Source organism: Schistocerca gregaria, chromosome 2 (assembly GCF_023897955.1).
Source record: "Schistocerca gregaria isolate iqSchGreg1 chromosome 2, iqSchGreg1.2, whole genome shotgun sequence".
Taxonomy (NCBI): domain Eukaryota; kingdom Metazoa; phylum Arthropoda; class Insecta; order Orthoptera; family Acrididae; genus Schistocerca; species Schistocerca gregaria.
The window spans coordinates 489,636,767-489,858,749 of record NC_064921.1 but is presented as its reverse complement, the minus strand read 5'-3'; the positions used below and the strand labels follow the sequence as shown (position 1 = coordinate 489,858,749).

The 221,983-nt window shown below is 40.5% G+C and overlaps 2 protein-coding genes across 2 annotated transcripts; both read left to right on the top strand.

The window, feature by feature from the left end:
• Window positions 1-27,103: 27,103 nt before the first annotated feature.
• Window positions 27,104-37,128, top strand: LOC126327709 (larval cuticle protein 16/17-like). The gene is made up of 3 exons (XM_049995908.1): window positions 27,104-27,205; window positions 31,991-32,091; window positions 36,842-37,128. The coding sequence occupies exons 1-3, from the start codon at window positions 27,191-27,193 to the stop codon at window positions 37,041-37,043; spliced, it is 318 nt and encodes a 105-aa protein (XP_049851865.1). The 5' UTR covers window positions 27,104-27,190; the 3' UTR covers window positions 37,044-37,128.
• A 38,202-nt stretch (window positions 37,129-75,330) lies between these two features.
• On the top strand, window positions 75,331-213,813 carry LOC126327695 (nuclear fragile X mental retardation-interacting protein 1). Its single transcript, XM_049995907.1, has 7 exons — window positions 75,331-75,937; window positions 138,016-138,263; window positions 146,516-146,658; window positions 151,740-151,919; window positions 176,308-176,496; window positions 202,455-202,867; window positions 212,816-213,813. Exons 1-7 carry the CDS (start codon window positions 75,452-75,454, stop codon window positions 213,059-213,061), a joined length of 1,905 nt encoding a protein of 634 aa, XP_049851864.1. The 5' UTR covers window positions 75,331-75,451; the 3' UTR covers window positions 213,062-213,813.
• Window positions 213,814-221,983: the final 8,170 nt, after the last annotated feature.

Below are 221,983 nucleotides of genomic sequence, written 5' to 3'. Positions count from 1 at the left end.
AATATTCTTTATATACTGAGCGAACTGTCATCAGTTTTCTGAGATACATCAAATTTTTCTGTGTCACCTATAGAAATTAGCTCTTGCGGCGTTACAGGTCTCGAAACTGATCGGTTCTTTTGTATAAAAAATGACAATTTTAGTGTTTTGCCCTCCTTCTTGGAAAAAATTCTGTGAACGCCAATGATTTGGAGTTCTTTTTTGGCTGTAATTTGATACTATTCTTTAGCTGAGAGAATCGTTAGCTGTTGAGATCTGTAAATCACGTGCAGAGGTCAAACAAAGTATATGAACTGTTGTTTTTTTCCACTTGCTTTACATCTACGACCACACAGATACTCCGCAAGCCACCATACGGCGCATGGCAGAGGGTACACTGTACCGCTACTCGTCATTTCACCTCCTGTTCCACTCGTAGAGCGAAGGAAAAACGACTACTTGTACGCCTCCGTATAGGACCTAATTTCTCGTACCTTATCTTCGTGATCCTTACGAGCGATGTATGTTGGGGGCAATGGAATCGTTCGGCAGTCAGCTTCAAATGCAGATTCTCGAAATTTTCTCAATAGTGTTTCTCGAAAAGAACGCCGCCTTCCCTCCAGGGTTTCCCATTTGCATCTCCGCAAGACTTACGTGTTATTTGAACCTACCGGTTACAAATCTAGCAGCCCACCTCTGTATTGCTTCGATGTCGTCCTTCAGTCCGAGCTGGTAAGGATCCCAAAAACTCGAGCAGTACTCAAGAATAGGTCGCGCCAGTTTCCTATAAGCGGTCTGCTTTACAGGCGAACTATTCTTTCCTAAAAGTCTCCCGACAAGCCGAAGTCGACCACTTGTCTTCCCTAGCACAGTTCTCACATGCTCGCTCCACGTCATATCGCTTTGCAGACTCTGCGCCTGGACATTTAAGCAACTTGACAGTGTCAAGCAGGACGCTGGTAATACTCTACCCGAACATTACAAGTTTGTTCTTCCTACTCATCCTCGTTAACTTACATTTTTTACACATTTAGGTCTAGCTGCCATTCATAACACCAACTGGTAATTTTGTCTAACTCGTCTTGTATCTTCCTACAGTCACTCAACTTCGACACCTTACCGTACACCACGGCATCAACAGCAAAGAACTGCAGATTGTTGCCCACTCTGTCCGCCAAATCATTTATGTCTATAGATAACAACAGCGGTCCTATCACGCTTCCCTGGAGAAATCCTGGCGGTACCCTTGTCTCTGATGAACACACGCCGTCGGGGACAACATACTGGGTTCTATTATTTAAGAAGTCTTCGAGACACTCACATATCTGTGAGCTTATTCCATATGCTCGTACCTTCGTTAACAGCCTGCAATGGGGCACCATGTCAAATGCTTTCCGGAAATCTACAAATGTCGAATATGACTATTACCCGAATATTGTAATACAGAAGTAATAAAAATGACCTTGGAATTTGCTTTACATTTCCAGCTCATGAAAACAGTTGCGGAGAATCACTGTGGCAAAATAATTCTGGTTTGGCCTCAGAAATTACTATTCCCTTTGTTTATTGAAGTTTCTTGCAACAGAATAATTCACCCGACAGTGGCTGTCAATTTCAAGAATAAATGAAAGAAATTATGAAAATTCATTCTTCAAATCCGACCATAACGTTCCTACCTTGATACTGAGGCCTATAGTGACAACTTACAGTACTTCCTAATGGTACCGCTAGGAGAAGGAACATGGGAAATTTTTTCTAAACAGGAAATTCACTGTCATGTTGATGAACACTATTCCCTCAATTCTAAGGGATCACACAGGAGACCTATACTGAAATTTTTCTGTCTTCAAGACTTGTTTTTCATTTGCTGCAAATATTACCATGAGAAAGTTACTGCAAAACGCGCTTAGCAATCATTTTGGAAAGTAAAAAAGGAATTAAAAATTTACAGTCTTGCGGTTATTAAAGACAAAGCTGTAGGGAAGGAAATTTGCTGAAAAATCGCTCGTATCATTAACCTGAAATTGTTAAGTGAAATAACTGGACTCATTTTGGAGCGAACGCCTGACCGCTAGACTCTGAACCGCATGTTCCTGTCTTGATGTGTTCCAAACAACTCGTCTTAATTCGACGACTGGCAATGTAAATTCTGTAAGTCGTCCAAGTGCACAACATTTACATCACATCGTGTAAATTTTTAGTGAACTCTTAAATACGTGCTTCGGCTATTTGTATCATTGATTGCGTGGAGGTAATACTACCACATGAATAGAAAAAAATGATGACATTTGTATCAGAATGAGATCAGTGATGGTTGCATTCAGAGTTATGGTCGTGGTAAAATGTGTGAAAAATTTCTCTACTCGCGACTGCATTTTTCAGGGATCCTGAATCTTTTCCGGCTATGTAAAGGAATGAAATAGTGTTCACTCGCAGATTATTTGCTACGGATCGAATCATGATCGAGATCCCTCGGGGATGTGGAACAAGTCAACAGACAGAGATACAAGCAATATAAAGCGCTGCGGTGGATTACACAACAACCAACTATCTTTCATAAGTATCGATTATGTTGTTTATTAAGGGCCTTTTCCAACCATGATATTATCTGAAGGCTACAAATCAGTACATTATATAATTAGTAATACAGATAGTTTATACACTCTTTCCATCTGCTGTTCATATTTAATAATTACGTGAGTGTGATGATAGTTTTTGAAGCATAACTTTTAGTAACTTCTGAATAAATATATACTTATTGGCCACAAGAAATATGTCTTTATACGCTAATGTGGATTTGCGAATTAATAATCGAAGTAATGTTCTGTGGAAGCAAGTTTACGTTTCTTTTTATCTAGTGATGTGTAATGTAGTATATGAGATGGTAAGTGACAGAGCATCTGTTCAGATGACTGGTATAGTAATAGCCGCCAGTGGTGGGGCATTATTAGAGCTGGCTGAGACGGCTTTAATGTCATCTGCATCTAGCGAGCTGCTATCATGATGGAAGTGTGCCTTACCTAACATGTGGGCCCGTCTGATGGCTTTCACCGCCGTTGACACCCTTGGTTTGACACAAAAGGATACAAAATGTTTCAAAGTTTGTCACTCAAGACAGTCTCTCGGAAACCCAAGTGAAATTCAGTGTAACACCTACAGCCCTCTCATGTGACGTTCACAAAACTAAACTCGTCCTCCGCTGCAGACTGTTCATCATTTTCACTAAATTTCCATGGCTACTACGCAAGTCTCCAGCAAAGAAGCCAGATGTTGCTAAGATTTTGTCGAGTTCTCTCTGTTTCTATACCCTAAAAACACCTACATAGCATCAACGGCAGTTCCCTATTCGACAGTCACGTCAGTGGTTTCAGGTGACGCTGTGTGAGGTACATCCGGCCGTAGAAACAAAGTGCCAGCACAACGACGAAGTATCTTATTCACAAATGTGGAAAGCGAGGTAAAGCCTTGAAGACACATGTCAAACTCAGATATTAATTATTGTTGTTGTTGTTGTGGACTTCACTCCAGAGACTGGCTTCATGCAGCTCTCCATGCTACTCTATCCTGTACAAGCCTCTTCATTTCCGAATAACTACTGCAACCTACATCCTTCTGAATCTGTTTACTACTGTATTCATCTCTTCGTGTCCCTAGACGATTTTTATCCTCCACGCTTCCCTCCAATACTAAATTGGTGCTCCCTTGATGCCTCAGAACGTGTCCTACCAACCGATCCCTTCTTCTAACCAAGTTGTGCCACAAATTTCTCTTCTCCCCAATTCTGTTCAGTACCTCCTCATTAGTAACGTGATCCACCCATCTAATCTCCAGCGTGCTTCTGTAGCACCACATTTCGAAAGATTCTATTCTCTTCTTGCCTAAACTATTTATCGTCCACGTTTCACTTCCATACATGGCTACACTCCACACATATACTTTCAGAAACGACTTCCTGACACTTAAATCTATACTCGATGGTAACAAATTTCTCTTCTTCAGAAACGCTTTCCTCGCCATAGGCAGTCTACATTTTATATCCTCTCTACTTCGACCCTCATCAGTTACTTTGCTTCCCAAATAGCAAAACTCATTTTCTACTTTAACTGTCTCTTCCTAATCTAATTCCCTCGGCATCACCTGATTTAATTCGACTACATTCCATTATCCTCTTTTTGTTTTTGTTGATGTTCATCTTATATCCTTCTTTCAAGGTACTGTCCATTCCGTTCAGCTGCTCTTCCAGGTCCTTTGCTGTCTCTGATAGAATTACAATGTCATCGGCAAACATCAAAGTTTTTATTTCTTCTCGATGGATTTTAATTACTACACCGAATTATTCTTTTGTTTCCTTTACTGCTTGCTCAATATACAGATTGAATAACATCGGTGATAGGCTACAGCACTGTCTCGCTCCCTTCTCAACCGCTGCTCCCCTTTCCTGAAACTCCGCTGTTATAACTGCCATCTGGTTTCCGTACAAATTGTAAATAGCTTTTCACCCCCTGTATTTTACACCTACCTTCTTCACAATTTGAAAGAGAGTACTCCAGCCAACATCGTCAAAAGCTTTATCTAAGTCTACAAATGCTAGAAACGTAGTTTTGCCTTTCCTTAAACTATCTTCTAAGGCAAGTCGTATTGTCTCACGTGTTCCAACATTTCTACGCAATGCAAACTGATCTTCACCGGGGTGGGCTTCTACCAGTTCTTCAATTTTTCTGTAAAGATGTCATGTTAGTATTTTGTAACCATGACTTATTAAACTGATAGTTCAGTAATTTTCATACCTGTCAACAACTGACTTCTTTGGGATTGGAATTATTATATTCTTCTTGAAGTCTGAAGGTATTTTGCCTGTGTTATACACCTTGCTCACCAGATGGAAGAGTTTTGTGATGGCTGGCGCTCGACTTAGGTCTTTCAGTGCTCTGTCAAATTCTTCACGCAGTATCACAAGTCCCATTTGATCTTCATCTACATTCTCTTTCATTTCCATAATATTGCCCTTAAATACATAGGCCTTGCATACGCCCTACATATACTCATTGCATCTTTCTGCTGTCCTTTCTTTGCTTAGCACTGGTTTCCACCTGAGCTCTTGATATTCATACATGTGGTTCTTTTCTCCAAATGCCTCTTTAATTTTCCTTTAGGCAGTATCTATCTACCCCTGGTGATACATGCTTCTACATCCTTACATTTGTCCTCTAGCCATCCCTGCTTAGCAATATTGCATTTCTGTTGATCTCCTTTTTAAGATATTAACATATCTTTTCGCCTGCTTCATTTACTGCATTATTATATTTCCTTCTTTCATCAATTAAATTCAATTTCTCTTCCGTTAGCCAAGGATTTCTACTAGCCCTCGTCTTTTATCTACTTGATCCTCTGCTCCATTCACTATTTCATCTCTCAAAGCTACCATTCTTCTTCTACTGTATTTCTTTCCCGCGTTTTTGTCAACCGTTCGCTAATGCTCTCTCTGAAACTGTCTGCAACCTATAATTCTTTCAGTTTATCCAAGTTTCATCTCCACAAATTCTTACATTTTTGCAGTTTCTTCAGTTTTATTTTACAGTTCATAACCAATAAATTGTGGTGAGAGTCCACATCGGCCCCTGGAAAAGTCTTATAAGTTAAAACCTGGTTCCGAAATCTCTGTCTTACTATTATATAATCTAACTGGAATCTTCCAGTGTGTGCAGGCCTCTTACATGTATACAGCCTCCTTACATGATTCTTAAATCTAGTATTAGCTATCGTTAATTTATGCTCTGTGCAAAATTCTACCAGGTGGCTTTCTCTTTTATTCCTTACCCCCAGTCCACATTCACCTACTACTTTTCTTTCTCTTCCGTTTCCTACAATCAAATTCCAGTGCCCCATGATTATTAAATTTTCGTCTCCCGTAACTACGAGGGTTGGAACTTTAATAGTGGCAACTATTTATTTACAGCTCGTACAAAACAGATACGTGTTTCAAAGTTTGACTGACCTTGAAAGTAGTTACCAGCACTGTGCATAACCCGTTGCCAGCGATGTGGAAGTCGTAGGATACTCTTAGCAGTGCCAGTTGAGTTGACAGTTCGAGCGGCGCGGTCTATTGCCCGGCGAATTTGCAGCACTTCTGAAGCGAATGCCCTGAAGTGTTTCCTCAAGTTTAGAAATCGAGTTGAACTCACGAGGGCTTAAGTCAGGGGAGTGCAGTAGATGGTATAGCACTTAGCAGCCCCATCAGTCAAATAAATCAGTAACAGCTTGCACTGTATGAGCTTGAGCATTGTCCTGCAAAATGATGGTCAGGTACTTCAAAAAGTGTCATCACTTCTGTCTCTATGCTGTTTATTTTTGGAACACAATCTACGAAGGGGTTAGAGACAGAGAGACTTTTCTTAAGCGTCATCCCCAATTTCTTCATATATTACGCTAAAGTTTTCCATATCTATAGATTTCCTACACCCAAAATCTTTGACAGTCTGTTTTTCACATGCTAATCTTTGTCTCCCTCAGAGCTTCCTTCCTTCTGCTACTCCTTCAAGTGAGTTAACCTTTAATCTATACTGTACAAGGTGCATTACAACGTCTCCCGTCTTCTAGTAAGGAGTTTCCATTAATTCTGCTTTGTTTGTGCATCTAATTTGTAACATCTTAGGCCATTACAGTCTCATCGAACATTAAAACTAGTGGTATAGGGGGAAAAAAAGCGGTAAAGTGCATGACTGGAAACCGAGAGGTCGCAGGTCGAATATGGCCATACCGCGGAAATTTTGAAGCTGCCTTTTATCCAAAATTCACGCTTCAACGATGTGGTTCAGATATCACATTAAGCTGAAGGTTCCTGTCTCCCGGTTGGATAATTAGGGTAGATTATGAGGACACAAATCGCCGAAGTGGCGTCCATTTTGAAAGAATTCTACGCGGCTATTGAGCCACACTCAATTATTATTAATTACTTCGAACGTAACAAGGAAGTAGTCTCATATTTCTTGTCTGCGGATCACCGTTTCAGCTATGGACGGAACTGCTAACAGCCTTTGACGTACTGCTGGAAAATGGTCCCTTTGTGTACTTGCATGTGACTACTAACCCGGGAAAGTGAAGTGGCAAACAAATACATTACACATTTTCTGCTTTGATAAAGGCATGCTGTTGACCATTACGCTTCAAATGCGACTTACTGTCACAGCACTGAGCACTATCGTATGTGTGCTTGCGTACCGAACGCCGGCTGTTTAGTTTCACAGAGAGACGAAGGGAATTTATACATAAAAAATATAAGCCGTTAATATTGTAGCTACTTTCGAAGAACGATGCCTCTGTTTCTTTTTTTTTCACGTCTTTCTCACGTTGTTTCCGCTAAAACAAGTCCTGGGTGGCTGATTGACCCACATGTCGCAAAACGATGTTAAAACTTGTACGTAGCAGGAAATATGAGGTTATTTCGTAGGGGCCGTGCGGTTATAGGCGCTTCAGTCTGGAACCGCGTGACCGCTATGGTCGCAGGTTCGAATCCTGCCTCGGGCATGGATGTACCTGTATGTGATGTCCTTAGGTTAGTTAGATTTAAGTAGTTCTAAGTTCTAGGGGACCCACCACAGATGTTAAGTCCCTTAGTGCTCAGAGCCATTTTAACCATTTCGTAGGTATAAGTGGCCCGCTCTTTCAATAACTGACCCACAAAAGCGCACCTATGCTTCAAAAGAGTAGAACACTGTTCAGGAACGAAGCAGATATTACCGGAATATAAAAATTTATTTAATTTTCCAATTCTGAAATCTTTTAATAATGTTCGTCTTAGACGCCTAGGGTACACAATTTCTCGACCGTCTCTGTTGTAGCCAGCAAGATGTTTGCGACAGAGGAGCAAGGCTGTCCGCTATCCGACCACAACACGCAGCAAACAGCCTGCAGAGAGTTAACGGGGAATTTTCAGAGAGCTCTTGGCAAGGGCGAGACGCATCCGCCGTCCAAAGGTTGCCGCTCAAATGATCCTCATCCCGTTACAGCACATAACAGACGTTTCCAATGGAATACATTACAGCTTTATGTGTGTAATGCGAAAAACATAGGGCGTTTTTTCTCACCTGGTGTTGTTGGCGTCTCTTTCACTAATTTTCAGTTTTTCTGTTTCCCCGAGATATTTAAATCTTTCGAGTACTTCTGTTATCGAAAAAAGAAAAAAAATACGTCACAAACATTTAAGCCGTCACTCGTATATGGAAGACGGAGCACGCTACGATAGAAAGAGCTGACAGCTTTGAATACCTCAAGCCAAGTGGAACCTAGCAAAGTAGTTGTTAACATCACCAAGCGAGAAGAGATGGCTAACGCTATTCGCAGCACATGCGCTTTGCACAAGAGGGAAGCCATCTCAAGGCAAACTAAACTGAGATACTACAGCTTTATGATTAATACAGAGAGTCAGGAGTAAGAGAAACGCAAACATTCGAGAGAAAGATCCTCTGCAGGATAGTGGATTCAGTGATAGTGGATGGACAGTATAGATGGCGATAAGGGAAAGAGTTGTATCAGAAAAATGAAAAAGAAAACTACTCAATTAGAAAAAGAAAACTAAAATTTTATCGAAATCTATTGACGATGGATGAGAAGAGGTTGACGAAAAAGATTTTTAATATACTTGACGGCACATCTAAACTGCTACAAATTGTTCTGGGAGGGGGAAATATCTTGGTTCAAATGGCTCTGAGCATTATGGGACTTAACATCTGAGGTTATCAGTCCCCTAGAACTTATAACTACTTAACCCTAACTAGCCTAAGGACATCACACACATCCATGCCCGAGACAGGATTCGAACCTGCGACCGTAGCGGTCGCGCGGTTCCAGACTGAAGCGCCTAGAACCGCACGGCCACGACGACCGGCGGAAGTATCTTGAACGGACTGGGGACATCTTAGGGCATCTTAGACCGGATAAACTATAGGACAGAAACTGATAGTTTTAAAGGCTTTCTTGACGAACAGAAACTTTACGGGGGATAGACAGTGCAAACAAGACAGGCTGCCAGATAAGAACGCAATGACTATATGCTGAAAAAGGGGGCGTCTAGTAATGCGTAACTTTCAACTGCCGGCCGCGGTGGTCTAGCGGTTCTAGGCGCGCAGTCCGGAACCGCTGGACTGCTACGGTCGCAGGTTCGAATCCTGCCTCGGACATGGATGAGTGTGATGTCAGGTTAGTTAGGTTTAAGTAGTTCTAAGTTCTAGGGGACTTATGACCACAGCAGTTGAGTCCCATAGTACTCAGAGCCATTTGAACCATTTGAACTTTCAACTAACGTGGTCTCTAGAGACCGTTTTAAATGAAATGTATGTACAAAATATGTGTACTATTTCAACAAAATCTCCTGTCATTAAGTAATATCTTTCAACGGTCAAACCTTTTATAGGTAGCTTCTCAACAATTTTCTGTACGACGCAGTCGATAAAGTGTTTGAATTTTATAAATACGAATTTCCTGTGTCGTTATAAGTGTAAACATACAAAGGTTTCACTCTTCATAACGTTTGGGTTTCTTTCCAGCCGAACTTTGCTATAAGTACCGCTGTCGCTTGTTGACGGATTGTAGTCGTATACGACTCAATTTCTCGTGTACAAGAGTCGAATTAATGGGAGGAATGCTTAACACACTAGACACTGTTCCGGGGGCGAAGGGTTTAAAACCTTTTACAAAAAAAATGGTTCAAATGGCTCTGAGCACTGTGGGACTTAACATCGATGGTCATCAGTCCCCTGGAACTTAGAACTACTTAAACCTAACTAACGTAAGGACATCACACAACACCCAGTCATCACGAAATCTTTTACAACCATGTTGATTTAGATTTACTCTCATTTTCGTGAATGAGTTGAGTTGAATCCTAGGAATTTCTCCTGTAGCTTTTCGAACTGAACCAGAGCTCTTCGTCTAACAACGGGGACTGACACTAACGATTCTTGTTCCGTTCATGTTCAAGATGCCTGAACGACTTGCGAACCAAAACACAAAACTGGCCTTCGGTTGAAAATTCGGCACTTGGCACTTCAGGTGATACTGACACACTTTCGATCCACAGAACCGAAAGTGACGTCGGGTGTGGCCCAAGAAAACGTAATAGGACCTGTAACATTCACAATATACATACACGATTTAGCAGACAGTGTCAGCATAACTACACTACTGGCCACTAAAATTGTTACACCAAGAAGAAATGCAGATGATAAACGGGTATTCATTGGACAAATATATTATACTAGAACTGACATGTGACTTCATTTTCACGCAACTTGGGTGCATAGAGCCTGAGAAATCAGGACCCAGAACAACACCTCTGGCCGTAATAACGGCCTTGATACGCCTGGGCATTGAGTCAAACAGAGCTTGGATGGCGTGTACAGTTACAGCTGCCCATGCAGCTTCAACACGATACCACAGTTCATCAAGAGTAGTGACTGGCGTATTGTGACAAGCCAGTTGCTCGGCCACCATTGACCAGACGTTTTCAATAGGTGAGAGATCTGGAGAATGTGCTGACGAGAGCAGCAGTGGAACATTTTCTGTATCCAGAAAGGCCCGTACAGGACCTGCAACATGCGGTCGTGCATTATCCCGCTGAAATGTAGGATTTCGCAGGGATCGAATGGAGGGGAGAGCCACAGGTCGTAACACAGCTGAAATGTAACGTCCACTGTTCAAAGTGCTGTCAATGTGAACAAGAGGTGACCGAGACGTGTAACCAATGGCACCCCATACCATCACGCCGGGTGATACGCCAGTATGGTGATGACGAATACAAGCTTCCAATGTGCGTTCACTGCGATGTCGCCAAACACGGATTCGACCATCATGATGCTGTAAACAGAACCTGGATTCATCCGAAAAATGACGTTTTGCCATTCGTGCACCCAGGTTCGTCTTTGAGTAGACCATCTCAGCCGCTCCTGCCTGTGATGCAGCGTCAAGGGTAACCGCAGCCATGGTCTGCGAGCTGATAGACCATGCTGCTGCAAACGTCAAACGTCGTCGAAGTGTTCGTGCAGATGGCTGCTGTCTTGCAAACGTCCCCCTCTGTTGACTGAGGGACCGAGACGTGGCTGCACGATCCGTTACAGCCATGCGGATAAGATGCCTGTCATGTCGAGTGCTAGTGATACGAGGCCGTTGGGATCCAGCACAGCGTTCCGTATAACCGTTCTAAACCCACCGATTCCATATTCTGCTAACAGTCACTGGGTCTCGACCAACGCGAACAGCAAAGTCGCTATACGATAAACCACATTCGCGGTAGGCTACCACACGACCTTTATCAAAGTCGGAAACGTGATGGTACGCATTTCTCCTCGTTACACGAGGCACCACCACAACGTTTCACCAGGCAACGCCAGTCAGTGCTCTTTGTGTGTGAGAAATCGGTTGGAAACTTTCCTCATGTCAGCTCGTTGTAGGTGTCGCCACCGGCGCCAACCCTGTGTGAATGCTCTGAAAAGCTAATCATTTGCTTATCACAGCATCTTCTTCCTGTCGGTTAAATTTCGCGTCTGCAGCACGTCATCTTCGTGGTGTAGCAATTTGAATGGCCAGTAGTGTATAAGACTGTTCGCTGGTGAAGCTGTCCTTGAATAATCGTAAGGAATTTCAGATGCACTTAGGCAAAATTCCCACTTGGTCAAATGAATGGCAGCTCTCTTTAGATGTACGGTGATTTCTACACAGCCCATTCACATTAATGCGACCACCTGTCAGAAGCCTGAATAACCACATTTTGTAGCGCGGACCGCTGCGAGGCGTGCAGGAAGAAATTCAGCAAAGTTCTGGAAGGTAAGGATCGGGATGTGGAGGCACACCGATTCCAGTGCCGTGGCCAGCTGCGCTCGGTTTCTCGATTGAGAATCAGTGACTCTAACAAGACGACCGGAGAGTTTACAGTGATTCTCGATTCGTCTTAAATCTGGAGAGTTTGGTGGCAACGGGAGTAGGGCAATGCTACGAAAATCCTTCCGACGATTGTTGTAAGGTGTATGCTTTCAGACGTTTCACGCCGTACACGCCAACGGCATATGCCTGATGGAGCATAAAACGTGATTCATCTGAAAAGGTCACCTGTCGCCACTCAGTAGACGACCAGCTGCTGAACTAGTGACGGAATTCCAGCGTTTGACACCGATGAATAAGCAGTCCCTCCATGGGTTCATGAACCAGGTGCCTGCTGTATACACAGCAAGTAGACACTGTTGGTGAAGACACTTTTGGCAGCGACTTGGTTCTTCTTCTGGGCGGCCAGTCGCTCAACAGCTGCACGTCTGTTCACCCGTACACACACACCTTCGCAGCCGTCATTCACCCCTCTCGTCTATGGCCCGTGGTATACCACAGATACGACGGCGCCGGTTTTGGGTAGTGCTATTTTGTCATGCACCGTATACTCTAACCACGGCGGTACGTGACAGTTTACAAACTTAGCCGTTTCGGAAATGCTTTCGCCGTTGGCCCGAAAGCCAATGATCATACCCGTTTGGACGTCAGATAAATCGCTCTGTTTTCGCATTACATCAACGATTGCACTGTTTTCCGCGCCACCCTTCTCTCGACACTCTTTAATACACTCTCCAGTGCTAGTGCTGCCGCCTGCTGTTTGTGAGTGGTTTTGCACGCTGACGTTGATCGTAGTTGGTGGTGACATTGATGTTACTGTACCGTGTGGAACAAGGAGAAACGACTCTGTAGTATCTCAAAACAAAATTAGTGATGAACATCGTATAGGCATTTAGGGCTAATACTAAGGAGACACATGGAGAGGTCAGTCGCATAAAATCAGTGTTATGGAAGTCCGCCCCCGCTAGCTGAGTGGTCAGCGTGACAGAATGTCAATCCTAAGGGCCCGGGTTCGATTCCCGGCTGGGAGATTTCCTCCGCTCAGGGTGCCGCAGTGGCGTCAACTCGAAAGACCTGCACCAGGCGAATGGTCTACACGACGGGAGGCCCTACCCACACATTTTTTTTTCTATTATGGAAGGTGACTGGAAGACTTCAGTTAGATCCGCTGGAAGGGTTCTCGGAAAATGGAGTGCTTCTGTAAAACAACTGGCACACAAAACTCTAGTACGAATAGTTATAGTATTATTCAAGTACCTTGAGCCCCTGTCAAATAGGTGTGACAGCAGACATCAAACGAATTCAGACATGCGGTCCTAGGACCATAACAGCCTTGTATAACCTATTCGGAAGACTAACGCAAATTCTCGAACTTAAAGAGGGAATCCTTTGAAGAAACACGAAGTGGTTGCCGCAAAATTGGGTCGGGTACATTAGGAGAGTCAGCATTCGAAGAAGATAGTGAGAATATTGTGCTGCCATCATCGCGTTACGAGAAAAAGAGAACAGGGATTGCGGAATTGACATTCAGTGCGGAAATGGAATAGGAACGAAATCGATGTACCCACCACAAAGCACTGTCCAGGACCTTACCGAACATCCGAATATACACTCAAAAAGACACACCACGAAGGAATTATCTGTATCGGAGGGAAGACATAAATCGGTAGATGTGACGCACGTGAACAGACAAACAAATGATTACAATTTCATAAAAACTGGATGATTTATTCCAGAGAAAGACCTTCGCAAATTGAGCAAGTCAGTAAGGCGCCGGTCGGCCTCCGGCTCTTATGCAAGCAGTTATTCGGCTTGGTAGTGATCGACAAACTTGTTGAATGCTCTCCTGAGGGATGTCGTGCCACCTTCTGTCCAATTAGTGCGTTTGATCGTCAAAATCCCGAGATGGTTGGGAGTCCTGTCCATCATGCTCCAAGAGTCCTCAACTGCGGAGTGATCCGGCGACCTTGATGACGAAGGTGGTGTTCTGCAAGCACAAAGAAAAGCAGTAGAAACTTTCGCAGTCTGTGGATGGTCATTATCTTCCTGAACTGTAAGCCTAAAATGGCTTGCCATAAAGGGCAACAAAACGGGACGTATAACAGCGTTGACGTATCACTGTGCTGTAACGGCGCCGTGGATCACAATCAAAGAGGTCCTGCTATGAAAATAGCCCCAGACTATAGTCTCTGATTGTCGTACGTTACGTCGAGCGACAGTCAGGTTGGTATCCCACCGCTGTCTGGGGCATCTCCAAACACACCTTCGGTCTGGAATCTCATTGACTGTAGTAGAAATCTCTTCAGTGATGAGTCCTGATTCGAACTGAACCCCAACAACTAGGGAAGGTGCCTGGAGACAGTCCGGAAACCCGTGAGATAGTAAACTGACTGTCGCCTGCCATAAAGTCGGAGAACCAGAAGTTGGCCCCCTTGGTTGTCGTCTGCAGTACCCTTACAGTAAAGCGGTACATCAACGATATTCTATGTCCCATTTTGTTGCACTTCATGGAAAACAAATCTGAGCCTACATTGCTGTAAGATATTGTCCGCCCATATACGGCTAGAGTTTCTGCTGCCTGTCTTCATTCTTGCCAAACCGTACCTTGGCCAGCAAGGTCGCCAACTAGGGATTTTGACTAATGCTATTATTGGACACAACTTGGCACGATATTCGCCAGGAGAATATTTCATAACTCTATCAATCATGCCAAGCCTAATAACTGTTTGCGTAACTGTTTGACATAGTAATAAGCATCCCCGGAGTAGAAAAACAAGTGAGAGAGTTGAAAACAAACAGGTCGCCAGGTCCGGATAGCATCCCAATTCGGTTTTACAAAGAGTACTCTACGTCATTGGCCCCTTACTTAATTTGCATTTATCGCGAATCTCTCGACCAGCGCAAAGTGCCAAGCGACTGGAAAAAATCGCAGGTGATTCCTGTATGCAAGTAGTATAAAATAACGGACCAGGAAATTTACAGACCAGTATTCTTAACATCAGTTTGCTTCACAATTATAGAGCATATTCTGAGTTCGATTATAATAAATTTTTTAGAGACTGAAAAATTCATGTGCACGGATGCTTTAGAAAGCATCACTCGTGCAAAACCCAGCTCGCTCTTTTCTCACGTAATATACTGAAAACTATGGATGAAGGTCAACAGGTAGATTTCATATTTCTAGATTTCTGAATAGCGTCCGGTACGGTACTCGACTGCAGACCGTTAACGAAGGCACTTGCATAAGAAATAGACTCACAGATATACGGCTGTCTCGAAGACTTCTACATCTACATGACTACTCTGCAATTCACATTTAAGTGCTTGGCAGAGGGTTCATCGAACCACAATCATACTATCTCTCTACTATTCCACTCCCGAACAGCGAGCGGGAAAAACGAACACCTAAACCTTTCTGTTCGAGCTCTGATTTCTCTTATTTTATTTTGATGATCATTCCTACCTATGTAGGTTGGGCTCAACAAAATATTTTCGCATTCGGAAGAGAAAGTTGGTGACTGAAATTTCGTAAAAAGGTCTCGCCGCGACGAAAAACGTCTATGCTGTAATGACTTCCATCCCAACTCGTGTATCATATCTGCCACACTCTCTCCCCTATAACGCGATAATACAAAACGAGCTGCCCTTCTTTGCACCCTCTCGATGTCCTCCGTCAATCCCACCTGGTAAGGATCCCACACCGCGCAGCAATATTCTAACAGAGGACGAACGAGTGTAGTGTAAGCTGTCTCTTTAGTGGACTTGTTGCATCTTCTAAGTGTCCTGCCAATGAAACGCAACCTTTGGCTCGCCTTCCCGACAATATTATCTATGTGGTCCTTCCAACTGAAGTTGTTTGTAATTTTAACACCCAGGTACTTAGTTGAATTGACAGCCTTGAGAATTGTACTATTTATCGAGTAATCGAATTCCAACGGATTTCTTTTGGAACTCATGTGGATCATCTCACACTTTTCGTTATTTAGCGTCAACTGCCACCTGACACACCATACAGCAATCTTTTCTAAATCGCTTTGCAGCTGATACTGGTCTTCGGATGACCTTACTAGACGGTAAATTACAGCATCATCTGCGAACAACCTAAGAGAACTGCTCAGATTGTCACCCAGGTCATTTATATAGATCAGGAACTTCTTAAGTAATAGAACCCAGTATGTTGTCCTCGACGGCGAGTGTGCATCGGAGACAGGGGTAACATCATGAGTGCCCCGGGGAAGTGTAATGGAACCGTTCCCATTTTCTATACACGTAAATGATCTGGCAGACAGGGAGGGCAGCAGTCTGCTGTTGTTCTCTGATGACGCTGTTGCGCATAGGAAAGTGTCAGAGATAAGTAACAGTATTATAATACAAAATGACCTAGCCAAAGTTCTAGTTGGTGTGATGAACGGCAGCTGGCTCTTAATGTAAAAAAAAATATGAGTTTATGCGACTGAGTAGGAAAAACAAACCCATAATGTACTGATGCAGCATTAGCAGTCTCCTGCTTGATACAGTCACGTCGTTTAAATATCTGGGCGCAACGTTGCGAAGCGATATGCAATGGAACGAGCATGTGAGAACTGTGGTAAGGAAGGCGAATGGTCGACTTCGGTTTATTGGGAGAATTTTAGGAAAGAGTAGTTCATCCGTAAAGGAGACCGCGCATAGGACGCTGGTGCGACCTCTTCTTGAGTACTGCTCGAGTACTTGGAATCCCCACCATTTCGTATTGAAAGAAGACCTCGAAGCAATTCGGAGGCGAGCTACTAGATTTGTTGCCGGTAGGTCCGATCAGCATGCAAGTGTTACGGATATGCTTCGGGAGCTCAAGTGGGAATCTCTGGAGGGAAGACGACATTCATTTCGAAGAACATAACTGAGAAAGTTTAGATAACCGGTACTTGAAGCTGACTGCAAAACTATTCTACTGTCGCCAACAAACATTTCGCTTGGGACCACGAAGATAATATACGAGAAATTAGGGCTCATACGGAAGAATATAGATAGTCGTCTCTTCCTCGCTTTGTCTGCTAGTGGAACAGGAAACGAAACGACTGGTTGTGGTAAAAGCTACCCTCTGTCACGCACCGTACGGTGGCTTGCGGAGTATGAACGTAGACGTAGATGTAAGTACTATAGGTGGACTAACAGCTTATTGGCTTGTTCAGTTTGTGAAACTCTTTCTCTTGAATAAATCATCCAATTTTTCTGAAATTGTAATAATTTGTTTCTCTACATGTACTTCACATGTACTGCTTTCCGTCCCATTCGGATAATTCCTTCGTGGTGCGTCGTTTTCTCTGTCTGAGAATGTATGCGTAGATAAAGATGTAAGTTCCACCTTGTCTGATAATTTCAGTTTGTAACGCTGTAAGTGTTGAAAAGGAATAGAAAAAGTTCGTCTCTATAAGAGTTCAGTGTCGATATGTAACAGCCAAAAAGTAAAATGAACTTTACTTTGTGGAGAACTTTAAACAACAGACAGCTAGAGCTGTAGCTCAGCTATAAATTAAAGACCTTTATCCGCCCTCCACGAAACTTGTTTTCTGCAACTTAAAATGAACTTCAAGTTGGCAGAATACCCGTTTAAGTCCTTTCCTGGTAAAAATCTGTTGGTCTGTTCTCCTTCCGCGTTGTTTCGACACGCAGTCTTATGACCAGCTAGGATTTTAGAGGCGGTACGAAATATATTGGCATACTTTCTATATATGGATATGAGTTTTGTGGTTAGGGAGAAGTGAGGATAAGTAACAGTCTTATAATTCAACCGTTTTTGTAACATTTAGATCCAGCGATTAAGAATAACTGTAATTGTAATATAGTTTTGTTACTGTCTTCTTGTTAAAAACAGTACAGACGTTTGTGACTTATTAACAATTTTTTATCATTCTTTTATTTGAGGCAGTTTGCCTATATTCTTATTAAATTTTTAAATACAAGTAGTAAGACTGCTTACTAAAATTTCTTTATTTATTATGACGTTTTAACTGCTGCCATCATCAGATATCAAAAACCGTATGGCTTGTAAAAGAAGTTTTGTGTTAGTGTCAGTGCTGACATAGAATGCACTGAGGTGACCAAAGTTATGGGATACCTCCTAATATCGTGTCGGTCCTCCTCTTGCCCGGCATAGTGCAGCATTTCGACGTGGGATGGACTCAACAAGTCTTTGGAAGTCCCCTGCAGAAATATTGAGCCATGCTGCCTCCATAGGCGTCAATAACTGCGAAAGAGGATTTGCAGGATTTTGTGCACGAACTCACCTCTCAATTACGTCCCATAAATGTTCTATGGGATTCATGCCGGGCTATCTGGGTGGCTAATGATTGGCTCGAATTGTCCAGAACGTTCTTCAAACCAAATGCGAACAATTGTGGCCCAGAGACATAGCGCATTGGCATCCGTAAAAATTCCATCGTTGTTTGGCAACATGGATTGCCGCAGATGATCTCCAGGTATCCAAACCTAACCATTTCCAGTCAATGATCGGTTCAGTTGGACTAGAAGACCCATTCCATTGTACGTAAACGCAACCCACACTCTTATGGAGCCACCATCAACCTGCACACTGCCTTGTTGACAACTTTGGTCCATGGCTTCGTGGGGCCTGCGCCACACTCCGTCCTATCATCAGCTCTTACGAACTGAAATAGAGACCCATCCAGCCAGGCCATCGTATTCCAGTTTTCTAGGATGCAACCGGCACCATCACGAGCCCAGGAGAGACGCTGCAGGCGATGTCGTGTTGTTAGCAAAGGCATTCGCGTCGGCCGTCTGCTGCCACAGGCCATTAACGCCAAATTTCACCACATTACCCTAAATGATACGTTCGTGGTACTTCCCACATTGATATATGCGGCTATTTCAAGCTGTGTTGCTTGTCTGTTAGCACTGACAACTCTACACAGACACCACTGAACTTGGTCGTTATGTTAAGGCCGTCGGCCACTGCTTTGTTAGTAGTGAGAGGTAACACCGAAAGTTGGTATTCTCAGCACACTCTTGACACAGTGAATCTCGGAATATTGAATTGTCTACCGATTTCCGAAACAGAATGCCCCATGCGTTTGGCTCCAAATGGCATTCCCAACGTAAAACCTTTTCACATGAACCACGTGAGTACAAAAGACAGCTTCACCAATGTACTGCTCTTTTATGCCTTGTGGATACGATAATATCGCCTTGCGGATATGGGGATATCGATAACCCTTGACTTTCATCACCTCAGTGTAGACTCTCTAAGCATTCAAATACTTAATGACAGCACTAGCTGAAATGTCGTAATAAATAAAGAAGTTCCAATGAGCTATCTAGACGGTTTTATTCAAAAAATATGCACAATGATCGCGGTCTCATACAAGAAATTCATTTGCTACGTTAATAACATGTAGTAGCGTGACACTGTTCGTTCTTACGACATGTGCTGCAAATTTCCGCGACTTTGCAATTTTCTACTACAAGAATCTCAGTTCGAATTTAATTGATTCTAATATGCTGTCAAATAGCCCACTTATGCAGGTTTTCTTGCTTTGGCCGGAATGCTCAAAAAGCATAGGTTTTATTTTGTAGAGGAAAAGATCCACCGAACAGTTACCACTTTGCCTTTAACTTAATTCACAGACCGGTCTGCACCCGGATCACGGGTGTCTTCAACAACTGAAATTTCAAATGTAGCCTTAAATTCAGCTACAATGTTAGGAAGAAACTGTAGATACACTTCAGTAAGAACTGAAATGTTTTGGATTATGATCAGAGTAAGCTCCTTACAGTTATTTGCTCTCTCGCCTCGTTTTTAATTTGCTGTCTTCAGCTGCCGCCACGAGATTGTCGATAATTTAGTTTTTCTGAACGTCTAATAAAATAATTTGAAGACAAGCTCACATGGAAGCACACGAAAATTTCGACAAGACTCAAGCAAAGACACGATTTTGCTTTGCTGTGAAATAAACGTAAGAGTGAGAAAATTTTTCTTGTGTTGCAGCGAAACCGTAGCGAAAAATAGAAGCGCTAAACTCGTAGTAGGTCCTTCACTGAGTTAGTAACTTCAGTTAAAGGCAGAAAACATGCCAACCACCCAATCAAGAAGAGGTATCAGTCGTGTGGTTATATGTCAAGTGGTTATACAGAAAGTTCCTGTCAAACGGCCAAGGGACGCTACACTCAACGGGACTAGAGACGAGAAAAACCGTAGAAGCTTTTTTTATATTTTACGAATAACTTTGATAAAAACGGTGTATCGATTTGCCATCACAGTGGAGCAGATTCTTTTGATTTTTAAATGAATATTTTTAAGTGAAAAAAGACTAAGGTTTATTAGTCATATTTCCATTGCTTTCAAATATTGGCCTATTAGATGGTACACGTATGCAAGATTTGCACCACGTGGCCTATACGTCAGTTTCTCGCTGTCGTTGCCGGACTGGTAGTCTTGCAGAATGGCAACCTCCCTAGTCTGGAAATATTTTACGGGGCCCAATAGCAATGAAATACAAAGACTGAAATCAGAAGGAGGCACAACACACTTGTGACATCATATAAGGAGAAAACATACACAATGTCCTTTGAAAGATAAAGTAAATTTGATCGATATACCTATAATATTATTGGCGTACTATAAACTTAAGATAATAACTGAACCCTTAATTTTGTGTTTGCTTTAGGGTGAGAAATTGACACCATCCATAAGGGACGATGCAGCCAAAATCTTGAACTTGTCACATTTCCAACGAAGCATAACGTCTTTATGGAGAAGTCAGGGTGGAGCAAGAATGTGAGGGCACAGCAGAGGAAACTTAATGCTTTTGGTTCAGTGAGTCCAAGGTATGTAAAACTATCTCCGTTAATTGCTCAGGTACTAGCCAATCCCGCCATAAAAAATGTACCAAGAATGATCTCTGGTACAGACACTGAATTGTTATCAGAAATATTAGATGTTTTAATGTCTTTCGACGGGACCACAAAGAAGATTTATTCGTAAAGGTCCGTCTAGATTACATAAGCAGTATAGTTGTGGATTGCACAACTTTGTGACCAAGAGGGACCTTTACAAATAAAGTGCCATAACATGATCGCCGATTCATTTACATATTTTATGTCTTCAATTGACAAAGGAGATTTCTGGAAGCGAATATCTTCAAGGAAGCCTTGCTATTTCCCTAAAGACCATTATCGAAAAAATTAAAAATTTCAATCCTAAACAAACCTCAGCCAAATTCCAATATCAAGAGTTTCTGTACAGCCATAATCGCACAAGTAAAAAAGTGTTACCAGACACACGGTTTAAAAATATGTCCAGGAGGCTCCTCAGTATCAGCAAACCCATTACAAATTATTTGGTAAATAATTACTTGAACGAAGTCGGTAAACTTTCACCTTTACTCCAGAGGGAGAAGATCAGAATAGCTGCAAACCCTATTTGGTTATCACATGATCAGGATGTAGCGAAGACAGGTCTGGTGGAGATTGTTTGCGAACGAAATAGAGCTTTAAATCCAGCATCCCTTTCTACCTAGGAGGAGTGGTGCTTCCGTTCTTGGAAGCGTGACAGGCCTGTCAATTGAGGACCAAAAAGATTTATCTTTGGTACCAAGTTCTGTGGTTTATGAAAGACTAGTATCTTCTTTCAGTGATATTATTTCCAATGAAAGGAGACGACTTACAGATTAACACATTATACGACGAGTGTTTATGACCAAATTATTCGTCCGGATAACCACGCGTGGTAGCACGGCGCTTCAGGACTGAATATGTTCAAATGTGTGTGAAATCTTATGGGACTTAACTGCCAAGGTCATCAATTCCTAAACTTACACACTACTTAACCTAAATTATCCTAAGGACAAACACACACACCCATGCCCGAGGGAGGACTCGAACCTCCGCCGGGATCAACCGCGGACTGAATATGCCCGACGGATTAATGAAGAGAGCTTATGTGCCGGTCCGCTAGATGTGGCTTTAGGTGGTTTCCCACATCCCTCTAGGTGAACACCGGGCTGGTGCCCAAGTCCCGCCTCACTTACACGATTCGAAAATATTTAGAAAATGTTCGTACACTTTAACTTCGATGATAGGAAGCGCGTTTAGTAAGTATTGCAACACTTTTTCTCTTGGCTAATTTCGGTTTAAAAAATGCGAATTTGTTTTCGGACATCATGGAATATTCGCTCTTCAGCCTCTATAGTTTCATGGAGTTCCGATGGGTGACGACGATATAGTTAGCCCTGAAAATGGCCTATGTAAAGGAGGTGTGTTCAGACTACAGTCATTGAGTTCCTTTTGGAGAAAACCAGAATATCGCAAGATATTTATAGGCCCTTGCAGAGTGTCTAGGGAACAAAAGCATGATTAGTCGTTGGGGGAGGCGTTTGTCACCAGTACAGTAAGGATGCGCAAACCTATCCAATCTTCCGCGTTCCGGCCGGCAGCACACAGCTGCGGCTCCTGCTATGTTGGAACGTGTGGACCCTCTCATTCGAGGTGATCGACGTATCACAAGCAAACACATCGTTGCGCGACTTTACTTCTCTGTTGGTAGCCATGACACACTTGTCCTAAAATTGGGGCTCTCAAAGATGTGTGCTCACTGCCTAACAGAAGACAGAGCAACGAAGGATCATTTTGTACGGAATTGTTTGCGAGTTGCAAGGCTGACCATGGCAATTTTTTCTCGAAAGTCGTAACAGGCGATAAAACATGGGTTCATCACTTTGCACCGAAAACCAACCGGCAATCCATGGAATGGCGCCACAACATCTCTCCTCCGAAGAAAAAGTACAAAAGCCGCACCCTCAGGAGGTACAGTCATGGAGAAAGTCTTCTGGAGCTCTGGAGCGGTTATTCTGTTTTTGCTCTCGCTCAAGGTGCAATGGTCAACTCCGAGGTGTATTGCGCTACAGTCAGTAAATTAAAGAAATGACTTCAGCGTGTTCATTGCCACAAACATGCAAGTGAACTTCTCTTTCTCCATGACAACGGAAGGCCTCATACAAGTCTGCGCACCCGAATGGAGCTCACTAAAGTTCATTCGACTGTTCTTCCTTATCCACTTTACAGCCAGGTTGGTTGGTCGGTTGACTTGGGGAAGGGACCAAACAGAGAGGTCATCGGTCCCTACAGCCCGGATGTGACACCTTCCGACTTCCACTTGTATGTATATGATGGGGATGTAATTGATGCAGCAAGACGTTGGCTCCGACGTCGACTAGAGTGGCAGCATATGGGCGAGCGCATATGTCCTCCCCAGTAAGGTGGCGTAAGGCTGTGGCGTTGAAAGAAGATCATGTTGAAAAATAGGGCATTGTAGAACGGGGAATAATACGGCGTATTGGAGTCCTGAATAAAACCAACCAATTCACAGAAAAAAGACATTACTTATTGAACAACATCGCAAAAAGCTTAAAGACGTATTTGCACATTAATATTGGAACATATTTGCAGCTGAGTGCTCAAATATCTATGGGTGACGACTTTACGACCCGAAAAAGTAGGGCTGTGGTTAAAATGATTACGCGAAAAGTGGAGTTCAAAATTTCTGCAAAATGGTAAAGCAAGAAGTAACAAAGTAAATAGATCCAAAACATCCCTGGTACATTAAAACTGTGTACCAGACAGGGATTCGAACTCAGAACCTTGGCTTTCCCGCGAAATGCTCTTATATACCACTTTTTTATCTTTTCTCTCGACTTTGCATCCTAAATTATTACAGGAGGTGCGAACAGAACCGATGTGCATGCCGCCAGCCGGCGAACGCTACGCCAAGTTGGGCGGCGACAACAGCTACGCTTCTTCCAGTACCTGCCTTCCGATTTCTAAATCTCGTAGGCACTCTCCTGCATAGCTTCCGGGATTCGCGCTCTTGGAAGAAAGGGAGACGAGAAGAAATGGCTTAGCCACAGTTTAGGTAGTTCTTTCCAGAGTAAAGTTCGAAATGTAGGCGAAAGGTGGGGGCAGAAGTGAAGCTGGAATGATGGGTCCTGTGTCTGCCTGAGGAGCTTAGTTCGTACGAGCATTGTCCGGTAAAGGTAAGGTTTCGAATCCCGGTCCAATGATGTTTAGAAACATTGCACACTCCGCTGCAAAGTAAACGATTTATTCCAGATTCAGTTACAAGCATTTCACCAGAGGAGGGGTGAGGGGGAGGGGGGGGGCGCGGAACTCTGAAATTTTATCTTTTTTATTATCTAGTAGAAAACAAAACCTCTGGATACAAACATCACCATCTTGTGTGAATGAAGAAGAATCTGATATATTTTTCTCTATGGAGAACTGAGCCAAAGCAAACAGCATAGTAACGACCAAAAGTCACTACCTTTGCAAACGACGAGAATTCATGAGGCACGTAGAATGATCCGACGATGTGACCGTTTCAAGGAAGAGAGCGTTCTCCAGCCGTCCTCGGTCTGGACCACTGCCTCAGGAGTCGCACACTGTGATCTAACAAGGCGACCACTTGACAGTCGGACTTTTGTAATTTTTTGTGTTTATGGTACATAAATTTCAGAACTTAAATATGCGTCTTCCAATGAGGTTGAATGCAATTCTCAATAATACTCGAGAGAGTCGAATATGAAGTTTTCCGACCACTTGAACATGCTAAACTGGGGGACTATCCTTCCGACAAGCAGCGCAGCTGCATAGGGATCTGGGTTAGAAACTTGGCAGAATCAAACTTTTAAACAAAGTTGCATGTACTATGAGCATTTACGTGAAGCGTAAAATACAACAGATAGAAAAGTTTATCTGTAATTTTTTTAACTAGAGAATCTCGATCAATAATTTTTTTGTATAAGATAGGTAATTAAGAATTTTTTGTAATAAACACTGGATATTTGTGTCCAATATATAATAAAAAATCAAAAGACGTGCATTTTTCATAAAAATTACAACTATATGTGATAATTAGCATGTATTTGATGAATCTTATATTTAAATAAAGAAGGTATTCGAAGTGATCAGGAAAGAAATGAAAATAATAACGGCCTATACGAGATTTGAGCTGGCGATTATGAGTCTCGTGCGCTTTATGTATTCTACGGTTCACGGAAATGCTCGTAGAACATACCCCTCTGTTTAAAAATTTGATTCAAACTGTAATTTAACCGAGTAGCTGCAGACAGTGAGCCAGATACGCACTCTGCCTTATTTTTGCATATTAAACATGTTTCGAAAACTTCGACATCGATTTTCTCGAGAATTTGTAAGAGTTACATCGAACTACTTTGGGAGAGGTATATTTGAATTTTGAATTTCACTTGTCACAAACATAAAAAATTTCAAAAAGCCGATTTTCTTGTGGCTCCCTTGAAAGTAATAACGATGCGCTCGCAGTCGTCATGCGTAAGTCGTCCCTAGTTTGCTGTCGAGCCAGAGGTAATGCTAAGGGAAACGGTAAGTACAAGAAGCGTTTGATGTGCCTGTTTCCTGTGTTACAAAACGGCTCTGCCCTGAGCGTTATTGGTAGAACCCCTTACTGCAATCTACTTGGCGCAGTGCTGATATCAGCATGTGCTGTAATGAGCAGTCGCCTGAAACCACTGAACTAACGTCAGTCACGATGTGTCGGTGTTTCCAGGGAAAGAGGTACAACTGTTTTAAGACCAGTCGATCTAGACGGCAGTGGTCACTGACCCCGTATTTTAGATCCACTGTAGCGGCTTCCTATTAAGTTTCCAGATCTGGGTTCACGTTTCGTACTTAACAACTTATATTCAAGTCCTACGTCTGCATATAGATGGTAAACAGGAACATTGTGCGAATATATTTTTATTACAATTCAAATGTTTCTTAGAAGAAACAGAGCAAGTTTGTAAACAGTGGGTTTGAAGACTCTAGCAACGACTTTCTTCCCTTTATTCCTCCGTACTTTCAGGAACAGTACTGTGACAATGATGATAACAACTAAAATTCATTAATTCTGTGTGATTGTCTAGTAATTTTCTTGTAAACAATATGCTTAAACCAGATTTTCTCTCCTAAACTTAGTACGTGCCAAAGAAGACATAGTGTATTCAGAAAAACCATATATTAGCAGTCTTTCCAAATAGGGAAGACTATTCAGTTTCAGGATTACTTAGGCTTCTATTTCTTATTTTACTGGAATGTCTTACATTTATTTCTTTGCCTCAACAGAAAATTTCATTACTTTCTTCGTACATGTTGTAGTGAATTTCCCGCTAAAATGAAAGCAGAAATAACTTTAAGAGACTTTAATCATCGACTAAAGTGATGATGATGATACTTGTTTAAATTTTGAAATTCTTTGACTATGTCGCAAGTAGCGAGATGTCAGTTAACGATACGAAGGAAACGTCTCGGTTACGATGGACAACGTACGTGCTCGTAAATCTTGGAATTCATCCTAACAATGGCAGTGCCATCGCACAAAGCCCTCTGTCGGACATATGCAAAGCATTAGAGACCAGTTATGGTGTAGTTCAAGTTGGCCGTGGACATCCAAGATAAGATGAAAGCTGCGTTATTGGAATTTCCTTCTATGGTCTGTTGTCGCAGAAATTAAAATTAAATCCCGGTAAATGATATGTTGTATTCTACACAGGAACAGGAATTATGGAAAAAACAATTTGTGTAACAATACTTCTGAAATGTTCTCTTTCAAGTCTGAAAATACCTTTCGATCAACAATTTACATCACTGGAGTGTCGTTCAACAAAACAAAATATCTGAAAAGTAATATTGGTCGAATAGAATTTGATTCATGGAATAATGTGTTGCAAAGGGCAAATGCAACTAGAGGGAAAAAATCATATTCCATGTAATCTCTCCTTGGTAGCTACAAATGTCCTTTCGCAGAAGCTTAGATGTAGTAGGCACTAGATAGCCTATTCCTTTTAACATCAGATTCTGCTAATGAATTAACAGCTTAATCTCAGAGGGTCCTAACTTACGTTGATTTTGTAATGAAGTAAATGGAAAGTTTGTTCTATGCATTCCTAAAAGCCATAATCGTAGGATGCAGCAGGTGCATATTAAATATCTAACCACTAGTGCAGTCAAGGATAACACCACAGGTCTTTATTGCTCCTGAGAAATGTTTTATGCTTCAGTCAGACACTTCAGTGGGCTAGTAATTATCTAATTTAGACAGAGTTTCCGCTTTCGATCGTTCTCTGACCGCGTCCGGTCTGTCACAGAAGCTGGAATAAGTGTTACGTGTACGGCAGCAGCTGACCGAGGTTAGCCAGCAGACGTCAAAACATTGGTGGACGCCTAGGGGAAGCCGGTAAACAGCAGGCGACTAGCCCTATATAAGGGTTCCAGCTGCCGGCAACGACCACAGTCGACCCTCAGCTCGCTGAAGAACCGCCACAGAAAAGACATGAAGGTTGCAGTGGTGAGTATGGAGGCCCTGTCTCGTTTCTTTTCGATTTGAGAACGTGTCTCTCCTTTCTGTTATTTTTACTTCGGTAGTGCCTTTGTAGATGTTCTTGTGTTCTCTGCTGTGAATATCAGTAATAAATTTATTTAGAAATTTTAAATTTGATCGCTGTGTAAGTCTGAGCCGTCCCCAAACGGTAAAACTGTCTACATATCTGCAGTTACATTACTGTAGGTAGCTGCATTAGTATAGCCGTATAAAAGGTATCTGGAATCTGTACCATATGGCGGAGGCCAGTCTCGGACAATAGTTAAAACTAGCAACGGCCGGTAAACGCTGTCGATTCCTAATACTCTCAGGTAGCATGATTTTTCTTTAGTCGTCACAGACTAGCCGTAGTAGCACAACGTCCATAATATAACTCTTATTTAACAATAAAATTTAACATCTATTTCAATTTAAAACTAGCATCCTGACTCTATCTCTATAGATTCTAAGTTTATTTTCAGTGCCAAAAGTTTATAGCAATCTACTCATTCTGCTGTCTAATTTTGCGACAGCCATGTGTCTACAGACACTGTTTCAACACCTTTGCCTAGTAATTTTTCAGGAGCCATTATACACTATAATTTGCCGCAAATCCTGACCTATAAGACTCACTATTTACTTCAAGCAAAGGGCGCCCCTGCCAGGAGGAAGGAGGACTTCCACCCTGGCCCTCAGGCAAGGGAAAAAATGTAATGTAGCCAGGTGTTTTTCTTTCAAGAAAATGATTTGAAAGTCGGTATTAGGCAGGTTCTTAACTGGGTCCTCTACGAGTTGCTATTACAAGTTGCCATTCGTCTTTGAAAATTGACTCTAAGAAAAAGAAAGAAAAACCGGCGCACCACGAAAGAATTCACATAGTTCAAATGGCTCTGAGCACTATGGGGCTTAACATCTGAGGTCATCAGTCCCCTAGAACTTGGAACTACTTAAACCTAACTAACCTAAGGACATCACACACATCCTGCGACCGTAGCAGTCGCGCGGTTCCGGACTGAAGCACCTAAAACCGCTCGGCCACCGCGGCCGGCACGAAAGAATTATTCGAATGGGACGGAAATCGGCAGTTGTGATGTAAATGTACAGATAAATAAATTATTACAGTTTCAAAAAAATTAGATGATTCATTCACGGGGAAGAACTTCACAAACTGAACGAGTCAATAACGCTTTGGTCCACCTCTGACCATTATGCAAGCTCTTACTCGGCCCATAATGCTCCACGCGTTCTCAAGTGGGGAGAGATCCGGCGACCTTGCTGGCCAGGGTAGGGTTTTGCAAGCAGGTAAACAAGCAGTAGCATCTCTCGCTGTGTGCCCAGGATGGCTTCTTATGAAGAGCAACAAAACTTTACCGTAATGAAGCCGCAGATGACAACCAAATCGGTCCAGATGTGAAATGACACTCCAGACAATCGCTGGTGGTTGTCTGGTCGTATGGCGCGCTGCAGAGAGGCTGGTGCCCTACCGCTGTCTGGGGCATCTCCAGATTCGTGTTCGCTAATCATCGATGATCAGTCAGAAGCGGGATCATCACTGAAAGCAATTCTACTACATTCAATGACATTCCAGGTCGAAACCGAGTCTGGAGACGCCCCTTACAGTAACAGGATACTAGCCACACTGTCGCTCGCCTTATGACTCGACAACAGGGAGGACATATCTTTTCATAGCAGGACGCCTTTGGTTGTCATCCGCGGCACCCTTGCAGTACAGCGGTACGATTCTACGTCCCGTTTCATTGTCCTTCTATGTCTACATCTACATCCATACACCGCAAGCCACCTGACGGTGTGTGGCGAAGGGTACCTTGAGTACCTCTATCGGTTCTCTTTTCTATTCCTGTCTCGTATTGTTCGTGGAAAGAAGGATTGTCGGTATACTTCTGTGTGGGCTCTAATCTCTCTGATTTCATCCTCATGGTCTCATCGCGAGATATACGTAAGAGGGCGCAATATACTGCTTGACTCCTCGCTGAAGGTATGTTCTCGAAACTTCAACAAAAGCCCGTACCGAGTTACTGAGCGTCTCTCCTGCAGAGTCTTCCACTGGAGTTTATCTATCATCTCCGTAACGCTTTCGCGATTACTAAATGATCCTGTATCGAAGCGCTTTGCTCTCCGTTGGATCTTCTCTATCTCTTCTATCAACCCTATCCGGTAAGGATCCCACACTGTTGAGCAGTATTCAAGCAGTGGGCGAACAAGCGTACTGTAACCTACGTCCTTTGTTTTCGGATTGCATTTCCTTAGGATTCTTCCAATGAATTTCATTCTGGCATCTGCTTTACCTACGATCAACTTTATATGATCATTCCATTTTATATCACTCCTATTGCGTACTCCCAGATAATTTATGGCATTAACTGCTTCCAGTTGCTGACCTGCTATATTGTAGCTAAATGATAAGGGATCTTTCTTTCTATGTATTCGCAGCACATTACACTTGTCTACATTGAGATTCAGTTGCCATTCCGTACACCATGCGTCAATTCGCTGCAGATCCTCCTGCATTTCAGTACAATTTTCTATTGTTACCACCTCTCGATATACCACAGCATCATCCGCAAAAAGCCTCAGTGAACTTCAGATGTCATCCACAAGTTCATTTATGTATATTGTGAATAGCAACGGTCCTACAACACTCCTCTGCGGTACACCTGAAATCATTCTTACTTCGGAAGACTTCTCTCCATTGAGAATGACATGCTGCGTTCTGTTATCTAGGAACTCTTCAATCCCTGCCCTTCACGGCAGGCTATCCTGGACTTACGTTTCAGCAAGATAATGGCCGCCCGCAAACAGCGAGAGTTACTATTGCTTGTCTTTGTGCGTCCCAAATCTCACGCTGGCCAACAAGGTCACCGAATCTCTAGCCAGTTGATACTGTTTGGAGCATTATGGGCAGGGACATTCAACTAGCTTGAGATATTAGCGATATATCATGTCATTTGGGCATAATTTGGCATAATATCCTCCAGGAGGATATCCAACATCTCTATCAATAAATGCCAAGGCGGATAACTGTTTGCATAAGGGACAGAGGCGAAACAACGCGTCATTGAATTGCTCAATTTTTGAAGCTATTTCTCTTGAATAAATCGTTCAATTTTCTGCAGTTGTAATCATTTGTTTGTCTCCTTATGTGCATCACTTGTACCAATTTCCGTCCCGTTCGGGTAATTCCTTCGTTATGTGTCTTTTTTTGTCTTAGCGTGGTTTAAAAATACCCTATACCTCTAGGACAATCCCCCCTATAGACTACCGTAAGGGCGCCCTTGGTTCAAGTGTTGACTGCTAATTGTACACGTGGAAACAAAAGTATCACAATGCAACACGTATTCCGTTAATGTGATGATATAGAATGTAGTTGTAAATGTTCCCAACGGAAATTAATGTAGACGACTCTTGGATCTACTAACATGATGATGACCTCGACTTTAATTTTATCGTATATTACTTCGCCACTGTTCGCAGTGGTACAGGAAACTTCAGGAACGTGTCTATGCATTATGGTAATGTGTAGTAGGACAGCGCACACAATTTAATCCGAAAATATTGTTGACTGTTTAAAACTGACGCGTTTTATGTTGAAACCAGTCTGAAGATCTTCGACCGACGCTCGTTTAGTGGTCTAACGTTTCGCCAGCACGAATGACAAGCATTGTCAAAGTGGACCCGCCATCAGAAATGCTAGCCTCTCAAGCAGACGAAATGTCAGAAAGACCATAAATCGGTAATCAGTTGAAGATCCCGAGATGAGTCTCAACAGCGACACACCAAGAAGCGGCTGCGAAAGCTTCAGTAATTTTATAGTTTAAAATTGTTGACTTTTCCGTGGCTCTACCTGGTGCCACGTCTATCGCCAAAAATGGTTCAAATGGCTGTGAGCACTATGCGGCTTAACTTCTGAGGTCATCAGTCTCCTAGAACTTAGAACTAATTAAACCTAACTAACCTATGGACGTCACACACTTTTCCGTGGCTCTACCTGGTGCCACGTCTTTTATCAAAAATGGTTCAAATGGCTCTGAGCGCTATGCGACTTAACTTCTGAGGTCATCAGTCGCCTATAACGTAGAACTAATTAAACCTAACTAACCTAAGGACATTACACACATCCACGTCCGAGGTAGGATTCGAACCTGCGACCATAGCGGTCGCTTGGTTCCAGACTGCAGCGCCTAGAACCGCACGGCCACTCCGGCCGACTGTCTTTCATCGGCAGTCCTCATAATTACTGGGGCACTCAGTCACACCTCATAGCTTCAGCCTACCAGTACTTCTCTCTCCCTTTTTTCATAGCCCTCAGATCGTCTCCTGCATATTTAGCTCGTATATTAATTGCGGTCTAGAACGAAAAATGTGCCATATGAAGACAAATCAGAAGTGATCTGGCGCGACTTCCAACCGACGTATGCTTTTCATGCGCTTTATCACGTCGTTACGTCGGTTCTGTGCTTTTTTAAAATTCCTTTTTCTCTTTGGACACACATTCCGTCAACTACAAATAAGTGAAAAAAACATACAGAACATTGATCCGCAAACACAAATTTGGCACACTTGCATTTCTATCTCCTCTTAAGCGTAGGTATTTTGTTCTAGAATTGCTTCTCTCAAATTTAAATCTCTATTCTTCTCATAAGCTGCTTTTACGGTTTGTATGAATACACATTCCACGTGGAAGAAGACCGTGCGCTACGTGTGTAAACTGCAACTAACAGATTAATCATGCATATGTTGGCCATCCTGTTGCAGGCTCTCCTTGTGCTGGTCGCCGCCGTTATGGTGTCCTGTGACGTCATCCCCATAGTTTCGCGCACCGAAGAACGCGACGCCGCCGGGCAGTACTCCCTGTCGTAAGTACCGCACCCATCACACACAGAGCGTGAGGGCTGCCTACGCGTAAGGCGTATCCTCAGACAGTCGCTATGTATTCACGAAAGTTAGCAGGTGTAATTAATAGTTCTACAGACATGAGCTGAAGCCGGCGATGGTGTTATTTCAACAGCCTATCTACCAACTGGTCATTCAAAACTGATCACAGAAATTAATATATATACAGAAGCTCTAATTTTGTTAACGAGTCCATAATGGTTTCATGCTGGACACTGGGACGGTGAAAGGATATGTTTTATGAATTCCGTCGATTTCGGTATTTCGTATTTTTAGGTTTTTATTTCCAAAATTTATTTCGAACCAAAGACTCCATCGTCAGAGTTTCGAAGACATGTCGCAAGTGACTCCTGAAAGCACTGACGATGGAACTTCCCCTCCGTAATGCATATCAGGAGTAAAAACCTAAGAAAATTATACAATCAGATAGTCGCCCAACTTTTTTCATAAGGTACGAGGGCTATCCACAAAGTACATTACGTTTTGGAATTAAAAATAAATAAAGTATAGGAATTTTTTATTATATACAGATGAAAGCCACATTTAAATACTACTTTTCTACATAGTTGCCATTTAAATTAAGGCACTTATCGTAGCGATGGACGAGCTTGGAAATTCCTTCGTCGTAAAATTCGGGCGCCTGCGTCTTCAACCACGTGGTTAATCAGTAACCCGGTAGAAATACGATTTTTGTGGATTTCCTGGAAAGAGGCACTACAATAAACTCTCAAAGGTATTGCCAAACTCTGCACAACCTCAGAAGAGCAATACAAAACAAGCGCAGGGGAAAATTGGGCTCAAAGATCTTGCTGATTTACTACAAAGCCCGGGCCCTCACGGCAAATGCCACTCGTGAAGTTCTCGAATCTTTTAAGTGGGAGTTGTTTTCTCATCCGCCGTACAGTCCCGACCTGCCACCGAACGACTTCCACTTATTCCCAGCAATGAAGAAGTGGTTGGCTATGCAGCGTTTTGATGACGACGCACAGCTTCAAGAAGAGGTAACCACGTGGTTGAAGGCGCAGGCGGCCTAATTTTACGACGAAGGAATTTACAAGCTCGTCCATCGCTACGATAAGTACCTTAATTTAAATGGCAACTATGCAGAAAAGTAGTGTTGAAGTGTGGCTTTTATCTGTATATAAAAAAATTTCCAATGTTTTATTTATTTTTAATTCCAAAACGTAATGTACTTTGTGGATACCGCTCGTATTTATAGATAGAGTCTTCACATTGAAACATTTTGTCTTTTTACATCCGACACAAATGTACAAAGTTGTCGTCTCCAAGACAGATTGTAGGTGGACAAAACTCTGTTTCTTCTTACATTATGGATCACTGTTCCTATGTAAATGTTTCAGTAATGCTAATGATATGTTTCCAGTGGCCCTTTCTTAACACCCTTCTCGAGAAAACAAAATCTGAGACAGCCGTTGTATGTATCCATTTACGCAGCAGAGGTACTTTTGACGTACACGAGAACAAGGACACGGAACTTACAGAGTACTCAGTCACATTCCTATTGCGTACATCCAGTAGTAGGAGACTGTAAATGTACAGACGTTCTGCTACACTGATCTCCACAAATGTGAGGTACACTAATAGTCAAACGACCATTACTAAATATAGTTCAATCGTGAAGTTTAAAATCATACTGTGCCACAAAAGTAAATTGTCCAACAAAATAGTAACTAATTAATAGAGTAAGTATATGCCGAGGAACTGAAGCTCTCATTTCCCATGCACAAAGGCAAAATGGTGCGTAACACACGTTGAGATGTTCCCAAATGCGATATATTGCTGTAGAAACAGTGGGTAGACGTGGTGTCATCCGAAGTCTAATGGTTTGTTCGGCTGAAGTTCTCGGTAGTGTTGACGTAGAGGTGTTTGGTTTCCATAGGAACGTTGATTCTCATTTGGACACCATTCTCTTTCATCCCGTCTCGTTGTATACTGATCAATACACTTCGTTGTGCATATAGTCTCTTAAAGCCTTTCAGTGGGATGGCATTACAATATTTTATAGGGGATTGCACACCGTAACTCAAGTAACAATTAGGTAATTGGATTTCACATCAATATAGCGAATTGTCTGAGACTTTAATTTCGTCAGATATAAACTTGTCGCTTTACGATGGCAAAACTCTTTCTTTTGACTACAGTTATGGCATAAGCGGTGCTCTTCAGTAGGCAGCTGCTATAATTTCTTAGAGACAAAAGCGACGGAAGTTATTCGTAAAAAGATATAACAAGAATTATCTGCTGTAGTGCAAATAGATAAGAGAAACTTCTACGTCTTGGTAAAAGCGACCACGCGACCGAGAATTTTTATTCAGTTCGATGATGGTGCTTAAAGAGAAGATAGCTTTCTCACGTCCTGTGCGTGTATATAACAATTTAATACCGAGAAAATGTTACCTTGACAACGGAATCACACATTAAATTGAGGGCGTAAACATTAAAGCTGAAAGGTTAACGTAGAAAAAGCTAGAAAGTTAATACATGCAAATTAAAGTTTGAGTGTACATTGCCCTCGATAATTTTCATTTGGAGGACCAAGGCCCCTTAAGCAACGAGGTTATTGTAAAGAAAATAGTGTACTAGCTGGTTAGGGATGGAAAGAGGTGCCAGTTGCTATCCTGCTCAATAAACCATGACTGAGCATGCGAAAAGAGTACAGACACCGACACGTTCCCAGTACGGACCCTTGTCTCAGCGTCTGTGGTATCTCGAATTTATATGTCACCGAATTCACCCCCTCGAAGTCGCAACAAGAGACTAAAATGACAACTTAAGAAGAAGACAAAACAACAGACAAACAAAACGTCAATGGCGATTATTATTGCGTTACATTACATTATCTGATTGCATGGATCTTATGGAGAGGGGAATCTAGGACGTGGGAAGAGATCAAAATGTACATTGTACTTCACTACAATACAATGAAATGACTTGATATAAAATAGCCTTAAGAGTTAACTTTAAGATTTTGCGTACAGCTTCTTCTCTGTGAAGTGGACGTAGTTGCATAAGTTCATGTATTCAGTTTTAAATTCTCCCACATTACGTACAAGATAATTAATGTGCAATGGCAGGTTGATGAATACCTGCGCACCCATACATTCTGGCGTTTTATTCATGCTTTTCACTACTTTGCGAGCAAAGAAAAATTTCGTGTAGTGTCATAGCCACATTTTCCAGGAAATGGTCGAGAGCAAAAGTTTGTTTACCTATAATATCATTTTTTTTAATATTCAAATGTGTGTGAAATCTTATGGGACTTAATTGCTAAGGTCATCAGTCCCTAAGCTTACACACTATTTAACCTAAATTATCCTAAAGACAAACACACACACCAATGCCCGAGGGAGGACTCGAACCTCCGCCGGGACCAGCCGCGCTGTCCATGACTGCAGCGCCCTAGACCGCTCGGCTAATCCCGCGCGGCAACATTTCAACTATAAGAAAAATAGCCGTTCAAGAGAATAACGATAACAACTTGTGAAGAGAGTTGACTATCCGGAAATCTAAAACAAACCTACAGTGCACGACAAAGCTCAATTTTCTTGACGGACAGTAACGAAAGAGTGATACATTAACATACTGCTGCGATTAACAAGGTAAATGACTATTATACGTTTGCATTTCTTCATCATTTGGCGTCGTATGGATGTTAATCAAAGAAGAATAAGACTATTACTGTTAACAATATGTATACGATTGACATAGTGAGTGCTGTCGGAAGCACCATGAGGCTTTTCACTGAGTATGCTGCTTTATAAAGAGAACCTTAACGCTAAAAACTGCAGCTAAATGCAGGAAGGTCCACAGAGGATAGACGCATGATGCAGGGACTGGTGAAAACATCCAGTGCATGATTGTAGGATTGTGAAACAAGCAGTGGAGCCAGTCGTATCCATTACAAGTCTGCGTGGCGAGCCGTTTAAAATGTAGCGACCACATAAATTGGTAATCATAGAAAAAGCAGATTCAATGGCAGGATCTCCAACAAGTAAAGTCCATCCGCGAAGGAGACGGCTTACAAAATCTTCGTTCTGTCGGTGCATTATTACTTATTGTCACTCTGGGACTCTTTACGGGGTGGGAAATAAGGAAGATCCAAAGAAAGGTAGCTCATTTCATCAAAGAAGGGTAGCACATTTTACGACAGATTCATGTAGTAATCGCGAATGTGCAACGGAAACCCTCATCCATTTCCAGAGGCCCAAGCTAAAAGATAGGTTTACTGTTTGAATTTCAACAGTATACTTTCCTAGAAGAGTCAACCATTATATTGTTTCCTCTCGCGTATGTCTCGCGAAAAGGCCGTGAAGGAAACATTACATCTGAGTTCACACAGAGGCACACTGTCAGTCGATCATCCCGAACTCCATTCGTGACTGGAACAAGAAACGTGGGAAGAAACAGTGGTCCACAAAATACCATCCACCAAGAACCATTCGAAGACATGCAGAGTGGGTGTAGGTATAGATGTATAGAAAAAAGAAAAAAACAGTATGGCGTCGTATTCCGGACCCCAGTAGTTTTAGCTGTCGTTACATGTGGCACATTGGTCTTAAAAGGTTATAGTACTGAATAGATATTCTCATCAAGTCACTGCTATTGCAGAGGATCTCCCTTGTGGACACTGAGGTGATGGTGTTAGTAGTAGAGACACTGGCAACTCAGACAACCGCCTTCTTCTCCTCGCAGGTACCAGACAGGCAACGGCATCACAGTGGTGGAGCACGGCGAGCTGAAGCCCACTCCTGACGGCAAGGACCACGTTCTGATCAAGAGCGGAGGATACCAGTACACCAGCCCCGAGGGCAAGCCTGTCGACATCAGGTACAAGGCTGACGAGTTCGGCTACGTCGCCACCGGAGACGCCATCCCAGTTGCACCTGTCGCCTAAGAACACAGAACTGGATGTGTTGCTGCTGATTGCTCTCCTCTGTACAAAAAATCATGACGTGAACGAATAAAATCGTTTTACAACACGTGAGCTGTTCTTCTTAAACCTTACCACACATCTGCAGCATTTTATTTCACTTATATTGTTGATGGTAATCTAAAATACATCTTATACTTTCAATGTCCCATTGAAGACTTGAGATATAACTTACTGTGTAATTTCACACATAAATAATTTTGGTTCAAAATGGTTGAAATGGCTCTGAGCACTATGGGACTTAACAGCTGTGGTCATCAGTCCCTTAGAACTTAGAACTAGTTAAATCTAACTAACCTAAGGACATCACACACATCCATGCCCGAGGCAGGATTCGAACCTGCGACCGTAGCGGTCGCACGGTTCCAGACTGTAGCGCCTAGAACCGCTCGGCCACCCCGGCCGGCCATAAATAATTTTCAAATACATAAAGAAAAAAACTCAAAAACCCCACCTAACATCTAGCAACAATGAAAAATTAAAGAAAAGAAGACCATGAGCAGTAAACTGTAACAAACTAACACTAAGAGTGTTAAAAAATGTTTAGTGCGAGCGTGTATGGGCTTGGTCTAAAGGGAAACGAGAATGAAAAAATAAACTTCATGACTCTAAAACAATAATTTTACTGTAAAATAAAAACTAAAAACTAAATAAAGCCAGCCTGATCCAATGCACATATCTCTGCACATCCCTGAAATCAAAGTCTGTTATTGGGGTAACATTTACACCGTTTTGTTTCATCCTGTTCATAAAGTAGTACTCCTAACATGCTTGTATCCGCAAAGTAGTCGACACCTTGAGATTCAGGCCATCCCGCTCGTCGACGGCTGTCCTCCTAAGAGGATTCAAGAGTTCCTGGCAGAAAGAGCTGAACACGTCGCTCTTGACGAAATAAAATCGATGGATGTAAAGGTAACTTCCAGAGTATCCCAAGGAAGTGTGTGATATGACCGTTACTCTTTACAGTGTACGCTGCACCATTTTAGAGGTTTCCAAATCACTAAAGATTTATCGTTGCAACAGTGCATATACAGTACATGAAATAATTACATTTACAGATCAATAGCACAAGCGGTTCTGAGCTAGCAAATATGAACCCATGCTGAAACAACTATATTGGTAGACTGTGTAGTCTCCATGAGTGAAATGCAGGCGCCGGCCGGGGTGGCTGAGAGGTTCTAGGCGTTACAGTCTGGAACCACGCAACCGCTACGGTCGAAGGTTCGAATCCTGCCTCGGGCATGGATGTGTGTTATGTCCTTAGGTTAGTTAGGTTTAAGTAGTTCTAAGTTCTAGGGGACTGATGATGTCAGAAGTTTAGTCCCATAGTGCTCAGAGCCATTTGAACCATTTTTTGCAATGTAGGCGTTAACTCTGGCGTCCAGTTAATGGTGCAGATGGGGATACTGTCCTGGGATACGTTAGGTCACACCCGCTCTACCAGTTCACTTAGTTCTCTAATAGTTGGTTGACGAGTGGCACCATTCACTTCTCGTCCTATCAGGTCCCACAGGTGCTCGAGAGGGGACAAGTCCACAGATAGTGACGGCCAGGGAAGTTGCTGCGCGTCTTGGTAAGTACGTTGAGTTTCATTGGCACTATGTGGGCGAGCATTATCCTGTTGGAACAATGCATCACCATTCTGCTACAATAACTGCAAAAAGACTCGTCTAACAACATTCTGCACGCACCGAGCAGTGGTTAGGGTCTCTTCTCGAAACATTAAAGATGAACGAGAGCTGTAACTTAACGCATCGCAGACCATAAGCATGGAGTGGGGCCAGTGTGTCCCGGATGAATGCACTCTATGAGACAGCGCTCACTAGATCTACTATGCAATTTTTTTTCGTAATAATAAAAATACTTAAATAAGGAAGTTAATTTTTTTGTAACCAGAAGTCAATTATTTTGTTTTACAATTAATGGCTAAATTCACTCCTGATAATTGAAATAAGAACACCCTGAATTCATTGTCCCAGGAAGGGGAAACTTTATTGACACATTCCTGGGGTCAGATACATCACATGATCACACTGACAGAACCACAGGCACATAGACACAGGCAACAGAGCATGCACAATGTCGGCACTAGTACAGTGTATATCCACCTTTCGCAGCAATGCAGGCTGCTATTCTCCCATGGAGACGATCGTAGAGATGCTGGATGTAGTCCTGTGGAACGGCTTGCCATGCCATTTCCACCTGGCGCCTCAGTTGGACCAGCGTTCGTGCTGGACGTGCAGACCGCGCGAGACGACGCTTCATCCAGTCCAAAACATGCTCAATGGGGGACAGATCCGGAGATCTTGCTGGCCAGGCTAGTTGACTTACACCTTCCAGAGCACGTTGGGTGGCACGGGATACATGCGGACGTGCATTGTCCTGTTGGAACAGCAAGTTCCCTTGCCGGTCTAGGAATGGTAGAACGATGGGTTCGATGACGGTTTGGATGTACCGTGCACTATTCAGTGTCCCCTCGACGATCACCAGAGGTGTACGGCCAGTGTAGGAGATCGCTCTCCACACCATGATGCCGGGTGTTGGCCCTGTGTGCCTCGGTCGTATGCTGTCCTGATTGTGGCGCTCACGTGCACGGTGCCAAACACGCATACGACGATCATTGGCACCAAGGCAGAAGCGACTCTCATCGCTGAAGACGACGCGTCTCCATTCGTCCCTCCATTCACGCCTGTCGCGACACCACTTGAGGCGGGCTGCACGATGTTGGGGCGTGAGCGGAAGACGGCCTAACGGTGTGCGGTACCGTAGCCCAGCTTCATGGAGACGGTTGCGAATGGTCCTCGCCGATACCCCGGGAGCAACAGTGTCCCTAATTTTCTGGGAAGTGGCGGTGCGGTCCCCTACGGCACTGCATAGGATCCTACGGTCTTGGCGTGCATGCGTGCGTCGCTGCGGTCCGGTCCCAGGTCGACGGGCACGTGCACCTTCCGCCGACCACTGGCGACAACATCGATGTACTGTGGAGACCTCACGCCCCACGTGTTGAGCAATTCGGCGGTACGTCCACCCGGCCTCCCGCATGCCCACTATACGCCCTCGCTCAAAGTCCGTCAACTGCACATACGGTTCACGTCTACGCTGTCGCGGCATGCTACCAGTGTTAAAGACTGCGATGGAGCTCCGTATGCCGCGGCAAACTGGCTGACACTGACGGCGGCGGTGCACAAATGCTGATCAGCTAGTGCCATTCGACGGCCAACACCGCGGTTCCTGGTGTGTCCGCTGTGCCGTGCGTGTGATCATTGCTTGTACAGCCCTCTCGCAGTGTCCGGAGCAAGGATGGTGGGTCTGACACACCGGTGTCAATGTGTTCTTTTTTCCATTTCCAGGAGTGTACATCTTTTGCGGGCGCTTACAGCGGTTATCCTTGGCTTTTCCTACGTACCAGTACACTACGTGGTACGCACGAATGACCATCACTTGCGTACAGGCAGAATTTGCTTCCATCGCTGAAGACCACGCCATGCCATTCCATCTTCCATGAGATCCTCTGACGGTAACAGTCTAGCCGTGCACGTCGATGTTGTGGCGTGAATGGAAGACGGGCTAGGCCCTAGGGGGTGTGTGTGCCCGCCGTCCCACTGCTAATAGGTACTTCTCAGGAGTTTGTGTTGACATTTGTAGGCTCAAGAGCCCTGTTATCTGTGCTGTGGTAACTTTACGATCTGCCACAACTGGCCTTACAATAAGACGACCGAGAGGAGCGTCTGACCTGCCAGGACGTCTAGAACCTCGTATACGGGCGTGAGAACGTTCACATGACCACTGACACCAGCATGTCTTGCACAACTGACGCAGCATGTTCAACTTGTGGGGCAGTTCTCCGAAACGATCATCCTGCCACTCGGAAGGCCACAGTTTGACCTCTTTCAAACTTGCACAGTTGGCTAAGGGAAGTACGAGTGCCTCTTCGTGGCGTGGCCGCCCGCTTGCTTTACACGTTCGCACCACGCTGAGCCTTCTGGCTGTGTGCATTCCCTATCTGGTAGCTATACCGCTTCGCTATCTGTTGGCGGACAACTTTAAAACCATTAAACCATTACCAGCACATCTACTATCCCTACAGGTGGCGCATTCCGTCATCGGGTCGAAATCGACATTCTGTTTTCAGATGCAGTAATTTTTTTCCGGCAGTGTACATAAATGATCTAGTAGAAAGTGTCGGAAGCTCTTTAGGACTGTTCGTAGGAGCAGCGCCAGAAGACAGTGTCGATTTGCAGAATGACCTTCAGAGGATTGATGGATGGCGCAGAATCTGGCACCTGACCCTGAACGTAAATCAATGTAGCTCATTGCACATGCATAGGAAGAGAAAGCCAACTACACTATTAATGAAAAATAGCTGGAAACAGTATCTGTCGTAATATATCTAGGAGCAAGTGTCCAGACCGACCTTGAGTGGAATGACCACATAGAACAAATAGTATGAAAAGCAGATACCAAACTGAGATTCATAGGAAGCACGAAAGAGATGGCTTACAAGGCGCTTGTTCGACCAGTTCTTGAATATTGCTCATCAATCTGGGATCCTTACCAGGTAGGAGTGATAGAAGTGAGTGAGAGAGAGAGAGAGAGAGAGAGAGAGAGGGGGGGGGGGGATTCAACAACGAGCGACGCGTTTCGTCAGGAGATCGTTTAGTCGCCGCGAGAGCGTTACAGAGCAGGTCAACAAACTCCAGTCGCAGATACTATAAAAGAGGCGCTGTGCATCACGGTAAAGTCTACTTACGAAATTTTGAGAGAGTATTTTCCGGGAGCACTCGGAATCGTTCTTCCCACGCGCCATTCGCGAGTGGAACAGGGAAAGGAGGTCATCAGTTATCGGTACCCGAGGTGCCCTCTGTCACAGACCGGCAGGTGGCTTGGCAATATTGATGCACATATAGTTGTAAGAGCATTTAGTGTGAGAAAATGTCTCCTGTAGACAAAGCAAGCCATTTTATTCGCACGATTCCTACCTTCTGGAGGAGGGTGAACCTCTTTTCCAAAGTTTCAAATTCTTGATATTAGCATTTGCGAACCTATAAAATGATCCCTATCCCCTATTCCTTATTTATAACTAACTGCTGAACCATTCAACGTTAGGGTTAGCTCTGCTATGGCGTTCCACTACCACCTTCTAGGGAGTCTCATCTTTCACCATGTTAAATGGATTTGGTATCGAATGGCGAGACAGCACTGACAATCGTAACAAGGTATCTGACTTCTCCCTGTTCTCACCGAAGTGTGACCGTCACTCATTGTATGTGCAAATGTATTGAATCGTTGTAAAATAAAACATTATGTGGTGTCACCGCCAGACACCATACTTGCTAGGTGGTAGCCTTTAAAACGGCCGCGGTCCGTTAGTATACGTCGAACCTGGGTATCGCCACTATCAGTGATTGCAGACCGAGCGCCGCCACACGGCAGGTCTAGTCTCGAGAAACTCCCTAGCACTCGCCCCAGTTGTACAGCCGACTTTGCTAGCGATGGTTCACTGACTACTTACGCTCTCATTTGCAGAGACGACAGTTTAGCATAGCCTTCAGCTACGTCATTTGCTACGACCTAGCAAGGCGCCATATTCAGTTACTATGTCTCCTGAACAGATAATATTGTGACTCATATATCGTCAAGAGCGACGTTCATCATTAATGGATTAAAGTTATGAAACTCATTACGTCCACTTTCTGAATTCTAATCTCTTGTCATGTTCCAGACCTCTCGTCAGTATAGTTCTTCCCTCCTCACGCCAGCCTGCGTCTCTCAGCGGGTTTTACAATGGGAGTGTCTCTCAGGGGGTGACTCAAACTAATTATTAATTCCCAAAGTAATCAGCTATACATTACAAAAAATTTCAGCTCAGCATAAAAGAACGATCTGAACATCAGGGATAAACCTTACATTACAATGGTCCCCTGTGCACACGAAAAGATACTGTCTAAATTAGTTAAATGGATCAGCAGGAACACCTCTCGAAATAAAATGGGATAGGATGCCTTCCATTGCGGGGATAGAAAACCCAAAGGATAGCATGCTGGCTAAGAATTTAAGCATTCCGATCACACCTGTTCAGGGAAAGTATCACCATGCATGTGAGGGGTCATTTTACTCAGGGCAACTAATGTCATGCGGTTAAGTTAGAGGCTACAAATGGATAAAAAAAACAGAACCATCTTGCGGTAGAAGTTAATTAAATCCAGTAAAACTCATTACAAGAGTGTAACATTTTTGATATGGTTACTCATTATGCACAGAGAATCGAGTCTCTTTCGTAATAGGGATCATTTATCGTAAAATACAGGTTTGTTGCCACATGATTGTGCCCAGAGTTTTGCTTAGAGAGAGAAATTAACAGCCTACGAAGACGATGGGAAGAAGAAATAATAAACGAACTCAAGATTACAAAGAAACACACATGGGGCCACCATTAATGAAAGACACCTAGTCCACTCAACTACTTGAATTTCGTCACCGTTTAAAATTGCGCTCACTCCACACTCCGCCAAACTTACAGTATTGGATTAAAGAAGCAAACACGGAACTCGACACTTACGAACAGACAGCGCGAAACGACCACACTGATAGATACTATGGAAGAACTAAGTGTGAATACAAGATCTTAAGATGCGCGTCAATCTATTGGTATCCACATGCGAATTTGACTGACAAAGCATAATTGATCAGTAACGGAACGTGAAAGTGCTGATACATTCAAATCAACACCGCCTTAACTCACACAACGCAACTCGACTTACTGCATACTCCAAGATCCTGTACCAAATGAACAACCTTCCTCACACAACAGACTCTGCAGGAAAAATGTCCCCAAAATACCAGTCTCTGCTCATTCGTTAAGGACGGCACCTCATTTTTTTATTTCTCTCTCTCTCTCTCTCTCTCTCTCTCTCTCATCAAGGGGAGGGGTGACACCCCTCGGCTAGCCAATTGAGTAAAACAGAAAAAGAGACAAAGCTCACAGTCAGCGGCAAGCTGTTTTAATGGGCAATAAGAAAGACTGGAAAGGCACGGGATTCACTATATGCTATTTTAGTGGACATCTCTGGAGCAGAAACTGAGATGAAAGTGGCATAAATTGGAAGGGGGGCATGGCTGCTTCTCAGGGAAATAATCTCTTCTGATCTACTCAGAACATTCGAAAATACTCATCCATGCTTCCATATCATGCAGATAAAGAAATCAGAACCTGGTAATGGAAAAGGCAGAGACTGCTGATCTCAACTGTGTTTAAGATACGATATTTATTTATTTATGCTTCATAATTACAGCCTATTATCCGGAAAACTAAAATAGTCCATACAAATCGCATTTCATTGGATAGTTATAAGTTATGTATTAATTATTGCTCCAACTCGACTACATTAGTGTCGCATTGCAATTCCCCCAATGGCAGGTCCGGACTGCGCTCCAGAAGCGTTCCAACTGACTGGCAGACCCAAACTCGCGACCCGAACTGGTTTACGACAAACAACGACCGGGAAGTTACAGCAGTCAAGCAAAAATACTACGAGAGGGGATATATCGATACGCGCTGCTAGCGCCGGTTACAGCCAGGCAAAGCAGCAACTCAGTGACAGTAGTAATTTAAATAACATATTGAGGTGGAAGTACGTTAAAAACAGGGTGTAAAATACATGATGGGGGGAACACGAGACACGCACTGCTCACATATAATCAGAGTTCTGCGGTAGCTGGAGAGTTTATAACATGTTCGTACCTATTCTTGTTCTGTCTCTCTCTCTCCCACTCTCTACAGTACTCCTTTACAACACTATGCTGTGGCACGATTGTAAGGAGCAGTGCAGGCTTTGCCAAAACGTGATCCCACTCACTAGAATGAGGCTTGTGGCTGCCTCAGCCTCCTCTGCCACTATCGTCCACACTGCCCTACCCTCACCCCCACTGTGGTATCTCTCTGGTGGGTGAGGGCTGGGAGCTGCTAGTGCTCCTGCCTGGGAGCCATCCCCACAGCCAGGCTGCTCCCACTGACTGGGTCCAGCGTCATCCTGCCGCCACCACCTGAGACATCCATGGAAAACCAGCGCACCTTGTTGAGTGTCACCTCCCTCCCTGCCACAGTCAACATCACTGACAAGCTGGATGCAGTCTAGTCATAGTGATAGTTTTAGTGATCCTGTAACTGACAGTGTTTTTCTCTCCCATCCTCCCAGCATGAGAGCAGAGGGACCCATTCGGATTTCTGAAAAAGTGTCTTCCTACCCTGGAGAGAGAGCTCCTCAAGGTTGTCAGTGACACACAGTAACCCACCATAAAGTGCTGCTTGGTGCTGTGTTGTGAATCCATGCATCCCCCCAAACAAGACCCCAGTGTTGAGGAGATGAGTATAATCTGTATTTGTGGGAAAATGGCGTGATACCACAGAGCACCACTTAGTGGATTCACCATTCCATGTTGAATGTTATTCAAGCTAAGTTTTTTGAGCTGAAAATTAAGGGTTCGAGTAAAACACTCAGCTGAGTGTTATACCTTGACATTTCTACATATGTCTATGGTCCAGTAAATTGGGGATCCAGCTATATCGAGCTCCTTGATGATATAGCAACTAAGTAAATATGTATTGATGTCCGAAACAAAAAATAGGGATTTTTTGTGCCGTTAATCCTCGCTTGGGAAAGAAACTACAGTTATAATGATCGTCCATATTGCTAATCTCAATATAGCAGAGATGTTGATGTTTGTGGATTTTATAACTTTGATGGTATCAAGATCCCCTTTAAACTCCACGACATCCCTAAATTTGAGAAACACGGTACCGATATAGCAGCATGTTTATGGCCTGGATGAGAAGAAGCAAGATAAAGACGATACAGTTACAGACAAAGTTGTCAGACCCTGCTGCCCTTCCAGGTACCACAGTTCCCTTTCCACGAGCGAGTTACTAGCAAAGCTTATTGTGGATTGCTCTACCAACAAACTGGTACGTGTTGTAATGTCCACTGAGGAAAACTAAATCTTAAAGTTTAAGAATGCCTACCATCAGGAGTAAAGCCCTTTCGCAGTGTGTGATGACTCTGAGTGCCTCTTCACCCCTGTGGTACGCTGTGAAGGAGACCCTAAAGCCTCATCTACATCTACATGGGTCCCTGCAAATCAAATTTAAGTGCCTGGCAGAGGATTCATCGAACCACCTTAACAATTTTTTTTGTCCAATCTCGTATAGCGCGTGAAAGAACGAACACCTATATCTTTCCGTATGAGCTCAGATTTCCCTTATTTTATCGTGGTTGGTGTCAACAAAATATTTTCGCATTCGGAGGAGAAAGTTGAGATTGGAATTTCGTGAGAAGCTTCCGTCGAAACGAAAAACGCCTTTCTGTTAATGATGTCCACCCCAAATCTTTTATCATTTCTGTGACACCCTTTCCCATATTTCGCGATAATACAAAACGTGCTGTCCTTCTTTGAATTTTTTCGATTGAATCCGTCAGTCCTATCTGGTAAGGATCCCACACTGCGCAGCAGTAGTCTAAAACAGGACGGACAAGCGTCGTGTAGGCAGTCTCCTTAGTAGATCTGTTACATTTTCTAAGTGTCCTGCCAACAAATCGCAGTCTTCGGTTAGCCTTCCCTTCTGTGTGTTCCTTACAATTTACGTTTTTCGTTATTGTAATACCTAGGTATTTAGTTGAATTTACGGCTTTTAAAGTAGACTGATTTATCGTGTAACCGAATTTTAACGAATTCCTTATAGCAATCATGTGGATGACCTCACACTTTTCGTTATTTAAGGTCAAATGCCAATTTTCTCACCATTCAGACATCTTTTCTAAATCGTTTTGCAATTTGTTTTGATCTTCTGATGACGTTATTAGTAGATAAATGATAGCGTCATCTGCAAACAACCTAAGACGGCCGCTAAGATTGTCCCCCAAATCGTTTATATAGATAAGAAACAGCATAGGGCCTATAACACTACCTTGGGGAACGCCAGAAACCACTTCTGTTTTACTCGATGACTTTCCGTCAGTTGTTACGAACTGTGGTCTCTCTGACAGAAAATCACAAACCCAGTCACATAACTGAGACGATATTCTATAAGCACGCAAATTCACTGCAAGCCGCTTGTGTGGTACAGTGTCAAAAGCCTCCTGGAAATCCATAAATACGGAATCGGTCTGAAATCCCTTGTCAATAGCACTCAAACTTCACGTGAAAAAAGAGCTAGTTGTGTTTCACATGAACGATGTTTTCTAAACCCATGTTGACTGTGTGTCAATACACAGTTTTCTTCGAGGTAATTCATAATGTTAGAACATAATACATCTACATCTACATCTACATTTATACTCCGCAAGCCACCCAACAGTGTGTGGTGGAGGGCACTTTACGTACCACTGTCATTACCTCCCTTTCCTGTTCCAGTCGCGTATGGTTCGCGGGAAGAACCACTGTCTGAAAGCCTCCGTGTCCGCTCTAATCTCTCTAATTTTATATTCGTGATCTCCTCGGGAGGTATAAGTAGTGGGAAGCAATATATTCGATACCTCGTCCAGAAACGCACCCTCTCGAAACCTGGCGTGCAAGCTACACCGCGATGCAGAGCACCTCTCTTGCAGAGTCTACCACCTGAGTCTGCTAAACATCTCCGCAACGCTATCACGGTTACCAAATAACCCTGTGACGAAACGCGCCGCTCTTCTTTGGATCTTCTCTATCTCCTCCGTCAACCCGATCTGGTACGGATCCCACACTGATGAACAATACTCAAGTATAGGTCGAACGAGTGTTTTGTAAGCCACCTCCTTTGTTGATGGACTACATTTTCTAAGAACTCTCCCAATGAATCTCAACCTGGTACCCGCCTTACCAACAATTAATTTTATATGATCATTCCACTTCAAATCGTTCCGCACGCATACTCCCAGATACTTTACAGAAGTAACTGCTACCAGTGTTTGTTCCGCTATCATATAATCATACAATAAAGGATCCTTCTTTCTATGTATTCGAAATACATTACATTTGTCTATGTTAAGGGCCAGTTGCCACTCCCTTCACCAAGTGCCTATCCGCTGCAGATCTTCCTGCATTTCGCTACAATTTTCTAATGCTGCAACTTCTCTGTATACTACAGCATCATCCGCGAAAAGCCGCATGGAACTTCCGACACTATCTACTAGGTCATTTATATATATTGTGAAAAGCAATGGTCCCATAATACTCCCTTGTGGCACGCCAGAGGTTACTGTAGGCCTCTCTTCATTGATAACAACATGCTGTGTTCTGTTTGCTAAAAACTCTTCAATCCAGCCACACAGCTGGTTTGACATTCCGTAGGCTCTTACTCTGTTTATCAGGCGACAGTGCGGAACTGTATCGAACTCCGCTAAGTCAAGGAAAGTAGCATCTACCTGAGAGCCTGTATCTAATATTTTCTGGGTCTCATGAACAAATAAAGCGAGTTGGGTCTCACACGATAGCTGTTTCCGGAATCCATGCTGATTCCTACAGAGTAGATTCTGGGTTTCTAAAAACGAGATGATACTCGAGCAAACAACATATTCTATAATTCTACAAAAGATCAACGTCAGAGATATAGGTCTATAGTTTTGCGCATCTGCTCGACGACCCTTCTTGAAGACTGGGACTACCTGTGCTCTTTTCCAATCATTTGGAACCTCTCGTTCCTCTAGAGACTTGTGGTACACGGCTGTTAGAAGGGGGGCAAGTTGTTTCGCGTACTCTGTGTAGAATTGAATTGGTATCCCGTCAGGTCCAGTGGACTTTCCTCTGTTGAGTGATTCCAGTTGCTTTTCTATTCCTTGGACACTTATTTCGATGTCAGCCATTTTTTCGTTTGTGCGAGGATTTAGAGAAGGAACTGCAGTGCGGTCTTCCTTTGTGAAACAGCTTTGGAAAAAGGTGTTTAGTATTTCAGCTTTATGCGTGTCATCCTCTGTTTCAATGTCATCATCATCCCGGAGTGTCTGGATATGCTGTTTCGAGCCACTTACTGATTTAACGTAAGACCAGAACTTCCTAGGATTTTCTGTCGAGTGGGTACATAGAATTTTACTTTCGAATTCACTGAACGCTTCACGCATAGCCCTCCTTAAGCTGACTTTGACATCGTTTAGCTTCTGTTTGTCTGAGAGGTTTTGGCTGCGTTTAAACTTGAAGTGAAGCTCTCTTTGCTTTCGCAGTAGTTTCCTAACTTTGTTGTTGTACCACGGTGGGTTTTTCTCGTCCCTCACAGTTTTACTAGGCACGTACGTGTCTAAAACGCATTTTACGATTGCATTGAACTATTTCCATAAACACTCAACATTGTCAGTGTCGGAACAGAAATTTTCGTTTTGATATGTTAGGTAGTCTGAAATCTGTCTTCCATTTCTCTTGCTAAACAGATAAACCTTCCTCCCTTTTTTATATTCCTATTAACTTCCATATTTAGGGATGCTGTATCGGCCTTATGATCACTGATTCCCTGTTCTGCACATGCAGAGTCGAAAAGTTCGGGTCTGTTTGTTATCAGTAGTTCCAAGATGTTATCTCCACGAGTCGGTTCTCTGTTTAATTGCTCGAGGTAATTTTCGGATAGTGCCCTCAGTATAATGTCACTCGATGCTCTGTCCCTACCACCCGTCCTAAACATCTGAGTGTCCCAGTCTATATCCGGTAAATTGAAATCTCCACCTAAGACTACAACATGCTGAGAAAATTTATGTGAAATGTATTCCAAATTTTCTCTCAGTTGTTCTGCCACTAATGCTGCTGAGTCGGGAGGTCGGTAAAAGGAGCCAATTATTAACCTAGCTCGGTTGTTGAGTGTAACCTCCACCCATAATAATTCTCAGGAACTATCCACTTCTACTTCACTACAGGATAAACTACTACTAACAGCGACGCACACTCCACCACCGGTTGCATGCAATCTATCCTTTCTACACACCGTCTGTGTCTTTGTAAAAATTTCGGCAGAATTTATCTCCGGCTTCAGCCAGCTTTCTGTACCAATAACGATTTCAGCTTCGGTGCTTTCTACTAGCGCTTGAAGTTCCGGTACTTTATCAATGCAGCTTCGACAGTTTACAATTACAATACCGGTTGCTGCTTGGTCCCCGCATGTCCTGACTTTGCCCTGCACCCTTTGAGGCTGTTGCCCTTTCTGTACTTGCCCGAGGCCATCTAACCTAAATAACCGCCCAGCCCACGCCACACAACCCCTGCTACCCGTGTAGCCGCTTGCTGCGTGTAGTGGACTCCTGACCTATCCAGCGGAACCCGAAACCCCACCACCCTATGGCGCAAGTCGAGGAAACTGCAGCCCACATGGTCGCAGAACCGTCTCAGTCTCTGATTCAGACCGTCCACTCGGCTCTGTACCAAAGATCCGCAGTCAGTCCTGTCGACGATGTTGCAAATGGTGAGCTCTGCTTTCATCCCGCTAGCGAGACTGGCAGTCTTCACCAAATCAGATAGCCGCCGGAAGCCAGAGAGGGTTTCTTCCGTTCCATAGCGACACACATCTTTGGTGCCGACATGAGCGACCACCTGCAGATGGGTGCACCCTGTACCCTTCATGGCATCCGGAAGGACCCTTTCCACATCTGGAATGACTCCCCCCGGTATGCACACGGAGTACACATTGGTTTTCTCCCCCTCTCTTGCTGCCATATCCCTAAGGGGCCCCATTACGCGCCTGACGTTGGAGCTCCCAACTACCAGTAAGCCCACCCTCTGCGACCGCCCGGATCTTGCAGACTGAGGGGCAACCTCTGGAATAGGACAAGCAGCCATGTCAGGCCGAAGATCAGTATCAGCCTGAGACAGAGCCTGAAACCGGTTCGTCAGACAAACTGGAGAGGCCTACCGTTCAGCCCTCCAGAATGTCTTTCACCCCCTGCCACACCTTGAGACGACCTCCCACTCTATCAGAGGTGAGGGATCAGCCTCAATGTGGGCAGTATCCCGGGCAACCACAGTCGTAGTCCGATCGGGGGATGCGTGGGACGAGCTGGCCATGCCCGACAAACCCCCATCCGGACCCCCACCGTGCCATTGGCAACAGCCTCAAGCTGTGTGACCGAAGCCAACACTGCCTGAAGCTGGGAGCGAAGGGATGCCAACTCAGCCTAGATCCGAACACAGCAGTTGCAGTCCCTATCCATGCTAAAAACTGTTGTGCAAAGAACGTCTGAACTAATCTACAGAGAGTACAAATAAATCGACACAAAATTTAAACGGTTATTATAATACAAGATTGCCTAGTAAATGCACTAATGCTGCTACTTGCGCACTGCTGACACACTGCTCGGCGGCGGAAGGAGACAACGCGATTTTACACTATTCGGGTACTAAAACGTAATGCTACAACTCTCAAATACTAGAATACGCCCGAAATTTATGAATTAAACAATGCAAGTACCACAGAACACGCAAAGAAATTAAGAATTAAACTATGTAACAAATAAGTGAGCTAGGAGTATACGAGAGCTGTCCAGACAGTAAGTTACGATCGGTCGCGAAATGTAAACCACTGGGAAAATCCGGTAAAGCTTTGCACAGATGTGTTGGGCAGTGTTTTAGAGTGCCCGTCGATCGTGTCGCGCCGCACGTTTCTGTTTTGAGTGAACAGTGAGCACGTGAAGATGCGTACGGAATAACGTCTCCCGCCAAGTATGAGGGCCTGGTTAGAGATTTCGCCTGTGTCATGCATCCCACATAACAAAACTGTCGAGCAGTTCCTTCTTCATGCCAATTCTCGGCCGCACACTGCAGGGGCAATGAAGACGCTCCTGCAGCGTTTCCGATGAGAAGTGTTTGATCACCCACTATACAGTACGTAATTGGCTCCCCCTGAGTCTCGTCTCAGCTGACAAGATCCGTTGGCTATGAAGTCAAAATTTTTGCACAGACAACGAGCTGCAGACCAGTGCAGATAACTGGCCGAAAGCACAGGCGGCTGCTTTCTATGACGAGGATATTGGAAAGTTGATACAACACTACGATAAAACTGGAAGCTGGAGCGGCGACTATGTAGAGAAGTAGGTGAAAGGTGTACCTAACTTTTGCAAATAGAACGTTTCTGGTTTTCACTATGGTTTCCATTTCGCGACCGATCGTAACTTACTTTCTGGACATCCCTCGTATATGTTCTAAAATCCTGCTGCATATCGACGTTAACGATATGGGGATTTAATTTAGTGGATTACTTCTACTACCTTTCTCGAATATTGGTGTGACCTGTGCAACTTTCCAGTCTTTGGGTATGGATCTTTTGTCGAGCGAACGATTGTATATGATTGTTAAGTACGGAGCTAATGCATCAGTATGCTCTGAAAGGAACGTAACTGGTATACAGTCTGGACCAGAAGACTTGCCTTTATTAAGTGATTTAAGCTGATTCACTACTCCGAGGATATTTACTTCTACGTTACTCATGTTGGCAGCTGTTCTCGATTCGAATTCTGGAATATTTTCTTCTTTTATGAAGGCATTTCGGAAGGCTGTGTTTAGTATCACTGCTTTGGCAGCACTGTCTTCGATAGTATCTCCATTGCTATCGCGCAGAAAAGGCACTGATTGTTTCTTACCGCTAACATACTTCACATACGACCAGAATCTCTTTGGATTTTCTACCAGGTTTCGAGACAAAGTTTCGTTGTGGAAACTGTTATAAGCATCTCGCATTGAAGTCTGCACTATATTTCGAGCTTCTGTAAAAGATCGCCAATCTTGGGGATTTTGTGTTTGTTTAAATTTGGCATGTTTGTTTCGTTGTTTCTGCAACAGTGTTCTAACCCGTTTTGTGTACCAAGGAGGATCAGCTCCGTCGTTTGTTAATTTATTTGGAATAAATCTCTCAATTGCTGCCGACACTATTTCTTTGAGTTCAGGCCACACCTGGTCTACACGTATATTATTAATTTGGAATGAGTGGAGATTGTCCCTCAGAAAGGAATCAAGTTAATTTTTATCTGTTTTTTTTTTCTTGAATAGGTACATTTTTCGCTTATTTTTGGAGGATTTGGGGATTACAGCATTCAATCTCGCTACGACAACCCTGTGTTCACTGATTTGATGCTCGTTATTATTTGTTGCTAAGAGGTCAAGTGTGTTTTCAAAACCCTTTACTATTCACGTGGGCTCATGAAATAACTGCTCGAAATCATTTTCAGAGAATGCGTTTAGCACAATTTCGGATGATATTTTATGCGTACCTCCGGAATTAAACATGTATTTTCGGCAACATTCGAGGGTAAATTAAAGTCACCACCAACTATTATCGTATGAGTCGGGTACGTGTTTTAAATCAAACTCATGTTTTCTTTGTATCATCTGAATTAGGAGGTCGGTAGAAGGATCCTATTAGTATTTTATTCCGGTTGCCAACAATGACCTCTGCCCATACTAAATCACAGGAAGTATCTCTCACAGTACCTTTACAAAAAACCGCATACCATATGCAGAAACATGTCTGGTTGAATGAACAGTACGACCACAATAATCTGGCACTTGATAATCCAGCAGATCCAATAATATTGCGTACTATCGAAGAAAAGCTGACTGTAGAATTAATATTAAAAGTGTTTTTAACCCTCAGGAGGCACCAGAAACTGAGAGTTGCGGAGAAGAAACGCCTGCAACATACATCACTTAGGCTGAGGGTTCAGAAACCGTAAGTACTTTACGAAACTGCTGAGAGTAGCCTACAGTGCAAAACTTCTGAAGTTATAACTCTGCAAGTGATACAAAACAATTTTTGTCAAAAGGAGCTCAATCCAGGAAATAAGTTAACACTTTTGGAATGTTCGGGGAGCACCAAACAAAATTTCAGCTAAACTATCAGTGTTAAGATACTAGTCCCAAATATTTCATACCTTGGACACCGTTAGCAATTGTGGTGCTCTGTGGTATCACACCATTTTCCCCCAAATACAGATTATACTCATCTCCTCAACACTGGGATCTTGTTTGGGGGGGATGCATGAATTCACAACACAGCACCAAGCAGCACTTTATGGCGGGTTACCGTGTGTCACTGAAAACGTTGAGGAGCTCTCTCTCCAGGGTAGGAAGACACTCTTTCAGAAATCCGAATGGGTCTCTCTGCTCTCATGCTGGGAGGATGGGAGAGAAAAACACTGTCAGTTACAGGATCACTAAAACGATCACTATGACTAGACTGCATCCAGCTTGTCAGTGATGTTGACTATGGCAGAGAGGGAGGTGACACTCAACAAGGTGCGCTGGTTTTCCGTGGATGTCTCAGGTGGTGGCGGCAGGATGACGCTGGACCCAGTCAGTGGGAGCAGTTTTCACATGGATGTCTCAGGTGGTGGCGGCAGGATGACGCTGGACCCAGTCAGTGGGAGCAGCCTGGCTGTGGGGATGGCTCCCAGGCAGGAGCACTAGCAGCTCCCAGCCCTCACCCACCAGAGAGATACCACAGTGGGGGTGAGGGTAGGGCAGTGTGGACGATAGTGGCAGAGGAGGCTGAGGCAGCCACAAGCCTCATTCTAGTGAGTGGGATCACGTTTTGGCAAAGCCTGCACTGCTCCTTACAATCGTGCCACAGCATAGTGTTGTAAAGGAGTACTGTAGAGAGTGGGAGAGAGAGAGACAGAACAAGAATAGGTACGAACATGTTATAAACTCTCCAGCTACCGCAGAACTCTGATTATATGTGAGCAGTGCGTGTCTCGTGTTCCCCCCATCATGTATTTTACACCCTGTTTTTAACGTACTTCCACCTCAATATGTTATTTAAATTACTACTGTCACTGAGTTGCTGCTTTGCCTGGCTGTAACCGGCGCTAGCAGCGCGTATCGATATATCCCCTCTCGTAGTATTTTTGCTTGACTGCTGTAACTTCCCGGTCGTTGTTTGTCGTAAACCAGTTCGGGTCGCGAGTTTGGGTCTGCCAGTCAGTTGGAACGCTTCTGGAGCGCAGTCCGGACCTGCCATTGGGGGAATTGCAATGCGACACTAGTGCAGTCGGGTTGAAGCAGTGAGGTCTGCATCGACATGGCTCGCCCGACCATTGCCGCCACGCGTCACTTGAACCGGGCCACGGTGGATCGTCGGTAGGTCGTCCTACCGGACGACGCGTTTTGGCTCGCCGATCGTCCTTGAGTTGGCTGTATGTGTGTGCATCGACTCCCGATTTGTCTTGGTGCATGCTTAATTACTGTTGGGTATCGTTCAGGTCTCCGTGCAGTGTTTGTCAGGTTTTGTATGTAATTGGTGTTCTTTTCACTTATGCCTATTTCAGATGTTGTCGGAATTCTGAGGGCAGCCGGTCGGTTGCTGCGGAACAGGGAAGTTATCTCCGCACGGCGCAGTCGGCAGGGTCCGCTGCCAGTCCCTGCACAGTGTTGGAGGATGTATGGAGCTGTCCAATCGCTATGAGCTTCGTGGTTCACCGACCCAGGACGTAAAGGTTGAGTAATGGTTTCAGCTACCCAAGCCACGTCCATTCATGTTGTGTGGTTCGTTTCGGTGGATCGCTGTTGGGGAGGTTTTCTTGTGATCAACATCGAGTGTTTCTATTGCTGAAATTTAGCCGCTATGTGATGCAATTAACTATATTGGTTGACTACAATTCTAGTGCACCAGCGGAATTTTCTGCCTTGTGGCCGTTAGTGTTTTGGTTACCTGCCCTGGCCACTGACGTAAATTCAGGCAGTGTTCCTTTTGGGTGAAGTTAACTATATTAACGTATTTCAAATTCAAGTGTACCAGCGAAATTTTCTGCCTTGTGGCCGTTAGTGTTTTGGTTACCTGCCCTGGCCACTGACGTAAATTCAGGCAGTGTTCCTTTTGGGTGAAGTTAACTATATTAACGTATTTCAAATTCAAGTGTACCAGCGAAATTTTCTGCCTTGTGGCCTTTAGTGTTCCAGTTACCTACCCTGACCACTAATGTAATTTCAGGCAGCATCCTTTCCTCACCTCTTGTCACTGTCCAACATGGTGTGTAGTTTTGACAGTTAATACATATTTCATTGTGGATAATTACGTTCGTAATTTGTGTTTAAGTTCTCATGTACCGATTGGTGGCAAGCAAGTCGTTTTGTCGGTCAGTCCTTGGCTGTCCCCTGGTTGGTTTCAGACGGATCAAGTGTAGTTGGGCTCACCACCTGTCTCACCTAAGTGAACGAGGGCAGACCAACCTCCGTGGAGGCTTCTGAGTGTCGTTTTCTTTACTGTCCTGCTCACCGGTGTTTAATTGTCTGTTTACAATCTATCATAGCCAATGATTTAAAAAATTCTTGCTTTTACTGGATTTTATGTATTTTTGAATTTTGGAAAATCAGTTGCGAGCCCCTTCAGCCACTTAAATCAATATTAAAAAAATTGAGGCCTTCTGCCTTTGAAATGTTATGGTAATTTATCTTAAAATCTTGAAAATTTTATTGTGGGCCTTCAGGTGTTGTATTGCATCTTGTTTTCTTGTTTCTGTTTGTCTATTCACCCTTGCCTTGAGGTTCTCAGCCTCGCTGTGTATGTATATGTTAATTATTTTATTTGCAATTTTAGCTGCATGTTTCTACCACTTGAGATTTATCTTGTTGCTTTAAGATTTCTTGTTTGGAGGCCTTAAGCCGTGAAATAATTGCCTTTTGAAACTCGTAGTTCTAAAGGTTCAGCTATGTGCTATTTTGGTTTAAATGTGTTATTAAATTACAATAAATTTCAAGTTTGAAGTGAAACTGACCCCAACCTTATTTGGCACTTTCCACAGTCCTGATCACCTGTTCTGCTCAGCGGGTTTAGCGAGCGTTTCAATATGAATATCAAAATAACAATAAAGGTGGGTGTCTGAATCACTGAAATCTTCCTGCCTCCACAACTATTTCGTTTCTAAAGCTCTGCATCGGCAACCACCTTCACTCATTCGGGCACTGGTGATTCAGCATCACATGACTGCAACTTCTACTCCATCTCTTCCACCCATTTCAGCAAAACAGTGTCAGAGTTGGCATAGATCCAATTTTCAAGCTGTTCACAATCATCTATTAATGCAGAAACTACAGACTGACTTAAGAAAAAGTCTATACACCAGAGGGAAACACATACAAATTGCAAAGAAAAAAATGTAAACAAGAAAATGTACTTACATGTCTCCAGCTGCGATGGCTTGACCTGTTGCTGCTGCTCTCTCTCAGCCTCCAGTTGCTGCTCAAGCTCAGCCAGCATATGGAGTATATATGCTACAGCAAGAAGGAGAGTTGCCTCCTGCTGCAAAGTCTGGACAAAAACTGCGAAAATATGCGACAAAATCTGAACACAAACTACAAAAATACATTACGAAATCTTATTACAAACACGAACTACGAGAAGATAATATCAAAACTGACCACACACATATACATACACAGTATGAAAGGATAGAGAAGCAGACTACCACTAGAGTGTAGGAAGAATCGCCTCCTATCGCTCTACAAGTGAATATATGCTGAGGAACTAGTGCGCACACATACATACACGGTACGAAAGGATAGGATAGCAAACTGTCACAGAGTTGCCTCCTACTGATCTACAAATGAATAGATGCTGAGGAGCTTCACACACGCTCACACGCACACATGCACACACGCACACACGCACACACATGGTATGAAAGGACAGGACAGCGAACTATCACTGAAGTGTAGAAAGAGTTGCCTCATACCAGGCTACAGGTGAAATACACTGAAGAGCGAAAGAAACTGGTGCACCTGCTAATATCGTGTGGGGCCCCCACCATCACGCAGAGGTGCGGCAACATGACGTGGTATGGACTCGACTAATGTCTGAAGTACTGCTGGAGAGAACTGACACCATGAACCCTGCAAGGCTGTCCATAAATCTGTAAATGTACAACGGGGTGAATATCTCTTCTGAGCAGCACGTTGCAAGGCATCCCAGATATGCTCAATAATGTTCATGTTTTGGGAGTTTAGTGGCCAGGGAAAGTATTTAAACTCAGAATAGTGTTGCTGGAGCCACTCTTTAGCAATTCTGGACTTGTGGGGTGTCGCATTGTCCAACTTGGATTGCCCAAGTCCGTCAGAATGCACAATGCGCATTAATGGATGCAGATGATCAGATAGTATGCTTATGTAGGTGTCACCTGTCAGAGTCATATCTAGATGTATCAGCAATCCCGTGTTACTCCAACTACACACACCCCACACCATTACAGAGCCTCCACCAGTTTGAACAGTCACCTGCAGACAGGCAGGGTCCACAGGTTCATGAGCTTGTCTCAATAGCCGTAATTATGTAGGCGTTGCCGACCGTAGCGCTGTCTTCTGTCTGTTTACATATCTCTGTATTTGAATAAGCATCTCTATACCAGTTTCTTTGACGCTTCAGTGTATTTCAAAGTGTACTACTTATATGAACATTGGCCCAGTCTGGCAGTGGGACTTGCACACATACACACACACACACACACACACACACACACACACACACACACACACACCATTCAGGACACATGGTATGAAAATTTGTACGCAATATGATCAAAAGTATCCAGACGCCTGGCTGAAAATGACTTACAAGCGAGGTGTCGTTTGGCTTTTACCAGTGTGATGCGTGGCTTATGAGCAGACGCTTGACCATGAAATCCAAGTTTTTTAATCTCCCGCCAAACTTTCGTAGTACTTGCAGTGGCTCGTGATGCAGTTTGAAATTCCTTTGTGATTGTCTGGGTAGGTGTGTGCCTATTACACATTACGACCCTCTTCAACTGTCGGCGGTCTCTGTCAGTCAACAAACGAAGTCGTGTCTCTTTACATTTCCACTTCACTGACACATCGGAAACAGTGGACCTAGGGATGTTTAGGAGTGTGGAAATCTCACATACAGACATATGACAGAAGTGACACCGAATCACCTGACCACATTGGAAATCCGGGAGTTCCATGGAGCGTCCCATTCTACTCTCTCACGATGTCTAAAGACTACTGAGGTCGCTGATATGGAATACCTGGCAGTAGGTGGCAGCACAATGCAGATAATATGAAAAAAACGTATGTTTTTGGAGTGTTTGGATACTTTTGATCACATAGTGTGCTTACATAACAACCTCCAAGTACTGCTTCGAAGCCGGCCGTTGTGGCCGTGCGGTTCTAGGCGCTACAGTCTGGAACCGCGTGGCTGCTACGATCGCAGGTTCGAATCCTGCGCAATAGGCTGCATGATGTTCCAACTTCATTCCCAACGTCCACTGGCGAGGTCCATCTTTGCAACCACGAGCCAGCAAGTGTGGCCGAGCGGTTCTAGGCGCTACAGTCTGGAACTGCGCGACCGCTACGGTCGCAGGTTCGAATCCTGCCTCGGGAATGAATGTGTGTGATGTCCTTAGGTTAGTTAGGTTTAAGTAGTTCTACGTTCTAGGGGACTGATGACCACAGCAGTTAAGTCCCATAGTGCTCAGAGCCATTTGAACCATTTTTTCTGCTTCGGATGTTTGTCACTGCCACTGGTGCTGCTACTACTGCTGCTCCTTGCTTCTAGCTTCATTGTATTGGATAGGATCACTAACAATGATGGGGACACAACCACAAGGAAAATCCAGGTCTGCATTTGAAGGGGTGGGGAGAGTTAACGGGTGGGGAGAGGTGGGGGATTTTCCTAGAGGGGAGAGGTGGGGATTTTCTAAAGGGAGGACACCCTCTGATAGCTATATTGAGAACTAGTTTCCCACCAATACCCAAATGGGGGAAAATCCATGACATCACAGTTTTTAGCTCCCTTTGGTTACAGTTTTGTGAACTAGTCTCCTACCAATTTACATGTGGGGGAAATCCTGGTCAGCAAGTTCAGACATGTCGGCCATCTAGTACCTTCCGCCGCGGAAGTCGAACACGCGGCGGAACAAATGGACGTGGTCAGCCCATAGAGGGCTCCGCCACCGCGGCGGCTATTCCGCGCAGCGGCTCTCGCTGAGCGAGGGCGCCACAGCTAAGCCACGTACAGACGGTGGCCAATAGCCGCTCCCTCCGGTTTCGTATATAGGGACCCGCTGTGCCCTAGTCCAGGATCTAGACGGTTGGATCCCCTCCTTCGAAAGAGTCAGATTGCAAAGCCTGGGCTACTCTCAGGGTGGAATCTCCGCCTTCGAAGATTGTGTCTGTCTGTCTGCCCGCCGCTTGCTGCTTGCTGCTGTCGCTGTTCGTCCGTCCGCCTGCCTGCTAGCTGTCCATCGCCATCTTCGTAACCGCTGCAGCCGCCGCCGCCGCCGCCGCCGCCGCCGCCTGCTGCACGTCCGTCTGTCCGTCGCCGTTCGTCTGCAATGACTACTCCCACCTCCACTGTCATCTACACCTCCCCCTCCCCCTCTCCCACAGTCACTTCCTGGAGTGCCGCCCCTGGCCTCCCTCCTTACACCTCCCCTTCCCTTCCCCCACTTACCCGTAACCCCCATCTCCTCCCATACTGTATACCCACACCTCTACACCCTTCCTCCAGCCTCCACACCCTCTACAGCTCCCACTACTACCCCCGCCCTCACGTACACCTCTGTTGCCGCCTCTGCTGCCGCCCCTCAGATGGTCGGTTTCCCCTCTCTCACCCACCCCGTCACTTCATCATCTGCATCTCCCGCACGCATCACGCCGCGCCGAGCCACCATCGCCACCTCTGAACCAGCTGCTTCTCCCGGCGCCTCCACTACGCCACAGGAATCTCCCACCCGTCACCTCCGTCTCCTCCCCGTCCCTCTCCCCTCCTCCCAGCCTCCAGTCTCCAAAAAAACCCAAAAGCGCCTCATTACCGACTCTGCTCCCGCCACTTCCCACAAAAAGTCAACACCACCTCCCCCTCCCCCTGCCGTCTCCATGGACACCAACCCTCCTTCTGCCACCCATACCTCGGCCCCCACCTTCCACACCTTTGTCCTGTCAACTCCCGATCCTAAGCACCTTGACGCTCGTACACTCACCATGGAGATACGATAGTACTTACCTGGTGCTCCCATCTCCCAACTCATTCCCCGCAGGGACTCAGTCCTTATCAAGTCCCTGTCCCCATCCTTTCACACAGACCTCCTGCGAAAACTCCCACGAGTTATGTTTGGCCCCCACGCCTCTCTGACACGCTTCCTTTCTGCTTCCACTCCTCGTCAGCACCAACCTCCCCGTCGCCCCCCCCCCCCACCTATACCACTGTGATCACCGAGCTTAGCCCGGTGACCACAGAGGATGAAGTGTTGGCATAACTAAACTCCCACCCGGACTTGGAAATCCGCTCTGCCCACCGTATCCTCAATGCCTCTGGTCCCACCTACCTCATGCGGGTATTCTCTGAGTCCGCCCCATCCATTGACCATCTCCTCACCCAGGGTGCCCTGATATACCACTGTCGCCACCCTGTCGAATCCTCCAAATCCCCTCCCCAATCCTACTGTTGCCAGCGGTGCCTGATGTACAATGACAACCTGACTCCCAACTGCAACCCCCCCCCCCCACCTGTCCCCATTGTAAGGCCTCCCACTTTCTTAAGAACTGCCCTAACCTCGCTGCTCCTCCTTCCTGTAATTCCTGCAATGGCCCCCATCCCACCTACTCCCACAAGTGTAAAGCTAAACCCCCCTCCAGCCACCCCTGAGCTTACAGTCCCTCTTCGTCCTGTCGATCCCCCTGTGCATCCCAACAATTCCCTCTGTCCACCCCCTATGGCTGAGGATATCATCCGGTTCCTTACCGTTGTACTCGAAAACATTCACCCTTTTCAGTGTCTCTACACCTTCCAACAAATCTCCCTTGCTGCTCGCTCTGTTTTCCACCTGAACACCTTTGCCACTTACTCCCACAACCAAGCCCACTTCACCTTCACCCGCATCGACATCCTAGTTTAAGTCTCTTACCTTCCCTCTCTTCCCCCCCTCCTTCCCGCCATGGCGTGGCACGAGTATCGCATCCTCTTCCAGAACATTTGCTCCTTCCGCTCCAACAAATACATCAAGCACACCCTCTCCCACCACCAGGTAGACACCTTCCTCTTGAAAGAAACCTTTCTCCAGCCCCACCATTCTATCCGCACCTCTCCCTATATCCTCCACCGCACTGACGCTCCTGGTCCTCATGCGCAGGGTGGAGTCGCGATTGGCCACCTTAAGCATATCCCTGTCCGGCCACAACCTCTCCTCAATGACCACACTGAACACCTTATCCTTAGCGTCTTCTTCCCCTCCCTCACCATTACCTGTGCCATCATCTATGTCCGCTCCACTGCTCCTCTTCCTTATGACTTCATCTCACACATTGACCACACCTTCTCCACCTATGTGATTGCCACCGACCTCAACATCCATAGCCGCACTCCTGCTGGACTTTGGTGGTGGCATCAGTTCCTCTCCACAATCCAAGGTGACCTTGTTCCCCTTCCCCAGCACACCCGACCCGAAAGTGACACCACCCCCTATGTTGTCATTGCCTCCGCCAACCTCCTTGGGCGTATCGCTGTCGCCGTCCTTGACCCCACAGGTAGCGATCACCTCCCTGTCCTCCTCACCATAACATGTGCTCACCGCCCCCTCCGGCTCCGCACCCTGCACCCCCTCCCAAGGTCGTCCATGACTATCACTGTGCCAACTGGGATGCCTACCGGGACTCCTTCTCCACCCAGGTCGAAAGCCACCCTCTTACCTATCGCCATCCTGACGACATCATCCACACCTCGTCCTTCCTTCAGAAGGTAATTACTGATGTCGTGGAGGCCTACTAAAACCATCCACCCACACTGTCCCACTCTCCCTCATCGGGCTGTCCTCCTCCTCCGTGAATCCCGCCGCCGCTATCGCTCCTTCCTGCTCACTCGTGACAGGGATACACTCCAACGCCACTGGCAAATACAGTGACACGTACGGAACCTTATTACAGCAATGAAACGCCGTGACTGGCGCCAGACCTGCACACGACTCAACGCCACCCTCCCTATCAACTCCTCCAAGTACTGGTCCACCTTCCATCGTCTTACTGGTTCCTTTTCCGCTCCCCACTACCCCCTTCTCCATAACGATCGCCCCCTTCCTGACAACCTCAGTAAGGTCAACCACTTCGCTTCCCACCTTTCCGAGGTCTTCTCCATCCCTGATGATCCCCGCTTTGATTATTCTCTTTCCCCCACCATCATGGAACGTGCCGATACCTCGGTCGCTTCACTTGCTCCTAGTCTCCAGTACTTGGGGCAGTTCCGCACTCCAACATAAACACTCCCATCACAGCACAAGACTTTAAACTTATCCTCCAGTCCAAACGCAACACGGCCCCTGGTCACGACTGTGTCACCTACCGTCACCTTCAAGAAAGCCCCTATTCCTTCCAGACTGTCCTCGCCCATCTCTATAATGTCATCCTCTCTACTGACTTCTACCCTGATCTGTGGAAGACCTCCCATGTCCTCTTATTCCTCAAACCCAAAAAACCCCCTTCTGCCACCTCTTCCTATCGTCCCATCTGCCTCACCTCCGCCATCAGTAAGGTCTTTGAATCCATCCTCTCCCACCGTATCCATCAGCACCTCGCTCAACACCACCTCCTCCCCCTTACTCGATGTCGCTTCCGACCTTCCTTCTCTGCTGAAGACCAACTCCTCAACCTTGTTCACCTTCTGTCCCTCCAGCTCAACTCCCGTCGCTCCACCATTTTTGTTTCCCTTGACCTCCAGAATGCCTATGACCGTGTATGGCATCCCGGTCTCCTCTTTAAACTCCAGACCTACGCCCTGCCTATTAATTTTGTCCATCTGGTCGCTTTCTTCCTCTCGCACCATCCTTCCTATGTCACCCTCCACAACACCAACTCCGGAATCTTTTCTCCCACGGCTGGCTTCCCCCAGGGTTCTGTCCTCTCCCCTCTCCTTTATCTCTTGTATACAGCTGATATGCCCAAGCCACCCCCACCAGTCCACCTTCTCCAGTATGCTGATGATACCGCCTTCCTGACTCTCTATCCTACCCTTCAACGGTTTCAACTTACCCTCCAAACCCACCTTAACCAGTACACCACTTGGTGTAATCAGTGGTTCCTCTATCTCAACCCCTCCAAAACCCAGGCAATCATCATAGACCGCACCACTCGGTCTTTTCGCCTCCATGATTTCTACCTCACCCTTTATGGTTGTCCTATCCAGCTTACCCCCAGCCTGAAATACCTTGGCCTCGCCCGCGACAGACACCTGACCTGGACCCCTTGTCTCCAGACCGTCCAGCAGAAGGCCCATTCCCGCCTCCGCCTTGTGAAACTCCTGTCTGGCCGGACATGGGGATTGCATCCTTCTACCATCCTCCACACCTACAAATCCCTCATCCACCCTATCCTCTGTTATGCCAGTGTTGCCTGGATCTCCGCCCCCACCTGCTTTTACAAGACCCTCCAAATCCTTGACACCATGCGCTCCGCATTGCCTTCCGTATCCGCTTTCCTTCCCCCACACAGCTCCTGTGCGAACTGATCCCCTTCCCCCACCTCCTCCTGTTCCTCCAACATCTCCGCATGCTTTACATTGTCCGTAGGCTTGATCCCCCCACCCTCTGGTTTCCTCCTTCTTCTCCACCCCCCGCCTGTTGCCGCGCCTCTATCGCTGTATCCCTCCCTCTCTCCACCTCCACACCCTCCATCTCCTTCATCAGGGCAATTTCCAACGCCTCCCCCTCCCGGATGACGAACTTCCCTGTGACATCTACCCTTCCAGCTATAATCTGGCCTTGTCACCCCCCCTCCCCAGGGCCCTCTTTTTCCTCTTCCCTCCTTCTCCCAGTGCCGATTTTCCTCCATGACCCCCCCCCCCCTCCCCTGAGATCCTGCACCCCATACTTGCCTCTTTCCTTCCCACATCCCTCCCTACCTGGCCCTCTTCAGCGCGCCCCCCACTCATCTCCCCTATCTCTTTTCCTCCCTCCCTTCTTCAGGTCTCCCTCATCTCCTAGCGCCTGGCAGATCCTCTGTTTTGATCATCATCAGTGTGCCACATGGGTCTTGTGTTTAGTGCTGTTTCTCCTGTGCATCAAGAGGTGTCATTTTGTGTACTGCCTTGAGGTTCGCCATCAGTGTTATGTTATGTGCTACGCCAGCCGTCGATACTTTTATGCTCCAGTCATACTGTGCCTTGTGTTCTTTTAATTGGCGCAGTATGTGGCTTTTTGTGTATGCTACTTTTAAAGTTTTTTATCTCCTTTTACAGTCACCCCCTTTTTTGTCTATTGCCTTCCATGATTTTCCCCCTTTTTTATATCTATGCTCACCATATCTCCTTTGTTATTTTTAAATCTCTTCTATTGTTTGTTCTATGTCTTTCGGCTGAAGAGCAGCGCATATGCTGCTGCCAGCTCGCCCCGATGGGGAATTGAAATACACTCCTGGAAATTGAAATAAGAACACCGTGAATTCATTATCCCAGGAAGGGGAAACTTTATTGACACATTCCTGGGGTCAGATACATCACATGATCACACTGACAGAACCACAGGCACATAGATACAGGCAACAGAGCATGCACAATGTCGGCACTAGTACAGTGTATATCCACCTTTCGCAGCAATGCAGACTGCTATTCTCCCATGGAGACGATCGTAGAGATGCTGGATGTAGTCCTGTGGAACGGCTTGCCATGCCATTTCCACCTGGCGCCTCAGTTGGACCAGCGTTCGTGCTGGACGTGCAGACCGCGTGAGACGACGCTTCATCCAGTCCCAAACATGCTCAATGGGGGACAGATCCGGAGATCTTGCTGGCCAGGGTAGTTGACTTACACCTTCCAGAGCACGTTGGGTGGCACGGGATACATGCGGACGTGCATTGTCCTGTTGGAACAGCAAGTTCCCTTGCCGGTCTAGGAATGGTAGAACGATGGGTTCGATGACGGTTTGGATGTACCGTGCACTATTCAGTGTCCCCTCGACGATCACCAGAGGTGTACGGCCAGTGTAGGAGATCGCTCCCCACACAATGATGCCGGGTGTTGGCCCTGTGTGCCTCGGTCGTGTGTAGTCCTGATTGTGGCGCTCACCTGCACGGCGCCAAACACGCATACGACCATCATTGGCACCAAGGCAGAAGCGACTCTCATCACTGAAGACAACACATCTCCATTCGTCCCTCCATTCACGCCTGTCGCGATACCACTGGAGGCGGGCTGCACGATGTTGGGGCGTGAGCGGAAGACGGCCTAACGGTGTGCGGGACCGTAGCCCAGCTTCATGGAGACGGTTGCGAATGGTCCTCGCCGATACCCCAGGAGCAACAGTGTCCTTAATTTGCTGGGAAGTGGCGGTGCGGTCCCCTACGGCACTGCGTAGGATCCTACGGTCTTGGCGTGCATCCGTGCGTCGCTGCGGTCCGGTCCCAGGTCGACGGGCACGTGCACCTTCCGCCGACCACTGGCGACAACATCGATGTACTGTGGAGACCTCACGCCCCACGTGTTGAGCAATTCGGCGGTACGTCCACCCGGCCTCCCGCATGCCCGCTATACGCCCTCGCTCAAAGTCCGTCAACTGCACATACGGTTCACGTCCACGCTGTCGCGGCATGCTACCAGTGTTAAAGACTGCGATGGAGCTCCGTATGCCACGGCAAACTGGCTAACACTGACGGCGGCGGTGCACAAATGCTGCGCAGCTAGCGCCATTCGACGGCCAACACCGCGGTTCCTGGTGTGCCCGCTGTGCCGTGCGTGTGATCATTGCTTGTACAGCCCTCTCGCAGTGTCCGGAGCAAGTATGGTGGGTCTGACACACTGGTGTCAATGTGTTCTTTTTTCCATTTCCAGGAGTGTATATACAATAAAGGAAAAAAACCTAGTCCAGCCAGTCTGGTACTCGCTCTGGATTTCGTTTCTATCTCGGCGGTACTGCGTTCTGGTCGTTGCTCGTTGTTGACATTTGCCTGGCTCTGGTTCCGAGGGGATTTACGTTTGGTGTTTGGTGTTGTGGTTTCCACAAGCCTCCGTTGTTTATCTCTTCCTTGTTGTGTCTCTCATAGTCGGTCGTGGTCGGTTGTTGTCAGTTGTCGTTGGTCTGTCGTCCGACTCGTCCTGTGTTTACCTGGTGGTGCTCCACCGCCGGCGGCCGGCGGCTACCCCGCCTGGCGGCTCCGATCCGCAGCCCAAGGCGTTCCCGCTGTTGGTTGTGGTTACAACACGCCATTTTTCACATCCTTTAGGGCCACTCACGTACAGAATATAAGGCGTATAAAAACAAGGAATACCTTTGTCTGTGTGCCCAGAAAAAACTGGTTGTTGAGTGTTTGAGAGAGCAGAAGCATTCCTGCTTTGTCGGTAGCATTTAAGAATAACCAGGCTGTCGAAGTGGTTCTGCAGTGGGTTGTTTATGTGGGTAGTCGCAGGCAGTGAGCGAAGACAATAACAGTGCTAGGAAGTGGCTGCGACCACCGCTAGGAGAAAGGCAAAGCCGCCCACTAGTGTTTACACACTCCATAGCGTGTCTCGTTAGCAGACGCCAGCGGCAGTGGCTCTGGGCGACCGCGCTGTATCTTAAAACGCCATCAGGTGCGCTCACGTGCAGTCTGCTGCCGACCGCCACACCAGTCAGACGCACCGGCTCAGTAGGTTTGCGTGTTGTCATTGAGCATACTGCATATTCTGTAACGCTCCATTGGAGCTGAAGGCCAGTGCTCGAAGCCTTTTGCACAAATCTGCACAAACTTTTGTCGTCTGTACTGCAGGAAGACAATATCTAGCAGACTATCAATCACATGAGAGGGTTCCTGTATTGTTCCTTCATAAGCAGCGTAAAAAAATCTCTCTCCCCCTTACGACTATCGCAATTTTCCACATCAAATCCATACCTTCTCTTATGACAGCACATAGTTATTTTCTTTGCACATGTCGCAACACACACATACTTTATAAGCCTGCTGCTCAAGGCGAATCTATCACGAATTCCCTACTACTAAGTATAATACTTGACTAATAACTGAATGCTGGCGATTGGAGACAACACTGAGCAAATATCAGCGATGGGTAGACATGTCTCATATGTTTTTTGTTTTTTTTTCTTGCGCATGGTGTCTTAGAAAGAGAGGCGTAATCGTCTTACAAGCTGTCAGACGTTAAAAACACGATTGCAATGACTATCTTACTGTCACAAATAGTCTTGTTTCTACATGTGTTCATATGTATCGCTAACAATATCCATGTTAAAAACTATATGTGGCTTATGAATCGAGGAATGGCATTATTTCTTAATGAAGCGGTTTTTCCATGTCAGATTACCTCTCCCTCTCACATTCGGAAAAATTCCTCAAATTCATTATCTTTATGAACTAAAATTCCTTATAAAACATCAGTTATAATAATCTCCAATCTCAAAAGTTATGTGCCAAAGCATGTCACACATATACTCAATCATTCACATTTACTATCAACTTACGATACATCTGCTTAACTATTTCTCTATCAACTAAATTTCAAACAAACAGTTGATCTGAAATAGACATGCTACTGTTCTATTAATCGTTGTCTAAACTATCACATAGACACAAATGAGGGTGAGGGTGTATGGTCTATGCACGAATGTTCCTCCTGGACCTTTCGGATAGAATTAACACAACATGAATCACCACAATATATAACTGATAATTAATTACATCAGACTTGGCCCAGTAGCCAGATTTATACCCGATAAATAATTACAAACACTAAACTTGTGTGGCCATCTTGTTGTCTTCAGGTGTATGGACGTGTTCCAACAATCTCAGGTACACTCTGTATCACTGGTTTATTTATATTTTTCTGCCCTTTGGAAGAAGCTGCCCTCAATTGAAGCAGTGCTTCTGGTTCACCTTGAAACGTGCAGATTCTACTCATATGGCCAACTGTGGTTAGGGTGGGGAGTTGTGTTTTAGCATAACTAGAAATGTCGTTTAGATTACCTAATAGGGTCCTTTGTGCTGCGGAATGAACATGTTTGTCTCTCCCTTTAGAATGTGAGTGTTAGATCACATAACCCACTGCCTGATGTGATGCTTGTCAATTCGCTTTTTATTGCGAGTGTTTTCCTATTTTTCTAGAGCCTTTGTATTCCTTTTTTTCTCCAGCTGATACCATATCCCTTTTAGCCTTTCAGTGAAGTCCCAAACGGAGGACACTCCCTCCACTGAAGTATACTGACATAATTCAAAAGGTGAGGGCATTTTTCTATCAAAAACACTCTCATAGGATGAAAGACTGTGTTTTCACGGATTTTTGAACTGTATGCTCTCGAGACATATTTAACAGCGTGTCCCAATTATTATGACTGCTATTCGCATAACTTAGCATTTTTCTCAATATCCTATGCACTCTCTCTGTTCTACCATTTGATTGTGACTGAAGGACACTAATTTGTAATTTCTTAACACCCAGTAGTTGACATAGCTGTTTAAACAATTCAGACATAAAGTTCATGCTTAAGTCTGTTATTATTGCTTCTGGTGTGCCGAATTTCAACAGAAATGGTTAACAAAAGCATGAGTCACTGTGTTTGCTTGTTTGTTTGTAATGGCGATCATAGCGAAGTAGAGCGAGAAATGATCAGTCATCGTTAGTACATGTCGGGTTCCTGCTGGGGAGTGTGCAGAAAAGCCAAGGACGTTGAGGTCAATTTTTTAGAAAGGTTCTCTGCCTCAGGCAGTCCTTGCAGTGATATTCGCTGACGACTCAAGTTGGCTCTTTGAGCAGAAAGGATGGACGTAGGGCTCAACTTATTATTGCCTTTGACGCCACCATTCCGTAGTGCAGTGGTCCATGGCTCGTCATCTGTTGTGCTCAGCTAAGATGGAGTCATGGACTTGCTTCAACATTTCGTCCCATAAACAGTTCGGCACAAAGATACGTCGGCGGCATCGTGTTTCCTTTAAAAACACTTCGTCATCAGAGCGGAACTGGGAATGTTATCCTTATTACTGACAATCAGGGTCAGTGGCCTGAGCTCTTCACCATTCTTCTGTGCTTCTAGCGGATTCTGTGGCATGTACTTTTGATGCATCCTGGCCAATAATGTGAACTAGATAGCGGACCTCCTGTAATACAAAATGACACTTTTCTAAGCTAAGGGTCAGCAGTGCTGCACACAGCCATTCAAATACTTCCTGCAAATGTTTTTTGTTTCGAATTATGAAAATAGTTCAGAATATAGTAACGTTATACTCTACTTATTTAACCATTTGCAACAAAAATTTCTTCCCTGAAACAAAAATTAACATTTTTGTTGGGTTGATGAGATCGGGCCAACGATTTAAAACTCCACTTCAGTTCCACAGTGCCTAGCTACATCACAACACGTTACTCAGGATAGGTTGGTTTTATTTCAGGGACATGTCAGGCAGCTCGTCAGAGGCAGATAATGTGAAATGGCTGCACATTTATACCCATAAAACGTAACATAAGACCTACATTAGGTTGGTCTGAAACAAAATTCTAATCATTTCATACACAAATTTATGTAAGACTTAAACAAATTGTTAGTTACTCTAATACATTAAATAGATCCATGATTTTATTAGGGACCCGATTTTCTTTTCAGTTTGCAAGTCTGTTCAATGTTCATGGAACTGTATAATTTGTATATTGGTTCATTTACTGTCTATTATTCATAAGTCTCTGTGTTTACTGCACTTACATCAAAATACTAAAAGTAGATTCCAATAAACAGGAAAAGAAAAAGAAACCTAGAGCTCAAGAACGACAGGAATAAGAATTTCCTAACTACTAAATAGTGTCAGTATCACAGTATATTGTTGAAAGCCCCTACAGTTATAATACTACTGTGTTCTGGTTCATGGACGTCTATGCCCTACAAACTTGAAAACTGTTCTTACATTACAGTCTTAAGTTACTATACACATTACATGTAATACACAACTATGAAGAGTCTTGAATTAGGTGGTTATCCGAAATTACTTTTTTTTACATTTTCTTTCATATCAGTTATGGTTATGATGACAATAGAAATATTTTTTACTAATGGTTATTCGCAAAGCACTACTATTATACTATATGCACTATAACTAACCACTCTCTTGTTTTTAGCACATTGACATATGAGCTAGTGCTACCGCTATCTTCGTAAAAATATGTATGATTCTAAAAGCCTTATCAAAATTTTTGTAGCGAAACATACTGAACTTTGTCTCAGCATTTATTTGTGCTTTTCCTACAGTGGGTACACGTTAAAAAATTGTTGAGGTGTCTAACTATCCAGTATGACCTCCTACAAACTTTTAAGAGATTGAACCACTCTCCTGCTCACTGTGAATGACAGCCTCCAAGAGATTGCCTAAAAAAGAGAAGTCTTTTTCCTATGACATTTACTCCAAAATGATGGGTCGGAGGTTATAACTGGGACAAAGGAAAAACTGGACTTTCCTGAACAAGGCAGGATAAAATACCTTGTATGTGCTAGTAGATCTAGCGATGTTTCTTCTTGGTCCTGAATTGCCAATCCCGGGTTGTGAAGTTCGAATGGGAATTAATCAGAGGTAGGTCTTTTTTAGAGGTGGGCGCTAAAGGTATGGATATGTACCATCTCGCAGCGACTCTGCTAGCATGTCCATTACCAGCTTAGCCACCTACGGGTTGTGTGGCAGCGGCAGGTGTTTATGTTTGCCGTATCTGGCAGCCTGCTTTTGCGCCTCTTCTTTACGAGTTGCAAGGGTCAAAGCCTCCATTAGTTGCCACACCTGATGGCACGCCTCTTCCAGTTCCGCCCTCCCGGCCGCCCTTTCCTCCACCATGGAGGATTTGAGCGTGGCAACTACTTCGTCTGTGGCTTTCTGTAGCAATTTTGCGGAAACTATCGTCATCGTCTTCTTTGCGGCGGCGAAGCCCACTTACCCTTCTTGGATTGGGGGGGGGGGGGGGGGCGGAGCGTCCGCCTTGTCTTGTTGGACCACTTCTTTAGGTTTACCGGCCACAGTCTTCTTATTCTGCTTCTGCTTGCTCCAATTATTTACGTAGCTGCAACGACGACGGTTTGCAGCGTGTGCGCCGCCACAGTTAACACACTTCAGAGCAGCATCTCGCGGCTTATTACGGTCACGTGTACCATGTGCCTTCGCACGCTTCTTGCACCTGACCATATTGCTGCAGGACTTTGCTACATGGCCATATTGTTGGCATTTCTAGCATTGCTGCGTCTTCATCTTCTTCTCGCTCTTCTTTCCGCTTCGCACTTCATCGACCAGGTGGTCCAGTAGGACGGCGAGAAGGCGAGATCTTGACTTCCCCTTGGTTTCGCCTCCCTTGCCATGTCCAGTCATGTCTGCGATGTACAACAGCAACAGCAACAGCGACAGTGACGACGTTAATTGCAGCGAGTCCAGCAGTGGGAGATTAAACCAACTTGAGTAGAATATTATAGGTCATTGTGGTAACAACGTTTGATACCACACTTGCTAGAGGTTGCACATATCGACCACGGTCCGTAATGTGTATCGCTGGACCCACGAGTCGCGACTAGCGCCGTTAGCGCCGCTCCGCGGTTTGTGACAAGTATATAGCGAGCTCTCGTCCACTCTTGCTCAGGGCGTCACCTAGAAATGCAGCATAGCCTTCATCTGATAGGAAGCAACCTCTAACAAGGCGCTTAGTCAAGTATGGCATATGTTTGTAATTATATGTATGTAGCATATGAAGAAGCCTGTAACACAAGTCAAGTACAATATATATTATTTTTTACCAACGACTACTAATTATTTCAGTCGTTGCAGATGCAGACTATGCAGCCAGCTCCTTATCGACTTCACTGCCAAACCTGCAATATATGTTTCTATTTAGCATTGGACGCGTGTCATCATAACAACTGACAACGAGAATCATAACAGTCATAATGGCGATCTCGGCGATTTTCATGTTATGGACATTGTAGTAAGACTACACTTGAAGCAACATACAAAAACGATGCACACATATGTCAGAAGACTATTTCGCACCAGAAGCAAAACATGATAATACATGAGAATTACGACTTTCTTAAATTGATAGGACTGAAACCTTGTGACCACATCACTCGATGTATCAGCTCCAGTTGAAATATGGTGATTGGGTCATTCATCAGCAACATTTCTCCATTTAATAATAATGGTTAAATAAGAATTCTCATTCAACATCAAGGTTACTTAATACTTCTCAGCAACGGATTCCTATATTTGGAAGGAAAATTAATGACCAGGAAGAACAGGAGCTCTCCAACAACATCATGACTTACATGCACATAGTTTTTTGTTTCAGAAAATGAGATACAAAGTCAATGGTACTAAGCTCGACTGTACAAGGAATGTTGGAAACACATCTACCCTCAAAACACACATCTGAGCATCAACTTTGAACCTGAATGCATTGCAAATCGAAGGAGAGTTCGTAGGCGGATTGCTAAGTGATCACTTTAGTGTGTGTCCTGTCCTTCCAGAGACGTCCAACTAATGTGGATGAGTAAGACATTAGGTCAACTAGAAATGCCTCAATTTAGTATTCTAGAACTGCAAACAGACAAGAAGGGTAATCTAAAAAAAAGGAGTCAAGTGTATTTGACAGCTATAAACTAATCATTGCTAGATTGTACTTAAATTTGGAGCTTTTCCCCTTAAATAACTTACAGCTTGACCAGAGAAAAAACAACATCAATCTGTCATATACTGTATACACAAGGTTTTAGTCTTCTTATTATGAAGGTGATGACTCTGGGTGCATGTGCAATCCACAAAAGTTTAATGAATTAGCACTAACAGTGGTTACAGACCGTTTAAAATAAAATGAGGCAGTGAAAACTGGGACTGCACACATTTGTACTGAATTCGAATCATTGTAAAACTTCCCTCCAAGCACCATAGCATATTCGTTACTGCTACATGACCATCTCATAAACTACACATTTCTCACAAGAATTATACAACGTTTACTATAAATATAGAGGTATTGCACCACATTGCGGTATTTCACTAAGATGTCTCACAGTGTAAACATTATTGTGGATATATAGGAGTTTTATGACAATTTGTGTTTAAGGATGTTGCATTCAATGCGATCTCTAACTGAGAATTAACAAAGTACTCCCCAATCGTTGCTTCACCCAAATGCTTTAGTACAACACAGTGTGCAAAGACTTCATGAACTGCAGCATGGTTGACTTGCTGGGATGCTGAGGGAATATTGCATGAAATAGTGGTGGCATCACTCCAGAAGACCATGAAAAGGTGTTGTGGCTGTGTGACATCTTCCCAAGAGCGCATCATTTAGAAATTTCAAAGAGTAAAACTGCCCACCAAATCAAAGATTCGAGCAAATGTATGTTAAAGACAACAACAGTTATATAGGTGCTTCAGATAATTATCAATAAATTATTCTATCTTTTAAAACTGAGTATTTATTTATTCATCTCATCTTATACCTATATTTATCATTAAACATTGTTTATGCAAATCATGAAGAACACTATTTATAATTTTAGATACCTTGTCTATATGATGCTGAAGTGGCAGCTGTCAGGAACCACCTGTAGCCAAGATCCCATGCACACTTCTCTGTATTCAGAAAAATTCCAGTTATTAAAATGTGGTCTGATGTGGATTCCTTATTTCGAAAATGAACTTTCTTCTTCTCCTCGGCGTCCTATTTTAACGGTACCAATAAATAATATCATGTGTGTAATTCTCTCCTCCTGCTGTACATCATTCTATGGCAATGAATTGATACTAGACTGTCCAGTAACCCTGCACCATAATTGTTGAAATTTGACAGTACTCTTTTTTCTGCTTTACTTGAATGCCTTACTATGTACAAAGTTCGAGCCTATAACCTATAGCTCACTGGGGTATCTGTGTAAGGAATTCAATTGACTGAGCATTTAAAGAGTTAAACGAAACAATGTTTGTTCAAAACAGACCGTTAGATAAATAACAGTGTTCACAGTAAGGTATTTGCAGTAATGTAATGATAGTTTAGTTAGTGTACTTAGATAGGCCTGTGTAAATAAATTGTGAAAATCTAAAGAATGAGATTGAACATCTATGACTACGTCTGGTGTAATTTTAACTGTGAAGACTATAATAACGAGAATAGTGCCGCGAAATCATCACAGCTTATCCTACTAATCGTTGTAGTTTCGTAGAGAAATGAATTGTCTGGTTCGTTCATTTTGGACAAATGACTACTCTACCATCCATAGCCCACTTGACTCTGCTGTTGTTTTAATAACTTTGTACGCAGCTGCAAGTTTAGTTTTATCTCTTTGCTTCTGTCGATCTTTGCGTTTGTTAAATGTGGTCCGCAGTGATTACTTGAAAGTTGAATATCTTTGATACTGTGGTGTTTGAGAGTCAGGAGACAGAACAGTAGCCGAAGTTGACGTTTGGAAGATAACGGGAGGGAGTACGCGCAGTGTAAGAACCGCATGGGTTTGGCGCGTGGCAGAGGTAGAGGAAAAGGCAGAGGCGGTGTTGTGAAACCGAAAAGTCGTGGGATTGCTGTGAAACCACCACCGTTGCTTGGGCGTCCTGCTCCTCCCCCGCCGATGGCGTTGCGTCCGCGAGGTTTGCCGGTTCCGCCGTTGCTCCCACGAATGAGACCTCCCCCTCCCGGATTGAGGCCTTCCCGGGGTATGCCAACTGCACCACTACCAATGTTAGGTCCTGGGAGACCAATCCATCCCCCCTTCCATCCAATACCTCCGCACCATGTTTCACCGCTCATGCCATTACGGCCTCCCATGCCACCACCATCGCTTATAAGATCAAGAGGACCTTTACCTATGCATAGTGGTACTTATCCTTCAACAATGTCATCACGTGGTAAATTCGGCGGAAAAAGAGGAGGAGTACGAGTAAATATTCCAAAAGGAGGCAAACTTAAAGGAAATGGCAAGAAGAACGAGTTTGAGGTTTGTGCAAGATGTTATTTACTATTTGTTCAGAATTTGCCTGGAGCTACAATATTTAACAAATAAAATAAATAAGGTTTTGATAGCGTAATGCAATTCTTTTTTGTTTATCAGATGTAAAAGCCTTGTGTTGCTACACAGCGATCTACGGACGACTAGTACCTTCAGGAGACGTTCGTAAGGCGTTGTTGTATCATCTGTAGCATTGCACTTTTATAATATCCTTATTGTTGTACTTTCGCGTGGCTTCTTTAAATTTAGCTCAATACTCAAATTTCGTTGTGGAATAAGTACAACTTATTCAAGTCGCCTTATTTTTATATAATATTTTCAAATGTGTAATGAATTATGTTCTCAAGATTACACAGTTACGTTGCATAAGGCAACAGTATTCCCTCATATTAATCCTCATAATTGATGCCATGCCTTGGGTGCTTCATCTCTCTGTGATGATAAACAAGCACCATCTGAATCATAACTTGTTATTACCGACTGGCAGTTTCAATCAGCGCCCCAATAGTGGTGTGAAAGTAAAAGTACCTAAGATCATCTGCGGCTCATATTGAAGCTGGTAGTTGGTAGTGAAAAGTTGTGATACAGGCATTGTTATTTTTCAGCTACCGATACCACAGTATATTATTAATTCACTTTCTTTGGCTCTATTGCTGACTCTTGATCTTCACCGCAGCATCTAACTGTAATTGTGCAATTTTTTCCCCTCATTTCCTTGAGTGCTGTCGTACTGCTGTACTAGTAGTTTACTGGTGCCGAGCTCCCAGTTGTCTTTCTGAATCAGTGCAAATTGAAAGGTAAAATAACAGATCTACTGATTGCAGTAACTCTGTCACAGTCTTTGGATACTGAATTGTCCTGTATTTCTTTGATGTGAAATGAGTGATGATCCAGTTCCAGATAAAATCACAGGTGCTGACCACTACTACTGTACTTTTTCATAAAAGCAAGGTTACTCTCATTACTTTTGTGGATAATTACTTCATTATATACTAGATGTGAACACCACTCTGACTTCTGCCAACTCTTAAGTGAACTCATAGTCAAAGTTTTCCATTTGTTTGTGTATTTATATTTGGTTTCTTCCCAATACATTCTGATGTTGCTGTCTGTTGCACTTAGCTAACTTTAAGATGTTTCGATACTTTGCATTACTTGGCTAATAGTTGTACTTGGAAAAGTCTAGATCACACAAATCACATTTATTGGTGACTGGTTTCAGTCCAAAGGTGGACTATCTTCAGATCATACTCCAAAGTTTGTGTGCGGAGATGGATCCATGTGTCATGAACTGCAGAAGCCTCCACATGCTGTCAACTGGCCAACACCAATAAATGTGATCTGTATGATCTAAACTATTTCACTAATTACAAATCTGTTGCTGTTTAATCCCAAAATGTTTTAAAAAATATGATTTAGCCATCAGCTCATATAATGCCAATCAACATACTATCATAAAATAGCTGTTAATCATTTGTGAAATGTAGAAATTGATAATTTGTGAAACTGAGTCCATAAGGTTGTTAGCCGTTTGGAATTGTTTACGCACAGTTGTGCTGGAGGGTTTCTTAGGTAACTGGCAAGTATCATCAGTTCACTAATGGATCAATAAGATACCAAATGCAGCTTTCAGACCTGAAGTATCATAATTATTGCTACACTAATAGTTGGTGGAATGTGCATTTGATTCCTTCATTTATTTAAAAGTAACACTTCCCAGTTTGACCTATATCCTTTTTGTTCCCATAGTAGTTTACTATTTGCCCCCGTACTATTGTCCACAGAACATGACTAAAATTAAGGAAGTAACTCATCGATATGAGAGTATTTTATAAGTAAATAGAGACAATAGAAAACCAACCACATTTGGGTGGAGACTGCTGTGCAATGCTTATGTATGTTTACTATTTTCTTTTATGTATATATTTCCCCAGTGTTACTCATTTTAGTTTTGTCTTCAGTGGTTGGCTCATTTACCAGGGATATTGGTTTACTTATACCCAAATTCCATTGTGATTGAAGAAATATGTGTATCAAAAACTTACATAAAGATCATTTATGATCCCAAATTAGTTGAATAGTTCCAAATGTAAAGGTGAAGTAAATACATATCTACATGTGTATACTGCAAACCACTGTGAGGTGCATGGCAGACGGTGCATCCTATTGTACAAGTTATTGGGGTCTCTTCCCACTCAATTCACAAATTATGGAAGAACGATTCTTTGAATACCTCTGTGCATTCAGTAATTATTCTGATCTTATCCTCACAGACACTAGTGAGTGATAGTGGGTTGTAGTATATTTCTAGGACAGTCATTTAAAGCTGGTTCTTGAAACTTCGTTCAGAGTTTATCACGGTAGGTTGTCTATCTTCAAAAGTCTTCCAGTTCAGTTCCTTCAGTATCTCTGTGATGCTCTCCCACAGATTAAATAAACCTGTGACCATTTGTTCGGCCCTTCTCTGTATACATTCAGTACCCATTTTTAGTCCTATTTTATGCGGGTCTCATACGCTTGAGCAGGGTTGACCGAAGTGTCCGATCCCACCCGTCGGCTTTGACCCATGATGTAACATTTTTGTGGTGTGTGACATCACGATGGTGCAAAATTTACTTTGTGAGAGTGTCATGTTTGTAGGTGTTGTTTTGATGCGATCAGTGGTGCTCTCTGGTGTTGTCTTATGGGTAGCATGTTACGTGGGGTATGGGGTTCATTTGCGCGATAGCATTGCACATGTGTGGTATCGGGATTGTGCCTTCAGCGGAATATTTTTCAGTGAGTTACCAATTTTGGTTTTGTTATTTTGACATTATTTTAGTTTTTTTCTGTTCGCCGTGTGTGAACTTTGGTAAATTGCTTTTTTTATGTCTTTGGTAGGTATGGATATGACTGACAAGGTCAACAGTTTTCAGTTGTTGGCAATGATGGGGGGACAGTGCGTTGTCTCTTAATAAAATTTCTTCAACTATTCGGACTTTTCTATGAAGTCGTGAAGTGACTTACTACACGTGTGCCACCTGTTTCAAACCATTTGTGTCTTAAGCATTAAACATTTTTGTCATAAATTATGCTACTGAAATAAAACCATGTGATAAAAATTTAGGAAATTGGGTACAAATTTTTAAAAGAATTATTAACCCCATGGCCAGGGGGCAATATAGTTCGGAAATACAGAAGCGTCCGATCCCATCCATCTGCATTGACCCATGACGTCACAGATATGGCGGAAACGACCATAAACCACGATTCCAATGTGGCGCATATAAAGTTGTTACATACACATTATGAGGACGAAAATACATTGAATAACAAACACACACACGTTCCACAAAAAGCCTAATGACACTAACGGGACAAGTGCGGGAAATAGGGGGTTTTTGGGTGGAGACAACCAAAATATAAACAAATTTACACACCCGCCCCCAAACAAAACCATCCAAAACGACCAAAAAAAATACGACATCACAAAACTTCCCAAATACCACTAAATACAATGTCATCTGGAATCGGTCACTTCACTTGACCTATATAGCTCAACAGCAACTCCTGACCCCATAAATTGGGATCGAACACTTCCCTTGACCTATTATCCTTATGACATCTCCACATACGGCCGTCCCTAGTCCGAGGCGCCGGAATTTTAAGTAAGCTTCATTTCTTCACGACATACTGAACGCTTCACGACTTCATCCAAAAATCCAAATAGTTGAAGAAAATTTATTAGAGACAATGCACTGTACCCCATCATAGCCGACAACTGAAAACTGTTGACCCTGTCAGTCATATCCATGCCTACCAGAGCCATAAAAAAAGCAATTTACCAAAATTCACACATGACGCCACACTCGCAAATTAAAGCAAAAACATACGTAACCCACCACCAGAGAGCACCACCGATCGCATCAAAACGACACCTACAAACACGCCACTCTCACAAGCTAAATTCCGCACCGTAGTGACGTCGCACACCAGAACAATCTTACTTCACAGGTCAAAGCCGATGGGTGGGATCGGACGCTTCGGTCGACCCCATAGTTCATATTCCCAGAAAGTTGGAAAAAGAATATGAAATTCTTGCACTGTTTGGAAGTGAGCAAGGAAACAAGTTTGTGGACCAACTAAAATCAAAAGTTTGACAGTTTTATGATGATGATGACTATAGCACGCTGTGTCATGGAGTTAGATTCAGTTTCTGTTAGAACTGAAGGACAGAAGAGAAAGGAGCAGGAATAACTCATTTTGCTTCCTGAAAGACCTATTGATAATCTATCTAGCTCACAGTGGAGCTAAAATTGAATTATCTAAGTTCTGTGAATTATGTCCAAATAGTGTGTCATTTCTTCTGGAACTCATTAAATTTGTGTATGTACAATACATCATAATGTTAAGCTAATGATAGAAGTCCAGTCCATGAATATTAATTGCCTGCTTTAAAAACTGTGTCTAGCTTAGAATCAAGAGCCTGCATGCCCCATCATTGTGAAAAATGCCCTGGGGAAGAAGTATTAGAACTATTTTTTGACAGATTCTTTCAAGGATTCCCTCAGGCATGACACTGTTGCTGTGCATGTTTCTTTGAAAGGCTGATTGAGCACCTAAAGAATACAATAGTGAAAATAAACTACTTCTATTACTTCAGTGACTACTTCTATTACTTCAGTGACTACTTCTATTACTTCAGTGACTACTTCTATTACTTCAGTGACTACTTCTATTACTTCAGTGACTACTTCTATTACTTCAGTGACCACTTCTATTACTTCAGTGACTGTTTTGGTGCTCAGTGCAAAAATTTCAAGAACTTCATAGACTTACGTAATTATGATCATGATTTTGGAAGCAAGACTGATTGGAACTTCTTTGGGACAAGCCATAGCAAATCACCATGTAAATGGTGGAAATAATTTTTGTGATGAGATGAGAATGTGAATGGCGCAATTAACTTCTTTTTCATTGAAAAGGTTGAAACTGAAATTGCAAGATAGCCTCAAGAAGAAAAGTTTTGAAAATGCCAAAACCAGTTCTGGGACAAGAGGCAGTCACCAATTTGTGTCGTGTGAAGAAAAAGGAATCCATATTAGCAAACTTTCAAATGATACAGCATCTTTTATAATTAACATTGGCCAGTCTGTCACAAGCTGCTTTGGGGAAAAGGTTTTGAATCTGCAACCTGGGCAATAGAGTATATCCTGTATTTGTGACAGTAAATGGTGGATCAGAAATATCAGTGACATATCACTTGAACAAGATGATGTGTTAATAGACTTCGTACATTCTGAAGGTCCTTCCATTTGTTCGATTGGCCAGATAGAAAAGACTATTGCTAAGTTCCAGAGCAGCGTATTGTAACCAACATTTCTGCCCTATATGCAGCACTGATGGGATGGCAGTACAAGCTTCCTTCGTGAAATTTATTCAGTACTGAAGAAAAATTTATGTCCAGGCAATAGCAAGGAGCAACTCAATCTTGGGAACTGGAACCTGTTTAAGAACCCTGTAACAGACTTGGGAACATGGCAGAGCAACCAGATTCAGGCTTGGCAACCTGTATGAGGAGACCCACCTGTTGCTGTTCTTGTGTGGCTATCAGATATGGCCCCATGGTGACACTTGCTGATTTCATTAAACTGCTAATAGCAGAGCTGCTACCATTCTTTTTCTTCCCAAATTGATTACTTGACTACCACCATGGACCAGTGAAAGTTTCCTGTTTATATGGTCTTAAAAACAATTTCTCATGCATCCATTTACATCAAATACATGTTTACCACTCGAAAGTTGTTTACGTGTTATTCCTCAGACAAAATATACATACTAGTACCTGACAGATAAAGATTTGCTTTTTCTAATGGGACTAGTCATAAAAAATTGACTGACTGCCATTTTGAGGTACTTGACCCAAAACATTGGTCAAAGTTGATGGTAATATTTAAAACACTCGGTCTGGGTCCATATGTCTCATATACTAAACAAACTTTAAAGTTAATATTTATCATGTTATCTTACGTCAGCTTTCTTAATAAAAAGGAACAAATATGGTGAAATATAAATGATTTAAGCAGGAGATATCAATGGTTGAATCTGGGGTGGCAAGCATACAATAATTTTCTTGCCCACTTTGCCACTTTGAGCAGCAGCTCTAGAAAATTTACTACCTCACTGACGTTGTCCATATTATATTTGAACTTGACACCAAAAGGCGAGTAGAAATACCAATTTTCAGATTCCTCACTACAATAGTCAGCTTATAAAATGTTATTAAACATGATTACTTATTCGTGATAATGTGCACATTGACTGAGGGACCTCCAAATTCAGCACATGTTTATCTATAACTTCACAGAACTTCCTTTGAGCTGTGCCTGCAACAATGGAAAGAGTTTGAACAAAGTTGGAGATAGTCAGGTGGGAATAATTTTTAAAACTGGCTGATTTGACATGCCTCTGCTACTTATATCACCATGAAACGCTGTAACTGTACATCATCTTATATTCCACACATCTGAGTGAAGTAAGCAATATATCATGGCATCCTTAATAAAGATGTATCGCAGTTGTGGTAGTTATAGCCCGAACTGTATTTTGTCATGTCTCTCATGCGTGTGAGCTGTGATGTTTATACAGGTTGTGCCCATAATGACCACAATTGTAAGATATCTTTATTAAGGATACTGTCAAATGTTACTTTCTCCACACAGATGTATGGAATATAAAATGTCATACAATTACAGTTTTTTCACTGTGACACAAGCAACAGAGGTAGCTTGAAAACTTTCAAAGGAATGATAGTAATTAACAGCTAAAGTGTGAAATAAAGTGATTATTAAAAAAGATAAAAATAAAGAAAAGCAGCCTATGCAGGAAACTGACTTCCTCAACAAATTAGCAGTGGCTGTGGACCCACTTATACAAAAGACTATTGATACACCTTAAGAAGGTCCTAATCCACCTTTAATATAGAATTTCTTACAAAATTTAATTTTTACATAATTATCTCACAGCATGTTCTCTAGGCCTACTTTCAATGCTTCAGACAGGAAAAAACATGCTTGGGTGCAGATGAATATGGATCACTGAAGCAAAGAATGTGGAAAGATGGAGTAATTGCTTGTATAAAAGTTAGAGCAGTTCACACATCACTTAAACTTATCAGGTTCAGGGAACACACAATGCTAAGAAGTTAATTTATCAAAATATTGTTCCATAAACACAACTCTCTGGCACTGTACCCGTGAGAGCATGAGGGGCCTCTATATATCAACACTGGTAAAATGTAAGACCTAACATTCTATTGCAAAATAATTTGGATATTTGGGCATCCTTACCATTTCATTTTTCTGTGTCAGACAAGCTGTTATCTTACTCACTCTGCGCTTTTAGGCAGACTTCAAATAGTTCCCTGTCACATGACATCACAGTTTATGTTGTATAAATGGTTGATAAATAACTGCTTAAACATGCACTATCCATGACTGAACTTATGTGATACTACTTATCTTAGTGATTTCTTCATTGTGCACTGAAAAACTGCTGTAATTTGTGAAGTGAACAGATTTACTGGAGTAAATCCAAAATTACACTTTTATCTGGGTGTTGCTTCCACTTGTGGGATAACATCAAAATTTGCTTAAGAAGTGGGAAGCAATGCAGTTTAAATGCATCTATTCTTACTGTTAGACTAATCTTGTTTTTGAGGACCTCGCAAGAGTGGTAAATAGGGGCTGTAAAATATTCCTAGTTTTCTCACTTAAGATGAGTGTCTGCCAATTCAGGATTTTTCATTACTTCCTTGATGCTCTCTCTCATGATTGAAATAAATGTGTGACTGTATGGGGTGCCATTCTTTGTGTATCTTAAATATCCCCTCTTAGTCCTATTTGTTATAGATTCTACAGTCTTCAGCTGTATTCAACAATGGATTGCGAGAGTGTTTCGAAAGCAATCTCCTTTGTAGACTGTCCGTAGTATCCCACCAGTGAACAGAAGTGTACCACCTTCTTTACTTAACATTGAACTGGACTGATGTCACCATTCAATTTTATGTCCCCACAAATTGTTGCATGCATTTGTAGAAGTTGACTAATTGCTGTAGTGACTCATTGATATGGTGCTATGGTTTCACATTTTCTCAGGTGCACCATTTTACATTTCTAAACATTTAAAAAAAGTTACTCATCTTTGTATCACTTTGAAAAGTCTGGAAAGTTATTAAGATCTGATAGATTACTGTGCAGGATTTTTCTCCTCCAGAAAATATTTAATTATAACTAACTGAATCATTTACAAAGTGTTTGGACTTAACTGCAGTTTCACACTTGTTGATAATCTCATTTCTGTAGTAAATCTGATTATACACAGTATTGCCATAAAGAAATTGTGACTGATGTGACAAGTATGTTGTTTTGGTAAGTGAATGGTTATCAGAAACTAAGGTGAATTATAGATATGACTCGTGAAAGTGCCAATGTTATATCAGTTGGTTTGCTGGTTGCTGTGTTCACTATTTACAATTATCATTGTTGTAAAACTGAAATGAAGCACCAGATGATACTGACAAAATTGGCATCTTGCATTAAATGTAGGTAAATGCAATGTATGCTCACTCATGCGATTCTTCTAAAGGAAGAGATTGATCAAATGGAGAAACCTGTGTAAATTTCATTTTCAGTCAGTATGTTGCTATGGTGATTGGATAACTTATATGGAAAACTTTAGGAAGAAAAAATAAAAACTAAGAAAATGAAAATTTGTAATGGGCTTTCGAAACCTTCATCCTATATTTTGGTGTAGGGATTTGAAGAGTTGGATAGAAATTGCAAGGGAGCAACATATGACTGATGTGGAAGCATTTTTAGTCTTTTGGGGGAATTTTGAGATAATATGTATGAAGACAGAAGTGTCTATCATAGTATGCATGATGAATTTCATGGAGTTGATATAATTTGAGCTAGATTTCTGCTGGACAAGGTAAGAAACTCCTTTCACTCCTTTTCAGTTGTGTACTGGGATAAATTGTTCTACTAAAGATGATTGTGAGATACAGGGTGAAGATTAATTTACAATAAGACTGAAACTCAAATGATGTCAAAATGAATAGTCACTGGCTGAGATTACATTGAAATACTTTAAAGCAGGGATTCCAGCTGAAGGGGCAGAAACTGTATTCTGTCAGTGTTGGCACATAAAATTATATACATTAACAAAGTGAGTATAAAGGTTCAAAGATTTGTTGGAGATTTGTCTGTTGTATAATGTAGGCATTTTGAATTCACCTTGCATTTTTTATAACAAAAAGATTGTTTTGTTATGAAAAGTTGTTAAATATGTCAACAATGTAGCATCAGGCTAAGTAACAGGTCATTGTATTACCACAGCCTTTATTTCCCATTCACATTCATGTTGTTTGGCTTTACCAACCAATAAATAGATTATCAGGTTTCAACCTAACCTAGACATTAGGCTACAGTACAGGTCAATCTGTCACCACCACAAAATAGTGTGTGTGTGTGTGTGTGTGTGTGTGTGTGTGTGTGTGTGTGTGTGTGTGCGTAGGGGGGGAGGATGTCTGCTATCATACTTCAGCTCTTACTTTTAATGTTCAGTCAGAAAGAGCCTACTGGGGGGGGGGGGGGGGGGGGGAGGGGGCTAGTATGAGTGTGACTGTTACTTATGCGAAGTGTCCTCTGCTCAAAAGCATGTGGAGTCTGTGAACTTCAACAAATCCCATCATGTTATACGGAGCCAGTCAAATTATACATCAGTTAACAGAAGCACCCAATTCAGGCCACATTTGTAAAGTATTAAAAAACTAAACTCTTCCCGAACATGCCCCGAAGGCCCAATGGCACTGACCTGCCACTGTGTCATCCTCAGCTCATAGGTGTCAGTGGATGTGGATATGGAGGGACATGTGTTCAGCACACCACTCCTTCGGTCGTATGTCAGTTTCCAAGACTGGAACCGCTACTTCTCAATCAAGTAGCTCCTCAGCTTGCCTCACAAGGGCTGATTGCACCTTGCTTGCCGACAGCGCTTGGCAGATCGGATGGTCACCCATCCCAGTGTTAGGCCAGCCAAACAGCTTTTAACTTAGATGATCTGATGGGAACCGGTGTTACCACAGTGGCAAGGCCGTTGACCTCAGTAAAGTATTACTACCAAAAACTTGTGAATGATGCTAACATACCCACATGGATCATTATTGGAATTACTTTGGCATTAGTTTATTGTTTACTAGCAATCTACTCCAGATTCGCACAAGTATCACACAGTGTCTAAGGCTAGATGACTTGTATGGTGAATCAGTCTGTTAAAGAAAACTATGGATCATTCCATATCAAATCAACAAATGAAAATATGATTTTCAGCCTGATCGTATTAGATTTATTTTAAATTAAGTATACATGCAATATTCATAAATAGTAACACAAAACAATTTTTTTCCTTTTTCTGATGAAAGTTTACTGAGTAATGTGATGATGAATAACAACAACAACAATAATAATAATAATAATAATAGTTTTTTTTACTTGGGCAACAACACTGATTTGCTCACAACTTATGTTCTAATGAGTTCATTTGAAAGCTCTTTTATAATTACCTGAAAATATGTATTCATTTTGTATTAAAACATCATTATTAAATTTATTGGATTTGGGAAAACTGCTTTTTTAAAGTTCTAAGAAACAGGACAAAAGATAGTTTTTCTTTATATGTTTTGGGAGTTTTAAGTAGGGATGAGTGTGGGATAACTATCAAATGTAATTTTATGTTTAAGATGTTGCTCCAAAACACCTTCAAAACTAATATATCTTAATTGTTAGGCCTACTTCTCATTAGCTGTCTGTTACTGTGTAGTTAATTGTGGGCATCAAAATAAAGTAGAAAATATAGTAAAAGAAACCCTCATCAGTGTCAAATAAAAAAAGTACTAATCACAAACCATAAAAAAATCAATGCAGCTGAATACCAGAGTTATGCCTAATCAGTCATTTATTACATCTTATTACTTCTTGAGATATGTTCACCCATTGGCAGTTTGAGGGTTAAAAATTACCTTTAGTTCCTTGCTACTAATTAAAAGAATGTCTTTGAGTGGGGAATTTGTAAGATTTGGATGGTCCATGTGGATGTATGGAGCTATCTGTAATTTAATCCTCTTCCTGATTTTTTTCCCAATTTCACAGGCTAACCACCATTGTTGATTATATTCACAAACAGTGACCTTGATCACCATCAACAACTGTCACTAATTCAATTTCGCTTTCAGTAGAATCCAGATACTTTTATTGTTGCTTTGTTCTTGCTTAAGTGAATAAAGGCATGGAGTTATTGTGTCCCTACAGTTGCGAACATTTCTCAAATATATCCATAAGTTCCATTATTAATTTCAGTGATCTTCCATAATAGCATACTTGAAACTGACCTCTTCTACACTATTGTTAGCAAAGGCTGTAGGATTTGATCTGTGTTTGGGTGCTGCAGACCTGCTTGGTTAGTCAGTTACGTGACTGTTCCACCAACACCATCGCTAGCTTTTGTACCATGAGAAGAGCAGGCTGAAAAATATCACTGGGTTTACATATAGAAATGTATTTCATGATAGCACAAGCTGATGAAGTTCTTTTTACGTTTGTACTGGGCTATACTGTATTGGGCATCAGAGACATAGTATAATTTTATTGGCTTTTTTTATTAAATTTTTGGCCAGAAAGTCAATAAAGTAGGATTGGAACAGATGCACAGAAACAGTGTCGTGTGTGAGGCACTCAGATATAATGACAAGACTTGTGTGCTCAAGTTTGTCAGATCCTCTTAATGAGCTATAAAGGGATGAACTTCTGCTTGTATGGTGGTCCAGTGGTAACCTTGAACTTCATCCTGTACAGCAAAGGTACAGTTTTCAGTAAAATCACCAAAACTTGCCTTCTTTAAGCTCTGTTTTCAGTCTTTTTTGGGAATGCCGATTGCTGACTTGTCCTCAAAGAAATGTCAAGTAAATTATTTTAAGTTGTCAGAAAAGAATCAATAAATTCATTGGAGGATTTTGTGACAGTTTATATAGGTGTTGCTTGTGAATATAATGGACACTAGTGGTTAACATGTGTAGTTGGAAAAAATTAGGAAAAGGATGAAATAGCAGTTAGTTTCTTACAGCCATGTGGACCATTCACATCTTTCACATTCTTCATCCATTCACACTCCTTCCATAAGCAACAGCGATCTAAAGACAACCTTGAACCATCAAACTGCTATAGGGCAAACATATACATAATTCTGTGCAGAAATAGTTTCAACAAACCAATTGTCCAAGAAGCATGATGAGTTGAAATGATGTTGCTCATCTCAATAGGTAACAAGAACTAACAACAGATTTTAGGTCTATATCTGATATTAAGCTAGGTTTTCAGCTGATGAGACAAATATTTTTTCCGGCTACCTGTTCTAAGCTATTTTATCTTAATGTCAGCATTTATTACACAATAACACACAGTTAATGAGAAGTAGGCCTAATATTTAAAATAAATTAGGTTTTGAAGGTGTTTTCCAGCACCATCTTAAACATAAATTACTTTTGATTGTTTTGTATGCTCATCCCCTTCCAGAATATGTAGAAGAAAATAGTATTTATCGCACATTTTTTTGAGAATTTTAAAAATAAAGTATTTCAGAGCTCAGTGAATTCAATAATCATGATTTTATAAGAAATAAATATATATTTTCAGCTAATTATGTTTTGTCATATTAAAGCCCTGTAAGGTAGCTTTCAAGTGAGCTCAAATAGAACACAAGTTGTGAACAAATTAATATTGTTTTGCAAGTCAAAAATTTGATATTTTTTAAAATGTTTGAGCACTTATTACCCAATAGCCATTTATCACAAAAATGTGAAATTATTTTGTGTTACTATTTTTGTATATTATGTGCATACTTAACTTAAAATGAATCAAAGAGGGTCAAGTTGTAGCACTTACTGATTTGACACGGAATAACACCAGTATTAAAATCACTCCAAGAGCTTCAGAGATTAGTCTGCTTATACTGAAAGAAGAATGCAAGAGATGACTTTAATTTATTAATACATGTAAATTCAGAGGTATTACGTATTTTTTAGTAGAAATCTACAGTGTTTAAGAAGCTTTTCAGTACCACTGTTATCACTGATTACATTACATAATTCACCACAGTAGTGGTACACTAATTGACTGGATGTGGGAGAAGGTGACACACTTACTTTCATTTTGAAGGAATATTTGGAAGTAGTTTATTTTTATTCATCCAAGGATAATATCACAATGATATCGAAATTGTCATGGCAACACAATAAAAATTAGCAGCTTCGAATAAGCACGGTGGATTGTGACCTTGATGAAGGAACTGTACCCACAGTTACCTGAAGTGATTACGGAAAACCTAGATCAGAATGGCCAGACAGAGTGAACCCCATTGTCCCAAATATGAGGTCAATATCTTAGCAACAGCATTGTCTAGTGTTCCCACCTGACCAGTTTTCATCTGGATTGTCCTGGAAATCACACTTCCAGATACTGGGTAATGGGGCTTGGGAGACACTTTTATCTCTCCTTCTGCTGAATTTGAGGAATCATGCAAGTGAAGGCAGGAATTACGTATGAATTTTCTCCACCAATCACTGTTCACAATTCAAAATACACATTTGTCCATTAAATTAGGTATTACTGGGTATTTAGGTTGCCAGCATGTTTCACACACAGTTTGAGCATTTTAAAATTGGGAAGGTTCGGCATTCAGAAAAGATGTTTCATTCTTCCTCCAGTGATGCTTATTTGTCAAATTCAAGTGTTCTAAAGAAGAAAGTTAAAATATACTGCTTTTGACAAAGACTGATGAGAAAACGAAGATTTTTTTTTTCACTTGGCTGATTACAGAAAAAACTTCATAGCAAAGTTTGTTACTCCCCTTGCCATGTTTTTTGATAAAATTTGAACAAAGAAAAGCTGTACGCCTAGTGGGTTATCAGGAGATGCATGCGCGCGCGCGCCCACACACACACACACACACACACACACACACACACACACACACACACGCTAACACACACTAACACTACAAAAATAAAACAATTTCAACATATATCTGAAGAACGTGCATCTCTTTATTACAGTGTAAAACATGGCCATGACAAAAAGTCATTGGATTGTCAAATAAAATTGCATTATTCCTTGTTTCCAGACATTAGTACTGCATTGAAGATTTTGTGTGGAAGAACTAAGGCAATGACTATCTTGGAAACTATTCTTGACACATAGTGTAAAGATGTAGTCATAAGTTAGCTTCATAAACATTTTTATTTTCCTGTGGCTTTGGATACTTCAAACTGGCAAAATATGAAAACTTTTCATGATGTAGTTAAGTACTTTGATGTTAACCATGGGGTACATCAGAGAGGGCTATATTTTTATGAAGACTCCGAAGAAATACAGACATTTTCTGTGTAATAAAGAACATTACAGAATCTACTGGCTTCCATCTGAATCAAGTAACTGCATACAATGCTGATAATGCTCCAGTCAGCTATTGCAAAAAAAGTCAGTTTTTATTTAACAGAAAAACAAGAATCTGTCCATTTGGCGAGCTAACTGCAACTGCAATGTCATAAGCAATGCTGTATAACATGTTGTGAAAACAATTTCTTCATGATGTAGAGGCCTCAAACTCTATGCTGGATTTAGTTTCTCTGCATCAAATGTTTATTCACTAAGGGAATTTTCGGAGTTTGTGGAGACAGTTTCAAAAAATATTATGACATGTCTGTACAAGATGGCTCTCGCTACTTCCTGCAGTTAACATAATTGTAAACTGCTGGCCTGCCATAAAGTTGGATTTTATTTCAAAGGGCAAGGAAGATCATTAAAGATGATTTTGCAGTTTGTGACTTAAAATTATGCTGAAGAAACTGAATGTTCAGTTCTGAATACTATCTACTGGTATATTTTCTCTAGCATATTTTTCCCCTGCTTGAAACTGCTTGCTAGAAAACACTTAAGTTATCTTCTGTTGAGTTGGACAGAATAATAAGTGACCTTAAGAGCAAGCTAGGGAGCAGCAAACAAGATAAATTCTTAGGACAGGAAGTTCATGAAATACCAAAAACACAGAGGTTGTGTTTTGAAAATGACAATCTTTGTCACATTGCATTGAGTTTTTGGCCCAAAACTGAATCTTTCTGAAAACAGCACATCCAATCTGCAAAAAAAAGTTTTTTGCTTGAACAACAAAATTATTTCTGTTTACAATGGCAGTATGTTAGGTTACTAACAAAATGAATCCTGACCTGGATGAAGATGAGTTATACAATGAAATATGTTATTTCTGTAATGCGTTTGCAAGACTTTGATAAAAGTAAAGCAGACGACCAAATTTTGGTAGGTTGCTTAAAACAGCAGACCACAATTGACATCTGGCATTTCTAGCATCTGAGTTTAAGGTCATACATATTTTCAGTTCCTACTCATTTGCCGAAAAAATCTGTAGTATGCTGAAGAAAGAAATAGAATCTCCATGATCTTAGTGAAAAGAGAACTTCAAATAAAGTGAACATATGTAAAAGTTGGTCAAATTATTGGATTGTCTGAAAAAGGGTTGGACAGTGAAGGACTACAGAAAGCAGCAAACAGCAACGCAAAATATGCATTCAGAAATTTGAAACAGCCATCGTGTTGCTGTTGGATATTGTCTTCAAGATTTTTCACTATTTTTTATCTGAACTTCGAATGGAACTTTTATATTGCCTGTAAATGTTCATTTTACATTTCAATTGGAAACATATACAGCAGGAAACCACTTCATTTTTTTATTTTTGTGTTAACATAATATTAAAAATAATCATGATATATTTAGAAATTATAGGTGCAACAAATTGGTCATAAAACTTATGATATTTGTATAAACTGTTGGAATGTTCTTCATACTTATGACTGAGATGTTGTCTGACCCAAGAACTCTTAAAAGGTAGCATCTCCAAGCACCTCCTCATTTGGTTGGTCCCTATTATACAATTTGCTTCTGGTAACTTATAATATAAAACATAGTTCTGCTCTTTATTGCCGGATACACACACTGAGTATACCTACTGATGACTTCTGAGCCAAGTCTCTTTGGAAAACTGATTCCATGGTCATCAACATTTAATTACATAGTGGGATGTTGAACTCGGGAGAAGGACAAGACATTACTATTCAGCTCTTTAGATCCTGATACATCGTTTTCTTGTAAAAGCAGTACTGTGATCAGTTATTTAAGTGTGTCAAAGAGTTAATCCCTTTCATTATTACTCAGTACTTTGAGTTCCTGAAGCAATCTTTAATTGTGTGGTGTGCATTACTTTCATTATTACTCAGTACTTTGAGTTCCTGAAGCAATCTTTAATTGTGTGGTGTGCATTACTTATAAAGAATGTTTTTGATTCCATTTTGAACATATGTATTTGAGTAATCTTTTTCATATCCTTGGGTAAATTTATTATACAGTTTTCTTCACTTATAGAAGTCTGCCTCTACAACTGAGTGGTCAGTGTGGATGACTGCCATTTGGGGAGGCTCAGGTTCATTTCCCAGCCAAGTGGAGATTTTATCTGCTTTTTTGGCGACTGAGTATTGTGTTTTTCTAATCATCTTTTCATCATCTCCTCCCTCCCCCCCCCCCCCACCCCCCCTCAAGGGGGCTTGCCACTCTTCGGTGTGTTCGTGCCTGGCTACCAGGGGGCCCTGGCCTTTGCAGCATTTTTTCCCTTCTGTGCTGCATGTCTATCCTCTTGATACTCTTTTTTTCCCCTCTCTTGGGGAGCATGTTTGGGGTATTATTGGGAATGTTGTGCATTCTATCACTGACGTGCCAACTGTCTCACCTTTGTTTGTCACTCCCTTTTCCTTTTTTTGTTTGCCTTCTCCTCTCGTTCCTTCGCTTCACTGTTAAAACATCCTCTTTCTCCATCTTCCTCCGTGTGTACTCCTGAAGGCTGGCCCACACATCTGATGCGCAACAGGTGACCGGGTAACGTGTAATTCCCAGCACCGGGTCAACAGGTAGGGTTTGCACGTAACCCCTTGTACAAGCCAGGCCCAGAGTGGGGTGACTGCCTGAGCTATAACCTTCCCAAATTGCCGATTGGTCCCTCTGTCAGGTGTTCGGGAGGTGTGAACAATCACCTAAGGTGAGTGTGCCCCCTTGTGCAGGGGGGCACCAGTTGGAAGGAGCGCGCCATCAAACACGCTGACAATCATGGGGGATTTCCTTGCAATGAGTCAATCATCGTCCCAGTCAATGTCTAGCAAACATAAATGGAACAAGGTTAATGATTCAAAGACCCTTCCCGTTGCAGCACGCTTCCTCGAGGTCTCACATACTACAGACGTTCAGTCATTCACCATGGTAAATCCGTTTATCATTCAGTAAGATGTCTATGCAATTGTTGGCCCTGTGACATTCTGCTCTCATGTAAGGAATTGCACTTTGCTTTTGGAGACCACTTCTGATTCTCAAGCACAACTGCTTGCTGCCTTGCTTCTCCGCAGCTACCCTATTCATATCGAGGCCCATAGAACTTCGAAGTGTTCCCATGGTGTAATTTACATCATGCTGCTAGACGGTCTAACAGAGGCCAAAATAAATCTTACCACTCTGATCAGGGTGTCAGTACCATTCATCATGTAATGAAAAAGGGAGATTCCTCTTTAGTGCCCTCCCGCACTCTTTCTCACCTATGATAGACTGGTGCTTTCATCCAAGATCAAAGCAGGCTATGAAATTATCACCGTCCGGCCATACATTCCAAACCCAATGTGCTGCAACCAGTGTCATCATTTTAACCACACTAGAACGTCTTGTCGACACCTAGCCAAATACGTCATCTGTGGTAGGGATGCACGTGAGGGCGTTTGTCTACCTCCTTCTCCCCACTGTATCGACTGCAGTGGTGGCCATGCTGCCTCCTCTCAGGAGTGTCCCACATAGCTTGATGAGCGGGCTGTTAAAGATATCTGGGTGAAGAAAACGGTGCCTTATCCAATTGCTTGCAAGTTACTGGCTAGTCGCAAACCCTGTTTTCTTCCGACTTGTACCTATAGTTCTGTTCTTGTTACCCCTCGCTCCATGAAGGACATGGCCACGTAGACATGCGACCTCCAGTTCAGCTCTGAGGTTATGAAATTGACCAGTGTCAAGGTAGCATCACCATGTCGCCATCCAGTTTTGCAAGAAGCGATCAAACACCCTTCTCAAGGGGTGAAACCACCAGCTACGCAACTGGTCAGCCAGAAGGGACAGAAGGAGTACTCCTGTGAAGATGTCCTTTGTGCCTCCAGCCAAACAACACCCGAGTCTTCACCTAACTGGAAAGGCTTGAAGTCCATCAAAGCTGAACGATCTTCTCCTCTGCCACCTCGAAGATCCTCCTCGATGGTGTCTGCACATGATACCATAGCCTGCCCAGCTTCCATGTCGCCAGTGTGCATCACCAACCATTTTTTGGTGTGGGACTCCACAGACTGACCGTACAAGCAAGCTGATGCTTCTGTGGACCCCATGGAACAGGATCCTGTAGTAGTGCCTCTTTCCCAGCTGTCACTTGGCAGCCACCGAGGTGATACCCCTACATCTCTTCCTCATCATGACTCTAATGAAACGTGGTCCCACGAAGAGGATTTACAGCTGCTTTTAACGTCACAGTGTCCCCTTGTACTCTGCCTTCAGGGATTGAAATTGCACCCTCACAACCGCTTTGAGCTTTCACATTTCTTACTGAATCATTTTGACCTTCCCCCTGAGGTCAGCATTCCATTTCTTGGGGCATCATGCTGATCATATGGGAGGACATTCCTAGTCAACCCACCTCCCTGGCTACCAATCTTCAACCTGTTGCAGTTTGCCTTTTCCTTCCCCACCTGACTTTTCCCTTCTTACTGTATATGTCCCTCCTCATTCGCTGTGACCAGTTCTGTATACAGGGTGTTACAAAAAGGTACGGCCGAACTTTCAGGAAACATTCCTCACACACAAATAAAGAAAAGATGTTATGTGGACATGTGTCCAGAAACGCTTAATTTCTGTGTCCAGAAACGCTTAATTTCTATGTTAGAGCTCATTTTAGTTTCGTCAGTATGTACTGTACTTCCTTGATTCACCGCCATGATTTCATACAGGATACTCTACCTGCCCTTCTAGAACATGTGCCTTTACAAGTACGACACAACATGTGGTTCATGCACAATGGAGCCCCTGCACATTTCAGTTGAAGTGTTCGTACACTTCTCAACAGCAGATTCGGTGACCGATGGATTGATAGAGGCAGACCAATTCCATGGCCTCCATGCTCTCCTGACCTCAACCCTCTTGACTTTCGTTTATGGGGGCATTTCAAAGCTCTTGTCTACGCAACCCCGGTATCAAATGTAGAGACTCTTCGTGCTCGTATTGTGGACAGCTGTGATACAATACGCCATTCTCCAGGGCTGCATCAGCGCATCAGGAATTCCATGCGAAGGAGAGTGGATGCATGTATACTCGCTAACGGAGGATATTTTGAACATTTCCTGTTAAAAAGTGTTTGAAGTCATGCTGGTACGTTCTGTTGCTGTGTGTTTCCATTCCATGATTAATGTGATTTGAAGAGAAGTAATAAAATGAGCTCTAACATGGAAAGTAAGCGTTTCCGGACACATGTCCACATAACATATTTTCTCTCTTTGTGTATGATGACTGTTTCCTGAAAGTCTGGCTGTACCTTTTTGTAACACCCTCTATGTTCCTCCATCATTCGCTGTCATCCGTTTAGACTTACCTCAACTTATTAGGCAGCTACCTCCCCCATTTTTGCTACTTGGTGACTTTACTTCAATGCACGTCATCCTCTTTGGGGTTCTGTTGGAGAGGTGGCCTTTTCGCTGACCTTCTTAACCAACTTAACCTCTTCTGCCTTAACACAGGAGCACCCACTTTCCTTTCGTACACCTATTCCCATTTGGACCTATCCTTCTGCACTGCCCAGATTGGCCATCATCTTGAGTGGTTCGTTCTTTCTGACACCTACTTGAGCGACCATTTCCTGCATGCTATGCATTTGCTGACTCCTACCCCATCTGCTTGCATGCCTAAATGGCCACCTATGGCTGACAGGCAGCTTTACTCCTCCCTGACGACCTTCAAAGAACTCGATTTCCCCAGTTGTGATGACATGGTCATCTGACAAACGTTATCCTTACTGCTGCAGAATGTTCCATCCCCCTCACTTGTCGAACACCTTTATCCAGGAAAATGGTGTGCCTCTGTGTTCCATTCTGAGCGTCGTCCTCTTTGCTGTCGACATTAACCCTATAACGGCCTGTCTCTCTTGTCGGGCTTTCCCAGCTCTTTTTTTTTGTTGACGATTTTGCCATCTATTGCAGTTCTCCATGGACCTGTCTAACGGAGAGAGATCTTCAGTGGTGTCTTGATCACCTTTATTCCTGAAGCATCGTCAATGGCTTCAGATTTTCCCCTGACTAAACTGTCTGTATGAATTTCTGGCGGCACAAATGGTTTCTCCAACCACCTCTACATCTTAAGCCTGTTGCCCTTCCATTTATTGAAACTATGAGATTTCTGGGACTCATGCTTGATAGGAAGCTCTGTTGGTCCTCCCACGTGTCTTACATGGCAGCCCGCCGTACGTGGTCCCTCAATCTTCTACGTGTCCTCAATAGTACTTCCTGGGGTGCCGATCGATCCACCCTCCTCCCTTTGTATCGGTCCCTTGTCCATTTGAAACTCAACTATGGGTGCTTTGTTTGTGAATCTACATGCCCATCTCTCCCATCAGCCTCGACACTATCCACCATCATGGCATCCGTTCGGTCATGGGCGCCTTTTTGATAATCTGCACGCTGAAGCTGCTGAATTACCACTGTCCTGCCACCTTGAATTTCTCTTCAGCAGGTATGCACACCATTTGTCTGCCATGTGTGGCCACCCTTATGACTCCTTTGATGACTCTTTTTATTGTCATTATGGGGCTTGCTCCTCTTCTGTGTTACCTCCTGGAGTTCGCTTTCACCACTTGCTACAGCGGTTTAACTTCACACTACCTGCAACTTTTCCAGTTGGTGTGTACCCTTCACCACCTGGGCATTGTGAAGCGGACCATGTTAACCTTGGCCTTAATTCGCTTCCAAGGACACTACTCCAACCTCGGTCTGTCGCCTCCATTTCACAACCTATGCATGAACCTTCACGATAGGACCTTTGTATATGCTGATGGCTCTTGGAGTGTGTGCCTTTGTCATTGGTGCCCGTGTCTTTCAGTATTGGCTTCCATCATACTCCCCAGTATTTACAGTTGAGCTCTTCGCCTTGTATCAGGCCACGTAGTACATCTGGTGACACAGCCTTTCCAATTGTGTCCTCTGCTCAGACTCACTCAATGCCCTCCAAAGTCTACGTGGGCTGTACAGTGCCCATCCCTTAGTGCAATGGGTCCAGGAAACCTGTCACTTCCTCACTCTTGGTGGAGCTAGTGTCATGTTTCTGTGTGTCCCTGGTCACATTGGTCTGCCAGGAAACGAGGTTGCTGACACTGCTGTCAAGGCTGCAGTCCTCGTACCACAGCCTGCGAGTACCTATATTCCCTCCGATGATCTCTGCATTGACATCTGTCAGGAGGTGGTGTCCCTTTGGCATCACCAATGGTCCTCCCTTCACGGGAATAAGCTTCAGCTTATTTAGCCTCTCCCAGCACCTTGGACAACCTCCTATCGGCACTCCCGCCGGGAGGAGATTATTTTATATTGGCTATGTATTGGTTACTGTATTTTTAGCCATCGTCATTTGCTAAGTGGTGCTACCCCATCACTTTCTACACATTGCACCCAGATTTTAACTGTCCACCACTTCCTGCTGGAATGACCTTTTTTTAACCATTTATGTTCCAGCTTCGGTTTGCAGTCCTATTTATCAGCCATTTTTTCGAACGACGTGCGGGCTGTCGACCGCATTTTACCTTTTATCCGCCAAAGCAATGTGGCAAAGGCCATTTAATTTTTAGTTCTGGACCTCCATTGCTGTATGTTGTTTTTTAGCCGTTTTCTCACATGCCTGTTTTTAGCTGTCTCCTATTCTGTCCATTGAGACTGCCGTATAGTCGTTTAACTCCTCTCTGTGTTCGTGTTCTATAGTTTTGACTTGGGTGTGTATGACCCCAGTTGTTTTTTGCGCCCTAAAACAAAGCAAAACAAAACAATCCTCATCATTAATGTGCAAGTCTCTGAAGTGGCATCAAATAAAGACTTGCACTAGGCAGCTGAACAATCCCAGGTAGGGTCTCCTTGCCAAAATGCACAATGCAGTCCATTTGTTTCCCAAACAGAAAATGCTATTCTCGTTTGTTTCTTTAGCACTTCAAATTTTGATTTACTGTTTTCAGTTTCTGTCTTTGTGGCATTAATGAGTGTCCCAACATTAATTTGTGAACTGTTGATGGATATAACATAAGAGCAGAGTTTCCTAAGGTTTTGGGATAAGTAGCTGCAGTATGACTATTGTACTGTAGTTTTTGTCCTCCTGTAAATGAAATGGTAAATTTTGTGGTTAAAGTAAAAATTATCCCCCCACTATTAATTAGGACTAGAATATATAAGGAAACTTATCTATCCTCTGATAGGTAATTAATTACAGTATTAGCCAGCACAGGTGTTTTTCAGCCGTGCATGTAACTTGTTACAAGAGGTACAGAATCACTCAAGGCCCTACCCCCACCCCCAAAGTTCCAGGGAGCAGAGTTCTGAGACAACGAAACGTGATGTCTCTACAACAGTGAAATATCATCGCTCCAATAAGTGTTAGAAAATTTAATATGGCTAAGTTGTGGAACATGCATTCTTAGTAATTTACAAAACCTTTTATTATAACACATAGATTGGTACACTTTTTGTATGCAAGCAACCAGTTTCAGCTACACATTGTCATCCTCTTCAGTTCTAATGATAAAAAGAGTAATAATAAGTAAAGGTAACGGGATTAAAATACTATATAGAATAAAATAAACTCAACATATCATACAGTCATTACAGCAATTCACTAAATTGCAACTTTCCACATTGAATGCTGATTGAACCTCACACATTATTGTAGAACTGTGCTTCCACGTGATGGTGTGCAGGTTTGAGCAGCTTATGACCACAGTCTGAAAAGGTTTGTAAAGCATTCAATGTGCAAATTGTGATGTAATGAATTGAGAAGATACTATGGTAATGAATATATCATGTGATATGTGAAAAATATTGTATTTTATGTATCATTTTAACCCGCTGGACTTTCACGATTTTCATTTTATTGTTATGTCTGAAGATGACCTCAAATTACAGTTGAAACTGGTTGCTGTATATAAAGAAAGTGTAGTGATGTAGAGCTTATAAAAAAGTGTTATAGAATTGTTTTACCTGTGCACTGTCAGCAAAAGGAATGGAGATGGGTTTAATGATAATTGAACTATCTGTGCTGGAGGGTCTGTAATGATGGTGTGTGGACAGATGTAAAAAGAAATGTAGCTTAATGTTGTATTCACTTTTGGTTGCAGTCGCAATGAAAAAAATGCTGATAACTGAAAGTTTTAATTGGCACTTGAGATACAAACTTGGCTGTGCATTTGTCAGCAGATTAAATATCTGTTGAGTGATTGTGAGCATTTTGTCCACTGCAGATATGCCATCTCAAATTTTAATTACCCAGTTGTTCTGGTATGATTTTAAGTTGAAGAACAAGTTCTGTTCCAAGTATTGTAGTCTAATCATTTTTCACGAGTTTTCTTAAAAGCAGGATTTTGTTAAACTAGTGTTTACCACTTCATAGTGGATATGTTAATAATAGTGGTACTTCTATAGGTCTGATAAGTGTTTTGATGCATTGTGTTTAGTTCACATGTGGTCATGTGGAAGGTGTACAGTCATATCCTTGATCTTAAGGTGGTATATGAGCTGTCACAACTTTGGTTATAACTCTATAGCCAATGTGTCTGAACCTGAGCCGCCTCACTGCTTGAAACCAAAGACACGGATAGTTCTAACAGCATGGAAACACTTTTTCTCTGAAATGTTCATGTGCTGAACCAATTACTACAAATACTAATGTGGATGTAACCCTTAACCACCTTTGAAGGTGTTAGGTCTTCAGCATCCTAAATGAGAACCTCAGATGGGTATCCCAAGCACACATTTCTATCAGCAGTATTATGTAGCTGATGAAAGATTCCCTATGAAAGTTTTATCTTGGAGTTTGATATGATTTAAAATAATTCATAATGGTAACATAATGACTGCTAATTCAATGCATGGAATTCCTCTAGGTCTGCATGTGCTCCAGCTTATGGAAAAACTTTATCCTTTCTGCCGGTGTTTGATTCTATTCAAAGCACTTTTTTTTTTTAAATTAAAGAAAATTTGCAACTTGCTTTTCTTTTTTAAATTGTGTGATGCCCTTTATAAAACTCCACTGTGGGCTCTAGACATACATATGCCCTTGCTGACTCTCTGGTGACCGACAATAGTGTATTTTGCACTTACCTGAACTTTTTAATTTGGTCTTGCCATGTTTGATGAGGAGCAAGCAAGCTTTCTTTAGAGAACTGGTGACTCCTCCTTGTCATTAAACTGATATATTGCCTGTCAAATAAGTCTGGAATATGGTTGTTACCAACTCTTTCATCATGATCCTCAAACAACCACTTTTATTGTTGTGCACATTTGTGTACAGGCTGTATGGCAGGAGACCTCTCAGGAACATAGTCATATTCTCAGTAACAATGGTTAGGGACTGTGATTGCAGCACATGGAGGCTTTCACCATACTGAATTTCCAGTCAAGAGATTAGTAATATTTGTATGCTGTGCTGTATCTAATTGAAGGTATAAATTCCATTTTGGTCACATATATACTCCTTGGAGTTGCACTTTTTCACACGTATAATGACTGCCACATTTAGACTATCATACTTAATCTCAACTGGTATGCTAGGTAATCAGTTTTGACTATATACACTAGAACTCTTCGTTCTTATATAACTGTAGCTTTGTAGCTGAGGGGAATTAAACTAACTTAACAAAGTGTTTATCAGCAAAAAATGCAAAAATGTCCATTAGCATACTGAGGCTAAGCATTGTCAGATATGTGCACATTAATTTAGGGGCTCATTAGTATAATGTACTACATCAGTTGCCTTTAAACTTATTTTCAGAGGTAAAGTTACAGGATAATTTCAAGCTGTGTAAAATAAAGATACATTGCATTATCAGCATTTTTCTATGCACCATAGTTCGTAGTAATGAAAGATATGTTAATGGTGGTGTGTTGTTTTTCCAATCATTACTGCATGTGAAAAACCCTGAGATATTTGCAGCAGAGAGGAAAAGACATAACTCTGAAATTAATTAGTAGATACTGTACCTCCCTTCTTGCACAACAATATTTATCATTTTAGTCCAACAGTTTTTGAATGGAAAGATAATTAAAATAATGCTTATTACTATTTTGACATTGTGATAAGAGAACTACATAAATAGTGTGGCCCAGTGTAGTAAAATAATTATGATGCCTTTATTTTTGCTTGCATAAGTACTTTTTACTGTTGACAAAACTGTATAAACTAGAATTTTGCAGTGAGAGTAGTACTCCTTCGAGCTACACATTAGTTGCAACAGCCGAGAAGTCATACTTTATCAGAACTTGTGAGAAATAAATAACGTTATGGATTGTACCCATAAAGAGTAAATTTCATACCTCTAGAGTTCTTTCTTATTTAGGATTCTGAAATCAACAAACCTTGGGTAACAGAAGCTATGAAAGCTGAAATCCAGAAGAAACACAAATTATTTCAGAAGGCAAAAAAAAGTAATGCCCAGAATGACTGGGATGAATTCAAAGAACAAAGAAACCGTGTAACAACAATGATCAGGGAGGCAAAACTTGAATACATTGGCAGTCACCCTGAGGAGGTATGACAAAAGCTTTCTCTAGACTATCAAAATGCATCCCATAGTAACTTTGTGATTTATTTTGAAACAAAGCAAAGTCTACTTTTGGAATATAATTAAATGTCAGTCATTTCTAAATAGATCTGCAAGTCCTCGAGTATTTCATGCCATGTCATTCTTTCTTCCAAGTATTGGATATCCATTAAGTATGAGATTGACACTGTTCCATTTGATTCATATTTTTTAAAGATTGTTTTAGATACAACACCCTTCACAGAAATTAGTTTGCATACTCTAAATTGTCACATTTCACCAAACATATTGTCTGTAGCTTTCACAAAACAGCAATAAAACAGTTCTTTTGTTGAAATAAATGTATTTGAGGGTGACAACTGATTTCAAAGTGAAAATTATCTCTGTAAGGTTTGCTAGCTAATTGAGAAGTGGCATTACAGAATAAGCTTCAATTTCCAGTAGGAGATGGCACTAACTTCAAGGGTGTCAGTTTATTTTTGTGGTGGAAAGAATAGTTAGCTCACTACTTTTACGTCTGTGTTAAAATCATATTGAAAGGGAGACAAATTGATCTTCATCCTGCCCTCCCCTCAGTTAATTCAGTTTTGTGTGACTGATCATTACTGTCTCGCATGAAGGTTGACTTGTACCATGCTACCATGTAAAGGAGCTCTTTATAGTTCTTGTGATTTTGACACATTGTTGGAAATGCAGAAGTAATATATTTTCTTGAAGTGCATTAATTTTTGTAACATTGTCTGTGAATGGTATAAAAAGTACTGTTTTGCATGCTAATGTAGTAGTTGGTTATTTATAATTTAATACCCCAAGAAATGGATTCTGTAAAACTATCGCACTTTTCACAAGGTATCTTGTAAATGACTCTCACTAGACTCCTGCAACAAACACCTCTGACATTCTAATTTACTGTACATTAGTTTAATATCAGTAGGCATTGTTCCATTTAAAAAGATGTATGTTTGCACAAAAAATACACCTAAGGATCATTACAATCTGTTGATTGGCTAAGGGTATGAGCCCATGACTACCAACCCATTCTGTGAAAACTATGCATCAATAGCACTTCCCACAATATTTGTGGTGCAAGTTGTAGGTGATTAACTCTTTGGTGGGTTTGTGTTTGGCTACCATGGAGCCCCAGCCTTCACATCATCTTTCCCCCCTTCTGTGCTGCAAGTCTGTCCTCTTGGTATTCTTTTTCCCATCCCTTGGGGAAGATGTCTGGATGTTTTTGGTAATATTTCACATTTTCTATAGCTGACTTAAGAACAGTTTTGCCATTGATTGTTGTTTATTTTTTATTTCCTTCGTTCACCTTTTCCTATCCTTCCTCCACTTCAATGTTTGAGGCTCCTCTTTTTCTTCTTCCTCCCTGTGTGCTCCTGAAGGCTGGTCCGTGCATGTGACGCATATCAGGTGGCTGGGTAACATGTAATTCCCAGCCCAAAGTCATCAGACAGGATTCCCACATAGCCCCTAGTATAGGCCGAGCCCACAGAGGGGGTGGTTGCTGAGGCAGATGAACCCCCCTCCCCCCGTCCTCTGAAGGGGGGTGACTGTGCTGCTTCCTCTCACAATTGCCCCATATATCTCGTTGAGCGGACTGCCCAGTAAATCCAGATGAAGGAAAAAGTGCTGTACCCAGTCGTTTGCAAGTTATTGGCTAGTTGCAAACTCTGTGTTCCAATGTCTGGCACTTAGAGTACTGTTCTTGCTACATCTCGATCCATGAAAGACATGGCCACACAGACATGTGAGGTGACACCCGTTCATTTCCCCCCATCCTCCCCTTTCCTCATAATGGTTCTCCTTCATTGAAAAATGAAGGAGAACAAAGCATCTATTTGTTCTCTGCCTCCAGGAAACAAAATTGCATCCTCGTGACTGCTTTGAGCTCTTGCATTTCTGCCCGGTCTGTTTTGACCTTCTCCCCGAGAATGGCATTTCATGTCTTGGGAGAGTCACACTGCTCATATGGGATGACAATCATAGTCAACCGATCTGCCTGACTACTCACCTTCAAGCTGTTGCAGTTCGCCTTTTCCTTCCTCACTTGACCTTTTCCCTTTGTTCCATTTGAATCCCTCTGTCATTCGATGTCACCAGGGCCGAATTCCTCGAGCTTATTGGGCAGCTACCTCACCTCTTTCTGCTGCTTGGCGACTTTAATGCGCACCATCCCCTTTGGCTTTCTCCTAGAACGTTTCGGAGAGGTGCCCTCTTGGCTGACCTTCTCAGTCAACTTGCCCTTCTCTGCCTTAACATAAGAGAACCCACATTCCTTTCAGACTCCTCACACATCTATTTACCCATTTAGACCTATCCTTTTGCACTGGTCAGATTGACAGTCACCTCGAGTGGTTTGTTCTGACACATACTTGAGCAACCTTTTCCCATGTGCTATCCGTTTACCGACTCCTATCCCAGCTTACATGCACATCAAAATGGGAGCTTACTAAGGCTGACTGGAGGCTTTACTCCTCCCTGGCAACATTCGAAAAAAACATCTCCCCAGTTGTGATGACCAGGTGGAATATCTTACAAAAGTTATCCTTGCCACCGCAGAACGTTCCATTCCTCACACTTTCTCTTTACCACACTGTACTGGTCCCTTGGTCGACTGAGGCATGCCACATTTACAACTGTCATCTTACAATGTAAAACTGCTACCTTATAAACAGTTGCACACACAGTGTTGTCACATTTTTCGGGATAGCAAAAATACTAGCTGGATTTCATTCGCTAGTTCTTCTAACAGTTCCACTTCCTGATCTGTCATGTGGGCCAATCTCTGGCAGCTCTCTGGGACCTATATCTGTTTCTCAATTTCTGTCCTGACAGTAGCAGAAAACATCATAGTGGACCCTATTGCTTTTTCCAAAACCTTGGCCTGCCATTTTGTGAACATTTTGAGATCCTACCATCACCATCATGCCTTCCTCCATTGGAAACGGGCGGAGGAGGCTTGAGCAATACCCATCTATTCTCACAATCATGAGTGCTACAATATCACCTTTATTATGAGAGAACTAGATTGTGATCTCACTTCATCCTGATCCTCAGCCCCAGGGTTGGACAACATTCATTCAGATGTTGTAGCATGTTTCTCTTGTGGGCAAGCACTTTCTGCTTCATACGTACCACCATGTCTGGGCAGAGGGCATGTTTTCCTTATGTTGACATGAAGCCACTGTCACTGTACCTATGCCTGGTAAGGACAAATACCTTCATTGTAGCTACCACCCCATTCCTCTCACAAGCTGTGTTTGCAAGGTGGTGGAATGTATGATTCAGTGTACACTGTTCAGTATTTACAGCAGAGCTCTTGGCCCTGCATCAGGCCATGCAGTACATTCGGCGACAAGTGTCATAAACTCGGACTCTTCCAGTGCCTTTCAAAAGCCTCTGTGTGCTGTACACTGTCCATCCTATAGTGCAAGTTTCAGAAAAGCTGTCTCTTGCTCACTCTTGATGGAGCCACTGTGATGTTTATGTTGATCTGGTCATGTTGATCTGACAGAAAATTAGGTCACTGACGCTGCTGCAAAGGCTGCAGTCCTCTTACCTCAGCCTGCTGGTTCTTAAATTTCCTTTGATGATCTCTGTGTTGCTGTCTGTCAGCTGGTTGTGTCACTTTGACATGGGAGCAAGCTCTGGGTTATAAGCGGCTTGGATGACCACCTCTCAACCCTCTCATTGTGAGGAGATCATTCTAACTTGGTTGTGTATTGGGCATTGTCTTTTCAGCCATCGTATTTGTCAAGTGATGCTCCTCCATCACTTTGTGCAAATTGCGCACAACTTTTGACTGTTTGCCATTTCCTGACAGAATACTCGTTTTTAACCACTTGCACTTCTGTTTCTGTTTGCCGTCTGAGTTACCCACCATTTTAGCCAACAACACACACTGTCGACCGCATTTTACTTTTTATCTGTTGTAGCAGTATGGCCATTTAATTTTTAGTTCTGGATATTTTACAGATATTTCTCCATATCCATGTTTTAAGCCATCTTCTCTTCTGTCGATTGGGATTGACATATAGTTGTTTTTAACTCCTCTTTGTCTTAGTGTTCTACAGTTTTGATATGGGCACATATGACCCTACTTGTTTCTGCACCTTAAAACAAAACAAAACAACCTTCCATTGTTTGGGATTAAGGTGTAATCATTTTTAACTCCTCTTTGTTTTCGTGTTCTACAGTTCTGACATGGACACGTATGACTCTAGTTGTTTTTGTGTCCTAAAAAAATGAAACAAAACAAACCCTGTCCAGTTTCTTTTGTATTGAGTATTAAAATAAGTTTTCCCCTATGAGATAAGGGATAAAAAAGTCTATAAAGTATAGGTAGGGTCATTTGAGAGCAATATAAAATGCACAGAACCAAACGACAGTTGATTTAAAATTACTGCACAATGTAAAAGAGAATACAATCCACAGTACATGTATTATTGACAGAGAATGCTTTGGGATGTAGCAATAAAATATGTGTAGACAACACTGAGAGATAAGACATAAAAAAACCACCCACAGAGGAACAAAGAGGGAATAAAGAAATTTAGTAACGAACTTACTGTAACTGAAAAATTGTAACATTTAATACATGTTACAGTGTGAAGTGACCAGCACACATTATGTATGTTCCTAAGTTGCTGTGTAAATAAAGTGTGAGGGAAGAGAACATAAGAGAAATCCTAACATTATTGGGGTAGTTCGTGATTTATGATTTCACTTATACATACATACATACAACTGACCCATTAAAAAAATCCTGTCAAGTATGCAGTGCCTCCTGACACAGTTAGTTTAAAAGGTGATAAAAGTTAGAAATGCCAAGAGAACAGTTGCCTTAAAGGACTCATGATTCACCATTATTCCACTTAATTTTGTCTGCTGTCTTATATTGCCAAATGGTGTAAAAGGATAAATGACTAGTCATTTCTGCTTTCTGTATGTAACACACATGAAAGGCAAAATTCAATACTTATGTGACAATCATTCTGTCTCAAAGTAACATCTTTGATGTGCATCAGAAGCGACTACTGACAGTTTGTGGAAGTACCAAAACTTGAATGTAACTTTTGTGAACCTTAGGTTATTTATTTTTTTGTACTTTGGTTTTTGAAAATTTTTATTTTCTTCTGCTTGTATAAACATTATACTGTTCTTCTCATTGTTATGTACTCCAGCTTTTGTTGTTTATTAAGTACATAGCTCTATTCCTGGTTTGAAAATAGCAATGACTTCAACATGGTTTGCATCTAAAACAGGACATAATATAAATTAGTTGACACTAATCGGTGTCTGCCAAACTGCTTAATTTGGTAGTAATAGCAGTTTAAAAAAAACTGCCTGCAGTTTAGTTAGTAGATTGTGGCATGTACTAATCTTGTATAGGTTTACTCATCATTGTGACTGTAATTTCCCTACATCCCATAAAGTAATTTTCCTTACATTGAAATTGTTAATTTGAAATAAAATATGGTGAGCTCTGAAACTGTTTTTGTTGTGGGTACCTGAAATGATCCAGCGGAAGTAAGTCATTTGCGAATGATAGGTAGTGTAACTTCCCATAACTGTGGTCCAATTTCCATTTCGTCTGGAGAGCATGTATATGAAAGTCAAATTACTCTATTAATGGAACTAACTATAATTCTGTTTCTTCATTTCAAGTATTAACAAAGAAGTTATTAATAATTAAAAGCTGGACCATAGTTAGAGGCTGATTTCTTAACTGTGGTGTACCTAACATAAGTCAAAGGAAATTAATTTTTGAAAGTATACTGTAATAGATAAAAAGTAGCCACTAAGCGGTGGCAGAACACACATATAAAAGTATTTAAATTTGCAAACTTCTGGAGCCAGTGGCTCCTCCTTTTGGTAGAACAATTGAAGTGGAAGGAAGAGGGGTGAAGAAAAAGCACTGGTGGTGTAGGAAATGGGGATAGTTTAAAAAAGTTGCTCAGAACCCCAAGTCAGGGAAGACTTAGCAGATGGGATGAGATGGAAAAACTTGACTGTTGGGGAAAGCACTAGACGAGATTTGAAAACCTGAGAGTAACATCTTTATTTGTATTAGAGGGTTAGAGGCCTTATTTTGATTGCAGGTATTAACGTACTATACAAGTAATGTAAAATAATTTAACATGAACTCCATGTAGATCGAAATTTTAGTCTCAGATTTAAGTTTTATGCAAAATATCATGCAATGGAAACTTGTTAAAAATATCAATGACAGAGCATTGCTAAATAATGAGAAGTAAGAATATTATACAGCATTATTTAAAATTAGTTACCTTTTTCTGGCCACACACAAAAGTTTGGAACAAAATCAAAATTACACTCCCTTCTCTAGAAAGCAGTTGATACTGATGCTTTCCAGATCTGCTAATATAGTAGTATGGTGGTTCAACTGAGAACATCACCTATCGAACTTCCAAATGCAGTGAAAAAGAAAGGCAGACAGCAATCGTGTGTGTTGACACAGTAAGATGAGTTGAGACTGGAAGCATTGACCAGTCACATATCGAACCATAGTTACGGAAAATTATGGTAATAAAGATGTAGTTTAAAAATAAATTTTGCAAAAAAAGTAATGTGACATGTAATGATGTTAATGATGGATCAGTAATTCCCATGTTAAAGACAGTCCTTTCCTTAAAGGGGCTGCGAGTGTGCATGTGTGTGCTTCAGCCCCCCCCCCCCCCACCCCCTCTCAAACCAAACCCTTGCGCGTGCACATGCACACATGATTTGACCTTGACTACAGACAGGCAGCAGTCATTCGTCTGGATTTCTAGTTTATTTTTGATTGTATTTATGTAAATCTGTGTGAATTGGTGTTGAAACTGGTAAATGATACAGCAGCTTTTATATGTAGCCCTCATCTGATGTAGGAAATACCAGGATCTCTATCAGGGATAGAGTTTCTTAGTTAAGTTTGCTGCTACACTCATTTAGATAGTGTGCATGAAGACTGGAAATGTGCTAGATGTTTTTGTTTGCCCTTACCAGATCTCTTTACTGAAATTGCATGTTTGTCAGATGTGTGTTAAGCACAGTTATGTTTTGATTAAAGCCTCCATTGTACTTTGCTCATTTTGTGATTTGTTGCTATTTGATTTCAATGTGGTAATTATTTGTCTGACACAAAGGAAACATCTGTCTAACCTGTTCAGTTGTGATTATAATGAAGGTGAATTTTCTTTTTCTTTTCCTCCTGATCAAAATTATGGCTTGCTTAGTAGTGAAGTAGCAGCTCATATGTCATATTCAAACAAGTGTAACATTGTGTTCGATATATGAAGTGAAAGAAGGCACACTCTAATTATAATTACTGCTGTGAAGTTGGTATCTGTTTCAGTTATGGTGATATGTTAATGATAACCTATATCTGCTTGTGTCTGTGTATGTGCGGATGGATATGTGTGTGTGTGTGTGTGTGTGTGTGTGTGTGTGTGTGTGTGAGTGCGCGCGTGCGCGCACACCTGTCCTTCGCCCCCCCCTCCCCCCCCCCCTCCCCCCCCCCCCTGGGGAAAACTCTTTCCGCTCCCGCGATTGGAATGACTCCTTACCCTCTCCCTTAAAACCCACATCCTTTCGTCTTTCCCTCTCCTTCTTGAAGAAGCAACCATCGGTTGCGAAAGCTAGTAATTCTGTGTGTGTGTTTGTGTGTTTTGTTCATTGTGCCTGTCTGCTGGCGCTTTCCCGCTTGGTAAGTCTTGGAATCTTTGTTTTTAATATATATATATAAAGAAACTTCCACATGGGAAAAATATATTAAAAACAAAGAATCCAAGACTTACCAAGTGGGAAAGTGCCGGTAGACAGGTACAATAAAATAACACAAACACACACACACACAAAGTTTCTAGCTTTCGCAACCAATGGCTGCTTCTTCAGGAAAGAGGGGAAAGACGAAAGGATGTGGGTTTTAAGGGAGAGGGTAAGGAGTCATTCCAATCCCGGGAGCGGAAAGACTTACCTTAGGGGGAAAAAAGGATAGGTATATACTTCTGTGAGAAGATGATAGAGAACCTCTCACAGAAGAACCCCAAAAGTCCCCCACTTGTGACAGGATACTTTCCGGGACTGGATCAGACTCTGAATGTGGCTCTCCAGCAGGGATACGACTTCCTAAAATCCTGCCCCGAAATGAGATCCATCCTTCATGAAATCCTCCCCACTCCACCAAGAGTGTCTTTCCGCCATCCACCTAACCTTCGTAACCTCTTGGTTCATCCCTATGAAATCCCCAAACCACCTTCCCTACCCTCTGGCTCCTAATCTTGTAACCGCCCCTGGTGTAAAACCTGTCCTATGCACCCTCCCACCACCACCTACTCCAGTCCTGTCCTCTAACCCGGAAGGTGTACACGATCAAAGGCAGAGCCACGTGTGAAAGCACCCACGTGATTTACCAACTGACCTGCCTACACTGTGATGCTTTCTATGTGGGAATGACCAGCAACAAACTGTCCATTCGCATGAATGGACACAGGCAGACAGTGTTTGTTGGTAATGAGGATCACCCTGTGGCTAAACATGCCTTGGTGCACGGCCAGCACATCTTGGCACAGTGTTATACCATCCGGGTTATCTGGATACTTCCCACCAACACCAACCTATCCAAACTCCGGAGATGGGAACTTGCCCTTCAATATATCCTCTCTTCTCGTTATCCACCAGGCCTCAATTTCCGCTAATTTCAAGTTGCCGCCACTCATACCTCACCTGTCAGTCAACATCATCTTTGCCTCTGCACTTCCACCTCGACTGACATCTCTGCCCAAACTCTTTGCCTTTAAATATGTCTGCTTGTGTGTGTGTGTGTGTGTGTGTTTTATTTTATTTTATTTTATTTTATTTTATTTTATTTTATTGTGCCTGTCTACCGGCACTTTCCCATTTGGTAAGTGTTGGAATCTTTGTTTTAATATATTTTTTTCCTATGTGGAAGTTTCTTTATATATATGAGACTGTAGAGGCATTAAGCACAACTCAGCTATTGTATTAGCCCATAGACATTTTAAAAATCTTATATTAGAACATATTGGATTAGATGAATTCTTCAATCCATCGATCTGTAGTGAATTTTTCATGGATGTGGAACATGTGTTCATATAATAAAGTCATCAACACAGGGTTAGAGTTGACAACCACAAGGTGATACTAGAATGACAGGGACATCTATGCAAGTTATTGATCTGAAGTATGGTAACTCAGAGATATATTTTACATGACCATTCTGTATTTCTTTTATGTTTAAATGTTGACTTTATTGTCCCAGTTAGTGAAAGTGGCATTTGGCAAAATGCTTGAGGACTGCAGTTATCATGTCTGTGGCTCTTTTTTTATCGAAAATCCAAACAATTACTTTCAGTTAATCCAAAGAGACATTCTAATGCTTAGGAATCATATTTGTCAGAACTCTGTAATAATGAGTAACCCAGATTAAAAGCAAAAAATTAATATATATATATATATATATATATATATATATATATATATATATATATATATATATATATATGCCCCATTGTTTAATTGCTAACTGTAGAGTTCATCGTAAAATTTTCTTGATTAATACTGCATAGTCAAATTAATTTGTCACTCCCATACATTTTTTCAGTTTACCGTGTGATAATGACCGAAAAAACCACAGACTTTTTCAATTATCAATTTCATACTATTAGAGAAAAATTATTGATAACATTATTCCTGGGATTTAATTACAGGATGTTGATAAAATCATGGCAGAGGTCAACAGTAAAGAAAAGAAGTGAGAGGGCAGCTGATGTAATTTCTCCTGAGTCCGGCAATACACCCTCCTTGATATTCGTCTATCATATTCCAGTGGTTAACTGTGATTTTGTATGTGAATGTCTGTGATTTTGCAGAATAATTGGTGTGCATTGTATACTAGTTCAGATATCCCACTGATTTATTTAACTGTGCCACTAAATAATAGTTTGTAAAGTAGGCAGACATTACCTGGAATACTTAGAAAGTATTTAGACATCGTCCATGTATTTATTTACTTACAAATGTATAGAGAGAGCTTTTTTGTATGTATTCAGAGATCAGTTCTCTTGCTTATTAGTTGTCTGATGTTGTAAATGTTTGAATGAAACAATATTGTATCAAAGGTGTAGTGAAACTGTTAACACATAGGGTCAAGTAATTCATATAAAGGTAATACCCGTCAGTATTTGTAGTACATAAGCTCTTTTGCTTGATGATTATATCATTAAGAAATCACAAAGAAAAATTAATTTTAGTTTGTGTGGGTTTTGGTCAAATCAAAAATCACTCCAATGAAACTTCCCCATTTATCTGTAGTTCCAGATTTTTCATTGTGTTGTAGAGATATTGGTTTCAGTACCAGTATTTTGTATTTAATCAACAATTCATCTTTTTGCTTTTGATATATGATGTTGGCTAAAAGTAAGATTGTTGGTTTCTAAGAGTGAGGATGTATTCATTGACTGAGTTGAGTAAAATTGCCTATGTTTGAAGGAAAAGATGTCCTGATCATATACAAATAAGGTGAATTTAAATTCCTCCATCTACTTTGTGTTCTTACTAAATTTGTTGTGAAGCAACACACAAGGTTTTATGGAAAAGTCAGCCATCTAATGGCAGTTCCATAATTTTGTACTGGTTACAAAATTTGTGATTGTGAAAGGGGAAGAAAGTACATACAATTAAACAGACGGAGCCCATGTACTGATTCAATAACAGTGCAAAAAATTTTGTATCATTCACTATGTAAGCAAAATTCTTTTTAAAAGATGAAATTGTCATTGCTAAGTACAAGATACCATACCAGATATGGTAAAAGTTATATGCTCAAGAATATACATTTTCTGGTACCTGTGCGTAAATTCAGAACTATTTTTATGTTACCCCCAGACCTAAGAGGAAATTTTGTTTCCTAAAGACAAGAAATTAAAATATTGGTGAATAGTTTTTTCTTTACAGTGTCTCAGTTAAAACAGCCAGTTGTATGAAGAAGCTGCAACTCCATTTGTGCTTATGTTATGAATAGTGCCACATAACTGAATGTAATCAGTTAACTCTCAACTTTCCTGCAGGTTATGCAAATTTGACATAAATTTTCAGCATATTTATATTGAAATAACTTTAGTAGAACATCTTTGTATTCATAGTTTTATATTCACTTATGAAACTACAAAATTTTTCAGCTGGAAAGCACTTACAGACATAATTTTAAATTCATTTCATTTGCTGAGATACAGAATTTACAATTCTTAATAAATAATCTCAACCAGTTACATAAAAATTTGTGTTTGGTTGCTGTGTCGCATACCCTACAATGCGAGTGCATACTCGATCATGTTTGTAAATATTTTTAGTTTTTCAGGCAGCTGAGAAATGGAAAATTTTTAAAGAAGTACCTGAAAAAGTAGTCAATTAATTACATTATTATGTATGTATTTTAGTAAATAAATTTATTAATGTTTTCTAAATTAATCTGTAAAATGATTTTATGCTTGTCATTTTTAAAAATTGCAATTATGTCAATAAATAAAACGGATAGTGAAACTTTTTCTTCCTTCTTTGACTCACCCTAGTTTGGTTTCCAGCTGATTCTAATTAATGCGCTTCATAATTTTTGTTTCTTTTTGTAATTAATATTATGCATTTGTGCAAAAAAAAACTATACAGAATTGGCTAATTGTTACTATTGAAGAAGGGCTACTTTAACCATTAATTACTGTAAAAACGATATGAAGAAAATAGCTGCATGAAATGCATAGGTGGATGTTATAGCTCCATTGTTCATTTCTGATTACTGCATAGGGAAAGCTGATATTTTGCCAAAGTTGGCATTTGTGGGAACAATTTTTGTTGCAGCACAAATGATTACATTAGGTCTGTGTGTGAACAAGTCCCCAACTACTATTGATAAAAAAATGTTTTAATTTGTTGGTTGTTTGAATGTGCACTCTCATTTATTCCACAATTCTTCCACCATAGTTCATGTACAAGTAAAGTGCAAAAATTAGCGCACAGTAATGGTGGCCTTAATTTAATGCAACACATCAGTTTTCCAGTCTATGTCACAAATAAGAAAATATTTCTGAACAGCTTCAAGTAAGAGTCAAATCAGTATCAAGGCCCAGTCCAAGAAGAGACAATCTTCTCTATGAATATAATATGCTGTCATTCTCAAAATACACTGCATAGTAACTGAGTAGGGGCACACGCAATACTCTATTCTTATTGAATTGTCAACAACAAAATTTTATGTCGAGAGTATCTAAAATACAACACCAGATAGTTTATATATTTGTTTATTTATATACTAATTTTTTGGGCTTAACAAGTATGTATCTAGTATGAGCTCACTGTGACACATGAAATAAATATTTAGTGTGTGGTAATATGCAGTTAATTTTCTGCTGTAGAAGTGATAGCCATAAAACATAAGACATTTTCAGTGGCAGGTATGATTAAATATGAAACTTGAAATTCAATAGCAGCAACTTCAGAGTTAGTCTTAAGCATAATAGCTTGACCTGAGTAAGAAATAATATTATTAATAATATCTTAATGAAAAGATGTCATCTTTAAAAGAATTTGATGAGTATCAAATACTGAAAAATCAATATATACAATTATAGCAGGATGGACACAATCATTTTGAAACTGATTTTAGCTTTTTGAAGCTATTTTGACTATTTTTCGACTGTGACTATCTCAAGGAACATGTAAAGTTTTTTTTTTCTTTAATTACTGCTACCAGTCACAAACTTTGTCAACTATTGTATTACTTATTTATTTAGCAACATGTTTCAAGGGTTAAACCTCATCTTCGGGTTAAATGGCATTACAAAAACAACTTTACAATAAGGTCATACTGATATTACATAGTCTTTTCATAAATGCTGTGGTCATCTTTGTTCTTCTAGTGTAGCAGTCTCATTGTGATGTGTTGCAGTGTAACCATTTCCATGGCTCTCTTAGCAGTAACTGCTATGTTAGTGACGATTTGTGAACAGTGACTAAGAGAGCCATGGGGATGGTCACACCGCAACACATCACAACGAGACTGCCACACTAGAAGAACAAAGATGACTACTGCGTCTATAAAAAGACTATGTAATATCAGTATGAACTTATTGTAAAGTTGTTTTTGTAATGCCATTTAACCTGGAGATGAGGTTTAACCCTCAAACATGTTGATAAATAAATAAGTAATACAATAGTTGACAAAATTTGTGACTGGTAGCGGTAATTAAAAACAAAATATTTAAAGTATGATTTTAGCCGTTGTAGCTGTATCAGAGATAGGGAGAGGAGGTGGTCTTACAAAAAGCTGTTTTTCGATGAGATTTTAACAGATTCACAGTAACTCTTGCCAGAGGATGACGTGGTATTGCAAAGCTATTGAAAAGCTTCATCCTGTCACATTCTCACACAACGTGAGCTTTCAGGAGCTCAACAGTTTAGGTAACATAAGATGACAAGGGACACCATAGTTAACTTGGCTAGATAACTCTGTGTGACACTTAAAGTAGGCAGTTGCAGTTACTTAACATTTTTGATGTTCGGAAGTCTCTTTAACTACAGTTACAGCAGAATGAATGCATCCATATAGTTGGTATGTCTCTTGGGCTAAACATCTAATGTTCTTGGGCTCTCTCTGTTGGTGGGCCTTCAGAGAAATGGTGGTGCCAATGTCGAATTTGGTGAGGACTGTAATATCAGGATAATGTAATACGTAGTTTTGTTAGTTTTATTTTTATTTTTTAAGTCTAGCTAAGAGGTTAAACTGAAGCTGTGATTAATATTCAGATTCACTGATGGTGTTCTATATATCAAAAATTAACAGGTCCTATGCACAGTACCATGCAGGTAATCCAGTTTGCTCTTAGTGTAACTTGTAGGAGAACTATTCAGTGAATAGGTAGGTAAGTAGGGTACAGAGACTGAATCTGTCTCTTAATGAGTGTTGGCAGTGGTAATAAAACTCCAGTCTTTTACAACATACTGAATATACAGTTTTCTGAGCCAGGAACATGTCACATTGCATGACACATTAAACTACAAAGTTGTGAGTGTACATTAAGCACATAGTACAGGAAGACACTCAGTGCAGTGACTGATGGAAGTAAAATTGTCAACTTGCTAGATGATGAGGGACTTGAGATATTCACTTGTTGTGGGACACTGCCATGGTTACCCAGCATACAATGAAGTGTACACTGGTGTTATTGTTACCATTCAGTGTTGTCTTCATTGTACTGTTTTCTTCCATGTACTGTTAACAAAGCTTTCATTACAAAAGCAGATGACTTGTAACCTCAGTACTGGTTTCTAACAGTGTAATGCAAGGTTGGCAGTTAGGGAAAGGTGCCAGTGCCTGTATAGTACATGCAGTTTGTAACCATTCAGCTGACTCCTATCAGCCACTGTTATGTTTTACTCTGTGGCAGGGAGAGATGTATTAAATGCTCATTGGAAAGCATATTTACTTACAAATGGCTGTAAAGGTTGATAGTTCATAGATTCTTTTTCTGTATTTTGTTGGAGTCTGTTCTTACTTTATGTGATAGTTTGTCATTTCTTCTCAAAATGATGACCTTTCATCTTCAGATATTTGAGTTACATTGTAACACTGGTTTTAATTGTTGCAGCAGGACTGTGAACAGGGGCACAGTTTATGGGTTCTAGCAGACTACAAAAAGAGTGCATACTAGGTTAACAATCAAGGCCACCAACTATTTTTCCTTTTACATACTGAATCTACTCCAATGTCCCTCTGTTACATAAATATGCCATTCAATACTGTTAATTCTTCTTCTTCTTCTTCTTCTTCTTCTACTACTACTACTACTACTACGACTACTACTACTACTACTACGACTACTACTTCTTCCTTTTTTAAGGCAATGCTTTAATGCGTTTATCAACTCAAAAGTAATTTTTGAAGTATTTTCTTAACATAATGTGCAGGGGACAAAAATAATTGAAAAGCACATTATTTTTATTTGCCATGAAACATGTTTTCTTAATTTTTTTAAAAACAACAAAAATCTTTATTAGTCTGAAATGTGACACTGTGAAGTTGGTTATAGGTGCAATGTCTTAAAAAGGACATCCAGATGTTAAGCTGAAAATGGGTAGCTGTAGATCCCAAATTTCTACTGTGACAGAAGACAGGTGCTGTACAAAAAAGTTGACAAGGCATAGAGCTGTCATGAAGCAGCAGTTAAGTACCTATCAGAAGGTAAAGTGGCTTTTGGGGAAAATATACACACTTTGATAAGAGCAAATCTTTTTTTGTTGCTCATAGCCAACCCACCCACCTCTAAGATGGTTGAAGATATTAAATAATAAATGCATAAATGATGCATTACTTTCCCACAATGTTGTTTAATTATTTGTCCAAAGATTTACATTAATAATCAGTCTACATGGTAATTGATTAATAACATGTGCCCATTATTTTTTATTTGGTTGGTTTTTGGTGATTTTTGTCACAAAAGAAGTATGTTAGTCGGCCCTAGAGTTATTTCTGGGTAGCTTTTCTCTGATGTAAAGTGCTAGGGGCCTGTAAATACATTAAACAGTTTTTGATGGAAATAATTTCTATTTCTTATCTCTGTGTTCACCCTCATCATTACACTGTAGTCAAAGCTTCATCAAATGACCAAATTAGAAAGGTTGCTACTCAGTTCAGTGCTTCATTAATAGACAACCTAAAAGTGTGCTTTGTCAGACAGAAGTGATGAGTATAAACCATCTGGAATGGAATAGAGATGGACCTCACCTTTCTTCCCTCCAGAGGTGGACTTGAAACATACTCCCTATAGATGATATACCTAGTAACTCTGAAACCATTTGCTCAATAATAGAGTTGCTTACAATTTCAGTAGTTCCATATATAAAACAATGGAAGATTGCATGATGATGATGATAAAATAAGAAAAATATTTAACTACTTGTAAAAGGTATTTTGTCCCTCCCTTCCCTTCCCTCCCATTCAGTCCTGCAGAGTATTAATTAGAAAAACTTGGTATTTAATTTGTTTGTCTAAATGGAAGAGTTACTAACAAAATCAAATGCATTTGTGAACAATAGTACAAGAAACAACTGCTGTGCTGGTGAGATCACTCTTGTTGCTGTGACCAGTGCAATAGAAATATAATTTGAGATCTCACTTTAGTGAGAAGTCACCAGAACTTTTACTACCCATTAGTATGAAGACATACAATCATTGGGATATCATAATGCCACTGTGCCAAAGGTGTATGTGAATTCTTATATTCAGGAAGACAACCACTACTAGATTCAAATGCTGTGAGTAAAGATTTGTTAATGATAAATCATCATAGACTCTCAGATTGTAACAGTGGATAGGTGAGTCACAGTGCAGCATATAACTCAACAATTAAATACTAAACTAAAAGAACCAGTGAGTAGACCCATCAACAGAACCAACATGTAGCAGCAGGTTACTAAAGGCACGTCCTCTAAAGCATATCTCTTATTACTGCCCATTACATGGTGCAGAGGTCAGTGTGGAAAGAGGAACATCACCATTGAATACTTGTACCATGCAAAAGAGTGGCCTTTGCTGATGAGCTGCAGTAAACACAGTTAAACACAAATGTGAGGGTATAAGGTCATCTAATTTTATTAGTCACATCTGCAACTCAGTCGAGCAATTTTATGCCAAGGCCACAAGACTTAATTGTTGTCATCAGGGTGAAGAGTGGTGCTACACATTGCTAGATATGTGCCTCTGTTCAGCTGCTAATAAGATAGAACCATGGGATTCATCATCTGATAGGCATCCAAATGCTACTTTATGGAAGCTTGCCAACTCAAGCCTTTAAACTCTATTTGCACCTCACAGTTGCCGTGGTAAGCAAGAAATTTGCATATATGATTTCTGCGCAACCAGCTGTTATAATGGGAGTCCACTGTAAGGAGGACATTTGTATTTTGTTGAACCTGATTAGTAGTTTTACTCACTTAATAAAAGGTATATGATACACATTGGTGACACTACATCTTGGGTACAATACTTGTTTGGGGCTTTTGAGGCAGTATAACAATTTCAATTTAAAAAAAACTGTGCACCATTGGCATTTTTGAGTTCTGGTACCATTCTGTGTGCTAAATGTATTGTAGGCCATGTATGTTGACAATGTCTGTCTGCAGTATAGTTCTACATCACTGTTCTTGAGAACATTGTATTCAAATGGGCATTGAAAAAAGACCCAGAGATGGGCCTAGAGTTATGGGTACAGTTTGTTGCCTATCAAATCATGGGTCATATACTTCTACAGGTTTCTATGTGTCTCCCCACACTCTGAATTATTTGGATAGCCATCTACTGGAAGTGTTGACGACTTTCACTTTTTAGGTCTGCTGCTATTTGGCCACAAAGTGACATGCTTAATGCACACAAAGCAGCTGAAGGCAACTCGTATGTGGAAATTAAATAACCTACACTTCATGGGGAGATGATTTACAGAATCTAGAAAAAAATTCATTAGTCACTTATTTTAACTTGGTGAGACTGGTGTGTAACGTAAAGCCTAGTGAAACCTGTGCACCTCAGTGGAATCCGTCTTGCATCTAGAGCTTCCCGCATGAGATCTGTCAATGGTTTCCATGTGGAACCAGGTATTCAATCTCTGAACACACACCACTAACAACCCATAATTATGCCTGAACGTCCATTTTGCAATATACTTTTAAAGGAATCCATCAGTTTCCTTGTGAATCACTTGAAACAAGGAGAACAATGTTTAGACTAAGACATGCATTAAGTGCTCTTTATCCTCAAGACAGCTTGCCTTTCTACCCCACAGAGTAGTTTACTCTGCAGTGTACAGTCTGATCTGCTGTAGGAACAGAGCTCTAGTGTGGCTTTAATGATCATACAGACCCTGATATTGGATTATTCCATGTGAAGTATCCTATGGCTCCCAGCTCAATCACCTTCAATTTTGATGAATTTTGTACAATATGTACCTGAGGGCCCTACAGGAACTTACGCAAAGTTTCAGGCTCACCTGTAACTCAGTTGAGGTGCTAAAGCCACTTTTGTGAAGACCACTTTTAGTGAGACCGAAAAGTTGCAAGGAAATCTTCAAATTTGCCATTCCACTGTTCCTAATTTAAAAGAGGTAGCCTCTTGCGTTTGGGAATAGTGGTACAACATTTTGTGCTAAACACACAAATGACGGAAGTAGAGTTCAGAAAGCAATGCCTTTGGCATGATCTTAGTCCAAAGTGGGCAACGAATCATGTCTCGAAAAATTTGTCCCCTGCTTTATTGAGGCAAAAGTAATGGAGAAAGTGGACTATGGACTTGGTCTTTGGCAGACTACTGTCTGCCTGGATGTGTGTTTAATTACTGTGATACTATCCTGCAAATTTGCTAAAAAATGTGAATGTATCAAAATACACCCATATTCAGTCACATGTCTCAAAATGGACACTTACCACATTACATTAATTAACACCATTCAACAGATTACATATCATTCTATTAGAAAAAGCTTATTTTCATTTTTGTGTATCGTTGGGTAAGGTGCAAAAGTTGTGCTTAAACTATTGCATTTTTTGTAATTAGAGAAAAATCTATGCATTGGTCCATGGTGACTATGCCACTACCAATCTCAGTGACTGGTAGCCCCATCGCCAATGGGCCACACCTGATAGCCATGCAAGGTCAGCCAAGGGTGGGTTTCTTTACTGCAGGTTACCAAGCCAGAATGTGGGTATCTAGCAGGTTCCCAAGCCATGTTTGGGTCTCTTTGTGGTTCCCAAGCCATAATGCAGAATTCTTCAGTTGTTAAATGCTTTAAATTTGTTGCTGAAATCCAAAACTATTGCTTCTGGCAAACTGTATTGCCATCCCACCATTGAAGCAGCTGAAACTGGTATGACTGCAATTATCCATTGTTCTGGAATACAGCATATGTCTCTTCTAGCTGGCCAGTGAAATGATTGAGCAGCTCCATGAGGATGCATGAAAGTTCAGACATTTCCTATCCACCATTTTCCATCATAAATGCAAGTGACATACAGGCCAGGATGTAGTTCAGTGATGGCGACATGTGTAGCAGCAACTTTAGCATATCGGTTAACATTTGCTATAAAGGATGAATGTGAAGTTGCTTTTCACCAATTGGCACAAAATGGTGATGCTCTCTTGTACCAGACACTGTACATCCATCCTCAAAACATTTTCATTGATCAATTTTTGCACCTTCAAGAATTTCTTTTTTAGTGTAGATAAAATCAATGCCATGCACATTTTTATTGCAATATTCAAAAATATCCGATGACATTAAGATTTAGTTGCCAATTTGGTGCTGAAAGCTGATAAATGCTTAACTGTGCCCCCAATTCGGTCACATGGTGATTTCCCATGGTTTGTTCTGAAAAAAAAAAGAAAAAAAAATCTGTTCTGTGGTAATGCCAAAATCTTTATGATGGCAAAGATCTAGGAAGCTCTTAAAATTTGTGTACTATGCGACAGAGCCATCACTGAAATAATGAATATGCTTAATTTATTTTAAAATGCACTTCAGGGATTTGATCAAGTACGTTAAAAACACATGCACTGCAACTGTGTCACGTCAGAGGCAATCACTGTTCATGCAGTAGCTGATGCTTTTTAGGTCTTCATTATCTTTGTACTAAATGACAAATGGATGTATTGTAGAATGACTATTTTCCCGATGGAATCCTTGAACTGTGTATTGGACAATAAAGGAGTAATTTTCAACTAAATCCATTAACATAATCAATTCTCGTAGTTTGAGACCACCTTTAGTGAACTGCAAATGCTTGCTCTGGTGTTTTGCAATGTAGTGGTGAGTAGAAAGAGCCAAAAGTTTTGTAACTAATAGTTCAATGAATTCAACTGTCATTTCTATGGTTTTGAGTGTGTGTCTGCCAATGTGAGTCCATTGTTTGAACTGAATTGTATCCTCAGGATCAATATCTATAAAAGTGCTTTCCAAATATTCCTTTGGAGCTTCTGTTCCTGGGCATACTTCACAGCGATGAAGCTTGCAATTCTTTGTTTCCATATTTCAATTTTTGTCAGTAATATTTTCCGATCTTCTTTTATTGGGCTATGTGCCACCATTAGTTTCACTTTCTGATGTATTGTGCAGAGACACAAACTGAATGTTAACCAGCTGTCTCTACAGTCACACTTTGGCCTTAATTCACAAAATTTGGAAAGTCCAATTTCCAATCCATTTTTATTGCGGTACGCAACAAACATTTCTTGTAAGTTGCTCAGTAATAAGTATTTTCATTTTTGAACATATTTTCCATCGATCCGAACAGTAAGACAATCCTTTTTTCCCCGGACAAATCCAACTAAACTCTTCATCATAAAAATGTTCTATGACTCTTGCCTTCACAGCCTCAGAAAGCTTTTCTCCACATTTACCTTCAAGCTGTGCCAATATTCCCTGTTCAGCTTTTAACTTTCTAGCCTTCCTTATCATTTTTTCTGAAACACACAATTGTTCTATAAACTTTTTTATAGATCATCTTTGGGGAACTAAGGTCAAAACTTGAATTTCCTCATTATGATTTGATGTATGTAATTCGTCTTTCAATTCTTGGATCAGCTTACTGTAATCTGAACAAGCCAAGCATTGCTTGCTCTTTTGGACGGTTGCTCCAGTTCACTGGAATCAAGTCCTCCCACTTCTGCAATATTCTTAATAATTGCACGTTCAACTTAGATGTATTACGCACTTTGCATATCATTTTGTATCCCTTGCACCAATTTGTTGAATTTTTAATGGTGATATTCAAACAGCTGTTAAGCTTGTATTCAAATTGTGAGCAACATTGGCCTCATCCTCTTCATCTGACTGAGATGTAACTTCCATTTGTGAATATTTCACTGTATCAAATTCTTTCCTACAGGAAGGGCACATTTTTTGGCCTGGTTTGATGTCAGACAAGGTTATCCTTTTTAGCAGGTCAGCTGTTTATGTTGATTGAGTGTAAACTTTTTCATGCAGTATGATTTTTCTTGAAAGTCTCCTCGGGTTTGCTGCTGGATCCTAAAATCAACTTGACTCGATATTTCGGCAATCCAACTGGTCGCGATCTTCAGTTCTCAGTGGGACTCAATAGCAGAAGCAGCATTTTCCTGAAGATGGCAACCAGTTGGATCGCCAAAATATTAAGTCAAGTTGATTTTAGGATCTGGCAGTAAACCCGAAGAGACTTTCATGACTTATTATGCCGGGAAAGCCTATGTAATCACATGATTTTTCTTACCAAATGGGTTGCAGCTTGTTCTTTGGAAAAATTCAAATCTTTGTAGAAGTAAAGCTTAATGGTGGAAGCATAGTTGAGTATTTTCAGTAGAGTGTAAACCACTCCGTCTAGTAAGTAATACAGTCGTTTTATCCTGGACAAGTTCCTTTACAGCTTTTAGTCCTTTTAAAGCACTGTATGTCATTAAATGGTAAGGGGAATCAGTATTTCCAAAACTGCATACATGAACTTGATCTTGCTTTTCCATGTTAGAAACAACTTGATATGCTTAAGGCACCAAAGTGAAATTGTAAAGTTGAAAATAAAGAGAAGAAGCAAAATTAATATACATCCAACTTCACAAAAATTATGTAGCGGTCTATAGCACAGTTAAATGGTCAAATTTAGCAATGAACCTGTCACAAACTGGTTTAAAATCACCAAATAAACAGCAAATGAATATTTAAACACTGCAGACATAATCAACAAAATTTCAAATTTAAGGCACAATTTTGCACCTTACGTAAGACACACGAAAATGAAAATAAGTTTTTCTAATAGAAAGAAATGTGCTCTGTTGAACGGTGTTAATGATTGCAATGTGGTAGGTGTCCATTTTGAGACACATGACATTGAACTTGGGTATATTTTGATACATTCATATTTTTTATCAAATTTACAGAATGGTATCACGGTAACTAACCACACAAGCCAGGCCCAAATTTTTGATACACTAAAAACCCAGACAGGCATAGTTTGACAAAAGACCAGGTCCATTGCGCACTTTCCTCACTACTTATGCCTCGTTAAAGTATGGAACAAATTTCTCGTGTCATGATTTGTTGCCCACTTTGAACTGAGATTATGCCAAAAGCATTGCTTTCTGAACTCTACTCCCATCATTTGTGTGTACAGCACAAAAAGTTGTACCATTATACCCATAAGCAAGGGTCTAGCTCTTACATTAGCAACAGTGGAATGCCAAATTTGAAGATTTCCTAGCAACTTTTATGTTATGTTCTCCATGGCTCTACAATCTTTGTTTTGATGTAGACTTAATGGCAAAAAGGATGATGAGAAAGTTGTTTATGCATTTACAAATAAAAAATTTTGATGAACACCAGTCAATCACAGTGAGTGCAGAGTTAGTACACAGAACTCTCACAAACTTATAACACCCCCCCCCCCCCCCCCCCGGCCAAAACAAAAAAAAAAATGATTTGCAGTGATTTCCTCAATAGTTAAAAGGTGATTGACAATTACTCTGACCCGTCCATTAGTTTCCTCATTCATGAACTTTTATACAACTTCCATAATACAGCAGCTTGAATGATATTCCTCTGGATGCTGAGTTACATAGGCATTACAGGCAATGATGATGCTGATACATTAGCTAAAGTAGTCTCAACAATTGAATTGTTGGCAATAAAAATTCCAGAAACCGTCCTACGGGCACATCTCATATACCATATCTTACAAGAGTGGCAAGAAGAAGAAATTAGTAAGTACAACTCAATGAACTGTCAATGATAAAAGACCCCAGTGAATTGTGGGGAATATTGCATTGCCCCTCTTGAAGAGAAGGTGTAGTGTCACATCCATATTGGTCTATCACTCTTACCCATGACACCAAAATATGGCAAGACAAACCTTCACAATGTATGATTGTAGTTCTTACCAGCGATCTTAGTTGATGATGCAATGAAAGTAGCCCATGTTTTAATCTTCCTGTGGGAATTTCATATTACCACCTGATTTAAAACACTCATTTTAGTAATTTACTTAAGACATGGGACAGGCATGGGGTGAGGTCACAACCTACCACAAATTCTGTGCAAGAGGGTTCCTCACATGGTTTTACCCCCTGCTCAGTCATAATTGCCAAATTTTCCCTCCCTAAACTTCAAATCCATCATTACATTATTTTATCTTCAGCCCCCATAATATAGTCGATGACTTTTTTTATGGTATCCTCTTCTGGTGTTGGTGCATGTACATCATTCTTTACCAGCATTAACAGTTCACTGTACTCTGCAAGTCATTTTCTCTGATAGAATCACAGGTCTTGATCCAAACTGGTCTTTTACTGTGTGAATATATTTTTAACTGATTAAGTGGATTAAGAGACTACTGATGATGTTGAGTAATGTAGAAACCCAATCATCATTCCTCCTGAGTACAGCAGAAAAAAAAATTGATGTGTATGCTGTTATTTATTATACTTAACACATGGGGTCAGTCACTGTCTCTTCCCTACATGTTACGACTACTTTCCAAATCAGTACACTTGTCTAGTCAACATCGTTGGCATCTTTCACTTCTCTCTGGTTTTAAGCAAACAGTATCTCGTATCTTGGAAAGAAGAATGGGAATAATTCATTGTGGACAGTAGTAATTACATGAAGCACATGCTGAGGCTCAATAAGGTTACAAAGTGAAAATGGGTGTTGCCTTTACAAAGAATCCCATTCATGATCAGTGGGAACACACTATTATTTTTTGCTGATTCCACTGTAACTATATTAAAATTGTTGCTTTGTAATGTAACATGTCATTTGTATAGGCCATTACAAAATGATTACATTTACAGATAAATAGCACAAGTGATTTTGAGGTACTAGATATCAACCTATGCTGAAACACTCATGTTAGGATGGGGTGTAGCCTCCACGAGTGGCAATGCAGTCACTGACTCTGGCATCAAGTTGATCACACAGATGGCAAATACTGTCCTGGTATGTTATGCCACACATATCCAACCTGTCCACATTGTTATGTAAGAAGGTTTGATTGAGGAATCACATAAGTCACTTCTCATCACATCATGTCCCATATGTGCTCATTTGGAGACAAGTCCGATGATCATGCTGGCCGGGGAAGTTGCTGCATGTCTTGCAACACATGTTGAGTTTCATGGACAGTGTGTGGTTGAGCATTATCCTTTTCGAACAACACATCACCTTCCTTTTGCAAGAATGGCCAAATAACTGGTCTAACAGTGAGTGCAGGTTAGCATCCCCTCCAAAAACAGCAAAGGTAGCTTATCGCATCCCAGACCCTAAGGCCTGGGATGGGAACAGTGCATCTTGGATGAATGCATGCTACGAGACAGTGCTCACTACATCTACATTGTACATGCAAATGACGATCTCTTGCATGCAGGTAGAATCTACTTTCATCACGGAAGACCACAGTTTACCATTCCATCATCTAAGTCATCCTCTGAGAGCACGAGCTGAACCATACACATTGATGCTGTGGTGTGAGTGGAAGATGGGATTGAGGTGTTCATTTTCATAGTCCCACTGCCAGTAATTGGTTCACAACAGTTTATGTTGACACGTCTGGGTGTATAAGCTCTCTTGCCTGTGCTATGGTAGCTGTACGATCTGCCATTGCTGTTCTTACAATACGACGGTACTGTTGGGGATCTGTGCTGAGTCTCGATGGTATCATTGCCTGTTTGCTTCACACGTTTTTGCCCCACAGAGACTTCTGGCTGTGAGCATTTGCTATTGAAGGATAGACACAAATGGTGTTCTGGTAGTTATGGCACTCCCCTACCTGTTGGTGGAGGACAATGAAATGATTTTCAGTATATCTACTATACCCTTGTGGTGTATGTTGTCATTCTATCAAAATCGACTTATTTACAGGTGTACTATTTTTTTTTTCTGCCTGTCAGTGTAGAATGTACTTAAAAATCTCTATGCCTTTTAAGAGATACTTTAATTTTGTGTTTAAAATTATGTGGGTTCTCATGTTAAAAGGAAGGATCAAGATATGAAGCTGAAGAAAGTGGAGAGAGGTGCTTTGAATAATTGCATGAAGTGTTTTAATCAGGCTAGAAATTCTAAAATTACACACACACACACACACACACACACACACACACACACACACACACACCTATCTCATGCCTATTACTTTAACAGGAAACACTAAATAATACTCCTGGAATTTGTTCTAAAGAAAGGAAAGAGAAATGATAGGAAAGGGGCAGTTCACCTGGACCCTGCCTACATGCTTGCAAACTTTCCCTCTTCACATTAAAATCCCACATATTTTCCCCTCCTAGCTTGAAAGGAGGTATTATTATTTCACAGTAATAAGGGTTGGTCTTTCTCAACCTAACAGTGTAATTGACCTTCATCCCTTAACTCCCTTCCAACTCTTTTAGTAAAAGCTGCTCTTTTAAAAATCTTTGTGAGGTAAGATACATTTCAATCACTCCCTTCAATTCATAGCCATAATAAAATATAAATTCCTTTATTCACTGCTACAGACAGCTACAAATATATGCTTGACTAATTGTGATTTGTTTACTTTTGCATTTAGTATTTTAACTGATAACTGAAGACCATGGTTGATGCCTTTGTAATGAGCTATGCAAACGATAAAATTCATATCTCTCCCACTAGCTTTTGGTTATTAAAGGTTTATCAACTCACAGTTTCTCTTATGACCTGCAATTTTGTATATGATTTAAAAGCCTTCTGGTAACATCATTTCAGCATCTTGTGTTAATGGTTGTGTACCACTGCTTTAGGTATGTCCAGCTACTTCGCTAAACAGTCCCAAATGGTTAGGAACTGGTCATCATTTAGAAGAATAGTTTTGCATTTTTGACATCCAGTATGTGGTGGCTCTATTCTGACACGTTATGTGTGTCTGTAAGTGTATCGTTTGTCCTATGTTAACCAGTGACAACATAAAACTAAATATCACACACTTGCATCTCTATGCTGGGAATCTAGTCACCTTTTCCTGGGCCATAACTATTTATCATAAAGCCATTTGTGATTACATATCAAATGAATTTGTAATTGCGAACAGGGACTACCATCATCTGTAGAATTTGATATGTTTTGTTATGGCTGTGGTCGCTGTAGTGCCCAGGAACTGCGCATCGTCATCAAATTAACATAGGCATTGAAATATTGTATTTGTGATGACAGTGTAGCTCTTGTGATTGAAGGGAATTTTTTGCCATTAGTGGCCTGAGTGTGATATATTCCTCAGAGGCCTGTGTGATGGTGGATAAAACAGTATCAGAAAATTAGATAATACAGTGGTTGTACGTAAGGTAAAGAATTTCATGTTACAACAGCAGCTCAGGATACTAAAGTAATCAGCAGAAAAGTCTAGTTTAAAATGCAATGCAGTTGAGAGACAATACAAAATTTCTCAGATCAGCAGACAAAGTGTGGCACTGTCTTCGGGAGACAACATAAGGAATGTAATGAGAATTCAATTAGAGGCTTCATGATCGACATTTTCTAGCATTTGTTTATGAAAATGTCACTTGCAAATGGTGAAATACTGTATTTTCTTGCAAAATGAAATTTCTGTCAGTGGAATATGTTCAGACATGGGTTTACTGGCTATAAGGTATCTGTTCCAGAACAAATATTCCACCATTGCATTGACACTGTATTTATGGCAATATAAGGCTGGACCTTTCTCCATGGACTGGCAAACTTCACAGATAGATAATTAGCTTGATGGAGCTACCCATATGTCTATGTTACGAGTAATACCATGATATAGGCTGTATGACTACTGTATCCTGAGGGTGTAATGTTTCCAACACGAATATGCTGGAACAGTTTGCTGGACAGAACTATATTGCTCTTCTTAATAGATATCCTTCAGCAGAGCTCAACTTCATTGACACCTTTTGGTCTGACCCTTTCATAAGATACAGAGATAAGGTTTGGATTGTTAATCTTAAGTCTTCACTAATATAGGCCTACTGCCCCAGGAGATGACAGTAAGCAGTTCATCTTATTCTGAGAGTTAGTATGTTCGTCGTATATGTTATGACACAAAGATAAATTCCTCTACCATATTTTACAGGGTGATATTTGGCAGCACTTGCCATTCAGATGTCATACACTTAAGAACTTAGTTTATTTTGTTGTCTGAAAAAGCTTAATCAGCAATAACAGTTAACTGCATCTTCATTTTATATGAAATGCAATGAAAAATGTCTGGTGCACTTCAGGGCAATTGCATGTGACTGTGAGTACATTATTATTAGGGTGATAAAGTATCTTCCCAAGTCGGACTGAATCAGACAAGTTGGAATAATTGAATAAGACATTTAACTGTCTGGAGAAATCAGGCAAAAATTAGATTAGTTGCCTAACTCATAGGCTGCCTTTCTCATGGTATGTAAATGTTCATTGAAATCACAGACCTTTTATGGAGAGATTAAGTTTTTAAGAAACCATTTGCTGTGCCATTTAAGGATTGGAAATATCTTAGGAATGGCAATCTCTTTGTTTTACAAACTTTGTGTTGTCTGTCTGCAACACAAATAACAGTAGCACAAAAAAATTAAGCTGAAGCAGTATTTGAACCAAATGGAAACATATTCCCATTTTACAGCCTTTAGATGTGACCAAGAAACTACCTGGACATTATACTGGTAGCTCCAGTATTCCTTACCTGTATTGTTCTCTGGACCTGATGACAATAAGTGCCTATAACAGGTGTGAAATCTTTGTAATCACACAACATAAGTGTTCTTGTGTGATTTGAGTGAATTCATCCTTAATCTGCAATTTAAGATATGTCACCACCATCAATTCTTACAATTTTTATGTGAATGAGGATAACTGTGCGTGCTGTAATTGGCTTAGTTTTTATGTAAAACAGAATGCAGCTCAAATTCAGGCTGCAGCCATCTTTTGTGCTTTTTATGAAGTATATTAAGTCAAAATTGTGGCTTGTTCACATAGAGGGTTGTTTGTATAAAAAAAACCTTAAAGTAATATTTCTTGTTATAAAATTTCTGAGGTTCACTAATGAAGTAATTTTATTGGTGTTAGAATTACATGAAACACATTGAAATAGCGATAAAAACCATAAACTTATCTAGAAAAGTTGCCAATATTTGTACTCACACATTGCCCCGCTTAAAATATTTGCTTTATGACAGCTGTATTTTCATTTCTTTTGTACTGGTAACTCTTGATTAAAATGCATTTTGTAATTCGGAGCCCTTATATTAGGTTTGTGTATAAGCATAGCATTTTTGTTTTGCTTCTTGGTATTATGGTTGGTATGGGTTTATTTATCGATTATCATTTTTAATTGTGGTACACTGTTGGTATTTGAGTTTAAATATGGTCCTTTTGTCATTCTGGGATAGTGAGTGGAGCTGTGGGTGCTAGAAACTGGGGTATCAAGTGGAAAAATCATAACATTTTCAACATATTCTTCTGTTTGAGTTCAATAGAGGGATAACAGCAGTGGTGACAGCCAGAAACATTTGCAGCGTGTATGGGGATAATGCCACTGGACAGTGCACAGAAGAAAATGATTTTCTTGTTTTGAGGAGGATCATTTTAACATTAGGAACTCTCCACATTCAAGAAGACCTTCAACATTTTATGAAGGGCATTTGAACGCATTAGTCCACAGTGATCCTTGTCACTGTATTTGAGAACTGGCAAATGTTATGAACTCTGATTATTCCACCATCATGCAACATTTGCATGCAATGGGGAAGATTAAAAAATCAGGCATGTGGGTACCACATGCTCTGAGCCAAAATAACAGAAATCAGTGAGTGGCCATATGTGCATCCTTGTTTGCTCGCTATGAGTTGACTTAAAAGCAACACCAACCATTCCTATCCTGTATCAATACTGGTGATGAGAAATGGTGTCTTCATGCTAACAGAACGAAAAGAAATGAATAGTAGAGCTGAAATAAAGCAGCAACTCGCTGTATGAAGACCTGCTTGTACCGACAAAAGATAATGTTAGGCATTCGGTGGAACACTTACAGTGTGGTGTACTGTGATTGTTCCCTGAGATGTAATTATCAATGCTGACATTTATTGTCAACAACTGAGACTTCTTGCAGACCCAGTCCAGGCATGGTGGCCAGAAAGACTGCATGACGATGCTACTCCATAATAATGCCTACTTGCACTCTGCTGGACTCACAAAAAAACACTATACAGTAGTTTGGTTGGGAAGTCATTCCGTATCCACCATATTCACATGATATTGCGCCCTCAGATTTCCACCTTTCCCTGTCGAACAACCTTCTGCAAACTTCCTTTCCAGATGAAAATGTGGTTTGAACATGACTTGATGAGTTTTTTGTCTCAAAACCACATGATTACTACAGTTTTGGAATTGAAAAGTTTTGCCAGAAATCGCAGACTGTTGTAAATAGTGAAGGAGAATATACTGGGTGATCAAAAAGTCAGTATAAATTTGAAAACTTAATAAACCACAGGATAATGTAGATAGAGAGGTAAAAATTGACACACATGCTTGGAATGACGTGGGGTTTTATTAGAACCACCCCATATTGCTAGACGCTTGAAAGATCTCTTGCACGTGTCGTTTGGTGATGATCATGTGCTCAACCGCCACTTTCGTCATGCTTGGCCTCCCAGGTCCCCAGACCTCAGTCCGTGCGATTATTGGGTTTGGGGTTACCTGAAGTCGCAAATGTATCGTGATCGACCGACATCTCTAGGGATGCTGAAAGACAACATCTGACACCAATGCCTCACCATAACTCCGGACATGCTTTACAGTGCTGTTCACAACATTATTCCTTGACTACAGCTATTGTTGAGGAATGATGGTGGACATATTGAGTATTTCCTGTAAAGAACATCATCTTTGCTTTGTCTTACTTTGTTATGCTAATTATTGCTATTCTGATCAGATGAAGCGCCATCTGTCACACATTTTTTGAATGTTTGTATTTTTTTGGTTCTAATAAAACCCCATGTCATTCCAAGCATGTGTGTCAACTTGTACCTCTCTATCTACATTTTTCCGTGATTTATTCAGTTTTCAAATTTATACTGACTTTTTGATAACCCTGTATTATTGATGACTAAAGGCTCTGTTATGTGTATCTGTTGTGTTTATTAAATGAATGGAAAAGGACTAAGAATTTACGCACTGATTCAACAAACAAAATACCAGTTGCTGGAATTAAGGTAATGTATACTCATTTCACTCTCCAAACTCTTTTCGCTAAATACATTTTTACAAAACTTGATGTGGGAATAATCACCTGGTTTGGAGTAGACAATGTTTTAATATACAAAGGTATAGAGTTGAAACAAAATTTCATCTAGCTCAATTATGTTTGTTACTCCCAGAAAGCTGACACTTCATATGTATTTCTGTTTATTGCCTTGTCTTTTAAAGCAACATTATGTGAAATACCAGTCACTAGAACATGTGGTTTTTGTAATCGTGGACTGCATATTGTATACAGAAGAAGTTCTTCTGGAGTTATTTGGGTTTTGAGAAATTTTTAAAATATGTTCTCTTTGTAAGTTTGACACTATTGTTTGTTTAGGTGTTGTATATGAGCCTCTGTGCCTTCACTGAACCTGACAGTCCTTTGTCTAGGTGCTCCTATATGACAAACTACTTAAGACACCAGAGTTTAGTTAGGTTTGAAGGAATGACATTGTTTCCTCCTTCACTCGTAAGGGCTTGCAGTTTCTGGGCTTACAGAAATTTGGAAAAAAATAAATAACGATAATGAAAAGTACTGAAGGAAACACATGAGCTGGTTTGCATGATACTTGTTCCTAAAGACTAACTATTACAAGAAAGCATAATGAATTTGCATTTTTGGAGTTAAAAGGAGCACTCACTCAAGGCAGAGTCTTTTAAACAAGACAAAGCGATTCACAGGTTACAGTATTAGACACAGCAATATCTGGTGACTTGAACAAACAAACATGGAAGGGGAGACATTACTGCAATGTACCACTGAAATAACATTCACACACATGGAATACACTATGTGATCAAAGGTATCCGGATGTCCCCAAAAACAAGTGTTTTTCATATTAAGTGCATTGCGCTGCCACCTACCGCCAGGTATTCCATATCAGTGCCCTCAGCAGTTACTAGAAATTGTGAGGTAGCAGAATGGGGCACTCTGCGGAACTCATGGTCTTTGAATGTAGTCAGGTGATTGGGTGTCACTTGGGTCATATGTCTGTACATGAGATTTCCACACTTCTAAACATCCGTAGGTCAACTGTTTCCAATGTGATAGTGAAGTGGAAATGTGAAGGGACACTTACAGCATAAAAGCGTACAGGCCAACCTCATCTGTTGACTGACAGAGACCACTGACAGTTGAAGAGGTTTGTAATGTGTAATAGGCAGATATCTATCCAGATCATCACACAGGAATGCCAGACTGCATCTGGATCCACTGCAAGTACTATGACAGTTAGGAAGGAGGTTAGAAAACTTGGATTTCATGGTTGAGTGGCTGCTCATAAGCCACACACCATGCCGGTAAATGCCAAATGACACCGTGCTTGGTGTAAGGAGCATAAACATTGGACAATTGAACAGTGGGAAAAAATTGTGTGGAGTGACGAATCACAGTACACAATGTGGCAATCCGCCAGTAGGGTGTGGGTATGAAGAATGGCCTGTGATCATCATCTGCCAACAAGTGTAGTGCCAACAGTAAAATTTGGAGGTGGTGGTGTTATGGTGTGGTTGAGTTTTTCGTGGAGGGGTCTTGCACCCTCTTGTTATTTTGCATGGGCCTACATTGATGTTTTAAGCACCTTCTTGCTTCCCACTGGTGAAGAGCAATCTGGGGACGGCATTTGCATTTTTCAACGTGATGGAGCACCCGTTCATAATGCACGGCCAGTGGCAGAGTGGTTACATGACAATAACGTCTCTGTAATGGACTGGCCTGCGCAGAGTCCAGACCTGAAACCAATAGAACACTTTTGGGATGTTTTGGAATGCCGACTTCATGCCAGGCCTCACCGACCGATGTCAGTACCTCTCCTCAGTGCAGCACTCCATGAAGAATGGGCTACCATTCCCCAAGAAACCTTCCAGCATCTGATTGAATGCATGCCTGCGTGAGTGGAAGCTATCATTAAGGTTAAGGGTGGGCCAACACCATATTGATTTCCAGCATTACTGATGGAGGGTGCCACGGACTAGCAAGTCCTTTTCAGCCAGGTGTCCGTGTACTTCTGATTACGTAATGTATGTATACACAAAAAGGGGGGGGGGGGGGAGGAGGAGTGGTGGATTAGGAGAAAGGTGGCCTCGCTTGGTGGTGAAGGAAGCCTGCATGGTTGGACAAAAGAAACTTGTTTCTGGGTGCACTTGACGGTAAAGAGATACCAGAGCAGCTGGTGATGAAATGGTAATGTAAGTCACCTGGTACTTCGGCACTCACTGCACTGAACCCACTTCACTGCACTTAGTAATCTAGGTGAATGGACTGGGTGTCTGGCATCAGACTTTCCAGAACCATGACACAACTCCATTAAGGAAACACAGCTTCAGGATGGGGTGCAGAAGATAGAGTGGAACCTCTCATGTTTACCAAACTATGAAGAAATATAGAAATTGAATACTCACATGAAACCCGTGCTGTTAGTGTGAACTCTGATGAAGTGTAGTGCATAATGACAAAGCCACATAGCATTACGCAAGGCATACCCAGGAGATGTTACCTCATTGAAACAGGAATGGGACTGGGCAAGTGCCGATGGGGGCACTTGTCTCCTGGAATGTGAGGTGGTCAAAGATCTACCTGCGATGGAAGTGACCAACGTGGTTGTTGGAGATATGGTCATGTGGTTGTTGAAGAAATGCAGTGACGTATTTGCCAGCAGGTGCTTTGCTGATTGATTGCTTTTGGCCAGTGTGGCATGTCGTCTATTGCTATCAGTGGAGGTGAATAAAGGGAGTCGCCATAGGTTAAAATGCCTATCTGGCATTTTTCCTTTAGTGAGATTATTGGTTTTGTTCACCATGCTTGAACAACTGAGCCTGTTCTGCCTCTGATAATGTCAGTGCCGGTGGAATGTTAAACCTCTTTAACATTTATTTGAGTACCCTCCTTGTTGCCACATCACCAATTAGCCTAAGATGGGGGAGGGGCATTTATCCTTTTGGCTCTGTCCTTATTCTTCTTATATTATAACTGCATGTGCATTGTGCATCAGATAGGAAGGGAAATGGACATATATTTACTGACTCTTTCTTTTATCGTGTGGTTGACAGTAGAAAATGCCTTGTTGTATTAGCTTTGTTTTAAAGCTGAGTATGGAGTGAAAAGAAGTGTATAGAAGAGATTGCTGGGTGTAATATAAGGTCATCTATTGGATGGAATTTGTATCAACACTGTTGATACATTGGAACAGCTTTGTCAGTATGATGCTCTGATCTTCCACGGTCTGTGACTGCTTGTGATGTCTGCAAGAAGTTCCAACCCAGAATAACACTATGGCTACATTCTGTTCAAATGACAATTTCAAAGAGCCATGTTCTGTGAGTAATAGCTATTCTTGCAGTCCCTGTTCCTGTCAGCTGGTGTTGATAAGCATTCTACATTATAAAAAAAAAAAGACCATCAACTTGGCTAGTGCCCTGACTGGTTGGACATCAATGACAATGTCAGTAAGATTCCCTGTCCTGTCTGTAGCTTTCATCTAAGAAGGATTTTGATCTGTGGCTGCCTCTCATCCATAGGTGTAAGCTTACCTTAGATTTCTCGAATTTGACAGCTAAGCGCGCAGTTGGGACCTCTGTACGGTGATGGCAGATGACTACATCGTGTTGGGGTGTGACTTCATCCTAAGTATAGTGATGAGCTTCAGCTCACAGATCGACTATAATCATCTACAGATAACTTGCATGAATGGGACTGTTGTGATGGTTGATGTCTTGTGGGTAATAGTTGTTGAACGTTAGTGTTTTCTTCAATAGTGCACAATGTGTCCAAGATGTCCACAGTGAAAACAGAGTGGCATATTGGCTTCTGTCCAAATGTCTGTTCTTCTGCAGGACATTTTACTTGGTTAAAGAGTTGGTTCTACCTGTGTTAGTTGGATTTTGGATTGTCATTTGATAGTGGTTGTAAAACGGATTGGCAGAGATCATTCTTGATGGGGCGTCAAGCAGTAGTGGTGGTTGGTGCTAGAGACCAATACATCTCGTCCTCGACACTCTCTATCACCTGCTGACATATCAGCTTAACATTCAAGACCAATATCTCTTGTATAATTGGTTTGACATTTCTGGCTGTCATGTATTGCTTCTCATACTATCCAGTGTATGAGAGAGGTGAGCTCACAGTGGTCTTTTATAACTGCTACAAGGACCATAATTGGCGGTTGGGCATATCTCTTTCATCCAGTTATCTTCTGTTGTATTTCCTTGATTCATTGGTGCCACTTGATGAATTTCCCTGCTTTTGTGACACCATTTACTAGAAGATCTAGGTACATGTCTTCTGTGACTCCTTTCATCAAGTTTGAGATTAAGTCAGCTTCTGTCATATTCAGTTTCACTATGTTTTACTGAGCCAAAACATTCAGTATGTATGAAAGTGCCGCTTCTTGCCAAACATTTTCTGTAATTTGGCCTGAAATTTGTCTGTGCTATGTTGTTATTGTACCGCTGCTGGGCTTTACCATCGAAGTAAAAGTAAACATTTGTCAAGCAAATCATGTCATCCCACCTGTTGTATATGGCGACTCGGTTGAATCCATTCAGCAATTTCTTTGAGTCTTGTGCGGCATCTCTAGAGAACACTGATCAGTGCAAGATGTGCAGCTGACTTACTGCTGGCTTTGTATCCATTGGTCTCCTCAATATTTATACTGTAGGAATGATGTACTGCTTGTATTTTGGTTCCTGTCCTTGCAGACGATGGGTTTTACATTGCCTAATTGGAGCCATGGTGATGTAGATGTTTCAAAGTAGCCAGTATCTCTACCAAACAATGTCACCTCATAGCCACACTCAAGTCCAAATCCAAAAACTGGTTTGTGAGTGAAATAGAACACTTATCAATGAAGGCACCTTCATTAAGAACGCTAACATGCAGTTATTTATACAAACATTGAATATTCCAGGTACACAAACTTTACAAACATAAGATATTTCAAGAACCTTACCAGAAATGATAAATGCAAAATAGCAAATAATTGCTGGTTGCCAGGTTTGAACTGCTGACCTGGAGCAATGCCAACCAGCATCACTAACCATTATATGCCACTGATGGCATAAGAGCTAATGTCAATGTAATTGTCATTCTCATTATAAATGAAATGTTTGAAATGTAATTTATGTGCCTAATTGATAGGGGAACTGAAATTATTCCAGTGTGTTATTCAGTTGAGTTACTTCATGATGACAGTGAAATATTTTGATTTTTTCAGCAGGAAGTGAGTACAGATACTCTGCAGTGTTGTGTGTGCTAAAGTTGTTTGAAATTGCGTTCATTCAGTATTTATGTTTACAACAAATATTTAACATTTTTTGCATGTGGATAATAATTCTCTATATGATTCTTAAAATACATTTTCCTAAAACATTAACGATAATTCAAGTGAGTGTATTCCAGTAGGTTATTTGAACATTTTCTAGGTAACATCTCTGAGGGCACACACATCAGAACGGAAAGTTTAGTAAGTAGTTTAAGAGCATGTGTTTGTTAAAGGACATTTTTCTCAAAGATTATCAGAAATGTAGCTGGATTTCCTTGATACATAGAAAGTACATAGAAAGAAGTTAGCATGTAGAAATAAGTTACTTCTCTGTGAAATACCTACAGGTGAAAGAGTTACCAGTACATATGCATTTAAGAAGGTTAGAATGGTGAAAATGGATGTATTGTGTGCATCTTGTTGAATAATGTAAATTAAGAGGATAAGAAGAAATGGTCTCTATTAAATAACTGATAATGTCCTTTATTATCCCTACAGGGTACCTGTTCTAAAGATGGCAGCCATTACTGTGAGACATGTGATCGAAGTTTTCGCTCTGAAGAAGCTCTGACAGAACATCTGTCACAGCATCAGACTTGTGGTTTGGAAGGCTGTCAGTTCACCGCACATGCAGCTGTCGTCATGCGTCATGTTGAGATGCAGCATGCAACAGGACTGTACAGTAAGATCAGTGCCATCACAGACAAACCTGAAGACATAGCAAAATGGATTTCTGAACGCAAAAAGTAAGTAACATTTTATACGGTCCACCATAAAGTCAATGAATTTTTTATTTGCTGGTGTTGAATTAAAACAGCAGATATGTCAATGAGAATTGATCATCACAGATAAAATAACTGTAGGGAATTGTATGTTCGAATTTGCTTCATCATGGCACAAAGTTATTCATATCAGCATGTTTTTTTGTGTAGTTAATAAGAAAATATGAGGAGGTATTGAATAGGATTGGGGAGAAGAGAAGTTTGTGGCACAACTTGACTAGAAGAAGGGATCGGTTGGTAGGACATGTTTTGAGGCATCAAGGGATCACAAATTTAGCATTGGAGGGCAGTGTGGAGGGTAAAAATCGTAGAGGGAGACCGAGATATCTGTACACTAAGCAGATTCAGAAGGATGTAGGTTGCAGTAGGTACTGGGAGATGAAGCAGCTTGCACAGGATAGAGTAGCATGGAGAGCTGCATGAAACCAGTCTCAGGACTGAAGACAACAACAACAACAATAAGAAAATACAATGCATTACTGGTCTTAGAGCCCAGGTTTAGCTTTCGAGATTTTCATGTATTCAGTTAATTATGCTTTTTGTGGCGAAAGAGTTTATTCATTTCCATTGCGCATCTTAGGTTGTAATAAACACAAATAATTATTTTTGTGTGTTTAACATACCTGTAACAAATTTTCTTGTGTATCTTCAAGAATTACACCTTGCATTTTAATAATATAAGGATAATTTTTAAACGGAACTGTTACTGTGCCAGTGTGCTACCTCACTTGGTTCAGTGTCCGTTAGAATTCTCTCTCTCCCTCCTCCTAATTTTTGAGCTTGACCTACCATACATTAACATTAGTGTGTGGTGAGCTGCATATAAAATACTTCATTTACTTCAGTTCATGTATGCATTCATATGCTGGAAACCTTGGTGAAATAGGTAACCTTGGGGGGGGGGGGGGGGGGGGGGGTGAAGGAAGATTTCCCATTGTACCTCATATTAGAGTTTCTTTTTACTTCATTACTGGGCTTATTCTCAGAATAACAATGCACTGTATTTTGTTGTTAACTACACTAACATAATGCCCCTGTGTGGGCTGTAGTTAATGTTGTCTTTATGGTCTCTCAGGGCAGGAATGCATATGGTTAATGTAGTATATTCCTATATTCCTCACTTCATACTGGTTCTTGAGACTTTTTAATTAGGCTTTCATGGGCTATTCGGTGCCTATCTTAAAGCATCCAAGAGTTCTAATTTTTCATTATTTCCATGATGCTCTCCCATTTTTCAAACAAATCTATGACCATATGTGTTGCCCTTCTTCATCTTTCAAAATCTCCTATTAGTTCTGTTCTGTATGGACTCCATGCACCTGAGCGTGAGACGGGATGTAAGAGTGTTCTGTATGTAGTCTCCTTTGTAGATAACCATATTTTCCCTGTATTGTCCCAATGAACGGAAATCTGCCACGACACGATTCACTAAGGAAAGAATGCCATCGAAAATGTTCCAATGTTAGGACGCATGACCAAAGTGAAACACCACATCACATTAGTACTAAAACTAACCCGTGTGCCAAATGAGGTAACTGCTATTACTGGATGTTGTTTCCCTATCAAATACACATATCCTCGTATGGTACAAACATGTTCTTGCTTAAGGTAATTTCACACAAACACAGGAACTTAATGGTGATTGTAAGATGACATATATGTACCATTGCTTTCATTAATTCAGTCTGCCAATGATAATCATTTTAAGGTGTTACCAAATTCATTGTTATGAGACTGGAGTAAGCACAACTAAGAAACTGACTTTCAGATTGAAGTTATTGTAGGAGGTGTGTAGTCTTTAACAGGTACAAAAATACTAGGGAAATATGAATCAATTTATAAACTGACCATCACCTGAACTGACAACATTAACACTGATGTGAAGAAATATACATAAGAGTATCCTAGAAACATTACTGCTTTTTAATTTATTTTTCTTGAACAGACACCAGTTTTTTGTTAATTAGAAAGATGTAAGTGCCAGTATTTAACACTGAATTGAGAGTATAATTCTTGGGAAATCTGAGGTATTAACTTACTTAACACAGGACATAATATTTATGTTAACCCTTTAGCAAGCAGACTAAATGTTATGAGGCCACACGATATCTGAGCATTATTGTTTCTGGAAAAAAGTATTGCACAATCTACGTTTTTTGTTTGTGAGATAGACATGGTGATGCACAAAACTAGTCTATAAGGTATGTTTCAGTAAAAGTTATATTATTTTAATATGACTTTATTTATTACTTCTAATATTTGTTACAAACTACAAAAGGAAATTATTCTTGCTCTTTTACCCGATGGTGCCAACAGTTCAATTTTCAACCTACAGGGAACAGTGTATTTCTCTCTCTCTCTCTCTCTGTCTCTCTCTCTTTCTCTCTCTCTCTGATATATGAAGTAACATACTTTTCCAAGTAGTCAACAATATGTAGAGCTCAGTAGCTGATTTGATTTGGGAAAACCTGGTAGTGGATGTGAAACAGTGTGTGCTAGAACTATCCAACCTCCTATGTTGTACTCCTTTTAATAATTAATTTTTTCTCATTTTCCATATTCTCTAGTTATCCATATCATGAAGTAGGTGTATTCAGAAGTATTGGGACTTTTGTGTTTTCATGAGGTTTTTGTCAGATGTACGTGATTTTTCGTTGTGTTGGTAAACTTGGGTGAAATGTATGTGTACACTGGTAGACATATTGTATGTTCAGTTACTTGTCAAGAAAGTTACATATATTTTCTTACAAGTGGTGATTATTAACATGGTTTAAAAATAGACTGAAGAATTTTTCTATAGAAATGAAATAAAATTTATCTATTTTGAATATTGCTACTGGTGAGTCTGCTGTGGGTAAAATGAGGGTTTACGAGTGATATAAACATTTCCAAAATGGCTGTGAAGATGTTGAAGACAAAGAGTGTTCTGTATGCTCTGGAACATTAACTACTGATGAAAACATGGAAAAGTGAAAGAAATGATTATGAATGATAACAGAGTCAGTCAGAGAAGTTACTGATGACATTGGTGTATCAATTGGCTCGTGCCATGAAATTGTTTGGGATGTTTTGGCAATGAAATGTGTGACAGCAAATTTGTGCAAAATGCCTCTGTTGCTTCTTTGTAAATTTTTACTGGAAAAACACTGTAATGATACCCCAGCCTCCATGTTTGGCACATATGGCCCTGTGACTTTTTTGTGCATATTAGAGAGACCTTTGAAGGCCCATCGTTTAACAAGCATAGATGAGATTAAAAGATAAAGAGTTTCGGGGATTGGAAGAAGTGCTGGCATAAGTGTATATAGTATCTATTGGTGTCTGCTTTGAAGTGGATAACATTAATGTAGATGAATAAATGAAATTATTTCCAAAATATATATGTAATGTATGCCCACATGGGTCAAAATGTTATTCACACCATATTTCATGCAAATTCATTATTCAGATGATAACTTTCAGTATGCTGATTTGTGATGTGTTTAGTTTTACTGGAAATCATATTGATTAAAAGAAATGAATAACTGAAATGATCATAAGGACATCAAATCTCAAACTTTGACTGAACTGATCAGTGGTTTCAACACATACCACTAGAAAAACTTTACAGTAACCTATTTTAATTCTCCGGAAACTAATTAACTTAACAGATAATTCATATTGAAGTCTAGACGCAACCAAAATTACCTTTGGCTTTGTGCCGGTATGCCTTTTCTAATTTCCACGTTTACCCTCATACTTCAGGACCCTTATTTTTTCTGGACCAAATGTCACCAATATTTAATCAATAAAGCCAATAATTAGGGATTTGCAGAAAATATCATGATTTCTAATATGAAAACTGTACTCGTAAACATGTAATTCCAATGGATACACTAAATAGTTCTGCAACCTTTAGTAATTTTTTAACTAACTACTTATTACATAAACCAGATTATTGCTTGAATCTGTAGCTCATCTACTCTAGTAAATGTCAACCATACAGTTTCATAAACAAATGTGTTTTCCAAAAACCAAAACCACTTACATTAAAGTATCTAAATATCCCACCCCACCCAAAAATCTTCCATCCATGGCTAGCCATTATCATGTTAACTTCTGTGTAACGAGTGCACGTACTGCAGTCTTCATGTGAACTTCTCTCTATCAGCATCCACAATTATGCAGTGAGGTTGGTCCTAGAAAGTACTCTGTTAACATGTGAACTCAAGTTTGTCCTCATTTGGATCAAGTGCTGCAACATAATCTATTAATTCTGTGAACAATCATGTCTCCAAGAATTCACTTGTTCCTGTTATTTCTCTTGTTAACTGTAGGCACTGTGACATATCTCCATTAATTTCTTTGGTTGTTGTGAGTAAAAACTGTGTTTACCACACTGCAGGTCTGTCACTGTTTAATACTGTTCAGTACTCAAAAAAGTTTTCAGTTAAGAGACAACAAACGGTGAATAAGTAAAGTATCATGTCATATTAGTTTTGTCTTTTAATAGAGGTGTATATTGTCTACCTTTATCATAAGTTAATGCTTAACCTGAAAAACACTTCACAGAAGTAGTGAAACTTGTACCAAGTTTACTGTTGTTTTAATAGATACCTATTTTTTTACCATAAATTAATTAAATTGTACAAGACTACTGAGAACATCTGTCATATATCAAACTCATAAATTAAAAGAGAATCAGCAAACTTAATATAAAGTTATAATAGAGGGAAACATTCCACGTGGTAAAAATATATCTAAAAACAAAGATGATATGACTTAACAAACGAAAGCCCTGGCAGGTAAAGTTATTTGTTTACTATTCCATAGAACACTGCAGTAACATAAAGTGTTTACTGTTCTGTAAAATATTGCACCAGGCATAAGGCAAACCCACTGTGCTTATTGTTCTTAGGCAGGAAATGAGCTGGTTCCTATTAATAAGCAGCTCGGAATCACCCTGACTACTGTCAAGCAATTGGAAGCTGCTGTGAATTTATTTGTTGGAGGACTACCAAGAGTTGTGTACCAGAGGTTCAAAAGTTACCTCAAGTACTATCCTCTCCTGTGGACAATGTCTTCCCTGCAGGAAATATAAGCCTCATCATTACTGACTGCAAGTGGCATGTCGGTGGTGGGTCTAGGCATCCTGTACAAGGTATACAGGGACCAGGGAGTACTCAGGGTGTTACACCAATCCCGCTAACAAACAAGTTTGAGGTGCTGCCTTTCACTTGTTTTGGGGAAACCTACTTTGTCCCGTGTCAGGAAAATGCAAACACAAAAGGGCCGGTCTATTAATTGTATAGTGAATAATGATATCCTTTAGGAAAATGGCAGTAAAAGATGGGAAGGACAACCAGGTACACTCAGTGTTTATGCCTGGGGGCCTCATTCAGGATGTTGAAGAGGCTGTTTTGGCAGCCACTGGGGGAACAGATGGGACCAACTGAATATTGTGGTACACATTGAAACAAACAATGCCTTTTATCAGAGATCCAAGGTCGTACTTCTATCTTTCCAGTGACTAGAGAGAGGGTTGAGAGTATCAACCTTCCTCATACAATTTCAACAAAGCTCATAATCTGCAGCATTGTCCCCAGAACAAATTGTGGCTCCCAGGTGCTGAACTGAGTGGGAGGCTCTATCCAGAGACACTCAGGGTTCTGTGACAAACTAGGCTGAGACTTTCTAGATTTGCACCACATGGTTGAGAGTTAGATGCCTGCCCTAAACAGGTAAAGTGTGCACTGTACATCAGAGGCTAGCTGACACTGAGTGTGATGCAAACAATGGTTTATTTAGATTACATAACTCTCCATACAATCCAGTTAAGAGTAGCTGTGGGAAACCAAAAAGTACCAGCGTAAGACCTCAAGAATTGCCTCCCGCAGATGAGTGTGTCAAAATCCATGTGAGATAATTGGGGGAAAATGGAGAGGGAAACTGGAAATGGACGTGGTGTATTTGTCGTAGTAGACTAGGAATTTAAATCCAGCAAGATAGAAATTGAACAGATTGTTTGGCAACACTCAGTATCAAGGGCATGCATAAAATTATAATAGGATCGTTCTATAAACAACCGGATTCTCCTCCTAAAGTAACCAAACACTTTAGAGAAAACTTCATTTCACTTGTACAAGAGTTTTCTTATCATACTGTAATCATTAAGGAGACTTTAATCATCCAACAATTGATTGAGGTAATTGTAGTTTTGTTAGTGGTGACGGTAACAAGACATCATGTGAAAAAGTTCTAAATGCCTTCTCTGGAAACTACCTAGAACAGGTAGTTCAGAACTCAACTTGTAATGGAAATATATTAGGTCTAATGACAATACACAGAACTGCCCTCTTTGAGGAAGACCACATCGGAGGTGGTATTGGTGACCATGAGGCAGTTACAGCAACAATGAATACCAAAACACAAAGGACATCTAAAACAAGCAGAAAGATCTATATGTTCAGCAAACTAGACAGAAAATGATAGTGTCATGCCTCAAAGAGGAACTTGAAACTTTTAGCTCAAGACATGAGCATGTAGAGGAACTATGGCTCAAGTTAGAAAGAATAGTTGACCATACACTGAATAGATATATACCCAGTAGAACAGTTTATAATGGGAGAGATCCTCCATGGTGTACGATCACTGTAAAAAAACTTCTAAAGAAACATAGACTACTATATAATATGTATAAAACAAAGCACATGGCTATAGATAGAGAGATGCTGAATGAAACGTGTTTGGCAGTGAAGTGAGCAATCCATGAAGTCTTCAATGACTACTGTTGCAGAATATTGTCAAATGATCTTTCACAGAACCGATAGAAATTCAGGTCATGTGTAAATTCTGTTAGAGGCACCAAAGTTAGTGTCCAGGCTATCATGGATGAGACAGGAACTGAAACTGAGGGTAGGAAAGCAAAAGTTGAAATGCTTAACTCTTGTTTTCAAATGTTCCTTTACAAAGGGAAACCGAGGAGCAGTCCCCAAATTTAATTTTGTACCACAAAAAGGATGAGTGATATAGCTATTAGTGTCAGTGGCATTGAGAAACTGATGAAATCGCTAAAGCTGAACAAAGCCCCAGGGCCCAGTGGAGTCCCTATCAGATTCTATACTCAATTCATGGCTGAGTTAGCCCCTCTGTTAACAATAATCTATCGTAAATCTCTCGAACAAAAAACTGTGTCCATTAGCTGGAAAAAAGTACAGGTTTGACATCTATTTGTTATAGAGTGTTAGATGACCTTAGCTCAAACATTATGAGGTATCTTGAACAGAATGACCTCATCCTTGCCAGCCAGCGTGAATTTCGAAAACGTAGATTGTGTGAAAACCAAACTGCACTTTTCTCACACGACATCCTGAAAGCCATGGATCAAGACAGCTAGGTAGCTGCAGTATTTCTTGATTTCCTGAAAGCATTTGACTCGGTACCACATGTACACTTATTATCAAAAGAACAGTCAAATTGGGTAATATGTGGCTGGATTGAGGAGTTCTTGGTAGGGAGGATGTAGCATATTATATTGAAAGTAGAGTCATCAACAGATATAGAGGTAACTTTAGGTGTTGTAAATGCTTTGTACTTCACAGTGCTCGGAAATTATCTACTCTTCAAAAACATTTTTTAGTGTTTTATTTATTTATTTTCAAGAATAACATTGTAGTGTTAGCAATTAACATAGTCTGTAAGGTCTCCTTGTCAGTCATTTTACCAGCCTATTTCATCAACATTTGCCTTTCAAGCCAGCTTATTGCATACAGCACTAAGCTGTATGTCATCCTGAAGGCTTTGTAGCAGATGAAGAATTTTAGCATGGATAAAGGACTGTTTCATGTACTTCTTTTTCCTCAGTGCTCTCCTAGCAAATTAATGGTCATAATTACCCAGAACACTGTTCTAGAACATTAGCTTCTGATTTTCATGCCTATGTGTAAGAGATGTCTACAAATATAAACCAGGTAACAGGCCACCATTGTTGGATCCCTGTAAAAGTTTTTCTAGGCAATAGTTTCATGTTGTGTTATTAGCTAATAAATCAGTATAATTAAAAAAATGGTCATTGTAAGGGTACCCGACTTGTGAGTAACCTTTAAGAAGAGATATTTTGATGCAAAATATAGTGCCAAATTCATATAAATGTAGATGTCATTTTGGAAAGTTATCTCCTGCTAAATTAAGTTTAATAATGATATAATTATCTCATTTTGTGATCATTATTCTTACAGACGTTATCCAACTAAAGAAAACATTGAGAAACAGAAGAAGGAACGTGAGGAGAAAATGAAACGAGGTGAAAGGTTAGAGGATCAGAAAACTAGGTTTAACCCTGATTTTTCAGTAAGAAGAGGAAGACGTAATGAATCGAGAGGTAGTTACATGTACAGAGCTTTTCTTCTTGTTAGTGCAGACATTCAAATTCAAAGCACTGAATCACAATTTCCATATAATTAAATAAAAGGTAGACCTCTGTCTTGCCAAAATTAATGCGACAATAAATGAAAAAAATGTCACAGGAGTGCTTCAGATGTGGAGTAAAAATGGTATTATAATAATATCAACTGTTTTATTTCATAGAACAATATATTTCCTTCATACACAAAATCTAGTCATTTGGTTGATGTGAATGTTACATTGTAAACAAAAACAGAAAATTTGAAAATGCTTAATAATTATAACTCTGACATTGTATATGTTCTTTTGCATTCATGACATCTTAGTACTAAGTTATTTTTTAATGATTACTGAGTGTATTATCTTTCATTAAGATGGTTTGTTTGCAGTACTCTAAATTTCGATTTCCCCTGAATGTGTAACATGTTTGTGGTATCTCCTGTCGTTTTAAATGCCTAGAAATGTTTACTTTCAATGTTGACGGCTTATTGTATGTGGAGTATTAGACATGGGACAATAGACATGTGATAATACCACCATAACTTACACATTAATTTTTTGTGTTACTGCTGCACTGACCAGAAGTAAAGGGTCAACAAAAAGTAGTTAAAATTGCATACAGGGTTTCTGAGTGAAAGAAAAAGTTTAAATCCTCAAAACTGTCCATTCTAATAACATGTCTTGGATTTTATGCAGTAAATCAATTATATTCTGTCCACACACTGCTTATTTTTTTATTTATATGTTTTCCAGTTTTCCCCACTCTTATATTACAAACCATTTACCCCGCCCCCACCCAATCGTATTGCCTCTCCACAGCTTCCACTCTGCCATGTGGTCCTTCCACTTTTGCTCCCTGTGATGGTGCCTCACTACATAATGTGCCACTGCTCTCTCCTTTTCCCTGCCTCCTTTGGATCTCCACCCCTCATCACATTCTTACCGTCTTGTCTCTCTGCCTTCCCAACTGTCTCTTGTCTCTCCGCCTTCCCCCTGAATATCCTCTCAGATATCCTCCCCCTTGCCCTGTTGCCACACATCCTCTTTTCAATTACCTTTTTATGTTTCTCACTCCCATTTCTCTCCCCTCTCTGTAACCTCCCCTCCCTCCCCACTCCCTCTCTAATCCTATTACCACAACCTTTTCCAACCATCTTCTCTTCTCTTTGTTCTCACCTTCTTCGCATCTTTTCAAAGAAGATCAATGGAAAAAATTGCACTGTACAGCTCTGACTTCATAATCAGCCCACAATGTTTCCTTTATTTCGCAAATATCGTCCTTTATTATTATTATTGTTTTTTTGTCATAGTTATCATTATTATCCATTTCCTTCTTTATGTTAACTTTTTCGCTGCAGTTGACATGCATAGGTGCTCCACTTGCATTTTCGTACAGTGCTATTAATGTATATATACGCCCTTAACTGCTGACCTCTTAGTGTTGCAGACAAGTTACGTACATATCTCGGTTAATAACAAAAACGAGAATTTACCAACAACGTATGTGCCTTCTATCATTTGCAAAAACCATCTTTTACTATCTTGAACTGTATATCAAATACGATGATTGTTATGACCCCATAATACCCTATTCAAAGGTTGAAAAGGGTGTTTTGTTCCCAACCGTCCATTGGATATAAACATCAGTAACTCAAGTTTAAAGAAATGGTTTAAATAAAAAAGGTTAAATAAAATTTCAATATCTTATTACATTTCATATACTGCAATGTATGAGCTAAAATTAGTCATACACAAAGTTTACGCAATGCTTTTTTACCTCTGCAGCCTCTTTAAAATTCTGTGCAACATTTTACTTCATTTGATCCAGTGCAGTAAATATAATGCACAGTAAAAGAAATTCAGTTCTTTATCATCGAAGGTGAAAAGTGTAAATGGTCAGTAATTATATTGCCAGTTTTGATATGTTTCATATTATTGTTATATATTTTTGTATGTTTCACAAGAATTACATAATTATGTATTTACACATTATACCCCATAAAAATGCATATTATTGCTTTTCTACCATTCTTATTTACCCACACTCCTAGTAGACTGACCCTTTGAAAAATATCCAAATCTAATGTACCATAACAGCTAAAGACAGGAAGTAAATTGTCTATAAAAATGATGAGTTCATGACTCTCTCTCTCTCTCTCTCTCTCTCTCTCTCTCTCTCCCTCTCCCTCTCCCTCTCCCTCTCCCTCCCTCTCTCTCTCTCTCTCTCTCTCTCTCTCTCTCTCTCTCTCCCTCCCTCACTCTCTCTCTCTCTCTCTCTCTCTCTCTCTCTCTCTCTCTCTCTCTCTCTCTCTCTCTCTGTGTGTGTGTGTGTGTGTGTGTGTGTGTGTTCATGATGCCTCCTGCTGCATCAAAATTAAGATCTTGGATTATGATAGACAACACTTTCCACTACTGATGGAGAGATTGATCACATCAAGTATGCAGTAAGCAGATCAGTTGCTTCATGAGGTCGCAACTTCAGTAACTTATACGTGGTGATGTTCACACCAAGAACAAAGTAGTACAATTGTAAGAATCAAATGTTTTTGATATGGATACCAAAGACACCAAACTCCACAAATGTATATTTCCATTATATGTCCTCCACTGTTGTTGCTGCAAACATAACACTGTATAAACTAGAAATGCCTGAATGTTGCACATTTCTACAAAAGTACTGCAGCCAACTGATTCCTGATGAATTGACATTAAGGAAAAACTATTTCCATTTTTGTTACCAAGAGGCTCTGAAAAGTGTGTGGCACAAAACAGTGATTCTGCTAATTGGAAGCAAACTGCAAGAAACTGCCTCTGAGAGGATAAGGAGAAAAAAAGATCGTATGGACTTACTGCCAGTCTGTACTAGTGTTCTAGCCTCACACTCAAGAGGGCAGTGAGTTCTAACACCATTGTGTAGCAACCACATTATCCTTTATATCACCTAAGACATGTCTTCCAGTGGGGAGGCAGGACCACCTGTAGGAAGTCAGATATACTTCACCTTTGAGGCTTTGTGAAAGAATGACTGGCCCCGCAAGGTGGTCGCCAAATCCCTGTCCACATATTGAAGCTGAACCAGTACTAATGGTTCACTGCCATTATATGAAGGAGATTCTTTGTAGCCCACAGATGAGTGTTGTGAACGTTAATGGTAATGCCCCTCATAAAAATAGTTTCACCTATGAATAGAATGGATGACAGAACTCCCAGCATTGTGGTGGCCTACGAGACAAACCAGCAACAAAACAATCATCACAGAGCTAAATCCACTGGAATAAGGCCTGCACACATTGTAAGTGATACAGATAGTGACAGATGACAAGAAGACTATTCCAGATGGTTGTTCGGCTTACCCCATGCTGAGGGGTCACTGCCCGGTGCTGATACCTTAGTCACAGTAAAAGATCTTCTGTCTTCACCTTCAAGTGGGTGTTCCTCAGCTTGAATGCATTTCTGCCCATATGTCAATGTGCCTCATTTTACCCCTATCCATCAAGGATCATTTCCTGCAGTTTGTGCCCATTTATCAAAATCACCCTGCATAAGTAACCACCATATATGGCTAGTCGCCAGTGAAACATGGGCGTATGTGGCCACTTTATTGTGTTTCATTGTTTGGAAACTCTCCAGAAAACAACCCTCAAAGCCGTTACTGCTTTTCTGCAAAGTGTTGGAATACAAAACATAATTCAACAGTAGCTCGTTTTGTGAATGGGTAGTCTCAATGCCGGGGGCTGAGGAGTTCAAAAAGAAGAAGAAGAAGAAGAAGAAGAAGAAAGTTGTTATCTATTCAGATGCTTCAACCAACTTGTCAAAGGTGGCAAGTACCCTATGAGTATTCTGTCCATATTTAATCCAGTTCATCGTCTGGCCTATGTAGTGAAACAGATCATTGAAGAAGTGTGAGGCACCTACCCAGAAGTAAATAAGATAATTCCATGCACAGAGAAAGTCTTTCTGAAAGCCCTGATTTGTGTGTGTCTCTTTCAAAAATTGCTCCCAAACCTAGCTTTGTTGCCCTACTCTATGATAATGTGGTGAGGTGCGTGGATCGAAGCTGTTGGCTCTTTTAACGAACATTTTTATGCTGTCATATCTATGATTGATTCATTTCCAAAAGAATCATCAGTTTCCTCATGAGAGCCACAAAATGCTTTCACCGAACCTAAAATCAGAAATCTGCCATACATCCATATGAAATTTGTCTTTCTTGCCACAGACATTAAAGAATTAGAATCCATCAGGTTGCCTTTGCAGATGTTGTTGAGGATGTCAAAAGTAAACTAACTGACATTAAAGATGACATTCAGCAGATGGCAGTGAATAGGTTTGACACTATGTTTTACTACTATCTGCAATATCCTCAGTGGGGGACAAGATGCTCCAGCAGCTGTTCCCTAAAAGTTTCACTATTAATATCCTGTGACATGGAGAGATCATTTTTCTTCACAAAAACATTATTTTTGATTAGTGACATTCTGCAGAGAATTTGGAGAAGTATCTGATCATTCATTGCTAATTAGAATGAAAGGTAACTGCAGTGAAGATGAACATTTTAGTAAACAGATGTGACTGAAACTAACTTTCTTTAATTTGTGCAAGATAGACTTCAAAAATTATAATGCACCTTCTTATTGTACATTTTGTGTTTCTGGCATGTTAAAATGTGCATTAAGATAAAACAGTAGGATGTAGTGTTTTTCAAAAGTTGGTTTCACTTGAAATTATTGCTTTATGTTAAATATTTATGAAATATGTTCATGATAGCAATATTACCTGGCATATGTTATCCATTATCATTACAAAAATATGAACGTATTTTGTGTGTTGATATTACTTAAAATCTGGGCTCGAGGTATGTTTTACCTTCCTTTTAAAGATTTTTAATTTTTGCTTTCTGTGTGGATTATTTCAGTCTGGGTATGTCTGAGGGATTCATGATATGTGAACTTAGAATGGCACCATTGCAGAACAAATAACATTAAACACATTATTTTAACATCAGTTGTTCTTGAATTGTTTTAATTAATTAATTCTTTCTTTTCCATGTAAAAAAAGGGTCACTACATATGAGAGGAAAAAGATCAGCAAGCAGAGCTGATAATACTATCAATATAAAACCAGCAAAAATGAACCGAGCCCCTCGAAAGACACGACAGCAGATCTCGACGACATATCATTCAGATGAAGAAGAGAATAGAAACTGCAGAGGCAAACTACCTGCATTTCTTGGCACAGGTACAGTCTTATTTTAATTTTATAATAATAATAATAATAATAATAATAATAATAATAATAATAATAATAATAATTATTATTATTATTATTATTATTATTATTATTATTATTATTATTAAAGTTCTCATTGGTAGTAGCTTTTAACCACTTAAATATGAAGACTGATTTGCATGATTTCTCATTTTCAATATTTTTGGATGTTTAGTGAATGTGAAACCTCATATCATCACAACAGCACATGACTCATTTGTATTAGTTTTTTTTCCCCTCAAAGAACACTGGTATCAAACTTCCCGGAAGATCAAAACTGTATGCTGGACTGAGGCTAAAACTCGGGAGCTTTGCCTTTTGCGGGCTAGTGCTCCACCAGCTGAGCTAACCAAGCATCACTCACGACCCATCCTCACAGCTTTACTTCCACCGGTACCTTTTCTCTTACCTTCCAAACCTCACAGAAGCTCGTGAGTCATGCTTAGGTAGTTCGTTTGGTAGAGCACTTGCCCGCAAGAGGCAAAGACCCCTAAGTTTGAGTCTCAATCCGGCAAACAGTTTTTATCTCCCAGGAAGTTTCATATCAGCACACACTTTGCTGCAGAGTGAAAAATCAAACTGACAAGCATTCAGACCTCTTCAGGTGAGGTGATTGACTGGTCGTCAGCTGAAATGTGGTTAGATGTCATTGTCATCAAACTGCGATTTCAAAACAGCGTGGGAAAAAAACAAAAGCCACTTGCATCCTTGCTATCAAAACGAACATAAGGTGAATTTTACAATTATATATTCTGTGTCAGGGATGTGTGATGTGGTATAATCAGGTGCCTGCATTATGAATGAAGTAGAAGCAAAGAAAAAAAAGGAAAAAAAATGCAGTGTTACTTTTTGCCAAGTGTTTCGTCTTGTTGCTTTTGCCAAGTGTTTTGTTTTGTTTTGTTACTTTCGCCAAGTGTTTTGTTTTGTTTTGTTACTTTCACCAAGTGTTTTGTTTCGATACTTTTTGCCAATTGCTATTTTTTATTTGATTAATTGTTATTTTATGTCAAATTAGTTGTATTACTGCTAAAATAGTTGCGTTTTTGTCACATTTGGTATCATTTTTTTTTCCAAAGTCAGTGTTTTCTCCAAAATTCAGTATAATTTATTTTGGCAACTTCCATGTCATTTTTGCCAAATTCAGCACTTTTTTCCAAATTTGGTTTGTTCTTTTTTTCCAAATTGGCGTTGGTTTCTGCCAGAATGGGTGTTGGTTTCTGCCAGAATGGTTTGTATTTTTTGCCAATGTTAGTGCTATTTTTGCCCTCAAAGCCAAGTTCATTACACATCAAATGAACAACCATTTTTAAGGTTACACATGAAACTTAGCCTTGAGGAGATGAGCATGCTAAATGCAGTTTTAACATTTAAGAACTAACAGTTACAAATGTTAAAAAAACTCCCGTCCTCAGATTTCTAATATTTTCATATGAGAAAATCTCATAAAAACCACCATTTTCATATTATTGAGCTAAAAACTGCTGATTTTACCATGTTATCGCATAAGTCAAGCTTTCCCACCCATACTAATGTTTTGATCATTCCCATTTGTGTACCAGCTGTTCTCGCATATCAGCAATTTTGTTATGATGAATGATAGTGAGTATGTAAGCTGCTGTACATGCAATAAGATCAGTTGCCAGTAAGCAATAAACTTTTTCCATTTCATCATTATGTGGGGGGTGTCAGTGAGTAAAACTTTTTTTGTGCAAAGTTCATTGCAATTCACTAAGTGCTCTCGTTCTCAAATGCTGAGTGAAGAAAACCTGGGTATTTACTTGTTGTGACTTGCACTATTTCTTCACCCCCACCACTTTGATAGATAGGTTGTTCTTACTCCCACAGCAATTATTTCCAGATTGAAAGCGATGTGTGTATCAGGTGAAATTGGTCCAGTGCATTTGGAGGAGATTTGGAGCATACATATATACATACATTTCCATAATATGTATGGAAACCTTTTTTACCAAGGTTCGATTTTGATAAAATAAAGCCTATGCGGTGCCTAAACTATTCTTAAGTTACCTGCAAAAACATAATGAAAATTCATCTATTAGTTGTGGAGATTAGCATGTTCAAAGGCAGGCAGACAGACATGATTATTTTACAGATTTATTATTAGCTACAGAAAAAAAATTTTTCAATGAAAGTAATATGCTTTGTGAGATAAAGCGCATGGTCATAATGAAACTGTTGTAACAGGTTAGCTGGCCGCGGTGGTCTCGCGGTTCTAGGCGCGCAGTCTGGAACCGTGCGACTGCTACGGTCGCAGTTTCGAATCCTGCCTCGGGCATGGATGTGTGTGATGTCCTTAGGTTAGTTAGGTTTAAGTAGTTCTAAGTTCTAGGGGACTAATGACCACAGCAGTTGAGTCCCATAGTGCTCAGAGCCATTTGAACCATTTTTTTGTTAACAGGTTACAAGCGGCTTGAATACAGTGTATGACAGTTAGAGAAGAATGAGATTTTTGGGTCTATCAATGGTCAGTGGAAAAATGGGTTGCCCTTCATTCAAAGATTGCTTCAGATTCTTGAGTCACATTTCACTTAGAACCATTCCATAATAACTGAACAGTCTTGGATTGGATGCTCAAAATCCTCCTTGGATTCTACTAAATCCCAACTACTACTTTGGGTTATTTAGAGCAATGTGATAAGGATCAAAAGTAGTGGCCTGTGGTAATGTTCTAGAATTAATTGCTCATAATTGTTAAAATTGCAATGATGCAATTGATTTTCTTGGTAAATCAAATATTTCTTTACCATCTGCAGAGAGTGCCGTGCTTAAATTTCCTACATACATTGGCTTGATGCTGACTGAGGTGAAATCGTGTGATGAGCTACACTTGCAGCAAGAGTGGGGTAAATTCAAACATGGCTGACCATTTTTGATTCATGGATACACAGCCTAATAACATCCCATAGGTGAAGACTGGAGAATTTCCTCTTCAGTACAGAAGCCAGATACAATTGAGTTTAATACCTCTTCCTGGTAGGAACTAAGTTGATGATGTCTACTGCCTCATTCTACATCCTATCATAGTTCCCACCAGTGTATAGTAAGACCTGTGTCCTGTCAACTTGAATCTCATGGTTTTATGGCTACAAAGCATGTTCTGTAGCATTGATCTTATCATTTATCCACTTTGACAGCTGCCTTTCCACTGCTCTATTCATTTCTCCACTTGTCTTTTCTTATGAGGGTTGAGTCAAAAATAATGTTCCATAGGACAATGTCTACAAGTAATTAGTAGAGATAGTGATAATGCAAAGAGTGAAATGGATGCTATAAATATGCTTTAATCGTATGCACAAAATGTTGTATCATTGGTCAGTGATGACCTGAAACTTAGTAGGCCTAGTTCAATGGAATTGTCACCCTTGGTGAGTTGTTCCCATGTACCTCTAATAGAGAAGGTGTTCAACCTGACTGTCATCCTGCTCCAGCAATGGACACTGGCTGTAATGTAACTGTTGGTATTTCTGTACAGGCTTTAGTGATATTCTTCTGCAGTTCAGTTAATGTTCTTGGTGTGTTGGTGTACACTGTAGACTTGAGGTGCACCAAAGGAAACAATCCAGTGGTGTCAGGTCTGGCGACCTAGGTGGACATTCCACCAGAACCCGTCTACCTGTCCAATACCCAAAGAGAACCTTATTTAGGGTCCAGCATACATTTTGTCTGAAGTGTATAGGTGCACCATCATGCTGAAAGAAAAACCTACATTTCCATACAAAAGTACAAAAGGCAGATCGTCCAAATAGAGTAGTAATGTTTCCTCAAGATGATGTTAGTAGCATGCAGCATTGAGAATACTGTTGAACAATATTGGATCAGTAACGATATCCCTCTGTATGCCACACCACACATTTATCCTAGAATTAGTCGGACCATATGCCTCGACAGATGCGGGTTGTTGTTTGTCCAGTGAATGGTGTTATGTCGATTCTCCCTCCTGTTTAAATGGAAACAAACTTAATCACTGAAGATGATGTCGGCTCTAAGTTTCTGCTGGTGTGTGCATCTTCAGAATGGCAATTCTTCTGGAAAACCTGGAATTCTCAGAGAATTATGTTTTACCTGGAAAAATCAGGGAAGTCTCAGCGAATTTCAGAAATTTCATAAAATCTCAGGTTTTTTTTTTTTTTTTTTTTTTTTTTTTTTTTTTTTTTTTTTACTTAGCATTGTAATTTTATTTTATTTAGCTATTTTTCCCGAGGGCATGCAGCTTTACTGTATGATTAAATGATGATGGCGTCCTCTTGGGTAAAATATTCCAGAGGTAAAATAGTCCCCCATTCGGATCTCCTGGCGGGCACTACTCAAGAGGATGTTGTTATCAGGAGAAAGAAAACTGGCGTTCTACGGATCGGAGCGTGGAAAGTCAGATCCCTTAATCGGGCATGTAGGTTATAAAATTTAAAAAGGGAAATGGACAGGTTAAAGTTAAATATAGTGGGAATTAATGAAGTTCAGTGGCAGGAGGAACAAGACCTCTGGTCAGGTGACTACAGGGTTATAAACACAAAATCAAATAAGGCTAATGCAGGAGTAGGTTTAATAATGAATAGGAAAATAGGAATGCGGGTAAGCTACTACAAACAGCATAGTGAACTCATTATTGTGGCCAAGATAGATACGAAGCCCACATCTACTACAGTAGTACAAGTTTATATGCCAACTAACTCTGCAAATGACGAAGAAATTGAAGAAATGTATGATGAAATAAAAGAAATTATTCAGATAGTGAAGGGAGATGAAAATTTAATAGTCATGGGTGACTGGAATCCGAGTGTAGAAAAAGGGAGAGAAGGAAACGTAGTAGGTGGATATGGATTGGGGCTAAGAAATGTAAGAGGAAGCTGCCTGGTAGAATTTTGCACAGAGCACAACTTAGTCATAGCTAACACTTGGTTTAAGAATCATGAAAGAAGGTTGTATACGTGGAAGAACCCTGGAGATACTAAAAGGTATCAGATAGATTATATAATGGTAAGACAGAGATTTAGGAACCAGGTTTTAAATTGTAAGACATTTCCAGGGGCAGATGTGGACTCGGACCACAATCTATTGGTTATGACCTGTAGATTAAAACTGAAGAAACTGCAAAAAGGTGTGACTTTAAGGAGATGGGACCTGGATAAACTGAAAGAACCAGAGGTTGTACAGGGTTTCTGGGAGAGCATAAGGGAACAATGGTCAGGAATGGGGGAAATAAATACAGTAGAAGAAGAATGGGTAGCTTTGAGGGATGAAGTAGTGAAGGCAGCAGAGGATCAAGTAGGTAAAAAGACGATGGCTAGTAGAAATCCTTGGGTAACAGAAGAAATATTGAATTTAATTGATGAAAGGAGAAAATATAAAAATGCAATAAATGAAGCAGGCGAAAAGGAATACAAACATCTCAAAATTGAGATCGACAGGAAGTGCAAAATGGCTAAGCAGGGATGGCTAGAGGACAAATGTAAGGATGTAGAGGCTTATCTCACTAGGGGTAAGATAGATACTGCCTACAGGAAAATTAAAGTGACCTTTGGAGATAAGAGAACCACTTGTATGAACATCAAGAGCTCAGGTGGAAACCCAGTTCTAAGCAAAGAAGGGAAAGCAGAAAGGTGGAAGGAGAATATAGAGGGTCTATACAAGGACGATGAACTTGAGGACAATATTATGGAAATGGAAGAGGATGTAGATGAAGATGAAGTGGGAGATACGATACAGCGTGAAGAGTTTGACAGAGCACTGAAAGACCTGAGTCGAAACAAGGCCCCTGGAGTAGACAACATTCCATTGGAACTACTGAAGGCCTTGGGAGAGCCAGTCCTGACAAAACTCTACTATCTGGTGAGCAAGATGTATGAGACAGGCGAAATACCCTCAAACTTCAAGAAAAATATAATAATTCCAATCCCAAAGAAAGCAGATGTTGACAGATGTGAAAATTACTGAACTATCAGTTTAATAAGCCATAGCTGCAAAATACTAACGCGAATTCTTTACAGACGAATGGAAAAACTGATAGAAGCCGACCTCGGGGAAGATCAGTTTGGATTCCGTAGAAATACTGGAACACATGAAGCAATACTGACCTTACGACTCATCTTAGAAGAAAGATTAAGGAAAGGCAAACCTACATTTTTAGCATTTGTAGACTTAGAGAAAGCTTTTGACAATGTAGATTGGAATACTTTCTTTCAAATTCTGAAGGTGGCAGGGGTAAAGTACAGGGAGCGAAAGGCTATTTACAATTTGTACAGAAACCAGATGGCAGTTATAAGAGTCGAGGGACATGAAAGGGAAGCAGTGGTTGGGAAGGGAGTGAGACAGGGTTGTAGCCTCTCCCTGATGTTATTCAATCTGTATATTGAGCAAGCAGTAAAGGAAACAAAAGAAAAATTCTGAGTGGATATTAAAATCCATGGAGAAGAAATTAAAACTTTAAGGTTCGCCGATGACATTGTAATTCTGTCAGAGACAGCAAAGGATTTGGAAGAGCAGTTGAACGGAATGGACATTGTCTTGAAAGGAGGATATCTTGAACATCAACAAAAGCAAACCGACAATAATGGAATGTAGTCGAGTAAACTCGGGTGATGCCGAGGGAATTAGATCAGGAAATGAGACACTTAAAGTAGTAAAGGAGTTTCGCTATTTGGGGAGCGAAATAACTGGTGATGGTCTAAGTAGAGAGGATATAAAATGTAGACTGGCACTGGCAAGGGAAAGCGGTTCTGAAGAAGAGAAATTTGCTAACATCATGTATAGATTTAAGTGTCAGGAAGTCGTTTCTGAAAGTATTTGTATTTAGAGTAGCCATGTGTGCAAGTGAAACATGGACGATAAGTAGTTTGGACAAGAAGAGAGTATGAGCTTTCAAAATGTGGTGCTACAGACAAATGCTGAAGATCAGATGGATAGGTCACACAACTAATGAGGAGGTATTGAATAGAATTGGGAAGAGGAGGAGTTTGTGGCACAACTTGAGTAGTAGAAGGGATTGGTTGGTAGTAAATGTTCTGAGGCGGCAAGGGATCACCAATTTAATATTGGAGGGCAGCTTGGAGGGTAAAAATTGTATAGGGAGACCAAGAGATGAATACACTAAGCAGATTCAGAAGGATGTAGGTTGCAGTAGGTACTGGGAGATGAAGAGGCTTGCACATGATAGATTAGCATGGAGAGCTGCATCAAACCAGTCTCAGGACTGAAGACTACAACAACAACAGCTATATAAATCATAAATTTCAAAGTATCTAAAACACTGAGGAGCCAAAAAAACTGGTACACCTGCTTAATATCTTGTAGGACCCTCACGAACACACAGAAGTGCCACAACACAACAGGGAATAAACTCGACTAATGTCTGAAGTAGTGCTTGAGGGAACTGACACCACAAATCCTGCAGGGCTGTTCATAAATTCATAAGAGTACAAGGTGGTTGAGATGTTTTCTGAACAGCACATTGTAAGGCATCCCAGATACGTGCAATAATGTTCACGTTTGGGGAGTTGGTAGCCAGCGAAACTATTTAAACTCAAGAGAGTGTTCCTGGAGCCACTTTGTAGCAATACTGGATGAGGCTGGTGTCGCATTGTCCTGCTGCAATTGCCCATGCCTGCTGGAATGCACAATGGACATGAATGGATGCAGGTGATTAGACAGGACACATATGTACTTGTCACCTGTCAGAGTCATATCTAGACGTGTCGGGGGTCCCATATCAATCCAGCTGCACACACCCCACACTATTACAGAGCCTCTGCAATCTGCTGACATGCTGATTCATGAGGTTGTCTCCATACCCTGACATGTCCGTGCGCTTGATACAATTTGAAACAAGACTCGCCTGATCAGGCAACATGTTTCCAGTCATCAACAGTCCAATGTCGGTGTTGAAGGGCTCAGGTGAGGTGTAAAGCTTTGTGTCGTGCAGTAGTCAAGGGTACACGAGTGGGCCTACATCTCCAAAAGCCCATATCGATGATGTTTCGTTGAATTATGTGCACACTGACACTTGTTGATAGCACAGCATTGAAATCTACAGCAATTTGCGGAAGCATTGCACTTATGTCACCTTGAATGGTTCTCTTCAGTCATCGCTGGTCCCATTCATGCAGGATGTTTTTTTTGACTGCAGCGATGTCAGAAATTTGATGTAAACCATGAGTTTACTTTCAAAACTTTTTCTTAAGAATTTACTCTATTTACTAGCGATTCATCAAGAACATTAACACATTTAATCACACTATGTGAGCGTGGAAGTAACTGATTAAATCAAAATGAAATTGCTTTTAACAAATGGGAATTTTATTCCTAAAAGGTTTTTTCTTTAAAAGAAGAAGAAGAAGAAGAAGAAGAAGAAGAAAACCAGATTTAAAAGTATAAACAGAGAGCACCCTCTAAATATCAAGTTACAATTTATTCAGAGGCAGAAAGAAGCAAATTTTTGAGTGTATGAGCTTTCGGGTTGAGAACCTTGCCGCTCTCTTTTGACACGGCCATAGTCACGACCGCTCACAACAACCTTTGAAAGATTACACAGGTGCAAATCTGCAACACACCAGATTACCTTCAAGTAAAAGTTTTAACAATATGCACAAGCACACAAACTATGCACCCCGTAGGAGGGATGGAAATGGTACAAAACATTAAAATTAAAAGATTAACTTGCCACCGAAGGTGCAACTTGATTTTAACTTCTAAGAAAAGTCTTACGGTGGAAGGGTGGCAACTTTATATACTAAAATGACCATTTAAATAAAAGCCCATGAAATGCAATCTTAGACAAAATTATACAAGGTTGGCCAAACATGCTCTATAGTACACCTATACTGCCTCTCAAGATGATAGGCAAGATAAAAACATATTTCAGGAATTAGGCCGTTACACGTCAAGCAATAAATTCATTAACACACTGAATCCGACAAACATGACAGAGGGAGCTATTAACGTACAGCAGATTGATAGGGAGAACTGTAAGTTGCTCTAACCCCCCCCCCCCCCCCCCCCTACTCCACAAGGGAAAAATGGACCACCCAATTCATAAATAACCACCTTCCCGTGGGTGGGCAAACGGAGAAGAATGGTGGGACGACCCCAAAACAAAGCAGCTGGTGATAAAAAAGTCCGCTGCCAGCCGCTTCAATGGTTGCAGGAAGGCGCGCCGATCTCCCGTCTCACGGCGTCATAGCTCGCACCGGCCAGACCGATATCATTGGTTGACTCCTGTTGCTCTCGTGTCGGCTGCGAAGCCACTATCCCTCGCTATACGGCGTGGCCCGTTGGACTCGTGGCGACCTCACATGCGCCAACGCTCATGGCGGCCATGTCATCTTGTGTCTCAGTGCACGGCCGACCAACCGATCGATCCGACCGCCAATGACCGTTGCCTGAGCAACTCGAGCAGACAGGCGGCCTAACGCGCAGACTCAGATGCAGGAACTAAGCCCCCGACTGGGCAGCCACTCGTTGAGTTCTCTCACTGTGCCACAAATTCGGACGTGAGACAGACTAGCAAGCTGGGGACGAGAGACTGATCTCAGACTGACTCCAGACTCACCCAGACTGACCCACTGGCAAGCTCATAACGCCCCATAAATACATGTGAACAGGCAACCTTTTCCCTTTCCCACCAGAGGGAGACACCAAAGCTGTGATTGCCACAGCAGCGCCACCACCAGATACGGAGGGCGACTGCTTCACACTACGCGCTGCAGCACGCTCTTCAAAACAGCAATTTTTTTACCGAGGCTCATGATGTTTTATCGGTTTCCTGATATTCACAGAACACACGTGAAATGGTTGTATGGGAAAATTGCTACTTCATCACTACCTTGGAGATGCTGTGTCCCATCGCTCATGAGCCAACTATAACACCACGTTCCAGCTCACTTAAATCTTGATAACCAGCCATTGTAGCAGCAGTAACTGATCTAACTACTGCGCCAGACACTTGTCATCTTGTATAGGTGTTGCTGACTACAGCACTGTAATCTGCCTCTTTACATATCTCTGTACTTGAATACGCACACCTATACCAGTTTCTTTGGCACTTCAGTATATTTCAAAGAATACTACTTATGTGAATATTGGCCCAGTCTTGGTACAACTCCATTTCTTGTTGGTATTTTAAGCAAACATCAGTGGGCATTGTAGCCTGTATTGATAAGGTGACCACATGTTGTTCCCAAAGTAGTTGTGGTTCTTGTTTCAGAAACCTAGATTGGCTATATGTCGCTTGTACTTCAAGGCAGGATTCTTCAAATTACCGTCTCAGGATTAGTGGAGTTCTCGAGTTTATGGAACTTTAGCAGGAACAAATGCGTACGATTTTATGCCTTATTTAAAACTTACTGATTTCAAAATATTTGCAGTCTTACAGCCCACCAACTCCTTTTGTGTTTTTTCCTTCTTTTTGTTTTGCAATGACAAAATATAATTATTCATGCTCAGAATCACAAATGCCCACTTACGATCCATGTGTCACATATGCTTACATTTGCTGTAAATGAGTTAAACTTAAAGTTGTCTCGAATGTGTCGTCATCGTACTTTATTATACACATGGAAAAAAGTGTTAGCATCACATCAGTTCTGGATCATGTACAGAAAATTGGAGTAGAGAGCAACATAAACATCATTTCTGCCCTTTTTATTGCTCATGAAAACCACACATTGCATGTTGTACCACCATGCAGTTAGACCTTCAGACGTGGTGGTCCAGACTGCTGTACACACTGGTACCTCTAATACCCAGTTGCACATCCTCTTGCATTGCTGCATGCTTGTATTTGTTGTGGCACACTATTCCCAAGTTCATCAAGGCACTGTTGGTCCTCAACGACGATTCGGCGTAGATCCCTCAGAGTGGTTGGTGGGTCACGTTGTCCACAAACAACCCTTTTCAACTTATCCCAGGCATGTTCTCCATGTCTGGAGAACATGCTGGCCACCCTAGTAGACGGACGTCATTATTCCGAAGGAAGCCATTCACAAGACGTGCATGATGGGAACGCGAATTGTTGTCCATGAAGACGAATGCCTCGCCAGTATGCTGTCGATACTGTTGGACTATCGGTTGGAGCATGGCATTCATATATTGTAAAGACATTACTGTGCCTTCCATGACCACCAGCGGTGTACGTCAGTCCCATGTAATGTCACCCGAAAACAGCAGGGAACCTCCACCTTGCTTATCTCGCTGGACAGTGTGTCTAAGGTGTTCAGCCTGACCGGGTTGCCGCCAAACACATCTCTTACAATTGTCTGGTTGAAGGCGTATGCGAGACTCATCAGTGAAGAGAACGTAATGCCAATTCTGAGCAGTCCATTCGGCATTTTGTTGGACTTATCTGTACTGCTCTGCATGGTATCATGGTTGCAAAGATGGACCTCACCATGGACATCGTGAGTGAAGTTGCACATCATGCAGCCTATTGCACACAGTTTGAGTTGTAACACAAAGTACTGTGGCTGTACAAAAAGCATTATTCAACATGGTGGTGTTGCTGTCATGGTTCCTCCGAACAATAATCTATAGGTAGTAGTCATCCACTGCAGTAGTAGCCCTTGGGCGGCCTGAGCGAGACATGTCATCGACAGTTCCTGTCTCTCTGTATCTCCTCCATGTCCAAACATCATCACTTTGGTTCACTCCGAGACGCCTGGACACTTCCTTTGTTGAGAGCCCTTCCTGGCACAAAGTAACACTGCGAACATGGTCAAACCGTGGTATTGACCATCTAGGCATGGTTGAAGTACAGACAACACGAGCCATGTACCTCTTTCCTGGTGAAATGACTGGAACTGATCAGCTGTCGGACCCCCTCTGTGTAATAGGCACTGCTCATGCATGGTTGTTTACATCTTTTGGTGGGTTTAATAAATCTCTGAACAGTCGAAGGGACTGTGTCTGTGACCTCCACAGTCAATCTCTGTCTTCAGGAGTTCTCTGAATCGGGTGATGCAAAACCTTTTTTGATGTGTGTATATTGACCTGTATTGGCTGCAGTGTGCATTCAAAGGGCACAGAGACTTGCTTTGCAGCATTGTTTGATGGGTAACAAGTGTACTGTTAAATAATTGTTTTCTTAAAGGTAACATGCTCCAGTGATTGAATTTTGTCACATTTAAATTGTTACAAGAAAAGTGAGGTAAAAATATTGTTTTCAGTATAACATTTATTACATGGTTACAAGGTATTTTCACAGCCAACTTTAGCAAATATGCTTTTTCAAAATATGATATGAAGTCAACAAAATACATTATGCATCTCATGTACAAACTAAAACTGATAAGCAGGTTACTGCATATAAACATGAAGCTAGCTTGCTCCACGTTCACATGATTTCTCAACTCATGTGTTTAAATCTCCGTCATGCTGATTGGAACTTATTTTACATTTTTTTTTCAGTGTTTAACTTGTTATCCTGTAGTATGTTCTGTGCTTGTGGTTTATGTTTTTGGAAAAGTTTATTTAAACTGTTGTTGTTAAAATATTGTTATTGTTCTGCGTTAATGAAAGGGAGGTAGATAGTGTTCAAGGTCGTTAAGAGTTGTGAAGCTACATGTACACTGAGCTTGAAACATTTTTCAAAATATATATCCAGTTGCTGCTTGTGGACACTGTTTCGAAACATATTTTTAAATACAGAAACAAATATCTGTAGCAATGTTAGTATGGATTGAAGGAAATGTAACTGTAACTGGTGATATTACTTTGTATTACAATTATTAATAAAGTGTGGTCTGTAGCATCTTTCACTAACCGGACAAGGGTACATCTCAAACTGGGGGCTCAAGGATGCAACAGATGGAAAAAATTGATAAAGCATAGTGCTGCACTGCCCGCTGGGCGCTTAGCCGGCTGGTTACGCAACCCGCTTGGCTCAGTGACAATTATAGCTGGACAATTGCAGCAGGACAATGCACCAGTTCACTACTCCATGGCACTAATGCACGTTTATACACTGAAACGCCAAAGAAACTGGTAGAGGTATGTGTATTCAAATACAGAGATATGCAATTGGGCAGAATGGGACATTATGATTGGAAATGCCTATTTAAGACAAGTGTCTGGCGCAGCTGTAAGATCGGTTAGTGCTGCTACAATGGCTGGTTATCAAGGTTTAAATGAGTTTGAACAAGATGTTATAGTCAGCGCACGAGCGATAGGACACAGCGTCTCCTAGGTAGCAATAAAATGGGATATTCCCATCAACCATTTCACGAGTGTACCATGAATATCAGGAATCCAGTAGAATAGCAGATCTCCAAAACACTGTGGCCGGAAAAACATCCTGCATGAACGGGACCACGGATAACTGAAGAGAATTGTTCAACACGACAGAAGTACAACCCTTCCTGGGTTGTTTGCAGATTACAATGCTGGGCCATCAGCAAGTGTCAGAGTGCAAATCATTCAATGAAATGTCATCGATGTGGGCTTTTGGTGCTGAAGGCCCACTCATGTACCCTTGATGACTGCATGACACAAAGCTTTACGCCTCGCCTGGGCCTGTCAACACTGACATTGGACTGCTGATGACTGGAAACACGTTACCTGGTCAGGCGAGTCTTGTTTCAAATTGTATCAGGTGGATGGACATGTATGGGTATGGAGACAGCCTCATGAATCTGTGGACCCCGCATGTCAACAGGGGACTGTTCAATCTGGTGGAGGCTCTGTAATGGTGTGGGGCATGTGCAGTTGGAGTGATATGGGACCCCTGATACATCTATATATGCCTTTGACAGGTGACACATATGTAAGCATCCTGTCTGATCCCCTGCATCCATTCATGTCCATTATGTGTTCCGACGGACATGGACAGTTACAGCAGGACAATGCGACACCCAGAGGTCCAGAATTGCTACAGAGTGGCTCTAGGAATGCTTTGCTGAGTTTAAACACTTCCACTGGCCACCAAACTCCCCATACATGAACATTATCGAGCATATCTGAGATGCCTTGCGATGTGCTGTTGGAAGAGCTCTCCACCGACTCATACACTTACAAATTTACAGACAGCCCTGTGGTATTTGTGGCATTAATTCCCTCAAACACTACTTCAGACATTAGTTAAGTCCATGCCACGTCATGTTGTGGCACTTCTACATGCTTGCAGGGGTCCTACATGATGTTAGACAGATGTACCAGTTTCAATGGCTCTTCAGCGTATGTTGCTTTGTGTCTGGTGTACACAGTTGATCTGTGTTGTTTTTTCACTCATTGTAGTGAGTTTTTCTGAGAAAATGAAGTAGTCATTGCAGAAGGCTGTCGAGTTATTACACATTGCTGTACCACATTGAGATCTGCTTGTTATGTGTGTGAACCAAGCAGTAAAAGAACAGCACAAAAAAGATTCTCTTCAGAGAATTGCTGCTATGTTCGTTCTCTTGTTACATTCATAAGCAACATGGAAAGAAGCGACACTTTTAAGAAAGGAATTGTTGATGATTTATGCAAAATCATACCAGCTGAATAAGAATTAGATAATATACATATTTAATGATGTTTTTCATTTAGTTACAGGTACACAAACCTTCTGGACTTCCACCAATGATCCCTCCCCTCCATAATTTCAGGTACTATTTGGTATGCAAAATTAGTATATGACATCGAAACAAAGTTATGAAAACCAGTGGCTTCTTCCATATTCAGCTCCTGTAGCAAGTTATTATTGCCAGCTCTTCTCTAGTATGTGTTCGTCCACCGATGATAAGACCTTTAACTTTGTTTACAAGAACTTACTTAGAGTATTAATAGTTTAGCACCGTGTATAATTACAGTTTCTTCGTCAATAGACATAACATAGCAGATAATACAAAAACTATAAGACAAACAGCATTACAGACGATGGGAATACATTGCAAGAAATTATTGCCACCAGTGTGGACAGAAACCAGAAAGAAAGATGTAAACAAGTCACAAAATGCCACAGCAAACATATTTTCAATACTAATATGTTTCCTGTGAAAGTGTGTAAGCAGCTTAAACACATTAATGAAGTGTGTGTGTATGTGTGTGTGTGTGTGTGTGTGTGTGTGTGTATGTGTGTGTGTGAGAGAGAGAGAGAGAGAGAGAGAAAATGGTGTAAGTATTTTGTTCTTCTTTTACAAATTATTAGTGCTACAGTGTCTAATTTCAAGGCATTTTATCAAGATATTTCGGAAAGTCACACAAATTTAGAGGACTGGCTTGAACCTGTGCCTGGTTAACCTGCTTTAGCTTATTATAGTTACTGCTGTAGCCAAATATCTTTAAGTAACATTGTACATCATGTGCTTTTTGCCATGTGAAGGGGAAAAACAATACACAACATGCTTTAAGTGAGAGAACAGGTCTCAAGTTCAAGTGTTTTGTCAGCTGAAAGAGTCAACTGTTATTCTGTCTCACCTAATAATTCTGAACTACACACTCTGGTCTCATCTTCAGAATTGTAAGTGCCTCTGTTAGTTTTAGTAGCAAATCATCCATGCAGAGTTGTGGAATTTGTATTAAAAAGATGATGTAACAAAGCAGAAATTCACTGGTGTGTTGAAATAGTTATGACACACAAGTCACTTACGAACACTAAAAAGGATGTTGCTGTAGTCTCAAGAATGTGTAAAGATAGTGCCATAGGTAACAAGTTGCAACTCAAGTGAGATAAAATAGGATATGTTCTTATTTTCGGAATTGTGTCTTAATTTAATCAACATTTTTATTGTCCTGGTTTTTATGAAACACTGAATAAAATTGTGGGGCACACACAAATGAATGTAAATACAAGGTTTTTATGAAGATAAAAGAGAGAGAACAACAATATACGTTAATCCCTGTTTTCTTGGGCGTTTGTGAGCTGCTGACCTTATATGTGACAAAAGACATACAAAAGGGAAAGATTCTATAAATTTCAGTGTTAGAGGATGTACCTTGAAGGCTTCTTCCCCCCTCCTACAGCATAGTACACGTATTATGCCGAATATTCCTGTATTCCTTTTCCTCTTTGTTCAAAGCCCAATACCTGGTGCTGAAACTGCTGCTTCTTGTTGCGGGGAAGAACCATGTGCCTAAAGGAAGAGAAAATCCTGTTGTTAGTGTATTATTCCTAGTTTATTATTTCTGCTCATGACCCCTCCCCTCTTCTAAAAATGTTGCCAACAGTGAAGGCTCCCTTGTAGTGATGAATGCAACTGATGTGAATAGTTGTGGGGCAGGTTGGAAGCTGCATTTGATGTTAACTGGTGACGTAATTTCTATCACTTAAGAGGGAGCATAATAATGTGTCACAAACTCTTAGTCTTTCCTGTGGTACACATAGGTTGGTCATCATAACCGATTGGTTATGAGGCTCTCAATCTTTGTAACATAATCCTTTTTTGACTGAGCTCCACACTTTGCTTACAAGGAGTACCTTCAACGATTGATTGACATCTTGTCAGTGTAGTATTCACCAGTAATGTTGTGGTAATGTACATTCCATTGCCCTTTGACCAAGGTGTCTGGCTAAAATTGAATCATGGGTGTGCGTCAGTAAATCAGTTCTTAACTTCACTGGTATTTCAATGCATAATCTTCAACCCATCTTTTTGTACAGCACTCTATCTTTGTGGTGAATTGTGGCTGTCTGGCAAACTGCTGACAATCTTTTTCTTCTTTCCATTCATCCTCATTTATGCCAGTGCTTTCCACGGTGAGTATTTTACAGCTGAGAATATCTGTGGTTGCTCACGACTTCCCTCGGCATTGTATTACTTAAAAATCAAAATCGTAGTTCATCTACTAGTTGGATCTTTAAGTCTAAATAAGCACTTGAGTGCTGCATGCTCTGTTATTACTTTAAAACATTATTTGTATAAATAACACTGGAAATAAGTTGTTCCTTATATTAATGCAGGAATTTCTGTCTCAGTTATTGAATAATTCTAATAAGTTGCCTTGTTGTGCACACTAGGATTGTTTTCGTCCATCGAGTTCTTGTTCCTGCAACCTAAGACAAAGCTGCTAGAGTCACAATGCAGTATAAAATGTTTCTGATAGTCAGGGAAAGTGAGAACTGAGGTACTTGTTAATAGACCTTTTAGCTTTAGAAATGCTGCTCTATGATCAGATGACCGATGAAACTTTGTTCCTTTTTTTCAATAGTTGGGTGAGGTATCTGGCAATTTCAGTGAATCTTGGAAACAGTTTTCACTAAAAATTTACAAGGCCTTAGAATGACACAGTGGTTGGTGTTGGAAATTCTTTTATGAAATCAACAAATTGTTAATAGGTATGTACCCTATTTAGCTAATTATATCTTGTAAACAATGAACTTCTTGCAAAACAAGTGGATTTTTCAGACCGTGTTAACTGTGCTGCATGTAAACCAAAACGTAAATAAAAAATCCTGGATATCTTTGGAGAACAAATCATCCAAATAGACTCTGCATTACTTTGGTTGTAGTCTTGCAATAAACCATCTAATAATTTGTTGGAAATTAGCTGGGATTTAAGAATGCTGTTTTTGAACGATCTCCAGGCACTACCTCTATCTAATTGATGGTGCGCACTTCATAGGTCCATAGTTGTGAAACAACAAGTGACCTAATTTATCTAGGATTTCTGTTATAATGATTGTATCAAAAAGAACTTTAGAAATTTGAAAACTAATGATGATTTGTTCATTTAACTTACAGATATGGTTTTGGTGTCATTTCATAGCAAAATATACGAAGTTTTTTACCTTAAATGTAAACAGCTTCAATGTGATTTATACTGGTCATGTGGCACACATCTCATGTGAAGTCAATTTCTTGCCAAACTTGTTGCGCCACCTCAGGTGTGAGTTGTTCAATTGTGAGGTGAATTGCAGCTCAGTGTTGGAACAAACACAGCATCCTTGATAAATACCCAAATGAAAAAAAAAAAATCAAGAGGTGTGAGGTCCGGTGAACATGGGACCCATGCAGTCATCACTCCTTTACCCATTCACTTACCATAGTGAATGGGTCAAGGTGTGCTTTTTGCATGGGTAGCAGACATTTAGGAAATTCCTGATGTCAGGGAGGCAGCGTGGTGGTGTGTTATCTTGCATAAACTACATTGTGTACGTGACCTCAACTTCAGTCTGAATCTTTTCCAGCATGTCTTAAGTACATTATCTTATTGATAGTTTTCTCTCATAAAAAGAAAGGTCAGTAAATTTTGCTCTTGCTCAATGCAAAAAAATACTTTCAGTTTTGGGCTACTATGTTCATGTTCCAGGGATTTTTGTGAATTTTCACTGCCCCAAATCTTAGTTGTGTTTATTAACTTTCCTCTTAAGTTGGAAGGTGATTCATCATTAAAGATAACCTCTCAAATGAAATCATCATCGTCCAACTGATGTAAGATGTCCACACAAAAATCCTTATGAACAATCGTATCAGTGTCTTTTAGTTCTTGCATTATTGTAACTTCTATGGTTTGAGAGGTGGGATTTTTCCGAAAACACTCCAAACAGTCATATGTGGGACATCCAACTCTCAGAAGCACACTGGGTCAATGTAAAACTATTTACAAAGCTTTGTCTCACTTGTTTTATGGTACTGTCAGACACACAGGAATGACCTGAGAATTTATGTCTTACTAAACATGCAGTTTCCATAAATCACTTGTGCCACCGATAAATAGTGGGTATACTGGATCTTGCCATACTCGGTACAAAAATTACATTGCACAGTTGTCATAGAACTCAATTCATTAAACCAAACAAATGCTGAGCATGCTTGGGACCAGTAAAGGCAGCAATCCTTGCTGCAATTGCCAGTAGCAGTTGTGATGGAACAGTGATATACTAACATACCAAGTGAGTCAAAACTTGATCTATATTCCTTCAAGATGACACCAAGACTAAGTTCGTAAGGCATATGAATAAGTTTGGATGAATTTTCAAAATAGGAAAGACCTCTTTGATACACTCAGTATTTGGCATAGGCTAGGCATCTGCTGCTGTAAATAGTGGTAGTCGAAAGAGAACTTGTATGCTTTGCTGCCACCTGGTGATTGCTTTAGGACCGTGACAACGGGTGCTGACTAGGGGCTGTTGCTTGTTGCAGTGATTCTATCTCGAAGTCACTGTATTATAAATTATTTCATGACAGGCTGTAGTTGCTGTGTGTCTCTATATGGTTTCTTTTAGACAGACACTTCATTTCCCTTGAGGATATGATGATGAATTAGCAATGAGGCAGACAATAGGCCAGGAGAATTAAACAATCCTATATATTCTTCTTAAAGCCTTTCCTGTCCTCATCGTCTGGTCTCTTTAGACGTGCTACTTTTCTCCTTGGTGCAGTCAAATTGACAGACTGTCTTGGTGTTGCGTGATTTTACATGAAACATTGTCCAATTCTTCTTTGTCTAATATTTCCAAATTAGCTATCAGAGTACCACATGATAGCTGTACTTCTTCTGTGCTGAAGTTATCAGCACTGACAGGCATTATTTTGGTTCCTTCAGGTTCCTGTATTTAGGATAAACTACACTGTGCAAAACATTTCATTTTACCCACTTCTTCATTGTCAGACAAAGGTTCAACCATATGCAATGAATTCAGCAGCAGGTCAGCTCCTACTTGAGCCTAAATTAACTTCCCAGTACCTTCAGTTGTGATATCCTGCAAGTTGACTTTAAGGAATCTAGTATGGAGTTTAGGCAGTCCACCCATCTTGGGTATTCCTTGTGACAGTAATAGTTTTCTGACTGTGGAGCCAAGGTGAAAAAGTGCTCCATCTAATTCCACTAAATAATATTCAAGTCAACTTTGGCATGATGGGCAACCAGTAAATCTAACACCAGAATAACTTCATAGTCACTGTTGACTATGGGCAGGATCAAAGGAGGACTGTCCAGAATATATTTTGGTGTTGCAAAACAAAAAAGTAGTAGTACAGGAAAAAAATTGCTGTATTCATTTGTAAGCAACACTTATATACTACCATTCAGCATACTCTTCACTCAAATTTATGCACTTATCATAGTGGCAGAAGAGATTTGAAATTCTGTTGTCATAAAATTCAGCCACCTGAGACTAACTGGGTAGTCAAACCTCCCCCCCCCCCCCCCCCCCTTTTCACTTCTGCATCTGTTGTGAGCCAAATCTTCATCATTGAAAACAGGTGGTAGTCACTGGGTGCAAGATCCGGACTATATGGGATATGAGGAAATACCTCCCACTTGAAAGCATCAAACACTTCTCAAGAGCAATTTGCTGTATATGGTCAAGTGTTGTCATCCAAGAAAAACAATTTTGGAGTTCAACTTTCCTCTGTGTTTATTCTGAATGGCTCTTCATAGTTTTCCAAAGCTTGACAATAACTTCCAGAATTGATTGTTGTGCACACTCAAGAAAATCAACAAGAAGTGCATCTTTTCTGTCCCAAAAAAACAATCACCATAACCATTCATGTAGATAATTTTTGCAGCATTTTCTTTGTTTTTGGAGGGAATTTGTGTGCTCCAGTCCATAAACTTCAATTTGATCTTGCAGTCCACATGTTTGACCCAAATCTCCTCTCCAGGTATGATTTGATCAAATAATAAATCATCATCTTTTTCGTAAGGTATGATATCAGATTCCAGATAATTAAAATGGCTGACCTGTTTTACTGTTATATTGCTCAGCACTATTTACATTCTTATAGGGTCCTATTTTATAAAAGCCATTTTAGTTCTCCCCCCTCCCTCCACCTTTGTATTAGAGATTTCCATTTGTAACTTCCTGGCAGATTAAAACTGTGTGCTGGACCAAGACTCGAACTCGGGACCTTAGCCTTCTGTGGGCTAGTGCTGTACCAACTGACCTACCCAAGCATGACTCACGACCTGCCCTCACAGCTTCAATTCTGCCAGTACCTTGTCTCCCTTGAGTTTGAGTCTCGATCCAGCACACATTTTTAATCTGCCCGGAAGTTTCATATCAGTGCACACACCACTGCAGAGCAAAAATCTCATTTGGCTTTCCATTTGTATGTAACATGATTATTGTATTAGCCTTCTTAAAGTGTATTAAATGGAACCATTTTTCTTCATGGTGCTTCTCAGTTCATCTGAGTTAACTTCATGAAGGGTCTATTCTAGATCATCAGATGCTAAATGGGTGTCTCGATTAAATTCTGTGTGTTTCTCAGTGATCTACTTTATTATAAATACTGTATCTGTTGCCAATCTTTCTATACAGGTACTCTTGTACTTCACTTAATAAGCACTTTGATATTACTTTTAATCCACTATTCAGGACCCTAATGTAAACCTTGTTTGCTGCCTCTAGTAAGCTAATCCCTCTATGATTTTGGCAGTTATTTCTCTCTCCTTCTTATACATGACACAACTTTTGCTTGTTGCCTTGTTCTTGGTGTGACACTTCTTTTCCAAAATAGGTTGAATGGATTTAGCAGCCTCACGTGGAGAAAAATTCCACCATATTTTACGAACTCACTGTTCATGCTGTCTGTGCCGGTAGTTTTCCTGTTTTCCAAGGCCACCATAGCCTCCATCATCCTCTTCTGTGCATAAATCAGCCACACTTTACAAGCCTGTTTATTCCGTATCCCCATTTCCTATCTGCCTGGCTGCATACCAAAGGTATTTGTAGTGTTTAATCCAGTGCCGTTTTTCTGTGTTACTTATTTGTATTTCTTTATCTGTCTATTTGTAAAGCATTTTCATTTTCTTGTAGGCTAGTGCTCATCTTTTGTGGATGTCACCTTTGATTGTACTTATAAACTGTCCCCATCTTTTCCTACCTTTTTAGTGGTGTTCCTTTTCTGTTTGTAAATCCAATGATTTTCTTCTCCAAAGTTGTTAAAATAATGGAGATAATTTTGTTTGAGATTTATTGGTAATTCGAGGGCTAGTGTCCAGATTTTGAGGTCCCATTTCCATCGTATAATTTTCTACTTACCCAGTGCTTCATCAGCAGCCTTCATTATTGCTTTTCTTCCTGCCCAATATGTTCTACTGCATTTGTCTGCTGCAGATACCTGTTTGATTTTCTTTGATACAGGTCCCTGACACTGTCTTTGTTGAGCAAGTCTACTGTATGTAAACTTCGTTTGTTTTTTCTTCAGTTTTATGAACCTGTCTATTTGGGATATTACTATAAAATGATATGACCCCACATCATGTCCTGTAAAAACTCTTGTGTGCCTTACTATTCCCTCATTGTGCCTTACTATTCCCTCATGTTTATCATGTGTTATCACATATTCTATGATAACCTGTATCTTCTTCCTGGCCCTGTAAAATTTGTGAATGTCTTTATTCTGAAAGAATATGTTTGCTATTTTTAATGTATTAAAAACAGCAAAATCTCTGTGCTACCTCTTGTTTTTGTTTACAATTTTCTCCTCCATTCTTCTCATTACTTATGAGATGAAGATATCCCACAGAAGTATTGTTTGGTGTTTATTGTTATATCTATGTAGCATTTCGTGGAGGATGTTATGAAAATATGTGGACTCAGAAAATTTTTGACTCCTTAGGGGCATAGACTCCAGTCACTGACAGATTTCTTCTTTCCTCCAGGATGTTCAACACTATGATTGTATTACTAATGTAGTTGTCTTATTTTCTCTCCCCAGATGTTGTGAACATAAATTGCTACACCTGTATTGGATCTCTTATGGAGCTGTTCCACTGTAGAGCATCAGATAGTTGCCTATATATTTATTTCCTTTAATTTAAATGATTAATGGAAAATCTCATATAAAGATGTGAAACAAATACTAACAGATAGAGGGGCTGGCCAGTACTTACCTCAGCTCAGTACAGCCGATTGATAACACAAAACAGAACAGAAAATTTACATTCCTGCTTTCGGAATTTTGTTCCTTCATCAGGGAGGGGAGAGGGGAAAAAAGGGAAGAACGGAAAGTGGATTTAGTTACTCACATTCCAGGTTAAGAAGCAACAGGGAAAGGTAAACAGGGGGGGTAGCAGGGATGGAGGCATAGTTGTCAGAGGGAAGCCAAAGAATGGAATGTAAATTTTCTGTTCTGTTTGTGTTATCTATTGGCTGTACTGAGTTGAGGTAAGTACTGGCCAGCTCCTCCATCTCTTTGTTAGTATTTGTTCCCTCATAATTTCTTCGTTGTTTCATTTATTGCTGTGATGTCTGTTCAAATATTTTTCAAGAAGTCTGCTAAGTTTTCTTCTTCTTTTGCTAATCCCCTGATATTCTAGGTCACCACTTTGTGTCACAAGAACATATAAGAAACAAAAATGTTCAGTATTATCTCTGTGTATGACACTACAGTTGAGAAACTTGTATGTTTATTTTACTGTTAGAATCTTCCTTCATTCTTAAAATGAAGTTTTGTACTGTGTTCTATCACAGAGATAAGAAATTAAGAAACTTTTGTGCCACTCATTTTATACTGCAACTTTCTAATTTGCTTAAAAGTACTGAATTTTTCAGATTCAGCTATCTTCAATAAATCCAGAAAAGTCCCAGTGACTTATTAACTATTTCAGTATTTTTATTATTTATTTATTCAAATAACCCTTTTCAGAGGGTACGATAAATCAACTTTGGTTTTTCTTCTTTGTGTTAATAGTTTTATTAATTCATTTCTGGATTCTTTAAGGAATTGGGATTATATGTCAATCTACAGACTAGATGATTGTAAATTGAGCTTTGAGGCTGTTTTCGGTACATCAAGTTGCTATATTCCTCAAGGAAAATTAATTACCCATTTTAGCTAAATTCATTGCTTCTATTGACTCATCCGTTTCTTTACTACATGTCTTACTAAAAATGTTCTATGAAGGCCTCTGTGGTGCAGTCACCAACATTTTCTCATAGTGCTGTCTTGTTGTATCCTGAATACTCTTCAGTTTTCACATTCATTGTTTTCTATATACTAGGAGATTTTAACAAGGAGATTTTAGAAACTTTACTGGATTCATTTATCTGATAATTTAATAACTGGTTTCCATTTATTACGACCATCTTCATATCGCTACAAAATGTACAACATAATGTACTGATGTGGGTCATCCGTCTATGTATGTAATCAAGACTGGAGTAATAGCTGCTTTGTTGTTTTATTTTTGTCATCTTAAACAGGCAAACCTTGTTGTATTGAATAAAGTAAGTTTCCATATTTTGATATGATCTTTTGATGTCTTTAAGCAATGTATGATATTTCCAAGTAGTTTCCTGATATTACGCAAAGTATTGACCACATTGTGGCTTAAAACATTCACAGAGCACTATTCTTAGAACTAATTATGTTCATTTTTATAGTCATTCTTTTAAGTGCTTTAGATACTCTTGTTACTCATCAAAAAATTTTAGTTCAGTTTTTGACTCTCAGTTGAAATAAAACTTGAACAAATGGTGATTTTTTAGTTGCTTTCAGTCATGAAAATGAAGAACCTGAAAATGAGAAAGAAGAAAAGAAGTTTAGTGATGATGAGTGGGATGCAAACCAGGAGAACAACGCTGAAACAAAGGGTTTTACAGGTCCTATTGTGACTGTGAGTACAGCTCTCAGCAATATAATGGGAATGTATGCATCTGGAGCATCTGATTCTGAAGGTAGGCAGACTCCCATTTTGCCTCTCATTTACACCAGAAAAATGCTAGGATATTTTGTACATTATGTTTTGTGAACTCTCTTAAATAAGTTTATTTAAACTGAGATATTGAACCATCATAATAAGCATTTGGGGGAGGGGGGAGGGGGTGCACATGATGCTTGAGTAAATGTTATTAACTATGATCATTATTACCAACAAACTTTCAGGGGATTGCAGAAATTAACAGATCTCATTTATGCTGTTAAAATTTATTCCTGAAAATGTATCAAAAGATTATGAAAAAGACAAGAAATTCAGCTGTCACTGAACACTGTCTACTGCTTGGGCTCACCATGAGTTACAGTGAAACAAAAATATTGGCATATATGCAGTAATTTGGAAAATGTTATCGATTTCAACTCTGTCAGCAGAGATGCTTGTTAAAAGTTCAGGAAATTGTGAAATCCTGCCTCAAAATCATTGAAAGGTTGGAAACAAACACACTCAAGTCCAGAAACAAATAAATCTGTCCTGAACAATATGTCTTGCCATCAGCTACTGTTCTTGGGATTGGAGATCATACAGAAAACTGTGGACAGTTCAGGAGAAGCATGGGGATGGATGACAAAGGAATGGGGGTAATTCACAAATCACATTGCATAAATCCAACCACGTTGTGGAGATCATACAAAAGGGAACTGATTTCAATACATTAAGTATCATCTTATGAGGCCATTTCATTTTGGCCTAAGAAACAGGCAGAATTCTTAAAAAGACATCCTACATCAACAGCACAAAACGATCTTGGTTGAACTGAGACATACAGTAAAGACCAAGCCACTGCTAATATTGCCTGTTATATATTTATGAACGTAAAACATAACCCAATCCATAAATAATAGTTATATGTAAAGTTCTACAGCATCTATGGAATTTCAGCTCTAATTAGTTACTCTATGTTCAAATGAATCTTTCAGTCAATCCATCTCAGTTTGGGTCGAGTGGTCTAGCAGTAGAGTGTGGGCCTGAAAACTGAAAGGTTGCAGAATTGAATCTGGGCCCATGAATTTTTTCTTTGTGCCTTTAACTTCTCAGTGATTTGAAGATTTGGCAGGAATGACACGTGGTTCAGATTCCTTATTGAACCTTTCCTTAGTTCCATTAGTGGGATAGGTTAGGGACATTAAAGTAATTGATGTGGCATTGAAAGACTTGCACCAGGCCATTGATCCCTTGAAATTATTATTATGATCCAACTCTAATGTTAAGTGAAATTCTAATTAAAGTACCGGCATTTGTGTTTGGGTACAGACCCAACCATCAGTTTTATTTTCTCAGAAATAATTAGAATAGCCTATACCATGTCAGAAGAAAAGCAATTGCTTACAGGAAGATAATTTTATGTATATCCAGCTGTTAATGTGTGACATTTCCTTCCTTTATAGATATAATTAAAAAAAAAAAAATCTCCTACCTCTAAAAATTTTTATTTATTGTCTTTTCTTTTTTGCCTCCAAGATTTACCTCAAAATTATGAAATTTTTTGTAGATATGCCATTTAAAGGACCTGGTAGAGGCAAGCATAGCTGTTGAACAATAGGGACCAACTGTGTAATTGTTAAGTCAGTGACCTGATATGTGGGATAGTGGAAATTTTCTTTATCCTGCAATCCTAGTTTTATTTTCTGTACTTTTCCTAAAAAAATTCAGGTAAATTCCAGGATGATGCCTCGACCAATGTCATGGCCAGCCACCTGTCCTTTCCTCTTAAAATGTTCTTATGTATTCTATGTCTGTTTTCCATCACCTGGGGATCCCTCCTTGATATGCTGGAAAGTAGGAAGATCTAATACCTCCTGCAGACCAACAGGCACATCAGCAGCAGCAGCAGAATCTGGTCCAAAGTGTGCAGTTGCTTACAGCATCTGCCTCCTTGATAAGAACAGCTGACATTGTGTGGGAATGCAATAGGACACTAACCCAACAGAATTCCTAGAGAACCACATGGATGCATTCATCTCTAGACATTTGGGAATTTTAAATAGTTCCCCAATTGGAACTCCAGGGAAACAGTTTTGAGTGGATCCACATTAAAGTGAAATACAAGGAAGAAAATCAGTGTTGGAACACAGACTACTTGAAGTGTATATGAAGCAGAAAAATAGATGTCATCCAGGAAATAAGGCTAAATACTGATATCCCAGGTATAATAGAAATGTAGTGGTGTGACAGTGGAGTGTTTTCTACTGTCGGAGATAATCTCTTTTATTCTGGGAATCAGGACCAAAATCCGGAATGGCTGTTATACCAAGTGTACCGGTATTCAATGAGCCTTTTTTAAAAAAATGAAAATGAAACACTAATTTTGAATTGAAAAGTAAAATCATTTTATTCAAGGTACTGACCATTGCTTTATACACATTTTGACCACCTTTCTGGCAATTTGTGGACACCACACTAATAGAAATGTTCGTCTTTTGAAGCAAACCAATTTTCGACTTCTTCGTAGGAATCGAAGTGCTCCTCAGCCAATGCGTGTCCCATTGAAGAAAAGAAAGGGGCCAAGTCTGGTGAATACGTCGGGTTTGGTAGCAGCTCCCAGCCAAGTGTTTTGATTGTATCTTGAACCAGTTTTGCTTTGTGTGCAGGTGCATTGTCGTGTAAAAAAATTACTTTGCCGTGTCTTCTGGCCTATTCTGGTCTTTTTTCGATCAATGCATAGTTCAAATTGATCATTTGTTGTCTGTAGCGATTAGTATTCACAGTTTCACTGGGTTTTAGAAGCTCATGATACACCACACCTTTCTGATCCCACCAAACACAGAGCATTGTCTTCTTGCCGAATCGATCTGGTTTTGCAGTCGATGTTGATGGTTGTTCGATGTTGATGGTTGTCCTGGATTAACCCATGATTTTTCCCGTTTAGGATTCTTAAAATAAATCCATTTTTCATCGCCAATAACAAGTCGATGCAAAATTGATTTTCTTTCAAGTCTTTGAAGCAAAATTTGACTAATGGTTTTTTGGTTTTCCATCTGTCTTTCATTCAATTCATGTGGCACCCATTTTCCACACTTTTGGATCTTTCCCACAGCTTTCAAATGGTCAGAAATTGTTTATTGTGCAACATTTACCATTGCTGCCGTTTGCTTCAGACTCAAAGTATCATCGTCATCCAATATTGCTTGCAATTTCGCGTCTTCGACCTTTTTTGGTGGTCCATGTTCTTTATTTCTTACATTAAAATCATTATTTCTGAACTGTTGAAACCATCTTTTGCATGTTGCTTCTGATAGAGCATGATCACCATATACCTCGACAAGCATTCGATGCGACTCTGCAGCACTTTTTTTCAAATGAAAACAAAAAATTAATGCTTTCCGCAAATCATCACTTTCTGGTACAAAATTCGACGTTGTTAACACGATGAAAACATATGAATTTGTTTGTTCCATGACTTGATGTATACTAAATATCTTTGACAGGTGTCATACTAACCAAACAAACAAAAAATTAAGGCTCATTCACAACAAATGTTCCCTACCGACACATTTGTATCTTAACGCTCATCTCATACTGGCACACCTGGTAGTCTGAAAGTGCATTTCTGAGAGCGTTACACATTTTGCCCTGCTGTCCTAGATTTGTATTGTTAAAAACTTAGTGCCAAGCCAGTGAAACTGAACATTATTAAAGTGTATGCCCAAACGGCAGACACAAATGAGCAAGAAGTGGACACTTTCTATGACAACATCAAGGAAGTTCTTTTCCTGATGAAACATGACAAATTTAATATAATAATGGGAGACAGGGAAATGGCAGATATGGAGATCTGGCATGGCCTTTTGACTTAGATGCATTAAATTCTGCCAAGAAGAAAAAATGAAATGCACTAGTATTAAGTTCAAATTACCACTTCACTGACTGTATACATGGAATTCCCAACATACGACCAAGAAAACATAGTTCATAGCCAGATAGGCTACACTGCCTGGGGATGCTGACTTAGCATAGGCACCTTTAGTGCTGGATGAGAGGGTTTGAAGTACCAAAGTGACATTGAGAGCTACGCATGCGGCAGCTTAGCTACTGGCAGGGCCACCCAAGCCGGATGGGCTTCAACGAAGAAGCCTGAAGAAGAGTGTCCTAAACTTAGGGAAGGAGGGCTGTTGTTTTCCCAAGGAACTCTGCCAGCAGCGGTTGGCTATGGTCCCAGTGACTCCAGACTTCTGAGCTTTGAACTGGTCAGCACTGCCAGACTTCTTCTACCGTAAACTTTGTGTGTACTTCAGGCAATGAAACATTGCTTGTTTCATAGAACAGAGACCTTGGCTTCACTGCCTAGACCACAAGGAAAGTACACACTTATTTAAAAAACCACTCAACCTCGAGGTGTGTTATGTGCTGAGGGAGGTGAATGGCTGTTGAGTAAGGCAGCCTCTGGTCGGCAACCTCTAGTCGGCAACCTGCTGCCTCCGTATAAGGCATGCTCAGCAATGCGAGGCTCTACCTAAGTCAAAATTTGTTTTCCTAGTGACTCCTGGGATTCATATAGAGCAACTTAAACTCCAATCTACTCCTGTTGGGATGGGTGTGCAGTCATGCACCTATTCCGAACCAACAAAGATAGTTTGGATGGTCAATCAACCCAAGTAGTAGTCTGAGAATTACTGATCTGCCATAATACTTTCATTATAATCAACAGATTAGAGGGAACATTTGAAATGATCTCCCCTTTCTGTATTCACATGGGATTGAAGGGTTAATTGGGTCTTTAAAAAGTGTTAAATTACTTTGTAATGTGAGACCTGAGTTTCTCCTGGCATATACAACTTTCAAATAACCTCTGGGAATTCAGCGACTGCCGATATTTCGGTGTGAGAATTTGCATGTACATCAGCTGTTTGTTGCAGTTTGCCCTGAAATTGGCGGGGTGTTCTCCTGCTGAAATATTGGCTGTCGCTGAAAGTGTTACCTGGCTGAATTCCCGGAAGTTATTTGAAAATACTTTGTAATGGTACACCTCTAGTTGAAACTGTCACAACACACCAAATACCTGAACTTCTGGTATGTAAGATTTTTAACTATTGATCCTGTAGTGACTGAATTGCATAACACCTGTAACTTCTGTAAAGGCTTTATTAACTGCTCCAATACAATGGGGGTGCACCCTGAGGAATAACATCTGATAGCTTATGATCCCTCGCTCCCTGTGGTTGTCTCGTCAGACACATCTGATTACGGATTAACAGCTGTATTTGCACACATTTTCAACAGCCTGGAACAACCACTCATTTTTGCCTAAAAAATAATGACACTGACACAGTTCAGTTATGGACAAATAGAAAAGGATTGTGGAGCCACATCTTTGCTTTAAGAAAAATTCCATGACTAAGTATATGGTCGCCATTTTACCCTGTTGACAGACCATAAATCTTTGCTACCCTGGGAACATTCCCACAAAATTGGCTCACTGTTTCTGAACAGTTATTCCTATGATATCCAGTACCATTCTGTTCTGTGACTGACCATGACAAATCTGACTTACTCTCATGTGTGCCAATAGATCATGACTCTTCCTTTTAGACTGATCTGGAAATGTGCTATTACTTGGTTGACAGTTATGAAGTAGTCGCTGCCTCGCTTCCTATAGATGCCAAACTAGTGGTCCAGCATTTGGCAGAAGACCTGATTCTTTGCGATCTGCTGCTCTTGGTCCTGTAGAGATAGCCATTGGATCACCAGATGGTGCTCAACCCAGAAGTTCAAAGTTATTGGCATTGTATGCACCAATTCTCTGCCTGCAATGGTGTTCTGCTGCTCCAGACCATAAAAAGCCGAACTAGGGTTGTCATTCCTCCTCCATTGCCCATGACCTTGGTGAAGCAGGTGAATGCTTCACCGTGGTCATTGGTGCGTCATGCTAACAAAATGCTTTGCATGTCAGCATTTGTGTTGGAAAGGGATGGATGTTGACATTGCTGCCATGGTGGCAGCCTGCACATCCAACAAAAGCAAACAAGTGGTTCTAGTGGCATATGGCAGGAGCCATTGACACTGGTTGCAGCTTCATCCATATTTTGTGGGCCCTTTCTTGGGCCATTGACCGTTTGTCATGGTCAATGCTGGGTCTGGTACTTCGTATGTCCCCTGGATGTTCTCTCTGTCCTCTACATGTGTGATCCAAGACTTGACATGAATCTTTGTTATAGAAGGTTGTGGCGTTCACTGGGTTATTCAGTGGTTTGGTATTTAACTAATTGTAAATGTAAATGATAATCTTATTTTATTACAATGAGTAATTACTAAATAATTTTTCTCCCGGTTAAAGATTTGATCAAGTTTGCTAAAGAACTCCAAGTTAACGTCGTGTTAAAGTGTTGTCTGTAAGTTGTGTAAGTGTCACTATATCACAGTTCATACAACAGATTCTATACAATTATGGATTATGATGGAAACAGTTATCTTCAGCAAAATGATCATTGAAACCACCGAATATAAGCCGCCCACAACACTGACGTATGTTACCTGAAACAATACTCTTCGCAACTCGTGTGTAATTAATTTCAGCTCCATACATCAGCTAGAAAAGTTTGTTATAAAGTTCGTGCTATGAGCACCGTTTTTTAAGAACCAATCTGATTCGAATTATTTTCATTAAAATGAGTTCGGTACCACCGGTGCATATTTATTTTTACACATTTTTATCATCCTCAGCATTTATTCTGCAGAGTTGCGTAATTTAAATTTTAATTTGCCACTGAGATAATTGTTAAGATGGCGGCAGACAATTGATAGAGACTTTCTATTGTTAGAGCAAATAAGTAAATATTTAAAATGGTTATTAAACGCTATAAAATCTACTTTCGTATTGTGCACTATTTAGACTTCATCAAGCAAACATTTGATTTGTTTCTAAGGAAAACACAGACAGACACGCGATACAAATCGCTATCATGAATGGCTGCGCTCGTTGCAGCGGAAAGAAATAATTAACACATATAATGCTTACTGAGAGAGGAATTAGAATTACAAATAATTAATCACTCATATTTATAATAATAATGAACACTATTTTCAAGTAATAATTAACAAATAATTACAATTTCTTAACAGACCTCAGTTTTATATGCATCCGCAACTTACAAAAGCCAACCAACAAAAGGTAAAAACAAAGGAAAACAAATGCACATCATAAAAGGAAATTACAATTATCATTGCCTTTGTATGATACACATCGATATGTCCAATTACACCGTAGAATATTATATAAATAATTAATATTTATAAGTTTTCACTGTTTTTTCATACGTCAAATAGTTAATGTTTATAACTGTTAGAGGCATAATTTCCTCTCGTTGCACGGTAGCCAAAAATTTATCACGTGTATGTTACAAGGTCTTCCCAAAACAATTGTCATGCATAACGGGCCTCGATTTTATCCACCAAGTTACATCCTTCTGTGCTTCCAATGAAATTGCTCACATCACACAACACCTATCCACCTTGCATCCAATAGTCTGGCAGAGAATTTCATCCAAATGTTTAAGGATCAATAGTTGAAGCTCCACAGTCACCACTCACTGGATGATGCACTCTCCATTGTTTGGCCTCTTATCGGACAACCCTGCATGAGGGGACATGTCCAGCTGAATGATTCAGTGGGTGGCCACAGCTATCACACTTCCCCCATCTACATGCATAACAGCCAATGGTGCCACCATCATGGGGTTGTTTGTAATGTTTTTCCTTGTGTAATGACATCTGGGTCCTGATGTTCTCTGAATGCAGTCACTATTGTACTCTGGCAGTAACAATGTGATTCTTCGGACAGGCAATGATAGAGGTCCATCTCTCGAATGGTTCCGACAACTGAAAATGTCTGAACCAAGTTCGTCACTGGAATGGACAATTGTATCCCAATGCAGGCTCGGCACCTGTCTTTTGTACCAGATTGGTCTAGTCAATAGACAGAAGCTTCACCCAAGTACCTCCTATGGCGGCCCCTCTGCCATTAACAGCACACAGGGGCCATCCAGCACACACACCCGTGGTCAATTCCGATGGACGTAGGTCAGAGTGCCCTGGACCATCACATGCCAGGGGGACCTGCCTACACTACGGAGGACAACCCAGACTTCGAGACTGGTTACTCTCTCTCTCTCTCTCTCTCTCTCTCTCTTCCTCTCCCCCTCCCCCTCCCCCTCCCTCCCTTTATCTTCCTGCAGGGGAGAGATGTCAAATATCAGCAGTACGTCTGGAGGATGGGCAACCTTTTGAGTGGAGAAGCATCCCATATTTACAAATGTAACTCCTGGGTGTCTCCTCCCAGGACTTTGGTCACCAGCGACAGTCATATTGAAACTGGTAGATAGCAGGCCTAGTGTCACTGGAGGTCCTTCTTACCGGGGATACTTCCCTCCACTGAGTTACGTATGCGGAACGAGATTTGTAAGTGTACCTCTGTACAGTGGCTATTTATAGTGGTACAATTTCAATCACCTGCAGTTCTCTGCTGATGCTCTGGACCACTCATGTGCCAGCTAATCCTAGCCCCTCGATTGGAGGCCAGTAGGAACCACCACAGTGGGACTTCAAAACTCTCCCCTGAAAGTATCTGGCCAGCTTCCGCCTAGTACACTCTACTTCATTCTGATGGGAAACTTCATTGGATTAGTCTTTAAGTCCCTGCATCTTAATTCACTTTGCTGTTTTCCTGATGCACACCTAATAGAAGACTGAGAGGGCTTTGCATTAATTTATGTGGACAGAAGTTTTTGTTTCGTCAGTACCCTGTTGTTTTGTGAATAAACCTTTCTGTTGTTGGTCTGGAGTGTGTTGTCTCTTAGGCATCTTATGATGTAAGATATAGTACATACCCAATGGCGGAGCTACTAAAGCTTTCAAAGCTACACAACCTCCATTGTTAACTACTCCTTGTGCATCTGCTCTTAAGAAGCCAGTTGCGAAGTGTGATACCTCAACATGAACCCAGACCACAGATTAAAGTAAGAGTATATGCATTTGTCCATACCAGCTAACTCTACCAGTTTTGGTGGGAGACTCCCAATTTTCCACTTTTTGTTCCGCCTCTCTATTGTTCCATTATTTTCTCAATTTTTAGTTATTGTCGTCTAACTGAAGACACTTGTTTTGAAAACCCACCATTTCGGTTGGCTCAGTAGTAGGTTCTAATCAAGTATCAATGTTTATAAAAATCAGGAAGTCATGTGTGCTGTATCAATTGTTATTTTTCCTATTTCCTGCACATTTTCTAGAATACATAGGCCCTACTTGTATTGCTCAATATCGTTATCTGTTTGGATTTATTTTTGTGTATTATTCAACATTTTTGTAATCGGCATAAATTTTTAGAGTGGGTGGTTATGAGTGTTATTTTGTTAGCTGAGTCCCTGAAAGACTTTATTTTTGTGAGTGTTGTTATTTCACATGCAGCTAATTTTCATGTTCATAATATTTTGATTTAGGTTTTAGTTTTTCATTATGGCAAAAAACTGGAATGTGGACTGGCAGTTGACAAAAAGGCAGCTAGGAGGAAGAGGTATTCAGACAGTTATACTTTGCATATATGCAATAAATTTGACCAACTGTCAGAATTGAGTGGAGAGGACCCTATTGTAGCTGTAGATGTTGGGAACATGCAGCAGTCCTCAGCAGTTAGGAGGCCTAGGTTTGCAATGTCTAACAGAAAGGAGGAGTTTCTCCTGCTAGGTAGTTCGCATGGTAGAGGTGTGGGCCAGCAGTTGCAGGAAGTGCTAGAGAGTGAGTATCAGTTCACCAGCTTTGTGAAGCCTAGTGTAGGGTTGGCTCAGGTGACTGACAGCATAGGGGAGTTATGGAGGAATTTTACGGAGGAGTATCACGTAGTGATAGTGGGTGGAGCAGGGAGCAGTCTTGATAGGGATGGGGAGTATGATGTAGGTGGTGATCTGGTGAAGATAGCTACTCAAACTGGTGGCACTAATGTGCATTTCGTGCAGCTGTTTCAACATCATGATCAGTCTCATCTTAACACGGCTGTTAGGCGCATTAACATGAGGCTGGAGGGGGCACTGATGGCAGAGGGCATGGGTCACTTTTCAGTGGTGCCAGTTGAGTCTATCAATAGATAGAGTTTCTCTAGGCATGACCTGCACCTCAATAGATATGGGAAGGGGAGGCTGGCAAAGCTTATAGGTGACAGTGTAGTGAGTGGTGGTGGGAAAACTCATGGAAAAACTCCTGTAGTAGTTCGTGTTAGAGCTGCACCTGTTTTAGATTGAAGTCAGCTGATAGGTATGCCTGCTTAAAAGAAGTCCCTCTAACTAAGGGCTTACCTTCAGAGGACATCATGTTTCCAAGTAGAGAAGGAATTAGCATATTTCATCAAAATGTAAGAGGCATTAGGGATAAAGTTAGTGAACTGCTTATAGATGTTGACTCTGAAATTATTAGTATATGGGACCACCACTTAAATAATTTGACAATTCAGAGGCTCCCTTTACCAGGATACAGATTAGCTGGCTGTTTTTCAAGGAGTTCCTTGTGGAATGGGGAAGTGGCTATGAATGTAAAAAAAAGAAACAGTATTCCATTTGAGTCCATAGACATATCGCGGCACTGCACTGAGCAGATATTTGAATCTTGTGCAGGGGCAGTTGAATTTAGTGAAACTAAACTTCTAATTGTTGTTGTTTATAGGTCTCCAAACTTTGACTTCCGAGCATTTCTGCTCAATCTAGGGGAGGATTCTTGATTCCCTTTATAGGAGGTACCAGAAATTAGTTATATGTGGTGATTTCAATATAAATTTTGTATATGATGGTGCAAGAAAAAGAATGTTGCTAGATCTCCTAAATTCATATGATCTGATGCAAACTGTGTTTTTTCCAACTAGGGTGCAGGGGGCAGTAGCACAGCTATAGACAATAATTTTTTTTGTTCTTCATTACTGGATGGGCTTCTGTTAGTAAAAGGGTGAATGGCCTTTCAGATCATGATGCACAAATTTTAACACTGAAAGGCTCTTGTACTCAAACAAATGTCACATATTATTACAAACTATGTAGGAAAGTTAATCCAACAGCAATAGAGTGGTTTTTTACCTTGCCAAGGTACAAGAGTGGCAGGATGTTTATAGTGCCGATAACATAGATGATAAGTATAATGCTTTCCTTAACACATTTCTCATGTTATTTGAGAGTTGCTTTCCATTAGGATGCTATAAACGGGGTACTAGTGGTAATACGCAGTCCCGGTGGCTGACTAGTGGGGTAAGGATATCATGTAGAACAAAGTGAGAATTATATAAAAATGTTAGAAGTAGTCACAATCAAGCTACAGTATCCCATTACAAACAGTATTGTAAGGTACTTAAAAAAAAATTACCAAATAAGCAGTAACCAGTCGCAAGATCATGTTTTCTTTATTTACTTTTGCAAATCGATTTCAACTGATAAACAGCCATCATCGGTGCTTTCAACATGTATGTTCCCTGAGTAATAACACTGTCTTAAACAGTTTAAGACAGTGTTATTACTCAGGGAACATACATGTTGAAAGAACCGATGATGGCTGTTAATCTATATTGTAGGTAACATTTTCTGGTGTGGAACCTGTTGACTTGGTTGTGACAGTCAGCAGGCCATCTTCAAACAGGAATATGGACTGGAGATGGGGACAATATCATCTGTGTGATCCACCAAACTGCCACTGATCCCATTCCTCACCTCTGGTAATGGCCAATGAAATGAAGAATGTCACTCAGCAATCACACTCATGTGTGCAGCTTTGTGCAAGTTCAAACACCATCCAACTACAGATAATGCCATTTCCTTCACGTCAGTGAGAGCACAAATGAGGTGACTGATAAGGGAATGGAAGAGGAACTCCTGGAAGGTGTGAGAATTCTCTCCTCCTTGATGCGATCTTCTCACTCGTTTCAGAGGTGCCCGCCTTCCACCGGACTTTTCCTGTGAAATGACACTATTATTTAGTAACAAGCACTGGTAGGTACACAAGCAAGGTTTATTAGCCCAATTACAGATTGGTTTAACTTCCAATCAACAATAATTTCTTACAAGCAATAATAAGAATAGACTCTCAGTACAGTTCTGAGTCAAGTTCAGTTCTGTGTTATAGATAGATTTCCATAGTTTCTAAGTTCTATGATTACAGAACTTTTTTACATCTACATCTACATTCATACTCCGCAAGCCACCTGACGGTGTGTGGCGGAGGGTACCTTGAGTACCTCTATCGGTTCTCCCTTCTATTCCAGTCTCGTATTGTTCGTAGAAAGAAGGATTGTCGGTATACCTCTGTGTGGGCTCTAATCTCTCTGATTTTATCCTCATGGTCTCTTCGCGAGGTATACGTAGGAGGGAGCAATATACTGCTTGACTCTTCGGTGAAGGTATGTTCTCGAAACTTCAACAAAAGCCCGTACCGAGCTACTGAGCGTCTCTCCTGCAGAGTCTTCCACTGGAGTTTATCTATCAACTCCGTAACGCTTTCGCTATTACTAAATGATCCTGTAACGAAGTGCGCTGCTCTCCGTTGGATCTTCTCTATCTCTTCTGTCAACCATATCGGGTACGGATCCCACACTGCTGAGCAGTATTCAAGCAGTGGGCGAACAAGTGTACTGTAACTTATTTCCTTTGTTTTAGGATTGCATTTCCTTAGGATTCTTCCAATGAATTTCAGTCTGGCATCTGCCTTACCGACGATCAACTTTATATGATCATTCCATTTTAAATCACTCCTAATGCATACTCCCAGATAATTTATAGCATTAACTGCTTCCAGTTGCTGACCTGCTATATTGTAGCTAAATGATAAGGGATCTATCATTCTATGTATTCGCAGCACATTACACTTGTCTACATTGAGATTCAATCGCCCGGCACCATGTGTCAATTCGCTGCAGATCCTCCTGCATTTCAGTACAATTTTCCATTGTTACAACCTCTTGATATACCACAGCATGATCCGCAAAAAGCCTCAGTGAACTTCCGATGTCATCCACAAGGTCATTTATGTATATTGTGAATAGCAACGGTCCTACGACACTCCCCTGCGGCACAACTGAAATCACTCTTACTTCGGAAGATTTCTCTCCATTGAGAATGACATACTGCGTTCTGTTATCTAGGAATGCTTCAATCCAATAACACAATTGGTCTGATAGTCCATATGCTCTTACTTTGTTCATTAAACGACTGTGGGGAATTGTATCGAACGCCTTGCGGAAGTCAAGACACATGGCATCTACCAGTGAACCCGTGTCTATGGCCCTCTGAGTCTCATGGACCAATAGTGCCAGCTGGGTTTCACACGACCGTCTTTTTCGAAACCCATGCTGATTCCTACAGAATAGATTTCTAGTCTACAGAAAAGTCATTATACTCGAACACAATACGTGTTCCAAAATTCTACAACTGATAGGCGTTAGAGATATAGGTCTTTAGTTCTGTACATCTGTTCGACGTCCCTTCGTGAAAACAGGGATGACCTGTGCTCTTTTCCAATCCTTTGGAATGCTGTGCTCTTCTTGAGACCTACGGTACACCGCTGCAAGACGGGGGGCAAGTTCCTTCGCGTACTCTGTGTAAAATCGAACTGGTATCCCATCAGGTCCAGCGGCCTTTCCTCTTTTGAGCGATTTTAATTGTTTCGCTATCTCACTGTTGTCTATTTTGATATCTACCATTTTGTTATCTGTGCGACAATCTAGAGAAGGAACTACAGTACAGTCTTCCTCTGTGAAACAGCTTTGGAAAAAGACATTTAGTATTTCGGCCTTTAGTCTGTCATCCTCTGTTTCAGTACCATTTTGGTTACAGAGTGTCTGGACATTTTGTTTTGATCCACCTACCGCTTTGACATAAGACCAAAATTTCTTAGTATTTTCCTCAAGTCAGTACATAAAACTTTACTTTCAAATTCATTGAACACCTCTCACATAGCCCTCCTCACACTACATTTCGCTTCGCGTAATTTTTGTTTGTCTGCAAGGCTTTGGCTATGTTTATGTTCGCTGTGAAGTTCCCTTTGCTTCCACAGCAGTTTTCTAACTCGATTGTTGTACCATGGTGGCTCTTTTCCATCTCTTACGATCTTGCTTGGCACATACTCATCTAACGCATATTGTACGATGGTTTTGAACTTTGTCCACTGATCCTCAACACTATCTGTACTTGAGACAAAACTTTTGTGTTGAGCCATCGGGTACTCTGAAATCTGCTTTTTGTCACTTTTGCTAAACAGAAAAATTTTCTTACCTTTTTTAATATTTCTATTTACGGCTGAAATCATCGATGCAGTAACTGCTTTATGATCACTGATTCCCTGTTCTGCGTTAACTGTTTCAAATAGTTCGGGTCTGTTTGTCACCAGAAGGTCTAATATGTTATCGCCACGAGTCGGTTCTCTGTTTAACTGCTCAAGGTAGTTTTCAGATAAAGCACTTTAAAAAATTTCACTGGATTCTTTGTCCCTGCCACCCGTTATGAACGTTTGAGTCTCCCAGTCTATATCCGGCAAATTAAAATCTCCACCCAGAACTATAACATGGCGGGGAAATCTACTCGAAATATTTTCCAAATTATCGTTCAGGTCCTCAGGCACAACAGCTGCTGAGCCAGGGGGCCTATAGAGACATCCAATTACCATGTCTGAGCCTGCTTTAACTGTGACCTTCACCCAAATTATTTCACATTTCAGATCTCCATCAATTTCCTTCGATACTATTGCACTTCTTATCGCTATAGACACGCCTCCCCCTTCACTGTCCAGCCTGTGTCTGCGGTATACATTCCAATCTGAGTTTAGGATTTGATTACTGTTTACGTATGGTTTCAGCCAACTTTCTGTCCCGAGTACTATGTGGGCATTGTGGCCGTTTATTAATGAGAGCAGTTCTGGGACCTTTCTATAGACGCTCCTGCAGTTTACAATTAGCACATTAATATTGTTATTCCCTGTTGCATTTTGCCTATTCCTACCTTGCCGCGTCTCAGGAGGCGTCTTGTCGGGCCTAGGGAGGGAATCCTCTAACCTAAAAAACCCATGAATGGAGTGCCATGGCACACCACACTGCTCTGCAAATCTGAGCCCCTGCCTTCTCTGACATAATGAGCAGCCATCTGGTGTGCCTGGAAGATCTCCAACATAAATCACCACACCAATATAAACAGAATCTAATTTCCTTTTACCTGTAAACTATTATTATTTAAACCTAGTCTTTAGCAATTCAGTTCTCAGCCTTATATGTATTTCTATATAACACACACACACACACACACACACACACACACACACACACACACACTGCGATCTCGCAATTTCAAATCAGCATTAGGGGTGCATATCACGAACTCCCACTGTCCACCAGGTGCATCCATAGGGCACAGCCATATGGATCCTTCCTACCAACACCAGCTTTTGTGAATTGCGCAGGTGGGAACTTTCCCTGCAATACATCCTATGTTCCTGTAACCCTCCTTGCCTCAACCTTCGTTAGTAACTGCCCTACCCATCCAGCCCCTCCCTGTTCCCATTCCAGCACTACACAGCCGTCATTTCACCGCTGCAGCCAGTCTTTTAATTTCTTGTATTTCTCTCCTTTCCGCTACTTACCCCCTCCCCCCTCCGCACCTTCTCTCCTGCGCTTCATCTAAACTGCAACACTTGACTGTCCGCCACTCCCACCATACTATCCCTTTCTCTCCCTGCCCCAGCCTCCTCTTACTCCCACCCAGTCACCACACCCATCATGCACTTGTGCTGCTGTTCACAGTGTGGTCTCAGCTCTCTGAGACTGCAGATGTCTGTGTGTGTGTGTGTGTGTGTGTGTGTGTGTGGTGTGTGGTGTGTGTGTGTGTGTGTGTGTGTCTACTGCTGACAAAGGCCTTTATGGCCGAAAGCTTTAATTGTGTGAACCTTTTTAGTATAAGTGTTAAAATGTAATAGAAGTATTAGAATAGCCCATTCTGAGAAGGATAGGTATGTTTAAATCAGATACAAGGAACATCAGGTAAATGAACTTATATGTGCCAATAGAAAAATTCATTAATATTCCTGCCTGTTACGATTTACTGCTTTTCCTGTAATTCCCACCAATATCACTCTAGTAACCATCAGCACCAGGAATATATGCATCAGATTATAAATCATTAAAAAATTCTGGACCACAAGACAAATTACACTGCCCAAATGAATTATTATAGCTACTGGTACCTCTCCTATTGTGCCACATAACTTTGATAGGATGTAATTTTTAGGTATACATTTGTTGAGATGTAGTAAATCAATCACCATATCACCTTTGTCATACCTAATCATTTTGGTTTCCTGTGATACTGGCTCAGTTGAAACAGCTTCAGAAGATCAAGGCTTTCTTCCGAAACTTCATTTTCCCTCTGCATGTTATTACGAAATTTTCAAATGTCCTGACCTCTGCCAGGTGTATGTCACTTACCATCTCTCCATCTACATCTCAATCTATTGTTATGTTGTTTTTCATATTCATTTCTCTGTTCTCTTTGTCCCATAAACTGCTTGTTAGTTTGGACTTGTCCACTGTCCCTAACTGTGTTTGTACAATTATTGTCCTAATGTTCCAATTGGCTTTTTATTGTATCTGGCTGTTCCAAATATTCTAAAAGGCTGCCAAGTTTTTCCCAGCCCTTCCCTAACAACTCATACATACGCCCCATGGTATGCAGCTGATCATAACTTCTAATAAGTGCTCCTCATGAATTCGATCATCAACGTATTTGGTTTTATTTAGTTGAATTCAACAGAATCTCTGTATCCTGTCCATTCATCACTGTTATATGGTTTCGACCCCAATAATTTCAAGTGCAGTTCTTTTGTGCTCCCACACTCCAGTGTGTAGCTTTGAATTTTGTTTCAAAATAAATAAAAGACTTGAAATCGTCTAGCCTTAACATACACCATTGTGCAGCATTTCATGATGAATGGCTTACGTCGAATCTGATTTTGCTGTGGTTCGACCAGGTAACATACCTTGAAATGCCTTCAGAAATAGCACAGGATGTGTATGTCCACCTAGTGTAAATTGAGGAAATTTTCTGTTGATTACTTTACTAAGTGTTGACATAAACCATTACATATACTACTGTGTTGATTGCTCTTAATTGATTTCTCATCCCTACTCTTTCTTTCTGGTTTTGGGCAGTATTGAGTGGATGTATTGTCTCTATTGGACAATAATTGCAGGTGCCCATTGTTATTGTTACTAGGCATTGGCCTAATGTTTGTTGGTCTTTCTACAATATCTGAATAGGGGACATCTTTTGTGTTGTAGGTATTATTCAGCTTTGAGTGTAATGTAGTTTCTTTGTGTTCATTATGGCATTCCAGCATTTGTAAACAAACTTCAGTTTCATCAGTTATGAATGATATTGTTTCTGTATCTCTATTTGTCAATTTTTGCACACTCATTTTAGCCTCTAAGTAACGCATAGATGAAGTTACGGAATTCTGCTATCTAGGCAGTAAAATAACCTATGACGAATGGAGCAAGAAGGACATCAAAAGCAGACTAGCAATGGCAAAAAGGGCATTCCTGGCCAAGAGAAGTCTACTGATATCAAATATCGGCCTTAATTTGAGGAAGAAATTTCTGGAATACAGCATTGTATGGTAGTGAAACATGGACTGTGGGAAAACCGGAACAGAAGAGAATTGAAGCATTTGAGATGCGGTGCTACAGACGAATGTTGAAAGTTAGGTGGACTGATAAGGTAAGGAATGAAGAGGTTCTGCACATAAACAGAGAGGAAAAGAACATGTGGAAAACACTGATAAGGAGAAGAGACAGGTTGATAGGGCATCTATTAAGACATCAGGGACTGTCTTCCACGGTTCTAGATGGAGCTGTAGATGGCAAAAACTGTAGAGGAAAACAGAGATTGGAATACGTCCAGCAAATAATCGAGGACGTAGGTTGCAAGTGCTAGTCTGGGATGGAGAAGTTAGCACAGGAGAGGAATTCATATCGGGCCACATTAAACCAGTCAGAAGACTCATGACGAAAGAAAGAAAAAGAAAAAGCCCTGGTTTCTACTGTTCGGAGCCATTTCATAATGTCTTGGGTTGTCTTAATGGACTGTATGCATTGTAACTGATCCTCAACCTTGTCATCTAATAATTCCAACTGTATATCTATTTCTGCTCCATGTTTGAACCCTGTTTCAAGTATGCTTCCCAGTCTACCCATTCTGGATATTGGATATTTTGAAACATGTCAGTGGAAAGGTGCAGGGAGCTGACAGGCCCACATCCTGCAGTGTTACAGGATGTTCGTCGAAGCATGATTAAATTGTGGCTGCATGATTCACAGATCTGTACATCCATCCTACCTCGAAATGTTTCATGCTGTCCACCATTAGGGCATTCATATATCAAGGGAGAACCGATAGAGGTACTCAAGGTACACTCCGCCACACGCCGTCAGGTGTCTTGCGGAGTATAGATGTAGATGTAGATGTAGATGTAGAACTGGACACTATTAGACTGTCTCAGTTCAGAGTATATGTACAGGGGGTGGTGAACCAACACTCCAGACTCGGCAGTGCACCCTTCTGTCCCAGCAAGCCCTGAAAATCCTAACATTGCCTCAGTCATTGGCATTTAATGCAGTGGCCCACCCCAACTGTGAATGGTTATTCAGGAATTGGCCCTATGCGACAGAGTCATTTGGGACACATGCTACCAACTGTCTCGTGGATTGGGATATGTCAGATCTTTGAATATGCAGCCAGGTATGGAACCTTGGTATCTTTAGAGCCACAAAGTGATTTTATGCTTGACACAGGACACGAAAACACCAGTTCCTGGTTTTACAAATCCATTTTCTTCAATTTTATCATTATGTTTGTGGATGGCTCCCAGCAAGGGAATGCACTAGGTTCTTCAGCTGTTTTCCGTGATAGTATTTTCCAAGTATGGCTTCCAGAATATGATGTCAGTACTGAGGTGAATTCAAAGATATCACAGTATGAAGTTTCTCAACTACTCTTGACTACTGACTCAGTGCACTAAAGTGGTCCACCACATGTATCAAACTGGCCAGTTGACTCATATCATCCATGACACCTTACAGATCTGACACCAAGGCAAGGAGGTGGTATTATGCTGGATACCTGGGAATGTTGGGGTATAGGCAAATGTCAAAGCTAACAAAGCAGCCAAAGAAGGAAATAAGAATGGTGGTGTCGATTTATATGCTGTTCCCTGGAATGCTATTATCTCATTGTCTGACAGAATAATCCTGTATCAGTGGCAAATAAAATGATTGGAAGTGGCAAACAATAAACTGTGGTCACTCAAATCGACCACGCAGGCATGGTGGGCTTAATATCAACCACACTGATGGAATGAAGAGCTGCTCATGAGACTGCACATAGGGTGTTGCCCACTAAAGCACAGTTTCCTCCTGTGTTTGATATGTCACATTCAGTTCATCATGTTTTGGCTAAGTGTGTTCTATTTTCTGACATTTAGGGTAGCCATTAGTTTGACAAGAGATCTGTCACATCCTCATTGATACTGACACCAGTGTAACACGAGTTTTGAAGTGTTGTGCACTGTGTGGCCTTGTGCCTAAAGTTCTGGGGAAGGGAGATCAGTATGTTCTGATGGATAGCGTACCCAGGCAGTTTCACATTTTTATTAATTGTTTTTCGATGTCATAGTCTAGTGCGACATGGTGGTGGTTTTTTTAATTATTGCTAGGCAGACTTTCAAGCATTATAACCAGCTCCTTGATCATCATCATCATCATGATCATCGTCATCATCATCATCATCATGGTCATCATTATCACCATCATCATCATCATCAGATAGGGTATATTGTGATGAACAAGTGTTTTGAAACTCAAATCACAAGAGCATCCACTTATCGTAGAGCAGATATACCGTTTGACTGCACCTGACACATACCTACTTGCAGCTCTGGCTTATGAAAACACAAACAGCCTAAATTGAGAAGAGAAGTGGGCATGGATATCAACTGTAAGGTGGTAATAACAATGACATCTCTTGTCAAGAAAACTGTACTGAAGTATGGGAAGAGATGAAAAACATTGTGATAACCACTGCTCAAGATAAGCTTGGATATAAAATGAAATCTTGTCTGGGAGGCAGAAAAGGGGGGGGGGGGGGAGGGGAGAGAGAGAGAGAGAGAGAGAGAGAGAGAGAGAGAGAGAGAGAGAGAGAGAGAGAGATGGTTGGATAATGAAATTATTTCATTGGTTGATGAATGCCAAAAGCATAGATCCCAGACAGATTTAACTCAGTTTTTAACATTCGATTTTATGTTACCATTTATTATTGCTGCTATGGCTGCAATCCACTAATTTTTCTTACATTACAGTACAGTAGAATCCCTCTAATCTGACCTTGGATGATCCGTTACCCTGGTTAGTGTGATCATGCTCAGGCTGGCGAGCCTGTGCCGACTTGTCGCTGACTGGACGCCTGTCGGGCATTGTTATGATGTCTATCACTGTGCATATTGTTATACTGTACATTATTGTGCAGTTTTATCCTTTGTTTGGATTACAAAAAATGACGTAGTTTGCTTTATTCCATGTTCTCTATAGAACTTATTACTGTACATTCATTGTGTGTACAGTTGTCTGTTTTTCAACATGTCTGGATTCAAACGTAAACACGTAACTCTTTCAATAAATGAAAATTGGCAGTGCTACAAAGACTGGACGAAGGAAATCGCTCCAAAAAATTGCAAAGGAACTGAATGTAGGTGTTACGACAGTTAACGATTGGAGGAAGAATCGGAAAGACGTTGAATCCTATACAGTTACGATTTACGGTGATAACACTCTGAAGAATCGCAAAAAATTGAAAAAGCTTGAACTTGAACTGTTTGATAATTCATTGTGGATGTGGTTTTGTCAAGAAAGAAGGAAAGGATCTCCAATATCAGGGCCAATTCTCAAAGAAAAAGCGATAGTTTTGCACAAAAAATTGGAAGCTGGAAGTAAATTTGCTGCCAGTGAAGGCTGGATTGATCGTTGGAAAACTTGTCACGGTGTCCGATTTGTTTCTATTTCTAGTGAAAAACTATCTGCCGATGCCGCAGGTGCTAAGAAGTTTTCTGTTAAGTTTCAAGAAATTGTAGAAGAAAATGAATGTTACCCTGCCAAGTGTATAACATCGACAAGACAAGGCTGAACTTTAAAATGTTGCCAACAAAAGTGCTCGCAGCTTCAAATGAATCCCTGGTAGGAACAAAACTTATGTGATAGAATAACAGTCATTCCTTGTAGTAATTCAGATGGTACCCACAAGCTCCAGTTGTTCATCATTGGCAAATCTAAGAAGCCAAGGGCATTCAAAAATGTAAACTTATCCCCCTTGCCGGTTTATTACCGCAATCAAAAATCTGCTTGGATGGACTACAGCCTTTTTAAATCCTAGTTTTTCGATGAGTTTGTGCCATCGGTCGGAAAAGACTTGAAGCAAAAAAACCTGTCTGTTCATGCTCTACTGCTATTGGATAACGAACCATCACATTCATTTGATGAAGATTTGGTGAAAGGGGACATAGAAGCTCTCGTTCTGCTTCCTAATGTGACCTCACCCATCCAACCAATGGATCAGGGTGTTATCGAATGGTTAAAAAGGCGATATCCCAGAAAGTATATGAGCTCAATTTTGGAAAAATCTGAAGGAGGTCATAACTTAGTTGATGCAATAAAGTCCCTGAACATCAGAGATGCTATCTACACAATCACTGCAGCATGGGATGAACTGAAACCTGACACACTGTGGAAATTGTGGCGTAAACTTTGGCCACAAGTTATTACTGAAAATGAGCTTACCGAAGATTAGCAAAACGACGACGCACTGGAAATAATTAGAGATCTACAAACTCTGGAGCCGAACGTCCCTGCCAATGAAGTTTAAGAGTGGATCAATGAATGTGACAAAGACTGTGACGCTTTTAAAGAACTCAATGAGGACCAGATTGTTGCCGCTGTTAACCAGGAAACTGTGAATGAAGACTTGAACGGCGAAGACTAGCCCCCCACCCGGATTTCACACAACGATGCAAAAAACGCTTTTGACATCGCCCTTCAATACATCGAGCAGAATCCGACTTCAACTCCAATGGACGTTTTTTGGATAAAAAATGGAGGGAAATTGCAGCTAGATCTAAATTAACACCTGCTAAAAAGATATGTATCACTGACTTTTTTTCCGATTAATTTTTTTTTTTTCGTTTTTACTGTAAAAACAATGCATACAGTATAATTATTTCTTAGTTTATACATACAGTAGATTATTTCTTTGTAAAAAATTTCTTTTTTATATGCAGTGCTATAAACATTTTTTTAGTTTACAGTATATATCGTTTGTACGTTATTAAGTACAGTACAGTACTGTAATTTGTTTGTTGTTTTTTGTTTTAAAACCAATACATAAATTGTTTAATTTTTTGTTCTAAATGTCTTTTTATGTTTTTTTACAATAAAGATTAAATTTTTCGTATAATCCGACCTTTTTTTCGTTCCGACCATGGTCCCGGTCCCCAAGGTGACAGATTAGAGGGGTTCTACTGTAATGTGGTTATCAGAAACACATGAAGTCAAAGGTTAGAGCAACAAAAAATAAATGCTTGAAACATTAATGTGAAGAAATTGAAAGCTTGCAAGCTTCACATCATAATGATAACTTACATAAAAACCTAAAAGAAACCACAGAGTTATATAGAAGAAAATATGTGTCAGTCAACAAAGTTAATGAAATAGCTCTTAATGCTATGGAAAAGATAGAGACATGGGAAGACTGTACTAAGAATGTGTTTTTGGATGGTAAACTAAATGTTGAGATTTCTGGGAACAAAAATGTAACAAGACCTGGAATTATGGAAAAAGAAATTGAGAAAGCTATAAAATACCCAAAAGACAATGAAGCAATAGGACTTAATGGAATTCCAGTGGAGTTCATTCAACTTCTTGGTGAAGAAGGTATCTAGAGTCTTACACAGATTTACGATACAGAGCGTTATCCTGCCCAATGGCTATTATCATTCATTCCCTTTCAAAATAAGAATAATACAAGAAAAACTGAAGGTCATGGACTCATTAGTCTTATAACCCATGCCTTGAAAATATTTCTGGAAGTAATCCACCAAATGTCCTATGAAAAATTTGAAAAAAATGATTAGTGGGACAGAATTTGGGTTTGGGAAATCTTTAGATAAAAGACATGCAATAGTGGCATTAAAAGTTCTATTGCAAAACTGCTGTACCAGGATAAAAATGTTGGCTTTTGTTTTATTGATCATGGAAAAGCCTTCAATAGAGTGTAATGTCATAAAAATTATGGAAATCCTCAGAAGAATGCACATAGATCATAAATGCATCAGCTATATAGAGAATTTGTATTGGAATTGGACAGCATAGGGTAAGTTTGATAATGAGGTCACCAACTTGGTTAACACCTGTTGAGAAGTCCTACAAGGATGTGTTCTTTCAATCCTGTTATTGAATCTGTACTCGGACTATTTTTCAGGAAGCACTTGGTGATATAGAAAAAGACATAAAGGTTAATGTAGTCTTTATCAGCATCATTTTCCTGTAGTGATGATACAATATTGATTGCTGATAACTCACTGATAACTCAGGTGGTCTTCAACAACTCATTGAAATAGTAGGAGATTGAAGCAGTAATCTAGGTCTCAAATTAATATCAAAAGGACACATGACAGCCCAACTCCTTTACAAATGTAGATCTATGATTCAGTGGCTTCTTAATACAAAGAGTTGACAAGTTTAAGTACCTTGGAACAAGGCTCTGGAAAGACTGGAGACCAGATACAGAGATAAAATGTCACATAGAGAATGTCCATGCTGCTTTCATAAAATTTGATAAAATTCTCAGAAATACAGATGTAGATCTAAAGTTTAATTTGTCAGGTCCTATATTTGGTCTGTACTTCTATGCAATTGTGAAGGATGGGTGCTGCATTTAAAAGTAGCAAGGAAGAATGATTTGTTTGAAATGAGAATTTGCCACAGAGTGCTTAAAATACTTTGGACAGCAAAAGTATCCAGCACCAAAGTATTGCGAATAATATGTAAACAGAGAAATGTTAGTAACTATTTAAAAGAGGATATATCTTATGGAATGCCAAATATACACACATCAAAAAAAGTTTTGCATCACCCCATTTCCCAGAACTCCTGAAGATAGATGTTGACTGTGGATATTGTATCACAGACGCAGTCCCTTTGACTGTTCAGAGATGTTACTAAACCCACCCAAGGATGTAATGAATTTTAAAGTAGTTACTGCTCAAGAAAAAATTGGATGGTGAATTTATTTGCTCATCTCGAGTTCTCGAACTTTTTGCTCAGTCAGCAGACGTGACATATTTGTAGCAGAATTACAGCCAACTGCAAAACTTAACGAGTACATCACAAAATTATGTCACTGCAATCATACCGCCTTAGCCATTCATGACAGCAGCTATCACGTTCCCTAGTGGTTTTTAATAATTCTGGAAATTGACAACAGAAGCAGCACCAGTCAATGGGCAGGTCACAAGATGACCATACATTGTTCTCATATGGAATGAGTCCAATTTTTGAGTGATAGATGGCTCACAGTTGAGATCATCATGGCCCAACCTGTACTCAGGTGCAGTCGTTTTAACACTGAGTTGTGGCCCAAGCTATGCTCAGGCTTGTCTCCAAATTGTTATACAGTAGCTTTTTCTCCCACTCCTGCACATCTTGCTTCTGAAAGCAGTTACTGAACATCAGCCAACCTCCTTGTTCATAACTTTTACAAATGTCTCCATTCGTACATCAGGTCCAAGTTATCCTATGTATTTTAGCATCGGATAATGTTAGCAGTGTTTCCTGACACTCAAAATACAACTTGTTTCACTATTTCTGAAAAATTTCAGTTGCCCTATGGTTAAATGTAACTGCTCTGCATTATAAAGATATTACTTGGAACTCTGATGTGGAAAATAATCATGCATTAAAATTTTTAAACTCTGAATTTATTAATTTTATGAACAGATGAGCAGTTGTAGACCTGCACATTTCCACTAGCGGTAGTAATGTTGCCTTCTTCTTCTTCTTCTTCTCTTTTTAAATAAGCTTACCCTTTTTTTCCCCCTCTGAAGCATTTTTTTTATTGGAACATAGCCATGAGGAGTGATTTGCATGAAACAAAGAAAATTTACCTCGGATTATCAAAGCAATCATCATCATCATTGCCGTCATCATCATAATTTAATGAAATGCCTTGTCCAAAAATTTGGGTCTTTGTTCATGGAAAATGATCATGAGTGGCATACTCCATCAGCCTTTATTTCTTATATACGTTTCATTTTAAATCCATGCTCAGAAAGCTTGGTAGAAATTATTTAAGTGTGATCAATTCTATATTAATTAAATTATAGCTCACCTTCATTCATATATTTGTAGTTGCAGTTTTATAACCATTGAGTGGACAGAAGAAGGTTTATTAAAAGATGACTTCTAATCTGGGAAGCTATTATGCATCCAGCCAACTGATTCACATGTAAAGCTTTGTGTAAAAATGATATTTTTAGCAATATGTAAATGTGAAGTGCTCTATCAAGTTCCCTGCCAAACAAAAGTAGCTCTAAATGTCTAAATTATACCTACTGCCTTTGAAGGTTTATTAAATGACATTAAACTAAAGACATCCATTCTTATCAGTGTCAGTGTAACATCGCAAATCCCATAGTCATCTATTTTATATAAACATTTTTCATAATTGTATGGTAAAAAGCCTTTGCATTTCTGTTAAACATTTGATATTTATGACATATGCAGACAAATAACTCTCGATTGCATCAGTTTTGAACAACAGGTTTGAACAAAACTGTTATGGAAAATGTTGTTTGATTTGTTGTTGTTGTTTTTTGTTCCAGGAGACGAATCCCACAGCAATGTTAAAGGAGTTGAAAACAATGCAAAGAAAACAAATACAGAAACAGCTGTAGCTATATCTCCTGAAAGTAAAAGTAAATCCCCTGCCAGTAATAAAGTTTGCAAGCCATCAGTTTCAAATGACAGTGAAGGCAGTGGACCAGAAGAAGTTCCTGTAGTGAAGGCTCTGGAAACTACTCAGCCCACAGAAAATCAGTCTGAAAGTGAAGAACAGCAGCAACCACCTGTACGGTCAACTGGACGAAAAAGAAAACGTTTTCACAGGCAGCGGGTTAGCAAACGGAAGTTTGAAGGAAAAGGAGAAAATGGTCAGAGTGCAGAGAAAACTGGACAGCCCCAAGCTCCTCAACGGAAGATACATTTACACCGAAGACGACTAACACTTCTTGAAAAGGTAATGATCTTCTTTCCCATTCGATCTTTATGTATAAAAAGTTTTAACTGTGAAATGCTATATCTCTTGAAGCATTTAGTCACTCAGGACACTACAGCATGAGAGGAACAGCTTGGTATCACAGCAGGGAAAAATTTGCAATGTATTTTGAAATATGCAGACAGATGAAGAATATAGCTGTGAAAACCAGAACCAATCCCTCTTAAGCGTTTCTTTCAGTGCATTGCATGGAGAGTGCTTCTTTGGCATCCATGGATGATAATCTTTGTCAGCTTTCTGATGCTTTGACATTCTCATACATCCTGAGGAAATTGCTGAAATTCCTAGGACAACTGTGTTAATTCATCTATGAGTCTCATACCACATTCCTCATTGTTGATTCTGTCTAATTTATGGTAAATTCATTATTTCATTGCAAGTTATATGGAGCAATAAAAAATAATATTTGTTCTCTACCTTTTTTGTATAGGCAGCAGTTCCTTTCATAGGGTATTGACATTCTTTTTAAATGTCTGTCAGTCCAATACTTCACTACATGAACATGATGTCACCATTTGCTAAACAACATCTAAACATCATGAGCAGCACTTACAACATTTATTAGCTAAACTGGTATTCATCTGTATAACTCATCGTCAATGGCAGAAATGGTGTCAATTGAAAATCACAAAGAATTTATAATTGACACTTATGTCATTGATAAAGAGATAGATAATATGTCATAGTCATGGGCTGTATGCCTGAATACTGATTTGACTAGTAAGTATTTCAAGTGAAGTTCATGGTATTTAGAAGACATCCTTTAAGAAATATTTAAAAGCTGTGGAACACCAAGAATTTTCAAGATTTTTGCATTCAAGATTTTTATAGTGTCACCACTTTTCACAGTAATGCACCAGCTTCATTCACAGGCGCACTAGCAAATATCTGTGTCAGGCCTATTATTTCTGAGGTGGTCTCTCAATGAGAGTCGTGCCTTAGCATTCATTCCATGTCGTTATTTCTATGACTGCAGACATTGTCAAATTTGTCCTACCACCATCTACTCTAGTCCCACCACTGCTCAGTCTCTTGACTTCATAAAGAGGAAAACATACTATGGGACAAGCTGAGGTACAGACATTGTCCACATTTTTATGACAGTGTGATGCCTCCCTGTTGTGGAGGCTTGCCATTCTTTCAAAGTGTTTGTTCAGTGATTTGCCACATGTACCCAAATTCAATGTCACCACTTTGTCTTTCTGTCCCGTTAGTGAGGAAAGTGTGCTTATGACAGGCTGCATTGTTAACACGCATTATGCTGTCACAGAGCCTGTAATATAGTGACAGTTACATTGGTCCCTGCTTCATCTTGCAGGCATTTTAAGTTTTTTTCCCAGCATTGATACTTGAGAACTACAAAAATTGGAACATGTTCTAAAGTATGTGTCTGGTTCTTGCCATCCACTATAGTAGAACTTTGATTTTACGTTCTCCAATTTTACATTTTTCGCAGAATCGAGGCGAATCTAGGAAGAAATGTAAAATCGGGGAACTTTTAGCATTGATCTTATGGGTTCATCACAGGGTCTATGAATTTATGGTGTACTATAAATTCATAGCCCCTGTGATGAATTCATAGGATCAATGCTAAAAGTTCCCAGATTTTTACATTTCTTCATAGATTTGCCTCGTTTCTAAGTTCTTACTCGATGTCTGGCTTCACTCCATCCCGCTTTCTCCCTACTGAAATTTGATGTGACTGAATGAGTTACGTTGTTGTTGCTGTTGTTGTGGTTTTCAGTCCAAGGACTGGTTTGATTCAGCTCTCCGTACTACTCTATTCAGTGCAGGCCTCTTCATCTCTGAGTAATTACTGCAACCTCCATCCCTCTGAGTCTGCTCTAATCACTTGGTTCCCATGATTATCTTTACCCCCCCTACACACACACACACATACACACACACACACAAACACACACACACACACACACACGCACACACACACACACACACACACACACACACACTCACTCACTCACTCACTTCCCTCCAGTACTAAATTGGTGATTTCTGGATGCCTCAGAAGTGTCCTATCAGCTGATCCCTTCTTGTAATCAGGTTGTACCACAAATTTCTCTTCTCCCCAATTCTCTTCAGTACCTCCCCATTAGTTACGTGTTCGTAGTCACTTATCTGCACTGCTATTTTTTTTACTCCTTATTAAACCTATTTATGTGTTGCCCCTATTTGATTTTGTGTTTATAACCCTGTATTCAACTGACCAGAAGTCCTGTTCCTCCTGACACCAAAACTTCACTAATTTCCACTTTATCTAACTTTAACCTATTCAAATCCTTTTTTAAATTTTCTAATCTACCTGCCCGATTAAGGAATCTGACATTCCATGCTCTGATCCATAGAGCGCCAGTTTTGTTACTCCTGGTAATAACATCCTAGTGAGTAGTCCCCTCCCGGAAATCCGAATGGGGACTATTTTAACTCGGGAATGTTTTATGCAAGAGGATGCCATCATCCTTAAACCATACAGTAGAGCTGCATGCCCTTGGGAAAAATTACGGCTGTAGTGTCCCCTATCTTTCAGCTGTTCACAGTACCAGCACAGCAAGGCTGTTTTGGCTGAAGTTACAAGGCCAGATCAGTCAATCATCCAGACTGTTGTCCCTGTAACTACTGAAAAGGCTGCTGCTCCTCTTCAGGAAACACACATGTTTGTCTAGCCTCTCAATAGATACCTCTCTGTTCCGGTTTCATCTATGATATGGCTATCTGTATCGCTGACGCACGCAAGCCCCCACCCCCGACCAACAGCAAGGTTCATGGTTCGAGGGGGGGGGGGGGGGGAGTTATAAGTGGTACAAAAGACAAATGGTTCACATCTCAGGTGGTGGTGGAGTTAAGGGAATATTTTAGGCTATTGTGGAGACATGAGAGAGAAAGTGCTAATGTAATCCACAATTGGTGTTGCCAACTGCTCCTACGAGGTTCAGGAAGTCTCTTAAAAGGTATCATTGTGAAGAGAGACGCCACATTGAAGCACACCACAAGGTCATCTTGGTCCAGTTGGAAGTTATGATCCTGCTGGATGAAATGCATCAAATTTTGTATGTGGTACTGGCATTTTCCCACAAAGGGGCTTAGCATCACTGTTGGGTGTTTGCTAATATGACAATCAATCAACAGGAAAGCCTGAAGATGGCTTGCCAAAATATCAAACCATCTGAATGGTGTCACCCTGCTGAGTACCAGAGAAAAATGCAGAATTATTAATTAGATTCACTTATTAAAGAAACATCAAAATGGAAACTCAAAATAAGCTAAAACGAGCCTGTAGATGGAAATCACTTAATGGTCAGCACCCAAACCACCTGGGCAACTTCAATATTGACACAGATATGATGCACCTATGGCTTAGAATACACAGACTGAGGGCGAAATCATAAGCTCTAATGGTAACCGCCCTAGATCAAGGCCTCAAGGATAAAGAACTACAAGAAAAGTTATAACAAAACGGCTCAAGATGATGGTAGTCAACTTTATGGGGTACTCTCCAAGGCAAAAACCACATACTGTTAGGCTGTCCTATATTTATGAAACATGAATTCCTCGAGATACAGAATGAAGTGTGCATATACCTTCACTGGCAAATATGAGGAGCTCTAGCAACATTAGATCTTTTCAAAAAAAATGGTACAAGCACACAGCAAAAGCAGTCACAACAGCTGGATGTAGCACTATCCTGTATGACCAATACACCCATTTTGACTTAATAGTTGCAGCTAACTAGCCTGACATTGTTGAACATCAGCCACACCCAAGAGCATGCCTCCTAATTGATTCATTGTTGAACATCAGCAACACCCAAGAGTATGCCTCCTAATTGATTTATCAGCACTGTATGAAGAGAATATTAACGATCAAGTGGTGCAGAAGGAACTGAGCATCAGGGACAGTCAAATGTAGAGTGAAGGAACTAATGTCATCACCACTGTCACGGCTGCCATGGGATCTATATAACAAAACCTGAAGATGCTCTGTCTAGAATCTTAGGATGTGTAAACACAGTGAAATACAAGATATAGTGCTGTTTGGAATCATCCATATCTTGCACAAAGTATTGTAAAACTGTTTAAGTCACCAGTTGTACTCCTGCAGTAGATGGATATAACTTGAAATAGACCTGACTGTATCCAGAAATGTAATCTATGATGTGAAAAATAAAGATAAAGATGGTGGTGGTGGTGGTGGTGGTATTAACAGTCCCTATTGTTCTTGTAAGCCACACTCAGTTTCCACAATAGCCGGAAATAGTTTGCAGCATCCTAAGTCGACAATTTGTGAAGGATTTTTGTGGGAATGATGCCTTTGCAGTCATAGAAAAAGGTTTCAATGTTTCTCCCTGGGGAAAGATGTGTTTTGAAGCTCACAGCACATGGCATGGCATGGCATGCCTCCACAATATGATATTCATTACTTTTATCTTAGGAATGAAGTGATGGCTTAATATTCTCTAACCAGTAACTTGAAAAAATGAGCCTCTCATTGAAATTCTTTCTGTAGAGGCTGAAAATGAGGTCAGTGCAACAACTCCATGGCAATAATGATGAATTTTCTCATGTTGGCTATAAGAGACTGGGCCAGTACATACTAATGTGAACAAATGAAGCTCTTCTCTATATTTGTATAGGGTATCCAGAAATGTAATCTATAATGTGAAAAATAAAGATATAAAAATATAACAAAACAATGAAAAGAGAAAGAGAGCACAGAAAATGAGCATCAAACAGTACACAAAAAATTAAAAAAAAGGTATTTCTAGTTACCTAGCAGCAAAAATAGGCAGAAAACGAAGTGATTTGATAAAAGAAAGGGCAAACAGATGGAAATCAGTGATGAGAATTAACTTTGATACATCTGTCGAACCCAATCACAGATAGAACAAGAGGTACATGAAAAACAAAATGTTCGCAAAAGAAACAATTTGAAAATACAGGAAGTTACAGGTCTCAGAAGAAATAGCAAGAGCAAAAACATGGAAGGACACCAGAAGAAATTGGAAAGGAATACCAGTTGTAACAGAAAATAGTGAAGAGAAAGTGTCCAAGGACAGGAAAGTTAGGAAAATCCAGACAAAGAGATGGAAGTGAAAAATAAAGTAAAATGATGACACTGATGAATAGAAAAAGTTAATGCATAGATACATCATCAAAGGTCACATTATTTCATGATGTATATTTTGATTTCTGCCATGCACTTCAATTGGTGTGCAGAAGTTTTTTTAAATTGTTTCACTCTGCAAACAAGAGCATCTTCAGTTGCTTGTTGTGCTAATGGAAACATGGTGAAGTTTCAGTGTTCTGTTCCATATCATCGTCAACACAAAGCAGTGTATGTTAATGACTATGGCGAACAGAGCTTTAAACCTTCAGTGTGACGATATGACAATAAGCATTTGAGCATACTCTCTTTTATAGAGTCGAAATAATAATAGAGCAAATATACTTGTGGGAATCTATATGCACAAAAACTCGTAATGGTTGCTGTGCAGTTTGTGAACAGAAGTAGAATGAAGAATTGGAAAAAAAGGAAAAAAAAATGTTTCGTGCTGAATACAATGAAACACCTGTTTTACTTTTTCGTGCAGTCCAGACTTAAAAAAACGCAAAATGGAGGAAAATGTACATTGGAAAAATGTAAAAGCCACCCAAACACAAGCAAAAACACACATAATTGGCATATATGATTAAAAATCACAATCCTGTCCAATACTCTGTATAAAATCTGTCTAAGTGAAGGAAATGCTATATACAATACAGTGTTTACAGTTCTTAAAAAATCGGGTACAAGGTAACTGGGCTGTTTTTCAACATGCTGCGACCAGAAATTATATGTTCAAAACATGCATTTTTTTAAGATATCATCCTTTGTGCTGACTCAGAAAAAACATAAATAAATGAACATGTTGAATTAAACCAAAAACATCACAGCAGTTATGTGGTTAAACAATAAGCATAAATGCAAACATCTGTTTAATGACAATTTTTGTCACCACTGCTGTTTTTGTTTAATGTTTTTCTTATGAGCCACACTTCGAAAGCTCACCACCATTAAAGCATTATTTTGGGCTTAATGAGAAATGGATGTCAAAAAAATGGGTTTACTTCCCTAATTGACATTACAACTTATTAAAAGTCAGCTCAGTTAATTTCTGTGCACTGTGTAAAACGTAAATTTGAAAGAAAGCTCAGGTGCTACAGTTCCGTTTCATGCCCTCTATCACTACTGCCACTCTTTAAGATCTATAGTTTGTGGTGTATGGGGTATATGTGAGCAATGTATGTAGTTCTTGTAACTGTATCATGTCAGAATTGAACACAAAAGTCTATAAAATGTGCTATCACAAAACCCTTCTTCTATTCCCACGTGACACCTCTGTCATAAAACATCATCAGCATGAAAAGTGTATTTTCAGCACTTCACAAAATGGATTCACCCCTACCTGCACTCCTGTAGTTGAAGGGCCACTTGCCCTCTCCAGACATCCAGTAGGTGAGCTCATTTTGTGTGTGTGTGTGTGTGTGTGTGTGTGTGTGTGTGTGTGATGCTTCCTCAATTATGACTGAGCATATTCTTCAAGACTCAGTGTTTGAACTTAAAAGATTGATGACTGATATTGATGCTGGATACACTAAATCAGAAACACATGCAAAAAGATGAGACTTCGTTGTGAGTGTACAAGAAACAGTGGTGGGTGCCCCTTTGTCACGTACTGGTTCGGTCCAGAACACTTTGCGCTAATTGCCTTGGTTTTCTATTACCACTACTGTGACTGCAATTATCCTGTATATTCCCAACATACAGGATAATTGCTGCCACAATAGGTTTCTCTTCATCTTTGGTAGGCTGTGGGAACACATCTGTAAAAGTCAGAAGTTTTCCGGCAGAAACATAACACAGTGCAGATTCCACCCACCAGCCATGATGAAAGCCTTGTTGAGGTCGGTCAGGGATGACGCAGGTCTCTGTAAACTGGGAATCTATCTCATAATTTGCCAGTGTGGTAAAATGCATGTAGGCAGGCCAGACTACCTGGATGGTATAGAAGAGATACACTGACCATAAATTCTGTACACAAAACAAACAACTGAAGAAGTCCAATGTGGTAGAGCATTTAAGTGAGGCATGCACCTCAAGCTTGAGTATGGTCAAAACACAGTGGCAGTCTGTGTGGAAATTTACTTCTGTCATGGCAGCTGTGGAGGATGAGAATGTATCATCACTGCTTTCTCCACCACTGCACGAGGCCCATCTCCGCAGATGGCCAGGCAGAGGAGGTTGGGGGGGGGGGGGGGGGCAATAAAGTCCAAGACAATATTAGGAAAATGAGCCCACCCAAACCACAAATAAACAGTGTCAAAACAAAATAAATATAAGAAGAAAGGCCGCAAGAGCTTGAGAGGTATCAACCATCCCGCCCATCCACCTCAAGGATGGATGGGTGGGAGGGGGTGGGGGGGAGTGCCTGAAATCAATTTGTCGAAGTATCACACCTTCTTGATTACATTACCTAGTTGAATACCCTAGAAAGATTCAAAATCTTCTTACACCGGGAATATTTCAAATCATAAAGTAATGATAATAACATAATAGAAACACGGTTCACTGCTGATTTCACAGTGCTATGCTAGGTGTTCTATCTTGGCATTTAATTTCCCAGTTCCTCATATGTATGACTTTCATATCTTCTCTGATGTTGTCAAAGGTCTGCCAAGAGGATTTTGTTCTCAAAAGTGCTCTGTACACACTTGGTGGATTTTTTCCCTTTATGCTGGAGCTTAAAGTACATACCTGATCCAGTGGAGACTCCTGGCTTTAATTGAGGATGTGATGTCTGTCTCTTCATATGAATCATAGGAATTTTGTTTTTGTTGGTTTTCTTTATTCTGCTCTGAATTCCTCTAACTAATTGTTCTTAAAATGTCCCTTTCAAACATTTTTAGTTTCATCACCTCCTAATTTTGTTAGTGTAATGTATGAGAAGAGTTTTATGTCTGAGTATCCTTGAATTTGTTGAGAAGTCCCTCTTGCTGGAGATACGAGTCCTCCCTCGGGCATGGTGTTTGTGTTCTTAGTATAAGTTAGTTTAAGTAGTGTGTAAGTCTATGGACCGGTTACCTAAGCAGTTTTGTCCCTTAAGAATTCACACACATTTGAACATTTTGTTTAGAAGTTTACTATTATCATACCCAGCAGTTCAAAATAATACATTTCCTTTTTGTGCTTATTATGTATTTCGTTGTTGACATCTATCAAAGACAGGTGATTCTCATTATTGACAATCCCTGAACTTTTAACAGTTGTTCAACTTAAATGGTTAAATCCACTGATGTGTAACAGAAGCAACTGTGTTTCCAACATTGCAGCTTATTCTATTTAATTTGCAAGTGAGTAGCTGTTTCGGCAGTACCTGTAGCTAATCTACAGATATTGCATTAGAAGACATTTTCCTATCAAATGCTGATATTAAACTTTGAAAACCTTTAATGTTACACAAAACCTTCACAAGATATACTGAGCACTTTGATAATAATTGGTGCAAGGAACAGCTCAGATGATACATGTAGACAGAGGCATGAGGCATTACGCACACTGCTGTGTGAACTCTCTGGTCTCCTGAGTTACTTCACAAACACTGCACATCATGATCAACATTTTCCTACATCCAAATCTTATCATGTTGCTTGAAGAATGGCTCAGTCCTCACACTAGTAGAGTATTCCTAGTGATTTCTTTTTTTCTATATTGATAGATTGTTGTACTATTTTGCAAACTTTTTTTTAACTTGCAAGAGAACTTCACCTACCCGTCGTCATTAATTTCGTCCAAATGAAAGTGACAGAAGTGTGTGCCCTAGATCTCCAAGGGGTCTGAAAAATATATCATTTTTGGCATGGTTCGAGCAAGGGAGGAGCCAGTTATGTTAAGGCAGTTTATAGGCAGTGGTTGGTGCAGTGGAAAGATTACAGATCAGTAATCTGAAGGGCATGGGATTGAGTACCCGAGTGAAAATTATTTTTTATCTTCAATTTTTATGTTAGTTACAATGGAAATAAATTGAAATAATGCTCAATATATTGTATTTATTAATACTTTCATAACAATCATGAAAAACAGAGGCAAAGGAAAATTTGGGATTGCAAATAGATTTCCAAAAAGGGATTGCTATTACATCACCTGTAAGTAAGGTGTAAATAGCATTTAAAGAAGGGAGTGCAATTAAAAGGTTCAGGACATCGTATTTCATTAGTTTCATTTTGACCTTGGAGGAGACTGCATCAAAATAAATTACATTGTACATCACCAGCTATGATCGCCAACATTTGCCAAAAGTTTGTCTTGTACGTGGTTTACTGCCAAACTGTGGGATAAAAGTGTGCCCTTCATAATGTGTACAAAAGTGCTTCCTATGTTTTTACGGTGAATATCATTGTGCCACGTGAAAATCATCAACTTTAGAATAACAAAATTAACGTATTTTATGTGCAAAGTTCTCTCGTGCATCTTACAGTCACTTCTTGGAAATTTATTTGGAATCAAAAAGTTTTCTTTGGGTTTCCTTTTCATAGGACTTGACCCCTGACCCTAGATTACCCTTCTGTATTGTTTCCTCTACACCAACTGCTGCATGGAAACAATGCTAACATTAATGGGTCATGCCTTGCCAACCTGCACCAAAAATGCATTTTTTTTTTTTTTTTTTCAAAAGAGTTACCCATCTGGAGCTTCCACTTCTGTCTCATTCATTTTTGAATCCACCTTAACTTTGGTCTAAATTGGTGATGTCGAGTAGTTGTAGTCCCCTAGTTAGATCATTTACTAAAAGCAAGTAAAAAGCACTACACCTTATTGTCCTAGTTTTCTAAGAAAATATAATGTCTCATTTTTCAGCTCCTTAACAGTGAAATTCGCCATGAAAGGAATGTTATCTTGCAGTGCGTCAGGTATGTGGTGAATGAAAATTTCTTTGATGTACCAGCTGAGTACACACAGGATGAAGAAAAACAGATGATTTATGACAGAATACTTGGCAAATTAGAAACTGTAAGGCAATGTAATCATTATGTGGTGGAAAAAAACTTTTTTGGTGTTCCATGCAGTGAAGGCATTAAATGTGATGAAGATAAAGATGATTGAAGTCGTTTGTTACACTAAATGTACTATAAAAATAGAAGTTTTGTTAGTTTTGTGTTATTTTGCCTGTTATTGATTTTTACATGGTGATTCAGTGTTATTTTTGTGCTAGTGACAGCTGAAAATTGTTTGCTTGAAAACTTGCAGATATCTATTATTGTTTTCCTGTAACGATGTGCTAAGTCACTGTGTGTTATTGTGATATATTTATATACATATTTGCAAAATGAAGTAGCAGTAGAAACTGAATGTTGATGTGAATGAGTAAATTATCTACATGAGTGCTATATTGTCAATACAGATTTTATACTTTCCATCATGTGAACTTTGTTATTTGTGCTACGTACCTGTTGATCTTCATTGTATAATGCTTAATTGACGTGTAATTCCTTGTTATGAATCCTTGTGATGCCAAAGTGAAAATTTAAGGCTGCATCTTGCACAAAGTTTGCTAAAATGACAAATGCTGTTATTTTCATTTTCATTTTTAATAGAACATTCTGTTGAGTTCAAATGTGATTGCCAGATTTTGTTCCTAGATAGAATAATATTCTCATTTTTAGTTTTACTTCTGTTCAAAATGTAGTAGATCAAAAGATTGTTTAAACTAGCTATATAATCAAACACACTGCACTGAAAAATCATCCAGCTAAATAACCATTATGATTTTCAAATGGCTTTGTTAGTGGTCATAAAGGAATAATTGTTGGTTGATTTTTAAAAAAGATCAATGAACATAACTATGATATATCAAATTGGCAGTTTGATCACTTAATCTCTTATGTGTTAGACCTGTCCCTTTTCCTATTCCCCACCCTCCATTTTGGTTGTGAAATATACTTAAAGAATGGATGTTTCCTATTAAGTATAGGAATAAGTTTTTATTGATACTTTCTCCGTATGAGAATAGAATCCATCACACATTCTTATTTAATCAAATGTCATCAGATTGCCTTGTTTCATCAAAGAAGGTTCTTCTGGCTATAATATGTCTACTGACACTTCTTCCACAAGAAAAATAAAATATTAGTTGTGGGTAATTCATTTATGATATTGTGATGACCTAACTATTCATATAAAAATCCAAAATCTGAGATGGTTCAAGCATATGCATCATATTTCATAAGCAGGGTGTTTCAAAATGATACATCATATTTCAGGAGACTACATCTTCTGTATGAATGAAGATAGAAACTTGGAGTAGATTTTAACTTGCCCATTGAAATCGAAAGTTTATCTTTGCATGAGTTGGAATTCAGACACAGTTGTGCACGTGAAAGATGTACTCTTGTAAAATTGGATGGTTCTTTTGAAAGTGATGTCATTTTAGTCCTGTATATAAGTTAAAATTCTGTCTTCATTCATTTAGAAAAGGTAGTGTTGTAAAATCTGATTAGTCTTTTGAAACAACATGCATGTTTTCCTTTCCAACAGTATAAGCCATAAAGATACCATAGTTGCAGCTTTCATACATAATACTATAATTCTTTGATATAACTGAAAACTAAACAATTTAAATTCTCAGAAAATGATGCAGGTGCCATCTTATAGAGAGAACCGATAGTTATAATATGCTGTAGTGTCATGATCATTGGTTTTTCATCTCATTTGCCAAGGTATAGAGTAAACATTACCAAGCAAAGTGGAAATGGAAGTATATAAACTCACTTAACAATTGAGCTGCAAAACACGACAAATTTAAAATGGTAATAAGAGTTTGCTAAGGGAGAAAACAACACATGCTTCTGCTGAGAAAACCAACCCCTTACTCATGCTTACTTGCTTGTAAAAAAGTGACAATCAAACATAAAAAAATCTGTTTAATAATGAATGACACAATTATGAATTTTGGATACATGTAATGTAATATAATCATGGAGAGTAAGTAATGAAACTTTTATGAGTAATGATCTGTAGATTAGCTAAAACATTTTTTTTTTAAATTTGTTATAAGATGTAATAATGGTTCACTTCATCTGTAAACAAATTGATCAGTGTCAAGTACATAAGAAAATATAAATTTGCTCACTAGCCATCGAAATATAACGTGATACTAGTTAAGTGAAGTAATTTGCTATATTAAAATCAAAGATGATCCAGGAAATCCTTCCAAGGCATGTAAAGTCAAACATCAGTCTGCATTAGGCCTCAAACATCAGCTCATTAAATGTTTAGAATGAAAGGGGCTAGATCTGAACGAATTCCATGACCAAAGCTATCTTGGAACATCCATCATCAGTGATGTATAAAACAGAATAAAGAAATAAGAGGCTTGTGCATAATTTTGTCCATTGTAAAAGTCACAATTTAAATGTAGCCTTTGAAGGTCACTGCAGAGAGTAATCAAGAGACAGCCCAGTTTTTTGAAACAGTTAAGAACAATTTTACAGTATGCTATGGTACCAGGATTTAAACACTGTTCCAGTAATGAAGGTAAGAATAAGGTCACTAAAATTCAATGTGTTGGTCTAGGAGGTATAACTCAGTTTTAAAGAGAATTGCACTGAAGTTGTTAAGCCTCTATATAATTCACGAGTGATGAAGAATGTCATTAGGTCTATAGATTCATTAGCTTCTAATAAATCAGTGCAGAGTACTAGGAAAAAATTGATGATAACAATCTAAGGCCTTACAGTCCGAGAGTATGGGCATTGCAGGTGCATATGATCTCTGAGGAACAGCACTTTCAGAATTTTCCCTTGCCAACCGCTTCCTATCAGAGTAGTACTTCCAACCTACGTCCTCAGTTATCTGCTGGATGTATTCCAATCTCTGTCTTCCTCTTCAGCTTTTACCCTCTGCAGCTCCCTCCAGTACCATGGAAGTTATTCTGTGATGTCTCAAGAGGTGCGCTACCACCCTGTCCCTTCTTCTTGTCAGTGTTTTCCATATATTCCTTTCCTCACAGATTTCGCAGAGAACCTCCTCGTGGCATACATTATCAGTCCATTTGTTCAGAATGGCTAGCATCAAAGGATCATTTGTCAAAACGCTCGATGAAGTATTGGTTTTGGGCAACAGTTAACAGCAGTTTGTCCTTTGCCATTGAATAGGAACATCATCTCATTGCAAAGCTTTGTTATTCTATTGTGCATAATAATTATGGTTGTAATAAGGATGGTATTTTCATGTTGCATGATGTATAACACGTGTAAGTTTTATTGTTTTTATTTCTTCCTGGATGATGATAAAGGACCAAAACCACTTGGAATAGATACAAATTTATAATACAGCCCTGTCAAGCATTTCCTACAAAACATTCAGTGAACCTTTGAGCCTCTATACAAATGGAACATTGAGCGTAATTTACCTGACATATAAACAAAAACTGTATAGATGTGCTTCACCACAAACTGTGATAAAAAAGTGATACTTTTTTTCGCAGTGATTAAAACAATTTGTTTTCTGCTTCACAGGCTGTTTCAAGAAATCAATCAAATTAGTATACACATACTGAGCAATATTACATTTGTTCATGTCTGTCACCTGTGATGATGATTTTGAAAATGACATTTTGTATTTGTTTCTTCTCTATTTCTAAACACCTAATGTTGAATGTAAGAACTGTCTGGTGTATAAGACTTTGCATAGCAATTTGTAGTAAAACATGGCTCACTGATGTTCAATAACACTGACATATGCATAGCAGTCCTGATATGCCTAACAGTTCCTGTGTCTGATACAAAAACTGAATATTTTTAAGCTAAAAATAATAATGAAAAATCAATTTGCTTTCTATAGTAAGTCAGGAATGATTATCTGATGTGACAATAGAAATGAAGGAGTTAAAAAAATATTGATTTTTCTAAAACAGTTGACTACTTTACAGGTACAAAACCAAAGAATTAACCACATACATTTCATTATCAATTTTTATTTTAACATGGATTTTCATATAAACTTCTTTCAAATTAACTTTTTTGTTTGTTTAGAGTTATAGTACTGTCTTGTATATTATTAAACTTGTTTTTGATGACAGTGTGTGTTATCAGTAATTAATTTCAGTGCTCTCATTCTGAATGTAAGAAGTTTACCTTATTTGTTAAATACAGAGTTCATAAAAGTGTTTATGTAGTTCATTAAAATTTGCTTTGAGCAGTAAGGAAGGAAAAGAACATAAAGGCTTAATGCCCTTTTGATGACAAAGTGGAGACAGAGCAAAACCTTGCATAGAGGAAGAATGGGGAAGGAGTTGGATCGTCAGGGCTGCCACAGGTTCTGGAAATCGGGAAATATCAGAGAATTTCAAACACGTCAGGGAAATTTGAAAAAGAAAAAACACTGGAAAAATCTTGTTTTCGTCTCAGTAGGTGAAATGGTTTGTTTACTAGGGTGTCATGCAGTGTCACTGGCTGGGTGCAGCTGAATACCTTCGCCTCTTCCCTACTCCCTCAACTCTACTGCTTAGCTCCTTCCTACCACTACTTCAGCTTGCAGTCAGTGCTGCCACCACTTCCTGCTTCTAGCCTGGCAACTGCCGATGAGAGACAGGAAGTGTGAGAAGTGGTTTGTTTGGATCTGATTCTCAGAGACCATAGATGCAGCAACCAGAGATGGAGGTCATGTGTGCATGAGTTGTGTCTGAGTGATCGAGTGAATGTGTCTGTGCTCTCATTTTCTGACGAAAGCTTTGGCTGGAAATTTAGTTGTGAAAGTGTGATTATCTTTACTACATGCCTGAATGCAGCTCAGCAATCATCTTTACGGTGAGTTGCTACCTATTCTGATTGTTGTTGTCGTTGTTGTTGTTGTTGTTGTTGTGGTTGTGGTCTTCAGTCCTGAGGCTGGTTTGATGCAGCTTTCCATGCTACTCTATCCTGTGCAAGCTTTTTCATCTCCCAGTACGTACTGCAACCTACATCCTTCTGAATCTGCTTAGTGTATTCATCTCTTGGTCTCCCTCTATGATTTTTACCCTCCACGCTGCTCTCCAATGCTAAATTTGTGATCCCCTGATGCCTCAGAACATGTCCTACCACTCGGTCCCTTCTTCTTGTCAACTTGTGCCACACACTCCTCTTCTCCCCAATTCTATTCAATACCTCCTTATTAGTTATGTGATCTACTCATCTCATCTTCAGCATTCTTTTGTAGCACCACGTTTCGAAAGATTCTATTCTCTTCTTGTCCAAACTATTTATTATCCATGTTTCACTTCCATACATGGCTACACTCCATACAAATACTTTAAAAAACGACTTCCTGACACTTAATTCTATACTTGATGTTAACAAATTTCTCTTCTTCAGAAACGCTTTCCTTGCCATTGCCAGTCTACATTTTATATTCTCTCTACTTCGACCATCATCAGTTATTTTGCTCCCCAAATAGCTAAACTCCTTTACTACTTTAAGTGTCTCATTTCCTAATCTAATTCCCTCAGCATCACCCGACTTAATTTGACTACATTCCATTATCCTCTTTTTGCTTTTGTTGATGTTCATCTTACATCCTCCTTTCAAGACACAGTTCATTCCGTTCAACTGCTCTCCCAACTCCTTTGCTGTCTCTGACAGAATTGCATCATCGGCAGACCTCAAGTTTTTATTTCTTCTCCATGTATTTTAATACCTACTCAGAATTTTTCTTTTGTTTCCTTTACTGCTTGCTCAATATACAGATTGAATAACATCAGGGAGAGGCTACAACCCTGTATCACTCACTTCCCAACCACTGCTTCCCTTTCGTGCACTTCGACTCTTATAACTGCCATTGGTTTCTGTATAAATTGTAAATTGCCTTTCGCTCCTTGAATTTTACCCCTGCCAAATTCAGAGTTTGAAAGAGAGTATTCGAGTCAGCATTGTCAAAAGCTTTCTCCAAGTCTACAAATGCTAGGAATGCAGGTTTGCCTTTGCTTAATCTTTCTTCTAAGATAAGTCGTAGGGTCAGTATTGCCCACGTGTTACAATATTTCTATGGAATCCAAACTGATCTTCCCTGAGGTTGGCTTCTACCAGTTTTTCCATTCGTCTGTAAAGAATACGCGTTAGTATTTTTCAGCTGTGACTTATTAAACTGATAGTTCGGTAATTTTCACATCTGTCTACACCTGCTTTCTTTGGGATTGGAATTATTATATTCTTCTTGAAGTCTGAGGGTATTTCGCCTGTCTCATACATCTTGCTCACCATATGGTAGAGTTTTGTCAGGTCTGGCTCTCCCAAGGCCGTCAGTAGCTCTAATGGAATGTTATCTACTCCCGGGGCCTTGTTTCGACTCAAATCTTTCAGTGCTCTGTCAAACTCTTCACGCAGTATCGTATCTCCCATTTCATCTCCATCTACATCCTCTTCCATTTCCATAATATTGTCCTCAAGTACATCACCCTTGTATAGAACCTCCATATACTCCTTCCACCTTTCTGCTTTCCCTTCTTTGCTTAGAACTGGGTTTCAATCTCAGCTCTTGATATTCATACAAGTTGCTCTCTTTTCTCCAAAGGTCTCTTTAATTTTCCTGTAGGCAGTATCTATCTTGCCCCTAGTGAGATAAGCCTCACTATCCTTACATTTGTCCTCTTGCCATCGCTGCTTAGCCATTTTGCACTTCCTGTCACTCTCATTTTTGAGATGTTTGTATTCCTTTTTGCCTGCTTCATTTACTGCAGTTTTAAATTTTCTCCTTTCATCAAATAAATTCAGTATTTCTTCTGTTACCCAAGGATTTCTACTAGCCCTCGTCTTTTTACCTACTTGGTCCTATGCTGCCTTCACTACTTCATCCCTCAGCGCTACCCATTCTTCTTCTACTGAATGTCTTTCCCTCCATTCCTGTCAATTGTCCCATCTCCTTAAAGTCACACATTTTTGCAGTTTCTTCAGTTTTAATCTACAGGTCATAACCAATAGATTGTGGTCAGAGTCCACATCTGCCCCTGGAAATGTCTTACAATTTAAAACCTGGTTCCTAAATCTCTGTCTTACCATTATATAATCTATCTGATACCTTCTAGTGTCTCCAGGATTCTTCCATGTATACAACATTCTTTCATGATTCTTGAACCAAGTGTTAGCTATGATTAAGTCATACTCTGTGCAAAATTCTACGAGACAGCTTCCTCTTTCATTTGGTACCCCAGTCCATATTCACTTACTATGTTTCCTTCTCTCCCTTTTCCTACTATCGAATTCCAGTCACCTCTGACTATTAAATTTTCATCTCCCTTCACTACCTGAATAATTTCTTTTATCTCATCATACGTTTCATCAATTTCATCATCATCTGCAGAGCTAGTTGACATATAAACTTGTACTACTGTAGTAGGCATGGGCTTCGTGTCTATCTTGGCCACAATAATGCAGTCGCTATGCTGTCTGTAGTAGCTTACCTGCACTCCTATTTTTTAATTCATTATTATATTTATAAACCTGTATTCACCTGACCAAAAGTCTTGTTCCTCCTGCCACCGAACTTCACTAATTCCCACTATATCTAACTTTAGCCTATCCATTTCCCTTTTTAAATTTTCTAACCTAGCTGCCTGATTAAGGGATCTGACATTCCACGCTCCGATCCGTAGAACGCCAGTTTTCTTTTTCCTGATAACGACGTCTTCTTGAGTAATCCCCACCCGGAGATCCAAATGGGGGACTATTCTTATTCTTATTGATTCTCAAAGTATTTGAACAAGTTTTCTGTTGCATAGATTGATCACCATGGCCTTATTTCATCAACATGCTGTCTGTGGCTCATGAATTCCTGGCCACATGAGTGGATTTCCACGATGAGCCAAAAGCACAGGCTGTTACTGCAGGTATCTGTAATGGATTGGGCCTGCCGATCTGAAGCTATTCGGTTCCCACTAATGCACAGACCCTGCGCGTCATATATAATCTCACCAGTCTGCCCGCAGGCCAAGTCTGTCTGTTGTGTGGTGTAATGCAGTGGATTTTCATGTTTTATCCATGGCTTCAGGACTGCAGTGCTCCTCAGCAGGCCAGAGGCTATGGATGATGGATTTCAGGAATTGTGGCTGTCTCACCGCAAGTACATTGTACAGGGTGGTGTTTTATAAACATTTTATATGTACTAGTACATTTTGGCACTTCAAAAGCAGGTTGTGTGTTAGGGAGTATGGACGATAAGAAGAAGAAAATTGTGTCAGTCACTGGTGGTTTGTACGCTATGTACTCATATATTTATCAGAAGAAAAATCACTCAATACCTGTAAAATAATGGATATAACATAGTGGGCAATAACTGACAATAACGAACATAGGAGAACCAACATTTTATTGCGGGTCACCTACAGTGTTGGTTTACACAATTTTTGCCCGCCTTATACATTTCTTTCAAGTGGTCTACTTTTTTCCGAGGTTATTTCTGAAATCAGTGAGGGTATTTTAAATATGTCTTGCAATTCCAAGGAAATGTGCATTTTTGTCACTAAATGTGTTTTGTTTTATTGAAATAAAATAACATCAGTGGTCTTCATGAAACACACATACCATTTGGCATGCTTTCTCCATCTAAAGCAGTTCATTACAAAAGGTGTTGATATTAGTATTTAAGATTTTTGCTCACATCAGGAAACTCCATCTTCATGCAAGTTTTTTAAGATATTTCCTCATTTGCACTATTCTTTCTTGTACCATAGCTACAAAGACAGATTGTCAAATTACATCATAACTTACCCTTGAGATCTCAAAATTTGTCGGGGGAAATTCTAAAACGTGCCTGAAAATCAAGGAAATATCAGGGAATTTCACTTGGGGAAACTTGTGGCAACCATGATCATGTTGTCATTTGCATTACTCAATTTAGGGAAACTATGGAAGCCAAAATCTGAATGGCTAGATGGATCAGAATTGCTATTTTCCTGAATGCGAACATAGTGTCTTAACACATGCTCCTCCTTGCTCAGTTACCTTGGGTTGTATACAGTATTCTTTATTTAGATATAAATAGCTAATATAAGTATTT

Excerpts from the sequence above, each read along its gene's own strand:
- LOC126327709 (XM_049995908.1), top strand. Across the intron at positions 32,092-36,841 it reads GCCGGGCAGTACTCCCTGTC|GTACCAGACAGGCAACGGCA; the intron begins GTAAGTACCGCA and ends TTCTCCTCGCAG.
- LOC126327695 (XM_049995907.1), top strand. The coding sequence starts at position 75,452 with ATGGGTTTGGCGCGTGGCAGAGGTAGAGGAAAAGGCAGAGGCGGTGTT. Across the intron at positions 75,938-138,015 it reads GCAAGAAGAACGAGTTTGAG|GGTACCTGTTCTAAAGATGG; the intron begins GTTTGTGCAAGA and ends TTATCCCTACAG. Across the intron at positions 146,659-151,739 it reads AAGACGTAATGAATCGAGAG|GGTCACTACATATGAGAGGA; the intron begins GTAGTTACATGT and ends ATGTAAAAAAAG.